The 214,037-nt window shown below is 41.0% G+C and overlaps 17 protein-coding genes and 1 long non-coding RNA gene across 30 annotated transcripts in view; 13 read left to right on the top strand and 5 right to left on the bottom strand.

The window, feature by feature from the left end:
• Positions 1-588: 588 nt before the first annotated feature.
• LOC5514416 (serine/threonine-protein kinase WNK4) lies at positions 589-14,852 on the top strand. The gene is made up of 12 exons (XM_001634549.3): positions 589-1,449; positions 1,560-1,735; positions 3,343-3,563; positions 5,081-5,238; positions 5,614-5,702; positions 5,896-6,115; positions 7,266-7,640; positions 7,983-8,330; positions 8,572-8,772; positions 8,960-11,119; positions 12,979-13,097; positions 13,416-14,852. The coding sequence occupies exons 1-12, from the start codon at positions 1,114-1,116 to the stop codon at positions 14,257-14,259; spliced, it is 5,247 nt and encodes a 1,748-aa protein (XP_001634599.3). The 5' UTR covers positions 589-1,113; the 3' UTR covers positions 14,260-14,852.
• Positions 14,853-18,439: 3,587 nt separating this feature from the next.
• LOC5514457 (transcription factor HES-1) lies at positions 18,440-19,848 on the top strand. The gene is made up of 4 exons (XM_001634550.3): positions 18,440-18,597; positions 18,714-18,818; positions 19,040-19,133; positions 19,367-19,848. Exons 1-4 carry the CDS (start codon positions 18,562-18,564, stop codon positions 19,684-19,686), a joined length of 555 nt encoding a protein of 184 aa, XP_001634600.1. The 5' UTR covers positions 18,440-18,561; the 3' UTR covers positions 19,687-19,848.
• A 459-nt stretch (positions 19,849-20,307) lies between these two features.
• LOC116619360 lies at positions 20,308-22,478 on the top strand. The gene is made up of 3 exons (XM_032384081.2): positions 20,308-20,436; positions 20,889-21,180; positions 22,099-22,478. Exons 1-3 carry the CDS (start codon positions 20,385-20,387, stop codon positions 22,406-22,408), a joined length of 654 nt encoding a protein of 217 aa, XP_032239972.2. The 5' UTR covers positions 20,308-20,384; the 3' UTR covers positions 22,409-22,478.
• Positions 22,479-23,248: 770 nt separating this feature from the next.
• LOC5514458 (6-phosphofructo-2-kinase/fructose-2,6-bisphosphatase) lies at positions 23,249-31,318 on the top strand. Of its 2 annotated transcripts, XR_007312118.1 has the most exons (18): positions 23,249-23,637; positions 24,944-25,043; positions 26,219-26,282; positions 26,348-26,422; positions 26,500-26,556; positions 26,695-26,816; positions 27,057-27,118; positions 27,506-27,579; positions 27,990-28,061; positions 28,180-28,233; positions 28,707-28,802; positions 28,888-28,992; positions 29,077-29,118; positions 29,237-29,278; positions 30,104-30,212; positions 30,382-30,421; positions 30,573-30,637; positions 31,048-31,318. XR_007312118.1 is itself a non-coding variant. In XM_001634551.3 (17 exons), the coding sequence occupies exons 1-17, from the start codon at positions 23,490-23,492 to the stop codon at positions 31,105-31,107; spliced, it is 1,347 nt and encodes a 448-aa protein (XP_001634601.1). In that variant the 5' UTR covers positions 23,250-23,489; the 3' UTR covers positions 31,108-31,318. The 2 variants fall into 2 exon arrangements, 1 of the variants encoding a protein (XP_001634601.1); XM_001634551.3 differs by lacking the exon at positions 30,382-30,421 and having other exon boundaries at positions 23,250-23,637.
• A 134-nt stretch (positions 31,319-31,452) lies between these two features.
• Positions 31,453-34,189, top strand: LOC116619311. Of its 2 annotated transcripts, none has more exons than XM_048729844.1 (4): positions 31,453-32,081; positions 32,585-32,659; positions 33,012-33,233; positions 33,809-33,947. In XM_048729844.1, exons 1-4 carry the CDS (start codon positions 31,900-31,902, stop codon positions 33,915-33,917), a joined length of 588 nt encoding a protein of 195 aa, XP_048585801.1. In that variant the 5' UTR covers positions 31,453-31,899; the 3' UTR covers positions 33,918-33,947. The 2 variants fall into 2 exon arrangements, with proteins under 2 accessions (XP_048585801.1, XP_032239883.1); XM_032383992.2 differs by having other exon boundaries at positions 31,771-32,081; positions 33,841-34,189.
• Positions 34,190-34,802: 613 nt separating this feature from the next.
• LOC5514417 (membrane-associated guanylate kinase, WW and PDZ domain-containing protein 3) lies at positions 34,803-46,912 on the top strand. Of its 2 annotated transcripts, none has more exons than XM_032383990.2 (18): positions 34,803-35,283; positions 35,661-35,777; positions 37,858-38,185; positions 38,625-38,707; positions 39,079-39,136; positions 39,245-39,424; positions 39,822-40,345; positions 40,449-40,772; positions 41,280-41,329; positions 41,737-41,990; positions 42,296-42,609; positions 42,850-43,140; positions 43,491-43,661; positions 44,136-44,167; positions 44,271-44,546; positions 44,634-45,572; positions 45,745-45,877; positions 46,087-46,912. In XM_032383990.2, exons 1-18 carry the CDS (start codon positions 34,965-34,967, stop codon positions 46,191-46,193), a joined length of 4,500 nt encoding a protein of 1,499 aa, XP_032239881.2. In that variant the 5' UTR covers positions 34,803-34,964; the 3' UTR covers positions 46,194-46,912. The 2 variants fall into 2 exon arrangements, with proteins under 2 accessions (XP_032239881.2, XP_032239882.2); XM_032383991.2 differs by having other exon boundaries at positions 39,079-39,115.
• Positions 46,656-48,882, bottom strand: LOC5514418 (D(2) dopamine receptor). Its single transcript, XM_001634592.3, has one exon. It carries the CDS (start codon positions 48,746-48,748, stop codon positions 47,768-47,770), a length of 981 nt encoding a protein of 326 aa, XP_001634642.1. The 5' UTR covers positions 48,749-48,882; the 3' UTR covers positions 46,656-47,767.
• Positions 48,883-50,867: 1,985 nt separating this feature from the next.
• On the top strand, positions 50,868-54,141 carry LOC5514419 (probable 28S ribosomal protein S25, mitochondrial). Its single transcript, XM_001634553.3, has 4 exons — positions 50,868-51,078; positions 51,643-51,749; positions 52,902-52,992; positions 53,214-54,141. The coding sequence occupies exons 1-4, from the start codon at positions 50,951-50,953 to the stop codon at positions 53,386-53,388; spliced, it is 501 nt and encodes a 166-aa protein (XP_001634603.1). The 5' UTR covers positions 50,868-50,950; the 3' UTR covers positions 53,389-54,141.
• A 638-nt stretch (positions 54,142-54,779) lies between these two features.
• Positions 54,780-56,850, top strand: LOC5514420 (DNA polymerase epsilon subunit 4). Its single transcript, XM_001634554.3, has 4 exons — positions 54,780-55,010; positions 55,510-55,594; positions 56,462-56,503; positions 56,704-56,850. Exons 1-4 carry the CDS (start codon positions 54,816-54,818, stop codon positions 56,715-56,717), a joined length of 336 nt encoding a protein of 111 aa, XP_001634604.1. The 5' UTR covers positions 54,780-54,815; the 3' UTR covers positions 56,718-56,850.
• A 5,121-nt stretch (positions 56,851-61,971) lies between these two features.
• Positions 61,972-70,490, top strand: LOC5514459 (mucolipin-3). Its single transcript, XM_032383977.2, has 12 exons — positions 61,972-62,601; positions 63,445-63,606; positions 63,879-64,032; positions 64,154-64,241; positions 64,324-64,405; positions 64,492-64,585; positions 65,049-65,167; positions 65,635-65,784; positions 66,717-66,818; positions 67,969-68,091; positions 68,690-68,896; positions 69,648-70,490. The coding sequence occupies exons 1-12, from the start codon at positions 62,203-62,205 to the stop codon at positions 69,810-69,812; spliced, it is 1,845 nt and encodes a 614-aa protein (XP_032239868.1). The 5' UTR covers positions 61,972-62,202; the 3' UTR covers positions 69,813-70,490.
• Positions 70,491-72,897: 2,407 nt separating this feature from the next.
• LOC5514421 (tumor protein 63) lies at positions 72,898-98,829 on the top strand. 8 transcript variants are annotated; one of them, XM_032383979.2, is made up of 11 exons: positions 72,898-72,999; positions 80,841-81,021; positions 89,079-89,098; positions 89,883-89,920; positions 92,006-92,149; positions 93,744-94,086; positions 94,502-94,612; positions 94,747-94,852; positions 95,794-95,989; positions 96,094-96,185; positions 96,801-98,829. In XM_032383979.2, the coding sequence occupies exons 2-11, from the start codon at positions 80,879-80,881 to the stop codon at positions 96,898-96,900; spliced, it is 1,293 nt and encodes a 430-aa protein (XP_032239870.1). In that variant the 5' UTR covers positions 72,898-72,999; positions 80,841-80,878; the 3' UTR covers positions 96,901-98,829. The 8 variants fall into 8 exon arrangements, with proteins under 8 accessions (XP_032239870.1, XP_032239871.1, XP_032239873.1 ...); XM_032383980.2 differs by lacking the exon at positions 72,898-72,999 and adding an exon at positions 75,355-75,440; XM_032383982.2 differs by lacking the exon at positions 72,898-72,999 and adding an exon at positions 79,918-80,028.
• On the bottom strand, positions 87,582-92,089 carry LOC116619308. The gene is made up of 2 exons (XR_004296638.2): positions 91,674-92,089; positions 87,582-88,409 (listed from the first exon to the last, which is right to left on the bottom strand). It is a non-coding gene; the product is annotated as an uncharacterized LOC116619308 (long non-coding RNA).
• A 168-nt stretch (positions 98,830-98,997) lies between the features above and the next one.
• LOC5514422 (mucolipin-3) lies at positions 98,998-110,177 on the bottom strand. The gene is made up of 13 exons (XM_032383978.2): positions 109,714-110,177; positions 108,470-108,637; positions 107,744-107,900; positions 106,669-106,738; positions 106,428-106,524; positions 105,223-105,331; positions 103,954-104,069; positions 103,729-103,881; positions 102,963-103,064; positions 101,931-102,053; positions 100,435-100,641; positions 99,697-99,806; positions 98,998-99,544 (listed from the first exon to the last, which is right to left on the bottom strand). The coding sequence occupies exons 1-13, from the start codon at positions 110,068-110,070 to the stop codon at positions 99,472-99,474; spliced, it is 1,842 nt and encodes a 613-aa protein (XP_032239869.2). The 5' UTR covers positions 110,071-110,177; the 3' UTR covers positions 98,998-99,471.
• A 174-nt stretch (positions 110,178-110,351) lies between these two features.
• Positions 110,352-148,638, top strand: LOC5514423 (proteasome adapter and scaffold protein ECM29). 2 transcript variants are annotated; one of them, XM_048728739.1, is made up of 58 exons: positions 110,352-110,475; positions 110,691-110,821; positions 111,027-111,116; positions 114,314-114,340; positions 114,537-114,655; positions 114,806-114,955; positions 115,135-115,396; positions 115,481-115,578; positions 115,868-115,909; positions 116,362-116,440; positions 116,534-116,647; positions 118,162-118,326; positions 119,267-119,316; positions 119,450-119,516; positions 119,615-119,737; positions 119,937-120,040; positions 120,336-120,468; positions 120,659-120,742; positions 121,101-121,230; positions 123,627-123,692; positions 124,834-124,937; positions 125,950-126,081; positions 126,714-126,897; positions 127,475-127,588; positions 128,119-128,204; positions 128,883-128,984; positions 129,284-129,484; positions 129,608-129,667; positions 129,747-129,801; positions 130,344-130,458; positions 131,108-131,176; positions 131,381-131,498; positions 131,570-131,658; positions 132,455-132,536; positions 132,731-132,810; positions 133,302-133,407; positions 133,637-133,684; positions 133,852-133,973; positions 134,640-134,673; positions 134,933-135,007; positions 135,414-135,467; positions 135,956-136,015; positions 140,736-140,825; positions 140,939-141,005; positions 142,023-142,114; positions 142,203-142,269; positions 142,618-142,749; positions 142,879-142,935; positions 144,149-144,277; positions 144,415-144,497; positions 144,680-144,723; positions 145,046-145,091; positions 145,447-145,593; positions 146,183-146,321; positions 146,704-146,809; positions 147,287-147,396; positions 147,473-147,544; positions 148,191-148,638. In XM_048728739.1, exons 1-58 carry the CDS (start codon positions 110,367-110,369, stop codon positions 148,340-148,342), a joined length of 5,766 nt encoding a protein of 1,921 aa, XP_048584696.1. In that variant the 5' UTR covers positions 110,352-110,366; the 3' UTR covers positions 148,343-148,638. The 2 variants fall into 2 exon arrangements, with proteins under 2 accessions (XP_048584696.1, XP_048584699.1); XM_048728742.1 differs by lacking the exon at positions 131,108-131,176.
• Positions 148,639-149,706: 1,068 nt separating this feature from the next.
• On the top strand, positions 149,707-183,745 carry LOC5514424 (phosphatidylinositol 4-kinase alpha). Of its 2 annotated transcripts, XM_048729109.1 has the most exons (37): positions 149,707-149,824; positions 151,650-152,034; positions 152,630-152,874; positions 153,159-153,224; positions 154,886-154,985; positions 155,383-155,556; positions 155,878-156,019; positions 156,304-156,528; positions 157,175-157,457; positions 166,277-166,386; positions 167,058-167,217; positions 167,678-167,968; positions 168,690-168,900; positions 169,068-169,263; positions 169,735-169,819; positions 170,365-170,535; positions 170,919-171,131; positions 171,728-171,896; positions 172,355-172,482; positions 172,645-172,848; positions 173,000-173,208; positions 173,690-173,894; positions 174,594-174,806; positions 175,008-175,126; positions 175,245-175,335; positions 175,565-175,849; positions 176,047-176,234; positions 177,355-177,581; positions 177,977-178,068; positions 178,373-178,477; positions 180,244-180,369; positions 180,609-180,729; positions 181,090-181,207; positions 181,461-181,502; positions 181,926-182,015; positions 182,759-182,842; positions 183,208-183,745. In XM_048729109.1, exons 1-37 carry the CDS (start codon positions 149,738-149,740, stop codon positions 183,257-183,259), a joined length of 6,012 nt encoding a protein of 2,003 aa, XP_048585066.1. In that variant the 5' UTR covers positions 149,707-149,737; the 3' UTR covers positions 183,260-183,745. The 2 variants fall into 2 exon arrangements, 1 of the variants encoding a protein (XP_048585066.1); XR_007311946.1 differs by lacking the exons at positions 180,244-180,369; positions 180,609-180,729; positions 181,090-181,207; ... (2 more) ...; positions 182,759-182,842; positions 183,208-183,745 and having other exon boundaries at positions 177,355-177,580; positions 177,975-178,068.
• Positions 183,746-184,596: 851 nt separating this feature from the next.
• On the top strand, positions 184,597-202,729 carry LOC5514460 (protein SSUH2 homolog). The gene is made up of 14 exons (XM_001634559.3): positions 184,597-184,748; positions 185,848-185,897; positions 186,182-186,517; positions 187,291-187,434; positions 187,752-187,827; positions 197,122-197,251; positions 197,847-197,907; positions 197,992-198,116; positions 198,542-198,604; positions 200,113-200,216; positions 200,299-200,391; positions 200,472-200,574; positions 201,385-201,489; positions 201,937-202,729. The coding sequence occupies exons 2-14, from the start codon at positions 185,876-185,878 to the stop codon at positions 202,081-202,083; spliced, it is 1,509 nt and encodes a 502-aa protein (XP_001634609.3). The 5' UTR covers positions 184,597-184,748; positions 185,848-185,875; the 3' UTR covers positions 202,084-202,729.
• Positions 202,730-204,645: 1,916 nt separating this feature from the next.
• Positions 204,646-207,156, bottom strand: LOC116619304 (rhodopsin, GQ-coupled-like). Its single transcript, XM_048724389.1, has one exon. The coding sequence runs from the start codon at positions 206,799-206,801 to the stop codon at positions 205,752-205,754; it is 1,050 nt and encodes a 349-aa protein (XP_048580346.1). The 5' UTR covers positions 206,802-207,156; the 3' UTR covers positions 204,646-205,751.
• A 5,368-nt stretch (positions 207,157-212,524) lies between these two features.
• LOC5514426 (organic cation transporter protein) overlaps positions 212,525-214,037 on the bottom strand; it is a 3,882-nt gene continuing 2,369 nt past the window's right edge. The window contains exons 4-6 of the mRNA XM_048724395.1: positions 213,897-213,976; positions 213,192-213,300; positions 212,525-212,624 (exon numbers count right to left, since the gene is read on the bottom strand). Of these exons, the coding sequence (XP_048580352.1) occupies positions 212,540-212,624; positions 213,192-213,300; positions 213,897-213,976 (274 nt within the window). The 3' untranslated portion in view covers positions 212,525-212,539. The remainder of the gene's footprint in view (positions 212,625-213,191; positions 213,301-213,896; positions 213,977-214,037) is intronic.

A 214,037-nucleotide genomic window follows, 5' to 3' on the forward strand; every position in this document is an offset into this window, starting at 1 on the left:
CCATTTGTCTTTCGTCTTTACGATAGAAGAAATGATACCATTTTCAAAAGAATTCACGATAAAAATGACCCCTCAAAATTGTTTGTGGTTGACTAGTTTGGAAATGCAAACATAGACGGGTCGGGTTTGTTTTAATGAAATGAAATTGGGTGCACAGTCTTGAATACCGCGCCATATCTTGTATATGACCTGTGTCCTTAATGGATGGCTGTCAGTCTGTTCTGTCGTTAAGGTCTTCAAATAAATGTACATATACAAAAAGGAATTTTATGAAACCGCTGAAACTTACAAAGAAAGTGTTTTAATTGGCATGAGCCATATTAAATTGGAAATTATCAGTAATTTATTCCTCCTACTGAGATGTACGTAGTTTCAATATCATTGTTGTTAGCATATGCATGGTGGCTTTTTGTCACGTGTAAAAAAAATAATTTGTTATGCAAATTGTTCCTGATAACTGGAATTTCCTGTTTGTGTACATTAGTGCGCATGCGTGTAAATAGCACAATTGACAGTCTGTCAATCTGTTGTTATTAGCAACAGTTGTATTAGCCTCACTTTGATACTAGCCTCTCCCCCACGGGAGCGTAGTGTTCCCTGCATGCGCATTGAAAGAGCCGTTGGTTCATAGCAAATTTCCCTCTATTTACTTGTCGTCTTCGTTCCCTAAACCGCCATTTTTATTACTTAAAGGGAACTTACAGACTCAAGAAAAAGACGGGCTGTTGCAGGGATTTTCGGCTACTGTGTAGCTTTTGTTGGTCGCTTTTGCTTTCGACTGAAAGGAAGCTACTACATCTCGAATTGAGCAACAAGAAGGGACTAAAATGTGAGCGCTGATCTCGGCCGTAGTTGGTCGTGGCGAGTTGTTCATGGAAATGGACGGGGCTTTCTCCATTCAACTTCGGTTCAAGTTGGCTGGAGAGTTCAAAATCTATATATACATCATCTAGTCCATAGCCTTAAGGACGTTTCATTTGTATTTGATTTTCTACAAATTGTGAAGCGAAAAGTTGGCCATGGAATTTGTTCACTTATTCGCACTTCACGCACCCTGTGTAACGATACCGCCAACTTAGGCAAAAACTCTTGACTATTGTAAACTAATTTCAAATGGAGACGCGAGATGAAAAAGATATCTCCCTGAAGGAGGGAGCTAAAGCCAAAAAGCAAGTTAAATTTTTCGAAGAGATAGTGGAAGAACCGGGGAATATCACTAGCAATGCTCCCACGGATACAACCAACGGCCATCTCTCCGGTGGTAAAGGAGTCCGTCGAGAGAAAAACACTGAGCTAGACGATCAAGCAGACTCAGAACAAGCTGTTAGTAACAGCCCTAATGGTCGCTTTCTTAAATTTGACATTGAGCTTGGCCGTGGATCGTTCAAAAGTGTCTATCAAGGACTTGATACAGAGACCGGGGTTGCCGTAGCATGGTGCGAACTCCAGGTTTGTACTCGCGACGAAGTTACTTTATTCCTACATCCAGTAGAATACATAGCGAATACCTTTTCACACACTAATCGAACAATTAAGTAACTCGATTTACTTCTTTACAGGATAAATACTCCAGGTCTGAAAGGGCTAGGTTCCGAGAAGAAGCCGAAATGCTAAAACAACTTCAGCACCCAAACATCGTAAAGTTTCACGATTTTTGGGAGAGCAGACAGACGAGAACTGATAAAAAAAGAGTCATGCTAGTCACAGAACTCATGACTTCAGGGACTTTAAAAACGTAAGTAAAATCTCTTCAGTATCCGATAGATAGAGAGAATGTGCAATTGTATTAGTTACGAAATCACACAGCTATGCCAGACCCGTTTGAATATTCTATGATTTTCCAAACAAAGACTGCTTTTGCTTTATTTATTTTCTTCTTTAGGTAACCACAAGACAAATAAATCCCAAACTGATTATTTTTGCGTAAGATTATGACTAGGAACGCTTTATCTGTAAGGAGTTTAGTAAGAATTTCGTTGCGGAATTTGACCGGAAACCCTCATTCATAGGAAGTGAATGTGTAATCTTGACGATTCTTGGTCCATGGTGTATTTTTAAACCATTCTTTTCTCTGCCCTGCATTTTTTATGCCTTTCCTCTATAAATTGAACACAAGGAAACACTCCGTTTGAATGAAAGGTCAAATCATAGAACATTCCGTTCTATGCAATCTGCTATTTTGGTTTGCCTCGAGTTGCAAGTATAGACTCGTCGACCTTCGACTATTTCCGTCTGAATCTAACCATCTTTCCCAAAGCTGTTCAGGCGATAGCTGTCTGCTTAACTTTCCCCAGACTTCCAAGAATCGCTTGAAAAGTCTAACCGCACATTAAAGTTTTCAGATACGTATTCTGATTAGTCATTTTGCCAATTACTAACGTTTATGTTGGCCCATATACTTCTTGATCCAATCTAAGTTTGATACCTTTCGATGGGCACAAATGATTGCCCTAGGCATATTATGTTTTCTTGGTTTAAAATAAAACACTTTAGAATATATAGAAAATAGGAAAACCGTCAGAAGATTGCTTATTAAGTTCCTACAATTTCGAGTTGAATTCATAACACTATTGTCGCTTGCTATAAGCGCAAAGTGGACTATTCCCCGCTTTTCTCAAATCGCTAATGGCCTTAGTATGTCGTCTGTATATTGTATGAGTTTAGGCAAATTCGACGTGGTTTTAATTTCTTAGTAACTTGGCTTATGTTTAAATTATAGTTTCCTTATCTCACACTATTGCAGAATCTATAAGGTTTCCTGATAAAAAGCGATTGATATACTTCAAAGGTTTTGCTCTCTTGTGTCTTAAGTTCATTCCCTGTTTTTATTAACACATTAACTGCAAGAAAAAGGCCTTAGCAAGTAAGATGAAAAGCTGTAGTCATACTATTTATATGCCAAACCAGACTGTGCAAACATATTTTGTTTCTTTCATCTCCCAGCAAAGCTATAGGCTATACACATTCTTTGACTGTCATCACTTATGCTTCAGAATGCTACCCTTAGCTCTGGTCTCTGTCGAGGTCATTTGTAATGTTTTTACTGTGCCATTATAATACTATAGTTTGAGAGAGTATTATATTTGATAACAGATTTGAGGTCTTACTCAGAATCTGTAATTGCTTGTGGTCACCCCTCTCTACTCTTGTTTACATAAAAAAAACATTTTATAATAATAATAATAATGAATACAACCAAATAAGTGTACTGCCATTATAAGTGCTACTGTATGCTCAATCTGTTGAATTAAACAAGATTTTCAGCCATATATCTGGCATCTTTGGTTTGATCAAATTTGTTTGTTATTCTAAAATTGACAATTTGACCTTGTACATTTTCAGATATCTGAAGAGATTCAAGGGAGTCAAGGAAAAGATCTTGAAAAGTTGGTGTAGACAGATTCTGAAAGGGCTGCACTTCTTGCACACAAGAACGCCACCAATTATCCACAGAGATCTTAAGTGCGACAACATATTTATTAATGGCACAACTGGCTTGGTTAAGATTGGCGACCTCGGGCTTGCAACTTTAAAGAAGTCATCTTTTGCAAAGAGTGTTATTGGTGAGTTTGCTACTATCACTGCACAGCTAATCATTGAGACACTGTTTTCATTTGTGTGATTTGGGATGATAATTTTGTTAACAGTGCAACTAATCTCTTGGACCAGCACTGACATGCATTCAGATCTGATACCCCAAAGTGTGTACATCTTCTACTACTGTGATAATGATACCCACCTAAAGCATTTATAATATTTTGATAAAATAGTAATCTCTTCACACAAAAAAAAACATGCCTAATACTGTATTTATTTTCTTCTACCCTAAAGCCCATGTTTTTTTTTCAGTAATAGTGTTTATTCAGTTTATTCTTCTTAAAGTTGATATTTTTTCTCATAAGTGTTACACTCTGTTAGTTGCTTTGTGATGTGATGGTAATGAATGATTATTTTTAAGCAGCACATTCTAGAACACCATTGTGCTATTGTTAATGTTGTCCAAAAATTAGCACAATTTCAATGAGGCCTTGTCCAACCGAGAAGAAAGGGGCTGACTGATGCCAACATCCTGCTGTTCTGTAGTTTAGTCCACTGTTTTGCATTCTTTATTTTTAGTAGTTATTATAGTTGTTGGAGTTTTTATGGATTAATAAAGCATGTCCACAGAAATAGTGAACATTCCATTTCTGTTGTTTTACTAAGGCAGATTTGTTTGTTCTTGAGGCTTAAAGAATAATTTTGCAATATTTTTTTTATGAATTATGATTATTTATGCTTAGCAACTGTTTAGCACACATCACTGTGTTTGCACTGGAGATTGTTGATTGTATACTCCTACGTGAATTTACTTTTTGGGTTATGACTATTATGCTGGTTGAATTGCATCCCTTCTTGCCTTGCTGTTGTCATTGCATGCTCATAAAATTTTGCCCTTCTTAATAAAATACAACCATGGCAGTAGAAGAGTTGAAATTCTTGTTCTTGTCAATTTACAGCTTTAAAGTGTGTTGAGAATGTTTACAGCTGTTATCTTTGGCTGTCCCTGAAATGACACACAATCCTGCAAAATTCAGAGCTGTTGCTTGAATTTTAAATAGCTGTTTTTGACAATAATGTTATTATTTTTATCTATAGAAGATTGGATTTTAATGCTTTAAATATCTTTAAACATCCCTTTTAGAGCATTATTAAACAAATTTGTTCTACAATTGTTTCTAATATAGCAGGAATTAACATATTGTGGGGTATTATTTTGGAGCATGTAAGGTGATGCCCCTTTCAATTTTGAGTAAATATATTTTTTTTCAGCAGTTTTTGTTATTTTTGCATAAATAGGTAGATTTGAGGTGCCTCTGAAGTGTTTTTGGCAAAGACATACGTAGGAGAAATAACCTTTTGTCTACAATTAACCAAGTATTACAAAATAAAATAGGTAGTTCTAGGTTCAAAATTCAGGTTTACAATTTGTACCAGTAGCAGATTTTAAGCCTACTGGCAATTTTCAGTTGCAGATTTAAAGCAAAATAGCACAAGAGTTCCATTGTGTGTAGTAACATTGCTTTTGTTTTTGTTATTCTAGGCACACCAGAATTCATGGCTCCTGAAATGTATGAAGAGCATTATGATGAGTCTGTTGACACCTATGCGTTCGGGATGTGCATGTTAGAAATGGTGACTTTGGAGTATCCATACATGGAGTGCCAAAATCCTGCCCAGATCTACCGTCGAGTCACCAGTGTAAGTCCCACCTCAGAGGCAATCTTGTTGAAGAAAGAGCACAGAAAGTAAAGAAAAATATATTTCTGTCATTCATGAACAACTTGTATAACAAAATTAACAAGCCAAACCACACTAATACCCCCCTCCCCTTCACTTTCACTTTGTTTTATTTCATTTCACAAGCATAAAGCTTATTTAACTATAATTTAACCAAAATTCAAGAATTAAGAAAAAGAGATAGACATCGCTATATTAATAAAGTGATCATTTCTGAAAAGGCCCTTGTTTTAAAAGTCACTTAAAATTACAATTCCCGCCCCTTGTTGATTCTGACAAGGTTTGTTTCAGTAGCCAAGTGTAATGTTCTGTCTAAAAATTTTATTTTCTCATTAGGGTATTAAGCCTGAGTGTCTGGAGAAAGTTTCTTCCAAGGAAATCAGAGAAATAATTGAGGGTTGCACTCATCCAAGGAAGGAGTTAAGGTGGGTCATTAAAACCAAAAAGGACTGGGAAAAATATGTCCATTATACAGAGGTGTTCTTTCATAAATTTAACTGAAGAATTTAAAGTTAGAAACCAAAAAGTGTCTACTGTATTTTAAGAGGATGTTCAGTACGTCTATTGTAGTTTTATTTTGTGTCATAAAAATATTAACAAGACATATTTTGTCAACAGATACAAAATTATTGACCTGCTGAACCATCCATTCTTTCAAGAAGATAGTGGAGTAAAAGTAGAGGTGAAAGGCACTGATGACCAAACCCAAGAACTTGTCAAGCTGCAGCTCTACCTAGAGGACCCCAAAAAGCGGAAAGAGAAACACAAGGCCAATGAGGCTATAGAGTTTGACTTCCACCTTGACAATGACCAGCCGGCTAAAGTGTCAGCAGACATGGTAGGTTTGATTACTCTGATTGACATTCTGTGACTAATTGGGTTTGTCTCAGGTAGTCTGTCACCTGGTAGACTTATGAATCTTTGTGGTCCTTGGCAGGTAAGGTATTCAGTTTGACCTGTGGCAGCAAGCTTACTAAGTTTAGCACTCGAAAATGGTAAAACATGTCTTTACTAGTGCACCAGTGCTCAGTTATTTGCTGCTTGATCAGGTTTTTACTGTGTATATTTTGCAGTGAAGAAAACTAATGTACTGTACAAGCTTGGCTAATTTATTGTTTTTTATTTTTAATATATACAAAATCTCTTGTACTATAGTTTTCTCCACTACAGAATAAAGCCTTTGAAGTGCTCATTCTACCGTTACCTTACTAAGACAACTCAAAGTAATATGAAATTACCTTCCTTTTTAATGGTAGTCAAAGCTGCTGGTGTGGTCTCTGTTGACCCTTAAGTGTGTGTTGGATTAATGATATGTTAGAGTTGCATTCAGTCCAGATCTTGGAACAAACACCAGGATTCAACTCAGAGAAGTACAAACAATATTTGCTAGTACTAAAGTAGCCTCATGTTCATCAGTGTGCATGATGTACCTTTGAGATTTGGAAAGCACTATGCTGAAATTAAGCTTTTTGAAATAAACAGTGGGCAAGGGATATTCAAGACAAATGTGGTGGAAAGTGGTTGGAGTAAGTAAGCTAAGAGGCGATAACATCAGGTGGTAAATGCACTTAATTCCACAGGACAAGGAGGTACGTACACTATCTTGTCATCACAACAGCATGCTACATGGGGGGGGGGGGGGGGGGAGGAGACGTCAAGATAGCTACTTCTATGTTATCTCACTATGTGTTTTGCTTTCTCCCAACAGTGAAAGTTGCTGCACTATGTATTGTGTCATTCCCTGTGCTTTTAGGCAAACTACCCCTTTGTCCATCTTCAATTGATATATGTAATTCTCCCCCACCTCTTCCTGCCTTCCAAATAAAGCACCCCAAGCACTTCTTTGATTAAATTGTCTTTACACTGTTCCCCATTGTATTTTACAATGAATGCTGCCAGTGGACCAACAAATATATGTATTAGATTCCACACAATCTTGGAGGACTTCCCAGTATTGTATTTTTGTCAATGATCCTCTTGCATTTCAGGTAAAGCAAGGGTTTATTCGTGAAGAGGATGAGAAGGCTGTCACTAAGTGCATTCGGGATAGAATAGCTCTTGTAAAGAGACTACGTGAGATGAACATGGCTATGGGTTGCTCAGAGAATGATCCACCAGGCACCCAAGACACTTCAAAGAAAGAACAGCCAGCTGATAAATATGATGACGCAGATTACGAGGACGCAGAATTCAAGGAAGCACCTTCTGAATTGGGATGCCAGAACAGTGGTGAGAATCTTCAGGCACACACAAGACTGCATGATCCATACCTTATCCAGCGACTTGATTCCATCACCCCAACTTGTGGAAACAGTCCGAACAGTACTATCGATGAGCGAGTGTTAGAGGAGCAGGCGGAAAAGGTAACAGTATTGAGTTTGTGTGGCCTTCAAAGTTGGATTACTTAAATTACATAAACACTGATATTAAGGACTTAAAGATATGAGTACGGCTACGAGTACGGCGATGGTAGAAAACAATGAGATTAATTTGAAAACTGAAAGGCTGCACATGAAAATGCATTTTGTCTGATTGATTTCCATCGGTTTTCGGCCAAAACATGACGTGAAATCCCATTTAGTTCCTTAATTTAAACTCTAGGTAATTTCATTGAAACTAATTTGGAATTTGTCGCCAAGCGTTAAAAGTGTTATCTTGATCACCCCATCCTTTGTAGCATCTTAGTCCCTATTATACGGTTTCAGGAACAAGAGCCAACAGCAGAGCCACCGGGTTCCGAGGTTTCATCTGAGCTCTCCTCTGGATTTCCATCATCTTCCTCCATATCATCAGTCTCCTCGGCTACTTCTGTCCAAGGAGATGGACCACCAGCTTCTGGGGCTCAAGCTACCACACAGGGCCAGGCCGCTGACAAAAAAGACAAAGGCAAAGAGCGGAAGAAGGAACGAATGCCAAGGGTGCAGCTTAAAAAGATTGAGAACAAGCCAGAGTCAACAGTTGTTGAATGCACCTTTGACACTTACAAAAGCAACCGAATTACCTTTCGCTTTGATGTGAACATTGATGATCCAAAGGACATTGCAGAAAGCATGGTGAGTCCACTGAAGTCTCTGCTACAAAAAGGATACCCTTAGTTGAGGGCAAAATGTTCTCCCACATGCAATATAACTGTACATGTCAATTATGCTACATACCTCTCCATCATCATACTTCTCTATCAAACTTCTACTGTCAACAATGGCATTTCTGGCTTGCTATAATGCTATTTTTTCATTTTGTGCTCAACTTCGTATTACAGTTTTTTTTAAATTATATAATGAAATGTCTTTGCAGATTGAAGCTACGCATTTACAAGAAAAGAATAAGCAGTTATTTCAAGCTCAGCTTTATAGGATTATCAACGAGACAGACAAGATCCTCAGGCATACTGTTAACAAGAGTGCACAAGAGTTGATCATCGATAAAGCAATGCTTGAATCCCACTACTCTGATCTCAATTCTTCTGCCGCTCCAAGCGGCGGAATCCCGGTTCGGGTAAGAATACAAATTCATTTTCATAAAATATGTTGTTTTTGCTTGCTGTGATGAACCTTTTCCTGAAATTTCTTGTGTGGACAAACATCTATACCCAAATTACTGAGCAAGCACCTCGGACATGGATTCCATCACACGTGAAGTTTTGCCTTGAACTGTTGATTCATTTGCCATTCTGTCTTGCTAGGCACCCTTCGGAAGCCCACCCAAGCAAGAGGCCAAGTTCTTTATTGGGATGCCTCCTACTGGAGACGACAAATCATCATCAGCAACAACCTCTCCTGAGGGGGTCAAGGAGATACTTGTGACAATGAAATATTTTGAACCTGCTGGAGAGAAAAAGGACATGACTGTGACCCTGGCAGGTGCAGCGGCTAATCAACAAGTGGAGCCCAGGCCTAATGAGGTGCAGGTTACTATTCAGCCGCGGGAGCCTGAGGGAGAGCTTCAAAAGCAGCAAGTGTATGTGCTGAACCAGATCCCCCCACAAGATCTCCCTAAACCTGAAGTCAAGAAGAGTGAGGCTTCCAAGCCTTCCAGTGAACCCAGTGCTGTAGAGGCCCCAGCACCACTTACAAATGCACAGGCTTCGTCTGCATTTGTGCAAGGAACCTCTGATGCCATATCTCCTACACAAGCAACAGGCAAGGCTGAATCTGAAGTACCAACTCGCTCTATATCTGTCCCTCTTACTGGGACAGAAGCTGTTGTACCTTTATCAGATACTAAATCTTCAGGTACCTCAACCCTTGCAGCATCTTCTGGGGCTTCGACAGTAGCTGTGCCATCTACTGGTGCAGTTGTACTGCCAGGGGTAGCAGCTACATCACCGTCTGAAGCTGCATTGGTAGCACCACCATCTACTTCAGATGTATCACCAACATCAGGGGCTGCTACACCCCTTTCAGAGACTGAGCCCATAACACTGGTTTCAGATGTTTCAGCTGTGATACCACCATCTGGGACAACTGCAGAAACACCATTTTCTGTGGATGCAACTGTGAAACCAACGTCTGAACAACAGACCTTACCTGCATCAACACTTACAAGCACTGTACCAGCTCAAACTGAGACTACAACAAGAACTACAACAGGAGCAGCAACGGGAGCAAGTGCTGGGTCCGAATCAGCAAGACCTGCAACAGGGGCAACATCGCAACAGCGGTCCACTGCTTCGCTAGACCAGGAGAAAAATCAACCAGTGTCAACACTGGTCAAATGTGAATTAGATAAACCATTGACTTTGAACTTAGTGTTGGAGAAGGATAAGATACCAGCTCCATCCGACACGCCCACGGAAGGTTTCAGCCCTACTACCTCGCCATCATTATCAAGAAAGCGATTCATGGTCCAGAAAGTCGATGAGTCCACTTTGCAAGGTGAGGTGACACGTGCTACTTCGCCTGACTCTGACAAACTACCTATGTCTCCTAAAAAGGAAGGCCTACAGAGCTGTGAAGCTTCAGCTCAGACCCCACCAACTGTTGAGCCAGCTGCTGCAGCTCCAAGGACATCGGCACAAACACATACCAGCTTAGAACTAACCACAGTTTCTGCTGTTGGGGATCTTCCTCGGGTATCTAGTCAAGTAAATGACAAGGGGGAAAGGAATGTTATCACGAACGCTTCTAGTGAAATAAAATCAGAACCTGACGTCAAAACTGATGAGCAATGTGTGTTGGGACGATTTATAGTCATGTCAGTGTCGAGTGAGAAACCTGCAGGGTCAACCGCACCTTCTGATCTCAGTCGTAGTCAGACTTGTCAGCAAAATGTACCAGCTGTGGGAACATCCCTTGTTACAGTTCCATCTACTGTGCAGCGGCCTGCTGTCATAAACACTACAGACACGGTGGCAGATGGCCAGACAATTGAACCTGTTGTATTGGCCAAACCAGTGGATGTGGTAGAGGCGCCCCTATCAGGAAGTAGCCAGTCCAGTTTGCAGGCCCAGACCGGTGGCCCTACCAAAGCACCTCCTTTACAGCCTGCTGTACCCATTGAAACTAATGCTGGACCCATTGAAATGACTGATATCACCAGGTGCAAGTTTATATCAACACCTTCCATTTCTCCCAGCTCTTCCATGGAGAGCCTGAATTCATTTGCAATCCAGGCGGGCAGTAGTACCGCACAAGGCAGCCCCCAGCATGTGGCTACAACCAGTTTGGACATGGTCCCGAATGCGGCCCAGCTCCAACTGAGCAAGGATAGTAGGAAGACTAGCTTGCAGAGTGACTCGTCGACTGAAGGCATGGCTGTTAGCAGGTCACTAAGTCTCGCTGATCAGGGCACCAGGAGTGGTGCAGAAAGTGACGGGGGCTCCACCCATTCGGTGACAGATCAGGTATGATACCTTTCGTGGCTTTAGACCGGCTTTTAACCAGTCAAGAAACCGATTAGGGGGTGAAAACAGAATGGCTTATGCATGTGTTCTTCGCACGAAAGAGGCCAAAGAAAAAGGGAGAGGGCCAGAGAGGAAGGGTTCTGCTTCTTTTTCTCTTGTGTCTCCGCTGATTTCCACACGCGTGTGATCATTTTACGTCTCTGTTCCCTTCCCCCTTCTCTGTTTTCTTTGCTAGTTGAGATAGGCCTCTAGTGGTCCAGGTGCGCAGTGCCGGATTCGGGCCACTTCCACTGCACACACGGTAAAGTTTTTGTTGTATCTTTTCCTTTGCAAAATATAAGTTCTGTATCTTTGTTCCACTTGTCTACCTGTAGTGGCGGACCTGACTGGAAAATCATGCGCATACGCACTGCGGACACTACATTTCTTACTATTTCCGTTATTTACTTGCATTCCGGATTTGTTGATTTTTTTTCTATTCAAAAGCTTTAAAGTTGTGGGCGAAGTGCAAACTTTTTAGCTTTTTTATTGAATTTATCTCAAGGCCGTAAGCCACGAATTCCAAGCACTACACTAAGTTGCATCAAAGTTTAAAATTCGCATTCGATGTTTGTTTATTATTACTCGCTAAGTACTTGATAAATTTACTGCCTTGATGTAAAATGAGCTTATTTGAAAAAAGATATCATGTAATCCACTGAAGAACTTAAGGTATCTTTTTATTAAAATTTCCCACTGACATTATGGCTCGTTAGATAATCCGCATTAGAGGTCGTCAACCATGTCAGACCTTTTTGCCATGTGTGATGTGTTTTGGAGATATTTTTTTGCGCGCAGATTCACCCAGAGCTGTTATTCGCACCGTATAAATATAGATCGGTCCATGGTTGAATTTTTGCCTAACCTGGATTAGATAAGCCAATAACAAGCTTAAACATTCTCGCTTTCAAAACGAAGAGATTTTTAGAAACCGTTCTTTTAAAGTGCAAAAACGCATCTTGTCGTCAGCTTAGGATATCAAGTATTGCAATGTGGTGATTGGGTGTGAGATCGCAAAGGCGATAGACTGTATAAACGCCCTGGATCTTACTCGTCGGGGAGATCATTGAGATTTCACCCGCGCTAGGCACATCAGCTCTTAAGACGCCGGTCAGTCTTATCAGAGCCCCGCCGTATTTATATCATTTGAAGGCCACGTCCCTGTTATACCGTTATCCTATGGTGCTTTGACCTATAGAACCTTTTTTTTTACAATCAGTTGAGCTTGATCAAACGTCATGATGCCTTTGAGATCATTTTAGTCGCTCATTAATTCTACGACATCTAACCACCAAGTGTTTTTTTTTTTTTTTTTTTCGTTCCGGTTAAAGTATAAACCGGGAAAATAAATTAAATCGCCAGTAGTTAGGCTAGGCATTTACATATTATGCGACGTCGATCTAAAATTGATAGTTTCAAAATGACATGCATTTTTGTTTGCCGGCCTTGCCAAGAAATATTGTTTGTATGCCAAATCTAACTAGATAAAGATATGATTTCTTTTGACATTTTTGACACTATCCTTTTGATCACGTTGTTTTCTCGAGATTGTTCTGTCTTCTACCACCGACTTTTCTATCATCTTCTAGATTGTGTCGATTTGTACAAGGGGGAGGGGATTATTGGTGATCTGTGACCCCCCTTCTTCGACTCCCCCCTCCATTCCTATCGTTAAGCGAGCGTGTCTCCATCCATAGTGAACTTGCTCCATGCTATTTGTCTTTATACCGTGGCGTGTTGGATCAGTTGTGTTGATTCGGATCTGTTTTGGCAGCCCGTGCATTTCACTCTCTAATGTCGTTATCTGATTATTTTTGCAGTACCCGAAGAAGAGCAGAAATCGTTCAGCGCCGTCACAAATCTCTGTGGTGATCGCTAACATTGCATCTTTTGAAATGACTGCCGAGGAAGATGAGGATTTCAAGAAAATGCGCCTAAGGTCTGTTAGTGAACCTTGTTTTTGGCCCCGAGCCTTGAAGAGCCCTCCTAGGATATGATAACTGAAGAGTGCAAGCAAATCATGACAAGACTGCACTATCTTAATAACAAAAATTTTTCTGCTGTTTGAGTGCTAGCAAATCATTACAAGTCTCCACTATCTCAATAAGAAATATGTTTCCGCCGTTTAAAGTGCAAACAAATTATTACAAATCTTCACGATCTTACTAACAAAAAGTGTTTCTGCTGTTTAGAGTGCTAGCAAATCATTACAAGTCTCGACTATTTTTAAAAACAAATATGATTCCACTGTTTGCAGGCATCATAAGGAGCGGGAAGAGCTTGAACAACGACAGGAAAAAGAGCTCGTCGTATTCAGGACCAGGATCGAGGCGAGGAATCCAAAGTTCCGTCCTGCTCGTCAGAAGCAAGCGCGCAAGTCTGTCCCCGCGATCCACCAGGGTATCGTTCCCCGTCAGAAGAGCGCCGACGAACTGGTGGACCACTCCAAACATAATGGTTACGCAAGCGAGCATGCGCCGAGTGGCCAACAGCCGCAGCCCAAAAGGACTTTCTCTAACACTGACAAGGAAATCGAGCAGTTAGTACAATTCGAGAGTAACGCTAAGAAGGCGCTAGCGAACGCTACACCTGGTATGCAACCAAAATTAGACCCAAAACTGAGCTTAAATCAAATCAAAGAGAGTCAAAGTAAGCGGGACATGGTCCCTCGGGACGGGATCTCCCCGACGCTTCAAAAACGACCCACCCCTCCCCCGCAAACAGCCCCTCAGGGTAGCAATTATACTGCAACTTATAACAGCGTCAAGCAGACCTCCAGTGCGGCTGTTACAAGTACTGGTGCGTACATGAACACCACCGGCTGGACGGGAGGAGCAGGGGGAGTGGCTGCCGCTGCTGGAGGTGGGGGCAGTTATCCCCCGGAGCATGCTGGGACCGCATGGGGAGCCCCACCCGACCCCAGCAGCGGCTGGATCGTCGGAGACGCGCAATGGCGCAATGCTCACCCTGGACAATTCGTACCTATCATATCACAGCCGTTCACTGGGGCCGGTATAACCACCTCGCAGTTTGTGCCAAGCATGACGCAAGCGGCGACCCAAAAGCAGCCTGTCACGCAACAGCAGCTGCCGCACCGGTGATCACGCAATCATGGCGTGACGTAGTTAGAATTGTCTCTTGCTCGCGGGAATGGTCCCGCGTGTAGCAAATCAACGCGCTGTAGTAGACTTGTAGGGGGGGGGGGGGGGGGGGGGAGGAGGAAGGGGCGTCGGCTTAGTCGGCATAGTCAAATAAAAGTAGGCTTCTAACAATAGGATAGGCTTTACGGTTCGATGGCGACTACTTTGAATGTCTGGTGACTTCGTGTGTTGTCAGTGTCTCAGTGTACACTCTTCAAATCTACTACGCTATTATTTCACGCAAGATTCGGCTTAATTATCCAGCATATTTGTATTATATATTTCTTGAAACGGAAAAAAATATGTAATAGGAATGAAATATAAATATGTTGGTTCGCTACGGTAGGCTGGCGAATTCTGATTGAAGCGAGACTTGTGAAGGTTTATATAGTAATAATTTTAGACGACTTTATACTTTCAATTTCGAGTACATATTCATTATTATATGTTGATGCTTTAGTCGACTAGCCCCACATGATGATACAAAGTTATTTTGTACTTAATAAATCATTGACCAGAGATGCTTGGTCTATTTTTTATCAAAAAAACAAAAATGGAGTCTTTCTTTTATTTTCCACGTTGGAATAAAATGCGCTCATGGGAGTGGAGGGTACCAACGAGGGTCTTAGTCGATTTTTATTCACAACCATTCAGCTTTACTTGGCCAAATCTTAGGTATTGTGGTTCTGATAAACCCGTGGATTAAAAGGAACTGGTTGAAGTGTGACGGTGTTTTTCACGGACTTATAGAAACCATTTTACAGGATCCCAACGATTAATTCTCCCGTTTAGCCGATACTTTCTGGATAAACCCAGGTATTTGAATAACCGGGAGTGTTAGGCAATAAGCGCGATATTCGCAACAGACTGGCATCGCAATGAGTTTAAGCACACAGGAATCCCGTAACCCAAGCGATATGTAGACTCGAACGCCTGCACTGTGGATAAACTATTAGAATTCTAATAGTACACTGTTGACATTGCCTCTATATCAGGAAATCGTTGGCATTGATTTCCTTTTGTTGAAATATTTATTGTAAACATTTCTCATGAAGGTCATCAAAATATGTAGAACGTTCAGGAACCGCGCTTACACGAATTTTAAATGATAACCTGCAGGCGAAGAACATTTGTTTCTCAGTTTAATTAGATTCAGAATAGATTCGTTCATGCGCGCGAAGTCGGGGGCTAACTGGGGTCGAGTTACGAGGGAATGCAGCGCGCAAGGAGAGACGAGAACCAGCCAGCGGGCTAAGGTTACAAATATGCTGTTGCTTCAGCTGGGGCAATTCTGCTCTTCGAATCACTGAATGACCCATAAAATTTACCTATATTGTTTTGTATGTCGATGATGCGATTACCTAGTTCGGTCTTCGCTTGAGGCATTTCATGAAAATGAAAATACGCGAGCTTCCTCCGGGAAACTAAACATACAAATTTTATTTGCATTTACGTGTTGTATACGATTGAAAAGTAGTTGATAATGCGGAGAAGGACAATTAAAACACGAATAAAACGAAGGTTTATTTAAACAGCATGGACTCATTAGCGTTCAGCTTTTCTGTGATTTTGTTGAAGGGCCTTTGTGAAATGTCAATGCTTCATGTTAAAAAACTTGCCGTGAGTAATCGACCGTTGTATGCATAGAACACAGTGGGATACCTGCAACTTTAATGAATTACATTCTTTTAAAACCCGCACTTGCAATAGAAAAAATTTACATGGGAGAAGCTTTTCTCTAACACGTTAGTAAACGCCTTGCTGAAATATGCTTCAAAAAATTCGTAAAGTTTCATTCATCACCGAAAAAATAGCTCATCGTTGTATATTCGGACGACGGTTGCACTAGCCACAAATAAAAAGACAAAACAAGTGCCGGATATTGGTTCACAATTTCGCATTCTCTAACGCAAGTTTAACACTCATTTTGATAGGCTCTCATAAAATACACCAACGCTAATAAAGCCATTTTTTAAAAAAAGCATATTTTACAACCACTCCCAACGAATTACTCGGCGTATCACTTGCAGCAGTACTGTTTACCGAGAAAGGTCTTCGAGATCGCAGGGACGTAGAAAGGAGATTGTGACCGGGGCCGGAGCTAAAGCACACTTTGCTTTTGCGCGTTGGCGTTCGAGCAAAATGCTTGAGATGGAAGAACACATAGTGTAGAATCTAAACTGGAACAGGATTGGGTTAATAAAAATGATATAACGAAAACTACAGAAAAACTTTTGAACAATATGATGTGCATAGGCGCTATGTTGGAACAGGAGAAAAAAAATAGTGTTTGAGTTTTATTTTGTAGGCCGTTTCACCGGATTTCAAATCATCAGTTTACTTCAGGTCAATTCCGTAACAATTTCCGATGATTTGAAACGAAAAACGCGAAAAATCATTAGAAATTGTAAAAGCAGAGTTTTTAACAAGTTTCTCCGAGCATGTGCTGGAATAATTTAGAGCGGGTTATCTGTTAGTGCAGATTCTAAAAGATTCTTTTGTCTTTTATCAGCTGAGGTTTCCGTCAACTTGACGGAAGTAAACTGACAGGTTGCCGCTTTAAATTCATGGAAGTCCACCAAAGTTGTAAGTCAAATGATGTCTATGGGACCACTATTTAAAAAAAGGTACAGAATGTCCGAAAACCGAGTGCATTTAACTTTTTTGAATCCTGCATTACGCATTCTGACCCGCCTTCTAAGTTTATCATGCATCGCTTCTGCAATGCTATTGTCTGTGCTTAATAGACTTCATTACACACATAAACTAATTAAACGACATCAACGAAAGCTCAAAATAGATGATGATTCTAGCACAAAATGAAGACTACGGATCTTTATAAACTCGCGCCAGGAGCACACTCTCTTTTTCGCCGAATACGCACATTTTTTTTTCTTTTTATACGCGCACTTTCTCTTTGTGAACATCACTTTCTTCTTCGCCAAGAACCTTGTCCTTTTCCGCCCAATTCCCCCGTTTTATTCCTTTCTTCAATGCGTGCACTGTCACGGCGTTGTTCTTCACGGGAACACTTTGGTTTTAATTCTATTGAATCGTTCACTAACTGACAGCAAATTTGCTTTTTGCGGCATTTCTTTCTGGAATTACGGTAGCTCGCAACGCAAGTTTTGGACATTTGAACATTGACTTTTTTACTATTTTGAGCTCAAAATTCTGGGTGTGTCTTAAACGCGGGTAAATACGGTATATAATGTAGATTCTTTCGAAGGCATATATTTATAATTCTGTAGCAAAACGAGGCAGCGCCTTCATCTTTAAACGAATTTCATTGAAGTTCAACAAAGTGCACGCGCGCGAAAATCAGTTTGCCGTGGGTAATCGACCGTTGAATGCATAGGAAACAATGGAATACCTTTATCTTAAATGAGTTACATTCTCCTGAAAGCCTTACTTGTATTAAAACAATGTCATAAACAGAATAAGAATGATTTCCTCTGGTAACTTTTTTGAGTTTTCGCCTAAAATATAATATCCCTAGTGTAGATTGAAGCCACTGAAATGGCTTCTGGAATGGCATACCAGCCGTTGTCATTGTTGTCTCGTGATTGCCGTTGCAATTCGCTTTGTCTAATACTTGTTTATAGAGTTAATTACTCCTGCTCCTTATTCCAGCATCGTGCAACTCGCAATAACGCCTTCTCATTCAATTGAAAAATAATTTAGCAAATCATACACCTTCACCAATGAAGTGCTTTAATTAAGACAACAAGCCTTTCGCTGATATTGAGTTCGTTCCCTTATTCTAGCCGCCTTGCGCGGATATCTCTTTTTTTTTCTGCTCACAGTTTATTTGAGCAGCGGAGGAAGTTGAAAACGCGTGTCGTTAACGCAAAATTTCGATGTACACGGATGGGCAAGGGTTCTGATTGTTTCGGCCTTTTGTCCCTCATTAGCGACTTGCATTCTCATGTATGCATGCAAAGCGCAATGCATAATAATGACCATTGCCAATACTTGTAATCAACTCATGCAGCGCAGCGCACTTATGATCCCTCAAACAATGCGTCTTATAGTACAGGTGTGAATGGCCTCACAAGAGACCTGAATTCGCGTGTGATCTGGACCTTCTCGTGGGCTTAACCAGCCTCTGCGCTACTGCTATTGGCTGATAGGTACTATGGAATCCCACGCTTCGCCGCGATATAAAGCGAGCACGTCACCCCGTGTGCATAAACGCCACAAGCTCTCTGTGATCACACCCTACGCCGAGGTCCATCTGATCAACTCACTTTCTCCTTCACGATGACTGACAAGTGTTTGAAAACTCACCAACGCCCGGTAAGATCACAGACCTTCCACTTCTTGAAATCCTTCTGTCACTGAAAAAACTGCATTGCGCTGAGATGCTAACTTATCAAGGTTTTCGTCTAACCAAAATATAATTCTCTCATCAGACCGGCAAAGCTAGCAAGCACATCTTAGAGAGGCAGCGTCGAGCACGAATCAACCAGAGCTTAGCCGAGCTAAAGAATCTTGTTCTCTCGTCCTTGTACCATGATGTTAGTAACTTTTTCATGCCATTTTAATTGAGTGAGAATACCTTCAGATGCGTTCTAATATGAAAAACGGAACAGATAGATAGTAACAGTAACTTTTAATTTTGATTTAATGGAAATATCCTGATGCGTTGTAATATAACAAACGAAATAACAGATTAGATAGAAACGGTATGTGCTCTTGCATTTGACTTATTCGAGTGTTGATTTTTTTTTTCTATCAGAATCCGGAGGTTTATATGGATAAAAGCCGTGAGCGTTTGGACAAAGCAGAAATCCTTGATTTGACTGTGAATTTTCTTAAACATCACATTACAGGTAGGACTGAAAAGACAACTCAATCTAAACTTAGGAATATCCCGACCTGGACAGAATCCTTTTTGTTTTAATTTTTATGCTCAGCATATAATCGGCCTCGGACCAATCACCATTCTTTTGTGTTCGTTGCAGCTTGAATAAACCGTTTCATTCCAATGGAGTATTCAATAACCCATTCAAATGCGAAACGGCATTATAAGACGGCATAACCGACGCGTTGTTCTTGCTTTTAGGAACTAGAATGGAATCCTTCGAAAGAACAGGCCGAGAAACTGTGTTGAGTCGCGATCAGTTCGTGGAAGACCCGCGCTTTGTATCGCACACTGTTTGCCCTGGTTGTGCCGATGGACGATGCTCCATGGCATATGGGCCATACGGCGTTTCCACCCCTCCCCCCTCGCCACCACACGCACAGGTGTTCTTCGCAGGCCGAGGCGTCCACCACTACGCCATCCCACAATACACTGCAGCCCCAAGCTCGGAAATCGCTAAGATTGTGAAGAAGGAGCCCACAGAGTGTAATGAAACGAGCTCTGTTTGGCGGCCGTGGTGATTACCGGACCTGTTTGTGAATTACATGCTTGTGAAGCTAGCTAACTCCCTACGGTATAATTAAGACGGTATAAAGAGGGAATTTGAATTATTTGTTACAACAACAAAGACAATTGACAATCATTTTTTGTAAATATTTATTGAATAAAAAAAGTTAATACTGGTTTGTGTTCGATGCCTGTTTCTTTTGTGTAAAGAGCTTATATAAGTTGTCCTAGAGTCACTAACCGGTAAAGCTGCAAACCGTAAAGAAAAACTCATTGACGGTACTAAAAACGCAGAAACCTTAAACAAGCAATGGACATTGTTAACCAAAGAATAGATATTAAGAGTGCCAATGTTTTACAGTTTTACTTTTTTCTCTTGTATTTTGCTGTATCAGCGTTCTTTCTCTCGCATATTTTCAATAAACTAAACTTATTTTTCAATGTTTTCTACGATTTTTCAAGGCTTTCATAAAAGCAGAATAGCATTTTCAATTCCTAGTAATCTCCAATTCTCAGTAAAAAGTGTGAATAATTGGACAAACTTGTCTTAAGAAGTTTACTTTGAAGGAATTTAATAATAATTTGTAAACAAATGCTTTTTATTGAGCTTCTGTGTGTCAACAAGCTCGCACAACAACCCAAGTAGTGATGCTATCCTGGGTCATTCCACGTAACTCTCTAAGGAGAAAGAACTATAGCTGCTCGTCTGAACATGACTAAGATTTCCACCGCTCTGTTGCTTCTTTTCAGTGCCCTTTTACACGGTAGGTTTAAAGAATCGCTCTGAGATTACAAAATACATGTGTGGGAGTACAGAGTACATTTTACTTTTTTGTATATGGCATAAATTTGTTAGCTCGGGGTAGGTTAAAACATATAGAGACCATATATACTGTTATTGTCAAAAATAAAGCGAACGTTCCCCAGGTAAGCTAGACATTACCTAAATTCAAAGCGCGAATTACAACAGTAGAAAAAGGGAAGACAACGGGGACATGCATCAAAGAGGTCATTTATATGGAATGAATGAAGGGGAAAGGATAAATGAAGCCATCTTCTTAGCTAGTTTGAGCATTTTTTGTTGTGTTTTAGAAGTTAAAACATGTCAAAATTTCTCCCTCCCTACGTTGAGGCCAACTACGCCTCCCTTGAAATAAAGTATAAGACGCTCATGATTATAGGTATGATATACTGATATATGCAGAGCCATTTTTAGTTCAAGGGGAATGGAGGAAGATCAACTATGCGCCCGTGTGTTTTGAGGGACGCGGTAACCGCCCGGGTCACCTGATGTACGCCGGTGGAACGGGGCACCTTGTGGGTGCCATGAAGCTCGAGTGGCGGAGTGGCGTGATGCGATGTGTGTCTGACGTCGCGCACAACAGCAAGTGGGGGTGCTACCAACACAACTCTTTCAAGAGCTACCCTTTTAATGTGATCGTGACTGATAGCAGCGACGAAATCATCTACCCATCTCCTGAATACATCAAACACTGGTCTGGCCTGTGGTGAGTCAACCCACCCCAGCCCCCACATAAGCCTAGATACATAATTCCGGATTTTTTTTTTTTTAGGTTTTTAGAAAATTTCAGGATTTTAAGAAAATTATTTAGGGGTTTAGGAATTTTAGGTAAAATTCCTACCAAATACTGCCGATTTTCGAAAGAAATGTGATTCTTTCAACTGAATAGATTGTCAAAAACGTTGTCAATAACCTTGCTTGGCTATTTAGTTACTGTCACACAACTGTACAAAAAGTACCGGTCAGCGGCTTTGGCCATATTTCCAGAATGCATTGTTGGCTTGTTTGCTTTACTGGTAGGAGAGTCAGTATTTAGAAGTTAGAAGTTTAGTTTGTAAAACATGTGTAAACCGTGGAAATTTATTTCTTTCGATGCGAATAATGTTGACTTGCGCATTTTACACAAAGAATAAAAAAAATACAACATAAAGAAATACTTCTTTTAATTAAGGGAAGAATGGCATGGCCTTTAGCAGCCAAAATACAGTAAATGATTGAGGCATCATCTAAAATACAGGAGAAAATGCCTTGAAAGTCTCTTTTGGGCCCCCTCCTATTAAAAATTATACCTACGCCGCTGTACATCAAACACTGGTCTATGGCTTGTGAGTAAACCCACCCAGCCCCCCCCCCTGAATACGTCAAACAATGGAAAGGTCTGGTGAGTCAAGTGACAACGTGTTTTGAATTAAGTGTATGCTCAAGCATGGTCGACTTTTTCATTACATTGCTAATTTTGCTATCTAAATCATTGGATAGTTTTTTTTTATCAGTATCAGTAAACGATATGGAGGGGATGTGTCGGTGGATCGCCACGATCATGGTCAGTTGTGATGGGTGGAAAAGCACATAGAACTTATCAAGTCTAAATTTTCGACCTACAATATTATATTTTATTTCCAAGGTATTATCTGCCTAGCCAGGACGAAAAGGAGTCCGACGCTCTGGTCTTCAGTGACTTTGAGTCGCCGTTCTATTTGAGACCGGTGATGGAGTTGAAGCTGTGGTACGGAGAGGACCTGAAGGACTGGTCCGAGACAGACAATCAGGGCCGAGTCTGCGTTGATGTCTTCATCTGGCCAGTGGTTGAACCCTCCATGGGAGAAAATTCGTCTTCGATCTCGCCCGCTAGTGGTGCCGAGAAAGCTAGAGCAATTGGTATTCTTACGGATCTGAAAACCTCATTGGAAGAAGTGATAAATAAAAAGTGGTGATCATAGAGAGGGGAAAGAAATTGTTATAATGTTGCTGAAATATCCTGATTAAAGTAGTTGAAAGACCTCCGCTTTGTTTATTGTCATTATTATCGTAACCTTGTGGGGGGAGGGGAAGGGGGGGCCCGAGGGATGGTAGTTTCAAGGGGGGACCCGAGTTGACATACATACAGACTCTACATAAGTTACAGTTGTAGAATTTCGTCTTTTATCGAGCAACTGATTTATACATGTAACGGCGCTCGATTCAGAAGAAAAGGTAGAGTCAACAGTGGGCATTCGAAATCTGGGGGATGGGTCCTCCCCCTGCTATCGCAGTATAAAAACAAGACTTAGATTCTTGCTTGCACGTGCTATAGCAACTGAATGCACGCGAAGCTTCATAGGGGTGTTATACACGGGATTACATGCAACAAAAAGTTTTCGCGATAAATTGTATCGTGGATAGTTTTTGACCGTGTGAGAATTCGCGCAACGCAACTTTCCGCGCATCATTACACTCGGCAACATGCAACACAAAAATAACTAATATGTGGGAAGTTATTCAGTGTAACATTTGTTTGGCAACATGTCAGAATGGAAACGTTACAATGTATCGCAAAAAGATTTTGTTGCATTATCCCGTGTAACACAAAACCGGGCGCCCTTTACATTAGCCCCAGCTCTCTCTCGCGGCCTTTCAAAAAGCTAACAAAACAAACTACAAACGAGTTCGCGTATTCTCTGATAGAAAACTGCTCTGAAACTCAATATAGCCGCCAGCTACGCAGGCTATTGAAACACCACCTTCAAGAGGTCGTGCGATGCGTGAAACCCGGCCCGCGAAGGCGTATGGGAGTCTTCACCCAGTCTTCTCTCCTTTACGTGACCCGTGCTCTGTTTGTGTTATGGTGTGAGTGTGGTGAACTTGTTCTCTATATCCATCTTACTTGATATCAATCACCTGATTCGCCTTTCTTATATCACATCTATGATTATTATACCGCTGAGAAATACGAAGAACTTAACTTATTAAGACATAGAGCCCCAAACACTTCGTAGAATTAGGAAAGAGAACAACAAAGGAAGAGACTAAACAAAAATGCACCGTAATCTGTACCCTGCCACCGCGCCAAAGATCGTGAACGTGCCGGTGGTTATTGTGATGGTAGGCTTACCCGCAAGAGGCAAGAGCTTTATCTCGAGGAAGCTGGCTAGATATCTTAACTGGATTGGGGTATCAACGAAAGGTGAGCTTCTATATGTGTTGCGTCACTAACAACACGGTCAAGAAGGCATGCTAACAATCACACGGCCAAAGTTCAGCTAATAAAACATGTGCTTTCTTACTTGTGGTAAAGAATCCTTACATTTACGATCTCCTCGACTTGTGTGTTGTCACTTTGTTATTACGTGGCAAAACTGATTAACCTCAAGGCCTAACAACAGATGTTTACGTTAACGTTTAATAATATACTTCACAAAGGCATATATGGCCATATCGTAAAGGTGAAAAAAAAAAATAACTATAGACATAACTATAACAGACTGAATAAATAAACTAAATAGATGCCAGGAAAGTATACTCGATCCTTCGTTTCTTCAGTCCTCAATAGAGGTAAAGCAGCCGATGGAACCTTATTAAGCTTACCTATTAGTTTAGTAGTAGATGCTCTGTTTTCTAAGTTTTATTTAATATTTAGGAGGCCTGAGGTTGTATGGTGAATAGCACAAACACAATTATACAACCTCATCCTATTGCTGTTGACTTGACATTATGTCATAATTAGCCCATAAGTAGAGAGTTATGCTATGTACATATGAATTGGGTTATTACACAGCTATAAAACAAAAGTTAACAGAAAAAATATCGAAATCTATTCTTGACTTTGATTGGCGATAGCGTATTAAGTGGATTCAATTTCCCATGTCCAATAACATTCATGCCAGTAACATTCATGTGACAAAAGCTTTCGGCATGTTTCCTGTTTGATCACATGATGTGGAAAGTTCTGAAGACTTTATTGTCAACAATCTGCAGGTCAGCCGTCAATTTCTGGGCGTTTGTAAGACATTCATATGGGAGTCAATTTTCATATCCAGTCATGTGACCAGAGCGATCGCTACTAGAGGTTCTTTGGGCACATTTGTGTTATTTGAAGAATAATCAACTAAATCTCTCGCTACCATAAAATAATGTGCGTTTTCCAATGATAACCAGAATCGGCTATGCTCTAAAACTTTGTCCTTTTAACTGTCTATTATTTAAAAAAAAAAAAAAAGTCTGAATCCAAAGAAAATCCACTATTAGTTGCAAAGGTAGGGAGGCTGAATTACCACGAATGTATGGCAAAATCCAGCCTCTCCTTCAAGCTTCCATGTCTTTGTTGCTCATGATGTACAGAAAGTGTATTCCAAATATGTATTTTTTTTGCTTTTGTCATCTTTGTAATCTTTCTATTGTTGTTTTTAAACAGTTTGTCAGCAATTTAAATAGAACATGTTCTGGTATGTTATTTCTTCTTGTGAATACCAACTCTTGTATGATCTTTTCAGTGTTTAGCCTTGGTGACTATCGACGTAGGATGCTGGAAGGTTCTCAGTTTGATCATTCATTCTTTGATCCTAATAATCCAAATGGCATGAACATACGAGAGTAAGTGCATCCGAAAGCTTTTAAATCTGTGGAACTGAAAGTTAATGTTTTGTAGATCCAGAGGGGGGAGGGTGGGGGTAGATCCAGAGGGGGGAGGGTTAGATCCAGAAGGGAGGCGAGTGTTGGGGTAGATCCATAGGAGCGAGGGTGGGGTTAGAGGGTTGGGGTTAGGGAGGATGGGGGGTAATTCCATAGGGAGGTGGGTGAGGTGAGGGTAGATCCAGAATGAGGCACTTGAATACAAAAAATTAGGGGAGAGCATTCAAAAAGGGGAGAAAATAATATATATCTGTGAATAATCCCCCCTCTGGATCTACCTTACCCTCCCCCTCTGGATCTACCCCCACCCTCCCCCTCTGGATCTACCACCACCCTCCTCCCTCAATATGCAAGCATGAAGTGGTGGTCAAACATTCCGGTGATCGAATTTCACAACAAGCGCTGAGTCAGAATCTCTCTCTGTAAAAATGCCCTACACTGATCAAATCGCGAAACTGACAAAAGTTTCTTTCAAGTTCTCCATGGTGATATTAAAAAGGGTGCTTGAGTAAGCGATTTTACAACAAGATGCCAAGAACAGTGGTTAAAAATCACTTCGTAAAGTGCTTGTTAATCTCTAAAATATTATTTGTTTCCCAATGATACATGTTCCCCAAACATTCCCTAATGTTTTTAGCATTGGTAGCGGCTTTCTGGAGCGCAGAATTCCATACATCGATAGATTATATTTCGCTGCTTGGTTATTCGAGATGACGAGGAACTCTACTTTGGGAAATTTATCGAAATCAGACACACAATTTTTCTTTTTTAATGTGTAGGGGTCGATCCCTTGACACAATAAAACTTTTTTCGGGTATTGATCCTTCACATTTGGCCTAGGCTTTCAGCGTACTCGGAGAGAATCAAAGCGTGTGCTTGCACATTGGCGGCCATGTTGGTTTGTTTGACCACCACTTCATGAACCGGAAGTTAACACACAAAAGAAAGTCATGTGACTGAATACAAGCAATAGAGAAATCCAGGATCCAACCTTTGTAAGCTTTTTATTGTTTCCTTTTTTTATATTTGTTGTTTTGAGGAAAACTCTGGTAATTAACTCAGATGTAGACAGGGGCAAGTCATTCTTATTATTTATAGTCGAAATACCTTGTTGACATAAAAATCACTATCTTTAGGGAGTGTGCTAAACTGGTGCTGGCGGATATAGTCGAGTGGCTTAAAGACAAAGGCAAAGTTGCGGTAATTATTGTTTATGTTGTTCTTAAGTGTCCATTTTATGCTAACTCGCTTTTTTTGTTGTACAGATATTTGATGCCACCAACTCTACACGCAAACGTAGGGAGACAATTATAGAAAAATGCCAAAGCTATGAATGCAGGGTAAGTCAAGTAAGCTTTTTTTACGACCAGATAATATGCTTACGATTTTCAATAATTCTCTGCTTTTCTGTATATAGGTCATGTTTTTGGAATCAGTTGTGGATGATCCTGTGATTGTCAAGTCTAACGTGATGGTGAGGCTTAGCTGTTAGAATATGCTAGACAATGTGTCACACTTTCTCTTTAGTTTAGTCATATGGGTCCTGTTAACTAGTGTTAAAATGGAAGACTATATCCCTTATAATTTTGTAATTGGTGTAACTGTTCTACAGGCTGTAAAGATAAGCTCTCCTGATTATAAAGGTGTCCAACCAGAGCAGGCGTGTGAGGATTTCCTAGCACGAATAGAACACTATGAGCAAGCATATGAGCCACTGTGTATGGCGAAGGATCGGTAAGAATGCCATGAAAGTGATGTAGTTGTTTGATTTAAAGAGCCCTTGCCAGCCACATCTTTATTATTGTTTTCATTTTTAATGGCTTTATCAATTAGTTTCATGTTTTCACTGTCACATCGTAAACCATTTGACTGCGCACAGCAAGGGAATTGATTAGTCATGTTGTTATGATTAACTATAAACTGTTCCCAGACAAAAATTATTTTGCCTACTATATCTACTGTTTTTATTTGTAGTCATGTATCATACCTAAAGATTATCAATGGAGGGAAGCAATTTGTGGCTAATAAAATTGAAGGTATGTTGATGGTGCATTTCCCTCAGGCACATACACAGGGGGGTGCGCAGGGTGCGTACAAACCCCCCCCTTCGTGGTGGTCAAAAAGTGGGTCATTTCTTATACTATGCTTTTCCAATATGATGGCTATGACTGCACACTTCCCCCCCCCCCCCCTCCCCCCCTCGGACAATCCTGGAAATACGCCTGTCCCTGGCTTTAAGGGGTGGCCAATAGTCATTTTAAACTTACTGTTATCTCTCACAGTTTTCTATAGATAATTAGTTGGTTTGGTAGCAGTTGAACTTTTTTGATATATGCAAGACTTATTTTTGTTTTGTATGTTCTTTCTGGCAGCTTTTGTGATTGGGATATATGCAGGACTTATTTTTGTTTTGTATGTTCTAGGTTATCTTGAGAGTCGAATTGTCTACTATATGATGAATATCCACATTACTCCAAAGGCTATCTACCTAACACGGGTAATCCCTCCTCACAGCACTTTATTATATCAGGAAATTTTTACAGCTTTTCTATTATATCTGACACTCCTTTAGTCCAAACACAGATCTGCCAATCTCTGTTGATTTACATAAAGAAATTCTGGCATTTATTCTCTGATTCCTTTGAATATTTCGTGGAAGTAGTGTACAAATAAACACATACCCGAATGCAGCAAGTGTATATAAAGAGAAAACTTGATTTATGCTAGATCTCACATGTGAGATCTTCAAACAAACAACGAACAAATCCCAACAAATTTCACCTGTTCATTTGTCATTTGTGATCCTTCAAAAAACAATGAACATTCCACACATTTTCTGGTACCCACAGTTTGACTGTTGGGTCCACTGTAACAGGTATCTTTTATTCTATTTTTATGATGCAACAGCATGGAGAAAGTGAATATAATCTAAAGGGAAGGATAGGTGGGGATTCAGATTTATCTCACAGAGGCAGATTGGTGAGTACAGTTCCATCTTAAGCTGCCATGATCTGCTCAACCCTTATTTTCACCATTTTTGTCAACCCATTGACCCACTTCAAGTTTGGTCTGGACTACTATGCTTCTTTCATTGCAGTATGGAGAGAAACTGGCAGAGTTTATGGCTGAACAAAAGCTTCAAGATTTTAGGGTAGGGCATATAGGGTTAGTCTATGGTCACTGCAGTTGTGTGTCTTTGGAAAGGCGAAGGAGGTGTACACAATTTCCATGACAGCAAAAAGGTGGTCTAGTCTCTATATCCCCAAATTTTTGTCCATGACAATCTTTGTCCTGGCTATGAGCATGGCTTTTGTTTAACAGCAGGTATTTGTGCCATAGCAACCAGGTAAAAGGAGTAGCAATAAGAGGTAGTAGTGGGTGGGGCGGGACACCTGGGGGCCAGGGGGTTGTTAAGGGGAGAAAAATGAGTTGAGTGTGGCCTACACCAGGAAAAGTTAGCCTTCGAGACATGTTTTAAGTGAATGAGTGGCTAGGTAATTAACCTAACCCTTACTTCTCTATGTTAGTTGGGGGTCATCTGTCAAAACACCCAAAGAGTCTTACAGGCTCTGTAATTACCAATACTCATCTACTTCATCATAATTCTAATCTTTTGCTCACCAGGTTTGGACAAGTGAATTCAAGCGCACCATTCAAACCACAGAGCATATCAAAGGAGTGTCTACTGAAAAATGGGCAGCTTTGAATGAGATTGATGCTGTAAGTACTGTACTAATGTGATTTGTGACTTTGGTAACCCATTATTCAAAGTGATGAAAGGTTTAGTATTATATTACATTGTCAGGGTGTGTGTGAGGGAATGACATACGAAGAGATACAGGAAAATTTTCCCGAAGACTTTGCCAAAAGAGATGAGGACAAATTTCACTACAGATATCGGAGAGGAGAGGTAAATATAGTACCACTAGCTAAAATTGTTGCTATTTGCAGTTTCTAGTTATTATATCCTCTAACAGAGCTGTTTGTGTTTTAGTCATATGAAGATCTAGTTGCAAGGCTAGAACCAGTGATCATGGTATGTACGACATAGTTGTTTTTTGCATCATTCCTATTCCCCCGCCATCACGTTATGCATGTGTTTTTCTTGTTGTTTTACTGTTGTCTCGTAGTTTGATGCCACTTTTGTTTTGTAGGAACTTGAGAGGCAGCACAATGTTCTTGTAGTATGTCACCAGGTTTGTGCCTTCATGATGATTTTCATCCTTTTCTTCTAAGACAAATATGAGAGCAAGGGTCTTCTCGGTGACTTAATTTCTTTGTTTGTCTTATACAAAATTTATTTAAAAGAGGATGGGCTGAGGCCCATATATACAAGCCAGGGGCAGAACCAGGAGTTTGAAAAAGGGGGATGAAGCATGGGTTTCAAGAAAGTGTGGGCCAGATTAATTTTCCTCCATGGATTTCCTTGAATTTCTTGTTATTTTTTAAGCCAAACCTGAAAATAGGGGGATCGGGGTCTGCCTGTCCCACCCCTAAATCTGTCCCTGCATTTATCATTGTATTTTGGCCAGCTTGGTATAATTTGTTTTACTTCGACTGATCTAATCACAGGGGCGTAACAGTGTGGTGCACTGGGGGCACATGCCACCCCAATATTTTAAAAAAATTACAAGGAAATGACTGTGCCCCCAAATATTTTCTTAATGTTTCAGTAGTGTACCCCCCCCCCCCCCCCAGTATTTTGAAGCCTGCCACAGCACTGAATCAAAAACACAATTTAAGCACATTATGATGGGTTTAATTGTAAATAATCTGTTTAGACATGTTTAGATAAGGGCAGCTTGTTCTCAATACAGTCAAATCTTTTGTTAATGGTGTCTTTGAGAAAAGAAAACGGTGTCTTTGCCTAATCTTGGGAGTCTGATTCTATAAGTTGGGAGTTGAGAGCCATTGGTTATAAAACTTGTTGATAGGTTATAAGGTAACCATCTAAAGATGAAGATTATTATATGTGCTGACTACCCAACAGGTTGATTAATGATTATTGTCTCCCCCACCAGGCAGTAGGCAGATGCCTACTTGCCTACTTTCTAGACAAGAATTATGAAGAGCTTCCATATATCAAAGTTCCATTGCACAGTGTACTGAAGCTTACAACAGAGGCATATGGTGAGATATAAGGCTCCCCTTACTCCCTCTCGGCCTATGCTTAGCCGCTGACTCGTGTAATATATCCTCTCTATTCTCTTAAGAAAGCAGTCAAACCTTATTCAAGAGTCAGCAGATACATGTAGGCTACCTTTCTTGACTATTTTCATCTTTTGTGTCATGCTTGAAGCTCCCAAATGTCACTCCCGCAAAAGACGCTGGATCTTTCGGTATGTTTTTGAGTGTCTTAATAAAGTAGTCAAACCTTTGAATACATACCAGGGTATTCATTAGTCAACGGCTACACGTAGCCTACCCTTCTTGGATGTGTCATCATTTAAAGCTTTCATTTTGACCTCTATACTCATTTATTGTTTTCAGGGTGTAAGATAGAGCAGTTTGATTTACATATCCCGGCAGTCAATACACACAGGCAGAAACCAGAAGTAAGATTTTATTTTATTTAATCAGGCAAACTGTCTCTGTCTTTTTTGAACCTTGATTTTCTACATCTTCGTCATCATTTTCACATTGCGGTAATAACTGCTGGTTAAAATTGTTTTCTTCATTAAGATGTCCTACATAATCCATTGAGTTTTCAATATTTTAATTGTAACGAAATAGCCGCCTACTACTGTCCAACCATGCTATGCTTCCGGGTAGAGTGAGCTTGTTGGCATGTTGACTCTGATTGGTCTTTATGTTGATATTTGTTGATTGGTTGCCTGGATTGGTTGACAAGCTCACTCTGATTGGTTGACCATGCTGACAAGTTCCCTCTAATTGGTTCAAATTCTGACAAGCCCACTCTGATTGGTTGACCATGTTGACAATTTCATCTCTACTATATTTGCAGGATGTGTCAGTCAGTCGAGACTCGGCCCATGCCTTGCAGACCGTACCGGCTCACGAGTAAACTCTTCACTCATTGGTGAATGTGATTTCTTGGTTATTTATAAGGTCACAGGGAGGCGGTGATGGGGACAGATTAGGGTTTTAAGGTATTGAGGGGGGGGGGGGGGCAGCTTTTATTACGGTGTATGAATACAATATTTTTACCGGATCGTTGCATCATCGGATGATGCCTTCTGATTGTGTAAAAATGAAAATAAAACATACTTTACTGACTTCCTGTGCTGTTGTTGAACTAGATCGAAAATAACAAAGATCAATCTTAACAAAGGTATGACTGCTTTGTTTCTGGTGTACAAAAAAACCGTGAACCGTTCCTGGCTCTCGGAGCGCATGTGAAGGGAAATGGATTATAAATCATGTTTTTTTATTTGCCTTATATAAGTTCTAAGCTATTTTTACTTAAAACCGCTCTGTAGTGACATTCCATCCTTACAAAACTAGTAAGGGTGTTTTCACGTTAACCACAGATCTCGCATCATTCGATCACGCGCTGTTCTTCTGCATGTGAGCGCGCCAGGACAATACTCAGGTTTGTGCGCGCACGTTACAAAATATGTGAAATGAAAAGTGATATAGCAGATTTCTCTTTTAAAAGAGAGGCAGCATACTCTCTCATTGTCTAGTGAGAGATGCGTAACGTTCGGTAACGAAACCGAAAAAAAAATCAGAAGGCTATATATTCGCTGCATTTTGCTCGTGATTTACACAACATGGAACGCACTGTTCGTTTGCGCGCTTGAGAAAAGCAGGCGTCTAGCGTCAGTCGAATGCGCCAACGGTCCCCTTCTTCGCAATGTCCTTCGCCTACTCCCGCCTGAAGTCCCCATGCCCCGATAAGAGGTCTCCTTTTAGCGTGTTGCGGTTTGTTCTGTTTGGGGAGAGGTGTTTGGAGATCAAGCGGAACGTTTGTGGTCTTATGGGAGCCCTGCACAGTGCTATCGAACAAGGAAAGCAACGAAGAAAAGCGAAAAAGCGGTGAGTGCACTCCGCTTGTCTTGTTGTCTGCTCAGCCTTCCATTACACGCCTTTCTAGGTACTGTATTTTAAACTGCAGATGCAAGGACATCAATTTCTCGTGCAACAACAAAAAGGTCAACAATGCTCTTGCATAGTGTTTTCGAAATGGAGAGCGAAAAAAAGGAAATAAATATACACTGTTCCCATCCTCTCTGCACTTGAGTTTTCCACGTTTCTTACCTTAAAATGCTTAAAACCTTCAGATTTGACTAAAATTTGTAAAACGTAGAATACACGATGGATCTAGATCCGGAGCGTATTCGATTAAAGAAGAATCACAGTAAACAATATCATCGTTTTATAACCCAAGTCTAGTACATCCATAGAACAACAAAAAAACACTGCTTTGACAACCGGAGTAAACTATATAAACAATAAAAACCGCATAACTCATACCAATATTTTACTTGGAGGTCCAATGATTGATACGCTTTTGGTGATTTCCATGTCATTTCTTGCAGATTAGTGGAGAGGAAGATTGCAATTGCACGAGAATACTCACGTACACTAGACGATGAACTAGAGCGAGCGGAAAGGTGAGCATGACCACCATCCATAGCTACCGAGACAAACGAAAAATAATCCAGCACAAAATGGTATTTTTGTTTTCAGAGTACAGGATATCGCGTTAGTTTGAATCATTATCATTCTAAAGATGCTGGAACTCTTAGTACACTCGAATTTTTGATAACGATAATTCTAACGTTTTGTTTAGAAGATGGCACTCATAAACAACTATATTTGCAGTGAGAACCGGCTTTTATTTCGTTCTGAAATTGAAAACTTTTCTCAAGGTTTCTTAAAGCAAAGCATCATCTATATAATCTGTAAAAGATAACCACATGAATATGAATAGGCTTTCTTATCAAATGCGCATGCGTTTAACAGGCACTTGAACGTTCTTCTCGACACCTCTGACGTCACTTCCTGTTCGTCAGCAACCCTCTCTGGCTGCACCACCGTGACCTTATGCGCGAGCCTGCAGTCATTGGTATCAGAGATGGACAGCGGAGTATCTATTGAAGAAGTCAATACCCCGGATGAGCTTTCGGACGAAACTGTTTCTTTGATAATGGAGTCGAGATGCGATAAACTTGACGACAACTTACGGTACGCATGCACTTACGATGTAACGATGAAGACGGACGATACCAGGCGCTCCAAATCTCGCGAAATGGGTCACATAGTCAACCAGTTAGACCAATAACCAATGAGAAAACGCCAGGAAACACCGGGCGTCGAAAAAGCAGACAAGAACAAGACATATATATTCCCATACGCACTAAATAAACAACAACGCAAAGCTAAGAAACGTTCCTCCTTGGCCCTAGAAATGTCTGAATATTTGTCTTGACTTCAATAGGGGACTTGTGCTAAGAGATCACGTGACTATTTGGTGTGCGGGCTCAGGCTTTGAGCAGCAAAATAACAGCAAATAAAGCAACTTATTCAGCCCTTACAAATCAAGCCAGAATGTTTTTTTTCAGGAAGAGCTTATTTTTATTTAGATATATATTTTTTTCTGGATGCAGTTACGTGATCTCTTAGCGCAAGTTCCCTGTTGTGTCCGATTTCCTGAGCAGGTTGAATAATAATTGTGATAATCAAGCTGTGTGCTCACATCCCCTAATCGTTATTTCCGTTTATGGCTTTTTTATGTGATATATTTCCTCGTTCTCGGACAGTGCCTCTTACGTCATCTTCTCATTTCGTGAAGGTTACTGGAGGAAAAAGAGGATGAGATTATTAACAGTGTGGACAGGGACTCGTCCAAGCTCGACGGACTGCACCTGAAGATGGAGTCGTTCCAATTCCGTCATTTCGTGGCCGTCAATCCAGTGGAATCATGGAGCGTCTGCTCAATGCCACCTCGATAGCTAAGGCAGCCAGCAATATGGTGATCTAATGCTTTATCAAATGAAATCCTGGACCATATCACATGAATAATAGACTCGCTCATTTTTATTTATTTTTTAGATTTGGCCTGTATTTGATTAATATCTATACTTGATTCACGAATTCTTGATTCGAATACTTCGAGTACACAATAAAAAAAGTGTAACTAATCGTTTTCTTAATTATACTGTATTTATTAGGCCTTTATCAAAAATCTTCATCTCTTGATAAAGTTTAAAAATGTCTCGACGAATGGCCCGGCCCTTATAAAAAACAGAGAATAAATGAAAAAAAAGATAATAAAAAAACTCCTCACATTCTAGTAATAATACAAATTACAATGGAACTGTGCTAGTTCGAGACCTGTCGTCTATACCCGTTTGTTTTTCTCGTCATAACCTTCTCTGCGAAAAGAAATGTATTTAACAAAACGAACCAAGCTATTTATAAGATAACGTTAAGTTACATTCCGTCCTCTCTTTCGCTTCCGATAATTTTCGATCACCTTTTTAACAATCTTAATAGACATGAGTCATGTGAATGGCCTCGACACTCGTGACAACAAATTCTCAACAGACCGCGGGTAGCAAATTTCTAAACAGCTCGAATTTTATCTCAGTCGGTCAACAATCGATGCGATTCGCGCGCTTTCTGTGATGGTGTAGTCAAAATATGAGTTTTTGCCAAACATAATTACTCCTCCTGCTATCTTTTTTTTTTTAAATTTTCGTTTCTGTTCGAGTGACCGTTAGGGGCTGGTGGCTAGTGCGCATGCGCAGTCGCATTTGTTTGATCTGGATGGCGTTCGAATGTTTAATCGGGTCTTGGCATTCCAAGCGTAAGTTTGAAATTACGTGGAGTAAGCGGGGGTTATAACAAGCTCGCCAGCAAATGCTTGACTGTAAACCTCATTCATAGAACTCATGCCCATCTAAATCTTACACAATGTCGCACCGATCATCCAAGAGTTCTCTGTCGCGAAAAGGCAAACATTGGTCGCATCACGTTCGCGAGAGCATCGTATGCAAAAGCAAAGAGGGAAGTTTTAACTTGAAGATTGTTGGAGGCGCCGAATTCGGTGAATTCATCAATATCGGAGACTTGAAAGAAGACAAAGTGGTTTATAAGAAGGGGAAGTTACTTTGCGGTGATGTGATACTGGAGATTAATAACAAGCCCGTCGCTGGATATACAAGACCCGATGTGCTCGAACTTATAAGCAAGGATGGACGCAACGCCGTATCCCTGCGAACGGTCAAACCTGGTAATTATTTAGTTCTTGTGCAGGTCTTGAGCTCCTCGCTCGGTAGCTACAACTCTAGTGCCCTTATAACTGCAATTGCCACATCAAGGGGACTTTTCTATTGCCGTATAACTTCAAAACCAAGCATTTGTGCTGTGGGTGTGTGCTTGGGAGCTTGTAGTTCCACACTTGAGTGATCAAAGCTTCGGTTTTTCTTATTTAACCAGAGTATTTACTTTCTTGTGAGTCCTCCAGTTTTTTTTACTTTTCCTTAACAATTCCTACCGTAGTTACTATCTATTGGCTGTAGTTAACCTACTCTTTTCGATACTTGAGGCTTGTAAAACTTCTGCAAAGGTTTCTTTGCAAAACTCGCAAACTTTTGCGTTTATTTTTAGGTCTTGGAATAACTAAAGACCTTCGTCAGTTCTTGGCTGGTCGCTTCGATTCGGATTCAGTGGATAGCGCGTTACAGCTTACAATAAGAGAGAATCTCTACAGACGAACTGTGCCATGTAAGTATTAATCGAATCGGTTAACTATAACGTATACTCTTTAAAACACCATATAATAAATTTAACATTTGCTCCGTATCGAATTTATAACCCCCACCACACACTGACAGAATCCGAAACCTAGGCTTTCCTTGTAATGATTTCTCAGCGAAATATACAAGATGACATGTTTATCGCCAGTATCATGAAGACTTTAAATACTTAAACAATGCAGTTTTAGCTTTTTCTAAATTCTTATTAGATAGTATCTGACTTGCGAAATCGCCAATATCCGATCATTCACAAGTCAATAATTAAACCCCATAAAAGTTGTGCTTTTTTAAGTAATATTTGTTCTCAAAATTAGCTTGTGTCACCCGTTAAGTTGACAAGCTCTTTAAGATAAATTCGAAGTTATATATTTTTTTTTTTGGTTGGGCGGCCAATTGGTAGTGTTGTGTGCTGTGGTCTGTATAATTGCAGTTTCGTGACCAATAATTTTGGTTTGCCGTTTCCCTGTTTTTGCATGTTTTGCTTGAGTTGCCATTACCTCAATCGTACTGCTTTTCCCACGGTCTATTTCGACATTAAACTCAGTCCAAAAGTTACCACTAAAATCTCTCCATCTACTCAGTGTTTAACCAAACTTGTGGTTATGTATTCTGCCGTTAGAAAATTACCTATATGAATTACTATCAAATTTTTCGCATTCATGAAAAATTCCTGTTCTGATAAAACTTGATATAGGCTGCAGAAAGGAAGTGTGCATTGTTTGATAAGCTTTGTAAAGATTTAGTCCTCCGCTGTTTTTTTGTCTTTTATACGGATGCCTCAACAGGTTGTTAAGCAGTCATGCAGCAAACAAATCGAGAATAGTTTATGTTACCCCAGATGAAAGACATTTTTGCCAAGAGGTTAAACGTTTCATCTTAGGAGGGCTCAAGTGGAAAAATCTTCCCATTTTTAAGACATATTCGTAAAGAAAGCCAAAAATTTAGCAGTCAATCAGAATGTGCTTAAATTATACATGATTTTTATTAATTAATCTTTTACCATTTGAAATACCCAATTGATAAATATTTATCAAAAGATACCTAAATGACTTTTTATCATTTCTCACATCATCCCCATTGGTTTATAAGAAAAGCACAGACTCGAAAGTTACATATTTTTTTCTATCTAGAAGCCGTTTTTCCTTCTCAAAAATAAGTCAATTTCAAGTAGTGAATTCGGTGTTTAGATACACAAAAAATTGCTTTAGATGATGTTTTTTCTAAAAAAAAATAAATGATTCAGAGATGTTACAGAAATACCAAATCGATTTTGGCCCCTTCTAATATTTTTATTTTGTACAAAATTCAAAATAAAAGCAAGAAAACAAAATTATTGAAAGATCACTGATATTATATTTTTTTAACCTTGAAATATACCCAGTTTGCCTCAGGTAAACATAAAGGATGTCTCCAATTTTGCATTTCATATGTTATGTTTAGTTCATCATCTGGTATTCTTATAGTATTCAGCTGGGTATTCTGGTATCAACAAAGCATTATCATCGTTCTTAGATGACCGCAAATGTCTTTGTCTTTAACAAACCCTACTTGAATATCAACAAAGACAGAAATGTTTTGGTTTGAGGTCCATAAGATGAGTTCTTCTTTGTAGCACCCCATAAAGAGTGGTTTATATAAGAACCTAAACATTGTCTTGATAGTTAATCAGTATAGCTGGTATTTATTGGCTGTTGAGAAATGACATTTGTGTTTTGTTTGAGAATCTAGAGTGTCAAGAGAAAAGCAGATTGCTTGAAAATGTTTTAATACACAACATTTTATTAAAATCATGATAAAATATTTTTTTATAATATGATCAACATGTAAATTATCCCACTTGCATTAATCAACAATGGGCTTATATTGCACTTTGATCTAGATTTTTATTACACCATTGACATGAATAGCTTCAAACTCAAGCTTATGAAGTGCATCGTGATTGAAACATTCTTAACATTTCCCCTAATTATTTCCTTGCTACGTACATTTTTGCATATTATTTTTAATCTTGTTAAACACATGTTAATAAGCGGTCCATTTGTATGTAGGTACTACACGCAGCCCTCGAAATGGGGAAATCCCAGGAGTTGATTACGTCTTTTTAAACATGCAACAATTCATGGACATGGAAAAGAGTGGTGCTTTATTGGAGAGTGGAGTCTTTGAAGGCAACCACTATGGCACCCCCAAACCACCAATACAACCGGCTGGTACCCTAAGTGCACCCGCCTCCAAGAGGCAGGGAAGACCTTCATCTGCTACGAAATGGAAGAAGGGCCCTCTGAATGGTGACATGCCGTCAGGCGACATGCTGGGACCACTCCCAGACAACTGGGAAGTAGCCTACACTGAGACAAATGAGAAATATTTTATTGAGTAAGTACACTCTACTAAGTATCAACATTTACATAGCTGTCAACTCACCTGCATTAGGTGGGTGTCACCAGATTTTGGACCTCATTACAAGCCTAATTTTTTTGTGAGAATGTTAATACATTCTCTGTATTCACCTGCATTGGCTCTCTTAGGTTTTTTCATATATTTACTTTATTTCACCAATTTCAATTTCTGTCCAAGTTGGGTTGACAGCTGTGCATATAAGCCCCCTTAAGCCAACATTTTCAAATAGCTCCCATATACCCACTAAGCCAACCCCCGTTTCACCAAAGTGGCAAGAGAAATATACCTTTTCATACAGTCAAAATGAAAAGTAGGTGCTTTATACAGTCAACCTTATGACATGTTTAATGCTATCAACGCAGTTTTGACAGCTTGACCAAATTAGTCTGAGTATTCACTCACTTTGTGTTTATAGCCATAAGACTGGGACCACGCAATGGGTGGACCCTAGACTTGCATCCAAGAAAAGCAGAAGACCTGAAGACTGTGACGATGATGGTAAGGGAACATGCCCCTTTTCTACTAATTTTTTCTTTTAAATTGTCTCACAAAATATATTTTTCTCATCAAATTTTTGATAGAGTGCCAATCATACTGAATGACTAAACTCTATTATAATCCAAGATATATAACAGGCCATCCGTTCTAAATTATCAATCACAATCTGAAAGAAAAATCCAATAGACACACTGCTTTAAATATTTTGAAATATTTCCCGCCTTTTCCGTTAAAAATCATGGGAAATTGTTACGTAATCGACCAAAAGTTAACTGGTGACAATGCGACTTTAACGGAGGAGAGTTAATAATAGTAATAAAGTATTCAATTTATTTCATTAAATTGATTGTTTGGACCTGTTTTCATTTTAGAACTTCCTTATGGCTGGGAAAAAGTGGATGACCCTAAGTATGGAACTTATTATATTGAGTAAGTAAGATAAGCTAATTAAATTGAACCATAAACTAACAATAACGATAACAATAAATGGAATCTGCCAGCTTGTGTAATTTTAGTAACATTGTGAATCTGTTTCAGTCATATCAACAAGAAAACACAGTTTGAAAATCCTGTCTTAGCTGTTCGGCATAGCCAGGACGGGCTGGATTCTTATGACAATGACACATCATACATGAGACCTCCCCCTCACCGTGCCCCCCCTGATTTTCATACCACCACAGCCATGTCTAAAGCCCAGGAAGCTGAGGCTATGAACAGGTAACATTTATATGCAACAAAAATAGATGGAGGTGAATTAATTATGCATCCACTTCAGTGATTGCTACTGAAGTGGATGCATCAAGCTAAAACAAGGGCAACATGTTGGGTCCAATGCCTCACATTGAGCATATGGATATGGTTTCAGGTTTTGGAAGAGGCTGTTCCTTTACTCAGACCTAGAAATGTATGAATAAACAAGCTAGATCCTTTGCTTAAAATCCCTTTTATGGAGAATGGGTTCTTTTCTATTTATCACACCCAGGCAAATAATCAGGAAGGTTTTACATTACTATGTGACACACTTTTTCATATTTTATTGATTTTTCTCAAAACAAGCATGAGAGTGCCCCTTTAACATGCCTTTACAAGAAACTTATAGGATCTGTTTCCTCAGGTGGCCACAAGTTGACCTTGATCATCAACCACCTGCCTACTCTGTCAGAAATCCAAACACAGAGACATTCTACATAGAAGGTCGCCGACTAGAGGGCGAACTAATCAGGACAGAACTGATGAAGGGGTTTCGCGGCTTTGGCTTCACCATCATTGGTGGTGATCAGTCTGGTGAACTGCTCCAGATCAAGAGCATTGTTCCCGATGGTGCTGCTGCCAAAGATGGCAAACTCCGGACTGGGGATGCCCTTATTAAAGTCAACGGCCGATCAGTTGTGAACAAGACACACCAAGAAGTTGTGAGCATGTTCCAGTCCATGCCAACTAACGAGCCGATAGAGCTGGATATGATTCGGGGGTACCCTCTTCCATTTGACCCAGATGACCCCAATGTCGAGACTATAGGGTCCTACACAGTGGTGCGGTCTCCCCAGGGGGATAACCAGAGTGGTCTGCTTCAGCCTGCAAACAAGTATGGCCTGCCAAATGCCCATTCTGATCAGAGTATTTCAAGCAGCAATACAGGTATAGTTGTGTTATGGTGGGCACTTCCGGATGTTCTCAAAATGGTCTTTGGAGATATGTTAATTTGCTCATATTTGTTCATATGTTTTCACTTGCCAACAAGATTCACCGGCAGGCAACAGAGGGTACAACACGGCCTCCTTTCCTCGTCACTCCACCTCCACCCTACAAAGGTCCACTCCTGAGATGCACAATGTCCGGATTGTGAAGGGTCCAATGGGTTTCGGCTTCACTATTGCAGACAGTCCCTATGGGCAAAAGATCAAGCAGATCCTGGATGCCCAGCGTTGTGAGAATCTGATGGAGGGGGATTTGTTGATGGAGTTAAATGGGTACAACCTCCGCAATTACTCCCATACTGAGACAGTGGATATGCTGAAGAATTGCCCAAAGGGACGAGAGGCGGTCATCCTCATTCAGAGAGGAGGTAGGTGCAATTGTGTGCACTCAAATACGGAAAAACAGTGTTGCTAGCATAGACTAAAGATGAGGAAATTATGGGCTTAGAAAGCACATCCAAATAGCTGCATTACATCTTTATCATTGAAAGGCTAAAAAGGCTTGGTTGGCTGTTGTTTCATTCCACGAGCAAAATTCCAAGCATGGGAAAGTGCCTGTTTCTTTGAGAAGCATGGGGAAGCCATTTTTAAGTTTTCTTATGATTTAAAGTAAAGTATAAAGCTTTGTTTAGATAATTATTTTGTGATTTCTGCATATAATTGGTCTTGCAACATTGAATGAAAATAATAAAAGCAGGTTAGTGCTACTTGGCATTTGTTTGAATAAAAAGGGCACTTATCCATGGGTTAGCTTTAACCTACTTTCTATGACCCCAGCCCAGGGATCTCATACTAACATCAAGATATCTAACATCATATACCTTTTGTTACAGCATCAATCAGAAATATGCTTACAGTTTTTGTTTTTATTGAAGGAGTGCCCACACCAATGAAGAATAGTCCTCTTCCTGGAAGAAGAGACCAGGTGACATTATGCTTCCTTATTGATTATGATAAAGGCCAAAAAGTTTCCACCGTGGCAATCTTCTTGCAATTTATTCTACAGTATGAGAACTCTCGCACCACATTCACTATACATTTCCGTTGTTTTGTCCACTTCCAAGTGGGTGTGACATTGCATGGTATTATTCAAACTTTTTTCCATATACCCCAATCCACCATCAGTCCAGGAGATTGACCTTTAACTCAGCTATGATGATCTTGGACCAAGTTTTTCTTGGTCTGCCCTTTCATCTCCAACCATCAACATCAAGGAGATTTGGCTTGGACTAGGAACTCACTTCACTTGATTAACCATAATAATGAAATAAGAAGTGACATAGTAGTTTGTGTCACAATCTTTTCTTGACAGTACTGCCCTCTAATTCTCAGAATGTGGAAGACTCCTGGCATAAACCACGCCCCAAGTCCACCCCACCCATGGGTGCAGTCCAAGTGCTCCCCATGGGCCCACCCCCCTCACAGCGAATGGGCAGTGCAGGTAACCTAGCAACATCCGGTGAAGCCACACGTAACCAGGAGATTGGCTCTGGGCGTGGGGGTAACCAAGCCTACTTTGACAAGGGCGGTGACGCCCTGACACAGTCCTATCCTCCCATCAGGAAGGCGGTGCAGTCTGCAAAGAGGTGAGGAACTATCACAACAAGAGTCTGCCTTACCATACCTTGATGTGACTCAACATGTGCAAAAATTACTCTTTTACCATCAAATACATGAAGTAACCCTTGATAAAGGAACCATAACCTTACTATTAGAAACACCTAGATGTAATGCTTAGTTAACCATCTCAAATATTTTATATCCAACACAACACATAACTCTACAGTAGTAAAGATAGTTGTAGTCCAAAAACATTTAATTCCTGTTTGATCGATTCACTTCCATCAACCAACTTTGAAATCGCTGAGTAATGTCAAACTATTGTTCACAGATCTCAGGACAGCCTGAACCGTGGACACGATGATAGTGTGGATTACTACATCACCCTTCATCGCGGAGAGAGTGGCTTTGGCTTCCGCATTGTCGGCGGCAAGGAGGACAACACCCAGGTAGCGATTGGTACCATCGTCGATGGCACCCCGGCTGCTGCCGACGGCCGACTGAGGCGCGGGGATGAGATCCTGTATGTGGATGGCGTTAGTGTGATTGACGGTTACCATAGGGATGTCATCTCACTTATGAAGAGTGCTGCTCAGAATGGTCAAGTGACTTTGGGTGTCAGGAGACGCCAGACCATGCCAGGAAGTAAGTATTTGAACATGTCATTTGGCTATAACAGCTAAATAACAGGGGAACTGGATGGCAAGCTAATCAGCCATGTAGGTGGTAACCGGAATATGAGCCTGAATTACAGTTTTTCAAGGCCCATGCAACACAGATCGGGGGTCTACCAACTCCCCCCCCCCCCCCCCCCCAAATAAGCCACCTTATGGACAGAGTCTCAGTTGTTATGGTAACTAACCACTTGCTTTCTTTGTCTCCTAGGGTCCACCCCATCGGGCGTGCGCCGCACTTCACAATCCAACTCTGTGCGCCTAACATCCCGTTCGGCTGGCAACTTGACCGAGCTCGCTCGGCGTGACGAATACGAGCCGAATGGCTTCCGGTCGCCGTCCGAGCGCGCTGGCAGTACTCGGGACCGTCGGCGTAGTGAGTCGGATAAGCTCCAGCCGGATATCCCAATGGATTACCGCGACATCACACTGAACAGGGGCGCTCACGAGGGATTCGGATTCGTCATACTTTCCTCCGTACACAAGAGCGGTTCAACTATAGGTATGACGTCATCAGGCACAGGCTCGGTCCCACTCTCCCACTACCCTTAGAATGCACAACCGTCGGCACTAAAATAACAAAAAAGAACCGAGACCAAAAGCGCTTTTTAATAACATGTCAAGATGTTTTGTAACTAGCGTTTCGATAAGATCTTCGATTGGTCTAACCACCAATAGGGCAAACGTTGTCTTCTATGTAAGAAAAATTCACGAAACAGGGCGCATTATTTTCACTTGCCAGCTTTGTATTTGCTTATTTAATCCATTTGTTGTCGTTGTCGTTGTCGTTGTATGTCGTCGTCTGTTACTTTATCTCGTCCCATTTCTAACCTGGGCTCAACTAATTACCAGGTCGCATCATCCAGGGCAGCCCCGCTGACCGCTGCCGTGAGCTGTACGTGGGCGACAAGCTTGTCGCCGTGAATGGGACCAGTATCGTGGGGATGCACCATAGTGACATCGTCAACACGATCAAGCAGTCGGGACTCAGCGTAACACTCAGGATCGCACAGAAACCGCTCGGTAAGACGGACTCAAACAAGGCCAATCACGTCGCCATTTTATGCCCCCGCACAAACCGAGTGACTCGAAGAATCCATTTCCATCGGCTAATTCAAGCCAGTAATTGAGAAACTTTCAATCTTATATCATTAATGAAGTATTAGACTTTAATCGTGGATGGTTATTTTGAGGTTTTCTTGCAAATGAACCGCTGTATTTTCAATTGTAAACATTAACAAAGAAGCGGTTGATCTACATTCTTTAACAACTAGTGCAACGTCTCGTCTCAGCGGCTATTATACAGTCGCTTGCTTGAGCCGGAATTCTTTTTTTATCTCACTAAAACCTCTATGCAAAAGCCCGTCCTTCAAGCAAAGAACTGTGCAAACAATGGACCAATATAATTATATTGGTAGCTTGAGTTAAAGACCTTTTTTTCTTTTTCTTGTCTCTGGGATAAATATGTTATCTAACTTTGGCTATTTTTTTTTTTAGATAACGAGGAGTCCAAGCCTCTATCATTCAGAGTAAGTTTGTGATGCAAAACGAGATCAATTTATTAAAGTCTACCTCTAATTTTTCCAGATGCACGATTGTTACGTTTGCTAATCCGTATTTTCATAAAAACAGAGTGTACCAGACGTCGGCGGGCGCAGCCGAATGGAAGGCGGTTACGTGTCGGACGGTGGCTATAGGCGACGCGACGAGGAGGACACGATCGGGCGCGTGCGTGGAAGACGCGAGAGGGGCGAGTCTCGCAGCCGCGAGGAGATCATGCGAGAGGAGGAGGAACGAGAGCGCCGTGAAGCGGACAGGAGGAGAGAAGAGGAGAGAATTGCCGAGCAAAAGAGGAGGGACGACGAGGAGCGGCTTCGTAGAGAGGAAGAAGAGAGGCGACTTGAGGAGGTAGTTTAATCTTCTTTGGAGCTATTTGTATATCTCCGTTACTTGCAATTTGAGCACTGAAATAACGTTCTTCTTTTGTGATACCAGGAGAGACGACGCGAAGAGGAGAGAAAAAGAGAAGAGGTGCGTCGTCTTGAGGAGGAACGCAAGCGGGAGGAAGAGAGAAGGCTGGCGGAGCAGCGCAGAGTTGAAGAAGAAAGGCGAAGAAAAGAAGAGGAAGAGCAACGCAGAAGGGAGGAAGAGGAAAGGCGTAGACGGGAGGAAGAGGATAGACTTCGGGAAGAAGCTAGGAGGAGGGAGGAAGAAAGGAGGCTGGAGGACGAACGATGGGAGAGGGAACGGGAGGAAGAAAGGCGGTGGGAGGAGGAGAGGCGACGCCGATCCATGGGTCGTTACCCTGATGACAGAGGAAGGAGGAGTCCCTATGATGACAGCAGATGGAGGGAGGAAGAGCGAAGAAGGTTTGACGAAGAAGAAAGACGTCGTGATGAGGATGAAGCGATTCGGCGCCGGGAGGAGATGCGAAGACGGGAAGAGGACAGGATCAGAGAAGAGGAAGAGAGGCGTAAACAAGAGGAGCTGAAGCTCCGTCTACAAGAAGAAGCCAGGCGTCAGGAGGAGCTCGCTCGACAGAGAACTCAACCAGAACGCAAAGTACCCCCTCCCGTCCTCCCCAAACCTTCCAAGAACAAAGTCCTTCAGGCAAGAGGGCAGTTTGAGCAGAACACGAAGTATCAGACCCTCCCGGCGCGTACCGCTCTCCCAGAAGACAGGTACCGACGCATGTCAGGCGGTGAATCACAACCACCACCAGGGCAGCGTGTGTTCAAGCCACGCCCAAAGAGCGAGAGCGAACTGATGAGGGACCCCCGGACCGGAGAGGTTACCCAGGTCTTGGAGATTGAGCTGATCAGGAAGAACCAAGGTTACGGATTTAGTATCCGGGGGGGCCAGGAGATGGATATGCCCATCTATGTTCTGAAGATCGCAGAGGGAGGAGTAGCGGATCTGGATGGGCGGATCAAGGTTTGTGATTGATAGCTCGCTGGCACTTGCGTGACACTGGATTCGACTTGCGTGACAAAAATGTAATAAAATGTAATAAAATGGAGCGGTTTTAATTGTTAGCTGGATTGAATATCAGTTCAGGCCGATTTATCTCCCCTTAATGTTTTTTTTTAATTCACCCTTTTTATAGGTGGGAGACGAAGTTCTCGAGATCAATGGACGTAGCACACAGCACATGCTGCACACGGACGCCATCAGCATGATCCGTGGAGGAAGCAAAGTCAGGCTTGTCCTGAGGCGCAGTAGCCATCCTCCAACCATAGGTTTGTTCTCATTTTCACACACCCATCACCTCCCCCTCACCCCATCTCACCCTTTCTCGCACCTCCCCCTCCCACACCCATCACACACCCATTCGTATAACCTCTCCCCATCTCCTCGCTTCTCCCCCTCCGCCCCCGACACACACACTATCCATCGCCACATTGTCCGTAAAGTAAGCATATTTATATGTTTTGATGTGCCGTTGCAGATGGACTTCCGAATGGCGAACCACCGAGATCGCTTTCCCGCTCTGCTTACCGCAAGTCGTCATCCGGCGATGAGTTCTCGCGCGGGAGACCGCTGTCCTACTACTAGCACATCCATGAATACTCGAGTCACAAGTTCTCATTCTACAGTCTGATAATATCAGATCGATACCAATATTCTCGGGGAACAGGTCTTGGCCTCCATTATCTCCTGGCTTTCTCTTCAGTTTCTCGTCATTCTGCTTTATGAGTACTGCTTTATGCACTCAAGTCATAACACTGTCAGACGTGTTGATGATGTTCATCTACAAATCTTTTGAACTCAATTATGCCCAAATAATCGTAACATGTCGCTCTTTGGGCCAGTTTTTAAGCTCAGTTTTCTATGCATTATCCACAGAAAGAATAAATACTAAACGTAACACTCGGAGGGTTTTAATGACGTTTTTAAGCCATTTTAAGTCAGACATTTGAGTTTTAAGGATTGAAGTATATATCTCTCAGAAACTAGAATTGTAGATGAGTTTTATAGCAGTAACTTCTGCCAATTTTAACTCGTTTTTTTTTAACGTTTTAAGTCTATGTAAATAAGCATTCTTGACGGTGCACGTTAAATCTTCGTGGTTTTGCTTCTACATTATGCAATTCATCAGGCACCGGCATTTAAAATAAAAAATAGAATGCTTGAGAGAATCTTGTCTTATGTACAATCATGCCACGTAATCGCTTTTAATTGACTATTGCCACTATTTTAGAATAACATTCAATTAATCATTTTATAAGACAATGTAGCAATCATAAATTGTTTTAATAAAGTCTTAGTCTCTACCTGTAGTCGCGTCGTCCGGTCCTCGTCTGATCCAAGTTTCTAACCAGAGAATGCCGCGCTTTGTGCGATGAGATCAACCCAGCAATTTCCCATCCAGTGAGGGGTAGGGGAATCAAATATGCCGAGCTTGTCACGTATAGCCTCACCCTACCCATGACAGTATTTTCCTCTTTCATTCGGGGTAGGCTAATGACGTCTTCGCGCGCTGTTTCTCACGCATAACCTCACCCTACCCATGACAGTATTTTCCTCTTTCATTGGGGGTAGGCTAATGACGTCTTAGTGTGCTTATTCTCAAAAATAGCATCACCATACCTATGTCAGAATTTTTCCGCATCTCATTGGGGTTGGCTGTGGACGTCGATCGCATCTTTTCAAACATGGCCTCGCCTTACCCTTTGACATCATTTTATTTTACTTGGTCGAGCACTGTTTATCAAATTGATGTATCGGCGCCAAAATAGCACCTCACAGACAGTGCTTATGCTTGCTTGAGAAATTCGTGCGCTGTGTTGGCGTACGGCTTCACTCTATCCTAGACAGTGTTTTATTTCAAAGGGAGTACGCTTGTGGGTGTTGTGCGCTAGATCAGGCGCGTACCCAGGATTGGCTGAGGGGAGGTACGCAGTCATAGGTATCATATGGAAAAAGCATAGTATTTGAAGATTCCTTAATAAGAAATGACCCACTTTTGGCCGCCAAGGGGAGGGGGGGTGCGCGCACCCTGCACCCCCCTGTGTACGCGACTGCTAGATTGACCCACCCTCCTCTTGACAGTGTCTCGTTCTACTTGGTTACGTCGATAGATATTGTATACGCTGGTTCGCGCGACTCTCGCCATCATAAGTTCTTTTTTACTGTGGAAGGCTTGTGGATGCTGTGCGTTGTGTAGGGGCTCGCTTGCGAGTGATTTCCACCTGACCCTTTTTCCCTTTGCAGCAGAACAGCAGTAAAAGTATTCGCTTGAAAGCCTTACGATATTCTTCATTTCGCAGACAATATAGTGCCGGATTCACCGCTGACGAGCTCAGGGCGATGGTGCGGGCCCAGTCGTAAGCTATCCCATAATTCTTCTTGGGTTGCTTGACTCGTAGGTAGAACAGTGGTGCCCAGGCTACGGTGAAAACCGCAATGATAAGCAAGATAGTTGTGGCCAGTCTCCGCTCGGTTCTCTGTGACACAATAGACTGCTTTTGTCTCTGATACCCCAAGAGTCGCTTTCGTTCTTTGGCTTGTTTTAGAGTTTTGATAAAAATTACGATATAACAGCCGGCTAACACGGCATAACCCGCGCCAAACATGCCCACTGTAATGTATGACGTAATCTTTTTGCTGACTTGAAGGCGCACGTATGTGTAAGCTGAAGGGAAACCCCAGGCAAATAACAACATCAGGCCGAGCTTCCAATACGTCATAATAGTATTATAACGAAATGGTTTAGAGATGGCAACGCACCGATCAATACTGATGAAACAAAGTGAAAGCAATGAGGCAGCACATGACACATTGCCAATAGCACGGAACGCCAACTCTACTTTATCATAACAAACAGCATGGAGTCTACCCCATAACATGACGGCCAGAAGGGGCTGTCCACTCATGGTGATGAACAAATCAGCCACGGCCAAACTGCAAATAAGATAATTTGAAATACGGCGTAGTGTAGGTGTACTAAGAACTGCTCCACATACCAACAAGTTGCCGACCGTCCCTAAAGCACTGAACAGGATGTTTATCACAAACATAGCGATAGCATGTGCTTGAGGCAACACGCAGCCTTCACCGGGCGATTTTCCATTTGACGAATAGTTAGAGAACGCGAAAGATTCCTCCATAATCCTGCTTAAGCTCTGGCTGTTGTTTTAGATCTTTATAGAAATATTCAGTTCCGCGTGCGCGTTTATATTGCGCTGCCTATTGTGATTCAGCGAGAACCCTTTCAGTTTCGTAACGTCTGCAGCAAGCGCGTTTTTAGAATATTTTTAAGGTGACAAATTATAGCCAGACCGGAAGCAAATGTCATTAACAAGTCACGTTACCCATCGAATCAAGTAATGGGGACTACAGGAGTGTCATGACCTTTTAGAGCAAGTAGATTAGTGTCATGACAGAGCTGCTAGAATGGTTAGGACGCAAACAACGAGATCAAAATCTTACCTTCTTTATAATTTGATAGCTTCCACTTATAGAATGTTTCTCATGTGACCATTTCCAGAAATAAGGGACATTAGCCAGAGGTTTCTCTGGGCTCACATTTTGCTAGGCCCGCGAGGAATAACAGCGTTATCACAAATAAAAACGATATTCCGGCCAGCACAGGGGCTTCCCTTTTGTTGTTACACTAGAAGTTTTTAATCAGGTTGACTAAAATTCCAAATAAAAGTAGTATTAGCGGTATTTAAACGTGCAAGGGGCATCTGATTTGATACGTCCAATGATAATGGAAGTGCGGCAGTCTTGCTGAGGTTGGAAAACATTATATGCGCAAATTTTAAAAAAAAAATGTATTTTAGAAAGGCTTTATGGTTCCCCTGTGTCTATCCCAGAACGCCGTGGGGCCGTTTAAAAACAAAATGGAGAACGGACGAACGGAGAGAAATTGTTCTTGCGGAGCGCACCGTTTTCCTTGCTTCAGTCTGTGTCTTAAAGACAACAATAATGGTTCCTGAACTAGGCATAACTACATCAAATGTTATTTCTTCGGGAACAAGATTGGAAGGCGCTACTGCCTATTTTATTGGCCAATTTGATGGAAGGATAGTCGATTTACCAATTTCGAGTCCTGCACCTGTAATGCGGCGAACAGTTCTACCTTTTAAACGACTACTTTTATGCCCGATTTCAATGAAATTACAGAGAATGTAGGAGGATTGTATGCTCTCAAGCGGACAAAAGTAAAGTGCAATGTCCAAGGAACAATTATAGGGCTTTCTCTGGCATCGTTTGAACGGAAAGTGTATCACTCGAATGGCAAGGTTTTTTTTCCGAGTCCTGCATCGTGAGCACAAAATCTCTGAAACGAGAAAATTTGATAAATTGTGATGTCTTCCCACATTTCCTTATAATAAATGGCAGCCATTTTGACATTGTATGTGCACTATTACGCATGCGTGGCGGCCATGTTGTCTCTTATTTCTGGGAATGGTAATTTGTATGTCTGTTCTTTCTTTTTTTCTTTCTTCCTCCCTCCCTCCCTCCCTCCCTCCCTCCCTCCCTCCCTCCCTCCCTCCCTCCCTCCCTCCCTCCCTCCCTCCCTCCCTCCCTCCCTCCCTCCCTCCCTCCCTCCCTCCCTCCCTCCCTCCCTCCCTCCCTCCCTCCCTCCCTCCCTCCCTCCCTCCCTCCCTCCCTCCCTCCCTCCCTCCCTCCCTCCCTCCCTCCCTCCCTCCCTCCTTTCTTTCTTTCTTTCTTTCTTTCTTTCTTTCTTTCTTTCTTTCTTTCTTTCTTTCCCCTATCAGGCCTGTCTCTGCGTGCAGGGTTGTGATGTGGCTGGTGTTATGTGCTCTTAGACAAACTGAACTTTCTTTTGTATTTCAGCACGGCGTTGTACATTCTCTTCACTACCGCAGTAAAGATATCGACTTTTGCCTAAAGCGGAATAAATTTTCACAAAATACCAAAAAGCAGGTAGCTCACTATTACCGCGAAACCGCTCGTTCAAAATAAAATTGAAGAAAAAAACCGCGTCACCACAAACCCTTACGTGTCCCTTTCAAACGCTTTAGGTTAAAAAAAATTGTCAGAAGAAGCGAAACTAAATCTCTGATGAACCATATAATGGCTTAGTATCACCGCTTAGTTAGTAAAAAAATCATTTAAGAGGATGGGTCCTCACTTGTAAGCTTGGAGCGATTTTCCAACGATAAAAAAAAGGAACAAACAAGCAAAAGAGCGCGGCTGCTGCATGCGAAAGAGATTGCATGCGGCGGTCTACCTGTGTGTAAAACCGCTGACCGAAAACCACGGTCTCATATCCCAACATGGCGGACTTCGTGTAAGGACTCCCAACTTAAATTGAGGAAATAACTGTTTTATTCGATATGCCGAAGGGTAAATTTCCGTTCAGACGGACGCTAGAGTTCCTGTCTGCAGGCAGGGTCGTGCTGAAGAAAGATGTGAGATCTGTGATGCTGTCCTACACTCATAAATACGAGAGCAAGGGGTTGAGGTTAGTGGAGCAATCTCCCATCTACTAAGTCTGCTTGCAAACGTGTTTTTTCGCGAAGCGCTGACTCAGGTAACAATCATCTCGTATTGTTCTGTTTTCCACGACTCGGTGCATCGCGAAAAAAGCACTCAATATCATGCAAGCCCGTCCTCATATATGTCTTAAATATATATTTTATCATGCCAGTTACACTTTAGATCAATGCTAAACAATTATTGCGTACTAAACATAAGCTAATAGAGGAGTTTAACAGCTAATACACTGACTATTAAACGTAATAATTCGACTTAGATGACAAAAATTTGATGGCTAAAGTGGTGAGTAAACGATTGTTATAAGGAATGTTTTGTTTACCTGTGTTATCCTAAGCTCGTACCATTAACGGACAGGCTTGTCCTGCTGTATTATTATAGGGCACTGTCTGATATTAGGTGCCACTACATCTACATCTACATCTACATTGTTAATCCACAAAGGGGTTACCATCACTGTGGATATAAATTAATTGTAATAGGGAGTACAAACTACGTTACTACGTTAATATATGCATTTTCTCTCTCACAGAAATTTCATCTATAAAGATCTTCCCCAGATCCAATACAAAAACAATGCTGTTCAATTTATTACAGCAAAAGACAGAACTGACTTCCCAACGGTTGACATATTCTATGGTAAGTTCCTTTCCTGTCTGATCTGATCTTGTGAGTAAATGCCCTGGTTGTGTCACCAGGGGCTGGTTTGTACTCCCTATCCAACCAAACCATTGTATTTAATCTTTCTTAAAGCAAACAAGATTTCATACATGGATATGCTAAGGGATTATGGTTTCCAATTGTTTGTCCTCTCTTAAAAGCAGAGAACCTGCTGCAATATAAAGCTTAAAATGTCTTGAACATAAATGGGAAATCACTCTCTTTTTTCATGCCTGCTGCCTTCCCTTATAAGTAGACATGTGTAACTTCTCTTACAATTCATGCCCAAAAGGATTTTGATAACATTGGCAGATCCAGGGGGTTAGTGTGGGTGGGGTTGAAAGGGAGGAGTAAGGGGGCCCCCTTTTGGACAGAAATTTCAAAGAAAATTTAAGGATTTAAATTTCACAAACTTACCTTTTTCCATTAACATTCTTCCCAAACCCCACCATTTCATTGTTATGTTTCTTGGTTTAGATGATAATGTGTGTAATGTTTTTAGGTGATGGTAAGAAAGTCATGGTTGAAACCCCACCATTTGGTTGTTATGTTTCTTGTTGGTTTAGTTGATAATGTGTGTAATGTTTTTAGGTGATGGTAAGAAAGTCATGGTTGAAACCCCACCATTTCATTGTTATGTTTTTTGTTGGTTCAGATGATAATGTGTGTAATGTTTTTAGGTGATGGTAAGAAAGTAATGGTTGAAACCCACCATTTTATTGTTATGTTTCTTGTTGGTTTAGATGATAATGTGTGTAATGTTATTTCGGTGATGGTAAGACAGTCATGGTTGAAACCCCACCATTTCATTGTTATGTTTCTTGTTGGTTTAGATGATAATGTGTGTAATGTTTTTTAGGTGATGGTAAGAAAGTCATGGTTGAAACCCCACCATTTCATTGTTATGTTTCTTGTTGGTATAGATGATAATGTGTGTAATGTTATTTCGGTGATGGTAAGAAAGTCATGGTTGAAACCCCACCATTTCATTGAGTTATGTTTCTTGTTGGTTTAGATGATAATGTGTGTAATGTTTTTTAGGTGATGGTAAGAAAGTCATGGTTGAAACCCCACCATTTCATTTTTATGTTTCTTGTTGGTATAGATGATAATGTGTGTAATGATTTTTAGGTGATGGTAAGAAAGTCATGGTTGATGTTGAGAACAAAAAAGCACCTGAAATCCTTGAGATTTTTAGTAAAGTTGCTGGAGCTACTGAAAGGTATTCACTCTATTTGTTTGTTTTAATTTTGTCACCAAAAACATGTTTTACTGTTTGCAGCATTGTCTGTCTTCTTTAAATGAGGAGTAGATTTGGCTTTGCTTTCTTGATGATTTGTATAATACTGACTGAGACTTGAACTAGTTGACTTGCAATTGAGTATTTAATATTCACTTTGAAAACACTCTGATGTGGAACTAATTCTGCTTTTTTTTTTTAAGCGAGCTCCAGATTCGTAGGCAACCCAAATATCTTGGCCGGATAAACCCAGCAAATTTTGGCAAGTATGGCCATATGTACTGTATATGTGAGATTCCTGGACAAGCACCATGCCCATCTCGTGTACCACACCCTGAGGCCAGGAAGACCAAGGTTTGGCAGGAAAAAGACAGCTAAGAATGTACAATCAGTAGCATCTCTTTAGGCTGGCTAGAGAAGGAAAGCTAAGGACTTTTAGTCTGTTTTCAAAATCTGTCTTCGAGATAGGTTTGAGCATGCAGAATGATGAATAACATTGAGGTAGTAATAAGACTTACAGATTTGGATATCAGTCTTAATCATTTATTGTGTGTGAGACTTGGATAAGTTCGTCTGTAACAAATATAATAGAAACATTGTATATACAAGGGACTTTCATTTACACATATATACCAGACAGTTTCAAAGTCCTGTGTCTTTTCTTCATATCTGTCAACTCACCCACTTTATGCGAGTGTCACAAAGTTTTGGACCTCATCACAAGCCTAATTTTTGTGAGAATGTTCATACATTATCTGTATTCACCAGTATTGGCTTTTTTTGTTTTTTTTTTTTCACATGTTTACTGTATTTCACCCAATTTCACAAGATTTCTGTCCAAGTTGGGTTGACAGCCATGTTTCTTTTTTCACATATTTTGAGGGACTAACTTAATAAATCATATTATTTTCCATTAAAAAATATTAAGCCAGATAAAGAACTGAAATTTCTGTTTCTGATGTAATACATTTTCGGTAAATTTGCCTCAGATATGAGGGAATTGTTTGATCAATGGTACAGGGGAGGTAGTGAAGGTTACAAGCAAAACAGATAATTTACTTAAGTTTAAAGTGTAATTCTGGTGTGTTCTCAACTTTTATATGTCTCCTCAATAAAAGATTGAAGGGTGAAGAAGTGATTCCTCTCCTTTATGTTTGTCTCTATACAGTAGAAGGGATTTTTTGCATATATTGTTTTTTACTCTCTACATTGCCATTTCTGGCATGTACAGTAGCCAGGATTTTCTGCACAGGGCTCCCATCTCTCCTTGGTATTCAAGGAGAGATGGGAGACTTTGCCCCCTTCCCCCATCCCAAGTTGTATGCCCCCTGTATCATACTCTTTCTTCCTGGCGCCATCCTTTTCACTTGTATTTACGTTGCAGACCCTTAAAGCTCCCCCCTTCCCTTAACATCTATCACAACTTTTGTAGATACAATGTGTAAACTGGCAGGGACCCAACTATCATAAACGATCATAGACTCTAGATAATTCAAACATTACAATTTCAAAGTGTTTTTTACACATTTAATTTATGAGGGATACATACATGATTATCAGTTTCCACATATTGTTCTTTTAGATGGAGGACTGGAGTGCCCTAATACCATAAAAAGAGCTTATGAAGAAGGATTGAATCGTTGACCATACTAAAATATTTATTTAAGCCAATAAAGATTGCAACACTAACAGTAAATTTATGTTGCTCAAAATAAAGGAACAACAACAAAAATAGTCAGGCTACCTGTTTTTCACGGTCTGCAGACTAGACTCTAGTCTTTTCCCGCCATTTTTTGGTATCCAAGATGGCGGCCGAAGAAAGTGAAAACATGGCGACACAAGATAACAACGACGAGGAACTACATCCCGCCACGCAGGAAGAAGAAAAACCATCTAGAATGACACAGTTTCCACAAACTAGAGTGCGCAATATGATGAAACTAGACCCAGATTTACAACTCGCAAATAAAGAGGCTGTATTTCTTGTTACTCGAGCAGCGGTGAGTAAAAATATCAATGACGCATTACAGAAGAGATATAAAAAAGTAAGGAAGACTCCTGCGTTACCAGATAATAAGTAAGCTTATATGATATAATAAGGATTCCACATGACTGGTGAAAAAGTGTCTTAGCTTAACCACAGGCGAACCAGGATTAGAATCAGTCAGTGTTTTTGTCGTAATTAGTTTAGTCCCTCGAGAGAAAATTTCCTCTCCAGGGACTAAACCCCTTTCTGCGCCACAATTCCCCCAAATAACAACACGGGAGGCTAATATAGTAATGTAATTAGTTTTATTGAGAAAACAGTCAAGACACAACTTCAAATGATATTTTATTTTCCCGATCACGAGGGACTGATTCTAATCCTGGTTCGCCTTAACCTAATACAGCTGGACATCTGAACTGAAAGGATATGAGTATGTGTATTGTGTTCCTTTTAATGTTTCCAATAGAAGTTGGTCTGTAATCATATGTCACAGAGCTATTGTCCCTTTGTAGGAGTTGTTTGTTGAATATTTTGCCAAAGCTTCTTACAAGAAAACAATACAAGGAAAAAGAAAGACCATTCAAAAGAAAGACTTAGGTAAGTCAGGGAATTGTGAAAAAGTAAAATATTTAATCCAGATGCCAGAGCATTCAACCTGTAGACTTGTCTACCCCTTGTCCCCTTGCACATGAATATTTTAGAATAATTTTAAATGTATATAGGAATTTAAAGGAACTAAAATCCATGGATTTATCTTGATGTCTTATTGAAGTTGTGCCCCCCCTCCCTTCATACCCCTTGGTGGAAGAGATCATTGCTGAGTAGATAAAATAACAAAGGCAAGGAAACTTGCCTTCAAAATCAAACTGTTGATTGTGTATAAGATGAACATTAAGTCCTCACCTTCAACTATTCTGAATCAAAGTTGTACTGTGAAAGAAAGTTTCTCACAATATTTTTTACGGCTATTAAAGTGCATGCAGCTAGCTTAATCTTGCTGTGCCACTCTCTGCTCATGCAAAACAACAGTGCCCTCAATCTCCTTGACCCTTTCTTGGTCTCTTACAGTAAAGCTCCCCAGGTCAGGACCCAAGCGCTGGACTATTGTTCTTTGTGACAGTTGCTAAGTCTAAACATGTTTCTAAACATCCTTGTTTAGAAAATGGAAAAAAAATGTATTAAGGAATTATTTTTTTAGCCTACTGTAGACTTCTTTAGCCAGCCACTGTTTTGGACATGGTTGAGCAAAAGGCAGGGAAAGTTAAACCCTTCACTTTTTCCTGCTCGCCCTACTCATCCACACCCGTATTTTCCAAAATGGCGGGCAAATAGCAAACTCCAGGTTTTTGCCAAATAAAACTTCAACACCTACAAGTAGGCTATACATTTTTATGAGCCCCATTCATGTTACTTTTTGTAGGTTTTAGTTTTGTTAACTATAAACCCATTCTCCACCTTTTTCAGATGCTACTGTCGATGACAATGATGAGGTTGCATTTCTTGAAGGTATGTTACAATAAAGATATACCTCACAGAGTGTGGAGTTAATCTTATAAATCCAATCTTGAAATGGACTAGGTAAAAAACTGCTTTGTTGAAATGAAATGCACTTCTCATAATAACTTTGTTAGGATATTGTTATATGCTCAACTTGACAGTCAATTGATTCTTCTTTGGTAATATTCCATTTTGCTTTATTATTTTAGGGGTGTTGGACTAGTATATCATTGACAGATGGCATCAAAAGTGGAGGTTGATAGTCCCTTACTGTAAATTGCTCAACTCTGTAATGGGTATTGAATAAAGTTGTAAATACGAATATTATGTTCCAAATAAACAGATTTTGTTTCCAAGTTGTTTCTTGCACAGAAAACCACATGCACCCCTCCTTTCCCCCTCCAAATAATATATTGAGGAATTTCTTTTCTATAGAAGGGGTGGACAATATCTTTTGAATTGTGGAATTTTTGGTTACATTTTTGTGTAGTTTCCTCTTGAATTGCATTGGGCAACACTTTTTAATCAATTTTGCTTTAATATCGCTTCCCTAGGATCAAAAGACTAAATGTTCTTTTCCTACTGTTCATATGTTTACATTCCCTGCTAGCAGAGGCCTCTTTTCTTTGTATTTCGCTGGGCTGGAGTTCGCGAGGAAAAGATACCTCTGCCATGGGTCGCAAGTTCGTTTGATCAAACCGCCGTCCACGATCGTGGACGAGATCCAGAGCGCATGCTCCGTTCATTAAGACCAGCGGTCTGAGTTCGTCGAGATTTCTCGGAAAAATGATGTTTGGGTGCCCTAGCTCAAAATTAAACTGGTAATAGGTATGGGTGACCTCAGTATACTGTGAAAGTTTGAAGCAATTTGGATAAATATTTTTGGCGATAGAAGCCGAAAAGTAATTTTTCGTCTCCCGCACCCGGATTTGAGACAATTTCGTGATTGTTAGAAAAAGACTAAAAACCGGTTCGCAACGCGTGATAAAACATTTGCAGCTTATATAAACCTAAAGAATAGATAATAAGGATTTCCCAGGCTGAAAGATAAGCTGTTCTGTCAGCACCTTATTATTTTACGCGATTTTATTTAATTTTATGTTTTTAGATAACTTTGAAAAGCCTTGAAATGATCGTGTAATATCGCCGATGAGATGTGGATTTGGCAAAAATGATTGCATTCATCGAAAAGAACATCATTTCTACGTTTGATATGTGAAATAAAATTTAGGGGCAAATAAAATCCGACTTTTTTACAAGCCGAAATATGACCCCCACTTGACCCTAATTATAAACAAATGCCGACTACTGTATCGGGTTTTCCGCATTCAAACAACGCCTTCAAATCTCCAGAAAAACAAGAAAGAGCGCTCAAATCAAAAGAAATATACTGTCGGCAATACTAAAATTTAATGGTAATAATTTCATAGCATTTATTGCATTAAATTGCGATTTTAAGGCTCGCGTGATACTATTTTGTTTGCTGCCATGCATACGTAATTAAAAGGTGACAAACAAAGCGACAAGCATAAAATACCTCACCATGACTGCAATAAGACTTTTCTGATAATTACTTATTAAAAAAAACGCCCAAAAGAAGAAAATGAGAGTTTTGCATGTTTTTATTTAATTAACAAGCGATACTGGCAGAATTTTGTACAGTTTTAAATTGTAATTAAACAAAAAGCTTGATCAAATTGTCAAAATTCGCTTAGTTTCAAAGCCTTTGTTCAACTACAAATTTGATCAAATAAAAATACAAATTATACAAGAACGCTGAGACATTTGCGATATTGAGGCCTCTCACCGTAAGCTGTTCTCCTTTTTAGTAAAAGAGAGTATTGTAGTGTAAAAACTTACTCTGGTCTTCACAACAAAACACAGGATTACCGACTCAGAAATCTATTTCATGTAACCATGAAAAAAAATATAATCGGGACCCAAGAAATCGTGGATTTATTTTGCGCAACAACATCTTTGAATATCATCCACGAGCGCCCGTGGCTACAAAAGAAGCTTTGCGTCGGGTTGCTCCGGGCACTTGAAGCTCCAGCTCTTTGCAGATAGTGGGAAGGGTGGCCACTGAAAGAAAGGTGAGCCTGGAGGGACCTGGAGTACAAGTGGCACAAGTCGATGCCGTTCGCTTCTATTGGGTGATTGAGTTGGCATTCATCTAGGATGGCAGCTCTCGTACGGAAGTAGGTGGCTGCCTCCTCCGCAGCCTCTGCAGCCTCCGCATCCTGTGTTATTTTCGGGAAAAATACACCTGTACATGGCCCGGCAATAGGAACTCGCTGATTTAATCGGCGTTCCCCTGTATAGAGATGCAGCTTGTTGATTCTATCACTTCATTCCCAATTAATAGTACGCCCCCCCTCCTCCCCCCGACTACTTTTTGGTGGTAGCCAAGCTTGCCGGGAAGGGGGACTCCGATAAAAACAGACGGGGGTGACCGTCGGCAAAATTGATCGTAACCCGCGTTAGGGATGGCACTTTAGGCGTGGTCAACAGAAATTATTTCCTCTAAGAGATGGAAAAATTGGGTGAGGTCGAAGGAATTTTTGCCCCTAAGGGATAGCAGAATCGAAAAAAAACCCGTTTAACACCCCCTTAGGAATAGCAGTTGGTCGAATTTTATACCCTAAGAGATAACAGAATGGAAAAAAAAAACGTTTAACACCCACTTAGGAATAGCAGTTGGACGAATTTTACACCCTAAGAGATAGCAAAATCTGAAAAATCCTCCAACAGATGAGAGATGGCAGTTGGTAGAAATTTTATACCCTAAAAGATATGACGATTACCCCCGTCTACATTTTTAGAGAGTCCGCCCCCGGGCAAAGATATGCATTCCCCTTCTTTGGCAAACTCGCATTTGCCGTATAGTGTGTGCCGGTCTAACCAAGCCAAGTGTGTAAAACTTTTCACGCACTGGACAGCTGAATAGCTTTGTGGTAGGCTTTTCCTCGCTGCTGACTGCGGGTTCTGGTTCAGCGGCGTTTGCCCTGCGCTCGACAGCACGCTTGATGTCATCGAATTCACCGTCACTGAACGAGCCCGGAAACGTTGGAATCGATTGGTCAGGATGCGGCTTGAAGGCTCTCTCTCCTCTTCCCCTCCCACTCCCTTCGTTTTTCATTTTTGCTCAAATCCAAGATGGTGGCTATAATACACCGGGTAAACGCCCCCCCCCCTTATCTTTTCAAATATCATTCTTTTTCCAAATGGTACCTTTGGTTGAGCAAGCCACACCTTCCCCCCTCCTCAGTCCCCTGGTCCTATGATCTCCTGCCTGAGACTAGTAAAGAAGCGCTTATAGCGAGTAATTACCTGCTTGCAATAAACGTTTACAGCACCTTACGCGCAATGATAGAATCCTGCGTTGTCTTGCTTGTAGTATGCCGGTAAAGTGAATAGTGAAAGCGATTTTTTTACTGGTTAACAAGCCAATCGATTGGCCAGGACACAATTTGGACGGCTGTTTATCCCGGCCAGACAAACTTTGTCCTCCTAGTGCGGTTAGGCCCTAAGTTAACGCGCGAAAAAATGAAAACAGAAAAGTAACCCCAAAATTTACCTAGGGAGCTTTTTTGGACATATGCTCCCTGACAAGAATGGAATTTTTTTGGTAGTATTGAAAACAATAGTAAAAAGCATCAACTGTTATTTTTTCTTACTTTCTTTTTGTAACTCAATTTACCTGGGGAATGGAAATTGGTTGGTTATATCATAAACAATAGTAGAAAAGCTTCAACTGTTATTTTTTCTTAATTTGTTTGTATGAACGCTTGTTGAATAAATTAACCCTTCGAATTTGCATAACAACACGACATCAGAAGGTGGTACGCGTTTCTAGTCCACGAAAGTAGGGAACGAAAGAAAATATTACAATGCTTATAGAACGAGGGATGGATAGAAATAAATATAGGACGATATAAGAATAACTTTCGTGGGAAAAAGTTTGGAGATGCTCATTAAGCGGAAGAATAAAGAACCGGAAGTTTTTAGTGCCGATAATAATTATCATGCATGCGGATTGTACTTTAAAATGTTATGAAAATATAATCTTGAAAAGCATATAAACATCAGAGAGACAAGAATATTTGATTAAATACCAGTATTTTCAAGAATTATATTGCATCCTTTTTTGGGGGGAGTTTTAATTGTTATTTATAAGTTTTTGGTAGCGAGGCATTAAAAAGTGAGTGTCGGCATTTGTTTATAATTAGGGTCAAGTGGGGGTCATATTTCGGCTTGTAAAAAAGTCGGATTTTATTTGCCCCTAAATTTTATTTCACATATCAAAAGTAGAAATGATGCTCTTTTCGGTGAATGCAAACATTTTTGCCAAATCCACATCTCATCGGCGATATTACACAATTATTTCAAGGCTTTTCAAAGTCATCTAAAAACATAAAATAAAATAAAATCGCGTAAAATAATAAGGTGCTGACAGAACAGCTTATCTTTCAGCCTGGGAGTTCCTTATTGTCTATTCTTTAGGTTTATATAAGCTGCAGTTGTTTTATCACGCGTTGCGAACCGGTTTTTTAGTCTTTCTCTAACAACCACGGAATTGTCTCAAATCCGAGTGCGGGAGACGAAAAATTACTTTTCGGCTTCTATCGCCAAAAATATTTATCCAAATTGCTTCAAACTTTCACAGTATACTGAGGTCACCCATACCTATTACCAGTTTAATTTTGAGCTAGGGAACCCAAACACCATTTTTCCGAGAAATCTCGACGAACTCAGACCGCTGGTCTTAATTACTGGCCACTATTTGAGCCCACAATGACTAGCGCATGCGTGAAACGTATATCCGCTGCGAGGTAATGAGCCCGCATTTGAAACAGCGTCCTCCGTAGAAATATCACGCGACGAATTATAAAAGAAGCCATTCAATGCCTTATCTTCATTCAAAATTTTCTCTCTTTTGACTAACGAGTCAATCTTCCGTTTACAGGTTTTGCATATTCTTCTGGGAATAGCTGATCTAAGTTTGTCAAAAAGTTTTGTAACATTTTCTTCGAATCCAACTGTGCGATATTTACATTGAAGAAACTCGCCTGCACAACAGATGTCTTGAAATTAATCCCACAAACAAGACAAAACTCGTCTTTGCTGCGTTTGTTGTTCAATCTTTTTAGTGACGTTTTAGGTGATTGAAATTGAACAGTTGTTTTCTTTTTTCGAAGAGGAAAACTAACCGGAGTTTGATTCATGATTTCCGACTAAACCCATGCAAAGCACGGGTTTTGGCACGTCGGTCGCTTATTAAACAGAAACAGTTTCGACCCATGGCAGAGGTATCTTTTCCTCGCGAACTCCAGCCCAGCGAAATACAGAGAAAAGAGGCCTCTGCTAGCAGGGAAATGTTTACACAATATGAAAACAATTTCGGAATTTTTTTTTCCATGTTTTGTTATGATCTGTCGGGTACCCTGTGCCAGCAGGTAGTTTCCAGTCCTTCGAAGCATGTGACTTGCAAAGAATAAAAAAGAGAAATGCACAACAAAAGTGAAAACTCGTGACTAGACCTGTGATTAAACGCGAAACTAAGCCTCAAATTACGTCCAAATACCGCACAGTGAACTATCTTATAAAGTACAAGCTGTTTTGGCCTTGGAATTTGACCTAAAAGCCAAAAGAAACAATGGGGGATCAAACACTGTGAAGTTGTTGACTCCCAGACATGAGCAGCGAAGATGATGTCGTTTTGGGGGAGAGAGGTGGTTCCAACGTTAACAGTGCCCTCTTGCTCGCCGAAAGAACTGATGGATAGCGCTTCCAACAGGCAGAGAGATATCATGAGTAGCTCTAGGCTGTTATCTTCGAGAAATTCAAGACATTTAGCCCGATCCTTAGCTAATGACCATGGCGACAGCGAACCAGACGAAACTCAAGCTCTATTGGGTGGAAACTCCATTCATTATGACTCCATCTACGATTCCGAGGAGTTTTCTAGCGCTGGTGGAGGTATTGCGCAGATCCGAAAAAGACTCAAATCCCATTTTATGACCCCATACCAGAAATTCAAGCATCGCGGAAGAAAACCCTGGAAACTTTTGATACAGTTGATCAAGATTATTATTGTGACGGCACAGGTAACTTTTTTTTTACACTGCTCGCTATTATTTTCCATGATATCCTGATGTACTTACCTTATTACACTTAATTTTCGTGGTAAGGAGTTTAGTTGGTCGCGAAATATCGCCATCCCAAAATTGCAAAATTTTGAAGTCGCGAAAATTAAGTGTTATAAGGTATTTTGTTTAAACTTTTGTTATTTTATCAGTTGTATACCATAGTATAAACTTAGCTTTTTGTTTTGGTTCTATTTAACCCCATCTCTTAATGTACAGGGCTTATCTGCCTTTTACTTTCCAGATGATAGCATGTCATTCTATTGACATAAAGTCATTGACTAGAAAAACCTTAAATGCTCCATTAAGTGACTGCAGAATAGTTTGGTCTCTAGATAGTCTTTCAGTCATGTAAGCATAGCTGTCAACCTCTCAAAATCTCAAGGCTTAATAATTTTTTGGGGAGGGGTGGGGTATATTCATTTTTTTGGGGGAGGGGTGGGTATAACCTTGCAGGTGTTTGCCCTATAGAAAGCTTTTGCAAACAAATCCACTTATAGATCTCACTACAGTGTTAGATAAATTGTGCTGCACAAGGGAATATTTTAAAAGACAATAGGCAAAAATGACAATTTTCTAAAGAATAATTTTTTGGAAGCCATAAATATTGCTAAAAGTGGGAGATTTGGTGCTCAACGGGGGAGAAGGGGTCCAAAATCTTAAGACTCCCACCTAATGTGGGAGAAGTGACAGGTATGTGAAATACATGCTGTATTTCAAGGGAAACCAGAAGGATGAAGTATGTATTTGGTCCATTCAGTAGAGGGTCATTATCTTACCGGTGTGTATTTGACTTTCTGCCAGGTTTGCTTATTTGGTAATGAGCTGTTTTCTATTGTGGACTACCTTGAGAACAATCTAGACACCTTCAACCATCTCTTCATTTTGAATAGCACTCGAGCAAATGGTGGTGCAATTTACACAAGGACACAATTTTACACCCAAGTTCGTCACACCCTTAATCAGGTAAGTAAAAATCTAGAAATTAGCAAAGTACTACTGCATTTGAACTTGTGAAGTAGGTATGTAGTGTTGTATGGAGTAATCCTTATCTAATATTTGAATGAGTAAAGTCCATCACAGTGCAATTTTCCCTGTATTGCAATGTCAAATACTTAGCTTAGTGTCACTAAGTGAACCTCATTTTTTTCTTATGAATATATGCCAAACCTTTTTTGTGTGTAACAACTGGAACTCCCTACCCACTTGTTCATCCAATTCTTTAATCCTTTATTTAGTACTATGCAATCTCACAAGATGCCGTAGGTGTCTATTCACCTCCAACAGTCATGGGACAACAAACTCCTCTCAAATTGTGTACATACTCCTACAAGCAAGGCTTTGTGGACCCAGGAAATGCTACCTATACATTCAACCGTTGCACAAACTACTGTATCCTTTAAACAATCACAAGATGTAAGCTCTTGCTCTGTTGTGTAGGCAGTATGTTACTTGTTGGATGCAAAGTCCCAAGTAATGTATGGAACAATTTTTTTCTTGACCTTGAGTACAGCTTGTTTTGATTTACTTCCACCAAGAAAAGAAGACAGAAACATCACAGAATTCCGTTTGCGCAACAATCTTCCTTACACTTTTGAAAGGTAATTAATGATATGTTAATTTTTTTTAATGTACTCCTGTTGCATTGCCTTCTTCCTTTTGTTGACTATTTTTGATTTTCAGATACATATTTATCTCGCTCATCGCAGAGATAAAATCTCTACACATCCAAAAGCATCCTCAGTGTTTTACCTTTAATGTTACGGTATGGACTTTTATGAATTAAAAAAATCAATAATCCATATCATCAGAAAGATTGGGTTCCTTTTTAATAATTTATTCCTTTTACAGATTGTTTTTGATAATTCCAAACATGATGGCAAAATTCCAGTCACGTTAGATGCTGATGGAATTATGGATGATTGTGGTGGTGGATTAGAGGAGAGTAAGTCTATATTTCTGAGTCCCTTGACTCAGAGCTCATCTTGTGAATGAAAACACTGTTATTTATTATTATTTTTTTGCACAAACTCTATTGTAGTTAAAAGCTTTGTTGACACATTGCTATTTTAGGGATTTATCAGCAAATATGAAAACACATTTTGCATGAGAACCTAGAAGTGTAAAAAATCTAGGTTAATGTCTAAGCTGCCATGTGCTAAGGTGATAGGTAATAACTACTTTTGGCTAACATTATCTATGAGTTTTAGGATCTGGTTGCTTTGATAGCCAAATCTTGTAACCAGACAGCTCCAGATACAGTTTGTGTTTTTTCAAAAACGAAATTCTGGCATGGTCGTATCACAGGAATTTTAGAATGCTTTAGAAAAATCCTGACAAATTTATGAATAGCAAAAAAATATTGAATTTTCACCTTGATCTCTTTGTGCTTGTGATTTGATTAACAGCTGAAGACAGTGCCAGTCAGTATCTCCTTACCGTCCTTGACATTTTCGTCATGGTCATTTGTGCAATTTCATATTTCCTGTGTGCAAGGTCTCTCTACAAACACTTCAGGCTTGTCAAGGTATCATTTGAATCCTTACTCAGGGGGAGTGGTTGGTTTCAAGTTGGTTTTAAGGGGTTACTGGGTTTGACATAGAATACTGCTGAAATTGAAAACAACAATTATGATATCTTTTATCAAGCAACCAATTGTAACCCTTTCGTGAAGTAAACCAATTTAGACCAATGAGTATGTAAGACACATTCTTACATACTGATCTGATTAACAGAACCAAATAGAAAAACAATGAAATGCTTGTAGGTACACTTAAGAGCCTAGAATCCTCCTAGTCGCTAATTTTGTGCCAATAAAAACTGTAATTTCTGCATGCTAATTAGTAATTGCTAATTAGCATGTATGCTAATTAGCTTACTTTTAAAAGCTTTGTATTTGTGGCCACAGTAGTAACACATGTCAAACTTTAACATGACTATCTTACCAATTTTATTGCTTGCTTAATTTTAAACAGTAATTTTTTTTTGCTGCAGACGACACGACGTTTTTTCGCTGACCAGCTGGATGATCACCTGTCTTACTGGGACTGCTTGGACCTCATCAGCCTTTGGTTCATCCTGATTCTCATTAGCGACACATGCACTGTCATCGGATCGCTCCTCAAAATTCTCATTGACTGGGAGGTAAGTCATGTACCTATACAGAAACTTTGAGAAAAAAGTTTGGGCGCAGTCACCCCTCTACTGGCCATTTCCTTTAAAAACAATTGGTCGGGGGGGGGGGGGGGGATTTGCCCCCAGTGTCCCACCTCCTGCTATGGCAGCCCTGGATTGTGTAATACAGTGACCCGGGGGGAGGGGGGTGCTTAACCTATCTTTTAGGGTATAAAATTCTTACCAACTGCTATCTCTTAGGGTGTGTTTTAGGATTTTTCCCATTCTGCTATCTTTTAGGGGTTTTCACGCCTGGGGAGGATTTTTCCGATTCTGCTTTTAGGGTGTCTCATGCTTAATGGTGGCCCTATCTCTCAAAATGTATTTTACAATAAACCACAGTTCAACTGACCGGTTCATACTTTCGACTTTATTGTCGGTAACATATCAATACAGGATTCGTCAGCCCATTAAAACAAGCATCGTTTTTTTAATGCTATACAGGATTCGTCACCCGATTAAAACATGCATTGTTTTTTAATGCTATCTCTCAGGGTTAAAATTCCTTCAACCACAGCCAATGTGCTATCTGTTAGGGGTAAGAATTGTTGTTGACCATGCGCTTGGTGCTATCCCTTAGGGTTAAAATTGATTTTGCTGTCGAGCACCCCTGTCTGTTTTTCTTGACTTGAAGTCCCCCCCCCCCGGGTACAGTGGACTTTGTTTTCTTCAGTGGGTATTTTTTAATTGTATTAATGATGATAAGTTTTCAGTAGTTTCGTTATTTTAAAACTTTAAAATTTCATCTTTGAGATATTTTGTGTTTGTAGAGTGTTCCTAATAGCATAGAGTGTTTGCAAGTTGAGAAATGACTGTATATTGCTTAATGATGTCAGGTTACAATCTAGACCATTCAAAACTAAAGCTATTTTACTAATGGTTTATTTTTGCGCCATGTGCAGGTGCTGTCGAATTATGACACATGCAGCATCTTCCTAGGGACAGGGGTGCTTCTCACCTGGACTGGAGTGCTGAGATACCTCGGCTACATGAAGCAATACAATGTAAGGTTGTCTCCCACTTCTTACACAAAACTTGTGTTTGTTGAGAAAACAGGATAGGAAATTTGAAAGGTGGCGTCAAAAACTGATTTTGGTTTAGCTTTTGATTGGAGTTCTGAGATACCTCGGCTACATGAAGCAATACAATGTAAGGTTGTCTCCCACTTCTTACACAAAACTTGTGTTTGTTGAGAAAACAGGATAGGAAATTTAAAAGGTGGCGGCAAAAACTGATTTTGGTTTAGCTTTTGATTGGAGTTCTGAGATACCTCGGCTACATAAAGCAATACAATGTAAGGCTGTCTCCCACTTCTTAATATCACAAAACTTGTGTTTGTTGAGAAAACAGGATAGGAAATTTGAAAGGTGGCGGCAAAAACTGATTTTGGTTTAGCTTTTGATTGGAGTTCTGAGATACCTCGGCTACATGAAGCAATACAATGTAAGGCTGTCTCCCACTCCTTAATATCACAAAACTTGTGTTTTTAGAGGAAACAGGATGGGAAATTTCAAAGGTGGTGGCAAAACTGATATAGTTTTGCCATTAAACAATGTAATGAGAATTCAGTATTGGGTCCATTGTTAAGATTGTTTGCAATCCATTGAAAAACACTTCTTGGCTGCTGGAATTATATGACCCTCAAAATTATTGTTATGGGCACAGTCCACTTGCCCTGCTACAGAAAGTTTGAGGCCCAACTTCCTAAGTAGTGATGTGTTTCTCTCCTTGCTCCTAATCAAATGCAGTAAAAACCTGTGTGTGAGAACCTAGTGATTTAAGAACCAATAGGCAGAAATTTTAATAACCCAAAATATAAAGACCTACTAAGCCAAATAAAATTCAAAAGGCTCTTATATGATGGGTTACTCCATTGAAAATGAAACAAGAGGCTTGAAATATAAATTTGCTAAATATTTTACTGGTCCATTAAGATATGATTACAGATACAACATAAATACAGTAGCATATTTCTATAGCTAAGTACTCAGTCACACTTATTATGAACCCAACTGCTTATTAAGCAACCTGGAAAAAAAGAACCTTATTTGCCTTAATTGTTAGTAAGTACCCCCAAATATGAGAACCTGCCAAACTTGAAAAAAACTAGTTTCTTACAAGCAGGTTTTTACTGTACCATGTGTTTTCTATCAGATCCTACTTGTGACTCTTAGAGCTTCAGCACCCAGTGTGCTGCGCTTTTGCGTCTGTGCCGCCCTGCTGTATTTTGGCTTCATGTTTTGTGGTTGGATTGTGCTGGGGCCATATCATCCTAAGGTTTGTAGTGATGCCATTTATGTTGTGTGTTATGTCATATGTATGGTAGATCAAGTATTGTACATTTGAATTATTCATACCATAATTACTTGAATAAACTTTGCCCCCAAATAAGTACCTCACCTATACACCTACTTTACACAATATTTTTATTATTGAAACCTTGTTAGCTATGCCATATGTATGGTAGATTAAGAATTGTTCAATTGAAATATAGATATAAGAATGCAAAGTGTTGAATAGCTAACAGCAAACAACAACAACAAAAACACTATATATACCTAAGATAAAAACAATTAAGCCTTTATTTTATTGCATCTTGAATTTAGTGTAGCTATTTCAGCTGAGAGGCATTGTTGTCCCTCAGAAATACTGACTGACAAATGTCTGTTTAACTGACTGAATATGGTGCAAAGTGAAGGATTGTTTGTCCACCAGCCACCATTTCCAGCCAATTTGTCCGATTTGTCAGTCAGTATTTTTAAGGGACAACAATGCCTCTCAGTTGGAAGCTTAGCTGGGGAACTTAGTTGGAAGCTTGAAAACCATGACATTTCGTAGCCAAAGCCCTTCTTACAGCATCCCTGTTTTCCTCTAGTTTCGCACCTTGTCCATGGTATCAGAGTGCATGTTTTCACTCATCAACGGTGATGACATGTTCATGACATACAAAGAGATGCAGGACCACAGCACTGCTGTTTGGGTTTTTAGCAAGGTCTACTTGTATGTCTTCAATTCGCTCTTCATCTACGTCGTCCTCAGCTTGTTTATTGGTATCATCAGTGATACATACGAGAGAATTAAGGTGAGGCATGAAAACAACAAACTACCTCACCATCATCGTCAGAACCAACACCACAACTTGATCATCATCATAACCACCACCACAACTTGATCATCATCATAACCACCACCACAACTTGATCATCATCATAACCACCACCACAACTTCATTGTCATCATAACCACCACCACAATCACCTTTAGAACCACTACAACTTGATCGTCATTATAACCACCACCACAACTTGATCATCATCATAACCACCACCACAATCACCTTTAGAACCACTACAACTTGGTCATCATTATAACCACCACCACAACTTGATCGTCATTATAACCACCACCACAACTTGATCATCATCATAACCACCACCACAACTTGATCATCATCATAACCACCACCACAATCACCTTTAGAACCACTACAACTTGATCATCATTATAACCACCACCACAACTTGATCATCATCATAACCACCACCACACACATCCTTAGAACCACTGCAACTTTCATCACTATTGCTACCATCGCCGTCAGGATTTGTAAAGGGAAGGGGGCGTGTGCTGGTATATAGAGGGTGGTGTAGGCATAGATATTCTGAGGAATGGGGGTGTGCAGTGATGATAGTCTCGGAGGGAGGGGGGAGAAGGTTTAGATATTTTGTGAAAGTGTTCAAAAGCGGCAGAGGACCGCCCTGTCTCTATTCCCAATTTCCTCTGTGTTTGCCTTTTAGCGTTTGATTGACAAATCCTTTTCTCATTGTGTTCAGGACTGGGGACACCCCCCATGCACAAAGCTTGAACGCTTTGTCCACGGTAATAACTGCCAGCGGTGCAGGAGTGAGTATAGGAACGATGAAGACGCCACGGGAAACAGTATCGCTCCACATAACCACCGGCAGCATTTGGAATCCCCTGATGTGCTTATACAGTAAATGCCAGCCTAGTCACAGGCGTTTTTACCGGGAATCCTGTGCTTAGAGATCAACTACGAGGCGTCATGGGGACTGAGACGAGTGGTTTCCTTTAACGTCACAACCACAGGAAACCCAATAAAAACGCCTGAGACTTTGCTGATTAAAAGCTACACGTTTCTTTTTAGTTTTAAATCTTTTACATTCTAGGCCAAGCTTTATAAAGGGCGCCTAAAAAATTCTGGAATCACTAAAATCTTGTAAATAGTGAGTAAGATCTATAAAAACCACTTTGCAGCAATGACCAGTCGCGTACCTAGGATTGGCGCAGTTATGTACCAGTATGGTACCTACCATATGGAATCGCATAGTATTTAAAGATTTCTTTATAGGAAACGACCTATTTTTTGGCTGCCAGGGGGGTGTGTGCGCGCACCCTGCGCACCCCCCCCCCCCCCCCCCCCCCCCCGTGTACTCGATTGATGCCTGGAGCAATTGTTGCTTTTATCTGATTATTTTTACCTTGATATATTTTAATTTAAAGGGGTTTTAATACATGATTGCAAACATTCAAAATGTAGAAAATGATTTTCAATGTGATTTGATTTTCATGATGTGTATCATATCGGTTATATTTATATAACTTTGTATATTTTTATAATTTACAGAAACTATATTGTGACTATCTTCTTATGACTACTTGCTTGTTTTTTGATTGTGCCCGTGACAATAACTAGACAATCAAATTCCGACCTCAACTCTTCTCATCTTTCAAGATGGCGACACAGTTTTATTAGGAGATGTTTTACGAGGTAGTTTACTTATTCGCAATTCTTTTTCAGTAGAAACAAATATGTGCTTGAACTTGTGTGCAAGTGAAAACTACTTGTGCTTGAACTTGGGTACAAGTGAAAACTAAGTTTTACTATTCGACAAGAGATTGGAATACTATAGGGATATCATTTAGATCTCAGAGGTGAAAGACTTCACACAGCACATCTGGTCTGTGTATGTGGATATTTATGAAGGTATCAGAAATGCCTTACAAACACCTTTGAGATCTAAAAATTCGTAATTTACCAGCTAATGCTAATTCCCACTATGACTGTCTTTTGTGAAAGCACCTTTACTAGTTTGCACATAGGATAAAATGTGACTGCACGTCCCGCTGGGAATCATGGGTAGGTTAAGCTAGCGTCGGAAATGGACTGAACAGGGCTAAGATTTTATTCGCGTTCTTTAGATTACTAAATATGTGCAATCCTAATCTCTATCCGATATAATAGATTTCATTTGTGGTGTTTTAGTTTCACCATTAATCCTAAAATTCCGGATTTCCTTAATTCGATTTATTTGCTTAGTCACTTAACGAGATCTAAAGTGAGTTTCTTATAACATGAAAACAGAAAGAAATTTAAGGGTTTTTCTAGAACAAGCAAATATACAATATCTGTGTTTGAAGAAGTTTCCTAGATTTTATTAGTCTTGTCTTAAAAATTACCGGATCTCCAGGATTGTTTGCTTCCGGTAACTAACGAATTGTGAGCTGTTTAAAACATATCTGCAAATTATCCTGTCCGGAATTCGTTCGGATCTGGCGCTCTGATTGGCTACTCCCCGGTCCGTATATTTCTATGCAAGGACCTCGTATCCGATCGCTTACGAACACAATATGCCTTAACTTCCGCTCGTCGTGATGTCTGTACTTAGGCCGTGTAAGTAGTCTGTTATCGCGGTATTTTTTTCATGGTTATAGATTCTCTATCGATGCGCGCCCGTACTTGACCGCACGTTTAACGGAAGTTCTTGTCGGTAAACAGTGATGACTGTCTGTAAGGGTAATTTGTTGGTCATAAAAACGTGTTTACATAATAAAAGAAAGACTGCGATGAGTTTGAGCGCGCTTCATCGCCATGTGGCAAGTAGCTGTTAAGTACGTGAGGACGTCCATGTTACCTTAATTATCCGATTAAAAGACGTTTAAAAAATAAACTGGGAATAGTTCTAAAGAGGTTTGAAAGACACGGGCAGGATACGGGAAGGATATGTTATTATCAAGTAGATCCGAGTACAAGCTATATAATCACGGCTATAACCTTTATTGGGAAAATACAATGACCCTCGAATCCATCTATCACTATTATCGAATTATACCAAGTACATAAAAAACCGTGTTGCTGTTTTAGAACAGTTTTTTTCTTGTTTTTTGTTTGTTTGTTTACTAATTCTTCACAATTTGTGTATCAAGCATACAACAAACAGCGCATGCAAGCATCATCTAACACCTAACATCGTTAAGCTTGCATGACGCACATACAAGTACCAATTGACAGCCAAACGCGTGTTTTAAAACACGGACCGGTACACGCTATTCGTTCGTACAATAGCCTCATTGAGTGTTAACCAGATCTCTATATCACCCCTCCCCCCTCGGGGTGGAATTCCCGGTAGTCGCCACAGTAGCCATGCAGGTGGCGATATCATCCCATCTGCCTTCCACCTTGTATCATTATCTTTATTCTCCTCCATCCTCGAGAGTCTACGAGTATTTCGAGGGTGGTATTCCGTTTTTTACATGAACCCTCGAGGATGCTCGTTTGATGTGATTATTATTCTTTATCGCCTCGAGCATTTGACAACCACACCCTTACGCAGTCATTACGCACAATTATCTGAACAAACGCACACATAAAATGCATGAATAGAACTGCAAGTTATATTTATTAAGTATGAGAAAATACTTTTTTTGCAATAAAAAAAAATACCCGCGCTAGTAGAAATAATGAAACAGCACCAGTTTTTTATGTTAAGCGTCGCGTTTTGTGAGGTTCCTTCATCCAACAAGCTGAAGATGGACAGAGCCTTTGTAGAGCTATCTGCAGACTGACAGCGTCCGCTGTGATCTGAGCCGTAATCAGACTAACGCCACAGCGCCATACGCACAGGAAACGATGTTTTCGTTGCCGTGCTCACTGAGTCCCCTTTATGTTAACGGCGCGCGCTTCAATCGGAAATGCTTCTGTGGGTACACTATATGCAGGCTCCTACATGATACGGCCTGTTCTTTAAGAAACTACTTAAACAGGTTGTACTGACACAGTCGATAGGACTTTGCGCGTCGTTTCACTCTCAATCAAGATAAGAAAGCTCTGAAGTACACAGATAAAGCGACCTATCTTATCCCAAGCCAAGAAATCGTCATTATTTGGTAAGATGCTGGGGTACATGTGTTATAGCTACATGTGGACCTTGTTCACAAACTAGATCAAAGTCTCTATCAGCATTTTTAATCGAATCCTTTCTCCTGATTATAGAGTTTATAACATTCGATAGAGATAGCAAACTGTAACACAGGGGAGGCTCCCTTTATTGAAAAAAAATGATTTTTTATCTCTCCTGCCATTCTTTGTCTAGCAGCTCCCTAGTATTAAACTTTTTTGCACTACATCATTCAAAATATGAGCAGCAGTTGCGGTTTGTGCGGTAATTTCTTATTCGTAAAGAGACAGAAATATGGCGGTAAAAAGGAGTTGTAAGAATAAAGACTTCTGTGGAGTCGGACAACTTTCCTCGCCCGTATGTATTTTTTTTCACGACACCTGCAAAACGTCGATTCCAAAAAGCCTTCGCCAGGCTAACGTAACAATAGATTCGACGCACTGAGGACAAACCTCATTTCATTCTGGACTTTGCGCCAAATCTAAAAATGAAGAATGTTTTTTTTTTTTTGTTTCTTTGGGTATCGTTCCGTTGTAAAATGGAGGCATTGCATGTTGTGTACAACATTTGTTAAATCGTTGATCGACTCAAAACTTACTTTCTCTTCATCATAAGTTCTAGAAAAATACAGTGACGCAAAGAAGAGCGCGTCGAGTCAACAAAAACGTTATTTCTGTTTATCTAGCGCCCAATTCGTTTTGATGATTATACCATTCAAAATATTTTGCACGAAAAGCAGAACAGAGGAAACCTTTTCCTAATTTTCAATCATTTTGTCCTTTTCAAGCCAATAATAAAAAGAACTTCAAACCCAATACAACATGACAGTATTACAACATCCTGTATACTATAGTTCGTTATGCGCGTCTTCGAGATGCGGTGTATTGCGAACGCTTATAGGTTGCGTCCTTGAGTCGCGGTAAAAGTTGCTCCCACAACGTACGGGTCTCGAACTGCGGTGTTAGATGGCGTGTGCATAACAGTCGCATTTGTTTACCGCGGTAAAAATTTATATGCTTATTGGCCATTTGAGTTTATTGCGTTGACATAATTGCGGACTGATGGTCGCGTCTCCAAGTTGCGTTGGTGCATCGGTTGTGTCTATGAAGACGCGGTAAAAGGTTGCGCGCGTGTTAAAAGTCGCGTCTCTAAGCGCGGTTTCGTTGCGTATCGGTCGCATTCTCGAGGCCATGTTAAAAGTTGTGCGGTAATAGTCTCCAAAACACTTCGGCGTATCGGTCGCGTTCTGGAATCGTGAAAGAAAGTCGCACCCGTATTAGACTCGTATGTTAGTTGCTTGATTAACAACGAAAGCCAGTTGAATCGCTCTTACGACACAGGCTCCGGGGTGTACTCTTGTTCGGGATATCTCAGCCTACCCGTGTGCATGATGCAAGCACAAGATTGCTTTTCGCACGAGTTTCCAGTCATCATACGGTCATGTAATAAAGACTTCAAATAGCAGGAAATGGGAAAATACTGATGTAGGATAATCAACATTCCTGTGATCAAATAATCGGAACCGCCTCAAGGCACTCGATAGCACAACGCGATCAATATGCCAATTTGCGCGATCAATATGCCAATTTGCCAATTTACCAGTTTACCTTCATATAAATTGATAAACCTCTGGGCTTATTCAGATTCTTCTCTATTTTCTTATTCGATTTTTATTTTTAATCCTCAGTATAGGTAATGATAACAAAAGTATTCACTCTGTCTTGGTGTATGTTCCTTTGCTTATGAAGAATGGTAAAAAAAATCAGAACAGATTGAGCAAAAGTTATTTATAAGTATATTGGAAGAACTATTTTTATGGTGGGATTTTATTTCCTCTATCTCCACACAGTGATAGTCCCGCGGTGATTGTGTGATGCCATAGTGTGACGCATTGGAATCATTCTGAAATCGATAGTCACTATATCTGCACAATTTGATCTGGGAATACTAAGTAATTTCTCTAAGGAAAGCATAACGCCCGATTCTATACCAAACCTACAGACAATCATAGATCTAAGCTTGATGACTCAGATTTTAACTCAGACCTCTGTGCGCAGCGCGTGACAACAACCACACCCCAAACTGTTGAGACACAAAAACTCAAATCTCTCTCCAAAAAGAATCCAAATTCTTGTTGGCTTTGAAAACAAAATCGGATAATACGCATGATCTACTTGAGGAGACTTAGGACTAAGGAACTTCCCCGTGTTTTTCCATATTTTCACCTCTATTTTCACGTCGTTATATCAAGTGCTGAGTAGTTATGTATACATAGTTACGCTTGCGCAATAGCGCGCGCATTAAAGGGGGCAATATATAAGGAAGGTATCAGTTACGCCGGCGCACATATGACAAAGAACGACGAGTTAGCCAGAACAGGCTTCCGACTTCCAGTTCCAATCGCGACTCCACCAAGCCAGAGATTTAAGGGTAAGACAAGATCACTCATTTTTAACACAAAATAGCGCGCGTTATTGCTACTTCTGTGTTGTTCACTATACGAGTTTACATCTAGGCAGTGGAAGAATCGCATTTCCCCCGCGCGCTTATAGACAGATCAGCGTATATTTGTCGCTGATAAGATAACTGCGTGTGCTTGTCTGGAGATCGACCGCAAGCAGGTCGTACAATTTACAGTAAATATCCGCTTCCCACTGCGCTTAGCGCTTGGCTTTTGGGGTATGTATCCGGTAGCGATCTCCTTAATATTACGCGGGTCCCATAAATAAATACCTATGATCTGTATATACTACCCTTTGTTTGATTACGCCTTATAAAATTCCAATTATAATTTTGCGAAATTAGTTCAAATTTGTGATGTGAATATCCAAAAATGACACTGTTTTGTTTGAATCTCATAATCAAATTATAGATCAAATACAGTTCAACAAAGTCACAAAAGGGAACTGACTTTTGATTCCCGCATTTGTTATTCATTGCTGTATCGTGCTTCAATATCGGAACTCAATGATACAAGAGAACAAATCTCAGTTTTTCAGCAGCCGAGTGCATTCCGCCGAGAGCGTCGCTTGCTATTCTATCTGTAGAAGCTTTAGGGAGGTTAAACAAGGTTATATGAAGCGAATTCTTTTGGGGAGCGCGGAATACCACCCTGTGGATTCTGCTTCGCGATACGCAAACTCAAAATTTATAGAACAAACCTTGGCACGCGCTTGTCGCTGAATAGCGCACATCGCAACCCTACGCTAGATATCTATGCCATATCTATAGTGTCTTTATGTCTCTTGATCGTTAGGATAAACCATAAGGGGATGTGAGAGGAGAAATGTCTTTGGGATTAAGGATAGATGGATTTAGGTATGCGTAAAGCTGTGTTGATCGAAAGGAGTGCTTTTCGGTTATTTATTTGGATAACTTCTAAGAGGCTCTCAATAGCACGCGTTTGACTTCATTGACTGATTGCTTGTTAGGCTACGGATTCCGATCTTATGATTGCTTTTAGCATCTGATTCCAGTTGGGCTGCAGACGGAATTCCCTCATGGCCAACCCGAAACTTAGAGGCTACCATTGCATGATTCTGTTGAGCCCTATTCTATTGTTCTGAGATTTACTTTTGGCTGCCTATAGCGACTTAATGGCAAGTGTCGCCAGTACCCTTTCGTCAGCTTGTCTGAAGTTCAGCCACAAGTGTGGCTTAAATTAGAATTGTTTATCACGACTTGAGCTAACAACATCAGTGTCAACCTATGCTTTCCACAACTCTTTCTGAAACACCCGCCCCAAAATGTGTTCCCGGTAGAACCGGTAAAAAAAATGCCCCGTGATTTTCCCTTAGGGACTACCGAATTTCAAAAACATGCGTAGTGAATCGTCTTACGTCTGCATATTTCTCCCTACTGCGGTACAATTTATATTTCGCTTACTACAATTTATTGCACAAACAAATGAGGAATTCACCTTAAAGATTAAATCACGTATTTCACACGCATTTATTGCGTTGAAAGTAATTAATTTGTCGCCTATAGCTGACACTATCCTAACCATTCATACCATAATCCCTACCACAAGGGCACCAAACGAGAATAAAAATATTTAAAAGAAAAACCCTTCTTTAAGAATATGGTTCCCGTATGGGGAAAGCGAGTTAAAGGAGTAGGGGGAGGGATGTAATTAGATGGCTATATTTTCAGCCAGCTTTATCCACAAATCCCAAAGTTCAATGCAATTGATTAACAAGTAAAGTATCTATAACTGAAATATTATAGCCATTCATTGAGATGTTGTTTCCGCAATACTGATCTAGTCCCATTCGGGATGACTAAGGAACGCTAAGAATTCGGAGTAATCCCAAAGCGGAAGTGGACCCTTGAGAACTCGGTCAGCTGGTGTGTTCCCGCGAACCCATTAACCACAGCGGAGCCCCACAAGAATGTCTCATTCATTCCTTCATATCACTCCGTGACTTGTTGGGGCTATCTTTCGGAATCTCCCAGAGAGCCATTGAACGTCCTATGAGTTTTGTTTGGGTGCGATATACTGACCTCAGAGTGGTGTTTTAATTGGCGGCACGCGCCCCTCGCGAAAACTTGTCAGCATAACTTGTCATTGCCGGCAAAAATCTTACCACCAGTTCCGTCCGTGCGCGCGCGTAATCGGATGTTGTCTGAGAGAGTTGACAGTTTGACGTGTCTTCAGTTTAGTTAGGCAACACAGCGATCCCGTGATTGGACGAATAAAGCCAGCGGGGTGATGGTTGGAGCACATGAGATCACCTGGGTGTGGCTTTGATGGACAGAGGCAAAAATAACAATGCCTCGTGCACACGAAACACCACACGCAACTCAATCAAGATTTTTCGTAGGAGAAGAAACTCTAAAGCATGCATGCAAGAACCTGTTTAATAGTTATCATAGTATTGAAAACATACGCTCGGCCTCTGATCGTGACGCGCGTCATACTAAACACAAACTCTCAGTGGTTGTACGAGGAGGCTAAGCAGCAAGATACAATTTTCGGATACTTTTGCAGCACCTTTATCTACCATCCTTTGTTCTCAGTTCGCTTACTGCCCGTGTTTTTACGAAGCTAGTCCTGTTTTTATTGCACCTCGTTAGCCCGAGTAATAAAAAAAAACTTTGTACCTGTAGAATCCGCCCTAGGCGAGGCAGGAGCTAAATCCCCATAAAGCCCCCCTACTGCTCCCTAAAATCACGGATCATAACAAGTTCGCGGTAACTCATTAAGCCTGGTTCCCATATGGCTGCTTCTGTCGTATTTGTCGTATGAATTTGCCCACCGACTGCGCAGCCACAACTCAATGCGACTCATACAACTACTGGTTTCCATATGTCGTATCAGTCGCTCCTACTTTATCTGTTTACGCGCCATTTATGAGAAACATGGCGGCAAAAAATGAACGAGAAAGGTATTTTGGCTTGTTATCTACTTTAACGGGCTGTTCAACAAAGGAGAAGGGACAGAAGAGAACGCAGAACACGCAGATTTCGGGTACGAGCAATATACCGAAGAAGAGAGGAGCTCAGGCTGTTTATGTCCTTGTATTTTCGTTCCGCCTCATCGTACAGGAGAGATTCGTGGCGAGCATCAGCAAAATACTGCGACATTTCGCAGGAATTGCTTGAAATTTGCGACCAGCGCGGAATGCGCGAGCACTTGCAAACAAGAAGTTCTGGACGACATACGGAGTCCCATGTAGTTAAAACTGGATCAACAATCAAAACGTCAAACTAAGAGAAATAAAAGAAGGAAAACGATACATCAAAGCTACCTGACCTAGACCACTAAGAAATACTGTACTCGGTATTCTCTCTGCTGATGCTATTCAGTCACTTGTTTTGTGGCCAAATGAATCAGTGGATTGTTTAGGTGTCAATCAAGCTGGCTTGGGCTCCACCCACTATTGCAGTTAAATCCACAGTCGTGATAAATCGTGTGTAAGTTCTAAACGCCTGGCTCTGTTCCAATTTATCATTTTATCACCCCACATGCCTATTTCGACCTATTCTCTAGAAGAATTACTTTGCTTAAAAGGATATATATCGATACTGAATTTCTCAAATCAAGGGCCTTTGGCTCGGTAGGTCGTAGCAAAATCCAACGAATCACGGAAGACAAATATAAATCTGCACCCCGAACCCAGCGGATTCGTAAATGAGACAACGCCAGTGCGTATTTTGTTTAATCCATAATATGCTTAGATTCTTATACCGAGCAATAAACCGCGTGTTCAGCCATCGCAAACTCTCACGGTGGATTTTTCTCATGCGATTATCATTGTTTGTTCATTTCAAAGAAGTTTGTATCGAAAACACGGGGCTAGTGATAACGCCGGGCAAAACAAACAAATAATATTCCGGCTTATCAAAATGGTGCATCGCTTAACTTTGCTGTTGTTGTAAAGTATTAAGAGATTAGGGTACATATAAGGTTGCCCTAATTCAAACGTCAAATTGACAAAGTGCGACCACACACCGTAACCGATGCGAGCTTCTCTGAGTGTGATTGAGTTGCCGAAGCAAGGCGTCACCTCCCAAAATAGCTTATATGTTCAAAGTGCAAACATTCTTTAAGTGAAAATTCCAAGAAAGAAACCAAAGAACTTAGAATGTGCTTTTTGGCAAAACTCTACAAAAATAAAAGTGAAAGTATGAACATATGCATATTTCTGTTCTTCCAACTTTGTTTTTTTTTTCCTTTACAGGCCAAGTTTACTTCGGTGGTTAGATTTAGTGAAAGCATAACTTCACGTGTATGAGAAGGTTATTTTAGGCATGCTAGAACTTTACACCACCCCTCTCTATAGTGAATTTTATGACGAGAAAGTTATTTTGGGGAATCCCCTACCACACATTCCTATAGCCGCTGATTGGCTTCCGTATACCACGTGACAAATTCTTGATTTCTATTGGCTAGATTTGATTTCCAATTGTTTTGATTGGCTTTCATCAGTCAAAAATCAACAGAGGTCATCCATTTCTGATGGAGCCCTCGTGGCCGAAAAACTTCCGATAAAGACCTTTTGCGGCGCGCGAATCGGTGAGTTTACGCCTATTTCCTGCGGGATAGGAAACATTTTTTAATGGGGGGCAATATGTTTAATAATTAGAGTCAGATTTTGGGGATTTTGAACGTGGTTTAAAGAGAGAAAATTGAAAGCACAATCACCCACACAAGAAAACGTCGCGTTACGTTTGATTGTACTTTAACTCAATTTTTGTCACTTCTACTTGTAATGCACTCAATTTATACCTAGAGCATGTCCCATTATTTATTCAACTCTGTGTAACTTATGTGTCTCTTTTTGTTCTTTTGCACGTTTGTAATTGCACGACCTTGCATTCGGCACACAACTGGAAAATGTCTCTGCTAAACACACCGATCGGTTGAATGAAACGTCAATGACAATAGCTGCTTATTTCTAACGTTTGAATGAGCTTCTTATTCATGGTTCTCTAATTCTATTATTGAGCAAAGTTCGTCGCTAGCGAGATAATTTATTTAATCCATCTTTCGTCGTATTTTAGGTTGTTTATACTTTGAATGTTTATGTATTCTAAAGTCTGAACTCGTGGCTATAGCGAGAACCGCCAAACGGATATTTGCGTTGTTTTAGCTTCCGTCGATGAAATAAAACCTCTAGCGCTTACCTAACCAAAGGTATTTACCGTAAACTTCCTAAACCTCAGTTCATAAACGTCGGCGTTAAGATTTGTGACCGAGAGAAGGAAATTTACGATCAAATTTCAGACACACAGGTCTGATTTGTACACGCATGATTGAGTTAAAGAAATCGAGTGATCAGGAATAGTTAGATGAATAAATAAGTATTTATTTTGGTTTGATTTCAGAAGCGTGACTGCCGTCCAGTCGCATTGTTCTTATCTCCATGACAAGCTGCAGTCGAATTAGCCGACGTGGAGCAGTGATGGCGACGACCGAGGAAGGAAATTTAGAAGCAACCATCGGAATAAGGGACAACAAACAGTTTAACAGTCTATTGGAGGACGTCCGGGGTACTAGCCGAAGCTGGTCAGTGTACATTGAGTAAACTGGTTTCTATCTCGATTTTTAATCGTTTGATCAACCAGCGTAACATATATTTCACTTTTAAAAGTTTGATGAATGTATTAGTGATGTTTAGTGCTTTTGCGCTCCCGGTCTTTTTGCGGGAGAATTTTCGTCCTTGCGATGTTTTCATAAAGAAAGATGAAACTATAGCGGGCTTTTAACTGCAACCCTCATGGCTCAACGATTACGAAAAGGCTTATTATGTTTAGGGGGATAAACAATCGTTGTTTAGAAAAGCCCGGGTGTTCGACGTGAACTTGTTTTCGCAGGGTTCGTAAATTATCCTTTGTACGAAAAACAAAACACACGCGCGCTCGTGATCTCGAGTGCAAATTCCGATGGATGAGTGGCTTGTGCGGAATATAAACAGCATGGAAAAGTTTGATGATCCTTTAGCTTAACATCACTCAGTTCCGTGCTGTGTGAAACTGTGCTGGATTTAGAGAGTCTTACTACTAATCTACACAATCATCAAAAACTTGCCTTTATTGAGAAAAGACTATTTATTTCTGCTCATATAGAAGATTAGCAAAGGAAATTGAATTAAGGTGAGATTTGAAATCAATAAGTGAGCAAATACCGTGGAATTTCTTAGCTAAAATTCTTAACTCCCTGGGTTTTGGATTGTGTGCTGATATTATCTAGGATCTGTTTGATATTATTTGGTAATTCCATAAGAACTTATATATCTGGTCAGGCTGTATTATCCCGTGCTATTAATGTTCTCTGCGGAAATTGTAACTTAATCAACCGATATTAGACTGTTCTCACCCAATCCCCATGACTAAAGTGGTATTAACGCTTCTATAAGGTCTTTTGAATACTAAAATTTCAGTTACTATTGTAATTAACTTCATCTTAATCCTGATTTGGGGGTGAACACGTGTGTTTTGGATACTGTACCTCCCATTACTTTTGGTAATTGTCAGATTGAAGCATGCTAGTTTGTTTCCTTTACATGCACCCATTCACACCCATCGATAAAGATTATTCTTTCTGTTTTATCAGATTTTTTATTCCATGAAAATGTAGGTACTTCTCTTGCAGTAAACATTTATATCACTAATAATGTGGTCACACAATGGTCTTTTGTAAAATTATTTATTATACAAGAGGCAAGCAAGTTCCTTTTCATTCAATGGCAGGACTATAGCAAGCAGTGCATTCATATTTGAAACATTCAGGGGTTCTCCCACTGTATACACACAGATACAGGAGCAGATCTAGCTTTTCCCTAAAAGGGGGGTTTTGCTCATTGACAAAGGGGGAGGGGGCAATTTTTTGTTACATATGGCTTTCTGGCAGCACAAAGGAGGGGCTTAAACCCCCTAGACCCTCCCCATAGATCTGTATTGAGATACTGAGATACTGACTGTAAAAGGTTGTCCCTCTGTAATGCACCATCAATAAAGAAGATAGACACTTTGAAACAACTAGATGTTGAGAGAAAAAAAATCTCTTTTAGTTAGGAATGCTGGCTGCAATCAAGAAATAGTAGGTGACAAGAAACCATTAAAAACATGAGATTTCTAAAAATTTATTGACTAGGAGATCTAGTTAGAGCACTTTTCACTTTAAGATTACAGTACAGTTTTGTGACCTGGTCATGGAAAAATAATCATTATACATGCACATTTTTATCCAAACTATACAAACAAGGTATCAAATTATTCAGTTGCGATTCCATCTCCTTACACTGCCCTGATTTAGTCAAATCCTTAGATTTTATTGTGGGCAGTAAAAGATTAGCATTTCATGTGCCAGCTTCAGCTAAACACTGTGCGGAAGAGTTATGTATATGGAATTCCAGAGTTCCTGATATGAATCTGGTCCTTCTCTTTTCTCTGTATCATTTCCGTATATTTGACAAGGTTGTTCCATGTGATGATAGTTTTATCTTCTGCTGCATACTCATCTGTTCAATATTTTGTTGACTTTCAAGTAATGTGGCCATTGTGGAGCTGAATGAGGACTTGATGGAGTGTTTTCATTCAACAGTTTTCTAGTTATGAAAGTTGTTTTTAAACAAATAGGCTTCAGGAGTGCTAAGACACACATCAAGAGCATCAACTGAGTCAGGCCCCTACATGCAATTTTTCCAAAAGCAAATTTGTCTGTTTTTTTTTTTTTTTTTTAACAGGAGAACAGAAATAAATATCACATTTTGATGGTGATGGTATTGTTCTAGAATAATTCAATAAAGTATATTGATTAGTCATGCAGAAGGTGGTAACATAGACTAAGGGACTGCCGACATGTATGTGTTCACATTGAATTTTCAATTTTTTCAAATTTTGAATGCACTAGGCATAATTGTCAAATGGCCCCATGCCCATAAATTGAGATGCAATAGCTTAGTAAAAGACTTGATGACTAGATGACAGCTCTATTAAAAGTCACCAGAAAAGAGATGTGCTGGATGGCAGTTAAAATTCAGGAATAGTGCAAATGTGTGTGTGGTTTTTTTTATTGCTACAGTATCTCTTAGGTTCAATAATTTGCTTCATTGTCCCCTTATGTATCTCTCAGGGATAAGAATTGCTGTTGACCACACCCAAAGTGCTCTGCATTAGGGCTAAAATTAATTTTGCCGACTATCACCCCCGTTTCTAAGGGAGTCCCCCCTGTCGGCTTTTAGGTTAGTTTCAAGGGTTAGTATCCGAAGCCTTTTCTCTAAGACTAGCTATTCTACAGCTAATATTTCAGCAGCTTAGCCAGGGCGTCAGGGCCCCCTCTACCAGCAGCCAAAAATACAGTAAATGTATTAAAAATTACTTTAATACAGGAGAAAATGTCTAATATGGGCCTTTTTGGGCCCCCTCCTGTTAAAAATCCTGGCTGTGCCCCTGCTTTTGGTTAAGTGTTGAGTGTATGTTCCCGAGACATAAATTGTTAACTATGTACCCTAAGGCCTTTCTCTACATGCTCCCAGATAGCGCCCGCAAAGTACGTTGGATCCTCGAGAATTTTTCTCTACAGCTCCACGGATATTTCCCTGCTAGCAGAGGCCTCTTTTATCTGTATTTCGCTGGGCTGGCTAGCAGGGAACACTGGTATTATCTGCTTTTTAGTAAGTGTTGTTGAGTGGTTGTACGCGAAAAGATAGCCTCAAAGACAAAAGTCGTCCTAAGTGCTAAGACTAAAGAAAGGATTCTACCAATTCGTAACAATTAGGGATTAGTTCAGCCAGCGGTAATGCGAGCAATAAGTAGGCTCTCTGTATCCCGTATATTTCTATTGTTTCTATAGAAACTGCCTTTCATCACAGGAAGTCTGATGAATCGTTTCAGTTTTGACTCAGTATAGTAACAGTATCAATAAATTCCCGCCATACTTAAGTTCTCACACCGGAAGTAATACCGCGACCTCAGTAACGTTATATAGTAGAATCTAATTTATTAATTAAAGAAACAATTCTATGTTTTAATATCGCACAGTGACGTCGCAACATACAAAAAAAGTTAAAATTCTGGCGATTTACAATGCATGACTAGGCCGCCAGTTGTCGCAGATAATTCAAGCATTTGTTTGATTTGTGTGAAAACGGACTAAATTCTTAAAGCTTTGCCTTCATTGATTGTTTAAAAGACTAAGGAAACATTTGGATATGTTTGACAAAAATTTGATCGCAAAAGTTTGGCACACGTACGTACGTTAAAAACATGTTGAAGTTTTTGTTTTGTAGCGACAGTTTGGCTTTCTGTTCAATGATTTTACTGTGATTGCAAAGAAACACGTGATTTGTGAATAAACGGCGCCTTCAAACAAATCTCGCAGCTTTATCGCGAGATATTGAAAAGATGCATCGGCTTATAATCGTTGTTATGCCTGATAAAAGTCAATAGCACTTTCATTAAACAGTACATAACATGAATTGTTAACAAGAATTTACAGATTCTAATTCTACATTTGTCTCTGGCATCGTTTTCGTGTGGCCCCGTTGCCATTTCTCGCCCTATTCTTGTTTGTTTGTTAACTCTACAAGAGGTAGCTAGATATTAACAGTCTTCCACTCTAGATAATAAAATTAGGACGCATTATACTATGCTTAGGGCTGGTAATATTTCTGCATTGAAGACTTAGTTATCAAATCGCTGATTGATGGTAGTCAGTAGAGTCCGTGTATCCAAACGACCAAAAGCTCAAGAATAGTGCTTATTGTTAACCATACTTAAAGCGTAGCCTTAGAGTTACTTCAACTATATCAACCGTTTTAGTTTTGTTCGGGAGTTTGCAAGCAAGCACGTGGTTTCGGTTTGCAACAATTTGTTTGTCTCACGCAGATCGACCTTGCGCTTTGATAGGTCAAGTGTAAACAGTCCTGTGGTCGAGTTTTCATCTATTGTGCTCCCTCTGAACAATACTTGGCAAGTCTTACGGTCAAATGAGTGGCTCTTTCAACTCTACACACTCTGTAAATAAGCTCATACAGTTTCGCAAAGCACACAATGAGAACACCGCAAAGTAAGGGGTTACCTTACGACCACGAAATGCAGGATGTGCGATCGGAAATGTTCATCGAGTGCAGGTATTTTTGCGTATTCTGATAACATTTTTACGGCTATATTATCGACGTAGCATGTCCATTTTACAGATGAATAGATATCTCGTCTTGCCTAAGTTGCCTTCTTGCTCTTACCAAAAACGAGGGAAACAAGGTTTGAAAAGTAGTCCACAGTTGCTTTTTGGAAAGGCGTTCCTAGCGCTGTAAGAATACAGTTAGGGGCTTGTTTGTTTGTACGGTTTGGACAATGCGGTTTAAAACTGATTACTCAGCAAATTTAGCAATCATGTTCTTGGATTTGAATGACAGCACATCGACCGCAAATGTTTTTTTTTACTTGCTTAGTCTCTCGATGATATCTCAAAGATCATTCGTTCTTCTGTGACGCCGAACAAAAGCGATGCCGAACATGAAAAATCGTACAAAAACACTTTGGCATTGGTTGTTGTGACTGGGATTAATGCCTCTAGACGCCTTTTGCGATTTTTCGGTCGCATCTTGGGATCAACGTTCAAGTACTTGTTTAGGTGATGACACGCGAGCTCTCCTCCGGTGCTTATAAACCTATCTCCAGGGGCCACCCTGTACCTCGTCAGCCCTTCCTCGACCCCGAAACTCCTTTCCCTCACTCCATCCTCGCTGCTCTAGCCAAGATATTCCCTTCAAAGAGCAATACATGACGTGTTCTGGGTAGTGTTTTGAAAGTGCTCCCCTTATTAACGCGCACAATTGTCAATTTAAAGCTCGAAACAATAACTACAAGGTCAAAAGATCAATCAAAGCTGGCACTATCCCCCCATTATTTTCTTTGCGCTGGCGCTTTTGATTTCTGATGTGATGGAAGCGTTGATCGAGTTTCTGTTAATGTACTCAGAATAGTATAGGGTTATAAAACCAGGCATACTGCAAAGAAATCCCTTCCATCGGGGGTCCTTTAAGGTAGCTTGTTTACAGACCTCCGTAATTCTTGGCTTATCACCGAAGTTTGTATATATATTTTGTGCAGGTGTACATTTTTCTCTTATCACCCAAATATTGTTTATTTTTGTACAGTTCAATTCGTCGCCTCCAAGTCTCTTGAGATAAACTCTTTATCTTTCTAAAGTAATCTCTGATTTGTTGTTTGATTACTGTATCACATTCTTCCATTTATCTCGAATTTGTTGCTAGCATGTATCTTTTTACATGTATCTCCCATTTTCTTGGGTGGTCTGAAGAATACAAGGGCCCTTCGTCTTGGGGTCAAACTGTCTAATTTTCTTTCCGGAAATGAGTTTGTTATAGATGGTTTGCCCGCCGAATTAAAAAAAACGTCGCAAAACAATATAAACCTCTCTTGGTGCAGAGAGCGTATATGTACGGTGTGCCTGTGCCGTTTTAGTCCATCACTTTTGTTCTTATCAAGTTTCTCATGTTGCTTATAGACACAAGACGAGAATTTTCGGTCCCGCGCAAGCATGTTCTAAAATGTATTTACGCTTTCACGAAGAAACGCCTCGATTCAGAGGAAAAAATTTATATGCATAAGCGCATTCCCCGAATAAGCGCCTCTTCTGGGACATGTGAAAAATAAAAATCGCCCCGATGCTTATTCGAGCAGTAGCGGTATTGTCGGTGAAGTTTTACTGTACTTTTAGTAAAGTGACTTGTACAAAACAGACATACTATAAGTAAAAGAACAAAGAAAAGAAAAAAAACAATTCCTTACGGAACCCGGGAAGTGACATTTAAAAAACCTACTGCAATTTTATTTCGTGTGGTATACTTTTCGCGTCGTGAGGACTAGTTTTCAATTTTGCGTGTCTTTTTTTTTTCGTGAGTTTATTATTTTTTTTCGTGAGTTTTAATTTTTTTTCGTGAGTTTTATTTTTTTTCGTGAGTTTTTTTTGTGAGTTTTAATTATTTTTCGTGAGTTTTATTTTTTTCGTGAGTTTCATTTTTTTTCGTGAGTTTGTGAGCGGTTGTGAAAAGATAGAACCTGCGTGAGGGAATGTTAGATTTTTATGTTTCTCATTTAGATGTTGCATTCGTCGTACATGATTGGTGGCTCATTTCCGAGAAACTGACTACGCGCCAGTATTCTAAAAGAAAGAGGTCTAGTGATAAACAGAAAACCATATGTACGGGATTCTCGAAAGCCAATTTGACATTAATGAAAGATGTTGCGGGGATGCCTTTGTCGATGAAGCAGTGACAAATTCATTTGGTTACCTCAAAGAACATCGTAATCGTGACAACGTTACAGTTATGGAAGTATAACCATGTTACAGTTGGAAGGATACATATGTTTTTGACTCACGGTCAAAGTTGTTGTGTTGAGATCGCCATAGTGGGTCTTTGATTGTCGATAAACGAGGGCATTCTTATTGCCTGAACTATGTTTCAGTATATCATTTATGAAAAATACTAACCAGTTGAATTTAAGGTGGCCCGTGGGTAATTATTTCAGAAATGCAGCTTTGAAATAATTATCCGCGGGCCACGTTAAGGTAAGAACACTGTATCAAAAAAACGCTTTTCCTGGTACGTAGCGTTCTTCAATGTTTTGTTTTCTGAAAGATATGCAGCATTATTTTGTATGTTTGTGAGGTAAATAAAATCATAGCATACTTCCAAATTTAGTCGGATTTCTTGTGAGAGTGTTAACACTTTATTTTTATTTGCATGAATATTAAAAATCAGCAAGCGTAGTGAACCTACAAGGTATTGTTCTGGATTGAATCGTAATTAGAAAGTTTCACGTTCGCCGTCTGAACTCTTTATGAGCGCAGGTAAAAAGAGGTACCCTCAGGCTAGACCCAATTCAGGGAGGGTTGGGGGGTGGGGGTTGACAGCAGCCTACCACCTAGAATTAGAAAAAAATATATTAAAAATTCAAATACAAATTTTGAATATTTTGAATAGCTCTTAGTTATGAAACTAAATTCGACGAGAACCACATCAAACAATTCCCATCATTTTATCTAATGCTCTCAGATTTTACCCAGCACTTTTAGAAAAAAAAGTAAGGTGTTCAAAATCAGAGAGGGTGTGGGGTATCAGACGGTGACCGTCAACTCCTTCATCCAAATTGCAAGTGTTTTAATCTGCTCCCTAATATGCTTCGTTCCACACAAGAATTTTAAGAAACAAACGCTGCGTTTCCATGTAGTAACAACATTTATTTTAGTAAGAACAAAATCACGAAAAAAATAAAACTCACGAAAAATAATTAAAACTCACGAAAAAAAATAAAACTCACGAAAAAAAATTAAAACTCACGAAAAAAAATTAAACGCACGAAAAAAAAAAGACACGCAAAATTGAAAACTAGTCCTCACGACGCGAAAAGTATACCGCACGAAATAAAATTGCAGTAGGTTTTTCAAATGTCCCTTCCCGGGCTCCGTAATTCCTGCACAGTTGTTATCTCGCCATTTTTAGGCTATAACCATTGCATAGAAAAGTTTCTCTATGTGTTGCCTTGTGTAATCTGAATTTTTCTTTTGTCTTATTTTCCTTTTTCTTTCAACAGTTTCTTCAGCGGCGGAGGAGGTGAGTCGAATGACTTGTTTAACGATTTCCCATAATCTGGAACTTCCCCCTTTTTTAGAATTTAGCGTTCTTATAAAAAAAGGTCCTGTGATACGACACAGTGTCCGATCCTCCTTAGGGGAACGTTAGAGCCGCAAAAGACACCTTGAATAACGGCTTTCAAATGCATTCCTATTATCAAGCATCGGTCGACTCTATCCCCAAGACATGCAAAGATCATATAAAAGCTACTAGAAATACCCCATTTCCTTCACACCTTGAGCGTTTAAGTACAAACACTGCTCTACAAAAAAATAAAAACAAACAAATTGTTTAAATACGTTCTAATTAGTCACGCCAAAAATTCCTCGTTGGGATATAAAGTTGTGCACTCGTTGACCTCGTGACCCTATACGATGATGTCCCCGCTGTGGTCAAATATCATTTCCTAGCCCCGAGTGTTGTAGTCCTTTGTTTGGGTGCGAGGAATCGATCAGTGCCCTCGTTTCCTGTTCGAATCGGAAAGCTCCTGCGTTAACCAAGATGCGGCTTGTACTCAGCAAGGCCGATTACCTACTGCAAGGTAACTTGCTTCACTCTTGGGTCGCATTTGCGACCAATATTGGCATTTTTCCCAAGTTTATTTTACCGTCTGTCGTAAAGTGCCTACGTAGCAAGTTGAGGATGGAGTTACGGCGATGGAAAGTCCGCGATTAAAGCGCATTCTCTCCCCCCAAGATGGACACATCTAGTCTGGATGAATTTTCTGAAAAGGAACTAATTGACGATTTTCTTAATGTTGCAGGGGATAATTTCCAACCAGAGATGTTTCCTCAGTACCAGGTATGTTTTATGTCGCTTAACTTCCCGTTAAGCGCACAATCCTTCGCACAAACGTTTTGAAAACAGTTTGTACAATGTAAAAAGTATGTACTTAAAGTGTGTGGAATTAATTTTGAATGCCGCTGGATTTTCGCTGTTAACGTAGTCGAAAATTTCTGATGCAATTCGTCGACATAATGTATTCATTCAATCGTTCAACCTCGACGGGGAAAGTTTCTTTTATTCGACTTGATCCTTTGTCTTTCTTAGGTCTCTATAAAAGCATCACGGTTTTTTTTCAGGTAGGTTTTTAACGCCGAGAGCATACAACCAAAATTTAGGTTTTTTCACCCCGTGATCATCATGAAAAGTATCAATTTTCTTACAAAAGCCGCGAAATTGCATGCGATTTCCGCTTTTAGAAAGTCGTCTGACTAGTATTTTATAATCTAATTAGGCGATTTAAAGGTAACGTCACCAAGTTTAAAGGCCCCAGCAAATATAAATTGTGTTTTCACGTTGCAGGAACGCATTTTATCGAAATTGTAGAGCATGTATTTCCGTCCAAGCTAGTCCGTGATGGGAAAAGTCGTTCATTTTCGGCGCTGCGCACGCCACATGACATATGCGGGGGCGTCCATTGATAGAGGAACACATTTGCCACTACAAAAACTCAATGTGCAGCATTATAACAAACAGGACACAGGCCACGTTCTAGACAAACTGAAGGCCTAGTATTCCTTTCATAGGAGAATAGGCAAATGAAGTTTTCTATTGTTATTGTTTCATGTTAAAATAGAGCTGTTTATTTTCAAGAGAACTTTCAAAACAACTATCCTCTTTCAAAATATGACACTCAAAAGGCATTGTTTTGTTGAAGTTGAGATTTCGGGGACACTCGCGAGAGGAACGGGTAAAAATAGATTTAAATCTCGACTTTGTACCGTGGCTTAGTGTGCTGACTTTGACGGCAGCTTTTATGTTCAAATATATACAACGTACACTTCCTTAGCCAGGTGGAATTGCCAAAAATACAGAAGTACACCATGGTACGCATTAGAGGCGTACCATTCATTTGTGTACCAATATGACTCTCAACTCACATATATATTTGAAGTTTTCAGTACTGGTTTACAGAGAGTATGAGTCGTTCAAATTTTTATATGCTTGTTTGCGCCTGCGGTATGTTTGACGATGGAAATGATATCTAAACAACCTGAAAATAATAAAAAAAAAAACGCGTACAATCCACAGTGCTGCCATAACTGCTGCTCTGCTCACTGATACCTTACTATCCCTCTTTAAATTTTCCTCTTCTTGTCAAAGTCAGTGAACACCTTAAAAAGTTTGAGTTTTAATTTTTTTTTTTGTTCTCCTGAATTTTGAGTGCCCAAAAAATAGAGTTTAGAATATTTCTCGTTTCCCGAGGTTGTCGGCTTACAAGGAAGTTGAATGAACAGACACTTGCAATTAAACAATAGTTCTCAACTATTTGAAGAATGAGACGGTAACTGTCCGAATAATGAACGGCCGGAGTTGAATTTTTGTGCTATTCATTGTCTAAGGCTAACTTAAGTCTTTTCTAATGCAAATCATCCACGGCTCATAGAGGGTGTCTTTTAATTTAGATACTAAAACGTTGATCCAGAAGCACTTCGTTTAGTTCCAAGTCAACGAGGAAGTATAGTTGTCGCTAGAACCACTAAGTAACTGCAACATAACTCAGATTCCTCCATTCCCTACATCTGTAACTCAAGAAAGAAGTTCTACAAACCTGCACGACTCGTTACCGAAATGTCTTCACCTTTCATCCGTACCGTAACTCGGTAACTTGGCCCCTTTGCTAGCTTTCGTATCAAATTATTGAATTTAAAGCTTTATCGTTTATTATTTTGCTTGCTATTTTGCTTTTGCTTGCGGCCGTGTTTGAGTGCTGCTCTCTGTACCCGGCAACAGTAGAATCAGTGTTGCAGTTTTCCAGTCTAATGCGTTAGTGGGGGCTGTCTAGTACAGAGACACCAGTTCAGCGTCGGGCTGCGACTTTAGTGACTTTACGGCAAGCACAGTCTATCAATCTCGTCTTTACGTTTGCTGATGTATTTTCAGTACGAAAACCACGAGCTGCCGCAGTCTACGAGCCAACAGCCGGCATACCCGGGCAACATCCCTCCCGTATACACCCCGGTACCTAGCTCCGACCCGCACCACACCGTATCCCCGCAACCGGACCTACCACCACACTATAATCACGTGAGTAGAGTAGCATTACAGTGGCGTCACGCTAGGACCTAGTCACGCTTTCACATTCTGTTGCCGATCTCCAATAATCGCGTAAGTAAAGTAGCCTTATAGTCGCATCGCGCTAGTACAAAGTCACGCTTTGACATTTTGTTGCCGAATGACATTATCACGAGAAAAGAGCAGCGTTACAATCACTTCACGCAAGTACTCAGTCACGCTTTGACATCCAGCATACATGATCACGTTAGTGGCGTAGCGTTACAGTTGCGTTATGCAAGCGCGTGACAACATAGCGAGAAAACCTCTCAAACTAAAAGAATGGTAAAGGAAAGTCCGAAATGTACCGCTCATATAATCCAGAGACGCGTGCGTGTTGTCTTTCATCCTTACGCGCACTTTCGATTTAAACTTTCGCCCTGTGTTTTCCACGATGATCGGATTTCTAAGATAATCCTTTACGAACCTCACTTGAGAACATCCCGCTAACGAGGCGCTTTCGTGCTACCTAATTCCGCACCAGTTGTACAGAACACAAATGATTTACAAACTGGTAAGTTTATCTCCTAACGTTGTCGTAGGCTATATATATTTTTCAAAAAAACCGTTGTCAGTTAAAACGGCGAATGTCAAACGGTTAATGGCAGTTCCAAGATTAAAAGATGCTTTCGTAAAACAATGCTGTAAATAAACTCGAACGAGGCTAGAAGAATACATCGAAGGCTAAGTTTAGTGGATTATATTTTGTTGGTCTATAATATCCTGCATTTGCTAGAATGATAACAAAACCAATGTTAGAATTGTCATTTGCATGGATGTGAGTTTGACAGTGAGCAGTTATTTTTTTATAATTTACAAGCTGCGTATAGAAACTATGTAGATCGCTGAAACAGGAAATAATTATTTTTATAATGTGCCGGGTTCCCTGTGGATGTAATTTCTCCAACGCCATTTCAACTTGCTCATGCTAAGGCAGATTTGATGTCTCGCCCCAAGTAAAATCTTGGTTATTTAAATCGTACCAGTCCACAAATGATTGTTTGCTTTGGCCCCAATTATACAAACTTCAAACGCGGCGACCGTTGCAGTTTTATTACATTTTTTGCAAACGCTTTCTGTAGAATTAATCACAAACCCCTATTTGGGGTTTTGCTGAGTTTCCAGCTGCGTATTTCGCCACAAATTTGAAGCCTAGTGTAAGGTGTCATCCAATATCTTTCTTAACCGCGTTCTCAAGTTCTTGACGTTTTCATATTCATGGCGTGTGGTCTCATCTGATTCTTTATAAAGCCGCGTTCTCATGTGCTTGGCTTGTTGTATCATCTGGTGTCTTTCTAAAGCCACGTTCTCGTGAGTCTTGCGTTAGTTCCTTCCCGATATTTTTCTTTCTAAAGCCGCGTTCTCAAATACCTAACGTGAGTTAGATCTTTCTATAGCCGCGTTCTCATGTGCTTGGCTTGTACCATCTGGTGTCTTTCTAAAGCCGCGTTCTCATGTGCTTGGCTTGTTGTACAATCTGGTGTCTTTCTAAAGCCGCGTTCTCATGTGCTTGGCTGTACCATCTGGTGTATTTCTAAAGCCGCGTTCTCATGTCCCTGACCCACAGCGAAGCCCAGGCTTCCGAGAGGGCTCCATGTCCCCGATAGTGCAGCAGTACTCGGCCCACCTCCCTACCATCCCCAGCACAGCGGAGTACCCGGGCGAGCTAGGATTCTGCGTCTCCTTCGGTCCCCCTACCGAGTCAGCCTCAAAGTCAGCTACTTGGACGTACTCGGAGAAGTGCAAAAAACTGTACGTGAACCTGGCAAGCTTCTGCCCCATCAAGTTCAAGACAACCGTTAAGCCGCCCCCGGGGTCCTACCTGAGGGGCGTGGCAGTCTTCAAGGGGTCCACCAACTTGCACGATATCGTCAAGAGGTGTCCTAACCACATGGAGACGTCACAGGATGGTACGTACTCTGAGGACTCTTTTCTTTGACTATTTTACGGGGCTCAACGCTGCTGTAAATAGTCTTCAAGGATCACGGTTTTATCTGTTCTTTCTTGAGTTTTAGGCCCGATTCTTAAGTCGCGCTCTAGCCGTGCCAGATGTAATTGTTTGGATTCGGCACATGAATAGCTCGTGTTTGAATCAATTAGGTTCGGCACGGCAGAACTAATTTCGGCGCGACACGAAGCGCGGCTGCACCAGTCGTGTGCACGGCAAAAGCTCGACACCGATTCAATCGTCGAGCATATGATGTGCCGATTTAATACCATACTTTGTATGTGATTATTCTCCGTTTTGCCATGACTGTGTTACATGTAACACCAAAATTCGGGTACACGAGATAATAGACTCACTAACGTATCCTTCTATTTCAGGACAAGAGAAGATTAGTCATTTCATGAGGAGTAACAACCCCTCCGCACGCTATAACGTCTGCCCGGAGTCTGGTCGCCACTCCATACTTATCCCATACACCGGGCCCCAGGGTACGTTTGACTCGCCACTCCTCCATCCCACAAAAAGCAGCAAAAACAAGCAACTGTCGGGCGTGTAGCCTGCTTGTAGCTTCTTCTCACTTGAGATGTCTATCTTGTGATTCTAACATTTATGTTGTTATCAGTCGGCACAGAATTCGTGACGGAGATGTTCGCTTTCATGTGCTTCTCGAGTTGTCCTTCGGGACCAAGTCGGAGACCAGTCGAGATCATCTTCACACTGGAGAAAGAGTAAGTCAAACCCAGTGGGAAAAGCTAGAATAGGCGCCCAGGCGTTACACATACACCCGTAGCTTATTGGTAGCAGTCGATCTACCTTGCTTTAGTGGAAACTTTTTCGGGTCTTTTTACGCTTTATTTGCCTGACCCTAATTTTTAAAATCACGTCCTCAAACCGACCTATGACCCATGATTGGAATCACACGTGTAGAAGGTATTTAGATCGCATCTTCCTTGTGCGAATATTAACTTCTTTTAATACTCATGCGAAAAGAAACGTTTGCATCCGGCCTCCGTATAGGCACCACTTGATTTCCGAGTGGAGTTCGCCATGTGTTGAGGGCTTATCCCACGACCTCGTGACCCTGCTCGTCTAACTTTTACTTTCCCATGGGTATCTCTTTGGATTCCTTCAGAAAAATAAAATCCCTTGTGTAACATGGTATTTACATTTCGTGCTGTGAGAATACCCTTATAGTGCTCGACTTAGCGCTTATTTTTTCTTGAGTAGCGAAGGGCGCGCTAATTCGAGGAGGGGCAGTAAATTCTAACTTGAGCGCTATAAAAAATATGTATATGTCTTGATTTGAATTACTGTATTTAAACGAAATTCACGCTAAATCAATGATAATAAAAGTATTTTTTGGAGGAAAGGGGTGCTAATTCAAAGCAGGTGCATTTTGGAAGCTTGGCGCTAAAACGAGTATATTCATATTTTTATGATATCCCCCATAATTTCTTTTAACCTTAGGCTCAATTGCCTCAATTACCGCCTACTTTGCATGCGAACGAGATAAGGATTTTTCCAAGAAACGCAGGCGAGCGTATCAGTTAAAAAGGTCTCGAAGACATCGAGCAACCTCTGCAAGTTCCGGCTCCCGCGCGCCAGACAAAACAAGACCAACTCTTTCCCTGGGGGCTCACCCATGACAATTTCCTTTTGTCGCTCTTAGTGGCCAAACGCTTGGCAGACAGGTCGTGGAGATTCGTGTGTGTGCCTGTCCGGGCCGGGACCGGAAGTCGGACGAGAAGTTACTCCTCGGCGAAGCGAGCACCACGACAGGTGGAAAACGCAAGCGTGGGCCTGGTAAGGGGAGGCTGAAGAGACTTCGCGCCGGTTCCGATGACGAGGAGGAGCTGGTCATTACGGTGAGAGACCCATTACTTATTAGTTTGTCTGAGTAGTAAATCTCCTAACGTGTTTCTTGTGTTTCGCCCTGTCAGGGTAATAAGATTTTGTTTCTGTTCCTCAGACACGGGACCGTCGCGTGTATGACATACTCATGAGCATGAAGACTCAGCTTGAAGAGTCCTTTATTTACGGACAGGAGGCCGGTCAGTTCCAGTAAGGATTTATTCTCACGTTTGCGCTTTGTGCCGTGCTTGTTGATAGAACTTCGGAATAGAAACGTTTTCGGAAGCATTCTTAGATGGTCGCATTTGTGCTCTGTTGTCTGGAAGTACTTGGACTAATACCCTTGGTCGGTGCAGGAATTACTTTTCTTAGCTTCTATGGTCTTGACATTGGTTGGCAATAAAAACAAAAAAAAAATGTTGATTTGTAAATTATCGGCTCATTCATTCACCGACTTTGCATTACAAGATCTTTCTCATATCATTTGGAAAAGTGAGTTATATGTTAGAAAATTAAAAGCTAAATTCCCAATAATAAACTTAAATAATTAAATAACTGAATTTAGTGGCTAAGCTATTCGGTAGGATACAGGGTACCCCTCTTGTTTGGGCTTGTTCAATAAGCGTGATTCTATTTGAATGTCTAAGCAACCCCAAAACCTTCGAGGAGATCCTACACAGGGTACCCCTCTTGTCTGGGCTTGTTCAATAAGCGTCATTATATTTCTATGTTGCAGCAGCCCCAACACCTCCGAGGAGACCCTACACAGGGTACCCCTCTTGTATGGGCGTGTTCACTAACTGTGATTCTATTTGTATCTTTCAGCAGCCCCAACACCTCCGAGGAGGAGGAGATTGAGTCCGGAGCCAGCACCTCATCTCCCGTTGGGGTGATGTTCAAGCGGACAGGGCCATCTTCCATCTAGGCCACCGGACACTTGTCGTTGGATACCGGACACTGGTAATCCAACCTGTGCACTTAGACCCGGTAGTCACACGCGTTTGTTTGTAATTTGACTTAAATTGGGCTAAAGCACGCCATAATCAGTTAAACGATTTTTACAACTGACAGTATTATTTTATTCATTCATATTCTTAACCCTCCTTGCAAACCTCAAGATTATCCTACACTGTTTACCACTCTTTAACCCAATTTGAGTCACCGTGTAATATAGTATAGGCATTAGATCTCGCGTTGTGTAGGTCTCTTGTAATGTCCTGGTTCACGTTGTATTTTAAACGTTCACAGGCCTGGTTACACAGGCTTTTACAGTTGAGTTGATGCTTATTTGCTCTTTCCCAGAGCTTCATTACAGAGGCGAATTCCAAATATTTTCACAAAAAGAAGGATCTTTTGCCTAAATGACCTCTTGGGCAAGTAATAGCAGACTATTTCCGCTAGCAGGGGCGCTCTGTGGCGGCAGAGCTCACAGCTCGCAAATTTTATGCTTTCACTGCTTTGTTGTAGAAGCAATTCATGCAGCACGCCGCTGGCCTTCACAGCGTTACACCGTGAGGCTCTGCATGTGCCAAAAATGGCGCCATTTTTTCGCGCCCTGGATGCAATGGCTTTGAATAAGCATTTATAAATTGAATACAGGTGCTTGAATCCCTGTTGCCGTCATAGAAACCACGACTGGAGAGAATTTTTTCATACCCAGCCTCGTTTAATGACTCGACCCAGGTTTTTCCGCTCTTTTGAGCCGTGGCCGGTGACGTAACAGGGTTTCAAGTGTCCCAAGATTTCGCTTCTCTTTTGTAGAAGCACCAATATTGCTCTAATCAAATCATGGTTCTAGGGCTTAGGACCGCGATTGTCGTTAATTTAACTTATGATTCTAAAAATTAAATACGTTGATTTCTGACAGTTTGTATATTTATATCCATCCAAATACGATTTTTGATATAAACTCTTTATTAATACAACACAATGTTGCTTGTAAGTTGCTTTTACTATGACACTCTTTGCCTTTCTGTTCGTGTGTACTTCAAACTTTAAAAAGAGATACTATCGCCTGTATATTAATATTATGATGAGCATATGGCTCGCCACAAACTTCCAGTAACTGTCTCCGTGCATTTAGCCCAACGGTCCACTATGTCCATTAACTCTATTACTCTATTACTTTCCCATATGATGGATCGGTAGATCTCATTTTAAATCTCCATGTTGAGATAGCTTTTCGAGTCCTTTGTTCCCTATGCATTGTCTTTCTTGTTCCATATCATTCTGTTTAATAGTCTTAGCTTTGTCACATGGATTATCTACGGGTTTCCTGTGGTGTTTCGGGTTCCCTGTGGTCGATTATGCGACCTCACCTGCCCCAGCTCCTCTCTCATAGCCAACCACAGGATTCTCAAAAGAACCACAAGGTATCGGGTGCTGTAAACTGAATTTTTTGGCGCTTCTTTATTTTAGAGGATGTAAAGCAAAAGATATAACGACTGATAAGTCAGACTCTACTGACTAATAAACGAGTTGCAACTCTGGTAAACAGGGTAAAAGTCACATTAACCATTTCAACATTTTTAATAGGTTAATTAAGCTCATGGATATAGCTGTCGGATGAAAAAAAATTGGGTTGGAAATTGGTTTGTTAAAAGTTTTTTGCAAACATTTTTATATTTATCAATCAAAATTGCTTTTTTCCCAATTTTTCATATTTTTTACTTTGTATTTTTCTATTTGGGTCAGGCTAGCATCAGTTTTTTTTCTTGTTACCAAAGTTACAATTCGTTGTTTTTAATAAAATGATTTGACGTAATTTTATTGAGATGGACTTGACATTCTGTGGCAGGTTCTGACCCAGGCCTCCAAGACCAAATGCTATTAAATGCTGGATGTTGTTACTAAACTTGTTGTTTGTATCTTGTTTTTGCTCCTGTGTTTATTGTGTGGGAGGCTTAAATAATCGTTGGTGCGGAAAAAGCATAATCCTTTTTTTCAAACTTCAAATCGTTAGAGGGGGTATAAACTAAGGAGGAGGGCTTCGTCTCGTATTCAATCTTTTCAAAACAAAGCCTTTTCTTATTTATATTCGTTTATTGTTTAATTTTGTCGTACTGCATTTTCATCTATTTTGAAAAATATCTTATTTACATGATATACATAAAATTTCAGTTACATATTATAAACATCCAAGTCCCAAAATATCACAAAGATAAAAGTGAAAGTACTGTATTTGGCTACATCTATTTATCGGCTAACATTTATTTTTAATTAACGGTCCCGAGGTATCGACTCATCGTGAAGGATGGATCTACATCGTTAACCGATGACGTCACACGAGTCCCGCTTTCCACCAATGTCGATCAAAGTATGACAGAGTCACTCCTCTCTTCACTTCGCATTCCGATGATGTCACTTAATTAATAGCCGAGTCCCACTCTGGACTAATGGAGAACGATTACGTCACTATTACCCAGTCCTACTCTCGGTAAAGGGTGCATTGATTACGTCACCCTATCCCGGCTTTGGCAAGCGACACACAATGACGTCACTCTAATCCGGTTGAGTCGAGGGACATTCTTCTCATGACGGAGTCTGTCGACTGCTCACGCTTTAAAGCTCTATTTGAAAAAAAAAAACTTTCAGTTTAATATCTGTGAAAAACATTTCTAAAACAAACCTTGGGTAAGTCGCTTATCCCCCTAGGCTAGTACATGGCCAAAAGTACTCTGTGGTCACTGTCACTCGTAGTTAGAAGTGAACATAGGCTTACCTATTCCTTGGCTGGTCGCCGTTGCCTCTTTCTTCAGTGTCACCGGTATTTCTAGAACTTGTTTCCTCCACGAATCTATGAAGTCTGGATGGTGGAAGTTCCCCCATATCCTATAAAGACAAACGCGATAACGTAAACATGGGAGTTGACGTGAACGTAAACATGGGAGTTAACGTGAACGTAAACATGGGAGTTGACGTGAACGTAAACATGGGAGTTGACGTGAACGTAAACATGGGAGTTGACGTGAACGTAAACATGGGAGTTGACGTGAACGTAAACATGGGAGTTGACGTGAACGTAAACATGGGAGTTGACGTGAACGTAAACATGGGAGTTGACGTGAACGTAAACATGGGAGTTGACGTGAACGTAAACATGGGAGTTGACGTGAACGTAAAAATTGTAAAACGCAGTGTCGCTTCAGTTATATATTTCTTTTAATTATCCCAAAACAAAACTACGCAGTGTCGCTTCAGTTATCATTGTTTTGGGAAAATTAAAAGAAATATAATATATTTCTTTTAATTTTCCCCCCAAAAAACTAGTAAACATCTTTGACACTAGAGGGTAGACGAGGGTACCAACTTACCAAGTCCGTTCGAGTGTTAAGGGGCGCTTAGAGAGGATAAGACTATACAATACGATAGAAACATTTATATCCCGAGTCAAGAAATAAAACACACTTATTGATTTCTTACTAAGAGAGTACAATGCTTTAATTAAGTATTACTGTACCTTTAATCTCTCGTACGTATCTGCGATGATACCGATGAACAAGCTGAGAACAACGTAGATGAAGAGCGAGATGAACACGTACAAGTATAGCTTGCTGTATACCCAGATTGCCTTGCTCTCAGGGTTGACCATGGCGTAAGTATTATACATGTCATCTCCATTCACTAGCGAGTACAGTGCCTCTGCTGTCACTGTGGTGTCTCGGAACTACACGGAAAGGATTACACGTGAGAGAGGACAAATTACAACGTCATTCATAGACAGAAACATGTCGGGAAAGAGTAGAAAGAGCATTTTTACAAATGAGTAAAGGGTCATGTATCAGAAGATTACACCACATTGGATTTATGCACTATTTATGCACGAAGGACGAGAATACAATAGAACAATGAGGTAATCTTGCCATCCTGTTAGGCCTTACGAGCGGAATTCTACACTTCTCTGAGTAAAGGTAGTCCTATCTTTTAGGGTATAAAATCCCGACCAACTGCTTTTCCTTAGGGGGTGTCGAAGGATTTTTACGATGCTGCTATCTCTTAGGGTATAAAATTCGACCCACTGCTATTCCTTAGGGTGTGTTTAACGGTTTTTCCGATTCTGCTGTCACTTAGGGTTAAAAATTCATTCGACCACACACAAAGTGCTATCCCTTAGGGTTAAAATTGATTTTGCCGATGATCATCCCCGTCACCCAGGGGTAGTGCAGCCTGTGGGCAAGAGACAGAAAACTATACGAAAGCTATTTTTGCTCTAGTGTCTAAGCTTACAGAAGAGTGTCCATTTGCAAAGGGGAATCCGTAATAGATTCGACATGAAAGCTTAACGGGGATTCAAAAAGGTTTCCGTTTTAGTAAAATTGCCGCTCACGAGCATCTGCTGACAGTAGAAATGACTTTGTTGACAATATGGCAACGCAAGAAACGACACAGATTCTCACGGTGCATCTTATAATAAACACAGGTATCCCACAGGTATCTCTTTCTATGGACTCAGACTCAGCGTAGCTCGCATACTACTCGCCAAAATAGCTTAGAATTTCATCCAGACTACATCGAGGACACAACAATCAAGTAAGAATGTTGAAATTTCATATCAAGAACATTTAGCCAAAAAATGTCGTTTTGCCAAACGCGGTCACTTCCATATAATGAAACTAATATATTCCTTATTTTGAAAATCTGCATGATTCTTGTTATTTTTTAAGGTTGCCGTACCGCAGGTGCTTCGTTTACATTATGACTTTTAATCAGAAAAAAAAACAGTGACTGTGACCATCTAAGGTCAATGGAGAAAGCATCTGAAAAGAAACTAAGAGTCCTCGGTACCAGTCCCTTACAACGACAACGTTTTCATCATATGTTAGATTAAATTTCATAGTAGAATGAACGGCTCATTTTAACCCAAATGTTTACCAGTTTACAATAAACTAAGTCACAACGTAGCGTGATTACACAGCTTGGGATACCTGTGTCATAAATGTATAGAGATTCACCCACCTTGGTATTATATGGTCCAATGACGATCCAGCCGCAGAAAGTGAAGCCTAGAAAGAGCACTCCCGCGCAAACACAGAATCTAAGGATGCTGGGCCCCGAGGCTTTCAGTGTCAGCAACAACACCTGTGAAGCGTCACAAGATTGCCAAATGAAGGACACCGTTGAATAGGAGACAATAGGGACTTTAAGCAACGACGACGGCAACGTGGACGACGACGGCAGAAAACAATGGGATTTGATTCAGAATTCAATAGTAGCACGTGAAAATGCGTTCTGTCTGATACATTTCAGCCGTTTTCCATAAAACCATGACGTGAAAACTCCAACTTTCACGGTCAATTGAGGACGCGGACGTTTGCACTGTAAACTCCTCTAACCACGTTCGCTACTGTAGAAATAATGTCCTTAGTTTATTTGTATCTGTCTCTGACTATAATGTTTTGCTTATTCCATTGCAATTAAATTATAATTGATCGCCAAGCGCCAACGCATCTTTTTCAATCTCGTTGTCCTAGCCGTCGCCGTCGATCTTGCTTAAGGTCCCTAATGGGAGACAGTTTACAACGCGAGCTACCGGTTGATTTAGGACGTTATTGACCCCCTCCCTTCCCAGGTCCCTGCCTTGCTCTGTCGCTAACGCTGCTGTTGGCACTATACATGCAGAGAGAGTTGATCACATTTAGGTACAGAGATACAGCGAAGGATTTTTTTAGCTCCCCGTGCAAGTAGTGTGTTACTGGCTGATTTATAGTTTTGTTAAGGTTGCCGTTTGGCGTTTCTCCCCGAAAGTTCTGCGAAAGGATAATAATAGCGTTTGTGATGAAATGACTCTCGGATGAGACACAAAACCGAGGTCCCGCCTCCAGAACCTGTGTGGTAAGAGTGTTCTCCCGATACCACGGCCTGGCTCTCTCGCCAAACCCAGAGGACGAAGAGGGTGGATGTGCCTCGATTGGCGTCCGTTATCATTATATTATTATTATCATTACTTTTTTATATATTATAGTGAGGTAAACTGACTAAATGACTTACGTTATATTGCTTTAAATATCCAAGAAATCTCAAGAGACCAGTCCACACCAGCAAAACTGCAATACCAAGCAGTAAGCTGCACACGTCGTAAAAGTTTGAATCCTGGAAAGAAAAGTACGCTTTATGCCACGCCCTACCGTTACAAAATAGAGAGAGTTCAGAAACTCAGAGGGTGTGTATTAAGGATGGGCGTTACCGTGATGAACTGCAAACATAGTACATACAGTCTTTTGCGACTAGGCGACAAGCCCGCATGTAAGCATGGGTAAAAAAACACTGAAGCGCCACCACTACAGCGTCTAATACCGCATTCACACCAGCACTTAAACCAGTTTAAAGGTGGTTTAATCAAACTTAGGTTTAAATCTCAATCTCCCAAGAGTGGACAGAACCAAGAACTAAATTGAATAGATTGTGCTGTGCATGTTACTAAGTGATCCTTTAGCTAGTAAGAATTCAACACAATGAGAAACTTGGCAAGTTATCAGGCAAAAAAACCCTTGTTTAACTAAACATGGTTTTGGTGTGAATGCAGCATAAGTCTGAAGTTATGCATTGGCTTATAGATGCAGCTAAGCGCTTCAGTGTTTTTTTACCCATGCTTACATGCGGACTTGTCGCGTAGTCTCGAAGCCGGTTGAAGACAACTTTTGTCAAACGACTATATACCTTACACTACATGAATATGCCCTTGATCGACCGCGTCCAAGAAATAAACAGTACATTAAAACACAAAACAGAAGAAATGATGACACATCATAGGTACCTTCTGATCAATTGCCATTTTGTAGATGGAGCCAAGAATCGTCAAGATGTCGCTGATAATAATGATAACGAACCACCAGTTGAATAAATCCATTGCATCAGATAAGGATAGGGGGTCTTGATCCTCATTGGCAATGAAAAAGGCACGAGCCTCCTACAAAAACACATAGAAGCTTATCACTTTATTCCGTAAAGACATTAAAGTATGAAATCTAATCACACCAACCTTGATCAATTTGAGACACTTGATAAGCGACCGTACACTTAGCGTCAGTGATGCTAGGCAGACAACGACGACCAGGGAGTCGAATACAATCAAGAGGATACGGATAATGGTACTATCTAAAAAAAAAATTGTTCAAACAAAAACATTAAAAGCACAATAGAATGTGAATACTCTGAAGTGCCGAAAAGAGGTACACTTATTTTTAAGCGAAAAATCCAGGCAGTTTAAGCAGGCAGTACAGGCGGTACAAGCTTATTATGCAAAATACGTTCGAATATTCCGGCAGAATGTCGGTCACGAAAAGAGAGAGCAGGTGAAAATACAAATATTTTAAAAAATTATCAGGAAATGACCAGTAGGGGCGTGGCTGTGCCCCCCCTCCAGTATTTTCTTAACATTTCTGTACCACAATATTCCAATACCTGTACTACAGCTTTTTTTTAATAATATCGTGTTGCGGTCAAAGGAATGTCCACAACATCAATCAAGATAATAGTCTAGATGTTTCATGTTGGTGCTAACAATCCTCTTTTGTGAAAAGGAAAGCTACGCAATTCAAACAACATGGGAAAGACAGAATGACTTGTACTACTTGTATTAAATACTAATATTGTACTAATATTAATATGGGGAGGGACGTTGGGTTTTGCGGTATTGACCTTTTTTGTACGATATTGCGGGAAAAGAGCAAAAAACATGCGGTGATGCGGTATTTCAAAACACTGCGAAATGCGAGATTTTGCTTTTGAAATGGCTGCATTGCGGTAAAAAACTAAAATATTGCAGTCTTGCGGTTTTAATTAGTCCCGCGGTGCGCGGGATTTGCCCGTGGTACGGGATGATCTAGAGGGGAACCTGGGAAATGTCGGGGTGTCGCGATATTTTGTTGCGGTATTGCGGTGTTTTCGAAAATTTTGTGCGGTATTGCGGTAATTAGACTCCCCCCCCCTCAACGTCCCCCATATGTCTAATTCCTACCAAGTGCCAGTAGAAGCAAATAAACTTTAAGGCTTGGGGGTTGTAATATTAAATGTTGTAAGCTCTAATGCCCAAACTTTTTTAATTTCTTATTGCCTTTATTGTTACTCAAATGAGGAAGAGGGGGTTCCCTCATGCACAGAGCTTTCTGTGTCGCTTTGTTTCCTTTGGAGAGCTTTCTGTGTCGCTAAGGAAACGAGAAAAGTAAGAAAAAACTCTGCGCAGGAGATGGGAGGGGCCGGTATTATAGGGAATTATAGAGGAATCTAGTAAGAGAATAATCAAACTTACAACTATCAATTGAGTGGATCTGTGAGTCAGCTTTACACTGTAGCCAATTATTTTCCAAGTTCAAGTTGATAGGCATCTGTCCATCTCGCTTTTTGTTGTCAAACAGTAACTATAGTACATAGAAAGCAAGGACTTTGTTACATACACCCACAAGAGCACAATCACGTTTTATCAATGCTCTCTCGGTTTTTTAAAATATAAAATAGAGACGTGTAGTGAATAAATCAAGACTGACCATATCAAGCTAGTTTTCAACTATCGGCACAATTCGTAGAAACACACAAAACCTTTTTAAAGCCTTATGCAAACTTCGCCCCATGACAGGTTCTCCAATAGGCTTGGAGTGAATTATCAATATATCATGTGTAAATTATAAGTTAATTATATATTTATATGTATGCGTAATTGACCGTCACTGTAATTCAGTCCATGGACTGCGAAAGTGAAAAATAAACTAATTATTATTATTATTATAGGGTTCTGGATTCCGGATCCTAGTGTGTGGATTCCGGATTCCATGTGGGTTTTTTCTCGTGGATTCCGGATTCCAGCAGCATGGATTCCGGATTCCATATCTCATTTTTTCATGGATTCCGGATTCCATATCTCATTTTTTTCATGGATTCCGGATTCCATATCTCATTTTTTCATGGATTCCGGATCCCATATCTCATTTTTTTCATGGATTCCGGATTCCGGATTACCTGTCATGGGGCGACAAACTGCATCAATATCTGCCAGCATTGCCGGGATTACCTCTTGATTGGCTAACCTCAAGACAAGTATGCCAATGGCATACGTGCCAAATCTCCCAGTTTTCGAGTCCCGGATTTTAGCCTTCATCTCCAGGCAAAAAAAAAATGAAACTTCCTATACATTTACGGTAATCTCCCAAGAAAATTCATCGAAAATTTATTATACAGTTCTTGTGTTTGAAGCACAATCTCCTGGTTTTTGAGCTTTCAAAGTTGGCCAGTATGCAATGGTTGCATAAAAGCGCTGTTTGCTTTTACTGTAAGGCTTAATTGTTGAGAAACGCAAATGCAACAGATATTTTTAAAATGCAGAAAAATACAAAAACATGCAAGTCCATACAGTGTACTTTTTTGCACTTAAGACCCTCTCATGGCTCAATCATACTCTTGATTTTTAAGACCTTTTTGTGATCCTTCTGTGACCTCAATGCCATAATATAATGTGATTACCGTGACATTCAGTTGGTAGCATGTTGGTTTATCCCAAGCCTTGACTCCTTTAAGGTTTATTGCATTCAAAAGGAAGTCTAGCTTTAGACTGAGCAACCTATAATAAGAAAGGGGTTTTCAAATGAAATAGTGTACTTTTTACAAGTTGCTTTGTGGTATCTCTTATTCAGAAAAAAAAACATCTTTAGTAAATTATGATCAATAAATACTTTATAATTATCAACTTATGTATTATACCTACCTTCCAAAGTTAAAAGAAGTGTTGGTGATAATATGCTGATGATCATGTGGCTTTGGCAAAAAATCACATTCTGCAATAAAGAGCAAGATTGTTTACAGTATGTTCAAACTAGGATGAGTCTCCTGTGCAGCAGTAAAATTAGTTAAATAATGACGGGTGCGTCTACAAAACAAAGATGAAAAACCTTCAGGTTATGGGGGTACCTAACAGCCTGCGGGATGCCAAAAAAAAAATTGTCCAGGAAAAATGTTGATATGTGCATCAGATTTAATTGCTCATGCTATATGTCACTGGAAAACTATACTGTTGACCCAAATAGCTACAATCACCAAAATATTGCTGTTATTGTTTGACTAAAGGTTGGTAAGGTTGCCTTTAATATCAATCCAACTCGCACAACACAAACCTGTTGCCCAACCAAACCTTTTAAATCAACCAAACGTCATAACGTGGGAAAATAGTTGATAATTGAGAAGGAAATGCTTTGATTTCAACAAAGCTCACAAAGCGTGACCTGCCCTGTGAATTATGTTAACAAAAGACCGAAAGTTGTTCCGTCATATATCATGTGACCTTGGGAAAATTCATCACATACTGTAGTTTAGAATGAATTACTTGGATTTCATTTAAATTTGCAAAACACATATTCCATATGTCATGAAAAGGTGAAGTCGGCAGGTCCTACTTCACATATCATGTGACCATGGGAAAATATTTTATTTCAGCAACGATTACTCGGACATACTCACCATTGGTTTGACAAAAATTAAATTTGTCAAGAAAATAATGAGGCTGTTGATAATGGTGACCATGTGAGTGAAATACACTACATCATGATCAGAATAAATGATGATGTTGATATGATAATGATGACAATGGGTGATCCATAGCTGTCAACCCAACTTGGGCAGGAATCTTGTGAAATCGGGTGAAATACAGTAAATATGTGAAAAATTCCAAGAGAGCCAATGTGGGTGAATACAGAAAATGTGGGTGTGTTGACAGCTATGGTGATCATTATAATGTTATTGATGATGTCATGATGGCAACCATGTCTTTCAGGGCATTGACCTACCATTGATAACAGTAGGATCAAATGTATAACTGTTTGATGAGGCATTGAGTTCAACTTGCTTGTAGTAATCATAACAAAGTCTGACAGCAGGAGGGTCACCAAATATATCCAGATCTGTATAGGCATATGATCCAGCTGCTTCTGCTATGTTATAGTACTAAAAATAGAGAAAATTGATAAGTGAGAAATATCTTTTCATGCATGCCAATAATACCCGGGGAGGGGAGGGACTCTCCAGAAAAGTAGACTGGGGCGTTGAAAGATTTTTTTCGATTCTGCTATCGCTTAGGGTATAAATGCGACCTGCTATTCCTAAGGGGGTTAAACTTTTTGTTTTCAATACTGCTATCTTTTAGGGTTAAAAATTCCTTCCATCACACCTATTTTGCTGGGGTAAGAATTTATGTTGACCACACCCAAAGTGCTATCCCTTAGGGATAAAATCGATTTTGCTGATTATCAGCCGTGTCTGTTTTCATCAGAGTCCCCAGCAAAGGGCCAGTGCTATAAACAGGTGTACAAACAGCAAATGCATGATATCATAGCCGTAGCAGGCCTGAATTATCGGGGGCAACATACAAAAACTTTAAGAAATATATCCACTGCTGTAGGGGTAGACAGGGGAGGTGCATGCATGGTGCATTCCATTGCACCCCCTGCCCCCCTTCAAACCCTGGTTACATCCTGGTTGTTTTAAGCTATAATACATATGGAGGATAATCTTACCTGTTCATGTGCATACTTCAGGTACATATAAACTTGGTTCTTTGTGTAGACAGTTCTGACAGCATTTGCATCTCCACCATAGTCTTTTAAAAACAAGTAACGCAGAGCTTCTTGATTGTCATCCATAAAATTCACCACAGAAAATCTGTCAGCTCCAAACAGATATACCTAAAAAAAGGCAGGAACATTAGTGATCAGCTTTGAATAAATATATAAAAAAGGCTGAAAATCTTATGACACCAGATAATATGGAAAACTTATGTCATCACTAAGTATATCTATGACATATGTTTTATTGATCTTCAATACACCCTCCCCCAACCCCCATATTTTCAACACTACCTCACCCAGGATTTTTCTTAGGAGGGTGCAAATCCGAAAAAGTGGACCTAACTTTTCCAGGGTGGGGGTTGGTAGGGGTGACTTTTCTTATAAAAATCTTACTACCCCCGATAGAAAAAAGGGATTTTTTAATGCGATATTTATAATCGTATTCGGCTTAAAAAAAGTTTGACTTATAGATTTATGTCATGCCAGATTGATCTAGAATGCTTTTTTTATCTAATAGGAGACTTTTGCTAAGAGATCACATGACTGTTTGGGTGGCAAACTAGCACACGCTCAGTCTTTTAGCAGCAAAATAACAGCAAAAACTTATTCAGCGCTTACAAAAAAAGCCAGAACCCTTTTTTTTAGAAAGGGTTTAGTTTTATTTAAAGATTTTATTTTTTTGTCATTCTCTGATGTGACGGGCACATTTATTTCTAAATTTTTTTTGTTTGATTATTTTGTTTTGAATTTGCCACCCAGAAAGGTCACATGATCTCTTATGGCAAGTCCCCTATGGGCTTCTGCTTTATTGTTTTGTCTACAAATCCATGTTTATTGCGAACCGAAAGTGGACCTTCTCCATTGTGGCTGGTGCGAACCCACCCCCTGCACCACCCTGGGTAGAGGCCTAACTGATTATCCCCCCAACTTAGTTTGTTGTTGTTGTTGTTGATGTTATTATTATTTGTATATATCTGTATCCCAAATTCATCTCTCTTGTTCAGGGACATAGCCAAATGTTTAAGATGATAAATTTTGACATGCTTCTATATTTGGAGATCCTTTTTATTAGGACGAATTTACGTCTGACCACATGAACAATCACTCCACGCAAAGTAAACAAAAACAAAACTGCTAGCTATGAATAAATTGAATTCAGTCGACACACAAGTGATTCTTACAACTGATTTTACCTGGACAGTGACAATGATTATTTTGAAGATCTGTATCAATAGTTTCCACGGCTTCCTATTCCTGGCTTTGTATTTCTCCCACGGATTCATAAAGTGATACTCGATTTGAGCTCTGAGACGTCGTTGTCTTTGATAAAGTTCTCGATTATACCCGTCTTCGCTGTTAGTGCCGTTCATTTCTTTATTTGGTTCACTGTTGGTGCTATCAGGGATGTTTTCGGTAGAGCTAAAAACTGAGTCTTCTTCTTCGACATAAAAAAGCTTCGGTTCTATAGACACGGAACCAACTCGTGACGATCGCCTACTAGGATTGCGTGACGAAGTGACAGAATTGCTTACTTTCGCGTCATCGTCCATAATCTCCTCGTCTTTCTCGTAAAAAAGTAGTTTTCGTAGTTTTGATCCAGACTTATTGTATGGACCTTTACAGTGCGCCTTTAGTTTTGTTGAGTAACAAAATAATTAACACTGTCACATGACTAGCATATGAAGCATGTGTCACGCAACGCGCTTGTCATTAAGTCACCAAAAATGATAATAAATGAATAAATAAATTTTATAAGACCTCGACCATACTTCAAATTCAATAATCAATCGATCTTTTAGATAACATTTCTTGTCATTGTTTATCATTTCCATTTGTTTTTGTTTATATGATACCTCTGGTTTATTGTGGACGCGTCGAACTGAGACGAGTTCGAATGATTCAGCGGTTTCTCATTTCAATCAAAATGGCGGACGTGACAACACAGCAAGATCTTGGTAAGTATTTTTCAAGAACTCCACAAAATGTTTAGCGCCGATTTTTATTTGAACTGTATCATGGTTTACGCTAACAAGTATCTATGTGTGGCACCAAAACCTTTTTTACGATCTAAGATTGGACTCTGCACTCTTCATTCTTTAACCGTGCGCACTTTTTCAATGTCTTCAATTGTAATTCTTAACGTGTTATTTTACCTATATTGTTTCATCAGAGTCCCTAGAACGTGTATTCTTTCGCCTTTGTGGTGCACAGACAGACGAAGCACTCGAGAAGACGATAGGGACGTTTCTTGCTCCGCTGTTGCTAAAGGTTTCAAGTCAAAATGCCGACGTCAAGAAAAAGGCAAACACCCTTTATTCATTCATTCCCTTAGCTGCACGTGTTAAAAAATTATCATGTATGGCCATAAATAGGGCGAAGGATGAAAACAGATCTCAGTGTTTTATTTTTATTCTGTGTGTCTTTTTTTATATAATACGATAAAATACAATGCAATGTGTTTCATTATAAAATATGTAAGTTTTGTAAATAATATCTCTCTCGTCAGGTAATGGAGTTATTGACGCACATTAACAAGCGCTTAAAAAGCCGACCTAAAGTCCAACTTCCTGTGAATGATCTGCTGAGTCAGTATCAGGTAAAGTGTGCCATGCTTATACATGGACGATAGGGACCTATTTGAGTGGAGCCTAAAGGGTATACCTGACTTATCACAAAAGACCATGGTATGCCTGCATCTAGCACACAAAGATGCTTTACAAACAATATAGGCCTTTTTGGCATAATTGTACTTACTCCTTCACCTACTTCTCTTCCCAGCCTCACTCCTGGTGGGTTATGAAACCTGATGTTTCGTGGGTGGGACATGTCACGTGGTGTGGGTAGACATGTCATGTGGTGTTGGTGGGACATGTCATGTGGTGTGGGTAGACATGTCATGTGGTGTGGACATGTCATGTGGTGTGGGTAAACATGTCATGTGGTGTGGGTAGACATGTCATGTGGTGTGGGTAGACATGTCATGTGGTGTGGGTAGACATGTCATGTGGTGTGGACATGTCATGTGGTGTGGGTAGACATGTCATGTGGTGTGGACATGTCATGTGGTGTGGGTAAACATGTCATGTGGTGTGGGTAGACATGTCATGTGGTGTGGGTAGACATGTCATGTGTTGTTGGTGGGACATGTCATGTGGTGTGGGTAGACATGTCATGTGGTGTTGGTGGGACATGTCATGTGGTGTTGGTGGGACATGTCATGTGGTGTGGGTGGGACATGTCATGTGGTGTTGGTGGGACATGTCATGTGGTGTGGGTAGACATGTCATGTGGTGTGGGTAGACATGTCATGTGGTGTAGACATGTCATGTGGTGTAGACATGTCATGTGGTGTGGGTGGGACATGTCATGTGGTGTGGGTGGACATGTCATGTGGTGTGGGTAGACATGTCATGTGGTATGGGTAGACATGTCATGTGGTGTGGGTAGACATGTCATGTGGAGTGGGTGGGACATGTCATGTGGTGTGGGTAGACATGTCATGTGGTGTGGGTGGGACATGTCATGTGGTGTGGGTAGACATGTCATGTGGTGTGGGTAGACATGTCATGTGGTGTGGGTAGGGACATGTCATGTGGTGTGGGTAGACATGTCATGTGGTGTGGGTAGACATGTCATGTGGTGTAGACATGTCATGTGGTGTGGGTAGACATGTCATGTGGTGTGGGTGGGACATGTCATGTGGTGTGGGACATGTCATGTGGTGTGGGTAGACATGTCATGTGGTGTGGGTAGACATGTCATGTGGTGTGGGTAAACATGTCATGTGGTGTGGGTAGACATGTCATGTGGTGTGGGTAGACATGTCATGTGGTGTAGACATGTCATGTGGTGTGGGTAGACATGTCATGTGGTGTGGGTGGGACATGTCATGTGGTGTGGGTGGGACATGTCATGTGGTGTGGGTAGACATGTCATGTGGTGTGGGTGGGACATGTCATGTGGTGTAGACATGTCATGTGGTGTGGGTGGGACATGTCATGTGGTGTGGGTAGACATGCCATGTGGTGTGGGTGGGACATGTCATGTGGTGTGGGTAGACATGTCATGTTGTGTTGGTGGGACATGTCATGTGGTGTAGACATGTCATGTGGTGTGGGTGGGACATGTCATGTGGTGTGGGACATGTCATGTGGTGTGGGTGGGACATGTCATGTGGTGTGGGACATGTCATGTGGTGTGGGTAGACATGTCATGTGGTGTGGGTGGGACATGTCATGTGGTGTGGGTAGACATGTCATGTGGTGTGGGTAGACATGTCATGTGGTGTGGGTAGACATGTCATGTGGTGTGGGTGGGACATGTCATGTGGTGTGGGTGGGACATGTCATGTGGTGTGGGTAGACATGTCATGTGGTGTGGGTAGACATGTCATGTTGTGTGGATAGACATGTCATGTGGTGTGGGTAGACATGTCATGTGGTGTGGGTAGACATGTCATGTGGTGTGGGTAGACATGTCATGTGGTGTGGGTGGGACATGTCATGTGGTGTGGGTGGGACATGTCATGTGGTGTGGGTAGACATGTCATGTGGTGTGGGTGGGACATGTCATGTGGTGTTGTGGTGTGGGTAGACATGTCATGTGGTGTTGTGGTATGGGTAGACATGTCATGTGGTGTGGGTAGACATGTCATGTGGTATGGGTAGACATGTCATGTGTTGTGGGTAGACATTTCATGTGGTGTGGGTAGACATGTCATGTGTTGTGGGTAGACATGTCATGTGTTGTGGGTAGACATGTCATGTGGTGTTGTGGTATGGGTAGACATGTCATGTGGTGTGGGTAGACATGTCATGTGGTGTGGGTAGACATGTCATGTGGTATGGGTAGACATGTCATGTGGTGTGGGTGGGACATGTCATGTGGTGTGGACATGTCATGTGGTGTGGGTGGGACATGTCATGTGGTGTGGACATGTCATGTGATGTGGGTAGACATGTCATGTGGTGTGGGTAAACATGTCATGTGGTGTGGGTGGGACATGTCATGTGGTGTGGACATGTCATGTGATGTGGGTAGACATGTCATGTGGTGTGGGTAAACATGTCATGTGGTGTGTGTAGACATGTCATGTGGTGTGGGTGGGACATGTCATGTGGTGTGGGTAGACATGTCATGTGGTGTGGACATGTCATGTGGTGTAGACATGTCATGTGGTGTGGGTAGACATGTCATGTGGTGTGGGTAGACATGTCATGTGGTGTGGGTAGACATGTCATGTGGTGTGGGTAGACATGTCATGTGGTGTGGGTAAACATGTCATGTGGTGTGTGTAGACATGTCATGTGGTGTGGGTGGGACATGTCATGTGGTGTGGGTAGACATGTCATGTGGTGTGGGTAGACATGTCATGTGGTGTGGGTAGACATGTCATGTGGTGTGGGTAAACATGTCATGTGGTGTGGGTAGACATGTCATGTGGTGTGGGTAGACATGTCATGTGGTGTGGGTAGACATGTCATGTGGTGTGGGTAGACATGTCATGTGGTGTGGGTAGACATGTCATGTGGTGTGGGTAGACATGTCATGTGGTGTGGGTGGGACATGTCATGTGGTGTTGGTGGGACATGTCATGTGGTGTGGGTGGGACATGTCATGTGGTGTGGGTGGGACATGTTATGTGGTGAGGGTAGACATGTCATGTGGAGTGGGTAGACATGCCATGTGGTGTGGGTAGACATGTCAATAGCTCCCCACTCCCCCACCCTTATAAAAAAGAATAATGGCTCTGTTACCAACCTTACACTTGACACTTAATTATTTTGTTGATAGAATACTGAGGTCCCAGCCTTTGTCCATGTAAGTTATAACTGAACTTACTCAATTATTGTTTATGTGTGAACAGTGTCACATCTTAATGTCAAATATTGATTTTCAAGTATTAAATTTAAAAAAAATTAAAGCTTAATGATCGAACAATAAGACACTGAACACTATTTACTTTGTTGATAATACAAAATAGTAAATGTATTCTCAATACAGTTTTTTTTGTTAGAACTTTACCATTCTATATCTACGTATGGGATTCCCAAGGCTTGAAGTCACAAAACAAGTTGAGCTCGCTCCTTTGGTGGTTGAAAGCATCCAACAGAGGCCTACCCCTCAGCAAGATTGGTTAGTTTGGTATAGTTTTTCCTTTACACAAAATATGAGGGACACTAAAGTATCTCTTTTATAGAAAATTGTAGGAAGGATAATTATGTGAAAGATAACAATATTTAATTTTATAACTAAGTTACCATTTACTCATCATTTTGTCTTCAGTTTAGTTCAACTACTGCTACCTATTTTTGGCAAAATCAAGACTCCAGACAACATTGACAGGAAGGAAGAGATGTTTGAGTTTAGAAAGAAACAAGATGTTGCCAAGGTCATCCTGGACTTTGTACTTGATGTTTTGCTGTTACCATACAGGTGAGTGATTTTACCAAGCTCAACTTACAAAATAAGAGCCTTAAAAAGCAATTCTTAGCTTATCTTAGCATTTGAGGCTACCTCTTTTCAGTCTTTATTCTATACTAATGCGTAAAGTCAGTCTCCCCTGAAGCACTCAAAAGAGAGATTAATGTTAATTTCTCATTTCTACACAATAGCTCAGGACAGCAAGCAGGTTCTACAACAGCAAAAACTACAACACCCACAACTACTGCGACAGCTGCAAATTTGGTCTCCGATCAGGCAGATCCATTTGCTGCCGTTCCGTTGAGCAGCAGACCACAGTCGGCAGGAAGCTCTGAGGGTATGAACAGTCAAGACGACGACGGTGGACAGAGTGGTCCTCCTCCAGGACTTAGCACTGCAGCAGTCAAGAGAGTCCTTGGAGATGCAACTCTTGAAGGAGATAAATTGGAAGAAGTAAGTTCTTTATGTACCTGATTATTTTTATTGAATCTTTAAAATAAATATTTACCCTTTGTTGTGTTTACATTTTTTGTCCAGGTCAAGCTTGGAATACTGCAGTTTCTTGCCCAAGATGTCTTCATGGAAAGTGAAATTATTTGTCACTTTGTTATTGCTACCGGAGACTCCAGACACAGGTACAATAGGGGAATTGCCAGAAGAGATCATATGACCCTTAGGTTGGCAAATGCAACCAAAATAAACAAAGAAATAACTAAGAATGACAAACAAATAAAATAAAATAAAAGCCCCCAAAAAGCTTTCTGTCATAATCATAAAATAATGTGCTTTAATTGTTCCTATCTGGCAACAAAAGGACTAAGCTTGCGCTGGTTCGCCACCTAAAATGTCACATGATCTCTTGGCTCCCCTATTTACAATGCTTGAGCTCTGACCCAATAGTGTATTTCTCTACTTTTGTTTTAGTATTGGAGACTTTGCAGAGCATGAACTGAAACGCATTTCAAGGTGAGAAATGTTGTGAGTTTAGCATTCTCAAGTATACACCTTTTTAAAAAAAAACGTTGTCAGTGTAAATGGCAAAAAAGGCATTTCTACGACCAAAAGGACAAATGGATCCCAAAATATTTGTTCCAAATTGAGAATAAAACATATGGCTATCCATTAATATAATGGTTCTGACATTGCTTAAGTTTATTTATAACATTTATTTTAAAAAATAGTTGCTACCCATAGACACCTTTCAGTCATGTAACTGCCATTTGTAAAATAGCCATTTGCCGTTCGCACTGACAACCTTTATTGAAACAGGTATATACAAGATATACAGGTGTATTCAGGATCTGTATGTTTGAAGTGCAACTATATAAAGTTATAGAGTTTTGTATTCTTACTCAGAAAAATTATACTTTTTGTTACACTTAATATTTTTCATACTAAAAAAATCCTCTATATTTCAGTTCAACTGATTGGGAAAAGGCAGAAGTGGTGAACAAAATGTTCACAATTTTTCTGGGAAATGCTGCTTCAACTAAACAGGTATATTTTATGTATTCATTTATGTATTCATTTATGTATTCATTTATGTATTCATTAGTCAGCTCATATGAGCTTTTTGGTCAATCTTTTCAGGGCTTGAATCCTGAACACGTGCGATCACCTGCAGGCATTCGTGTCAAACAAAGAATATTTCCATATCTACTAAGATCACGGCGAGCGGCAAGCCAGTTTCCAGCCTGTTTGCAGGTGAGATAGAACTTGTTCAGTTATTTGCTTTCATACCTATACATGACTGTCACTATCATCACCATTGTCGTCATCATCATCTGTACAACCCTTTAAGTGCCACCCATGACATTCTCATAGAAACGCATAGATAGTGATTATAATAATTTCAGCATTGTCATCATCATTACTTAACCATCACCATCATCATTATAACCACTACCTCTATCATTACTTCTACCTTCACCATCATTACTACCATGGCTGCCTCCAGCACTATCTCAAACATTATCATCACGATTGTCTACACCACCATCACCACCATGGCTATCTCCAGCACTATCTCAAACATTATCATCACGATTGTCTACACCATCATCACCACCATGGCTATCTCCAGCACTATCTCGAACATTATCATCACGATTGTCTACACCACCATCACCACCATGGCTATCTCCAGCACTATCTCAAACATTACCATCACGATTGTCTACACCACCATCACCACCATGGCTATCTCCAGCACTATCTCAAACATTATCATCACGATTGTCTACATCACCATCACCACCATGGCTATCTCCAACACTATCTCAAACATTATTATCACGATTGTCTACACCATCATCACCACCATGGCTATCTCCAGCACTATCTCAAACATTATTATCACGATTGTCTACATCACCATCACCACCATGGCTATCTCCAGCACTATCTCAAACATTATTAACACGATTGTCTACACCACCATCACCACCATGGCTATCTCTAGCACTATCTCAAACATTACCATCACAATTGTCTACATCACCAACACCACCATGGCTATCTCTAGCACTATCTCAAACATTATTATCACGATTGTCTACACCACCATCACCACCATGGCTATCTCCAGCACTATCCCCAGCACTATCCCCACCACCTCTATCATCATCACTTCAAGCTTCACACCCTACATCTACAGCAAAAAAAATAACATCGCTGCCACAGCCATCATCACCACTGGGTCAGTACGCAGCTCTTACAAGCTGCAATTTGATTGGGCAAATGAACAATATCCGCACCTCGACACAAAGAACGAGAAGAATAGAGACAAAAGAACTCCTTTGCAGAACAAAGATAATAGGAGACAAAGCAGCTGCGTACTTACTCTCACCACCACCACTTTTACCCCCATCTTAAAGCAAAATCCTCCACAGTCTTCACCACCGTTACTTCATCATCATTACCACCCCCACAATAATTAACACAACCACAATCTTTACTGTCATCGCAACAATCACCATCGTGACCATTGCCATAGTAACCACCTCTTCCCCATCTTTATCATCACCCCCAAAATAATCACCATGACCCATATCATCACCATCATCACCATGACCATTATCACCAACCCAACAATAAACACCGTGACCCAAATCATAACCATTATCGTCACCACCACAATCACCATCACCACCATCACTTTCCTATTAGCACAAATCACTTTAATTATATGGACGTAATTGCTGTGTGTTTTTTCCCAGGTGGTGTTTGATAGCCTGTTTGGAGCCAACCCAAACAGCAAGCTGCGTGTCAATGCAGTGCAGTTCGTGCACCACATTTGTCTGTTTGGCACGGATCAGGTCCTCAAGGCCATAGGCGCGGTCATACTCTCAGGCATGACCAAACTCATAGACCAGGAAAAAGAGGTAACGTAACCCTCAAGGCCATAGGTGCGGTCGTTCTCTCAGGCATGACCAAACTCATAGACCAGGAAAAAGAGGTAACGTAACCCTCAAGGCCATAGGTGCGGTCGTACTCTCAGGCATGACCAAACTCATAGACCAGGAAAAAGAGGTAACGTAACCCTCAAGGCCATAGGTGCGGTCGTACTCTCAGGCATGACCAAACTCATAGACCAGGAAAAGAGGTAACGTAACCCTGATGGCCATAGGCGCGGTCGTACTCTCAGGCATGACCAAACTCATAGACCAGGAAAAAGAGGTATCCTAACCCCAAGGCCATAGGTGTGGTCGTACTCTAGGGCATGACCAAACTCATAGACCAGGAAAAAGAGGTAACGTAGCCCTGATGGCCATAGCTGCGGTCGTACTCTCGGGCATGACCAAACTCATAGACCAGGAAAAAGAGGTATCCTAACCCTCAAGGCCATAGGTGCGGTCGTACTCTCGGGCATGACCAAACTCATAGACCAGGAAAAAGAGGTATCCTAAACCGCAGTGCAAACAGCACCAACAACAGCTAGCACTGCTGACACTCCCCCAACCATAAATCTAAGGAAATGAGGGCCAACTACTTGATAGCACTTTTCCACATGGACTGCTGATAGCGCCGCATGGCTGAGCCCACCCGCAACGCTGCCACTGTTTGCGTTGGGTTTAAGAAGTTGTGGTATAACTAAAAAGACTGCAAGTTGTAGGAAAACTAGATGTTCTACGAAGACGTGGTGGAATCAGGGAAATATATTGACACAAGGTTAAAAGATTTACGCCTCTGTGAGAACAGAGAACAGCTTCTCTGGAAAACGTTCTGGGAAACTTGTTAAACATACTATTTCATTCTTGTGTTGCTATATGTTTTTATTTCAATAATGATTATTTTTGAATATAAATTGTTTTGTTTTGTTAGAACGCAAAGCTTCGAAGTCTGGCATATGTGGCAATTGGGAAACTGGCAAGGTCAGTGGTATCCTTATTAAAGACCTTCAGCGGGTGATTAAAGTTCCCCAATATCAAAGTGCCTCCCTGGAGCCTATGAATAGTAATGATGCAATAGTAACAATATGTTTTAAAACATTGCATCTTTTAATAGGAGGCTGCCCTCTTTATTTGCTGGTAATATTGCTCTGGTTCAGAAACTATTTGATGCCATTTGTGAGGTGGGTGTATCTTCTTTTACTAAGATGACAAATTCATATCTGACAAAACATTATTTATTAACAGGCTGAGTTTTCATTTGTGGTACTTTTGTTCTTAGGAAAGTGAGGACACACGTCTCGCCGTTCAGGAAGCCTTGTCGATGATGGCTCCTGCCTACAAGGACTCCCAAGGGACCATCAAAACCATGATAGAAACACTCATCCTTAAAAACGTGGAAAAGGTACTCACTTAGATGTGCACAAACGAGTGGCCATCAAACCAACAATAGACAAGAATACTCTTGGGACTTACAGTAGCAAAGTGACGCTCATGAGAGAATCATAGGGATATCAGAATGCGGTCGGAAAGTTCTATTTAGATTATTATTGTGTTTGTATGGTGTAGCGACACCATGTGACTAAATCGTCATATCTCTGTAGACAACTCCACAGTCTCGACTCGTCGCCGTCCAGTTCGCCAACAAGGTCTTTTCCGTCACTCACATTCCTTCCCGTTATGTGTGCATGCTGGTCTCTGCAGACATGTGAGTTGCCCTATACTTATCAATTCTGCTCAAGATTTCCGCTGAAGATTTAAATCTTATGAAGGCTGGTTCCCCAATACAAGAACATACTTCTACTTCTCCTTGTGCTTGCGTTTGACCGGTTATGGTCAAAACATTCCTCGAACTCTTCATGTGTTATACGTTTGCAGATCAATAGAAGAAGATTTTCAAATGTCTATAAACCTCTCCGGATCTAACAGGAGATAACACCATAAAAAATGCAAAATATTTGGTGAAGGCTGAGTTACACCCGCTAAGGATTTTTTTTTTACAGAAAAGACGATGTACGCGAGGAAGCCAGGCGAGGTTTGCACCTCGGTAAGGATCTGCGACCGTTTGCCAAGGAATCCAGCTCAGTTGTACAGCTACCACCTTTTGAGGACATGGTCAGATTCGTCTCTGAGAAGGTATTTTTCGATCTCTAAAAAAAGCTGTAATAAAATTCCAGGGATGATTGTATCCTTTTGATGAGAACTTTTTTGATGGGAAATATCTGCTATCCACACGTGAACTTTGTGAATTTGTCACCTTTTGCCATCTTTTTACATAGATGCCCATGTAAACATGGCCTTGCTTGAAATATTTTCTGCTCCACAGGCGACAGAGAGATTGAACAATGCATCTGCCAGTTATGTGGTTGGTCACAAGAAGTTGGCCTTCAGCCCTGAGGTTTTTAGACAGGTGACTATAATGGAAATATTTGACCTTTTGTACATAAAAGACGTGGTATGCTTTCTTTACTAGATATCCTCCCAACACTAATTAGTTTGTGTATTGTTTTAAAAAGACTCTTGATCGGATAGTGTGAAGAATGTTTTCACTGCCGCAAAATCAACATTCAATCTGAGATTTACTATCGAAATCTATTTGAGTCACTCCATCCTACAAGAAAAACGACTCCCATTCTATCGCTATAGTATAATACAATGGATTATTATTTTTTTTCCAAAAATACTACATATTTCAACATTCAAGTAAAAACCAACTGAACAGTTGGCGCAAGCTGGATCCAGTCTCTGACAATTACACGTGTCCACAGGTAGCCCAGTACTTGAGGCGTTGTCTGTCTCACAGCGCTGGCGTGACAGAGGAACACGAGATAAAGAACGAGGCCCTTGTGCCGATCTCGCAGTACCTTCTGGGATTGCTGGATCGGTACGAGCAGCAAGGTGAAGGCTGGACGGTTCAAAATCATTGCTCTTGACTTGTGGATTCGTATTTAAGTAAATAATTGTTGTTGTTGAGCTGGCGTGACACAAAAGTGTAATACGAATAGCACAAACGTCGCTAAAGAAAATGTTGCATGTTGCTGCTTGGTGTTGTAAGATGTTGCTGTGTTTGTACAACATGTTGCATGTTGCTGCTTAGTGTTGGAAGATGTTGCTGTGTTTGTACAACATGTTGCATGTTGCCGCTTAGTGTTGGAAGATGTTGCTGTGTTTGTACAACATGTTGCATGTTGCCGTTTGTTGTTGGAAGATGTTGCTGTGTTTGTACGACATGTTGTATGTTGCGGCTTAGTGTTGTAAGATGTTGCTGTGTTTGTACGACATGTTGCATGTTGCTGCTTAGTGTTGTAAGATGTTGCTGTGTTTGTACAACATATTGCATGTTGCTGCTTAGTGTTGTAAGATGTTTCTGGGTTTGTACAACATGTTGCATGTTGCTGCTTAGTGTTGGAAGATGTTGTTGTGTTTGTACAACATGTTGCTGCTTGGTGTTGGAAGATGTTGCTGTGTTTGTACAACATGTTGCTGCTTAGTGTTGGAAGATGTTGTTGTGTTTGTACAACATGTTGCTGCTTGGTGTTGGAAGATGTTGCTGTGTTTGTACAGCATGTTGCATGTTGCTGCTTGGTGTTGGAAGATGTTGCTGTGTTTGTACAACATGTTGCATGTTGCTGCTTAGTGTTGGAAGATGTTGTTGTGTTTGTACAACATGTTGCTGCTTGGTGTTGGAAGATGTTGCTGTGTTTGTACAACATGTTGCTGCTTAGTGTTGGAAGATGTTGTTGTGTTTGTACAACATGTTGCTGCTTGGTGTTGGAAGATGTTGCTGTGTTTGTACAACATGTTGCATGTTGCTGCTTGGTGTTGGAAGATGTTGCTGTGTTTGTACGACATGTTGCATGTTGCTGCTTGGTGTTGTAAGATGTTGCTGTGTTTGTACAACATGTTGCATGATGCTGCTTAGTCGTGCGTGGTCTTTTGACGATCTTGTCGTGCTGTTTGAACACTGCTGGAAGACGATTTTGTGTTTGTACACCATATTGTATCACCATGATGTAGCTGCTTAGTGCTGAAAGATGTTGCTGTGTTTGTACAACATGTTGCATGTTGCTGCTTAGTGTTGGAAGATGTTGCTGTGTTTGTACAACATGTTGCATGTTGCTGCTTAGTGTTGGAAGATGTTGCTGTGTTTGTACAACATGTTGCATGTTGCTGCTTAGTGTTGGAAGATGTTGCTGTGTTTGTACAACATGCTGCTGCTTAGTGTTGGAAGATGTTGCTGTGTTTGTACAACATGTTGCATGTTGCTGCTTAGTGTTGGAAGATGTTGCTGTGTTTGTACAACATGTTGCATGTTGCTGCTTAGTGTTGTAAGATGTTGCTGTGTTTGTACAACATGTTGCATGTTGCTGCTTAGTGTTGGAAGATGTTGCTGTGTTTGTACAACATGTTGCATGTTGCTGCTTAGTGTTGGAAGATGTTGCTGTGTTTGTACAACATGTTGCTGCTTGGTGTTGGAAGATGTTGCTGTGTTTGTACAACATGTTGCATGTTGCTGCTTGGTGTTGTAAGATGTTGCTGTGTTTGTACAACATGTTGCTGCTTAGTGTTGGGAGATGTTGCTGTGTTTGTACAACATGTTGCATGTTGCTGCTTAGTGTTGGAAGATGTTGCTGTGTTTGTACAACATGTTGCATGTTGCTGTTTGGTGTTGGGAGATGTTGCTGTGTTTGTACAACATGTTGCATGTTGCTGCTTAGTGTTGGAAGATGTTGCTGTGTTTGTACAACATGTTGCATGTTGCCGTTTGTTGTTGGAAGATGTTGCTGTGTTTGTACAACATGTTGCATGTTGCTGCTTGGTGTTGGAAGAGGTTGCTGTGTTTGTACAACATGTTGCATGTTGCTGTTTGGTGTTGTAAGATGTTGCTGTGTTTGTACAACATGTTGCATGATGCTGCTTAGTACTGCGTGGTCTTTTGACGATCTTGTCGTGCTGTTTGAACACTGCTGGAAGACGATTTTGTGTTTGTACACCATATTGTATCACCATGATGTAGCTGCTTAGTGCTGCAAGATGTTGCAGGGTTTATTGTACACAATGCCTTAAAATACCATGTAGTGTTGGAAGATGTTGCTGTGCTGTTTCAGCTCATTGTTTGAACATGTTGTGTTGTTTGAAACCATGTTGCATGATGCTGTAAGGTTTTGGAAGAAGTTGTGCTGTTTGAACTCGGTACCATGTGACTCTTCCATTTCCTTTTAACCATAAACAACAGTGACTGCTGATCATATACCACAATGACTCAACCTTTTTATTTTCTTCCTCTTGCGCAGCGGTATCCTCCACCCCACTAGGGTTGTACCTCACATTGATGGAACAAGCACTGAACCCTATTGGAGGTAAATGCAATTCTAGACAATTCTAGTTATATGCCGGATGAAATTACTTTTTCTAAATTTATTACCATATGTGATTGCTTTACTGTGTCACTGTATAACTGTATAACACTGTATACTATATAAGTATAATCCAGGCTCTATTGTGTTACAATTGCTGTGTACGGTACTGCTATTGCACGTGTGCTTTTGGCCGCGTGAACCGTAGAAGCGATACCAAACAACTGCTTGTTTTTCATTTCAAACTGATTGTTTCTATGCAAATGAAACTGGGAATTTCCGTCTTTATGAGGACTTGCTTTCCTTCAGTCAAACACAAAACTACAAAAACAGGTCCAGCCGCGTAAGCCACGCATACTTTAACCGTTATGAACACACTACTCGCTAAATTGCCTTCTTTTGGAAAAATAAACAATGTAAAAACAACAACAACAACAACAACAAAGAAAAGGATCTCGGTCAGTCCGTCAAGGCAACGAATGGCAAAAGGCTCCTATTCACTTCGTGAAAGAGTTGTATGTAGCAATACTGCTAACAGCTGGGTCATCTACAAAATAGTCACCGTAATCTGAACTGAAGTTTTGATGCGTAATTTTTATAAGGCATTTTTTTCTAAAATTTTCGAAAGTTGATTTGTCGTTTTCGAGAGTTGATTATAATAGCGAGCGTGGTTTGTACCTTATAGTGTATTATTCACCATGTAAAGCAGTGCATTAATTAAAGACTGGTTCAGTTTTCCCTGTTTCTTGGAGACCTTATTTTTCTTCGACTGTGTGTCGTGTTCATTGGTTACTTTCCACCTGTGTGTTTATTGGTTCTTTTCCTCCTGAACGCTCATTGCTTTCTTTTCCGCTGTGCGATGATTGGTTCCTTTCCTCCTGAACGCTCATTGGCTCCTTTCCGCTGTGTGATGATTGGTTCCTTTCCTCCTGAGCGCTCATTGGATCCTTTCTGCTGTGTTCTGATTGGTTCCTTTCCTCCTGAGCGCTCATTGGATTCTTTGTGCTATGCGCTGATTAATTCACTTCCCCCTATTTGCTGATTGGTTCCTCTCCCCTATGTGCTCATTGGTTCCCTTATCCCTTAGCGCTCATTGGTTCCTTTTCTCCTGTGTGTTCATTGGTTCCCTTACCCTCCCTCTCAGGTGCTGATCTACACGCCGTAGCTCTCCGTGGATGCCTCGAAGTGATCGCCGCTGTACCGTCACGGATGGCTCCCGTCTATCATGACAAACTTGGCTGGATAAAGGTATCAAGAATGACACGAAGCGATGTTGTACTATTCACCGTTTCCCAAAATTAGCTGATTGGAATAGGCCCTTTTTTCTCTCTTCATATTTCGATAATATGACAATATGGCGACTGACAGCGACTATGATGGCACGGTGTTGTTGGTATAGACTGACAGGGCGTGTGGTGTAATTTGTACGCTGGGACGATTTTAGGAGACACAATTTAATATCAGACGTCGCGTCAAACTATGCCTGTGTAGATGTTGTGAATCTAAAGAAGATATTCCGGGAGCAGAATTGCCAAAACCTACCATTTTCTAGCTTTCATTCAACATCACATCAACATGTTTACGACGCCATGTTGAATTGCGTCCCCTCAAAACGTTCCACCATGCAGTTCGCTTATCAACTCTACCCAATCCCCTGCGCAACGTAAGAAAGGTGTATATTTTTGGCACCAGCCTAATCTGACCCCACCACTGAGCTGTAGCTCATCAGGTCTATCATAAAAGACATCTCTGTTATTTTCATTACCTTATTACATTTAATTTTCGCGTCACTTTAATTTCGCGATTTTCGCGATTTTAAAAGATTCGCAAAAATAAAGTGACGCGAAAATTAGGATGCGCGAAAATTAAGTGAGTATACAAGAAGCTTTTGGGGGAATATTGGCCATTTAATAAGCTTTATGGAAACACCTTGTCTATTTAGTCATCTAATGTACATATAGTACGGTAAGGGGTTGTGTTGGACTAGTTGTATTTATATATTTGTATTAAACTAAATTTATCCCACGCATCTTTTTGTTACAAATTGTTTCAGTTTTGAAGATTACAGCACATTTTAATTCCACTTGTTTTCCTTGGTTTTATTATTATTCCATAATCGCGAAAATTTGGTGATCTGGTTTCTACAAAAATAGGAAAATCACGAAAATAAAGTGTCGCGAAATATCGCCATCTCAAAATCGCGAAATTTTGACGTCGCGAAAATTAAGTGTAATAAGGTATGTGTATACTGTACTTGCAGACTTTCACCTACTCCAGTAAGCAAGAAGCACGAGAGTACGCGGGCCGGTTGCTAGCCATTGTCGTGTGCTCGCTCGGAGTGGAGGTGTTCTCCTCAGTGAGGTCGGAGTATACCGAGTCATTGAGCTCAATGGTAAGGATCACCTATGGATTTCCTCTGGAAACATTGATATACAGAGGAATCGTGTTTGCAGCCGTAAGTAAGGAACCCTCTAGAGTCCCGCTAGATCAGCCCATTGTTTGCGAAAATGTTTTACTTGGCTAAGTACTTAACTTTGGGGAAGAATATATTAGGTATTCAGGATGAATAGAAGTGTTTCTACCTCACATCTGATAATTCTGTTTTACAGCCAAATATGTAATCTCGCACAGCCCAGAATTCAAGATCCATCCTCCTTTTTAGAATAGTGCATAATGAAGCATAGTACATTTACGGGTTAAGTGGTTGATTGACTATGCGCCATTTCCGGAAAGAGAAAGATTTGTCGACTGAGGCGAAACCCCATCTTCGGCTGTAAAGTAATCGCTTTGTGGAAATGCCACCAGTGGGCTTTACCCCGGCTTACGAACCATTCCCAGAGAACACCTTTGTATTCAGCTCTGTTTTCATCATAATTCGTTCTACCAACTAAAAGAAGCTTTTGTGACGCAACTCACAGGTTCCTACACCGGGATATAGCCCATCAGTGATGTTAGCTGTTGTCATTTAGCAGTAGTATCATGTTACAGTAAATATTGTTGCGTTGTTGTCACTTCTTATCTCAGAACTTGGACACACAGCACGGCGCGGTCACTGCCCTGGGATTTCTTCTCGCGCGACACGTGTATCAGCAGCGCGTGGGCCGCGAGATGTCGCGCGTGGAGATGGAGGTGGAGGATATCGAGCTGATGGAGACAGATGACCCGCCCCCTAGCCCCCAGGACCTTGGCCGAGTCGTGACGCAGCTTGGTACGTCACATGACCAATTAGAACTTCGTCTTAAAAGACACATTCTTCTACTCAACGAAAAGCCAATCTTTTGAGAAATTTTCTTCTGAAAAAAGAAGTTCACTTCTTAGTAAGAAGTTCTCAAAACAATGAAGCAAAACTGCTTTTGCATAATGTTTGGAATTTGCCACGTAAAATTTAATTTTCCTTTTGCTTGCACCAAAATATTTCTTACACTAACATGATTTAGGCTAAGTTCAAACGTCGTATTATCCATGAGCCGTATTCAATGCAAATGCATTAAAAAAATCGAGTCGATTGCTTTATCTCTATTTGCATGCATTTGCATTGAATACGGCTCATGGATAATACGATGTTTGAACTTAGCCTTAGTCGTATGCGACCTGCCTACGACATGTCTTAGCCCTGAATTACACACTACTACTTTCGTCGCCAAACGTCCTAGCGGAGTCGTAGACTGGTTTACACTCTACGACTCGGCAAGTCGGATACGACTAAATCATACTGTCTAAATAAGCCTTTAGAAGGGTCTCTAAAAACTAGTTTTTTGCTATACTAAAATGCCTTTCTGATGCAGTTGGCCTGGCGAATAGTCACGCGCCCCCCTCTCTGTCATGTGTGGTGTGTGACGCAGTGGGCGAAATCGGACGGAACGGACCACTGCCTTTACCGGACGGACAAGAAAGCGAAGGTCATCAATCCTGCACAGTAACATGACTCTATTAGTATGATTCTGCATGCACAAGCACTATGAATACACGATTAGACGATGCCCCCGGATAGAAGCCGCACTATACGTATAGAAAAGATACAAACGCATGAACAACCGCTCACAGCCCTAGAAGTCCCTATGCTTGCTAGATATTTAGGGTGTTGTGACATTTCTCGTTACTTGGCGATCGGTTGTTAGGCGCGCGCGATCATCCGGGAAATTCACAACTTAAGGCGGGAAAATCGAATGGCGCACGTATAGAATAGATACAAACGCATGTCCAACCGCCCACCGTCCTAGAATGTCCCTATGCTGTATTGTAAGACCAATGTGAAGGAAACTCGAAGAAAAATATCTAAAAACTTGGTATTATACTTTATTTACTCAATTCTATGGAGAACATGACTATAGCTTACCCAAATCACCCGATGGAAATGAATGCTTTCTCAGAATTTGTATTTTACAAGAATGGCAAAATCACGAATATCTAACGGTTTTTTTATCTCTAGGTGAAAACAAGGAAAATGCAAGTGTCGACAAGCTTTCTGTTGTAAACAAACTGGTAGATTTGCTACAAAATGCTAAAGAAAACAAGGTGATAAGCACGACTTGAATATCTTAATACCGAACTCGTAGTTTCGGAATAAAAAAAATGTTTATAGTAATATATAAAGTATTTATATAGCACCCACATTAACAAGAAACTTAGGAACACGTTTCTAGTAAGCGTACATACGTTCAATGGGTGAAATTAATGATAGTGAAAAAGAAGAAATGTACTATCCATGTCACGAGAATGAACCCGTTTCGGCGGGGCTAGAGGCCCCAACACACAGGGCCGCACCGGGTTTGAATGTAAAACCCTTATCCCGCCTGGCAAAGACACATGACCATTCATACCACGTGACCAACAAATTCCCTTGCAGTCTAGTAAGAAAGGTTTTTGTGCGTTTGTGGAAACACGAAAGAAGTAGAGGGTTAGATGTTTTTATGACTACGCGCTACACGATACTGGCAGAAAAAATCGGCTATAACATACGTTGCCATTGATATCATTTTTCTTGTGGTGTCGCTGCCTCTTATCCAAGCAATGGGCACGCAAGGCAGAATGGGAAGGTACCCTTCCCAATGTCCTTAGCGGACTGTTAATCCTCCCATGATGCATAGCGCAGAGCTTTGTTTTACAGACCAGAGATGCTGAGGAAAGAGGCTGCACCATGTTCCCATTCAATATGCTCTTGTTTATTTTGTGTTCTACCTTTTTGTTTTCCAGGTGCAAGAACGCGCCGCTCGGGCCATCGGGTTCATTATGGTCGGTGACCCCAAGTTCACGCACCGCCAGAAGCTGATTGATGGTCTATGCGAGACCGCAAAGGTATTGTGTTGCGAAGAAAGACATAAATTAGGGCTAGGGCAAGGTTAGAACTTATTAAAGGGAATATTTGACAGCAAATAGGTTTTACTGCGGCCCTCACAAGCAACTATTTGATATTTGGATGTGAGGGCCTCGGCCGCGAGGGTGGCTTGATGGTTGATTGACACCTTGACACTAACCGCTGTATAAGCCATGCCGAATTTCTCAATTTTCACAGCAACAGCGTCGTGCCGGTGTGTTGTTTTCCCCGGAGTTTTAAATGATATTTTCTGGAAACATTGAAGCTTTCCCTTGTGTAGGTCCGTCAGATTGAGTTACAATTCACGGTTGGTGAAGCTTTGTCATGCGTGGGGGCTGGTAGCGAGTCCGAGGCAGCACGTGATCCCTGGACCCCGCGGCAAAATACCTGTCTGCCACAGGTAGACCATGAAGTTATGCAGCAACTCGTCAGTACCATCGTCAAAGAATACTCCAAGAACTCGAGACCTCACGCGAGACAGGTAAATATTCTAAGAACTCGAGACCTCACGAAAGAAGATCTCGACTTCTCGTAGCAGAGACTAATATAAAAAAAACTCGAGAACTTTTTGTTACTTATGTATTGTTGTTTATTGTATTTTCAGGCGTCTTGCGTTTGGTTGTTATCATTGGTTAAATATTCAGGACAGCACTCCGCAATTAAGGTAAAATTGACGATTTCTTCTTATAGAGACAGAAAGACAGATGGACATGATACTCTTTGTGTGCGTGTAAAATTTTCAGGAGAATCTCAAGCACATCCAAATGACATTCATGGACATGCTGGCCGAAACAGATGGTGAGTCTTGCATTTTGAATTTAGTTGTGATTTTTTGTGCAGGTTTTGTAATTTTTTAGCTTTCTTTCATTGTTTTTGCTTTGTTTTTCTTCCTCACTCATATTATAAATAGAAGTCTTTGCTCATGCTAGCCCTGAAGTCTTTTAACTTTTCTCAGGGTTACCATTTACTTAAAGCCGCATTATCACCAGTTTACTCCCGTTAAAAGTTAAAAGACAAAAGAATCTATTCGAATCCGAAATATTTAACAGGCCATCCGCTCTAAATTAGCAGTCACATCCTCAGAGAAACTTCCAATAGACACACGGCTTTCTATATTTTGAAATATTTTTCGTGTTTTCCGTTAAAAATCATCGGAGATTCTTACGTATTCGACCTGAAGTAAACTGGTAACAGTGCGGCTTCAATAGAGTAATGGTGACCGTGATTGGTCGCACGGTGAATCGTTATTGGCTGTGCTGATATTTTTTGGTTGGTCTGACCTTATTTGGCTTTTCTTACCGTATTTGGCGATTGGTTGACTATATTTGGTTACTATATAGATCTGACACAAGAGGTCGCCTCTAAAGGGCTTGGACTTGTCTATGAACTTGGCGGGGAAGAAAGAAGAGAAGAACTGGTCTCCCTACTCGTCGACACTCTTACCACTGGGCGAAGGTAAGCATCTCATTGCACCGACACTCGACCTTATCACGTGCTAATGTCGAGACCAGACGCACTTAATTTTCGTGTTTAGCCCTTTAGTGTTTATTTAGACTTCGCAATTTTTCATTCTAAGGGAGGTAAGGATTTTCACAGTGATACCTTTTTTGTTTTCATTCAAGCGAAACATAAAAGTTGTTCCCGCACATTAGATGACGGTGCGCTGTGTAATGTGTGCGATTTTTATAATTGATTTTTTTCGGATCCTGGAATACCAAATACCACAGATGCAGACCCGGCCAATTGCCGATTTATTTCGCTAACAATACTCTTTCACGGACGATTTACTTAAAACTCCCTTTGGGACATTCACATGTTTATCATGCGAAAGTTCCGTTTTAAAGACACCTTTCTATCTGTGATACTAATGTAACTTACATTGCCGATAATTTCAAAATAGCAATATTCGCGAACTCTAACTCCATATAAAGTTATGAAAAAATGTGTAGTATCTTCGACTCGTTTGAAAATAAAGGTGAGCCATGACAACTTTCATTAAAACTGTTTCAAATAGCATTTTTCTCGCGGCAGAAGAGACTAATTCAAAGTTAAATGCTCAAATGCTGTCAGGCAACTGACAGTTTATCCTCGTTTGTCTTTGCAGGCAAGCGAGGCAATTCTCAGAGGGGGATCAAGTGTTTGCCCCGGGCGAACTAGGGAAAGCACCGGAGGGGTATGTTTCTTTAGGATTATAAGAATCAATAATTGGGCTCCCCTCCCTTCTAAAAATAAATTTTATGTATACTTATCCGCTCCATGAATATCGTATTCCCTACGTTGGGGTGTTATTTTTACTGGGATCAAACATCAGTTCACATACTAACCATTTACGTACGCCTTGTACTGTAGTAAGCCTCTGTTATGTCTTTGTTTGCAGTGGCGGTTTATCGACATACAAAGAGCTCTGCTCATTGGCTAGCGACCTGAACCAGCCAGACCTGATTTACAAGTTTATGCATTTGGCCAATCATAACGCTTTGTGGAACTCGCGCAGGGTAACCGCTCCTTCAGGTCCCACATGACTAGCCACGTAGCTTGTTCACCGCTTGGTTCTTATGTTTTGCAGGGTGCAGCGTTCGGGTTTAGCTCCATAGCGTCCCATTCACGTGAGCAGCTTGAACCCTACCTACCAAACATTATTCCAAAGCTATACAGGTACAGAGGGATTTTTATCCTCTTAATTGTAATCAAAAAGTACTGTAGTGTCTTTATGAGTGAGCGCCGCCTATGTCAGACTATTGAATACGCGCGTCCTTCAAATAAGCGCCCACTTTTGAGTCAGCGTATGCGATCCCCACCTCCCCCCCCCCCCCCCCCTCAGGTACTTTTAAAATAAATATGAGCTAAGGGTGCTAAGAAGAGCAGTTACGTTTAATTTTTTTAATACCGCCTGCCTTGACCATTATTAAGCAATAGCCGAAGCAACAACATACCAGCGGCAACACCAGCGACAACACTAGCGGCAACAACTGCCTTCCTTGACCACTATTAAGCAATAGCCGAAGCAACAACATACCAGCGGCAACACCAGCGACAACACTAGCGGCAACAACTGCCTTCCTTGACCACAATTAAGCAATAGCCGAAGCAACAACATACCAGCGGCAACACCAGCGACAACACTAGCGGCAACAACTGCCTTCCTTGACCACTATTAAGCAATAGCCAAAGCAACAACATACCAGCGGCAACACCAGCGACAACACCAGCGGCAACACTAGCGCAACAACTGCCTTCCTTGACCACTATTAAGCAATAGCCGAAGCAACAACATACCAGCGGCAACACCAGCGACAACACCAGCGGCAACACTAGCGGCAACAACTGCCTGCCTTGACCATTATTAAGCAATAGCCAAAGCAACAACATACCAGCGGCAACACCAGCGACAACACTAGCGCAACAACTGATCTACTACTGCAACTATAACACATGATTATTATATTTGTAGATACCAATACGACCCAAATGGGCGAACGCAACAAGCCATGTCTAGTATTTGGGCCGCTTTGGTACCGGACGCCAAGGCCACGGTACGAATCTCTTTACATGAAAATCAAGTATGGTAGTCATTTTATTATGCAAATCAAATAAAGTGGTCTTTTAAGTATAGTTATCAAACATAGGAAGAGGTTGAATCAGACATGAATATGGGGATCTCGAATTCGCCTTAAAAAATGCAAGATTTTTGAAAATACTCTAAAATATTTTTTTATGTTTTTCGTAGGTCGACAAATATATCAAAGAAATCCTCCAAGATCTTGTGGAAAACTTGAACAGCAACTTATGGAGACTTCGTCAGTCAAGGTAACTCTCAATCTTCAAAGTGTTGACCCAGCATTTGGCTGAAAAAAGCTATGTCCAAAATCTATGTTCTTCTGTCTTTCTCTGAGTTTTTAGAAATTGTTTTTGCAAGGACTCAATGTGTATGTTCGACTTATTGTACAGTATAAAAATAGTTCCCATAGTTCTCTATTCCTTCCAAACTTAATATATCAGGTTATAATATGTTTGTTATTTCCATAATCGCACTTCGGTAACTTGGCACAGCCAAGTCGATCAGCCACTCCTTTTTTTATTGTTAATATTTGAAAGTACTATGGTTTATTTGCAAGAAAACTTCAAAATGATAATCTACAAATGAAGTCTGATACTTTATAGACGATATTTGATTAAAGTTATCTTGATTACTCACTTTAATAAGCCGATGGAAATGGATGCTTTGTGTTTCTGGGTATTGAGCGGGAGCACAAAACGGCAGCCTCCTTTAACTGGAGTATTTGAACCTTTACCGATAGCTGCATGGCTCTGAGTGACCTCTTGAGTGGTAGATCCGCCGAGGACGTACTTGACTTCCTTCCTCAGCTGTGGGAGCGATCTCTCCGTGCCAGAGATGACATTAAGGTATAATACATGTAAACGTGACATGTCCACACCTAGTACGTCCACAAGCGGGTCATTTCGTCCACATATAGTTATTTTTTTGATCACAACTATAGCCTGACAGAATAGGTGTTTCATATAGAAAAAAAATGTGCTGTATCGGTTGTTCTGATACTTGAGGTATTACCAGTAATGAGTTTGAATATCAGGGAAATCTACGAATTAGGTGTATTGACTATTCTCTATTTAGGAAACTGTTCGACTTGCCGCGGACTCGGCCTGCAGAAAGCTTAGCAAGGTATTGTAGCCCCTTTTTAAATCACATTGACCCTAACTGTGAATTCTCATTGGTTTAGCCGTTCTATGATAGCAGCTCTCGACCAATGAGAGCGCGCCATCATTCGCATTCACTGCACAGACTGCACAGACTTTGCCAAGGTTATAACGAGTGTTCTACATTTGCAGATTACCATTCAGATCTGTGATGTAAATCGAGGCAAGCTCGGAGAGAAGGGCATCTCAACTGTCCTTCCCACATTACTTCACACCGGACTGACTAGCGGCGCTGAGGAGGTCCGATCTATTGCGTAAGTTCCTTCCCTCTTACTCACGTGACAATCTATGACGTCATAACACTACTGTACACTCTACTATGCAACTCGGTCATACGTCAAAGTGCGAGTTGTTGTTATTGGAACCTTTGTTATGATTGCCATGAACGTCGTGTCACACAAACATGCATCATTTAGAAAAATTTTTCATGAAAAAAATTTGTACAAGGATGTTTATTTATTAAAGTAATGGTTTTCCTCAGAACTTTGTTTCGCAATAATCTACGTTAAAAAATGGTTTTTTCTCAGAACTTTGTTTCGCAATAATCTACGTTAAAAAGTTTCCGATCAAGAAGTATCCTCTTAGGCTGATAAAACTTTGTTTTGTGAAATCGCTTCGCCAACATTTATGTCTGTACATTGTCAGGGGTTTCTACTCTACATATTAGTTCATCCGAAATTTTGAACGACGAAATTTCGGCGAAGTTCGGCTAGAGCTATGTTTGCCTAAAATCCTCGCTTTAAAATTTCGACACTGCCAAACTTTCGTCGAATTCAGTGTGCTCAATGAATGACATTTAGGGTGATGGGAGGGTGTCCAGAAAGGCGATCGGTGGGGGGGGGGGGGGGGGGTCAGGTGTAAAGGATGCCGAGCTTACCAACATTTTAAAATATGAAATTCTATTTGTTGATCTCTTCCAGGTTATCCACCATATTAAAGATAAGCAAAAATGCAGTAAGTTACACATGTGTAACGACGACAATTGTATTAGAAAATTGATTAACTACCAAAAGGGGGGGCTCCGAAAAAAAAGGTCCTCTAAGGGAACAAGATAGAAAATTTTGGGGTTCTTTAACGTTCTTTTTTACAATGAAAGGGGACTCTGAAATTTTAAGGTTTCTTGAGTATAAATCTTCCCTCCACCTTTGTGTAGTTAATGAACACTCCCTTAGATATATATTAAGCTTAGCATCAATGACGTTGTTCTCTGTAGGGCTCACTGCTAAAGCCTCACATTCCTGTGCTTGTCGTGGCATTACTGGAGTCTGTCAGTGGTTTAGAACAACAGGTAACTGTTATAAAGGGATATATTTTATATTATTGAGCCAATCCGCAATGTTTATTTTGTTTATGTGGGGATGTGTGTTACTCCATTTATATACTTTGTGACGTGGTAAAATGATATTTTTATTTTGTTATATTGTTATTGGTTAAAAAGTAGAACACCAACTAAAAAGTTTTGCATTATTATTGTGATAAGTCGTCAGGAGAGTATGCCCAATGCTATTTGAACAGCATCTAAAATACTCCTGATGATCCTTTGTGAGGGGCGAAGCTAGCAGCAAAGAGATGGGGACAGAAGAGACAAGATGTATGCTTTCCCTCACTAGAATTTTACAAAAGAAAAATGGAGGAATAATGCTGTCTGCTTCCCCCCCCCCTTTCTTCTAATATGTGCCAACATTTTTTCCAAGTCTATGAATTATATCAGTCTTCACCTGAGCAAAAACGAAGACGTCCAAGAGAAGGTATGTGTCAATACCCACTACCTGACGCTAAACCTATAAATGCCAAGAAATAGCTACTGTCAAGGCTAGTATGTCAAGGCTTGACCTTGACGATGGAATCACTGTAACGCCTCATTTGACCAAGGGACTGTCACATTAGCAGAACCCAGGGGGAGAGGGGGAGGGGGGTTCCGATGAAAACAAACGGGGGTGATCGTCGGCAAAATCGATTTTAACCCTAAGGGATGACACTTTGGGCGTGAACAACAGAAATTCTTACCCCTAAAAGATTACTAATTGGAGGTGGTCGAAGGAATTTTTAACCCTAAGAGATAGCAGAATCGGGAAACGATAAACACGCCATAAGGAAAAGCAGTTAGTCAAATTTTATTCCCTAAGAGATAGCAAAAATTAAAAAAAAATGTTATGTATGGTATGTTTTCTGTCTGTACTCGGACTGTGACATTAGCAGAATGCTTTAGTATGGTGTGTTTTCTGTCTGTACTCAGCTGGAAAGTGTTCGCATCGCCTCGTCCAAGATGTCCCCCATGATGGAGACCGTAAACCTGGTATGCACACCCCTAATATGGTCTTAACTAACACCCCTAATATGGTCTTAACTAACACCCCTAATATGGTCTTAACTGACACCCCTAATATGGTCTTAACTGACACCCCTAATATGGTCCTAACATCCCTAATATGGTCTTAACTAACACCCCTAATATGGTCTTAACTAACACACCTAATATGGTCTTAACTAACACCCCTAATATGGTCTTAACTAACACCCCTAATATGGTCTTAACGAACACCCCTAATATGGTCTTAACTAACACCCTTAATATGGTCTTAAGTAACACCCCTAATATGGTCTTAACTAACACCCCTAATATGGTCTTAACTAACACCCCTAATATGGTCTTAACGATCACCCCTAATATGGTCTTAACGAACACCCCTAATATGGTCTTAAGTAACACCCCTAATATGGTCTTAAGTAACACCCCTTATATGGTCTTAAGTAGCACCCCTAATATGGTCTTAAGTAACACCCCTAATATGGTCTTAAGTAACTCCCCTAATATGGTCTTAAGTAACACCCCTAATATGGTCTTAAGTAACACCCCTTATATGGTCTTAAGTAACACCCCTAATATGGTCTTAACTAAAACCCCGAATATGTTAGACAGCACGATTCAGTCGGTTAGTGTAAACTAGCCTACGACTCTGTTACGATGTTCGGATACGTACGAAGGTCGTGATGTGTAATTCAGGGCTAAGACATGCCGTAGGCAGGTCGGAAACGACTAAATCGTGCAGTCTAAATCACCCCTAATTTGAATCTTAACTGACACCATATGCTCATGTGACGCGTGTGGGTCTTTGTATGAGGCACGTGGTTCATTCTCACTACGTTCCCTAGCCCCAGCTGTTTCTTTTCCTTAGTGTGTACAGTACGTGGAAATACGGTTTATTCTCCTGTACAACCGTCATGAGACACTTCCCCGATCGCTTTTTCTCTTTAGTGTGTACAGTACGTGGAAATACGGTTTATTCTCCTGTACAACCGTCATGAGACACTTCCCCAATCGCTTTTTCTCTTTAGTGTGTACAGTACGTGGACATATGGTTTATTCTCCTGTACAACCGTCATGAGACACTTCCCCAATCGCTTTTTCTCTTTAGTGTGTACAGTACGTGGACATACGGTTTATTCTCCTGTACAACCGTCATGAGACACTTCCCCAATCGCTTTTTCTCTTTAGTGTGTACAGTACGTGGACATACGGTTTATTCTCTTGTACAACCGTCATGAGACACTTCCCCAATCGCTTTTTCTCTTTAGTGTGTACAGTACGTGGACATACGGTTTATTCTCCTGTACAACCGTCATGAGACACTTCCCCAATCGCTTTTTCTCTTTAGTGTGTACAGTACGTGGACATATGGTTTATTGTCCTGTACAACCGTCATGAGACACTTCCCCAATCGCTTTTTCTCTTTAGTGTGTACAGTACGTGGACATATGGTTTATTCTCCTGTACAACCGTCATGAGACACTTCCCCAATCGCTTTTTCTCTTTAGTGTGTACAGTATGTGGACATATGGTTTATTCTCCTGTACAACCGTCATGAGACACTTCCCCAATCGCCTTTTCTCTTTAGTGTGTACAGTACGTGGACATATGGTTTATTCTCCTGTACAACCGTCATGAGACACTTCCCCAATCGCTTTTTCTCTTTAGTGTGTACAGTACGTGGACATATGGTTTATTCTCCTGTACAACCGTCATGAGACACTTCCCCAATCGCTTTTTCTCTTTAGTGTGTACAGTACGTGGACATATGGTTTATTCTCCTGTACAACCGTCATGAGACACTTCCCCAATCGCTTTTTCTCTTTAGTGTGTACAGTACGTGGACATATGGTTTATTCTCCTGTACAACCGTAATGAGACACTTCCCCAATCGCTTTTTCTCTTTAGTGTGTACAGTACGTGGACATATGGTTTATTCTCCTGTACAACCGTCATGAGACACTTCCCCAATCGCTTTTCCTCTTTAGTGTGTACAGTACGTGGACATATGGTTTATTCTCCTGTACAACCGTCATGAGACACTTCCCCAATCGCTTTTTCTCTTTAGTGTGTACAGTACGTGGACATATGGTTTATTCTCCTGTACAACCGTCATGAGACACTTCCCCAATCGCTTTTTCTCTTTAGTGTGTACAGTACGTGGACATGTGGTTTATTCTCCTGTACAACCGTAATGAGACACTTCCCCAATCGCTTTTTCTCTTTAGTGTGTACAGTACGTGGACATATGGTTTATTCTCCTGTACAACCGTCATGAGACACTTCCCCAATCGCTTTTTCTCTTTAGTGTGTACAGTACGTGGACATACGGTTTATTCTCCTGTACAACCGTCATGAGACACTTCCCCGATCGCTTTTTCTCTTTAGTGTGTACAGTACGTGGACATATGGTTTATTCTCCTGTACAACCGTCATGAGACACTTCCCCAATCGCTTTTTCTCTTTAGTGTGTACAGTACGTGGACATATGGTTTATTCTCCTGTACAACCGTCATGAGACACTTCCCCAATCGCTTTTTCTCTTTAGTGTGTACAGTACGTGGACATATGGTTTATTCTCCTGTACAACCGTCATGGGACACTTCCCCAATCGCTTTTTCTCTTTAGTGTGTACAGTACGTGGACATACGGTTTATTCTCCTGTACAACCGTCATGAGACACTTCCCCAATCGCTTTTTCTCTTTAGTGTGTACAGTACGTGGAGATATGGTTTATTCTCCTGTACAACCGTCATGAGACGCTTCCCTAATCGCTTTTTCTCTTTAGTGTGTACAGTACGTGGACATATGGTTTATTCTCCTGTACAACCGTCATGAGACGCTTCCCTAATCGCTTTTTCTCTTTAGTGTGTACAGTACGTGGACATATGGTTTATTCTCCTGTACAACCGTCATGAGACACTTCCCCGATCGCTTTTTCTCTTTAGTGTGTACAGTACGTGGACATATGGTTTATTCTCCTGTACAACCGTCATGAGACACTTCCCTAATCGCTTTTTCTCTTTAGTGTGTACAGTACGTGGACATATGGTTTATTCTCCTGTACAACCGTCATGAGACACTTCCCCAATCGCTTTTCCTCTTTAGTGTGTACAGTACGTGGACATATGGTTTATTCTCCTGTACAACCGTCATGAGACACTTCCCCAATCGCTTTTCCTCTTTAGTGTGTACAGTACGTGGACATATGGTTTATTCTCCTGTACAACCGTCATCAGACACTTCCCCAATCGCTTTTTCTCTTAAGTGTGTACAGTACGTGGACATATGGTTTATTCTCCTGTACAACCGTCATGAGACACTTGCCCAATCGCTTTTTCTCTTTAGTGTGTACAGTACGTGGACATATGGTTTATTCTCCTGTACAACCGTCACGAGACACTTCCCCAATCGCTTTTTCTCTTTAGTGTGTACAGTACGTGGACATATGGTTTATTCTCCTGTACAACCGTCACGAGACACTTCCCCAATCGCTTTTTCTCTTTAGTGTGTGCAGTACGTGGACATATGGTTTATTCTCCTGTACAACCGTCATGAGACACTTCCCCAATCGCTTTTTCTCTTTAGTGTGTACAGTACGTGGACATATGGTTTATTCTCCTGTACAACCGTCATGAGATACTTCCCCAATCGCTTTTTCTCTTTAGTGTGTACAGTACGTGGAGATATGGTTTATTCTCCTGTACAACCGTCATGAGACGCTTCCCTAATCGCTTTTTCTCTTTAGTGTGTACAGTACGTGGACATATGGTTTATTCTCCTGTACAACCGTCATGAGACACTTCCCCAATCGCTTTTTCTCTTTAGTGTGTACAGTACGTGGACATATGGTTTATTCTCCTGTACAACCGTCATGAGACACTTCCCCGATCGCTTTTTCTCTTTAGTGTGTACAGTACGTGGACATATGGTTTATTCTCCTGTACAACCGTCATGAGACACTTCCCTAATCGCTTTTTCTCTTTAGTGTGTACAGTACGTGGACATATGGTTTATTCTCCTGTACAACCGTCATGAGACACTTCCCCAATCGCTTTTCCTCTTTAGTGTGTACAGTACGTGGACATATGGTTTATTCTCCTGTACAACCGTCATGAGACACTTCCCCAATCGCTTTTCCTCTTTAGTGTGTACAGTACGTGGACATATGGTTTATTCTCCTGTACAACCGTCATCAGACACTTCCCCAATCGCTTTTTCTCTTAAGTGTGTACAGTACGTGGACATATGGTTTATTCTCCTGTACAACCGTCACGAGACACTTCCCCAATCGCTTTTTCTCTTTAGTGTGTACAGTACGTGGACATATGGTTTATTCTCCTGTACAACCGTCACGAGACACTTCCCCAATCGCTTTTTCTCTTTAGTGTGTACAGTACGTGGACATATGGTTTATTCTCCTGTACAACCGTCATGAGACACTTCCCCAATCGCTTTTTCTCTTTAGTGTGTACAGTACGTGGACATATGGTTTATTCTCCTGTACAACCGTCATGAGATACTTCCCCAATCGCTTTTTCTCTTTAGTGTGTACAGTACGTGGACATATGGTTTATTCTCCTGTAAAACCGTCATGAGACACTTCCCCAATCGCTTTTTCTCTTTAGTGTGTACAGTACGTGGACATATGGTTTATTCTCCTGTACAACCGTCATGAGACACTTCCCCAATCGCTTTTTCTCTTTAGTGTGTACAGTACGTGGACGAAGAAGTGTTGCCAGAGCTAATTCCACGAGTGGCCGATTTGCTTCGTCGAGGTGTTGGCCTTGGAACCAAGGTAATTTCTTAGCTATTATCATACTACAGCCCTTATCATCATACAGCAAAGTTGAATTTGTGGTTACTTCTTCCCCTTGAATGATAGCTACGGAGTATTTGGTTTGTTTTTAGGTCGGTTGTTCCGGATTTGTGGTCTCCCTGTGTATGCAGTGTCCGCGAGAGCTTGAGCCTTACGCAGGTTAGACATGTGACCTATTTTCAAAAGAATTCTTACAAAAAGGGAGTAGTGGATAAAGTGATCAGTCTAAGAGCATGTCAAGCTTTTAAGAATGTCGATCACCCACTTCTTTGTCATTGTTGACAATGAAAATATAACGGTTTTTTGCAAGAAAACAATAAAGTAACAATCCACAAATGAAGTCTGATACGTTATTCACGACTTGATTGAAAAATATCTTGGTTACGCGTTTGAATTGGAAGATGAAAATGGGTGCCTGTGTGACTTGTTGATGTGCGGGAGCGTCAAATGGTGGCGTGAAGTCCCGTTCAAACATTGCTGGCGCCGCTACGCTCGATTTCCATAAAACAAAACAAATGAATTCTGGCGAACGACATGACGGAAAAACCTGGAAAACGCGCAGTTCGAGATAGAGAAAGAAGACACAAGTTCTTACAATGGCTATAGGTTCCTTGTATTACGGACTGATTTTCAAAACACAAATATCGTGAGGCCGAAGTGCGCATAACCAGATTTCGGCTTTTTAAGATAATTTTTCCTTGATCATCCTTGCGCTATGTATGAGCTCAGGGACGAAAAGCTCAAATTTCAATGACACTTTACAAAAGGGCGCATCAATTTAAAAAAGTCGCACTTGATATTTTGTTTGCTATAAGTTACTAAGTAAAATTTTCCGTCTTATTCGATGTGAAATGGTCTTATTTGAAGCGTCATGTCATGTTTTTCCGTCATGTCCTGGCGAACTGCTCCCCAGAGCTACCCCAACACGGTGTTCAAACTGCGCCAGCATTGCCCAACCAGCGTCTCGCCAGCTTTTCAGGCTGGTACTTCATGGAACCATCAAAATAGTGTGTCCTAGACACTGACCCTAACCCTAATAATAACCCTAGCCATATTGATGGCTACATGAAGAACTAACTGCTTTTCAGCGATGTCAGCAATTTTTGCACGGGGCTTTATGGTTTAAACCTGTATTTTTATGGTAAATTCTACTAACATTTGGTTCACTGCCTGTAGGAAAACTTTTGTCGTCTTTGTTGTCCGGTTTGTCCGATCGTATTGCATCTGTCCGAAAATCCTACGCCACCACCATTGGTCATGTAGTTAAGGTATTGTCTTATGGTGTGAATTAGCCTGGTAAATGTTGGACGTTATCAATAATAAACTGTACGTAAACGTTTTTTAACGTTGTTTAAGGTGGCTAAAGAGAGTAGTGTGGAGAAGCTTATTGACCGAATCAAGAACTGGTACTTCGAAAAGGAAGGTATGGACGGGAGTGCTTTTGGCATATTTAGAAACCTTACAGCATACCTCCATTAAGCGGCCAATTCCAAAACTGCCGAAATATTAATCATTCAAATACTTTAAGCGGCGACCTCCATTAAGCGGCCGTTGCCACCATTTTTCAGTCCAAAACCCCTCTATCGGATCTAAGGTATGAAAAAATCTAATTATTGGATCTACGGGCCCTCTAGTGACAAAAATAATAATGAAAGTGCACAGATTACTGTTGGGAGCGACAGAGATTTCTTAATTGATTGCCATTGCAGTATGGGTTGCTGTGGTGGCTAATTGCTCCAACATTACATTGAGACGACATTTTTTTCTTCAGAGGCTGGGTTTCGGTTAGCCTGTGGTCTGACATTCCAGGCGATCACGCGGTATTCCCCTGATGTTATGCGCAGTCACGCCTCCAAGGTCCTGCCCACTGCGTACTTCGCCATGCACGAGGACAAGAAGACAGGTGATCACGTGAAACGAAGAATGCGTGACAATGAGACTAGAACTAGTGGGGATGAGTGAAACGGACGCAAGAAAGTGTGTCGTCATTTTATGTCACACTCGAGCCCTGAATTTCTGTTTTTTTTCACAGGTTCAAATTCCAACTCGCAATCAGCTTGGGAAGAAATCTGGCTTGAAAATACTCCAGGTACGGTTTGACAATTTATTTATTGCCAAATTTATTATCAACACCTTCGAAATCATCAGCTGTTACCTGTTACCTATATCCTCCTCGCTCCTGATGCCACATAGGGCCACCACAGCCTTTTTCCAATTATCTCGCTTTTACCCGAACCTCTCTAACGTTATTATTATTATTATTGGCGTTCACTACATAATTGTCGTTGTCGTCGTATCATCATCATCACCATTATTGTACTTATCATCATAATAATCACTATCATCGTAGTTGTCGCCATCGTACTTATCGTATTTATCGTTGTCGTCGTCGTATCATCATCATCACCATTATTGTACTTATTATCATAATTATCATCGTTGCATCATTATCTTCGTAGTTGTCGCCATCGTACTTATCATATTTATCGTTGTCGTCGTATCATCATCATCATCACCATTATTGTACTTATCATCATAATAATCATCATCGTAGTTGTCGCCATCGTACTTATCATAATTATCGTTGTCGTCGTATCACCATTATTGTACTTATTATCATAATTATAATCGTTGCATCATTATCATCGTAGTTGTCGCCATCGTACTTATCATAATTATCGTTGTCGTCGTATCACCATTAATGTACATATTATCATAATTATCAACGTTGCATCATTATCATCGTAGTTGTCGCCATCGTACTCCTCATCAATTTCATCGTCATCGTCATTGTTATCATACTTACCATTATTGTAATATCGTAATTTTTGTCGTCATTTTGCCTTTATCCCCATCCTGTTCTAATCATTTATGTGTGACTATAATGTGCCCATCCAGGCCTGTAGCCAAAATCAACATTTTACCGAGTCAAAGCTAGCCACTGAATGATAAATCCAACAAAAGCAGGTGTTTTATCTCATACTTTTTTCAATTGTGAAACACTAAACATCAAAATTTTACCGAAGCGTGTGCCTCACTTGCCTCAAGCTGGCTACGGCCCTGCCACCGGTCTACAGGTGCCAAAGGCAGGAGGGCAGAAATATATATATAATCATTCCCACGAGCTTACTCTCATTAACCAAACACCTTTTCTACCCGTTTATGTGTAACTAAAACATGCCATCTGTTTCCTAGTATCAAGGCAGGACTGCGACAATATCTATGATCAATAGTGCGAGCTTTCCTTCAATAACCATACACCTTTTTTGACCGTTTGTGTGTAACATACCCTCTGTTTCCAGGTACCGACGCAGGACTGCGGCTCTATGTGGGCGAGATAACCGACATCTGCTGCACTGCTCTGACATCACAGGTCTGGTTGATCAGAGCACAGGCCGCACAAACGGTCTCCTCTTTAGCCGCCAAATTAGGTAAACTGTCTGCTTCGTCAGTTGTGGGTACCACTCGGCATAGGGGATCAAGGGTAGGGGGGGGGAGTAGATTCGCCAGTGTTCGGCATTGTATGTTGTGGCTTGTTTGTACTAAAGTTTTTTACTTGGGTTTCAAGGAAATTCATTGAAGCAGCCTTTCCTTGGGAAACTTTTGAATTCTCTAGTTGGCGGACTAGCTGGACGAACATGGACTGGAAAGGTTTGTCTTTTGGGAAACATGAGTTTCAATAATCCCTCACCGACTGATCAATTTTGAATACTCCATATTCCCACGTCACACTGATCAATATTGAATTTTTCACATCGCTAACGGCTTCATTGCACAATGTTTCACTTACTAGACTAAACCTCATGACAAGTTCTTTATTATTTCCTCCACAGGACAAGCTGCTAGAGTCCATCTCTTGTATTTGCACTAAGTGCAGGTAATTTTAATTAATTTATTAATTTTAATTAATGAATTAATTAACCAATCAGTCAATTAATTTAATCAATTAATTGATTGATTAATTAATTAATTAATTATGTAATTAATTATGTTTTAATGAATTAGTTAATTAATTATATAATTAATGAATAAATTTATTTTTTAATTACTTATTTAAAACTAAGCGATCCCCGTATTAAATTTGCTACTGTGTGTGTCAGTGTGTCTATTTCTGTCCGTCTATACGATCGTACGTACATTCGCCTGTTTTTTTTTCCGTCCGTCGTCTATAGAGCTCTTGCTAATCCATTCTATATTAGGTCATCGGTGGAGAACTCTGAGAAACTGGAGCCCAGCCTTGATGAGGTAAGCAGCTGAACCTTGCAGGCGATCTCGCTAACAACTTATTAAAAATAAAACAACACCCATGGCAAAGTTATAGGTATGATGAGACGGGCGCTACCGTGGCCACTTTGAGGCTAGCCAAATAGCCCATTTCCAAATTATGCTCGACTGCTCACAAAGTATAGCTTAAAATCGAGGGCCTATGCTAAAACTACAGTAAACTCTTTTTTAAGAGCAGTGGAGCGTTATTCGGAAATGGTCTATTGCCTGTCTTTCTTAACAATTTGTCTTGGTAGCCAGTGTATTGCCTGTCATGGCATTCAAACCTGGTTAAGCTTTTCTAACACAGAAATTGTTTCTTTATCTTTCCCTCCAGGTCGTGAACAGCGTATTGAAAGAATGCCGTAAAGAGAATCTCGAATACAAAATAGCATCATTGAATTGTTTTGGTAAAATCGTGGAAGAGTACGGTCTGGACAGATTTCAGGACATAAGCGAATTGCTTTTCCCTATAGTCGACCCCGTAAGTATGCTTCGCTTCTCTTTATATGTATTTTGTCTCTGATGAGTTGTATTGTTAGTCGTTTAAGAGCTGCGTTCTTCAAAATGACCAGTGAGCAATATACGTTGGTCGCTTACGAAAGCATAGTTCAATTACATAGAATATTTTGACATTCTGAAGAGGTTTTCTGCTTCCCTTTTAGTTGTTGAACACCTGTTATTTAAGGTGGCCCGCGTCTATTTAAAAGGACTGTTTAAAAAAAATATCCGTCTTCAAAGCGCTCCTATATACGGTCATTATTTGTGCGATTTTTTTAATTCTTTCAAGTACTAATGAAAAAATACCGCAAATTTTGAGTTCATTGTAATGCTAGGTTAAATCCAAACTGATTGCAAAATAACTGAAATTAATCAAAGGCTACCTCTGTTGGTGTTATGTAAACTAATGGAGCTGGTAGGGTCAATATGCAAGGACACTAACAAGAACGTACAATTTATTTGACCATTAAAACTGCGATTAAAAGTCGTGGTAGCTTACGAGAGCAAAGCTTCGACTGTACGGGTTCTAGTTTTCAATCATTATGTTCTTATTTGCTACTACTGATACTCAGAAAAAGAAGGAGGACGAAGAGCAGGAAGAGGGAGAAGTCGATGAAGAGAATGAGAACAAAACCCCAGACGAAAGATTACTTGTCGCCTTTTTTGACTGTCTTGGCTTGGCCTGGCCTAAGGTCTCTTCTCCCTCCCATGGTATGTCCGATTATTTTAAGTTATAGCATTGCAACAGGGGAATTTAGTGGTTAAACAAAGCAAAGCGGCTCGGGTGTTCGAACGCTATAGAGAGATCTAAGCGTTTTTGGGGAAGTTCGAAAACAGTTTAAGTCTGCGGACTAACAAAAAAAAAACAATTCAGGTTTATTTAAAGACCTTTGATATGAGGGACAAATTCCTTTTTTTGGTATAATCTTCTTACGTAAAGCGGATTTTTAAGGTTTTGTGCATGATCTACGATTACTCAAGCCTTGAGACTGTATAATGATCTAACTGTGTCAGGCAAGATTAGTCTAAACTGCGTTTATTAGACTTATATGTAATACTTATCCTTAATAATGACGTCACCTCTACGTCATAGATCCTTTTGCGGAGCGACTGTCTAGAATTCTGGCCGAGGCCCTCCCTGCCAGCACATGGAAGGTACAGCTTGCCGTACTACGTGCCACGAAGTGCTTCGTTAAAAGGTACATCACATTCAGGGTGTAATGAAGAAGTGCTTCGCTATTTGTGATTTGTGATATTCTTCTTACATGAAATTGAATTGTTGATGTCTTGATCCTAATTTAAACGTTAAATTTTCGAGTGAGACCCAAGACAAATAACGTTAATAACTGTAACCACATATCAGCATTTTAAATTCGAAAATCGCCTCATAGGGACATTCTTTTCTTTTATTTATTATTATTTTTTGTCGCATAGGGACATTCTTTTTTTTTTATTGTTTTACCATTTACAAAGAATACAAGTCATCCACTTCTTGTCATAGATAACATTTAATTCTACGGTTAATTTAAAAGAAAACTTAAACTATAAACACAACTATTATAATTGATTAAAATATGTCAGTTAACTGCTTATTTAAAAAGCCGATGTATTTTCAAATTATGGATTCTGCAGGAGTATCTTACTGAGTGTCGTCTTATTCTGTCTGGTTTCTTAAGGTACGACTGGCTGACTCAAGTCGATGCGGGCGCAGATAACACGTCGCCAAGATTAGCTTTTCTGCACGGGGTCCTAGGCCAGCTCATACAGCCCGTCTGCGAAGGACTAGGTACGACTTTGTTTGTCAATTATAACTCCTTTTTGCAGTTTTATATATTGGCATCCCTTTGACTTGAACATTTTAGAGAACAAGAAATACGCCGCCGTACGTTTGGGCTGCATGGAAGTTTTGGAGACTCTCATCTCAGCACTAAAAGGTTAGTGACAACACACTGCATAGCACTCTTGGTGAGATCCCATATGTTTGAAAATTCAGAGAATTTCGGCCAAGGCCTGCAAGACAGCGCAATTATGAGTACATTTGGCATACATTCACAGCAAGTATTAACGTTATCTTAGTGCTCTCTTAAAGTGGCGTTTTAATTGCCTGTACAAAGTACGGTGCCTCCCCCCGAATAAGCGCCTCGCCTAAGAGGGTTAATATGAATAAACGTGTCCCCCGAATAAGCGCCTCGCCTAAGAGGGTTAATATGAATAAACGTGTCCCCCGAATAAGCGCCTCGCCTAAGAGGGTTAATATGAATAAACGTGTCCCCCGAATAAGCGCCTCGCCTAAGAGGGTTAATATGAATAAACGTGTCCCCCGAATAAGCGCCTCGCCTAAGAGGGTTAATATGAATAAACGTGTCCCCCGAATAAGCGCCTCGCTTAACGTGCTGCACTTTAGAGAATCCGATAAAGAGGGGAAGACTACATTAGTAAGGAAGCAACGAAAACTGACATTACTACCAGCCACAACATAATCATTAAAAACGTGTTTTTTTAATAGTTCTGGGAGGGTTGTATGAAAACCAATAAAAGCAGATAAAACAAAAATAAATAATTCATACTTCCTTTTTACAGAGGCGAATGTTCAAGAGTGCGTCCTACTTCCCAAGGACATGGATCTAATATTGAATGGTCTCAAGTACGTCTATAGCGACAAGGATCCCAGAGTGAGAGACAAGGCGCTGGCGCTCAAGAAGGAACTCCACTCGGGAGACGAAAGAATGTGATCTTTGATTTTGAATTTTTGGCACGAGATTAATTTATATTTGAGCGAATGCTGACCCGAAAATGAATTGAAAGGTTGAGAAGGTTTCATCCGAAAAAGAGGAATTTAATGCTGTCTTTTTCGTTGTTGTTTTTTTGAAAAGGTGGAAATAAGTGTAGCAAAAGGGCATTAGATTTAATGTAAAACTGTCGTCTTCAAAATTTAGCATGGTGATCATGGAAGATTTTTAATGTTTCAAAAGAGATGAAAAAGAAATAAAATAGAAATAGGGAAGAGAAATAAACTGAACCTCTCTAAGGTCCCTGGCGTAGATTGTAAGCGACGTGCCAGGGTTTGTACCATCCTGGGTGGGTTGAGGTCCGACCATAGACCGTTTCCATAGTAACGGTGGGGTCAAGCTTCTCATTAACGGCGCGCAATACCCCTCCACCCCCGTCTTCATATAGAGGGGTTGCCAATGCTCTGTAACCCTAAAATAAAATATCCTATTCAGGAAAAGAAAATGTTCACAACCCTGTTCAGAAGAAAAATAGATTTCATAAACTGTTTAGAATCAAGGACAAACAATAGAAAAACCCGAATACCCCCCGAACTTTGGGAAGTCTCGTGGTGAAATGCCTTGGAGACATTCTTCTTGGAAATGTATGTGCAAACAAAACAATGACGGGAACCTCCTCAGGACAGAAAGGATTGAAACACGCATCCCGTTTAGGATAACAACATACACTCTATCTTGGATAGAGAGAAGGTCAAAAACCCTACCATATTCAGCGACACGTCCCCGTATACCGATAGAGAGAAGGTCAAAGACCCTACCATATTCAGCGACACGTCCCCGTATACCCCGGGGGCTTGGCTTTAGATTTGAGATTGATTACACGAGGCAAAGATTCTAAGGCATGTGGTTCTGTAGCATATGTTATAAATGCCCTGTATCTAACAAACGCAGCGCCCATTCTGAGAATTTCGAGATTTATAGGCGCTAACATAACAAGAGTATAATGGCCCCTCGCTATAATGTGCATCATGCTCTTTAAGCGCCAAACACCCCGGCCGTGTGGGGAAGATTGTGTTTACCCAGTTTTGCTCATTTTAGCAAAGATGTGAAAATGCGAATGCGTATTTACGTTTTTAACTTCTCAGGTGTAAACTTTGGAAAATCGAGAACAAATAGCGCGCTCTCTAGAACATTCGCATTGTCATATGGGTGTAATGTTTTTGCGTCTCGCATTACTAATTTTATTTTTAAAAAGCTTGTAAAAATCTACCTCCACTCGAATCTGTTCTGGCATCTGGAAGAGTAGAGATTTTCCCGATTTCCCATTATTTTGGGATTCCTGTGTGTTTTGGCCTTGGAGACTGGGTCGAGGTAAACATTTCGGATCTAGAATCCAAGATGGCGGTGGATTCACCGAGTTCGGCTGACACTTTGAGACGACTAGCTTTGTCTCTCGCCGCCTTGAAGCCAGCACCATGGGACAAGGTATGCTATAATGCTTGAATTCATGCTCGTCTATCTTTGTAGGCTTCACTTTGACCTGATGGCATTAATGATCTCCAATCGGATACTTCAGATCTTGCAGTGATGATGTTATCGTGCCTTCTTTTCTGATATGATATTATGATTTAGCACATGCAAAACTGGAAATATTTTCAATTTTCTTATGAATTAACTCTAAAACTAAATCATTGAAATTTTTCAAGCGAATTTAGTCAATGCCAACGTTGTTTCCGGAATTCAGCAATGACTGCAACTGTCTTTTCGGATATAACCAACCATCATTCTAAAATAGTATGCTGTTCAACATTTAAAGTGTGACGCTAGCTATCTACACAAAGGTCGAATAAAGTTTTTTGAGGAATTCAAGTACAACGAGTCAAGTCATGAATACAGTGTATATAATGACAGCTTACTATGCGTGAATCAAGGCATTTGTTGTTCAGTCACAAAAATGAAACTGTTATGACGTTTCCACCATATTCTGGTTAACTCTAAAGGCGGGTTCTCGCTAGGATGTAAGTCATAGGGCAACACATGTTATTTTCCAATTCTCACTTGTGTTTGACTGATTCTCACTTGTGTTGCGCTTGTGTTTGACATATTCTCACTTGTGTTGCACTTGTGTTTGACTGATTCTCACTTGTGTTGCGCTTGTGTTTGACTGATTCTCACTTGTGTTGCGCTTGTGTTTGACTGATTCTCACTTGTGTTTGACTGATTCTCACTTGTGTTTGACTGATTCTCACTTGTGTTTGACTGATTCTCACTTGTGTTTGACTGATTCTCACTTGTGTTTGACTGATTCTCACTTGTGTTTGACTGATTCTCACTTGTGTTTGACTGATTCTCACTTGTGTTGCACTTGTGTTTGACTGATTCTCACTTGTGTTTGACTGATTCTCACTTGTGTTTGACTGATTCTCACTTGTGTTTGACTGATTCTCACTTGTGTTTGACTGATTCTCACTTGTGTTTGACTGATTCTCACTTGTGTTTGACTGAGTCTCACTTGTGTTTGACTGATTCTCACTTGTGTTTGACTGATTCTCACTTGTGTTGCACTTGTGTTTGACTGATTCTCACTTGTGTTGCGCTTGTGTTTGACTGATTCTCACTTGTGTTGCACTTGTGTTTGACTGATTCTCACTTGTGTTTGACTGATTCTCACTTGTGTTTGACTGATTCTCACTTGTGTTTGACTGATTCTCACTAGTGTTTGACTGATTCTCACTTGTGTTTGACTGATTCTCACTTGTGTTTGACTGATTCTCACTTGTGTTTGACTGATTGTCACTTGTGTCTGACTGATTCTCACTTGTGTTTGACTGATTCTCACTTGTGTTTGACTGATTCTCACTTGTGTTTGACTGATTCTCACTTGTGTTTGACTGATTCTCACTTGTGTTTGACTGATTCTCACTTGTGTTTGACTGATTCTCACTTCTGTTTGACTGATTCTCACTTGTGTTTGACTGATTCTCACTTGTGTTTGACTGATTCTCACTTGTGTTTGACTGATTCTCACTTCTGTTTGACTGATTCTCACTTGTGTTTGACTGATTGTCACTTGTGTTTGACTGATTCTCACTTGTGTTGTGCTTGCTCTTGCATCATAGCGAGAACCCGCCTTAAATAGTACATCTTGCACATCTTAATGGCTGACTTCCTAAAATTTTGAATGTGGTAGAGAAGTGTGCATCTGTCTTAATAAACGCCTCAGGCAGTAAAATCAAAGTATGTTATAGTAATTGTGTCATGATTCTTATTTTTATTACATTAAATTAACAGTACATTTTACACAACCTAGGTAAAGAAGATGTCGAGGCTCTGCCCAGGCCGTCCATCGTCGCCATCAGAATCATTTGTCTTGGACCAAAGAGGACAGGAAGCCATATTAGCCTTGGGTTACTATGAGCTTCAGTCTGGTTTGGAGTACAAGGCTAAGATAATGCCATATCTAATTGATGTTCTCAATGGACTTCCGAAAGCTAAATGGATTGAGTCACAGCTACCAATAGTGAAGACCCCAGTTGCGGGGGAATTTGCTCTCAAGTTTGTGAGTCTGATGAGTTGTTTGGCAGAGAAAGACAAATCTTCAGCTGTCAAAATCACAGCAGCACAGTGTAGCGTGTTTGAAGTGCTCGTGGGGCAATGTTGTGCCTTCAAAAATACAAAAGATGTAAAATCTAAAGGTAAGTTATCCTAATAATATAGAATATGGTGTCCATTAGTTGCAACAGATCAGGGGAATGATATGTGGGGATAATATACTGTATGTATATTAATATGATCCATATGATGATGATGATGATGATGATGATGATGATACAGTATCTTCTTTTTAAACTTGATATTGATTAGAGAAAATAATACTCAACAATCAAAATATGGAATAACATGGAAGAAATATTCTAGTGTCATGCATATTCTGACTTTTAGTATATCATTGTGTACTTAGGCCCTTACCCATGATTTTTCTTGGGGGGGGGGGGGGGGTGAAATCCGAAAAGTGGACCTAACTTTTCTCCAGGGAGAAGGGCTTTCTGATAAATATCTGACCACCCCCTAAAAAGCAGTTTTTTTATTCCATTGCAGTGTCTCCATGGTTTATTATTCCAGTTTTAGATACAAGAATTTTATATACCAGAGTATTCTAGAATGCCTTTTATTATCCAATTCTTGTAAGCTTTATAGTTGTCTACAAAAAGTATGTCTATTAACCAAAAGTAGACTTTCTGCCATTGTGGGTACAGGCCTAAAACTAACAACGTTGTTGTTCCAATGCAGAAAACCTCTGCAAGTACACACTTCCTTTACTCATCGGTCTGTCTCAAGCACTGGGAGTCTCCAAGATCTGCAAAGGCAATGAAGTACTCATTTCACAAGTCCTTAATCTGCAATTCTCTCCTTCCAAGCCAGGCTCCAGACCCATGCTACCACGGCCCTTGGTGAGGAGGCCCTTGCAGGGTCAGACAGAAGGCTCTTGCACTGCACCTTTAACAACTAATCAACTAGAATCTCTGGTTGCACAGGTGAGTCCCTTCTATTGAAGTTGCAGCAGCAGCAGCAGTAAAAAAAAGAAGAAGTCTGGGATGACCCTTTAGTTTACAGTCAACAGTATGATTGAGAAACTTTGCAGTGATTTTAAAATATTTTAGCATTCCAGAACCTCAGATTTATCCAAATTGGGTCCTTAGTTAATTTAATTCAAAAGACCTTTATTATTATTATTTTTTTATTTCCACCCACTGTATTCTAATTGATCCTCTTTCAATTAATATATGTCTTTGAGGAATTGTGACTTAATCATTTTCAGATAGAGAAATTTCTAAATGCAGAGCTTCTCCAAAAGCTGGACACCTTACTGGAGGAATGTGTTAAGGTAGAACAAAGGCATAGTATTAGAGGCACCGTGTCTGATATATAATCAAATCTATAGGCTAGGGTAGAGAGTGTGGATATGGCCACTTACTCAGCCTTGCTTTTCATTATAAGATTATGGTGTTTTACCTTTCAGATTCAAAATGACAACAGAGCATTAACTTTTCATTTAAAAAAGGAGCAGCTTTAATTATATTTCATCAGAAAGTTCAATACATCCTGTATCATGTAGAGATCGAATAAGGTTCATGACTGATGTATGTTGTATTTTAGAATAAATCCACTCACATACATCACGAATCTCGCAATTTGATTGGCTCCCGTACTCACTATCTATTAAGCAGGGCTTCTGGAATTACACGCTTGTGCGGAAGCGCGTAATTTGGCTTTTTCCGCGTAATCTGCATAATCCACAAATTTCCGCGTAATCCCGCAGAATTTGGCTAAATTTTGAAAGACAAAACATTAAATTGCACAGCTGATGTGTTATTTTAGGGTTCTTACCTCTATTTCTCGTAAAATAAAAGAGAGATATCCTTCGTAAGAGTGCGATATTTTGAACTGAATTTTGAAAACAAATAAAATTACTAGGCGTTCTTTGCTAAACCACAAAGGCCTAGGACTAATAATAAAATACCTTTTTTAATTGGCTGGTGGCTAGGAGCCAATGAAAACTGGCCTAAGATATTTTCACCCAAAAAATAACCTTTTCAAGTTATTTCATGCTTTCCTTTGGTACAAAATGTAGTTTGGGCGTAACAGTTGATATTCCGTATAATTTAGCGTGTAATCCAGTAAAGAATCCTGCAAAATTTTGATTTTTAAAGAAAAATGTATGGCAAAATCCCGCGTCATTTAGCCCGTAATGATTGATTTTCCGTGTAATTTAGTGCGTAATTTAGCAAATAATCCAGCGTAATTTTGAGTTTTTTTCTGCGTATTTGCAGAAGCCCCGATTAAGCCATAGATAGTGAGTAGCGAAAAAGCAGGCGAAAGAGACGAAAAACCTTGATTCAAATTCGAGAAATTTGGTTCACAATCTTTTCTAGTAAATGCATTTTCCATCCTTACAAAAGGACACTAAAAATAGCAATGACTGCAAGGTTTTGCAGCTAAAGTTTTCAATTTTCATTTATCTGCATGAGGCCGCGAAAGCACTAGAAAACACACCATTTCAAACGAGCGAGCGCTGTTTTGATTTTTTTTATACTTTTTTCGTTGTGTTATATTATTTATTAATGAGAATTATTAAATTCGTCATTTATTTGAAGGTAGTACGTCAGTGGATTTATACTAAAACAATTAGACTACTTGTTCTCGTTTTCTGTGAGTCAAATAGTCAAGGCTACACACCTCGTTGACTATCTATTGACTCATAGAAAACAAGAACAAGTAGTCTAATTGTTAAATAGCAATACTCTTCTTTTTGGTATTAATTGTGGATAATGTTGGTTGTACATCAGTCAGGGATCTTTCACATGCCCAGAATAACACTGGAGTATGATATAAGATACAGTACTGGGGTCAGTGGGCTAAGCCAGAGCTTGAAAACATACGTAACTCTTAGTACAACTTATAGAAATTCTTACTAGCTTTCCCTTACAGAGCTATAATACAGTAATCAATTGTAATGAATGATCTCATTATTTATTTCCCCTTTAGACAAGTGTCATCCCATCAAACTTTCCTCTGCATTCCTTGAGTGAGGTGCTCACACTGTCTATGGTCACTTTGCTAAGAGATCTGTACCAAACTACTCCAGGTGTGGTATCACTGGAATTACTTTTTGAACACAGGGAAATATATTAACACAGGTTTCAAGTTATTATGTTTTTGCAACTCTGATATATGTCTGGCAAATTTTTCAAAAGCAACAAACAAAATAAAAATTAAAGGTTGCTAAATGCCCTGTTGTGTAACCCTTACCTATAATGAATGAATGAATGAATAAGTGAATGAATGAATGAATGAATGAATGAATGAATGAATAAGACATTGTGAGAAGCATTTTTGAAATTTTAGAAAAGTTTTGAGAGGCTTTAAGAATCCCATTTTCCCCAACTACCAAAAAGGTTCAGATGACCAATAAAGAAATGGGATTTACCGACAATGCCTGCACATCAAACACATATTTGTTGCCACTCTTGTTTTGTTGTCAGGTGTTTCCCCAAAGCACATTAGTCGAGGTCAGGAACTAGGCAAAGCCATTTTCATGGCAGAGAGATCAGATATGCAGAAGAAGAAAGACTACAGAACACAGACACTCAAATGGAAACTTCAAACTGTGTCTGCAAGCATTGATCTGATGGTCTGGACAGCCCAGGATGAGCAAGGTACGTAATCTTTACACCTCACACATCTTTCAACTATTTCAAAGGGGAGGGGATTATCAGTTTGTTGAAACACATCAATATTTAGAAGCCATCCTGATCAATCATATTTCCTTTGGACATGTGGTTTTGGTCTCGTTTTCACCTAGATTTCCAAGCATGAATGCTTAACAACAAAGCTAGAGTCAAAAGGAGCAATTTGAAGTACATACTGAGTTCCATTACATTCCTTCATATCCAAAGTGTTCACTTCAGCAAGCAGTACCTTTAAAACCGGGCAATAAATGGAGATGCATTATCAATTTTAAAGCTCTTTTGTTTCAGATGCTGAGACTTTGTGCCAAAACATCTCTGAGTTCCTGTGCTCTACCATGGCTACATCACTAGTCCAGACTGACATTAGCATCTTTACCTGCTGCCTGGAAGGGCTGGGAACCCTGTGTGAGAAGTTCCCATCCATGGCCAGGTGATAGACACACGCCACTAGCAAGGAGGGGTGAGGGTAGGGGGGACTCAAATGACCCAATTACCTCTCAATGATCTATTTAAATTAAAGATTGTCTTCATAAGGGCCTAATAATTAATAAAGACACTTGTGAAATTAATAATGATGATTGTATTCAAGAGGATAGTGAAATAATCTGAAATTGGCTGCAACATAACTAAAAATGACATTAAATTACATGTGTAATAGCTTTTTCTTAAAAAAGTGTTCATTATTCTATCTAATGATGAGGTGTTGTTCTATAGCCTGGTGTTATCTAGTTTCCGTGTGTTCTTACTCAACCCGGCACCTGTTGTCTCTAAGTGCTGTGTGTCTGAAAAGAAGCCAGGATCCGGCATCATCATGACCCTGTCTAGTGCCGAGTCCAACAGCACACCACAAGTCACCGTTGGACATGCTCCTGCCAAACCCAACTTAACCAACACTTTGTGCCAGGAACTGAGGAAAGAAGCTCTAGAAAATATATGCAGGTTTGAGTCCTATTTCTTTTTTAATTTGCTTTATTAATTGAAGTTCTTTCGAGAATCAATGTGTCTTTTGCTTAACCTTTGATACCTACGGTATGAAGCAGTGTGGGTCAATGACACATGGACTCCCTGAGTTCAACGTTATTTGAAATAGGTGATACTGGTACATATGTGAAGTTTTTTGCCTTTATTGCTTTTCCCACTAAAAGCATAATTTAATGTATTTTAAAGCCGCATTGTCACCAGTTTACTTCTGGTAGATTACGTAAAAATCTCTGATGATTTTTGTCGGAAAACACGAATAATGTTTCAAAGTATTGAAAGCAGTGTGTTTATTGGAAGTTTTTTTGAGGATGTGGTTGATAATTTAGAGCGGATGGCCTGTTAAATATCTCGGATTCTAATAGATTATTTTGTTTTTTAACGGTTGAGGTTTCCGTCGGACCTCTGGAAGAAAACTGGTGACAATGGGGCTTTATTCTGCTTTTTGATTATGCTTTTTTATTTTAGATAGTTCTTACCTTTAGGTTTGGGTTACTTATTATAACAGCCTTCCTGTTTTTCATTGCCTAAAAACCTTCCCACTTAAGTTAAATTTTTTACTTGTTGTTTAAATAATCTGTTTAAAACAATCTGATCTGAATTGCAGGTCATTGAAAGCTGGTCTCATCAATGATGAGAATTGTGTCCAGGCTTTCCTGTCCTCTGTGTCCAACAAATTGTACACAATTGACACAAAAGATGAAGAGACAGCATCACTGATGTCCACCAATGCTATCCTGACTCTCGGCCATGTTGCCTTTATGATGCATGAAGTGCCTGACACAGTCGAGTCAGTTCTAACCATCATGCAACACAGGTTTTGCCACCCACCTTCATCCCTGGACCCTCTCATCGTAGAGCAGCTAGGATATCTCATATTGGTGGGCTCGGTAAGCATAGAGCAGCTAGGATATCTCATATTGGTGGGCTCGGTAAGCATAGAGCAGCTAGGATATCTCATATTGGTGGTCTCGGTAAGCAAAGAGCAGCTAGGATATCTCATATTGGTGGTCTCGGTAAGCATAGAGCAGCTAGGATATCTCATATTGGTGGGCTCGGTAAGCATAGAGCAGCTAGGATATCTCATATTGGTGGGCTCGGTAAGCATAGAGCAGCTAGGATATCTCATATTGGTGGGCTCGGTAAGCATAGAGCAGCTAGGATATCTCATATTGGTGGGCTCGGTAAGCATAGAGCAGCTAGGATATCTCATATTGGTGGGCTCGGTAAGCATAGAGCAGCTAGGATATCTCATATTGGTGGGCTCAGGAAGCATAGAGCAGCTAGGATATCTCATATTGGTGGGCTCGGTAAGCATAGAGCAGCTAGGATATCTCGTATTGGTGGGCTCGGTAATCATAGAGCAGCTAGGGTATCTCATATTGGTGGGCTCGGTGAGCATAGAGCAGCTAGGATATCTCATATTGGTAGGCTCGGTAAGCATAGAGCAGCTAGGGTATCTCATATTGGTGGGCTCAGGAAGCATAGAGCAGCTAGGATATCTCATATTGGTGGGCTCGGTAAGCATAGAGCAGCTAGGGTATCTCATATTGGTGGGCTCGGTAAGCATAGAGCAGCTAGGGTATCTCATATTGGTGGGCTCGGTGAGCATAGAGCAGCTAGGATATCTCATATTGGTGGGCTCGGTAAGCAAAGAGCAGCTAGGATATCTCATATTGGTGGGCTCGGTAAGCATAGAGCAGCTAGGGTATCTCATATTGGTGGGCTCGGTGAGCATAGAGCAGCTAGGATATCTCATATTGGTAGGCTCGGTAAGCATAGAGCAGCTAGGATATCTCATATTGGTGGGCTCAGGAAGCATAGAGCAGCTAGGATATCTCATATTGGTGGTCTCGGTAAGCATAGAGCAGCTAGGATATCTCATATTGGTGGGCTCGGTAAGGATAGAGCAGCTAGGATATCTCATATTGGTGGGCTCGGTAAGCATAGAGCAGCTAGGATATCTCATATTGGTGGTCTCGGTAAGCATAGAGCAGCTAGGATATCTCATATTGGTGGGCTCGGTAAGGATAGAGCAGCTAGGATATCTCATATTGGTCGGCTCGGTAAGCATAGAGCAGCTAGGATATCTCATATTGGTGGGCTCGGTAAGCATAGAGCAGCTAGGATATCTCATATTGGTGGGCTCAGTTAGCATAGAGCAGCTAGGATATCTCATATTGGTGGGCTCGGTTAGGATAGAGCAGCTAGGATATCTCATATTGGTGGGCTCGGTAAGGATAGAGCAGCTAGGATATCTCATATTGGTGGGCTCGGTAAGCATAGAGCAGCTAGGATATCTCATATTGGTGGTCTCGGTAAGCAAAGAGCAGCTAGGATATCTCATATTGGTGGGCTCGGTAAGGATAGAGCAGCTAGGATATCTCATATTGGTGGGCTCGGTAGCATAGAGCAGCTAGGATATCTCATATTGGTGGGCTGGGTAAGCATAGAGCAGCTAGGATATCTCATATTGGTGGTCTCGGTAAGCAAAGAGCAGCTAGGATATATCATATTGGTGGTCTCGGTAAGCAAAGAGCAGCTAGGATATATCATATTGGTGGGCTCGGTAAGCATAGAGCAGCTAGGATATCTCATATTGGTGGGCTCGGTAGCATAGAGCAGCTAGGATATCTCATATTGGTGGTCTCGGTAAGCAAAGAGCAGCTAGGGTATCTCATATTGGTGGGCTCGGTGAGCATAGAGCAGCTAGGATATCTCATATTGGTGGGCTCGGTAAGCATAGAGCAGCTAGGATATCTCATATTGGTGGGCTCGGTTAGCATAGAGCAGCTAGGATATCTCATATTGGTGGGCTCGGTAGCATAGAGCAGCTAGGATATCTCATATTGGTGGGCTCGGTAAGCATAGAGCAGCTAGGATATCTCATATTGGTGGTCTCGGTAAGCAAAGAGCAGCTAGGATATCTCATATTGGTGGTCTCGGTAAGCAAAGAGCAGCTAGGATATATCATATTGGTGGGCTCGGTAAGCATAGAGCAGCTAGGATATCTCATATTGGTGGGCTCGGTAAGCATAGAGCAGCTAGGATATATCATATTGGTGGGCTCGGTAAGCATAGAGCAGCTAGGATATCTTGTATTGGTGGGCTCGGTAAGCATAGAGCAGCTAGGATATCTCATATTGGTGGGCTCGGTAAGCATAGAGCAGCTAGGATATCTCATATTGGTGGGCTCGGTAAGCATAGAGCAGCTAGGATATCTCATATTGGTGGGCTCGGTTAGCATAGAGCAGCTAGGATATCTCATATTGGTGGGCTCGGTAAGCATAGAGCAGCTAGGATATCTCATATTGGTGGTCTCGGTAAGCATAGAGCAGCTAGGATATCTCATATTGGTGGGCTCGGTAAGGATAGAGCAGCTAGGATATCTCATATTGGTGGGCTCGGTAAGCATAGAGCAGCTAGGATATCTCATATTGGTGGTCTCGGTAAGCATAGAGCAGCTAGGATATCTCATATTGGTGGGCTCGGTAAGGATAGAGCAGCTAGGATATCTCATATTGGTCGGCTCGGTAAGCATAGAGCAGCTAGGATATCTCATATTGGTGGGCTCGGTAAGCAAAGAGCAGCTAGGATATCTCATATTGGTGGGCTCGGTAGCATAGAGCAGCTAGAATATCTCATATTGGTGGGCTCGGTAAGGATAGAGCAGCTAGGATATCTCATATTGGTGGGCTCGGTAAGGATAGAGCAGCTAGGATATCTCATATTGGTGGGCTCGGTAAGGATAGAGCAGCTAGGATATCTCATATTGGTGGGCTCGGTAAGCATAGAGCAGCTAGGATATCTCATATTGGTGGGCTGGGTAAGCATAGAGCAGCTAGGGTATCTCATATTGGTGGGCTCGGTAGCATAGAGCAGCTAGAATATCTCATATTGGTGGGCTCGGTAAGCAAAGAGCAGCTAGGATATCTCATATTGGTGGTCTCGGTAGCATAGAGCAGCTAGAATATCTCATATTGGTGGGCTCGGTAAGCATAGAGCAGCTAGGATATCTCATATTGGTGGGCTCGGTAAGCAAAGAGCAGCTAGAATATCTCATATTGGTGGGCTCGGTAAGCATAGAGCAGCTAGGATATCTCATATTGGTGGGCTCGGTAAGCAAAGAGCAGCTAGAATATCTCATATTGGTGGGCTCGGTAGCATAGAGCAGCTAGGATATCTCATATTGGTGGGCTCGGTAAGCATAGAGCAGCTAGGATATCTCATATTGGTGGTCTCGGTAAGCATAGAGCAGCTAGGATATCTCATATTGGTGGGCTCGGTAGCATAGAGCAGCTAGAATATCTCATATTGGTGGGCTCGGTAAGCATAGAGCAGCTAGGATATCTCATATTGGTGGGCTCGGTAAGCAAAGAGCAGCTAGAATATCTCATATTGGTGGGCTCGGTAGCATAGAGCAGCTAGGATATCTCATATTGGTGGGCTCGGTAAGCATAGAGCAGCTAGGATAACTCATATTGGTGGTCTCGGTAAGCATAGAGCAGCTAGGATATCTCATATTGGTGGGCTCGGTAAGCAAAGAGCAGCTAGGATATCTCATATTGGTGGGCTCGGTAGCATAGAGCAGCTAGAATATCTCATATTGGTGGGCTCGGTAAGGATAGAGCAGCTAGGATATCTCATATTGGTGGGCTCGGTAAGGATAGAGCAGCTAGGATATCTCATATTGGTGGGCTCAGTTAGCATAGAGCAGCTAGGATATCTCATATTGGTGGGCTCGGTAAGCATAGAGCAGCTAGGATATCTCGTATTGGTGGGCTCGGTAATCATAGAGCAGCTAGGGTATCTCATATTGGTGGGCTCGGTGAGCATAGAGCAGCTAGGATATCTCATATTGGTAGGCTCGGTAAGCATAGAGCAGCTAGGGTATCTCATATTGGTGGGCTCAGGAAGCATAGAGCAGCTAGGATATCTCATATTGGTGGGCTCGGTAAGCATAGAGCAGCTAGGGTATCTCATATTGGTGGGCTCGGTAAGCATAGAGCAGCTAGGGTATCTCATATTGGTGGGCTCGGTAAGCATAGAGCAGCTAGGATATCTCATATTGGTGGGCTCGGTAAGCAAAGAGCAGCTAGGATATCTCATATTGGTGGGCTCGGTAAGCATAGAGCAGCTAGGGTATCTCATATTGGTGGGCTGGGTAAGCAAAGAGCAGCTAGGATATCTCATATTGGTGGGCTCGGTAAGCATAGAGCATCTAGGATATCTCATATTGGTGGGCTCGGTAAGCATAGAGCAGCTAGGATATCTGATATTGGTGGTCTCGGTAAGGATAGAGCAGCTAGGATATCTCATATTGGTCGGCTCGGTAAGCATAGAGCAGCTAGGGTATCTCATATTGGTGGGCTCGGTGAGCATAGAGCAGCTAGGATATCTCATATTGGTAGGCTCGGTAAGCATAGAGCAGCTAGGGTATCTCATATTGGTGGGCTCAGGAAGCATAGAGCAGCTAGGATATCTCATATTGGTGGTCTCGGTAAGCATAGAGCAGCTAGGATATCTCATATTGGTGGGCTCGGTAAGGATAGAGCAGCTAGGATATCTCATATTGGTCGGCTCGGTAAGCATAGAGCAGCTAGGATATCTCATATTGGTGGGCTCGGTAAGCAAAGAGCAGCTAGGATATCTCATATTGGTGGGCTCGGTAAGCATAGAGCAGCTAGGATATCTCATATTGGTGGGCTCAGTTAGCATAGAGCAGCTAGGATATCTCATATTGGTGGGCTCGGTAAGGATAGAGCAGCTAGGATATCTCATATTGGTGGGCTCGGTAAGGATAGAGCAGCTAGGATATCTCATATTGGTGGGCTCGGTAAGCATAGAGCAGCTAGGGTATCTCATATTGGTGGTCTCGGTAAGCAAAGAGCAGCTAGGATATCTCATATTGGTGGGCTCGGTAAGGATAGAGCAGCTAGGATATCTCATATTGGTGGGCTCGGTAAGCATAGAGCAGCTAGGATATATCATATTGGTGGGCTCGGTAAGCATAGAGCAGCTAGGATATCTCATATTGGTGGTCTCGGTAATCATAGAGCAGCTAGGATATCTCATATTGGTGGGCTCGGTAAGCAAAGAGCAGCTAGGATATCTCATATTGGTGGGCTCGGTAGCATAGAGCAGCTAGAATATCTCATATTGGTGGGCTCGGTAAGGATAGAGCAGCTAGGATATCTCATATTGGTGGGCTCGGTAAGGATAGAGCAGCTAGGATATCTCATATTGGTGGGCTCAGGAAGCATAGAGCAGCTAGGATATCTCATATTGGTGGGCTCGGTAAGCATAGAGCAGCTAGGATATCTCGTATTGGTGGGCTCGGTAAGGATAGAGCAGCTAGGGTATCTCATATTGGTGGGCTCGGTAGCATAGAGCAGCTAGAATATCTCATATTGGTGGGCTCGGTAAGCAAAGAGCAGCTAGGATATCTCATATTGGTGGTCTCGGTAAGCATAGAGCAGCTAGGATATCTCATATTGGTGGGCTCGGTAAGCATAGAGCAGCTAGGATATCTCATATTGGTGGGCTCGGTAGCATAGAGCAGCTAGAATATCTCATATTTTTGGGCTCGGTAAGCATAGAGCAGCTAGGATATCTCATATTGGTGGGCTCGGTAAGCAAAGAGCAGCTAGAATATCTCATATTGGTGGGCTCGGTAGCATAGAGCAGCTAGGATATCTCATATTGGTGGGCTCGGTAAGCATAGAGCAGCTAGGATATCTCATATTGGTGGTCTCGGTAAGCATAGAGCAGCTAGGATATCTCATATTGGTGGGCTCGGTAGCATAGAGCAGCTAGAATATCTCATATTGGTGGGCTCGGTAAGCATAGAGCAGCTAGGATATCTCATATTGGTGGGCTCGGTAAGCAAAGAGCAGCTAGAATATCTCATATTGGTGGGCTCGGTAGCATAGAGCAGCTAGGATATCTCATATTGGTGGGCTCGGTAAGCATAGAGCAGCTAGGATATCTCATATTGGTGGTCTCGGTAAGCATAGAGCAGCTAGGATATCTCATATTGGTGGGCTCGGTAAGCAAAGAGCAGCTAGGATATCTCATATTGGTGGGCTCGGTAGCATAGAGCAGCTAGAATATCTCATATTGGTGGGCTCGGTAAGGATAGAGCAGCTAGGATATCTCATATTGGTGGGCTCGGTAAGGATAGAGCAGCTAGGATATCTCATATTGGTGGGCTCAGTTAGCATAGAGCAGCTAGGATATCTCATATTGGTGGGCTCGGTAAGGATAGAGCAGCTAGGATATCTCATATTGGTGGGCTCAGTTAGCATAGAGCAGCTAGGATATCTCATATTGGTGGGCTCGGTAAGCAAAGAGCAGCTAGGATATCTCGTATTGGTGGGCTCGGTAATCATAGAGCAGCTAGGGTATCTCATATTGGTGGGCTCGGTGAGCATAGAGCAGCTAGGATATCTCATATTGGTAGGCTCGGTAAGCATAGAGCAGCTAGGGTATCTCATATTGGTGGGCTCAGGAAGCATAGAGCAGCTAGGATATCTCATATTGGTGGGCTCGGTAAGCATAGAGCAGCTAGGGTATCTCATATTGGTGGGCTCGGTAAGCATAGAGCAGCTAGGGTATCTCATATTGGTGGGCTCGGTAAGCATAGAGCAGCTAGGATATCTCATATTGGTGGGCTCGGTAAGCAAAGAGCAGCTAGGATATCTCATATTGGTGGGCTCGGTAAGCATAGAGCAGCTAGGGTATCTCATATTGGTGGGCTGGGTAAGCAAAGAGCAGCTAGGATATCTCATATTGGTGGGCTCGGTAAGCATAGAGCAGCTAGGATATCTCATATTGGTGGGCTCGGTAAGCATAGAGCAGCTAGGATATCTGATATTGGTGGTCTCGGTAAGGATAGAGCAGCTAGGATATCTCATATTGGTCGGCTCGGTAAGCATAGAGCAGCTAGGGTATCTCATATTGGTGGGCTCGGTGAGCATAGAGCAGCTAGGATATCTCATATTGGTAGGCTCGGTAAGCATAGAGCAGCTAGGGTATCTCATATTGGTGGGCTCAGGAAGCATAGAGCAGCTAGGATATCTCATATTGGTGGGCTCGGTAAGGATAGAGCAGCTAGGATATCTCATATTGGTCGGCTCGGTAAGCATAGAGCAGCTAGGATATCTCATATTGGTGGGCTCGGTAAGCAAAGAGCAGCTAGGATATCTCATATTGGTGGGCTCGGTAAGCATAGAGCAGCTAGGATATCTCATATTGGTGGGCTCAGTTAGCATAGAGCAGCTAGGATATCTCATATTGGTGGGCTCGGTAAGGATAGAGCAGCTAGGATATCTCATATTGGTGGGCTCGGTAAGGATAGAGCAGCTAGGATATCTCATATTGGTGGGCTCGGTAAGCATAGAGCAGCTAGGGTATCTCATATTGGTGGTCTCGGTAAGCAAAGAGCAGCTAGGGTATCTCATATTGGTGGGCTCGGTGAGCATAGAGCAGCTAGGGTATCTCATATTGGTAGGCTCGGTAAGCATAGAGCAGCTAGGGTATCTCATATTGGTGGGCTCAGGAAGCATAGAGCAGCTAGGATATCTCATATTGGTGGTCTCGGTAAGCAAAGAGCAGCTAGGATATCTCATATTGGTGGGCTCGGTAAGGATAGAGCAGCTAGGATATCTCATATTGGTGGGCTCGGTAAGCATAGAGCAGCTAGGATATATCATATTGGTGGGCTCGGTAAGCATAGAGCAGCTAGGATATCTTGTATTGGTGGGCTCGGTAAGCATAGAGCAGCTAGGATATCTCATATTGGTGGTCTCGGTAAGCATAGAGCAGCTAGGATATCTCATATTGGTGGGCTCGGTAAGCAAAGAGCAGCTAGGATATCTCATATTGGTGGGCTCGGTAGCATAGAGCAGCTAGAATATCTCATATTGGTGGGCTCGGTAAGGATAGAGCAGCTAGGATATCTCATATTGGTGGGCTCGGTAAGGATAGAGCAGCTAGGATATCTCATATTGGTGGGCTCAGGAAGCATAGAGCAGCTAGGATATCTCATATTGGTGGGCTCGGTAAGCATAGAGCAGCTAGGATATCTCGTATTGGTGGGCTCGGTAAGGATAGAGCAGCTAGGATATCTCATATTGGTGGGCTCGGTAAGCATAGAGCAGCTAGGATATCTCATATTGGTGGGCTCGGTAGCATAGAGCAGCTAGGATATCTCATATTGGTGGGCTGGGTAAGCATAGAGCAGCTAGGGTATCTCATATTGGTGGGCTCGGTAAGGATAGAGCAGCTAGGATATCTCATATTGGTGGGCTCGGTAAGGATAGAGCAGCTAGGATATCTCATATTGGTGGGCTTGGTAAGCATAGAGCAGCTAGGATATCTCATATTGGTGGGCTGGGTAAGCATAGAGCAGCTAGGGTATCTCGTATTGGTGGGCTCGGTAAATAGAGCAGCTAGGATATCTCATATTGGTGGACTCGGTAAGCATAGAGCAGCTAGAATATCTCATATTGGTGGGCTCGGTAAGCATAGAGCAACTAGAATATCTCATATTATGCATTGTATTCTCTTTGTTTTGAGAATCATACGATCTCAATATAAGCAAGCCTCAAGCTTTATATATCTGATATTAGTCAGCTCGGTAAGCACTAAATATTCCTCATAATAGTAATTTTAGTTTAATAAGAAAAACATATTTTTTTTCTGTCAGGATCAAATTTACCAGCAGATTATGGGAATGTTCATGAAGATCACAGTGGATGCCGGCTCACTTGCGTACTCACGGGAAACCACCCTGAATGAAACAACCCAGGGATACAGGTTTGTGAATCGCACTGCGATGTTCAGTCTGTCTTTGAGTCTATATCTAACAAAGACAGCATGCTGCCTCGTACCCAGGCGTCTCAACGGTCACTCCCTCCTCGGAATGCATTCTGGGAAGGATTATGCACGCCCGCAAAGGAACACGGGAACGGAATCGCTTCGGGATGCGATCGGCTGCTCTTCAACAGACGCTGGACGCGCATGGGTACGAGGCAGAACAGCTTGTACACTTTTCTCTAAGTTTCTACAGAAAAGAAGGTTCACATAAGTTGCACTTTCTTTTACGAATTTAAGAATGGTGCGTAAAAGTGAAATTATTACAGTGTAACCACCAAAATATGTATGCAATGTTTTTCCACAAATCAAACCCTAGGTATCAAAAGAGTCAAAGGTAAACAAGCCTCAACGAGTTTTAATTCTCGTTTTTTCGTCAATATACAATGAACATTCCGCACAGATGTGACCGTCCGTGAGAAATTTTTGGATGTTTAAGGTTTTACAGATTTGCGTTGTTGTTCTTCTCAACACCATATCCCCAGCCAAGCAAATAATCTGCTATAAGTGCTCCTGCACGGTTGCTCTCTTACCTTTTTATTTTGAGACTGGCAAGAGTGGATGTTGCTTTCGTAGGTAATCTTTGGAGCACTGATCATTCTGTTCTTCATCAGACACTGTGCACTGGCAGTTCTGAACGCTTACTCAAACGTGGCAGCCAACCTTAAAGGGGAAACCAAGTTACAAGACTTCCTAGTAAGGCTGCTGGAGCTATTTGTGCAGCTGGGACTGGAGAGCAAGAGGGCGAGCGAGAAAGCCTCCTTTGCCATCAAGGTAACCAAACAACAAGACCCCTGTTTGAATACCGGGAGTGCTAAAAGTGTTGGCAAAAGCCTGTTTAGAATCAAGTTTGATGTACTGTTCTTCGACTTGGTTGATAATGTGATAGAAAATGATAAACTAAGAGCTGAGAGTTTAAACTATATAAGCTCTCAGACAAGAATCTGTTAAGGTTGTGAAATTAAATGGTTTGGCTACCTTTCAGCCAAGAATTTGCCGAGTAAATGGTTTGGCTACCTTTCAACCAAAAATTTGCCAAGATTTGCAGGTTTGGCGACCTTCAATAAGAAAAATACAACTGGTGGTCGAGTCAAGTGGAGATGCACCCCCAGCTTTGATAGTTTGTTGTTATTTGCTGCCCATATCAAAGAAAAAGGGCAATTCCTTTGAATCCCTCCTGATTGTACTTACTCAACCCAAGTTCTTCACGATACTGGTCTTTCTCTGATTACAGGCTTCCTCCAGTGCTGGCAATCTTGGCGTGCTCATCCCCGTCATCGCCACAGCCATCTCCCAACTGCCGCCACTGGAAGACCCCAAGCCCCGACTTCACAAGCTGTTCTGGGACTTCTGGCTGTACTGCGTGGTGATGGGTTTTGGGGTGGAGGGCTCCACCCTATGGCCACAGGAGTGGTATCTTGGGGTGTGTGCGATCGCCGTTAAGTCCCCACTGCTGCTTGGTGCAGAACATCTTCGATCGAGACTCATGTACAACTCGGCGCTTAAGAATGATTCTGTTGCTCCGGTGAGTCAGTAATATCCATGAGGAAGGTAGTTACATGTCTAAAAAATCAATAGGGATCTCTCCCTAGACAATGGTTATGCTGAGGACATTGAGCCCTACTGTACAACCACACTATGTAAGTACAGTATCCACAGCAAAAATAGGACATTGGAAACAAATCTCATACAAACTAAACTTGTTTTTCGGCCAAAAATTGGCGTTTATTTAATTTGGAAATCACAAACTTACATAGCGTGTCATTTTCGGCCTGCAAGCCGGCTCTCATTCGGGGTTATTCGGAAACGTTTTGTTTTCGAATATTGGGCGAAGGCCGAGATGCGCGCCACAGGCGTCCCAATATTCGAAAAACAAACATTTCCGAATAACCCCGAATGAGAGCCGGATTGCAGGCTAGACATTTTGACCTCTTACCAAGCTCTCTCTGTCTCCAAGAAATGCTTACCCTTACAACAAGGCACTCGGAGCTGGAGTTGCAAAACTGGCGGGGAATCTAGTTAATTTATACAATTGACGTACAGCCTGTTTTGATACCGAAAGCGCTTGTGTGAGACGTTCATCCCCACAATATTGTATTTTACTTAAAGTTCTAAAGTCCTTTAATGACTAGAATGATTATTTTTTATTATTACTCGTGGTTTTGAAAAATTTCGAGGTTTCCTAGTTAAAACTAAAACCATTTTTCAACCGGGTGCCCTTTAAGTCACGCAAGTTTTTTTCCCAGGCTGAGCTTAATGAAGTGCGTTTGGCGTTACTTGACAACCTTGGCAACCCGCCAGAGATCGTCACCCTCGTCAACAAACTCAACTTCGGCCAGTGCACCTACCTGCTATCAGTCTACAAACTAGAAACACTCCGTGTATCTTCCGAGTCCAGCTCAATCCACTCCATATTTTCATACCTGGAAGATCGGGCAGTACAAAAAGACAAAGCAGGTAATCTGCTTTGTTGTGAAAAATTGTTGCCTTTTCCCACAAAACTGAGAGATGTTTAGAAAAAAAATATTTTGTGACTTTAATGTACCAATTTTAAGCTACCAACTCAATGTGGAGCCCAAAGACAAACTGTGGATTTGTTGTGATTGTGTTCCCTTTCTCTGTAGGTATGTGGCAATGCATCTCCGCCATCGGCGACAAGGTGTTCAAAGCTTTTCTCAACACGATGGCGAACAAGTCTCGCACGCCGTCACGTGAGCTAGAACTCGAGGGGCATGCGCAGTACCTGCTCATTAAATTCAACCATCTGCACAAGCGAATCCGCCGTGTGGCTGATAAATACTTGTCTGAACTCGTCGATAAGTAAGTAAAACATCTAGCAAAGCATGTGAAAGATTGTCCATAAGTAAGCCATCTGCAAGCACATCCACCGTGTCGCCGATCTGTCAGAAGTCAGTTAGCCAATCAGAAAGGCGTATACAGTTGATGCCACGAAATAACGGCTGAAATTCGCCTTACTACTGTAAACTATAGAGCTGGGAACTTTGGTTTCATAAGTGACTGGCGCTAGAACGATGGAAGCACATGTTGTTGGCCCTCAAAGCAAACAGCAGTTTTACCAATGTAAATAATGTCTTAAAATCGTACAAAATCAATCAGTCACTTAAAAATCTATAATCTGTAATCTGTTTGTTTGCTGTAGTATTTCAATTATAAAGTTCGCCCGATGTTTTTATTTTGTATTATGGTCTGTGCGGTGTTTTAATGAAGGCCACGCTCCATTTTGCGCATAGTAGCTCAGTTTTGCAATTCCTCTTGACGTTTGTTTTCTAGGTTTCCCCATCTCTTGTGGAATGGCAAGGTCCTTCACTTTATCCTGGACTTACTACAGACGCTATCAGAGTCGCTTGAACAACCGGTACGTGTGCCCTAACAACCACACCTTTTTCAGTTTTTTTTTCGGTCTCAAGGAATTGTGATTGAATTCTTTCATGAATTTTGAGTCTTTTGCTAACGATAAATAGATAACACTTGTTTGCTATCCTTTCTTAGCATAAGTGAAAGCATTGGTATGAATGCTTCGTAAGAAGTGAAAAATTGTAGTTTGGCCAGCCTCTCTACTTACTAGGGATAATAACATAACTAGAACTACTATAGACAAACAGTAAGAAAACTACCTGGTCAGCGTAGGCGTGGTGGACACTGGAAAATAAATCAAGACGGTTTTTACATTTAGTTTTATGTATGTTTTGCTCCTTTCTTTAAACAAGGTAGTTTTGCCGACGTTTCAAAGCATTAGTCCTTCGTTAAAGCAAGAAAAGCAAGAAAAAGGAAATACGCTCGTTTCTTTTTACTTGTCTCCGACGTAGGGCTATAGCTGAAAGCGTTAATTAATGTTTACCCTTAGAATGGCAAATTTGATATGAAGGTTCTGTATGTACTACGTCAATTATTTCACTCCAGGAAAGTCACCAGACGGTTCAGATGCTCGTTCCCGGGACCTCATACACTCTGGCCGTGCACGAAGAGATGGATGGGAGGGAGGGGACGGTTAGGGACTTTTCTGCTCGCTGTAGCGGCATCCTGAAAGAGGCCATCAAATGGGCCCCGGAGGCCACTCTCTCACTGCTACAGGTATGTCATTCACTATTTAGTGCCCGCGATCGCTCGCACATGTCGGGAAATACCAAATTGGCTCATTTCCAAATGAACCGACCCAAAACGAGACCAACCCGAACCGACTCTGTGTAAACAGGACAAACTATGTGTTTACCGGACCATGGCTCTTTGTAAAACGCACCGACCTTGTGTTAACAAGACCAGACCGACCCTGTCTAACTGGGACAGTCTCTGTATTAAACAGGTCTGCTCTGTGTCAATTGGACAGACCCTATTTAAGCATAGACAACTCTGTGTGAACAAGACAGATCCTGTTTAAACCAGATTGGATCGACACTATCTAAAGGTATTGTTACTGTGTAATCGTGACTGTATGAACGGTAGTTACCATTTTTTAGGACTACCTGCTGAAGTTCGAACACGTGTCTGTTGGTATGACTCACCATACAGGACTGGCGCTGGCTATGGAGAACATCGTGCAGTTTGCAGGACTCAACCCCAGGTCCATGTGTCTTAGTAGTGCTGCTCTAGACAAGAGACCGAGTTGCGTCAAAAAGGGTCTGGATCAAGTGCCGTCCGGGCTAACTATGAGAAGTAGATACCAGGGGGAGGTAAGGTTATGACGATGTCATTGTGGTTGGGTTGATGGAAGGGATATCATAGCTGGTTATGACGGTGGGAGTTTTAACGGTGTTGGGGGTTAAAGGTAATGTGACAGCGCTAGTAAAGACAGGGTCCTGTAGTGAGGTCTAATTCCCATTTTCCAGCCGCTGTTTACTTCAAATCCCTTTCCTGTGTCATGTAGCTTGAAACTTGTTCCAGGCTTGACCCTTCAGGAGCCTGTGGAAAAGGCGTCTAAGAGGGTGATGGGATGGTGTGAGCGACAGTGCTCACGTGAACAGCGGCATTTGAAATTGGTGTGAAGTAGCTGCGCTTTGACAATAAAAAATGTTGTTCTATCGTCATGGAGATTGAAGCCATGGTAGACATCGCTTTGACCATTCAAAGTATTGCTCCATTGTCATGTAGATTGTCAGCATTATGGCGATGGTAGAAATAGCTTTGATCATTAAAAGTATTGCTCTATCGTCAGATGGTTGACATGATGGCGGCGGTATAGATAGTACATATCGCTTATTGCTCTATCGTCAGATTGTCTAAATAGTAATGGTAGATAGTAGATATTGCTTATTGCTCCTATCATCAGATTGTTGGCATGATGGCGATGGTTGAGGCACAGTCTAAGGACGTTCGCGATGTCAGCACCAAGCTTTGCCGAGTGCTGAACAAGCAGCTTCAAGACAGCGTGACGGTGGCTGGTGAGGCTTACGTCTCAGCCATGTTCAAGGCTTCTGCTTTCCTTGTCACAACTAAAGGTACAGTTGTCGCACATTCTCCTTAAAGTTTTATTGCTACGAAATACATTAAAGATCACTGTAGGTAATCTTTTACATATGCCAATGCATTTTGTAATTTTTATTGCCAGCGAATCCCTTATATGCATTCCTCCCTGTTCTTCACGTAGGCCCTAAGAATTTGGAGATTTTCCGTAAACCATTGGTTTTTGCACTTACGCACGGTTGCATCGGTATATTAATTAGAGAAAATAGTGGAAATTCACCCTCACCCTCAGACACCCTCAGAATTTGTAAAATGTCTGTTATATGGAGATTCCACCATATCTAGAGAAGAAGCAACCCTAATGTAGGGCCTTTTTATTTAGTTTCTCTGAGTCCACTGTTTTTTGTACTTTCTATGTATATGTATGTATATTGTTGTATGTATGTATTTTAATCTTGCACTTATGCCATCCCTAATCTGTATGGGTTCACAGACGTTGATAAACAGCTGATGCATGACGTGTGCTGGTGCCCTGCGCAGATCTTTACCAAGGAATCCATGGCAACAGCTGTAGCATGCTGGGAATGGATCCTGGGGGCAAGAAAGGACGTTGAGCTGCAGGTCAGCGGTAGTATACCACTGCGGCAATTGACCCTTTGAGTGTGACTGTTTCTCAGCGATGTCATCATCTAATTTCATAGCTTGTAAACAGGTGTACTTTATTGCAGCTGTTTTTATTATGTAAACAAACATAAAAAATAGAAAATTAATTATTCTTGGCAGATGATGCGTGAAATAAGCTGCGCTTGGCAATGGACTGTTTGTAGGCGGGTTGGGTTGTTCTCACGTGACACTGTCCCAGAGAGTCCGCTGGCCTCTTTTGACGACAATTCTCCTCCCAAGGCCCCGGATGTTGCACCTCATGACATCTGGATCAGGTTTCTGGCCCAGCGGTTTGAGATGGTTAAATACTACAGCACTGATCAGGTATTCCTTGGTATACCTCACGGTATAATTGTTGCTTTTGTAACGCCTAATATACGTCATGTTCTCATTGCTTGCGTGACGCCCCCTGTTTGACGATTCCTCTTTTAAACTATTCTAATAACGTTATTTTCAACAATGGATTGCGTTACAGGTACAAATCATCATGACACTTGTGCAGCGCTCCCTCCCCCTCTCAGTCAGTCGGGATAACTTCATGTCCCGTCACGTTGCGGCTGTTCGCCCGCGGTTTCGACTACTGTCCCTCGGGATGGCTGTGTTGCAGGGTGACTTTCTTGGAAACTCTGTGGCGAAGAATGTGCTCAGGGAGCGAGTCTATTGCAACGCACTTGACTACTTCAGGTAGTGCGCTTGAATACTACACGTGCGGACGTATGGCTTGTGTTATTTAATGTAATTGTTAGTTGAAATCTCGAATGATAGTGTCAAGATGTAGTGTCAAACCTTTAACATACTATCTCTTCTTGTGTTATCCTGCTTGTGTAGTGTCAAGCCTATAACATACTATCTAATCTTGTGTTATCTAAAGAGAAGTGTCAAGCCTATAACATGCCATCTAACTTGTGTTATCTGCTTGTGTAGTGTCAAGCCTATAACATACTATCTCTTCTTGTGTTATCTGCTTGTGTAGTGTCAACCTATAACATGCTATCTAATCTTGTGTTATCTTTTTGTGTAGTGTCAAGCCTATAACATGCTATCTTACTTGTGTTATCTACTTGTGTAGTATCAAGCCTACAACATGCTATCTAACTTGTGTTATCTACTTGTGTAATGTCAAGCCTATAACATGCTATCTTACTTGTGTTATCTACTTGTGTAGTATCAAGCCTATGTGGCCGGTCACCGATAGCACTGAATTGCGTGTGGATGTGACTGTTCTTGTCAAGTTCTGGCAAGCCATCCTTGCGGACAAGAAGTACATGAAGCATTTCATGATGTCTCCGGTGGATTCATATCCACTCGGGGCTCAGTCGTCAGGCTCACATTACTCAAGCTCACATACGGATCTAGGGCCATACTTGCAAGTAAGTCATGCACCTTTTTCCACGAGAATATGAATACCTAGGGGCTCAGTCATAAAATATACAGTACACTCCTATTTTATAAGAACCCTTTTTAAAAGAACGTCCAGCCTGAGATTTCACCAAGTTATAAGAATTATGCTAAGAACATGCCGAGGTTCAGATTTAATTTTTTTTCTTTTATAGTCCTGATGCGTTTTAAAATGCAGAATCAAATTGTGCTCATAGTAACATCCTTATTATTGCTATTGATCATTAGCGTAATTCTCTTCCTAATAATTCATTGGGTGTTATATTCTTACACTAAAATTTATTAAGAACATCTTTAAGAAAATATTCAGCCTTTAAATGTCCCACAAATAAGAACGGCCCAGCTTCATCTGAAAATTTGACGTTCTTATAAAAAAGATTGTACTTTAGTTCCCTATTACCAGTTTTATCTTTGAATTTTTTTATTGCCCTTACCAAGTGGTTTCTGTTCTTGTCACCCCACCACAGGGTAACCATTCTTTTCCTCCCCCCCCCCCCCCCCCACAGGATAACCATTCTCTTCTGCCTCCACAGGGTAACCCTCCTTGTCTCCCCACCACAGGGTAACCATCCTTCTCGCTACATGTCATTATCCCCATTTCCCTTGCCACAGGGTACACGACTCTGCCCCCCTCACCACACGCAAATTATTCTTGTTTCCCCTCACCACAGGGCAACCGTTGGATGAATACTATCCCCCTCTCGAGTAATGTGTCATCCAGGCGTTCCACGAGCGCATCTAATGAGCGGGACTCGCCAGGCAATCAGCATACTGTACGGGACTACCTCAAGAGACGTAACCTGATCCTGGCCCTTGTCCGCAGAGAGGTGGAGAGACTGTCCACCTGGCACAACTCACTAGCGCAGCCAGAAATGTCCTTTGAGGTGAGCTAGGGTCTGGGATGGGGCGAGGGGGAGTTGGAGAGTCTTTCCTCTTCTATGACTAATTTACTCATTAATTTCATTCCTCCCTTGACCAGCGCAAGAAGTCGATGACTAGCTTTCCTTTTAATTTCCTTTATCCTCTGACCAGGATGAGACGTCGATGAATAACTTGCTCTTTCATTTCATTCCTCCCTTGGCCAGGGTGAGACATCGATGACTAACTGGGCAAACCAAACGCTGTTCACTGAGCGTAATTGGCGTGACTTGGTGCGTCTGGCTTGGCTCATCTCTCCTGGAATCGCCGTTCACCTGCCAACAAGGTAGTTAACCACTGCTTAGTGAGACTCTTGACTTGTGTGGTAGATGAATGTCTTACCTAAACACACAAACCTGCTTTACAAATATATTCATAGCAATCATTTCACCCTTTTCTTTCAGATACAAAGACGTACCGATAGTGCAACGGGAGGTCTCACGTCTTGTCCGAAACAACCCAATCGCAGTGGCCCACATTCCGGACGCCTTGCACGTAAGCATGAGAAAATAGAACCAGTAGAATTCCTAGTCATGGGCAGTCCTCCTGGGCCCTCCCTATCAGTTATATTTTGCGTTTTGGGTTTCCTGTGATTGATGATGTATTTCCCCAGACCTCTTGCCTTTGCCCCACGGCCAACCACAGGTATCCCGAGCAGATCCCAACTAGACTGTTATTGTCACTTTGTTTGGGTACAAATGTTTATTTTTTGTTGTTGTTTCAGTACATCGTCACAGAGTCTACAGTCAAGATGGACATCCCCGAGCTAACGCATGCGCTGTGCTGGTCGGCCGTGCCTCCAGTACAAGCCATCGCCTTCTTCTCACAACAATACCCTCCTCATCCTCTGACAGCTCAGTACGCGATCCGCGTCCTGCAGTCCTTCCCGCCCGATTCCATTCTTATTTATATCCCACAACTTGTTCAGGCGACGCGTTATGATGCGCTTGGTTTTGTTACGGAGTACATCATTTGGGCCGCACAGCATTCACAGTTACTAGCCCACCAGGTAAAGTAGTATATAGTGGCTGATTTCAGGGCGTTTTTAAACTGGGCTCGTTGCGGCGTAAGTGTAGGTGTTACATAGATTCACATAGCATCTTATTGCATCTGTAAACAGCTGTGGCCTTTTATACCGCAAGAGAACAAGTCAAGTCATACACATAGAACACTTAGGTTTACATATTTGTTTTTTTACTCCATCAGTTGATCTGGAACATGAAGACCAACATGTTCGTGGACGAGGAGGGCCTTCACAAGGACTCGCAGATCGGTGACCATCTGGACCAGCTCATCGGGCGAATCACGAGCACCGTGTCTGGACCAGAACGCGATTTCTACACACGAGAGTTCGAGTTCTTTGACAAAGTCACCAACATATCTGCCGTTATCAAGTAAGATCCCTTATGATCCCTTAAGATCCGTTATCAAGTAAGATCCCTTATGATCCCTTAAGATCCGTTATCGAGTAAGATCCCTTATGATCCCTTAAGATCCATTATCAAGTAAGATCCCTTATGATCCCTTAAAATCCGTTATCAAGTAAGATCCCTTATGATCCCTTAAGATCCGTTATCAAGTAAGATCCCTTATGATCCCTTAAGATCCGTTATCAAGTAAGATCCCTTATGATCCCTCAAGATCCGTTATCAAGTAAGATCCCTTATGATCCCTTAAGATCCGTTATCGAGTAAGATCCCTTATGATCCCTTAAGATCCGTTATCAAGTAAGATCCCTTATGATCCCTTAAAATCCGTTATCAAGTAAGATCCCTTATGATCCCTTAAGATCCGTTATCAAGTAAGATCCCTTATGATCCCTCAAGATCCGTTATCAAGTAAGATCCCTTATGATCCCTTAAGATCCGTTATCAAGTAAGATCTCTTATGATCCCTTAAGATCCGTTATCAAGTAAGATCCCTTATGATCCCTTAAGATCCGTTATCAAGTAAGATCCCTTATGCTTGTATATCACATGACACACGCCAATCACGCGCACTCCGTCTATCACACACTAATCACTCTTGTATCATGTCTATCACAGACGAGACACGCATGTTTTATGTGTTTATCACACACCAAGCACACGTGTCACGTTTCTGTCACACCAATAACACACGTATAACGTGTCCCTATCACACATCTATGCCGAGCGTCTCTCAAAACGCTGGTCATCGCGGGTATCAAATACCACATGCCTATCACATGAATGGCGTATTCAAATCGTTGTCTTTTTTGTTGCTTGATGCTTTCAATAATTTTTATTATTAGGCAGTCTCTATTTTTGCCTTGGAATAATTTATTTACACTTTGAAAGCTTTGTGCTTTTTACGATGTTTTCATGTCAAGGGGTAATTGGGGATTCGTTGTTTAAACTATTTTATGTGGTTCCTATAAGTTGCGTATCACTTAAGTTACGTAGTCAGACGTTTCTGTGTGTTTTGTCCTCCTCTACTTCACACAAATTCGTAATCTATCCTCATCAGAGGTATGAGAATATAAACTCTCTGCAGGCCATTCCCGAAGGGTCCCGAGCGCAAAGAGGCGTGTCTTAGGGCGCTGGGTGATATCCGGGCCGAGAAGGGCGTGTACCTGCCTAGCAACCCCGAGGCGATGGTGCTCGAGATTGACCAGACTTCCGGTACGCCCATGCAGAGTGCGGCAAAGGCGCCATTCCTCGCCAAGTTCAAGGTCAAGCGCATGGGCATCGCTGAGCTAGAGAGCATCAACGTCAAAAAAGGTGCTGACCGGGCTTGGTATCTGTGGTGCTAGAAGGGCAGTTGTAGCCCATAACTGTTGTATTTAAGAAGTGCTGGTGTTCCTGTGGTATTTAGAGGATCATTCTATTAGCGGAGTTTGAGCTAGAGAGCATCAACGTAAAAAAGGTGCAGAAAGGGATTGGTATACCTGCGGTGCTAGAAGGGCAGAAGGGCAGTTGCCCATAACTGTTGTATATAAGGAGTGCTGGTATCCCTGTTGTATAAAGAGGATGATCATATTAATGAAGTTGTGGTATCCCTGTGGTATTATAAAGGCTGGTTGTACTTGTGGAAGCATGAATGTTGCTAAAGCTTCCTTAACATTTCCCCTTTTACTCATGCAGTATCCTTCATTAACTGAATTGTTCTTGTGCAGATTTTCCCTGTGACTCAGATGAGGCGAACCAGGAAAACCCTAACGTGTACTGGCAGGCGGCCATCTTCAAGGTCGGCGATGACGTACGACAGGTGAGTATCGAACAAACAACGTGACTCCTGCGGCACGTTAGTCCGTTATTGTTGACACTTGTCTTGTTCTAGTCTTAATCTCATTTCAGGACATACTCGCGCTGCAAGTTATTCCGAAATTGTCGACACGAGTCTTTATCTGGTCTATTTCTCATTTCAGGACATACTCATCTCTGCATGTTATTCCGTTATTGTCGACATAAGTTCTGATCTTGTCTCGATCTCCTTTTAGGAAATGCTCGCGCTGCAATGTTATTTTGTTGTTGTCGACACTAGTCTTGACCCAGTCTTGATCTCGTTTCAGGACATGCTCGCGCTGCAAGTTATTTCTCTGTTCAAGAACATATTCGAGCAGGTCGGTCTGGACGTGTACCTCAAGCCCTATAGAGTAGTGGCCACCTCGCCAGGGGTAAGATTTATAGAAATTATGATCTCTTGTCGACAGCCTTGGATCTCTTGTCGACATCCTTGGATCTCTTGTCGACAGCCTTGGATCTCTTGTCGACAGCCTTGGATCTCTTGTCGACAGCCTTGGATCTCTTGTCGACAGCCCTCGATCTCTTGTTGACATCCTTCGATTTCTTGTTGACAACCTTGGATCTCATGCTGACAACCGTGGATTTTATGTTGACAGCCCTCGATCTCATGTCGACAGCCTTGGATCTCTTGTCGACATCCTTGGATCTCTTGTCGACAGCCTTGGATCTCATGTCGACAGCCTAGGATCTCTTGTCGACAGCGTTGGATCTCTTGTCGACAGCGTTGGATCTCTTGTCGACAGCCTTGGATCTTTTGTCGGCAGCCTTGAATCTCTTGTCGACAGCCTTGGATCTCATGTCGACATCCTTGGATCTCATGTCGACAGCCTTGGATCTCTTGTCGACAGCCTTGGATCTCATGTCGATAGCCTTGAATCTCTTGTCGACAACCTTGGATCTCTTGTCGACAGCCTTGGATCTCTTGTCGACAGCCTTGAATCTCTTGTCGACAGCCTTGGATCTCATATCGACAGCCTTGGATCTCATGTCGACAGCCTTGGATCTCTTGTCGACAGCCTTGGGTCTCTTGTCGACAGCCTTGGATCTCATGTCGACAGCCTTGGATCTCTTGTCGACAGCCTTGGATCTCATGTCGACAGCCTTGGATCTCTTGTCGACAGCCTTGGATCTCATGTCGACAGCCTTGGATCTCTTGTCGACAGCCTTGGATCTCATGTCGACAGCCTTGGATCTCTTGTTGACAGCCTTGGATCTCATGTCGACAGCCTTGGATCTCATGTCGACAGCCTTGGATCTCATGTCGACAGCCTTGGATCTCATGTCGACAGCCTTGGATCTCTTGTCGACAGCCTTCGATCTCTTGTTGACAACCTTCGATTTCTTGTTGACAACCTTGGATCTCATGCTGACAACCGTGGATTTTATGTTGACAGCCCTCGATCTCATGTTGACAGCCTTGGGTCTCTTGTCGACAGCCTTGGATCTCTTGTCGGCAGCCTTGGATCTCTTGTCGACAGCATTGGATCTCATGTTGACAACTTTGGATCTCATGCTGACAACTGTGGATTTCATGTTGACAGCCCTCGATCTCTTGTTGACAGCCTTGAATTTCTTGTTGACAACCTTGGATCTCTTGTCGACAGCATTGGATCTCATGTTGACAACTCAACCTTGATCGACAGCCTTGGATCTCTTGTCGGCAGCCTTGGATCTCTTGTCGACAGCATTGGATCTCATGTTGACAACTTTGGATCTCATGCTGACAACTGTGGATTTCATGTTGACAGCCCTCGATCTCTTGTTGACAGCCTTGAATTTCTTGTTGACAACCTTGGATCGCATGTTTACAACCTTGGATCTCATGTTGACAACCTTGGATCTCATGTTGACAACCTTCCATTTCTTGTTGAAAACCTTCCATTTCTTGTTGAAAACCCTCGACCTCTTGTTGACAACCTTCATTCTCATGTTGAAAAACTTCGATATATATTACCGTGCGATACCGGCAAGAACCATTATTAAGAGGTAGTGGGAGTTGTTATGGTTGTCAAGGGAGATTAGGGGTTGCTAAGTAGCATAATAGGTACCTACAATAGTAGGTAGAGTGATTGAAGGTAGATGAATTTACCCATACTCTTCAACCTATCACTAACCCCCTCCCCCTTTCCTTTCTTAGTGTGGTGTCATCGAGTGCGTGCCCGACTCCAAGTCACGTGACCAGCTAGGGCGTCAGACCGAGGTGGACTTGTACGAGTACTACTTGAAGACGTACGGAGATGAAAGTACGCCTGCCTTCCAACAGGTAACGCGGGCTACCTGTGATGATATTTATTGGTTTCCGGCACGTCTTTCTGAACCATTTCTTTAGAATTTACTTTTGTGAATAATACATCTCTAGTTTTTACTTAAAACTTAAAGGGGACCCCGGGTGGCGTAGTTGGCAGAACATCGAGTTAGTTCAATAGGCACGGTCAAATAGTCTTAACTACTCCCGGTGTAACCGCACTCCTAAAACGTTATCAAATACACTCTGTTTTACAGGCCCGGTCGAACTTTATAAAGAGCATGGCGGCGTACTCCATAGTAAGCTTCTTGTTGCAGATTAAGGATCGTCATAATGGCAACCTGATGCTGGATAGAGAAGGCCATATTATTCATATCGGTTAGTCCCATGTAGTATTAAGCACTCTAAAAGGTTCAAGTTTAATTCTTAAGTTACCTTCTGTATTTACTTGTTTGTTGTGTGCGTTTCGATGCCAGTCAAATTTTAGACTAATTTTTAAAGAAACGTAACGGAAAGGATGTTTACACGAAACCTTAGGAATTTGTTCTCTGTATTTACACGGGTTTTCTTACAATAAGCGGTAGTTTTTTGTTTGTTTGTTTGATTAGCCTGGTCTCATATTTATACAGAACGTGCAACAAAACAATCTTAAAACGGTCTTGGACTGGTACATAGTCAGGAGGCGTTAGACTTGAGGTTTATATTTGAGGAGTGTGCACTAAATATGACTTGTCTCAGATTTTGGATTCATGTTCGAGTCGTCTCCGGGTGGTAACCTGGGTTTTGAGCCGGACATGAAGATTTCCCACGAGATGGTTATGATCATGGGTGGTACCATGGAGTCCCCACCTTTCAGGCAAGTACTATTGAGGCACGGTTAATAACCTTTCCAGAAGACCACGCTAGAAGAAGCGAAGAGCTAAGGAAACAAGATGAGAAAAGATAAGGAGAAGAGAATGGAAGGAAAGGGTGGAGGTGACAGGAATAGGGGTAGAAGAAACGCGAGGGGAGTGGGGGGAGACAAAATAGTGGAAAAAAGAATTAAGGAAAATGAGAGAGACCATGTTCAATGAGAACCATTCTCATACTGAATTGTATCCCTGTTGCAGGTGGTTTATGGACCTATGTGTCAAGTCCTATCTAGCAGTAAGGTAAATACCCCTCTGATATTATTCGCTTTTCTCGCTATCCTTGTTTTGTACGTTTTACAATTTTTGTTATTGTTGTTTTTAGTAGTGAGGTCGGTGATAATGACAACAATGACAATGTCATATTTGAGTGTATAATTGACATTAGTATATGAAACTCGGGAACCTCGCAAGAACAATCGATTTGATTGATTGAGAAACTAGAGATAAAATGCAATATACACCCATCCACCTCAATGGAAATGGTATAATTGTTGATTAGACAAACAACGCACAGTGTGACAAATAAGGACCCTCAAAATAATAAAATCGAGATCAATGATGTAAATGTTTATAATTTGTTCATTTTTGTGAATTTTTATTTATATGAGTATATTATGATCAAGAAAAGCAGATACTTTACATTTTATCATTCTGTTTGTTCAGACCCTACCAGGAGGCGCTCGTGTCTCTAGTCGCCTTGATGTTAGACACAGGGTTACCATGCTTTCGGGGCGAGACACTTAAACGCCTCAGGTCAGTATTACAGACTTATAGGTATGTCGTAGCGAAGATGTTAGACACAGTGTTATCATGCTTTCGGGGCGAGACACTTTAACGCCCCAGGTCAGTATTACAGACTTTTGTATGCCGTAGCCTTGATGTTAGACACAGTGTTATCATGCTTTCGGGGCGAGACACTTAAACGCCCCAGGTCAGTATTACAGACCTTTAGGTATGTCGTAGCAATGATGTTGGACACAGTGTTACCATTGTTTCCGGGGGGGGATTCAACGTCTATGATTTCTTAATATTCATATGAAAGACATCCAAAAAGTTGTTCAAATTTCGAAAATAACTACCTCAAATATTCTTTCGCCAGTACATCAACAGCTTTCCCAAATTAGCCGATGGAGATATATGTTTTTCCACGTAGGTATTTTACTAAGGCATTTCCAAGGCTAGACGCCTTAAAGCCTAGTTACATAATATACAGTTGCTTTGACAAAAGGTTGTCGTCAACCGGCTTTGCGACTACTCGACAAGCCCGCATGTTAGCATGGGTAAAGAAAGACTGAAGCGCCTAGCAACATATATTAGCCACTGCATAGCTTCAGACTTAGACGCGGTAGCAGTAGCTAATATATGCAGCTAGGCGCTTCAGTAATTTTTACCCATGCTTACATGCGGGCTAGTCGCGAAGCCGGTTCGACGACAACCTTTTGTCAAACGACTGTATATCCTCGGCTTCACGATGTGACGTTATCATCATGTTCCAGGGCGAGGTTCAGCCCAGCGCAAAGCGAGAAGGAAGCTGCTACCTACATGTCCAAGGTCATCCGGGACTCCTACCTCAACTACAGGTCAGCAGTGTTCCTATGGTTCCTATGGTAACGTGACTGGCCATGCCAGTCCATGGGCGTGTCTAGAGACAAACGCAGGGCGGGGTCCAGAGTAGTAGTTCACTGACCACGTGACAGGCTTAAATCGACATCCTTAGCTCTGGTAATAGATCACTAGATATATCTGAATTTTTTTCTATCCAAATACACGCATAAAATTAACCGTCTACTTAACCTACCAACAAAGAGGTCAACCGGATTCGAACTCATCTGGTCACATGAGCAGGGTTGGGTCCGGACCCTCTCAGGACACGCCCCTGCAGTCTAAGTGGCAGTGTTTCCTTATTTGTATGTATGTTGAATTGGTGTTTTCCCTTTTTTTACAGGACACGAGTTTATGACCTTATCCAGCTGGCGCAAAACCAGATTCCCTGCTAGACAACGTGATTTAGGGGGGAGTAAGATTTACTGATAACTCGTCAAGGGTATACTCTCCTGCGCATGGCTTTCAGATTACCTGCTAGACAACGTGATTTGAGGGAGAGTAATATTTACTGATAACTCATCAAGGGTATACTCTCCTGCGCATGGCTTTCAGATTACCTGCTAGACAACGTGATTTGAGGGAGAGTTTCCTTTGCGTCACGTAGCCACCATTAATGAACATTGGATAACGCTAAACGAACGAGCTTCGTTGACGACAATGAAGACTGTGCCGTGTAGAATGTGGTGATAATCTTATTTACAGCCGGTTAAAAGCGTCTTTATAAATAATTATTTAATTGAATCATATAGTATCAACGAATTTTAATGTTATATGTACAAAGTAAGAAAAAGGTAGATAATGGAAAAAGAGAGAGCTCAATCCTGATAGTTCATTATTATGGTTTCACCGTTACACTAATAAACCAATTCTATGTCTAAGACGAGTAAGGCTATAGTTCTTGTTTCTTCTGATTGGTTCACCACGGAAAATCAGCGATTACATGTATAAGGAAAGACATTGATATGCTACTGTTTTAGTTTGACACGTGCGGGGGGTTGGGGGAAGGGGGGCAACTAATTTTATCACTTACTTCCATCCAAATCCTCACACCCACCCCACGACCCCGACCAGCACCCCTATCCGGCCACATTTAGGTGTCTCTCCCAGGTTGTAAAAACAGACTTTCACAAGCGCGCGAGATTGAAACTTTTATCACACATTGTTCATCAAATCAACTTTAAACTTAGATTACTTTACCCGCTCAAATCGTTGTCGCCGCGAAGCTCGGAGGGTCTGTTACCCAGGGTACGATTACTTATACCATTTGTTAGTCTCCAGTCATCAGTCAGAAGATCACAGAGTCATACAGAGAATTTACAAGGATAGTAAACTCATTGACGAAGTATACGATGATGATGACGACAATGATGATAATGATGATGATGCTAATGATCATGATGATGGTGATGATGATAATATTTTTATTATGAGAGACCAAAACTCCAGAGATTCTATTCTCTGGTAGAATCTAGGACCAGTTTTGGGTTTCTTTTCAGAGCCGTAGCAGGCCACCTAAGACTGTGTGTGTGAGGGGGGGGAGGTGGGGAGTAATTTGACTGTGAACATCATACCTTACAAATAATGAATGACTAATTTTGAAAATCGCTACTCCGAACACAGGTAGCCCAGGCTCACGGTGAGCTTAGGAGATTCCATAAAATTTGTATAAACAGATGCTTTTCTGTTGATCAGGTTGATGTTATCCACACTCGCCGTGAGTGTGGGCTACCTGTGTTCTCAAGAATTAAAAAAAAGGCTCGGACACCAAGCGAAGGTGATACGTCTCGGCACAAAATAAATTAACTGACCCAAGTAAGAACAACACCGGAATCTGGCTAGTTATAACCTAAAGTAGCTCCTCTCAGAAAGACTCCGAAACAGGTGAAGTGCTTAAAATTTCTTATAATGAGTGACTTTTATATCGACTTGTAAATAGCGGTTAGGTTACGAGAAGGCGGTAACCGAACACGATAGCATGCCGCATTGCGGAAGTTAATCTTTGCCATTAGTCTTGTTTGATTTCAGTTTCTTCTTCATTTAGCCATCCTATCGGTTTTCCGTTACTGTTTTTGTTATCCCTACAGTATGATATGTCGTTTAGTGGGATCTTATAACGTATTTATTTACTCCAATCTACTATGGTCACAAAAGCAAATAGAAATAAAAATATCATAGCGTACAGATCATATCGTCCAAATTCTTAAAACTTTAGTTTTATTTTAGTTTTGCCTATTACCGTGATACTTTGAATACACATAGCTAATTTTTTTGTATCAAATCAGAGACCCCCTGTGGTGTTTCAAATATTTTACTGTTTATATTGCTTTGAATTTGCCTTGCAAAATTTGATTAAGAGTGTGTCGCACAAAAATGGTCTCCTTGACAATATCGTTAAGTTAAAACTTAATATTTTGTTATGCTTTGTTTTTGTACTATGTGTTTTTATTTTATGTTAGTTAGAACAACAAAAGTTAACAAGAGGCACTTGTTTAGTTTCTGGTATGGTAAACGTATGGAAACTTTCCACATAACTTGATATGGGAAAGAATAAAAAAAAGTATTAACATTTCGTTACTTTATATGTTTTAATGAAGTTGCGAATTCTTCAACTTAAAATAGGAATACATATAAATTCAGAATAACAATGATAATTTAAGTGGTTCTTTGTTATTGTAACATTTTGATATCAGTAGGTGGTGTTTTGTTTTCTATTGCTACAATATTACAGTAGAGTTAATTGAGATTCCCCACAACTATGTGAGGTCATCTCAAATAACAAACCTTGTCTTTGAATATTAGTCATGACTGGACTATTTTTGGGAATATCCCTCTAGCCAGACAAAAGTTTCCTGTCAAAACTTCAAGATGGAGATAGGAAAAGAGGGTTGTTTGTAGCTGGAATACAGTACTGTTTTTTCTCTATACAAGAAAGAAAAAGTTTTTGCAATGCAAGTAAAGCTGTTCTGTAATTCTGTTTCAGCCATCACTTCCCTGTATACATTGCAAATATGAGTAAGGGCTATCAGCAAGGTAGGTTAAAACACCATGTCCATGTGTGACAATATTGATAAGATTTTCTCCTACAAATGACTCCATGTAAAAAAGTTATTGCTCATGAAATATCAACTTTATTTAAAACTCAATACACAAGTTCTAAAGTTATACTCCATGTATGTTTAAACTATTCCAGCTCAAAAATGATGATAAGTTTGCAAACTGTCGTTATGGCCACCCCTTTATACAGTACTGTATGTTTCACCAGATAATATGTTTTTGGTTAACAGTGAAGTTAAACTTTAACTTACATATCGTAGGCTATGGCCCACCTGGTCAGCAACCAGGTTCTCCTGGACAACATCAAGGTTATGGGACTTTGCCTGGTCCGCCTCCTGGCCAGCAAGGCTACGGGCCCCCGCCTGGACAGCAAGGCTATGGCCCCCCGCCTGGACAGCAAGGATATGGGCCCCCACCTGGACAACAAGGCTATGGGCCCCCACCTGGACAACAAGGCTACGGGCCCCCGCCTGGACAGCAAGGCTATGGCCCCCCGCCTGGACAGCAAGGATATGGGCCCCCGCCTGGACAGCAAGGATATGGGCCCCCTCAAGGACAACAGCAAGGTTTTTCTGGACCATCTTTAGCAGTGGGAGGTACTGTACTGTTCAATTTATATTTTTTTTCTTGTGTTTTCTTGTGTCTTGATAGAAGCACTGTTTGTATAACCTTGGTACTGTATTTAGAGAAAATTCAAGGGAATCATTAAGCTACAGAAGAAATATGTGACCGTCTATGGCAAAACATACACAAAGGGTTTCTGTGTAAACGCCAAAAACAAACGGGTATTAAACAGGTTTTTTTTTCGTGTCCATGAGATTTTTTTTAGTGTCCACAGTGGACACGGGTTGTGCAATCTTAGCCCACGGCTTTCAGTATTTTTTTAAACGTTATAGAACACTCAAGTACACAGCTTTCAAAGTTTTTTGAAAGATTGCTGACAATCAAGTATACATCGTGGACATTGGATGATAGGTCACAAAGATATTTAATGAAGGTCAATGAGGATCTTTATTTATCATTAAACTCTAAAACTGTTTAAAACTCTAAGTCTTTTATGGTTCAACTTCGAAACTGTTTAATGATCACGTTCTCGGGATCCTGGACCTTAAAATTTTGAACCGTCCGTGTTGTTTGACCATGCATTAGTCCCTAAAGTCGCGGGAAGTGAGTAAACATCAATACAAAAACTAAGTGAACTCTTTAATTGTCCAAGTTTGATAATTTTTGCATATAATGTAGACATTTATTTCTGAGCTATAAATGTATATTTTCTTTTAGCATAGAATTCCTCTGCATTAGCTCACAGCATACTGTAAATCACATCACACCTTTCTAAGTTGAATTGAATTTATTAAATATTTCCAAGGTGACACAGATACACCTAGCTACCAGGGCGCTGATGTCCCAGACCAAGATGTTGAAGGGAATGAGAATGCCGCCCCACCCCCGCCATCTGCCCCACCCGCCAGTCTGTTTGCTGGGATTCAAGGATATGAAAATGTTCAGTATGGTATGTACAGCAGTTGATTAAGCTTTGGCATTAGAAAAATCAAGAAGTTGGGTGAACAGGATAGATGTAAATGTCGCTCCATGGTTTCAGAAGAACTTCCCTTTCGAAAGGTTTGGAGCCATTGTTATAGTTTTCATAAATTGGACCACATTTTGTAAATTCCTGGATCCACCTTGGTTTTCTAAAGTAGATCCCTTGGCGTCTGTTGATGCTTTACAACACCCCGCTCACACCTAAACTGCCATGACTTTCATGCTATCTATGAATTTTCTTATTATCACTGTCATTGTTATAATAATTAATTATTATTATTCCAGGGAATGAGTTTTTGCCTCCACCTCCCCCTTATGAGCCGCCGCCCCCTCAGAAACACCCTGAAGAGGTCTTCAAGCAGTAAGTACTTTTATACAAGTCTGACAAACAAGTGTCTTGACCTTAAAGATTTATAAAAAATTATGTGTATGCCTCCTCTCTGATGAATATGTTGTGGTTTGAAATGCTTCTTGGTTTGAAATTGTTAAAACTGGTTTGAAAAGGGGATATTTGCATAATCTTTTATCTAGTTCTTTTAGTTACACCTCCCAACCCCCAAAAAATCCAAGCCCCTGTTTTATTAATGACTCCCCAAAAATAAAATCCCTTTTAGAATGCTAGGTATCCAAAAATGAGCTAGTTCGAAAAATTCAAACCAGTTTGAAAAAAATTCAAACCATGCCACATTTCAAACCACAACAAATACCCTATATCTTAATTAGCCCAGTCCACGTGCTAAGAATAATAATTAATAATTTAATATAGCATTATAAAAATCTCAATGCTTTACAAACATCCTACTCTATTCTACTCAATAATTTTGCTAAAACTCTATCTTACACATATATAACTGATGCAAATATATACATATACACACATACATATATATATATACACACATACACATATATATATACATATCTTAATACTAATACTTATGATAATATTTCTAATGGTTAAAAACTAATCAATTGTTGTAGTGCTTACAAAATAAGTACGTCTTTAAAGACGATTTAAATTTGCTGAGACAGTCGGTGTTTCTAATGTGTAGGGGGAGGGAGTTCCATAATTTAGCTGCAAAGTTTGAAAAAGATCTGTCCCCATAAGTTTTTATTCGTGATTTAGGAATGACGAGAAGGTTCTTGTTAGCAGATCTAAGGGATCGAGATGGCGTATACGGTGTTAAGAGTTCAGTGATATATTCAGGAGCCTGGTTGTGGAGAGCTTTATGTGTGATTGTAAGAATTTTAAAGTCTATTCTAGAAGCAACAGGTAGCCAGTGAAGTTCCTTAAGAATGGGTGTAATGGCGTCCCTCTTCTTAGCACCAACGATTAGTCTTGCGGCAGAGTTCTGAACACGCTGTAGTTTGGCTATTTCTTTTTCTTGGAGTCGAGACAGAAGACTATTACAGGCATCTAGTTTTGATGTTATGAAAGCATGAATGAGCTGCTCACAGTTATTGCGGTCAAGGTATTTCCGTATTCTGCCAATGTTCCTTATAGAATGGTAGGCTGATTTGCAGATGCTGTTGACATGTTTTGTCATAGATAAACTCGAATCTATGATTACTCCGAGGTCGCGTGCTGCCTGGGCTGGTTTGATGAAATGTCCATCAACGTCGATTTCAGGAATTATGTTGGTTGACGTGAATCGAGATGAGATATGTACAATTTCCGTTTTATCGGGGTTACAAGCGAGGCCATTTGACGTACACCAGATGAGGATATCCTTGACACAGACTTCAAGCCTTGATAGAACTGAAGACCGATCTTCAGACGGGCAGATGGACACATATAACTGCGTGTCATCAGCATACATCATCACACCAAGACCATGTGCACGAACAACATCTTCGATAGGCGCAAAAAACAAAGAGAACAACAACGGGCCGAGTACAGAACCCTGAGGAACGCCATAACGCAATGGTTGGCTGGAGGATAGAACACCGTCTATAAGGACTTGTTGAGTTCTGCCAGTTAGATATGATTTGAACCACTGGAGTGCTATCTCATTAATTCCATAACGATGTTGCATGCGCGACAACAGAGCCGAGTGTTCTATAGTGTCAAACGCAGCCGACAGGTCAAGGAGAACAAGTACTACTTCCTGTTGGCAGTCAATAGCGGTCAGAATGTCATTAAAGACGCGAAGAAGAGCAGTCTCTGTGCTGTGGAAGGGGCGGTAAGCAGATTGTAATTTAGCCAGTAAGCCGTTGGGGATAAGATAGTTCATCGTCTGGTTAGCAGCGACACGTTCAAGTGTTTTTGATAGGAAGGCAACGTTTGTAATCGGTCGGTAGTTTGGATATACTTCGCGGTCAAGACTCTGCTTCTTGATGGAAGGGTTGATCACTCCACCCTTGAGAGAGGTAGGGAAAACACCAGATGACAAAGATGCGTTGACAATGGAAGTGATGGCCGGGGCAATAACTTCAATGGATTGTTTTAGTACACTTGTCGGCACAGGATCTAATATGCACGATTTAGGCTTGGATTGTTGTAAAATATCACGTATATAACTCACTGATACAGCAGAGAACTCAGGGAATGACGCCACACATTGTGGTTGAGCTGGCGTCACTGACATCTCCATCGTTAACAGGGGCGATGATCGTAGGTTGTCCTTTAAATGCTGAATCTTGGTAGTGAAAAATAAGATGAAATCTTCTGCAAGAGCTTGAGGTGATTCATATGATGGTAGCAACGGAACCGGCTTCACCCTGAAAAGGCCATCAATTAAACGAAATAACTGCGTCTGATTGGAACCAGATATTTGATCCTTGTAGAAGTTCCGCTTAGCTACATTCAGTGCAGTGCTGTAAGCTCTACACTTCTCTTCGTACATCTGGCGGTGGATTTCTAATCTCGATGAAACGTATCTCCGTTCTGCTTTGCGTTTCTGTCTTTTCAATAACCTAAGACTATCATCATACCAAGGTGAATAAGGTCGCAGTGTAACTGAAAAAGTGCGAACAGGAGCATGTTTCTCGATGAAGTGGTTTAGCACAGTGTTATACTGATCACATAAGACGTTGCAGTCAGAGTCATCACTCGGAGCAGAACTGTAGATGGCGGAATCCCTGATGTCATTGCACCAAGAGTCGAAATTAATTTTCCGTAACGGACGCCGATGCAGTATTTTCTTGGAGGCACATGGCTTTGGCATGTCAACATCACAAATAATGGCACTATGGTCAGATACAGAGTTAGGGAATGCAACGATTTCAGGACGTCCGCGCACTGACAAGTCGCCGTCCCGCACAACAACTAGGTCAAGGGTGTGGTCTTTTCTGTGCGTAGGACCTACTACCTTTTGCTCGAATCCAGCTGCATCGAGCATATCCAACAGTCTGACAGCATCAGCGTCACCAGGGTCTTCAATGTGAAAATTAAAGTCACCTGTTATAATTAATTTCCCAGGATCCATTGCAAGGTGTTCAAGAAGAACCATCAAATCATCAAAGAAGACACAGCTATCCCACAAGACTTGCTCAAATTCATTTTATGTCTGTGGATTGTACTCCAGGCAACATGTACAGTAATTTGCAGCTAAACTGTTGGCATGAAAGCTTTGTAGTACATTGAATCAAATAGTAAACTCTACTAAGTTGTTTCATCTGCTTTTAAAGTTGCGTTTACAGGTTTCTGCTTATAGATGTTTCCCAATCACTTAGATATTTTGTGTATTTTTCCTCTGCTTATAGATCTTCAAAGATATCTTTATTTTCAAAGTACTCTGCTTATAGATCTTTGCTAAAATACTGTTATGCATAGAACAATAGAGCTAGCGTTATGCGTTGAACATTAGAGCTAGTGTTATGCATAGAACAATGGAATTATGGAATTACTTATTGCCAGAATGTAATGTATGTTTAAGTGTTATGTAACAAATGTAAGTAGCTGATGTCTTTTGGCGGACCGAAACTGGATTATGTAACATTGGAGGCTCAGACGGGAAACAAACTTAAATTGAAAAGGACATTGGTAAGAGACAATGGGAAAATCGAAGATTATAATCGGTCTGTTCGTCCTTGAGTTTGACAAATGTTATTGAGGGTCGAAATGTATTGGGAGCAGAAGGGACTAGAAGGAGTGTTTGCGACTGATTTTTGACATTGTTGGACAAAGTAAATCGCGGGGGAAATAATCCCAAAATGGGGGGTTGGAAGAAAACAATAAAGAGAACTGGAAAGAGGGACACGAAAAGAGGGAATTGGAACGTAAATTGGAAAGGAGGGAACTTGAAAAAGTAGAGAAAAGAAAAATGGAACTGGGAGGGAGAGAGTTAGAATTGGGAGAATCGGAAGACCGGGAAAGGAGAAAGAAATTGGAGTTGAAGTTGCACCGAGAGAATTTATTAGAATTTAGGGAACTGGGAAAGGAAGAACTCGGAAAGGAAAAATTGGAAGAAAAAGTGTAGAAAGAGAGACTCAGAAGAAAAGGAATTGGAATCGGGAGGGTTGGAATGGGAGGAAATGGAACAGAGAGTAAGGGAATTAGAAGAAGAACGACGGAAGTAAAAAAAGAAAGCAAGGAATCGGGTAATCTTAAAGAACTAAGGTGAAAAGAGGAAGTGGGGCAAAGGGAGATGGAAAAACGGGCATGGGAAGAGAATCAAATCAGAATTAGTGAAATTGGATTTGAGCAAGAGGCTCGGAAGAAAAAAGGCTTTACAAAAGGAGAGGGCAATGACGGAGTTGATGTGAAATGTCTTATTTCTAAATGTTCGGGGAACTTAACAACTTTATGAACCAACCAGAGCGTGAAAGAAGGAAATTCTTTCTACAAATGGACATCTTATTTAATTAAATCAATCAGTTTGGGAGCAGAAAAGCCACTTAAGAAAAAAAGGTTCGAGAAAGTCGAAAGCAAGAAATCCGAACTCGATCGGAAAGTTTCTTTATTCGATCGTAAATCCAAAGGGCCGAAACTGTGCGATGCTCCGATATTTCAATCGCCTTCCAACAGAGTGATGAACCCGAATTCCGATGTATCCGAATTTTGTCCGAATGAGACATCCGAGAATACTCCGAAACAGAGCCGCCTTTATTCCAGTAAAGTCGCAATACACAGGAAGCCCCTGGGATTCCTGGGATTCATACCTGGCGCAGTTTGAAATCATTGCCGACTTCAACCAATGGTGTGACCCAGAAAAAGCGTCGATCATAGCAAGCGGGCTTCAAAGCAATGCGACGTTAGTCCTTGGTAACCTCTCGAAGTAAAAGCAACAGGATGACAAGTCTCTAGTAGCAGCACTATCCAATCGTTTTGGTGAGGTGCTGATGTCCGAGCTGGCCCGCGCTCAGTTCAAGTCAAAAGGAAAGACGAAACTTTACCAGAACTTGCGGTTGACATTCAGAGACGAGCGAGATTGGCCTACGCCACAACCGAGCAAGAGGCACAAGACATCCTTGCGAAAGACCAATTTATCGACTCATTCTTAGATGACGAGACAAAGCTAAGAGTAAGACAGGGAAGACCAAAGAACACCCAAGACGCCCTCGAGAAAGCTTTAAAGCTTGAGTCGTACGCTCTTGCAAACAAATGGGGAACTGCTCTATAAGAATAATATCTGACCAAAGCTCTCAAGCGCTCCGGGGAGGAAATCGTTCACGCATCGAGAAATAAATTTTTAAAGTCCTTGTAGCCCTCCCGGACCGTGCAAGATCTGACCGTCCAAGAACTGACCTTCGTTATTTTGTGACGAGCAGGGACATTAGCAGGCCGAATGTCCTCGACGATTCAATGCGCCTGGCTCATCATCACAAATGGGAAGAAACAGAGGTTTTACCCGCGTTCTTCAACCCAGCCAGAACTTTACTAGAAGAACCGCTAGAAGACCGTTAGGTTATACAAACCTTTCGTTCAGAACACTGGCAACCCAGTCCACCAAACTAACCCACACTGCACAACAGCAAGCCCGAACTATCAGCAATGGGACCCGCATTTTGGGACGAGCAGTGAGTCATTCAACACAGGAATCCCGCAGTACGCGACAAGTCATACCGCACCAACAAGCACAGGAGGCCCGATGTAGCCATCAATCACGTTCCCCACGGGCTTCCCGGATCAATATTTCACAGGAAGCCCAACACCTAATTATCCCAGAACCTCTACAGTAGATGGTAGCGTTGGTGAAAATCCAAATTTGAGTGCACCACTATAGGAGAAAAAGAGGTTAGCAGATAATTTCATGTTGCGCCTATAGCTCGGCCTGCTTGGAGGGGATATTCTCGTAGACCTACTTCAAATGTGATGTGCAATTTCCACTTCAGATTATAAAGCACCACAAGTACTGCGAGTTGTCCTAGAACGCACATCTAAGCTGCGACCAAATAATGAAATTCTGCTGCAAGGACGTGTGGCTGGAAAAGAACAAGAACAAGGCTTAAGGGTGATAAGTCCGTAGTCTTCGTAAGATGTAGTTTCGGTTGGAAAGAGTTTAATTGACGTAAGCGCAGAACTGGTTCCTGTTCGCGTATTAAACCCATCCCAGAAGACGCAAAGATTGTGCAAGATACAGAGCTAGGACATTGCGAGCCTTCTTCTAGTGTTGTAGCCTAATGCAAACGAGAGAGGAACCTTTCATATGATACTTGCACACCAGAACATCTTGAAGACCTTTCTCGTGCCACCTGCGAAAACCTAGGCAAGAATCAACAGCCAGTCGTCTTTCAAATACTCGAAGATTACAGTGATGTTCTATCAATATGGTGCGCCATAGAATTGTGACTGGCTCCGTTTTTCCAATATAGCAGAAACCCCGAAGATTACCACTCCCACAAGCAAAAGAAGCGGAGAAGGTCATAAAGGAGATGGTGCTCCCCGATTGTGCTAGTGCGAAAGAAGGACGGTTCAACCAGATTTTGCGTAGACTTTGGTAAGATCAACAATGTCACAAACAAAGACGCATACCCTTTGCCAAGGATAGATGTAACACAGGATGTAACACAGGATAGATGCCCTCTCAGGTTCTGTCTGGTTCTGAACGTTTGATCTCTGGAGCAGCTATTTGCAGGTAGAAATGGACCAGAAGGACAAGGAGAAGACTGTGGCACTTTAATGTCATGTCGTTTGGTCTCTGGAGCGGCTATTTGCAGGTAGAAATGGACCAGAAGGACAAGGAGAAGACTGTGGCACTTTAATCTCATGTCGTTTGGTCTCTGGAGCGGCTATTTGCAGGTAGAAATGGACCAGAAGGACAAGGAGAAGACTGTGGCATGTCGCTTGGTCTCTGGAGCGGCTATTTGCAGGTAGAAATGGACCAGAAGGACAAGGAGAAGACTGTGGCACTTTAATGTCATGTCGTTTGTTCTCTGGAGCGGCTATTTGCAGGTAGAAATGGACCAGAAGGACAAGGAGAAGACTGTGGCACTTTAATGTCATGTCGTTTGGTCTCTGGGGCGGCTATTTGCAGGTAGAAATGGACCAGAAGGACAAGGAGAAGACTAATGTCATGTCGTTTGGTCTCTGGAGCGGCTATTTGCAGGTAGAAATGGACCAGAAGGACAAGGAGAAGACTGTGGCACTTTAATCTCATGTCGTTTGGTCTCTGGAGCGGCTATTTGCAGGTAGAAATGGACCAGAAGGACAAGGAGAAGACTGTGTCATGTCGCTTGGTCTCTGGAGCGGCTATTTGCAGGTAGAAATGGACCAGAAGGACAAGGAGAAGACTGTGGCACTTTAATGTCATGTCGTTTGTTCTCTGGAGCGGCTATTTGCAGGTAGAAATGGACCAGAAGGACAAGGAGAAGACTGTGGCACTTTAATGTCATGTCGTTTGGTCTCTGGGGCGGCTATTTGCAGGTAGAAATGGACCAGAAGGACAAGGAGAAGACTGTGGCACTTTAATGTCATGTCGCTTGGTCTCTGGAGCGGCTATTTGCAGGTAGAAATGGACCAGAAGGACAAGGAGAAGACTGTGGCACTTTAATGTCATGTCGTTTGGTCTCTGGAGCGGCTATTTGCAGGTAGAAATGGACCAGAAGGACAAGGAGAAGACTGTGGCATTTTAATGTCATGTCGTTTGGTCTCCGGAGCGGCTATTTGCAGGTAGAAATGGACCAGAAGGACAAGGAGAAGACTGTGGCATTTTAATGTCATGTCGTTTGGTCTCTGGAGCGGCTATTTGCAGGTAGAAATGGACCAGAAGGACATGGAGAAGACTGTGGCACTTTAATGTCATGTCGTTTGGTCTCTGGAGCGGCTATTTGCAGGTAGAAATGGACCAGAAGGACAAGGAGAAGACTGTGGCACTTTAATGTCATGTCGTTTGGTCTCTGGAGCGGCTATTTGCAGGTAGAAATGGACCAGAAGGACAAGGAGAAGACTGTGGCACTTTAATGTCATGTCGTTTGGTCTCTGGAGCGGCTATTTGCAGGTAGAAATGGACCAGAAGGACAAGGAGAAGACTGTGGCACTTTAATGTCATGTCGTTTGGTCTCTGGAGCGGCTATTTGCAGGTAGAAATGGACCAGAAGGACAAGGAGAAGACTGTGGCACTTTAATGTCATGTCGTTTGGTCTCTGGAGCGGCTATTTGCAGGTAGAAATGGACCAGAAGGGCAAGGAGAAGACTGTGGCACTTTAATGTCATGTCGTTTGGTCTCTGCAATGCTGCAGCTATGCACCAGCAATTTATTAATAAAGTACTGACCAACCTACCGTTAGACACAAGTCTAACGCATATAATTATGCATGCCACTAACTTTGATCAACAAGTGGAAACTTTTGAAGCAAGTCTTAGACAAGCTAAGAGCAGCAAACTTAAAACTTAAACACAAAAAGTGTAATTCAAGAGGGAAGTGCGGGTTCTTAGGACATTTAGTCAGCGGAGATGGAAGTTCTGTGGACAAAGAAAAAGTTGAAGCTATTCAGACTTGGCCTTCCCCGAAAGCCGTAAAAGAACTGAAAAGCTTCCTTCCTTCCCTTGAATGAATTGACAAGGGAAAAAGTGTCATTTCTTTTGACAAAAGAATGCGAATTGGCTTTCCGCACTTACAGATGACATCTGATGACAAGACTATTTAAACTAAAACACAGATTTTACTATGTTGGTCCTCTCCCAGTAAGTGATTCCAGCAATAAGTATATCCTTGTCATCGAAGATTGCTTCACAAAATGGACTGAAGCGTTCACTATTCCTAATCAAGAGGCCGAAACTCTATGGATCTATGGATCAGTCTTGGGGTAGCTCATGTCTTTTGGCGGACCAAAACCGCATTCTGTAACAATACTTATCTAGCCTTGAAGATCTTCAAATAACTCTATACTATCTGTATTACCTAAGTACTTATTCTCTCTCCTTGTAGATTTTCACAAATGACAAAGATACTTTGTGTATTCCTAATAAATACAAAAAGCCCAAATAAGTCGTGTTCGTGAACCAGAAGAATGGATACAATACTTCCAGTTTTCCAGTTTTTGGTTAATCTTTGTATTTCCCAGGTACTTATTTACTTTCCTTTTAGATCTTCACAAATGACTTCAATACTTGGTGTGTTTCCAAAAAGAAATTTTCTCCTTTTAGATCTTCACAAATGACTTTTAAATACTTTGTGTATTTCCTAAGTACCTATTTTTTCTCCTTTTAGATCTTCACAAATGACTTAAATACTTTGTGTATTTCCTAAGTACTTTTTTTTTCACCTTGTAGATCTACCGCAATCACTGAGGAACAGGCCAGGGAGGCACTGTTAGAGTATGTTTCCCAGCACTGTTGTTATGGCAGTGGTGCTGCCAAGAACATGGAGGTTAAAGACATCCAACCATCTAGCGCTTACCATGTAAGACATCAACCACTGGGTGTTCCCTTAAATTATATGTTGTCTAGCTCATCAATGATACTGTCAGAAAAAAAAGGGACACGGGAAAACATGACCATAGAGCTTTGGGGGGGAAAAAACGAAAAAAAAATGAACTGGGAAAAACATGACCTGAGAACTTTGGGGGAAAAAAATGATGAAAGTGGACATGGAAAAAAACGACCTCAGAACTTTGTGAAAAAAATGGACATGGAAAAACCTGAGAACTTGTCCTGATAACTTTCTGAAAAAAAAAATGAAAAAATTGACATGGAAAACATAACCTGAGAACTTTATGATAAAAAATAAAGAAAAAAAATTGACAGGGAAAAACATGACCTAAAAACTTTGCAAAAAATGAAAAAGACGTGGAAAATCATGATATGAGAAATTTGCGGGGAAAAAAATAAAAAATGGACATGGAAAAACATAACCTGAGCACTTTGTGAAAAAAAGGGAAAAGGATGGACATGGAAAAACATGACCTGAGAATTTATATAATTTCTGTTTGATTTTCATACTTTAATAGGCCATAATATTTTTCTTTGGTGAGAATCTCATTTTTCTCCATTGTCAGTATTCGCTGTCCAGTTTTTGTGAAAGTCGGTCAACAGCATGGAAGTTTGAGCCTTACACGGGTAGGTTCATTTTTTACGCAATATTTACTTTTTTTACATAATAGTTTCCTATGAAGCAAACCTTGAACTGCTAACATACTATAGGGCAAATGATTGATGGACCAAATAACGGCCCCGCCCCTCCTCCATGGAGCATACCCGCCCAGCATAGCGGCATGTTCACGGACATGGTGAAGAAGATTGAGGTGCCGCATACTGCTGTTATCAAGGTGAGATGTATGGTAAAGTCAGTAGAATGCAAAAGTTTTGTGGAAAATGTAGAGGTATAAGGCAAAGAAGGAAGACCGGGTGGAATTTGCATACTCTAACCAAAAAAAGCATCAGTAAGTTTTATTAATTGCAGCCACTCAATCACATCACAATTTATATTATCTTTTTCTCATTTTGAATGTTTCATTTGATGATCAGAACGTCTCCATTTTTGTAAACAAGTCCTTTTTCTTGCTTTTCTCCTGATGATGTATATGTGGCAGTATCCAAAATTAGTATTATTTGGTTCACTATTGTCTTTTCTCCCCTTTTGTTTGTTTGTATCAAACATATTTATTTGTGGTTACTATGAATTTACAGTACTAGGCTCTAAAGGAGCTTATGTCGAGCCAATGAGTATTTAGTCTGTATTGTTTATCTCCAGCCATGTCATGAGTGTATGGCTTCAGGCTACAAGCGGTGCTACAATTGCCATGGGCGCGGCAGGGTATGTGACTTATATGGGGGGACATATGGAGCCTGATGGTGTGGGAGATGTGATTCATTGGAAAATTGCAAGTAGAAATATTGTCTCACTAATTCTGCAACTTTCACAAGTTCCAAAAGAACATGCGACACAAAAACTCCAGGAAAATGTCATGAAAGGAAGGTGACATAAAAAATGTAATTTAAACATCTTTGAAGGGTGTGAGAATGTCATGAAAGGAAGGTGACGTAAAAAATGTAATTTTCACATCTTCGAAGGGTGTGAGAATGTCACGAAAGGAAGGTGACATAAAAAATGTAATTTTCACATCTTTGAAGGGTGTGAGAATGTCATGAAAGGAAGGTGACATAAAAAATGTAATTTTCACATCTTTGAAGGGTGTGAGAATGTCATAAAAGGAAGGTGACATAAAAAATGTAATTTTCACATCTTTGAAGGGTGTGAGAATGTCATAAAAGGAAGGTGACATAAAAAAAATGTAATTTTCACATCTTTTAAGGGTGTGAGAATGTCATAAAAGGAAGGTGACATAAAAAATGTAATTTTTACATCTTTGAAGGGTGTGAGAATGTCATGAAAGGAAGGTGACATAAAAAATGTAATTTTCACATCTTTGAAGGGTGTGAGAATGTCATGAAAGGAAGGTGACATAAAAAATGTAATTTTCACATCTTCGAAGGGTGTGAGAATGTCACGAAAGGAAGGTGACATAAAAAATGTAATTTTCACATCTTTGAAGGGTGTGAGAATGTCATGAAAGGAAGGCGACATAAAAAATGTAATTTTCACATCTTTGAAGGGTGTGAGAATGTCATAAAAGGAAGGTGACATAAAAAATGTAATTTTCACATCTTTGAAGGGTGTGAGAATGTCATAAAAGGAAGGTGACATAAAAAAATGTAATTTTCACATCTTTTAAGGGTGTGAGAATGTCATAAAAGGAAGGTGACATAAAAATGTAATTTTCACATCTTTGAAGGGTGTGAGAATGTCATGAAAGGAAGGTGACATAAAAAATGTAATTTTCACATCTTTGAAGGGTGTGAGAATGTCATGAAAGGAAGGTGACATAAAAAATGTAATTTTCACATCTTTGAAGGGTGTGAGAATGTCATGAAAGGAAGGTGACATAAAAATGTAATTTAAACATCTTTGAAGGGTGTGAGAATGTCAGCATTAATGTTGGAAAATCATGTTGTATCACAAAACTTGGAAGACCGCCTGACAATGACATTACACTGGACTAGTTCAAATGGTGAAGGTCTTGTTTTTGCTGCTTTTAAAACTCACAAGCATGCCGTCGCTCTCTTCTTAGCCATAAAAAGTAATGTATGTGAGATTGAGGTTATTTAGTCTGTATTTGGCGAAAAATGAGCCTCTTCAACTGGTCCTGAAAGTTTTTAAGTTATGATAACATATATTTTTTTCTCTTTGTCATACATTTTTCTTCTTGTGTCTGTGGTGTTGCCACAAAGGCATCTTTGTGTACTAAACTGGTTTTGTTGCAGACTCGTTGTACATGGTGTCATGGATCTGGTCACCGCACCGTGTATCGCGATGGTGAGCATCGGCGTGAGAGTTGTCACCACTGCCATGGTTCTGGAAGAAGAAGGTCAATATTAAACACATTTGTTTCTATCATGTAAGGACAAAAGGGAGGTTTTACTCTTACATGATTGCTCTTTGTGGTTCAGGTGTATTACTTGCCATGGTCATGGCCGTGTGCGGTGCTGGACTTGTCAGGGGCAGGGCAACCTCAAGACCTATATTGAGCTCACCGTCAAGTGGTACATCTCTTTTATACATCTCTTCTAAGTGTATATACACAGATTCTTGACTATTAACTATGGCCATTAATTTAAAACAGGCAAACACATCTCAGTAATCACGTAACTGAGAAAACAGACCTTCCAGACCACCTGATTGTCAACTGCGCCGGCACTGACATCTTCGCTGATGAGCAGATAAGGGTAGGCTACAATTCAGTAGCAAATAAAATCCACCGAATTTAATCCATTCTACAACAGAAGCACTTTTATTCTGTTGCTAAATATGAGATAAAATGCATTACAGAGTAAAGTCTCCAAAATAATCCGAGTTACTAATTAACATTAATTCGCCGAAGGCGAAGTGAATAGCGGTGTACTTTCCACCGCTATTCGCTGAGCCTGAGGAGAATAATTGTTTTAGTATATACTTGGCGGGGACTGAACAAGACAGATTTTGCTGTAATTATTTTATCGAATTTCCATTTCTGTTTACTTTAATAATGGTCGCGCGAAACGAGGTATCGCTTCTGAGAGTTGTGTTGATGTTCGTATCTTTTTGAAGATTTTGCTCACTTTGAACATTTAGGGCACCAAATCCAATTCACTAAAATACTTCTCTAGATTGTTCATACATTATTCAGGCCTAAACTTTGAGTAACTTGTCGTTTTCCTTCGTATAAAGTGAGGATGTGCGGCATTTGTTTATCGCAAATAAAATATCAGCCAACTTTCAATTTGTCGCGCGCGTTGCAAAACCATTTCGGCTGTAAATTGTCAAAACACAGGGAGTTTGAAGCCGATTTTCCGTAAAGGACAATGAATCTAAATCAATTTTAGCAAAAATGCCGTTTTAATGTGAAGCTCGATAATTTCGGGTGCTAAAAGTAAGTTTTTTTCATGGTTATTTCATAAATCGACTCATTATTCCGAGTTTTAGCGGTAAATACTGTCCAATTATCCCTTTACAACATTCTAAATCGGTAACATTTCTAACACTTTTTTTCTGCTCAGGTTTGGCCAATCACAACCTTCCATGACCATGATGTAAACAATGGCTCACAAAGACTTGTCCAGGAACATTCAACAAGTTTCCCAACTGAAAGGATACTGATGCAGGTACACTTATTTCTTTAATCTAATTGATTCACCAAAAACTGTCGACTCTGCCATATTTTTAAAAGACTTTTCCAGGGCAGACTGTAGAAGGTAACGTTTTTTATAATGTTCAGTCTGGCCTGAAGAAGTCTTCTTAAATGCGAAAATTTGACAGAGTCAACTTCCAGTTTTTGGTGAGCAATATTTATTCTCTGGTTAACAGGTTAACGAAACCGACAATTTGGGCAATTTGATTGATTCATACTGATCGAATTGAGATATAGTACCGGAATATCGTCCTGTACTTTGGCTGTCCTAAGTTTTTGTGCCAGAGTTAACAATAATTTCCACCCTCGTATTCACAATGGTGAACAATAGCCTTTGGCTGCGTCCTTTTCGTCTGACATTTCCCCTTTTGGTCATTGCCTATTAAACCAGGAAGTAACCAGTTGTTCCCTGTGATTTCAGCGGCACTTACTGCGTGCTGTTCCTGTGTCTGAGGTTCAGTACAAGTGGAATGACAAGACCTTGCGGTTCTGGGTATTTGGACATGACCACAAGGTGCATGCTCCTGACTACCCCCAGACATGCTGCTGCGGCTGCACCATCCTGTAGACAGCGTGACCAGGAAAGAAACCAGGAACAAAGCACCACCACGACTGATGGAAACCAGGAACAAACAACGCCACGACTGATGAAAACCAGGAACAAACAACACGATGACAATAATAGAAACCAGGAACAAACAACAACATGACTGATGGAAACCAAGAACAAACAACACGATGACAATAATAGAAACCAGGAACAAACAACAACATGACCAATAGAAAGCAGGAGCAAACAGTACCATGACCGATAGAAACCAGAAACTACGCGCACTATGACAAGGATAGATAGGAAGACCATACAGCCAGGATTGAAAACACCATGACACTATGTTATATACAAGCAGGAACCACGACACCATGACTACCAGATATCAATTAATAATAATAATAATAATGATAATAATAATAATAATAATAATAATAATAATAATAATAATAATAATAATAATAATAATAATAATAATAATAATAATAATAATAATAATAAAAATAATAATAATAATAAAAATAATAATAATAATAATAATAAGTTTGATTCAACCTTTCGCAGTATAGACTGGATTACAGGTGAGTCAGAGATACAAGTAAGCAATACAATAAAGTACAATTAATCAAATGTAATCAGCATATTAAACAGTAACGAACTCGTTGAAACGACTAGTAGGCCTCTGATACGATGTAGATTTAGACCTGAGGTTATACCCTGAATCACTTGTAATGCGACGCCCTTTAATGATAGGAAAAAGAGGATTCTCTGGTTTGATTCTGGAGACGAACCGCTGGCATGCAATATTTCTTCGCTCGTGCAACGTTGGAAGGTTTGCAAGCGTGAGTGAGCCCTCATAACTCCTACCTGGAAAAACGGTCTTGAGCGCGCGCCCCTGAACATTCTCTAGGGCGTCAGACAGATAATTTGGAAGGTTCGCGAAGGCTGCAGACGCATATTCAATGACCGATCTGATAAGTGACCGGTAGACTGTTATCAGCTCTATGGCATCCAGGCCGCATTTCTTAAGTACTCTTAGAGCATAAAGCCTTTTGTTAGCCTTCTTAATTAAGAAGTCGCAGTGCGCAACCCATGTCAAGTCACACGATATGAGAACGCCAACTAGTTTGATCGACTGCACCCGATCGATGGTATTACCGCCAACGGCCATGGGCTGCCAACTGCAACTATCATAGTTTAAGAAGCTAACGGACATTTCTTTGCACTTTGATGGATTAAGGCGCATGTTATTCTTTAGGGCATATGCTTGAATGTCATTAACAATGTGTCCTAGGAGGGATGGTGAGTTCCTAGGCGCCACCTCAAGAACAGTCGAATCGTCCACAAACTTAGCCCTCGGGGGCCACGTCCTGACCAAGTCATTGACCATTACACAGAAGAGAATGGGCCCAAGCCTGGTGCTTTGGGGGATTCCCCCGTTAAGTAGTTGCGAGAAAGATGTTTTACCATCGAGGCAAACAGACTGCGAACGCCCTTGTAGAAAGGCTGCAACCCATCGCAAAAGTGTCGTTTCAACATAAAGTGATCTTAACTTATCTAGTAAGATGTGATGGTCAATTTAAATCGAATGCTTTTCTGAAATCCGCGAAAAAGAGTCTAACCGAGCAATTGCCGAGATCAAGGGCCTCAAGCATAAGGTGTAGAATATAGACAATAGCCTGTTCGGTAGATCTAGAGAGTAAGTACGCAGCTGCCTTGTCTCCTATTATCTTTGCTCTACAAAGGAGTTCTATTGTCTCTATTCTTCTCGTTCTTTGTGTCGAGGTGCGGATATTGTTCATTTGCCCAATCAAATTGCAGCTTGTAAGAGCTGCGTACTAACCCGATCTAGACGCACCTGCGAACTGCTTACTATCTATTTAATCTAAGACAGCGGGGAGCATTCTCGAAAGTGTTAGTCCTTCCATGATCTTGGCGACTTGTGACGTCAGGGAGATCTCACGTCGTTTTTCACGGTCTTGGCAGGCTTGGACTTAGATTACCGATAAATAATAACAAGCAACGCAACAATAATATGAACATGAACTGAACCTTAGGACCATAACCATGCATAAATCTAGGAACATTAATGACCATGACTAGCACAACGCCACAATAACCATGGATATAACAGTCAGAGGCTCCTAGTCAGACAAATAAATCAATGGACATAATTGCAAAAAGAATTACAGGTGTAGGGCTACCATTTCAACTCAGCCCTCGTCTGATTAGAGTCGTGTTAGAAACAACTGCTCCTCGCGTTAGTCAACCGAACCTTTATATTTTCCATTACAATCAGGTAACATTTATCCATGGGGAGCGAAACGATTTTAATTCATCTATACTTGGCCCTTCGTGTCCGCTTAGTCATTGACCAAGGGGTCTAACCTGGGCTCATACCAGATTTTTTTTATTTTTAGAATCGTACGAAGGCTTTTCCGGTGGTAAACAAGCAGGGGTATATCTGCCTTCAGCTAGCGCTTTACCAGGTTTCTAGACAATCATTATAAAAACCATCCAAGAAAATATGCCGAAATATAAATACACTTAAACGAACAACCATGATATAAGCAAATAAAATATGAATTCATATTTTATTTGCTTATATCATGGTTTTTTGTTTAAGTGTATTTGTATTTCGGCATATTTTCACCCGGATCGCAATTTTGGTTCCTGTTGGGACAAGGAAGACATCTTTCTTTCCCCTCTTATCCTGATTGGGATTACTTATCGGTAAATAGATATATAGTTTTTTAATCTTATGATTTGATGTGTGAGGTATTTTAAATTGTTGTAGCATATAAGGATTTATAGTGATTTATTTCATATGATGTATTTTAATTGCAGTGAAATAGATTATTTTACTCCTGTGCATACATACTGTAATATGTCATGGATGAGACTCTATTTCTACGAAACAATTCGTGTATTACATAGCAATAAAGCAATAATCATTTCATTCATGATTTTTACTAGCGATTTACCAACACCAGAAAATATTAAATCAATCATTTGGCCTTTTGTGTATAACCTTATTCTTGATGTGACTAACCGATTATATTTACAGAGTAACTAAAATTATACCTTGATATGTTTTTCTCAATATATAACTGCTTATGATTAAATATGAATAATTCAAATTAACATTTTTAAATTCTGGCTTGTGTCATGACGTCATATTCGGTTGATTGTGCGGCTATCCCGGAGCTTTGTCCTTTTGGTCTTATGCACAGGTGTTCTTCACCTTGAACATTGTAGCGTTGATTCGTGCGTGTTGCATCCGTGCATGAGGTAAACAGTACTTGATCCAAATAGGAGTCCCTGGGGGAGGGGGCACTTGATCCAAGCGAGAGTCCCTGGGGGACGGAATCAAAATCCACTCCCCCAACCCCCAGCGTATTTAATGAACACTCCCTAAAGACACCTAGTTACCAAGAGAGAGTTTCCGAAGTCGTGTAATTAAAAACTTTATTCATATCTTCACACGAATAAAAATATCGCTACTGCTTATCTACCACGGACGGTGTTGTGGGTACCGACCCTATTAACAGCGGGGTTAATCCAAACGGACCGTGAGGGAAGTGTTCCCATCATTTTAAAACATCCACGCACAACTGGTTGAGATCCCTTCTGCGATTCTTATAGTCTCATCGCAGCCGCAATCTAACACTCCATTCTAACAAATTTCACGAAGTCAGGGGTGCTATTCTGTTCGTAATGTTTCCTCTTCCTCCCAAGCTAACAGCTGTCGATAACTGCAAATCACGTGACTCTGCCACTCTATTACCGCTGCCGTCAAATCCCCTGCACCTGAAGGCGCATGCAAAGGCTCGCCTAAACTTAGGGTTAAGAGCTCCATATATAAAGGGGTTACCCAGGCTACCAACGAACATGAAGTACGCGCCAACAGCAAATACTAGCCTGGGTAACCGCCCTCCCGCGCTCTCATACGTCACCATAAAAGATACCGGTACCCACGTGACCAAAAAGAAGCAGACGACTGTGAAGGCTGACATAAGGACCCGGATGTCAACAGTTGGCGCCGTGGGCGTGACTTGTACCTCGCTCGCTGCCGTATGGGCTTGTAGGTTGTTAGAGCTTGACTGAATCATCTTGTAGATCTTGTAGTAGCAAAAGAAGATCACCACCGTTGTGCCTGAGACGACACCTCCGACTACGACGACTACGTAAGAAATGTATTTGATCTCCCAGGACATTGTACACAAAGAGAAATAGCGGTGATAATGCATGAAGCCCCCGCCATAGAGGGGCGGCGTAGCTAGGAGAATTGATACCGCCCACACGAGCGCCGCGTAGATCCTCGCGCGACGTCTGTCTTTAAATATCTTCAAATAAACGTGCGGTTTAACCACCTTGAAGTAACGGTTGATAGCCACGAGGCCCATGTTTAGAATGGACGAAATTCCGAACGTAAACATGGTGGCAGCGGACCAAGGGCAGAACACATCGCTGACGGCCCAGCTTCCGTGACGTATAGACATTACCCAGAGGGGCATCTTGAATACAGCCATACACAGGTCCGTCCACCCAAGGCTCTCGATGAACACGTTATTAGTACTCTTGAGTCTGGGATCCCTGTGGAGGATGTAGATCAGCGATGCGTTGCCTAGGAACGCCACGACAGTGATGAGAGACGCGAAAAACACTTCAAATCCAACCTGAAGGGGAGATCTACCGAGTGGATCGGATGACATCACGCTCGTGGTGTTATCCATGTGTTACTGCAACCTATAGAGATTAGGGTAAGATGTCAATCACACCGCCATTCAGAGTCCCACAAGGCATCAATTTCTAGCGGCTAATTCAAACGAGTCGCTCAGTCTGCTTTTAATCAAGTATCAAGTATCGTTTTTTTTTTCATATTTTGAAAACAGCCAATCTCGACCACCCATGTTCATTACGTAATATACCTTTTTCGCGGTTAAAATTACATACTTGGGAGGCCTGTGGCTACACCAAAGAGAGGCTCAAACGGGCTTGCGCGTTTCTTCCCGCCAAAAGCAGAAACACAGAACACACAAGACATCAACATTTTGTACAATTTATTTTACACCTAATAACCATCTGATAGAAAAAGCCGTTTGAGACTCATTTTGGTAATAAACTACAGGCCTCCCAAGTATTTAATTTCTTAACGCGAAAAGGTGTATTCAAATTGGGTAGATCCATCCATATATATATGGCTATAAACCCATTGCAAGAAGACTTGTATTTACTAATAAAGCCTCAAGCTTCTAAACCCTATTAGCGGCGCGCATACTCGACTGAGTTCGTTTTTTTTACCTTGTTTGGTTAAAATTAATAGTTGTTGTGTACTGGAGCAAAAAAAATTTTTTTGAGGTGCCCACAATCGGCTCTAATTACTATAAGCCTACCTCGCAGCAGTCCAATCTTTCGTGCAATTTCCGTTGTTTTTTTATTGTATAGTCTTACAACTATACCTATTGGATGTAATAAGATTGACTGCTTTTAGGAACCAAATGGTGGTTTTGGATGGTAATTTGAAAGCATATTCTTATTCAATCATTTAAAAGAAAATCATTTGTTAAGTGCAAGTGCATGCTAGCCATAAAAACTATCAAAGCCTGCAAAAAGCAGGAATTTTTAATTCTCTGATTTTTAGGGTTACGTTGTCAGTTTAAGCTCGACAACTGATAGCTCGTCAAGAAAGTTTTGTCGATATTCTGTATAAATTTTAACGATCACTTTAGATATCATTCTTATAACATATTTAACAGTTTAAGTATTTGTAACATTTCCAAAATAAGTTAAATTTCACATAGATTTATGAGTAGAGAAGGTGTTATATTCTTTTATTCGCAATGAATACGTCATGGGATGTCGTAGATAAATAGAAAATATACGTATCTATTCCCGCTAGTTGATTTAGGCCTTTTCACTTCACTGTCATCAGTGAAAAAAACAACCATTTCACAAGTTTTATTACATTGCGGATTATAAGGTCAATTAGAATCCCCTTATTTATTGGAAAATTAATAGAATTCTTAACCCTTTTCGTGTATAAGATATATTCTTCGTGTTGGCACAGGGCTAAGTTTAAAAGTGTTGTATTTGTTTATTCGTCCAGATTAGGTGAGTATTATACTAAATTAAGTGATATAGAATTAGTGTTTTTCTGTCAAACAAAATCATATTTCAAAAATACGTCAAAATACGCAGTTAAAAGTAATCCCATTTCACTCATGTTACTGTTTTTCTCATATTTTTTATCTACTATCTTTTAATTGGATCTTCGCCGAGCGCGGCGGTGAAACTGATAAGTGGTAACTTGACCATTTCGGCAAAAACACGGTGATCAATGAGATTTTCCTAAAAAAACAGAAATCTAGAGTGGACAGAAAAAAAGAATGAACAGTTAGTAAAAAATTATTTTAGTGATACGATCAATTTGTCAACTCTGCTCATCGGAAACCTCAATGAACTACAGTTGTCAGTTTAAAAACTTTTGCAGACATCAGATCTTAAAATTTAAAAGCTCCCGATGGGTTTTGCTTGATTATGATGATTACTCGAACGCTTCTTACAGCACCTGATCGATACCATTAGGGACCTGTTCAGCTTTAATGCAGACTGTAAACTTAAAAAAATCGCAAGCTCGCGTCGCTTTTGGGTTTTACTTTATCGCGTTATACTGCTGGTAAATATATATATATTTAAAACACCTGCAGAGTTTAAAAGTGCTATAGATTAGGCAAACTACAGTTGGAATCCTTGCGAATGACAAAAGCAGTAAAAATCCGAAGAATTAAGTAAATTTGAGATCAGTGTTTGTAGCAAACTCACCTGGTAAAATAGTTAATCCTAACCCTATTTCCTCGTCGTCTTACGCTTGATTTCTTTTCAAATGACAAAGTGTTCTTAGCAGAGGTGCTCTTAACGGAGAAAGAGGACACAGCTGCGTTAATCCCCATAACAACCCGCCACTTTGACGATATTACCTCCTCCTATACTAATAATCCCCCAATACATAGCTGATTACTTCCCTGCCGACGCTTCTCGGGAAAATGGCAAAATTAAATTTTGTCCCCAAAGCCATATTAATAACTCAGCTAGAACTATACTAACAGGATACAAAACACATCCATAGAGATATGTTTAGTTTGTTTAATGGTCAGTTTGTTTATAAAGACAAATTGCACATCATTGTCATGTTTAATCAATTTGTTGGGTTGTGTAACATGCTAACATTAATTTGCTGGTAAAATGGTTTTCTTCCAGAATAAATTCAAGGGCGTAGCCAGGTGGTGGCCAAGGGGGCCCGGGCCCCACTTCTAGCAGCCAAAAATACAGTAAATGTATGAGACATTATCTAAAATACAGGAGAAAATGCCTTGGAAGGACCTTTGGGGCCCCCTCCTGTTAAAAATCCTGGCTACGCCGCCTCGAAAATGTCAAATCTGCTCGCCGACATTTTGCATATAGATATAATCTCTTGGTCTTCTTTTTACATGGCAAACATAAAACTGTTATTTTCTGATTTTTCTCAGAGCCTCAACACTCAGACCTCATATTAAACATTATTTCATCAGTGTCACTTGCTCCAAAATTGTAGCGCGACGCTCTTTCTAAGTCGTGAATACACGAAGCCGAAGAGGCCCGAAGTAGTTCCTTTAATACTATGTTTTTTGGTGTGTCGTTATTTTTTATAGAAAAAAAAACAGTTTTCACCTCTACCAATCAAAACTCCTGTTTCATGGACAACTCATGTTTAATAGACAAATTTGATTTTTACACTCGTTTTCAGTCACCCGTGCACCCAGTGCCTCTCGTTTACGAGTCACAACTGTGTTTTGGTGGGCGTCTATCATGACTTGAATTTGCCCTGTTATGCAACTCTCCCAGCTTTAGATCGATCACAACCAAACTACACCATAGAGGATCGCCTTCTGTGGCTATCGTCACCGAGAAAATTTCAATAAACATTAAGCCAGCAAAAAGTTCAAATTGTTTCTTAGCTTAACGTTGTTGTTGATTTAGTGCGTATGTGTCTCTCGTTTACTTTCGTGACGCTTGGTGCTTTTCACCTCTCTCATTGGTTAGCGGTCTAACGGCTGCCGTAACTGCGAAATGGCTCCCGTCACCAAAAAACAGTCGCCACTCGGAAACGAAAAACACAAGGTGCACGTGTGACTGAAAACGAGTGTAATACGTTGTAATACGGTTGATTTATTTTACATTTTAACCCATTGACTCCTCAGCCGGCCTGCACCTGCCTAGAAGTACACCCACAACCCAAAAAAAAAAAATCATAAATGCAAAATAAAGACAGCGAGATTAAGATACTTAGGCATCAGTCTAAAGGATAAATGGTCTTGAATAATAGCATCCAACCAAAGTGATAGCAACTACTCTTCAAACAAAAGCTAGTCAGTTTTTTTGATAAATTTCAAACAAAGATAAACAGCAAAATCGACCCCCTCAACAAACCGCCCAAAGTACAAAACCAAGGGAAAGAGATTAGCAAACACTGCCTAAGAGACAAATATATATCTTTATTCTGATCTTACAGGTACAATCCCATGGACTCAAAACACCATGTCCACCCCTCCCTAACCATCTTGCTGCTATTACAGATTGCACAGCATTCTAGGAGATCCGTGGAAAAATTCAAGAGGAAATGGCCAGTCAACACACCTCTCCTCAAAGTCAGCTCAGAATACTCGAATCGCAATAAACACAGCGACAAACACAACAAAACAAATTACAGGAGCACAGCTTGCTTTTTTGTCAAACACGCAATAAACTCAGAAGAAATTCATACATTTTGCTTGGGTTTGATGGTTAATACTTGGATTCCATTCTCGGTTATATTTTTGGCAAATAACAAAGCAGTCTCGTCTTGGCCACCGTTAGTGGGGTCGACTTCTAATTTTGTTGAAAAAATTGAATGTATATGAACTTTGAATAGATACAGTGTAGAATATAACTTGAAAAAGACAATATCTGTAGCTTTGTGTATAAAATATATATTTATAATCTTGTATCCATGGATACTGACTTAATATCAGTCAAATCTTCGGCAATTTTGGTGTCGACCCGTGAGTTTCCACAACATGGCATCCCATAATAGTCCTTCGCGCCCTCCGCCTCCTCGATTGTCTGATGCATCGGTGCGAACTTGGTCTCTGGGATCCAGTAGGTTGCTATGGCAGCGATCAATGTCAGCACGACAAAGATTCCCATTGGTAGCTTCATAGAGATGCCAGGAAGGTGAACCTAGTATGACGCGAGATAAGAATCCATTACTCGTTAGAACAGAAACCTATAAAGCCTTTTTTTTCACTAGTGACGGAAACCTATAAAGCTTAGTTTTCACTAGTGACAGGAACCTGTAAAGTCTAGTTTTCACTATGGACAGGAGCCTATAAAGCCTAGTTTCCTCTAGAGACGCAAGTGAAAACGAGCTGTGAATAACTTAACTACTTCGGAAATTGATTGGTCAGTTATTGTCACGCGGCACGAATAACCAAGCATGTTGTTATATTGTCGTGTTTCATTTTCACTTCGCATATCCAAACGCCAGCGCAAAAAAGGATAGTGGAAGCATGGGTGGCCTAGTGTGTTAGCGCGTCGGCCTCTCACCGCTGTGGCCCAGGTTCGAATCCTGGCTCAAACTGGGGATTTTTTCGGGTTCCTGCCTTGATTCGAATTTGTGTCACAAGTGAGTTGAAATTATTCTCCCGTGTTTCCAGTCTTCTCGGATAAGGACACTAAACCGGAGGTCCCGTCTCTTCCAGCTGCACTACACTAACCTGAACTGAAGGGACGTAAAAGAACCACTGGGGACGCAATAAACCCTCTGGTAGTGACCACCCCCAGTGACAGTGCTTACTAACCGAGGGCCATATGTTAGAAAACTGTATATTCGGTTAAATATGCTACCCTCGATAAACAAACAAAGATTAAACTGGATATTTTGATATCTTGTGTTGGTCTGGTTTTCACAACTGAACAACACTCTGGTGCTTGCGCGAAAAATAGACAGCCATATGAATAGATTAAATGATTATTTATGGTTGGATGGATACTGGATAATTTATGAATTTGGTTTGGTTTTCATCAACGAGGCCGTCTTTTCATTTTGATGTTAGAATAGGGTCGAACTATGCTAAGGTGAAATCGTTCTTGTTATAAATTGAATCTTAATATGCATTGCAGAAGGAACTATAAAACGAGAGCAAAAAAAAATGAGAGGGGGCGGGTGGGTCACTAGGAGAAGCCTTCCACCTCGTAGCCTATTGCCTCACAGCTCTGTTGCCTCACAGCTCTCGGAACACACTCTACACCCGAACTAGAGGAATCATTGTTAGATGCCTCCAATTTTCGGTAAGTGGTCTAAAAGAGTCTAGGGCGAGCGCGCTGGAATTCTGACGTTTGGGCCTAGGCCTGTTATCCAAGATGACGGCCAGCCAAAACGTCGTCCTGACGTACACTAATCACTCACCATCGCTGCCATAAAAGGGGCCAGTACGTTTCCAAGCCTCGCTATCGTAGACCCTGTACTGAGAGCCCTACTCCTGCCAACAATATTTTATCTCTTAAGGTTACATACAGGATTTATACATATCAAGATTACGTTCATAAATGAACAAATTCGAGTAGCTAATCTCTCTTATTGCAGCTAGATGCTGAATTAAGCGAGCGCAGATCCAGATACAGACGTGGTCGAGTTGAAAGGCTTGGGAAGGTGCCTGAAGAGAGCCGCCATACAACTCGTGTCTGACCACGGATTAAAGCTAAGATCGGGGAGAAAACTGGAGGACCTAGAGGAAAATCCTCGGAGCATAGGCGAGACCAACCCAACTCACGTCGAAACCGGGAATCGAACCCAGAACCAAGTGGAGAGAGGCAGAGGCACAGAGTGACGCTTTGCCAACTGCGCCACCAAGGCCCCCTCGCGCGAAGGAGTTGTTGAGTTTTATGGTGTCCTGAGGCAAAATATTCCCTCCCCCCTTAGATCTTTTAATGAACACTCCCTTAATTATCCCAATTTATATAAGGAAAAAAGTCTCGAAAGCTTGGCGCAAAGTGCGTTACCTAAAGATGCGTTTCAAAGATGATAATTTTAATGGTTTCTTTTTTACCTGATTACTGTGGGGAACAGTTCCGTGAATATGACGTAAACAAGGCCATAGGTTGCACTGGTAAATGCAGATCCGCAGATGGCAAAAGCGGTAATCAACATGCCATTATCTGGAAAAGAAAGAACAAAAAGTAAAGGGACTTTCCATGTGCTTTACCGGAAAACTGTGGGCAGTCTTGACCACATATAAAGGCTCGAGACTTTTCAAGTGCGAGATTTCTCGGTTGCGTGAAAAAACTTATATATGTGGACGGACTCAAGGAAAATGGCCCTATTTTCCTCAAAGGTGTGGCAATATTTAGTGTCTTGTAAGTTAAAAAATGAAAGAATTTCGGGGAATCACGCCCCTGTTCATGAACGATCTTCAGTCCTTATTTACCTTCTTCCAATCTTATGTTATTAATCCCCTATTCCTCTAGCCTAAGCAGTGATCCACATCAACGTCAACGAGCGACACAGAAAGCTCTGCTCAGGAGGTTACTATTCCTCATTAGTTAGCCGCAATAATAAATTTGACTGTGATGATCCCGGGCATAAGCAGCGCTAACATCGAACAGCAACGATTGCTCAACATAGACCATAGCATAGCATCTCGTTGCACCACGCGATAACGTATGCACAAAAAATCCCTTATTGAGTAAATTCCATTGTTCATGTTTTCCTATTTATGATGGCGCTTGTTTGCACGGGACATAGGGGTACATACCGGAGGGTGTCACAATTATCATCAGACAAAAACATGCCGCCAATATAATGAACACTATGTAAGTTAGGCGTCGGCCAATTCTGAAAAAAAAGAGACTCTCATTTTAGTGTTACTCTCGTTCTGTAGAACTTACTGCAATTT

This window comes from Nematostella vectensis, chromosome 1, assembly GCF_932526225.1.
Source record: "Nematostella vectensis chromosome 1, jaNemVect1.1, whole genome shotgun sequence".
NCBI lineage: Eukaryota > Metazoa > Cnidaria > Anthozoa > Actiniaria > Edwardsiidae > Nematostella > Nematostella vectensis.

Excerpts from the sequence above, each read along its gene's own strand:
- LOC5514422 (XM_032383978.2), bottom strand. The coding sequence starts at position 110,070 with ATGGACGATGACGCGAAAGTAAGCAATTCTGTCACTTCGTCACGCAAT. Across the intron at positions 108,638-109,713 it reads TAATCATTGTCACTGTCCAG|GTATATCTGTTTGGAGCTGA; the intron begins GTAAAATCAGTT and ends GCCTTTTTTTAG. Across the intron at positions 104,070-105,222 it reads GATCCACTCAATTGATAGTT|ATAGTACCATTATCCGTATC; the intron begins GTAAGTTTGATT and ends TTTTTTTTTTAG.
- LOC5514460 (XM_001634559.3), top strand. The coding sequence starts at position 185,876 with ATGAGTAAGGGCTATCAGCAAG. Across the intron at positions 187,435-187,751 it reads ATATGAAAATGTTCAGTATG|GGAATGAGTTTTTGCCTCCA; the intron begins GTATGTACAGCA and ends TTATTATTCCAG. Across the intron at positions 200,217-200,298 it reads CATGGTTCTGGAAGAAGAAG|GTGTATTACTTGCCATGGTC; the intron begins GTCAATATTAAA and ends TTTGTGGTTCAG.
- LOC5514424 (XM_048729109.1), top strand. The coding sequence starts at position 149,738 with ATGGCGGTGGATTCACCGAGTTCGGCTGACACTTTGAGACGACTAGCT. Across the intron at positions 171,897-172,354 it reads TTTCCTTGTCACAACTAAAG|ACGTTGATAAACAGCTGATG; the intron begins GTACAGTTGTCG and ends ATGGGTTCACAG. Across the intron at positions 178,478-180,243 it reads TAGTGGCCACCTCGCCAGGG|TGTGGTGTCATCGAGTGCGT; the intron begins GTAAGATTTATA and ends TTCCTTTCTTAG.
- LOC5514418 (XM_001634592.3), bottom strand. The coding sequence starts at position 48,748 with ATGGAGGAATCTTTCGCGTTCTCTAACTATTCGTCAAATGGAAAATCG.
- LOC5514423 (XM_048728739.1), top strand. The coding sequence starts at position 110,367 with ATGATACCTCTGGTTTATTGTGGACGCGTCGAACTGAGACGAGTTCGA. Across the intron at positions 142,270-142,617 it reads CTGGTACTTCGAAAAGGAAG|AGGCTGGGTTTCGGTTAGCC; the intron begins GTATGGACGGGA and ends TTTTTTCTTCAG. Across the intron at positions 142,750-142,878 it reads GCACGAGGACAAGAAGACAG|GTTCAAATTCCAACTCGCAA; the intron begins GTGATCACGTGA and ends TTTTTTTCACAG.
- LOC5514421 (XM_032383979.2), top strand. The coding sequence starts at position 80,879 with ATGACAAGCTGCAGTCGAATTAGCCGACGTGGAGCAGTGATGGCGACG. Across the intron at positions 81,022-89,078 it reads CGGGGTACTAGCCGAAGCTG|TTTCTTCAGCGGCGGAGGAG; the intron begins GTCAGTGTACAT and ends TTCTTTCAACAG. Across the intron at positions 89,099-89,882 it reads TTTCTTCAGCGGCGGAGGAG|GGGATAATTTCCAACCAGAG; the intron begins GTGAGTCGAATG and ends TTAATGTTGCAG.
- LOC116619311 (XM_032383992.2), top strand. The coding sequence starts at position 31,900 with ATGTCCTTCGCCTACTCCCGCCTGAAGTCCCCATGCCCCGATAAGAGG. Across the intron at positions 32,082-32,584 it reads CGAAGAAAAGCGAAAAAGCG|ATTAGTGGAGAGGAAGATTG; the intron begins GTGAGTGCACTC and ends CATTTCTTGCAG. Across the intron at positions 33,234-33,840 it reads AAACTTGACGACAACTTACG|GTTACTGGAGGAAAAAGAGG; the intron begins GTACGCATGCAC and ends CATTTCGTGAAG.
- LOC5514416 (XM_001634549.3), top strand. The coding sequence starts at position 1,114 with ATGGAGACGCGAGATGAAAAAGATATCTCCCTGAAGGAGGGAGCTAAA. Across the intron at positions 5,239-5,613 it reads TCTACCGTCGAGTCACCAGT|GGTATTAAGCCTGAGTGTCT; the intron begins GTAAGTCCCACC and ends TTTTCTCATTAG. Across the intron at positions 11,120-12,978 it reads CCCATTCGGTGACAGATCAG|TACCCGAAGAAGAGCAGAAA; the intron begins GTATGATACCTT and ends TTATTTTTGCAG.
- LOC5514420 (XM_001634554.3), top strand. The coding sequence starts at position 54,816 with ATGGCGGCCGAAGAAAGTGAAAACATGGCGACACAAGATAACAACGAC. Across the intron at positions 55,011-55,509 it reads TTCTTGTTACTCGAGCAGCG|GAGTTGTTTGTTGAATATTT; the intron begins GTGAGTAAAAAT and ends GTCCCTTTGTAG. Across the intron at positions 55,595-56,461 it reads CATTCAAAAGAAAGACTTAG|ATGCTACTGTCGATGACAAT; the intron begins GTAAGTCAGGGA and ends CACCTTTTTCAG.
- LOC116619304 (XM_048724389.1), bottom strand. The coding sequence starts at position 206,801 with ATGGATAACACCACGAGCGTGATGTCATCCGATCCACTCGGTAGATCT.
- LOC116619360 (XM_032384081.2), top strand. The coding sequence starts at position 20,385 with ATGACTAAGATTTCCACCGCTCTGTTGCTTCTTTTCAGTGCCCTTTTA. Across the intron at positions 20,437-20,888 it reads TTTCAGTGCCCTTTTACACG|TTCAAGGGGAATGGAGGAAG; the intron begins GTAGGTTTAAAG and ends AGCCATTTTTAG. Across the intron at positions 21,181-22,098 it reads AAACACTGGTCTGGCCTGTG|GTATTATCTGCCTAGCCAGG; the intron begins GTGAGTCAACCC and ends TTTATTTCCAAG.
- LOC5514419 (XM_001634553.3), top strand. The coding sequence starts at position 50,951 with ATGCCGAAGGGTAAATTTCCGTTCAGACGGACGCTAGAGTTCCTGTCT. Across the intron at positions 51,750-52,901 it reads AACGGTTGACATATTCTATG|GTGATGGTAAGAAAGTCATG; the intron begins GTAAGTTCCTTT and ends AATGATTTTTAG. Across the intron at positions 52,993-53,213 it reads GTTGCTGGAGCTACTGAAAG|CGAGCTCCAGATTCGTAGGC; the intron begins GTATTCACTCTA and ends TTTTTTTTTAAG.
- LOC5514459 (XM_032383977.2), top strand. The coding sequence starts at position 62,203 with ATGATGTCGTTTTGGGGGAGAGAGGTGGTTCCAACGTTAACAGTGCCC. Across the intron at positions 62,602-63,444 it reads TTATTATTGTGACGGCACAG|GTTTGCTTATTTGGTAATGA; the intron begins GTAACTTTTTTT and ends ACTTTCTGCCAG. Across the intron at positions 65,168-65,634 it reads AACACTTCAGGCTTGTCAAG|ACGACACGACGTTTTTTCGC; the intron begins GTATCATTTGAA and ends TTTTTGCTGCAG.
- LOC5514457 (XM_001634550.3), top strand. The coding sequence starts at position 18,562 with ATGACTGACAAGTGTTTGAAAACTCACCAACGCCCG. Across the intron at positions 18,819-19,039 it reads TCTCGTCCTTGTACCATGAT|AATCCGGAGGTTTATATGGA; the intron begins GTTAGTAACTTT and ends TTTTTCTATCAG. Across the intron at positions 19,134-19,366 it reads TCTTAAACATCACATTACAG|GAACTAGAATGGAATCCTTC; the intron begins GTAGGACTGAAA and ends TCTTGCTTTTAG.
- LOC5514458 (XM_001634551.3), top strand. The coding sequence starts at position 23,490 with ATGCACCGTAATCTGTACCCTGCCACCGCGCCAAAGATCGTGAACGTG. Across the intron at positions 27,580-27,989 it reads AGGCTATCTACCTAACACGG|CATGGAGAAAGTGAATATAA; the intron begins GTAATCCCTCCT and ends ATGATGCAACAG. Across the intron at positions 29,119-29,236 it reads GGCTAGAACCAGTGATCATG|GAACTTGAGAGGCAGCACAA; the intron begins GTATGTACGACA and ends TTTGTTTTGTAG.
- LOC5514417 (XM_032383990.2), top strand. The coding sequence starts at position 34,965 with ATGTCGCACCGATCATCCAAGAGTTCTCTGTCGCGAAAAGGCAAACAT. Across the intron at positions 44,547-44,633 it reads AAGAGAGGCGACTTGAGGAG|GAGAGACGACGCGAAGAGGA; the intron begins GTAGTTTAATCT and ends TTGTGATACCAG. Across the intron at positions 45,573-45,744 it reads ATCTGGATGGGCGGATCAAG|GTGGGAGACGAAGTTCTCGA; the intron begins GTTTGTGATTGA and ends CCCTTTTTATAG.